This window comes from Thalassophryne amazonica, chromosome 11, assembly GCF_902500255.1.
Source record: "Thalassophryne amazonica chromosome 11, fThaAma1.1, whole genome shotgun sequence".
Classification (NCBI taxonomy): domain Eukaryota; kingdom Metazoa; phylum Chordata; class Actinopteri; order Batrachoidiformes; family Batrachoididae; genus Thalassophryne; species Thalassophryne amazonica.
In genome coordinates, this window is record NC_047113.1 from 80,128,080 (window position 1) to 80,416,437 (window position 288,358).

General features: G+C 42.2%; 4 protein-coding genes across 5 annotated transcripts; all 4 read left to right on the forward strand.

The window, feature by feature from the left end:
• Positions 1–2,708: 2,708 nt before the first annotated feature.
• canx (calnexin) lies at positions 2,709–73,638 on the forward strand. The gene is made up of 15 exons (XM_034182275.1): positions 2,709–2,790; positions 29,636–29,851; positions 43,384–43,457; positions 45,038–45,096; positions 45,190–45,331; positions 45,415–45,496; positions 47,479–47,671; positions 47,754–47,943; positions 48,337–48,450; positions 48,982–49,138; positions 49,221–49,436; positions 52,430–52,549; positions 61,230–61,374; positions 70,526–70,614; positions 70,888–73,638. The coding sequence occupies exons 2-15, from the start codon at positions 29,639–29,641 to the stop codon at positions 70,942–70,944; spliced, it is 1,851 nt and encodes a 616-aa protein (XP_034038166.1). The 5' UTR covers positions 2,709–2,790; positions 29,636–29,638; the 3' UTR covers positions 70,945–73,638.
• A 5,620-nt stretch (positions 73,639–79,258) lies between these two features.
• Positions 79,259–123,130, forward strand: maml1 (mastermind-like transcriptional coactivator 1). The gene is made up of 6 exons (XM_034182274.1): positions 79,259–79,482; positions 80,016–80,474; positions 83,890–85,251; positions 110,275–110,499; positions 113,787–113,916; positions 121,926–123,130. The coding sequence occupies exons 2-6, from the start codon at positions 80,145–80,147 to the stop codon at positions 122,936–122,938; spliced, it is 3,060 nt and encodes a 1,019-aa protein (XP_034038165.1). The 5' UTR covers positions 79,259–79,482; positions 80,016–80,144; the 3' UTR covers positions 122,939–123,130.
• Positions 123,131–126,022: 2,892 nt separating this feature from the next.
• On the forward strand, positions 126,023–159,645 carry ltc4s (leukotriene C4 synthase). The gene is made up of 6 exons (XM_034180962.1): positions 126,023–126,043; positions 126,148–126,250; positions 128,658–128,766; positions 146,923–146,993; positions 147,262–147,343; positions 159,468–159,645. The coding sequence occupies exons 1-6, from the start codon at positions 126,023–126,025 to the stop codon at positions 159,598–159,600; spliced, it is 519 nt and encodes a 172-aa protein (XP_034036853.1). The 3' UTR covers positions 159,601–159,645.
• An 8,167-nt stretch (positions 159,646–167,812) lies between these two features.
• Positions 167,813–199,278, forward strand: pcdh12 (protocadherin 12). Of its 2 annotated transcripts, none has more exons than XM_034182278.1 (6): positions 167,813–167,842; positions 169,442–172,354; positions 185,220–185,305; positions 190,122–190,273; positions 197,556–197,720; positions 197,846–199,278. In XM_034182278.1, exons 2-6 carry the CDS (start codon positions 169,496–169,498, stop codon positions 198,100–198,102), a joined length of 3,519 nt encoding a protein of 1,172 aa, XP_034038169.1. In that variant the 5' UTR covers positions 167,813–167,842; positions 169,442–169,495; the 3' UTR covers positions 198,103–199,278. The 2 variants fall into 2 exon arrangements, with proteins under 2 accessions (XP_034038169.1, XP_034038170.1); XM_034182279.1 differs by having other exon boundaries at positions 185,223–185,305.
• Positions 199,279–288,358: the final 89,080 nt, after the last annotated feature.

Consider the following 288,358-nt stretch of genomic DNA (forward strand, 5'->3'; position numbering starts at 1 on the left):
CCAACTGTATTGAACATTGGTTCATTCATTAAAAGTTTCATTTCAGTGTTTCTGTGAAGACTCTGTTGTCCAGGTGGTTTCCATAGTAGAGAAGCTTGAATCTTCGACTGGACTGGGTTGCTTGACACAAGGACGTTTCGCTTCAAATCGCAGAAGCTTCCTTGGCTAAAATTCTTGCTCTGGTTGTCTGACTTCTGTCTTGACTCTTCATTTCAGTGACATCGAGTGGTGAAATACTAGACAATACTGTCTGGTATCTGGGACTGAGAGAGGGTGTGCTTAAGGGAACAAAGTATGTGCAGGGAAGGTGGGCTGTGCTTGTTACTCAGGACAGTCATGAATTTTGGGGATGGGAATTCAGAGATTGTTATTTAGGACACAAAATAGGTGCAGGGAAAGTGGGTTGTGCTTGTGTAATAGACTGTCATGAAATTTGGGGATGGGAATTCAGAGGTTTTTATTGAGGAATAAGAGTTTTCCACTGTTTGTGGACTCGGGCGATTTCTTTTTTTTGCTGACAACTTCTCCAGCTTTTGAAAAACACAAGAGCTCACAGGTATTATACATCGGATGCCACGATTGAAGTTCAGAGATACATGATTGGTCCTCCCTTGCAAAGATCGGAGGAACCTCTGGTGTACTAGAATGACCACAGAAATGTTTACCCACATTTTTTCTCGTTGGCTAAACAATATTTATGCAGCCTTTACAACCACACATGCAACTGTACCTAACTTACAAACTGCTACATTACTACCTTTTTAAGATGCTTGTTTAGTAATAAAGTACTCACCTTATTAGGACTGATCAGCGCAAAGTGTTCCCACATTTGAGAACGGCTTCTCTTCCTGGTTGGCTCCATTTTGATCCAAAAACAGTAATGATGATGACAACAACTCTGACAACAAACCCACATGTTTGTTGTGACGGGTGCCTTTAGGTGTGTTTTAGCGCGCAGAAGCTTCCTGAAGCAAGTCTCGCTTCAACGACTCATCTCACGATATGAAGCGATTCATTCGGGACTGAAGCAGTACTGCTTCATAACTTCTAGTTTACGTCAGTTGCTCTGCCGCAAAGCAAACTTTAAAGCAGTGGTTCAAAGAGAACGCAACTTCGAGTTTGAAGCAAGGATTGGAGCTTTGGTGTCAGACTGACATCACTACGACACAGGATCAAAAATCACCCCAAGGTTCATTGATCACTGATGTAAGGCAATCCTCTAGTGTTTTTATAGAAGTGAAATTACCAGCAGTTATCAGCATATACAATTGAGTATCATTAGCATAGCAGTGAAAGGTAACTCCAAAACGCAGCAATATGTGCCCAACGGGTGCTATATAAAAGGAGAAAAGCAGGGGGCCTAAGACGGAACCCTGTGGAACCCCAACTTTCATGTCACTAAGGCTCATTTAATACATTTAATTACATTTAATGTCAGCCGGCTTCTGTAACCTGATTTTGCGGTGTTTCAGCTTGGAGATAGGAGTGGAAGTCACTTGTGGGCTCAAAGAACTCAAATCAAGCATATCCAAGGAAGATAACCAGTTTGCAGTGACGAGTGTGATCGGGGCACCACAACCAGGCACCAAGGCCTATGTGACTTCCTCCCCCTAACCACAGTCCAAAAACCATCATCCATAGCTGGTATTTCTAGGCTGATGCTAATAGGCACGCTAGCCAGCCCAACACTAGTGCCCATAACATCTATCTCCACTGAGCTAAGAAGCTGTTCTAGCTTATGGACACGGCCCTCTAAAAGAGCTACCCTATCTGCCAGCATTATGGAGGTTTTATGTGCACCAGAAAATTCAAGAATATAGCCAAGCAAGCGCGAGCTAACCACTAATGAATATGCTAACCACTCCTAAGATTAACACAAGAGCTAAAAGTAATGATCTAAAATTCACAGCAGTTACACTGAAAAACTAACAGAAATATTTAAGAAACGGGGAGGGGGAAATTGATCTAGCTAACGCAAGCTAACCGCTAGCAAAAATGCTTAATGAGACTTGATGGGCATGAGACTTGATGTCAGCTGGTGCAGAATGAATCTCAGTCTTTAGCTTAAAAACCTATGGCTCATTCTGATATAAAAAGGCAGCACGGTGTGTTCCTCAGTGGCACAAGGAGGATGTCTGTGTCCTGGACCAGATGCTTCATTAGCACTGTGACAGTCCACCCAACTGAAGTAAGTGTGAGGAGGTGAGACTTCAGACACAGACGGAAACTGAAAACGACAGAGTTCTCACTACAGTTCCAGTTTACACACAGGAACTGAGTGCTGGGCGGAACCTATGGGAACTCTGGTGTTCATCAGGGATGCGTTCTGGCTGTCAGGTAAAGCTGAGAGAGACAGAGAGAATGCGTGTGTGTGTGTGTGGCTTGATTGTAATATTGTGAGCGTTTGTATTAGACAGAAAAACGCTGCAGATTGATCTATTTTTCTTTTCTTTCTGATCGTTGTAAAGGTTAAACGCGCCACCGTTTCTGTTGCGTTTTGAAACGGAGCCACCGGGCCGGTTTAGTGACCTCTCTCCAGCCAATCAACACACGGTTCATTTCACAGCTCCACCAATCAGCGCTGTCCACGAGGTTGAGCTGCAGAGAGGGGCGGGCATTGGCGGCTCCTCCAAAGGTGCCCATCGACCAATTGGATTTTGACAGTTGACCGGAAACGTCAAGTAGTCGTTTGTATTGACCAATCAGTAAAACAAAGGGGCGGTTCCTGACGAAAAAAAACCCACGTGATCCCCTTTCTTGGTCCCAGGCGGTCACAGCAGAGAGCCGGAGGTGAGTTCGGACAGATTAATGTCCCAATAACCGAAAAAAGCCTTTTATTTTCGGGCTGGTCGTGTTTGGTTTCAGTAGCGTGTGCGCGCTTTAGTTACTGGCTGTTCGCGACGATGCTCTGCGTGGGGTTAGTACGGCTAATTAACTGTTTAGCCTGTTAGCTCAGCTAGCCTGTTAGTCTCGACACTTTGAATCGGTGTCGAAACATTTAAAACAACCGCAGTGTCAAAATACTTTAAAATTTAGATTTTGGAAGGTTTCGAATGTGTGAAACTGTTTGGTCTGTGCGGAAATTGTTACCTGTGTCAGCCAACTGTAATGGCCTTCACTATCATGGAAACAGCACCAACTTAATTACTAATTAAGATTAAATCGGGTAAAGAAATGCTGATGTAATTCAAGGTTCATACTTAGTTGGGCCTCACAGCTCGGTAAGTAGCATCAAAGCTAACGGGCGGGGGCGGTGAGAGGCGGATCAATAACGTGATCAGTTTAATGGTCGTAAATGACATTTGGAGTGTTTGAGCGCGTCAGGTTCTCTTCGAACCACCTGTTTGATAGATTCGGTTTGTGTACCAGTGTATCGAGCAGCAGTTAATCCGCTGTTTGTTGGAGCAGCTCTGAAACAGTTAGCATCTCTGTGGCGATTAAACTAACAAGAACCTGACACTCGTGGCGAGTTCTAGAAACATATTTACGCTTTTTCTGTCAAAGTCCGTGATTGTCGTCTGGCTGTTGGTGCAAAGCAGACGGCAGGTAAAAACTGAATAGTAGTTCACCCACGGGGGGTTAAAAAAAAAACAAATCCCTCCAAAATACACGGTCTCTTTCTGAGGATGAGACAAGATAAAAGCAGAAATAAAAACCTTTTTACCTGTCAGGTAGCGCTTTAAACATAAACAAGTTGTCCATTCTTCCTGCACAGGGCGTGGCAGGTGGAAAGGGGATGGGCACCCCCCCAAAAAACACTTTGAGTGAAGGTCCAATTTGAAGACTTTTTTTTTTGCATATAGTGGTCACTCGTTTATAAATAAAATTGATAATTGATATAGCGCCAAATCACAACAAACAGTTGCCCCAAGGCGCTTTATATTGTAAGGCAAGGCCATACAATAATTACGTAAAAACCCCAACGGTCAAAACGACCCCCTGTGAACAAGCACTTGGCGACAGTGGGAAGGAAAAACTCCCTTTTTAACAGGAAGAAATCTCCAGCAGAACCAGGCTCAGGGAGGGGCAGTCTTCTGCTGGGACTGGTTGGGGCTGAGGGAGAGAACCAGGAAAAAGACATGCTGTGGAGGGGAGCAGAGATCAGTCACTAATGATTAAATGCAGAGTGGTACATACAGAGCAAAAAGAGAAAGAAACACTCAGTGCATCATGGGAACCCCCCAGCAGTCTAAGTCTATAGCAGCATAACTAAGGGATGGTTCAGGGTCACCTGATCCAGCCCTAACTATAAGCTTTAGCAAAAAGGAAAGTTTTAAGCCTAATCTTAAAAGTAGAGAGGGTGTCTGTCTCCCTGATCCGAATTGGGAGCTGGTTCCACAGGAGAGGAGCCTGAAAGCTGAAGGCTCTGCCTCCCATTCTACTCTTACAAACCCTAGGAACTACAAGTAAGCCTGCAGTCTGAGAGCAGGCTTATCGTGGGAGTTACGTTCTAAAAATAGCCCACAATAGGCAAAATCCACGGAGTAGTCAGCGTTTTTTTTTTTTTTTTTTTTTTACAATTATTATAGCTGTTTCAAGGCTGTAAAACCCCTCACTACACACTTTATACACTTTTCTCAAACAGGCATTTACATTTTCTCACTTTTCTCTCTTGTGTAAACACTCTCAAAGTTCAGACCTTAGTAGAAAAATAAGACCAACTTGTTTTCAGGCCCAAACATTTTTTTTGAGAAATAAAAATAGAACGTTTTTCTACAAATAATTATGATGGCTTATAGAACTAACGAATTTAATTTTAACGATGAACCTACGAGGTTGGACATAAGAAATTATTAGTGACTGACCAGTATTTCACAGTTCCTTTGACCGCGCCTCTTGGTCGCGCCTTTATCCACTGAGTGACACCTCGGTGCAGGTGTCTTTTTCCGAGTGAAGAACACAGTTATGGGTAGTTGTTGGTGCTCTTTTTTTCTTCTGGCCGAGAAGATTCTTATAAACAGACAAGCAGAACACAATGCGTGTACTCTCCCTTTGCAGTGCCGCGACCAGCCTGTTTGATGAGGACGCAGAACACAATGTGCTGTTTAAAAAAAAAAACAAAAACAAAATTGGACTGAAAAAATCGCGAAACTACGAGGCCGCGAAAGGTGAACCGCATTATAGTGAGGGACCACTGTACAGTCATTTGCCCAGTTCCGGATCACTCTTTTTAAAGTCCCGCTATACGGAGCCATAATGCAAGTGAATATCCTTTATTGGGTATTGTTATATTGGGTATTTGGATGTTATCTAGCTGAAAAAGTCAGGATGGGGTAGTCCTTCTACTTAAAGTGTGAAGCCACATTATGTGTGGTGCAAATATTTGCCGGAAATGGATCACTTTGCCCGGTTCTGGATCACGAAACTCTGTCACTTTGGGGGCATTCCTGGCATCTGGCTGGAGCCCTTCTAATGCAGAATGATACACACTGTGCCCGAGAATGCGTTTTGAAAACAAAATTATATAAATTATACTTATTAAATGAGAATTTACTTAGTTTCGAAAGGTACTGTTATACACTTTTACGAGCAAAAAATGAAGTGGAGGTGAGATTTCTCCCGAATTAAAAAGTAAAAGCCCCCATGTTCATGCCCATTCGTGATGTTGAGATGACCCCCAAAGTACACATGGCTCACAAGTACTGACACGAGGCTGCTGCTTCAGTGATCCACAACGGGTAAATTTTCGCGTCGGAGATAAATGCGTGCAGCAATTAAACAGCAAGACATAACACACTGTCATTTTCTACCCAAGTAAGTATTTTCCCACTCTAGAACCAAAAACACCAAATGGCTAACTCACCTTTGCTACGTCTTACAGATCGTTACTTTCAAACTTGGAGGAATGAGTGAGTTAGAAAAAGCATGCACACCGCAGACACCGGATGTTTTGATTCCTCTGCTGATCACAAGAATGGCTGGATCCGGTCAAGCTTGTGGTCATTTGTAGACAAAACATCAGTCTTTCCATTGGTACCAAGTATTAGCTTATTCACGCTGATTACGAGAAACGGCGGCACAAATACTACATCAGTGATCCAGAACCGGCAATGATCCGGAACGGGGCAAGTGACTGTACTACTACTAATACTATTTTAAACAACTAATATGTTTTGCGACAATTCGGTACCAAGTAGAATTCATGAGCCAAAAAAAAGATTCAGTTTAACTTTTCTGCAAAAATGAAGTGGGATGTGAAGCAATATCTTCTTTTAAACCAGTGTCTGAACTATAGTGTTGTTCTTGTAGAGCGCAACCCTCTGCCGACACTAGTTTCCAAGTCCACAAAAACTTTACCTTGAAAAAAATGTTCAAGGTCAAAGTCCTGTTCGAAGTGTCTTTTCATAAGCTAAATTAGATGTGATCAAATGTCAGGACGATGTATTTTAGTTTATGTGCTTGAATCAGTTTTTTTTTTTTTTTTTTTTTTGTCGTATTGTCAGTCTTTTTTTTTGTTTCAACTTTTTTGATTTCTAAATTTTTCAAATAATTTTCACAGAACATTGGTTGTCATTGCTTTTTGCTACTTGGTTTCTGACAAATGGGCACAGAATTGGAACAGCCATCTAATTTTGGTGGTGTAGGTAAATCCAAGGGCGTAGGTTTGGTCTCAGCTTTGGTAGGGACAATACCATCACCACCCCCTAACCCACTCATACCATTAGACGCACAAGTACAGCATAATACATAACATATGACGACATAATGCTGAATAATTTAACACTTTATTTACAATATTAAGCATGTAGGCAAACAAACAAATAGCTTAAATAGCAAAAGTATGAAAAAGAGCGCAAAACTGACAAAGTACAGACAGACAGCAAACATAAATGTAGTAATTTCTGAGGAAAAGGCAGGATGTTAGTGTCATTTGTGAAGGTGTGTGTGGGTGTGCAGTTTATTTTAAGTGTGGCGCACAGCATTGTTCGCAAGCCCTCCACCCCGCCCTTCTTGTTTTTCTGCACCGGCGCAGTGTTGCCAGATATGAAATATGAAAGTATCGTACCAAAACCTCAAAATTATCGTATTTTGGGAGAAATGATCGTACACAAAACGCATACAATGTAGCTATTTTAGTGTTTTTTTTTTTTTTTTTTTTAATTTCCAAAGAATTTTATGTCACATTTTTAAACAGTAATTATAGTAATGGGGAAACTAGAACGCACTACTAGAAAGACCTCCCACTTTACAAATTAAGCACTGCCTGCCACGAGATGCGCTTTGTTTACGTCCATGTGAGAAGAACGTGAGGCAATGAAATTGCAACATGGGTAACCCTGTCACTCTGGCACGTCGAAAACACAAAACGTGACGACTAAAATTATAGTATCGAGTTCGCAAAAAAATAGTGAATGATTTTGTTATATAAACAAAAATGCTAAATATTGGTAGGGACTATTTTGCCATCCCAAAATAATGGTTGTGACTTGTCCCTATGGTCCATATGCAAACCTATGCCCCTGGGTAAATCCATAACAGAAAAATGAGTGATTGAGGCACTTTTGATTGAGATATAATGCAAAATGTATACCAAATTGGCTTTTCAGTATTAAAAATTTGGGGGAGGTGATGGTCTAGTGCAGTGATTTTCAACCTTTTTTGAGCCGCGGCACCCTTTTTATATTTACAAAATCCTGCGGCACACCACCAACCAAAATAATAGTATAATGCTATTACCTCTGGTTTTGCGCAAAACCCAAATATCATTATTAATAGAAAATCGATACAGAAAACACAGCATTTCGAAAATCCTCAAGCATTTTGCGCTCTGATCTCAAGTAGGGCTGTCACGATTAATTGTCAGACAAATAATTGCGATTAACGAATATATTGTCTATTTTTTTCTTTTTTTCCCCTTTATATTCTACTATTGTAGTATAATTACACAACTCTGGAAGAACGTTTGGCTTCTGTGAGTGGAGAAACTGGGAATGGTGCAACATTTTTATTTTTATCTTCATTTTACATACAGTCCCAACTTTTTCTGATTTGTGGTTGTTTCTGTTGCATTTCTGAAATTGTTTCTCCTCATCAGTCACGTTTTGTGCTTAAACACTACATTAAGCTCAAGATTGAACAAATAAATACCTTTGGAAAATAACAGCTGTTTAAAATTCAGAGTTCTCACCTGCTTTTTGTGGTCTGTGCATCTGAACATTGTTTTGTTTTTTTTGTGGCTCAGTTCATTCATATATTCTCATTTTTTAAATATGTTTTTAAAGATATTTGATGATTTATTTCATCTCATGATCTCATAAATTCAGCATACGACGCGCACATGGTGTGAACAGGATGGTAACGGCAGAATCACACCTTTAGAGAAAGTTCAGAGAGAAGTAAAGGCAGCTTCACGTTTCCGTTTTGTTAACGTTCACTCGGGTTAAAATCCTCTCTCTGCTCCGCGCTTGCTGCGCACTGAACGTGTCGCGCCTGTATTCAGGAATCTCCCTCACCCACCCCCTCCCTCGCAGTCTGCAGCCTGTTAACTCCGCGCGCGCACACAGGCACAGACACACACACCGACCGCTCCGCATTTTAGACGGCTTTTGAAGAAGACGGCACTGTTTTAATCGGTCGTCAGCCTCCTTGTTATTGTCCCGCTGTAAGACGAGAGCGAGGCTGCAGCACGTTTGACGTCAGATTCTGTCGTTTTATGCTTTGTGGATAAAATAAATAATTCACGGTAATCGCGAATATGAGAAATACCCACGGCACCCCTGACGATCGATCACGGCACCCTAGGGTGCCGCGGCACCCCGGTTGAGAATCACTGGTCTAATGGTTAAGGTGTTGGGCTTGAGAATCCTTGGAGAAGAAGATCCTTGGTTCAAATCCCAGCCTGACTGGAAAATCACTAAGGGCAAGGGGGCAAGGTCTTTAATCCCCTATTGCTCCCGGTGTGTAGGCAGGGCCTTGTATGGCAGCACCCTGACATCGGGGTGAATGTGAGGCATAATTGTAAAGCGAGTTTGTGTGTCTGCAGATGGAAAAGCGCTATATAAATGCAGTCCATTTACCATTTAAATTCAGATGTCCACAAATCCATAATCTGAATCAGATCCGGATCAAACTTTGTCAGGTGATGGGGAGTGACAGTCTGTACCTCACTTTCAAATATGAGATATAATACAAAATATACATTAAATGTGGTTTTCAGTGTTAAATTTAAATGGCCACAAAATCTGTTATCTGGATCAACCTTTGTCAGTTGATAAAAGATCCGATCCTACATAACATTCTCAAATGTGAAAGAAACTTGATGATTTTTTGGTTTTTGGCGGGTGTGTCCCCACTCGGCGACACACCCGCCGAGGATCAAACTCTGGTTATTGGCGACTCTGTTTTGAGAAATGTGAAGTTAGCGACACCAGCAACCATAGTCAATTGTCTTCCGGGGGCCAGAGCAGGCGACATTGAAGGAAATTTGAAACTGCTGGCTAAGGCTAAGCGTAAATTTGGTAAGATTGTAATTCACGTCGGCAGTAATGACACCCGGTTACGCCAATCGGAGGTCACTAAAATTAACATTAAATCGGTGTGTAACTTTGCAAAAACAATGTCGGACTCTGTAGTTTTCTCTGGGCCCCTCCCCAATCGGACCGGGAGTGACATGTTTAGCCGCATGTTCTCCTTGAATTGCTGGCTGTCTGAGTGGTGTCCAAAAAATGAGGTGGGCTTCATAGATAATTGGCCAACTTCTGGGGAAAACCTGGTCTTGTTAGGAGAGACGGCATTCATCCCACTTTGGATGGAGCAGCTCTCATTTCTAGAAATCTGGCCAATTTTCTTAAATCCTCCAAACCGTGACTATCCAGGGTTGGGACCAGGAAGCAGAGTTGTAGTCTTACACACCTCTCTGCAGCTTCCCTCCCCCTGCCATCCCCTCATTACCCCATCCCCGTAGAGACGGTGCCTGCTCCCAGACCACCAATAACCAGCAAAAATCTATTTAAGCATAAAAATTAAAAAAGAAAAAATAATATAGCACCTTCAACTGCACCACAGACTAAAACAGTTAAATGTGGTCTATTAAACATTAGGTCTCTCTCTTCTAAGTCCCTGTTGGTAAATGATATAATAATTAATCAACATATTGATTTATTCTGCCTTACAGAAACCTGGTTACAGCAGGATGAATATGTTAGTTTAAATGAGTCAACACCCCCGAGTCACACTGTCAGAATGCTCGTAGCACGGGCCGGGGCGGAGGATTAGCAGCAATCTTCCATTCCAGCTTATTAATTAATCAAAAACCCAGACAGAGCTTTAATTCATTTGAAAGCTTGACTCTTAGTCTTGTCCATCCAAATTGGAAGTCCCAAAAACCAGTTTTATTTGTTATTATCTATCGTCCACCTGGTCTTTACTGTGAGTTTCTCTGTGAATTTTCAGACCTTTTGTCTGACTTAGTGCTTAGCTCAGATAAGATAATTATAGTGGGCGATTTTAACATCCACACAGATGCTGAGAATGACAGCCTCAACACTGCATTTAATCTATTATTAGACTCTATTGGCTTTGCTCAAAATGTAAATGAGTCCACCCACCACTTTAATCATATCTTAGATCTTGTTCTGACTTATGGTATGGAAATAGAATACTTAACAGTATTCCCTGAAAACTCCCTTCTGTCTGATCATTTCTTAATAACATTTACATTTACTCTGATGGACTACCCAGCAGTGGGGATTAAGTTTCATTACACTAGAAGTCTTTCAGAAAGCGCTGTAACTAGGTTTAAGGATATGATTCCTTCTTTATGTTCTCTAATGCCATATACCAACACAGTGCAGAGTAGCTACCTAAACTCTGTAAGTGAGATAGAGTATCTCGTCAATAGTTTTACATCCTCATTGAAGACAACTTTGGATGCTGTAGCTCCTCTGAAAAAGAGAGCTTTAAATCAGAAGTGCCTGACTCCGTGGTATAACTCACAAACTCGTAGCTTAAAGTAGATAACCCGTAAGTTGGAGAGGAAATGGCGTCTCACTAATTTAGAAGATCTTCACTTAGCCTGGAAAAAGTCTGTTGCTCTATAAAAAAAAGCCCTCCGTAAAGCTAGGACATCTTTCTACTCATCACTAATTGAAGAAAATAAGAACAACCCCAGGTTTCTTTTCAGCACTGTAGCCAGGCTGACAGAGTCAGAGCTCTGTTGAGCTGAGTATTCCATTAACTTTAACTAGTAATGACTTCATGACTTTCTTTGCTAAAAATTTTAACTATTAGAGAAAAAATGACTCATAACCATCCCAAAGACGTATCGTTATCTTTGGCTGCTTTCAGTGATGCCGGTATTTGGTTAGACTCTTTCTCTCCGATTGTTCTGTCTGAGTTATTTTCATTAGTTACTTCATCCAAACCATCAACATGTTTATTAGACCCCATTCCTACCAGGCTGCTCAAGGAAGCCGTACCATTATTTAATGCTTCGATCTTAAATATGATCAATCTATCTTTGTTAGTTGGGTATGTACCACAGGCTTTTAAGGTGGCAGTAATTAAACCATTACTTAAAAAGCCATCACTTGTCCCAGCTATCTTAGCTAATTATAGGCCAATCTCCAACCTTCCTTTTCTCTCAAAAATTCTTGAAAGGGTAGTTGTAAAACAGCTAACTGATCATCTGCAGAGGAATGGTCTATTTGAAGAGTTTCAGTCAGGTTTTAGAATTCATCATAGTACAGAAACAGCATTAGTGAAGGTTACAAATGATCTTCTTATGGCCTCGGACAGTGGACTCATCTCTGTGCTTGTTCTGTTAGACCTCAGTGCTGCTTTTGATACTGTTGACAATAAAATTTTATTACAGAGATTAGAGCATGCCATAGGTATTAAAGGCACTGCGCTGCGGTGGTTTAAATCATATTTGTCTAATAGATTACAATTTGTTCATGTAAATGGGGAATCTTCTTCACAGACTAAAGTTAATTATGGAGTTCCACAAGGTTCTGTGCTAGGACCAATTTTATTCACTTTATACATGCTTCCCTTAGGCAGTATTATTAGACGGTATTGCTTAAATTTTCATTGTTATGCAGATGATACCCAGCTTTATCTATCCATGAAGCCAGAGGACACACACCAATTAGCTAAACTGCAGGATTGTCTTACAGACATAAAGACATGGATGACCTCTAATTTCCTGCTTTTAAACTCAGATAAAACTGAAGTTATTGTACTTGGCCCCACAAATCTTAGAAACATGGTGTCTAACCAGATCCTTACTCTGGATGGCATTACCCTGACCTCTAGTAATACTGTGAGAAATCTTGGAGTCATTTTTGATCAGGATATGTCATTCAAAGTGCATATTAAACAAATATGTAGGACTGCTTTTTTGCATTTACGCAATATCTCTAAAATCAGAAAGGTCTTGTCTCAGAGTGATGCTGAAAAACTAATTCATGCATTTATTTCCTCTAGGCTGGACTATTGTAATTCATTATTATCAGGTTGTCCTAAAGTTCCCTAAAAAGCCTTCAGTTAATTCAAAATGCTGCAGCTAGAGTACTGACGGGGACTAAAAGGAGAGAGCATATCTCACCCATATTGGCCTCTCTTCATTGGCTTCCTGTTAATTCTAGAATAGAATTTAAAATTCTTCTTCTTACTTATAAGGTTTTGAATAATCAGGTCCCATCTTATCTTAGGGACCTCGTAGTACCATATCACCCCAATAGAGCGCTTCGCTCTCAGACTGCAGGCTTACTTGTAGTTCCTAGGGTTTGTAAGAGTAGAATGGGAGGCAGAGCCTTCAGCTTTCAGTCTCCTCTCCTGTGGAACCAGCTCCCAATTCAGATCAGGGAGACAGACACCCTCTCTACTTTTAAGATTAGGCTTAAAACTTTCCTTTTTGCTAAAGCTTATAGTTAGGGCTGGATCAGGTGACCCTGAACCATCCCTTAGTTATGCTGCTATAGACGTAGACTGCTGGGGGGTTCCCATGATGCACTGTTTCTTTCTCTTTTTTCTCTGTATGCACCACTCTGCATTTAATCATTAGTGATTGATCTCTGCTCCCCTCCACAGCATGTCTTTTTCCTGGTTCTCTCCCTCAGCCCCAACCAGTCCCAGCAGAAGACTGCCCCTCCCTGAGCCTGGTTCTACTGGAGGTTTCTACCTGTTAAAAGGGAGTTTTTCCTTCCCACTGTAGCCGAGTGCTTGCTCACGGGGTCGTTTTGACCGTTGGGGTTTTACATAATTATTGTATGGCCTTGAGAGAGAAAACTGACCCACCTTTCGTCAAAAAAGTGACAGCTGCCAATCAAAATCGACTACGTCACTAAGCCCCGCCCCCTCTATGACGTCATAGCCAATCAGAATCGATGACGTCACTATGTCCCGCCCCTAAGCCCCTCCCCCAGTCCCGCCTCCAAGCCCCGCCCCTTATGACATCACAGCCAATCATAATCGATGACGTCACTATGCCCCGCCCCTGATCCCGCCTCCGAGCCCCCGCCCCTTATGACGTCACATCCAATCAGAGTCGATGACGTCAGTATGTCCCGCCCCGCCCCCGGCTCCTCCCCTAGTTCCGCCCCTGGCTCCTCCCCTAGCCCCACCCCCAAGCTCCTCCCCTAACCCCGGCCAAGCACCGCCTCCAAGCCATACCTCCCCTCCCACCCAGGGTCTAATATTTTAATGTCATTTTATTTCATGAATTAAAGAATGATTAAAAATACCTAGATCTTTTTAATGTATTAAAGAATTAACTAATTCTGAAATAATTAAACATAAATCAGTGTCTATTATTTAATGCCCCTTTAATATTTTTAATTCTTAAATTATTACGTTTCCTTTTCTGTTTTTTAATTCGTAAATTAAAGAAGGGGTACAAATAGCCGTCTCTCGGCTGTAAGTCTTTGCAGCAAGACGGTCAAATACCCACGCATAGAGCCGCTCGCGGAAACATGACCCCACGGCTGTAAAACCTGTTGCAGACGCTGTGTCTGTGTGTGTCTGTGTGTGTCTGTGTGTGTCTGTGTGTGTGCGTGTGTGTGTGTGTGTGGCGGGACACCCGCTGAGCGGAGATGCTGCCCCGAGGTGATGAACCCGAAGAACAATAAACAATGCTCCTTATCACTCACGCCAAAGGATGTTTCAATCAACAAAGCTCCTTATCACTCACGCCAAATGGTGTTTCTTTTAAGATATTACCGATCATCATGGTGCGCGGGACACCCGCTGATCGGAGATTCCGCCCAGAGGTGATGAAGGCGGAAAAAAACAAAGTTTCTTCTCCGTCACTCCCGGCAGGGTGGCTGGGTGTCAGGCCAGATGGTATTTTTAGAGCAAAAGGTACCAGTAAGTGTTTTTCACAAAAAACCTCGTTTGAAAAACAATTTACCCTTTTCAACAATATTATAGGAAAGAACACAGGCTGTATAAGGTTTAGAATATGTGCTTTATTACATTCATTAAAGTCACACACAGAGAGAAAAAAGCAATTGTTCATGTTTATTAAACACAGCATACGTGAAGGAAAACATTAAGAAAAAAGTATTTGGTCCACTTACATGAAGAAAAAAAGCATACGTCCATGTTTATTAAAGGGTAACCATCAGGCTGTCGCTGTAAATTAGCTGATAGATGATTATTGTGTCTCCAGCTGCGTATAATAAACTCAAGTCTGCTCAAAGCCACTTTTTTAAGGCAACAAGTTCGCATATTTTTTTTTGTAAAGTCAACTTATTATATTTTACACATTTTGGGATTCAAACATCAAATCCTTATCTCAACACTTCACGGTAACGTTCACATGCCAGCAGCTTGGATGTTAAGTCCTAAATCTAAACATTTTCTTTGCTCACTTGTATCGCTGCAAGTTCCTGCTTTACCACCTCATTCTGACCAAGAAACATCTGAAGTGGGTCAAAAAAATAACTGAAACTGTTCTTGAAAGCAGCTTTCTCCTGGTTAGTTTTTAATACACCCTGAAGACATCAAGATTCTCTGATCAGATTTCTTGGGAGACTTTCCAAAAGGGAGACATGTATTGTTTTAATATGAAAATCAGCCGTCAGCATTTTATGTCAAGTGTTCCCTGAAAATCACAGATAACTGAATGACGGAGAACTGAAGCAACAACTTTGAAGTTTCAAATAAAACAGGGTTCATCAGCATTTTTTGGTTTATCAGAATCTGAATCAGAACAGCTTTTAATGGCCAAGTATCTACAGAATACATGGAATTTGACTTTGGTTTGAGCCGCACTCTCTCTGTACACTGTAAATGTATGCTAACATACAAACGAATTAAGTTAACCAGACTCAGTTTTCAAGCTGTAGCTTCAAGAAAATTAAGTTGACCTGAATATGATGAATGAACAAAACTATTTTGAGAATTAAGCCGTCACTTGCTGGATGCTCACAGTAAATACATTACTGTAATTTAATTTTTTCAGTACAGCAAAATAAACAAGTTACTGTAATCTAGATTTTAAGTGTATTTGAGTACTGCACACTCGCAATAATTAAGGTAATCAAATCTGCTTCAAGACAACATAAATTACTTTGTAAGGCAGCAAGTTTGCATTTTTTGATTATTTTCATTTTTAGTAAAGTCAACTTATTATTTTTTACAGTGTATGGCATGTAGAAATACCCTAAACAGCGAATAATCCGCAGTAAAAATTGTACAACGTGTTTTTAAAAACCGCTTGTAATTATGAACAAACTAGTTTAGCTAACAACTGCTACAGAAAGGTGAACATTTATTAAAATGAATCTGAAATACACGAGTTGACCAACATCAGGAGGGTAAGAGTTCTAATGTTAAAACTCGCTGTTGTTACTCCGCTGTTTTATGATTTGTAAAAAGCTGCACCAGGCACTTGAAAGTTGCACATTTCCGACCAATTCTGTCAAAAACATTAACAGCCTGTGAGCCGACACACTGCTGTCAGTGTGACAAGAGGAAAGTGTGTCATGTAGAATCTGTGCATTTGTTCAGAGCGTATAATTATAAATCTCATGACGTTTTAACGTGGATAAAGATTTAAATGCGGTTGTTTTGCAGAAGTTCCACTGAAAACACACAGAAGCTGTAATTTTTACAATTCACACGCCGTATCTTTGATAGAAACAGTCGGTGGTCATTTATTGAGAAATCTAACTGGCGGAGGGTTTTACGCTTTAAACGCTTATTTGGTTGTGAAAAGCTCCACAAAAACTTCTACTTTTCGAGCTGATGCTGACTGTTTGCATAAATTTTTGGCTGAGTGGGGAAACGTCTGACATTATATAGCCAATATGTTTTTTTTCTTACTTTACGGACCTTTAAAAACTTTAGTCATATTACTAAATCATTGTTTTCCTTTTTTTCTTACCTCATGAAGGCGACTCTCTCTCCGGCTCCCCGTGTCGTCTAATAACCCTCTGGGCTTAATTTGTCTTCTTCTTCTCGTTAAACCAGAATAAACTTTTTATGCATCGCAATTATTCTCTGTCAAAAACATTCATTAATACCAGTCCAAAATATCCTCGAACCTCCGGGCATCTTGCAGGAGCGACGGTCACGTCTCGCCACAAACTGAAAGAAAAGATGCGACTTATTAAATATTTAGCCTACACTTTAAAAAAAAAAACGTCATGATGTGATTTTTTTCTTCTTACCGTGTAACACGAGTCCGTCCCCGCGGCGCCCTGTTGACGGTTCGACAGACCTCCGTCGGTTATAACACACCAGCTCCGCGTTATTAACCTGTATTTTTAATATAAATGAGATTTCAGAGGGTTTACTATCTCTGCTGCTGTGTCTGGGGGAAAAAACTTGATTAAACAGCGTTAAATAAACTCCTAACAGAATATCCACAAACTGTAACACAGACCATACTTATTAATGAAATATTTACACTTTAAAAAGTTATGAGCTGATTTTCTTACGTCATAAAGGAGAGTCTGTCCCTGGCCTGTTGTGTCGTCTAAATGATCCTCTGGGGTTAATTTGTCAGGCCGAATTCTTCTGCTCCATCAGAATAAACTTTTCTCACCGTGGGGCTCTATATCTAACAAAAAAACATCATTTAAAAATGTTTTTACCGCCGAGGATCTTTTAAAAAAAACAAAAAAACAGAAGCATTTCTATCAAAAGATTACTTAATTCACTTGCCGTGAAAGACTTTCGCACTCTGAAGAAAAAGAAAACTTCATTCCGAGAGAATGAACGTCTGCTCCTGTCAGCGGCTGGAATGAAGGAAAAACACTGCAGCAGGAGGCGGAACAGGAAAACTGGACCAGCCTCCAAAACAAGCTCATTACCCACAGGTATCAGGTTTTATGGTGGACCCAAAAAACACACGTAATCATCGATCAGGGGATTTAGCCTGACACCTCGGACCCAGGGACACAGCAGGACCTCAGAAAAATATTGCTTCAAACGGGATCTGTGACGCTGGGTCCGAGGTGTCAGGCTAAATCCCCTGATCGATGATTACGTGTGTTTTTTGGGTCCACCATAAAACCTGATACCTGTGGGTAATGAGCTTGTTTTGGAGGCTGGTCCAGTTTTCCTGTTCCGCCTCCTGCTGCAGTGTTTTTCCTTCATTCCAGCCGCTGACCGGAGCAGACGTTCATTCTCTCGGAATGAAGTTTTCTTTTTCTTCAGAGTGCGAAAGTCTTTCACGGCAAGTGAATTAAGTAATCTTTTGATAGAAATGCTTCTGTTTTTTTTTTTTTTTAAAAGATCCTCGGCGGTAAAAACATTTTTAAATGATGTTTTTTTGTTGGATATAGAGCCCCACGGTGAGAAAAGTTTATTCTGATGGAGCAGAAGAATTCGGCCTGACAAATTAACCCCAGAGGATCATTTAGACGACACAACAGGCCAGGGACAGACTCTCCTTTATGACGTAAGAAAATCAGCTCATAACTTTTTAAAGTGTAAATATTTCATTAATAAGTATGGTCTGTGTTACAGTTTGTGGATATTCTGTTAGGAGTTTATTTAACGCTGTTTAATCAAGTTTTTTCCCCCAGACACAGCAGCAGAGATAGTAAACCCTCTGAAATCTCATTTATATTAAAAATACAGGTTAATAATGCGGAGCTGGTGTGTTATAACCGACGGAGGTCTGTCGAACCGTCAACAGGGCGCCGCGGGGACGGACTCGTGTTACACGGTAAGAAGAAAAAAATCACATCATGACGTTTTTTTTTTTTAAAAGTGTAGGCTAAATATTTAATAAGTCGCATCTTTTCTTTCAGTTTGTGGCGAGACGTGACCGTCGCTCCTGCAAGATGCCCGGAGGTTCGAGGATATTTTGGACTGGTATTAATGAATGTTTTTGACAGAGAATAATTGCGATGCATAAAAAGTTTATTCTGGTTTAACGAGAAGAAGAAGACAAATTAAGCCCAGAGGGTTATTAGACGACACGGGGAGCCGGAGAGAGAGTCGCCTTCATGAGGTAAGAAAAAAAGGAAAACAATGATTTAGTAATATGACTAAAGTTTTTAAAGGTCCGTAAAGTAAGAAAAAAAACATATTGGCTATATAATGTCAGACGTTTCCCCACTCAGCCAAAAATTTATGCAAACAGTCAGCATCAGCTCGAAAAGTAGAAGTTTTTGTGGAGCTTTTCACAACCAAATAAGCGTTTAAAGCGTAAAACCCTCCGCCAGTTAGATTTCTCAATAAATGACCACCGACTGTTTCTATCAAAGATACGGCGTGTGAATTGTAAAAATTACAGCTTCTGTGTGTTTTCAGTGGAACTTCTGCAAAACAACCGCATTTAAATCTTTATCCACGTTAAAATGTCATGAGATTTATAATTATACGCTCTGAACAAATGCACAGATTCTACATGACACACTTTCCTCTTGTCACACTGACAGCAGTGTGTCGGCTCACAGGCTGTTAATGTTTTTGACAGAATTGGTCGTAAATGTGCAACTTTCAAGTGCCTGGTGCAGCTTTTTACAAATCATAAAACAGCGGAGTAACAGCGAGTTTTAACATTAGAACTCTTACCCTCCTGATGTTGGTCAACTCGTGTATTTCAGATTCATTTTAATAAATGTTCACCTTTCTGTAGCAGTTGTTAGCTAAACTAGTTTGTTCATAATTACAAGCGGTTTTTAAAAACACGTTGTACAATTTTTACTGCGGATTATTCGCTGTTTAGGGTATTTCTACATGCCATACACTGTAAAAAATAATAAGTTGACTTTACTAAAAATGAAAATAATCAAAAAATGCAAACTTGCTGCCTTACAAAGTAATTTATGTTGTCTTGAAGCAGATTTGATTACCTTAATTATTGCGAGTGTGCAGTACTCAAATACACTTAAAATCTAGATTACAGTAACTTGTTTATTTTGCTGTACTGAAAAAATTAAATTACAGTAATGTATTTACTGTGAGCATCCAGCAAGTGACGGCTTAATTCTCAAAATAGTTTTGTTCATTCATCATATTCAGGTCAACTTAATTTTCTTGAAGCTACAGCTTGAAAACTGAGTCTGGTTAACTTAATTCGTTTGTATGTTAGCATACATTTACAGTGTACAGAGAGAGTGCGGCTCAAACCAAAGTCAAATTCCATGTATTCTGTAGATACTTGGCCATTAAAAGCTGTTCTGATTCAGATTCTGATAAACCAAAAAATGCTGATGAACCCTGTTTTATTTGAAACTTCAAAGTTGTTGCTTCAGTTCTCCGTCATTCAGTTATCTGTGATTTTCAGGGAACACTTGACATAAAATGCTGACGGCTGATTTTCATATTAAAACAATACATGTCTCCCTTTTGGAAAGTCTCCCAAGAAATCTGATCAGAGAATCTTGATGTCTTCAGGGTGTATTAAAAACTAACCAGGAGAAAGCTGCTTTCAAGAACAGTTTCAGTTATTTTTTTGACCCACTTCAGATGTTTCTTGGTCAGAATGAGGTGGTAAAGCAGGAACTTGCAGCGATACAAGTGAGCAAAGAAAATGTTTAGATTTAGGACTTAACATCCAAGCTGCTGGCATGTGAACGTTACCGTGAAGTGTTGAGATAAGGATTTGATGTTTGAATCCCAAAATGTGTAAAATATAATAAGTTGACTTTACAAAAAAAAATATGCGAACTTGTTGCCTTAAAAAAGTGGCTTTGAGCAGACTTGAGTTTATTATACGCAGCTGGAGACACAATAATCATCTATCAGCTAATTTACAGCGACAGCCTGATGGTTACCCTTTAATAAACATGGACGTATGCTTTTTTCTTCATGTAAGTGGACCAAATTTGTGTTTAATAACCATGAAAATATGCTTTTTTCTTCAGGTAACTGGAACAAGTACTTTTTTCTTAATGTTTTCCTTCACGTATGTTGTGTTTAATAAACATGAACGTATACTTTTTTTCTTCATGTAAGTGGACCAAATACTTTTTTCTTAATGTTTTCCTTCACGTATGCTGTGTTTAATAAACATGAACAATTGCTTTTTTCTCTCTGTGTGTGACTTTAATGAATGTAATAAAGCACATATTCTAAACCTTATACAGCCTGTGTTCTTTCCTATAATATTGTTGAAAAGGGTAAATTGTTTTTCAAACGAGGTTTTTTGTGAAAAACACTTACTGGTACCTTTTGCTCTAAAAATACCATCTGGCCTGACACCCAGCCACCCTGCCGGGAGTGACGGAGAAGAAACTTTGTTTTTTTCCGCCTTCATCACCTCTGGGCGGAATCTCCGATCAGCGGGTGTCCCGCGCACCATGATGATCGGTAATATCTTAAAAGAAACACCATTTGGCGTGAGTGATAAGGAGCTTTGTTGATTGAAACATCCTTTGGCGTGAGTGATAAGGAGCATTGTTTATTGTTCTTCGGGTTCATCACCTCGGGGCAGCATCTCCGCTCAGCGGGTGTCCCGCCACACGCACACACACGCACGCACACACACACACACACAGACACAGCGTCTGCAACAGGTTTTACAGCCGTGGGGTCATGTTTCCGCGAGCGGCTCTATGCGTGGGTATTTGACCGTCTTGCTGCAAAGACTTACAGCCGAGAGACGGCTATTTGTACCCCTTCTTTAATTTACGAATTAAAAAACAGAAAAGGAAACGTAATAATTTAAGAATTAAAAATATTAAAGGGGCATTAAATAATAGACACTGATTTATGTTTAATTATTTCAGAATTAGTTAATTCTTTAATACATTAAAAAGATCTAGGTATTTTTAATCATTCTTTAATTCATGAAATAAAATGACATTAAAATATTAGACCCTGGGTGGGAGGGGAGGTATGGCTTGGAGGCGGTGCTTGGCCGGGGTTAGGGGAGGAGCTTGGGGGTGGGGCTAGGGGAGGAGCCAGGGGCGGAACTAGGGGAGGAGCCGGGGGCGGGGCGGGACATACTGACGTCATCGACTCTGATTGGATGTGACGTCATAAGGGGCGGGGCTTGGAGGCGGGACTGGGGGAGGGGCTTAGGGGCGGGACATAGTGACGTCATCGATTCTGATTGGCTATGACGTCATAGAGGGGGCGGGGCTTAGTGACGTAGTCGATTTTGATTGGCAGCTGTCACTTTTTTGACGAAAGGTGGGTCAGTTTTCTCTCTGCCTTGCCTTACAATATAAAGTGCCTTGGGGCAACTGTTTGTTGTGATTTAGCGCTATATATAAAAAAAAAATTGATTGAATTGATTGATTTTGACAATTAGGGATTTTTGAAAATTCGTTCAGTGTTAAAGAGAGGAATTTTTCCTGTTTTTGACCTATGAACTTTTCTTGCCTATCAGGATACGAATTTAAAAAAAAACAAAAAACAAAAAAAAAACAAATGAAAAATTGTGGGCTCCAAGCTGTTCACAAACAGACAAATGAGTGAAACCATATCCTCCAACTTTCTTGGTGGAGGTAACTATAGTAGTTTAAGCATAAATGGGTCTGTTTGGGTTCAGGTAGGGTGAGGGAAACCATAAATATGAAAATGATGAAGTCTCTCAAGGTTTATCATCTTATCAAACGTGTGTGTGATATCAATTTGGGATGAAGGCAAAGAAAAGGTGGAAATGTGCAAATGAAAATATGAATAAAACACACATTAAACAGTATAACTAAAGTATTAAAAAGCTGGATTACACACTAAAGCATACAATATAATTGCATTTAAATAAAAATAATATAAGCAGTGTTAATCACAACTATTGTATCGAGTATTGGACATCCAATTATGTGTATTGTATTGAACAATGATTGAGCCCCTGTCAGAGGTCATTTTTCTGTTGTGACAGGACCCTGTGGGTCTTTCAATAGATTCAAATGCCTCCAATAATGTAGATTGATTGTCAACTGATTGTTTACCCGCGTACACCTCAGATGATGTTTTAAATGAAAGTGCTGAGACTTAACATCAGCTTTTATGTCCCTTCATCAAATAACTGTACAAAAAGTTTTAGTTTATGAGGAACACATTGTCACATCCAGCTAGTAGAATTGATAGGGTTCAGAGTACAAGTGATGGAGTTGCTGGTCTGCACAGGTGAAAGCAGTGGACTTGTTCGTAGAGGCTTCTCTATTTGATTCCCTGTCATCCTGGAAAAGTAACATCCTTGACCAAGGTCCTTAGTCACCAAATCACTATTGGTGCGCAGATGCATGCAGCCGATGACAGCATGTTGATGTTATGTTGTGGGTGGGTGGTCATGACTTTTCGGGGTGTCACTGCTTTGTGCTTCTGCATCAGAAGGAAAAGCACGACTTGAATGCAGACCATTTCCCGTGGAGAACGCGTTCCCAGCACCTGTCCTTAAAAACCTAACCACAATTTTGCCAAGCATCTTACAGTTTCTGCAGTTTTTTTTTTTTTTTTTTTTTTTTTTTTTTTTGGGCTGCTCTGACTTCACTGGGCCACCACACTGGATCTGCAAGATTTTATTTATGTTTAAATGATTTATTTTTACACTGGAGGGCCGTCTGAGTCTGGTAAGCTTTGAGCCCTGAACATTCTTGCTCTGAGGAAAGGGTGTGCTCCCACTATACCACAGTACACACTGCAGGTCCTGTATAGGTCTCCGTGGTTCATCCCCAGGTTCCGTAGCTTGAAGTGGTTGAGTCTGTGGCTACCCTTGGACGGGACGCCAGTCCATAACAGGTTAATGCCCCAGCCGTGAAAAAGTAACGTTAAGGGGAATATTCAGGTTTATTACATGGCTGCAACGCTAGGCGCGCTCTGATTGGTTGATTACTTGTCATATATTAATACAATAACATGCTTTTGGAGGGCGGTATACATTTTCAGAGGTCCAACATCCGCATACTGCACTGCAACTGTATGTTATTTGCATTATTATCACTTACTGAGATGCACAACACGTGGAATCACATAACAATATTTAATGTCATTTCAAAACACACGACACCCAGCAAACGCGTACATAAAAAGTTGGCTCACTTTAACTTTTGTCGTGTTGCCTGGTACCGCACTGCTCTCCAAATTCGCCAGCCCATCCTCATCAAGCTGGCTGCTTTGGCTGCTGTTCATTGTTGGACTATCCATGATAAAATCATCCGGAATATCCATAATGGGACCAACACACACTTCTCGCCTTTTCATGTTATCGTCTGCGGACAGTTCTTGCGTTGCGCATGATATGACGTTATCAGTTTATGCACAATGGGCGGGTATCCCAATACCCGCCCGTTACTGCGGGCAGGTACAGACAGGTAGTGTAAATGTAAATCTATACTATCGGCCCAGCAACGCCTCAGTAAGTGATGATAATAATACAATAACATGCTGTTGTCATGCGGTATGCATTTTCAGAGGCCCGACGTTCACGCCCAGTCGCCCAAAATGACAGATATTCGCCCTTGTAACTCGGGCGAATGTCATTTTGGGCGACTGGGCGTGAACGTCGGGCCTCTGAAAATGCATACCACACAACAACAGCATGTTATTTGCATTGTCACTCTTTACTGAGATACACAACATGTAACGCGTACATAAAAAGTTGTCTCACTTTAACTTTTGTCGTGTCAGCTGGCGCGCGCTGTTCTCCAAATTCGCCAGTGCTTCCTCATCAAGCTGGCTGCTTTAGCTGCTGTTCATTGTAGTACTATCCATGAGAAAATCATCCGGAATATCCATATTGGGACCAAAACATACTTCTCGCCTTTTCATCTTTTTCTCTGCGGATAGTTTTTTTTTTCTCTCTCTCTCTCTCCCTCCCCCTTTGCGGACAGTTCTTGGGCTGCGCGCACTATGACGTAATTTGTTTACGCACAGCAGGCGGGTATAGCCAGGTAGCGTCGTAGGTAGCAACGCCCTGGTAAAGTGATAATAATGTCCCATATCAGATCAGTTACCATGCCATTCGGTTCGGAACATGTATATTCATTACAAACTGGGAAGCTAAAAACACGATTTGAAAAACCAAGTCTCACATGAACATAGTCCATAAATATCTAAATGGCATCGGGAAAAAAGACAGCTTACCAGCTAACGACGGGACCATCTGCTAAGCTATTGGAGATGAAGAAAGCAAATGGGTGTGACTACAAGCCCAACACCGTCAGCAACAGCTTTCATATTCAAGCAATACTGTAGTGAGTAAATTTCTTGCAGAAAAATCATAAATAATAAATGGATAACTACAAGAACTGCAGTTTTTATGCTGAAGATTTTTTCAAGTTAAGCATTGGCCACAGATTACTTATTAATAATTTGTGTGAACAGCAAAGGAATCATGTATTGTAATATGTATCGTATCGTGGAGCCAGCTATTGCTCCTCCTGTTTGAGGGTTGCCACAGTGGACACAGCCAGATTATCATTGGTATTTGGCACAAGTTTATGCTGGATGCCCTTCCTGACACAATTCTTCCTGGAGAAACACACAGCTCCTGGTCTTCCGAAGATGTCTCCCATCCAAGTACTAACCAGGACCCACTCTGCTTAGCTTCTGAGATCTGAAGGGATCAGCCTGACACAGAGCAGTAAAAATAATTCAGTGTGAAATCAATTGGAACTGTCTCTGAGACGCCATGTTGGATAAGTTGGTTGGCGTCACATCATCCACCCCAAACATCAGAGACTGAAAAATAATGTAACGCACAATCCCATTGGTCCAGAGCCACTGAGCATGCACGTAGCAACCGATGTTTCTGAAAATAAGAGAAACCACATTGCCTCTATGAACTTCAAAGCAAATGATGGATGGAAATGTTCTGCAGCTAAAATGTGATGGTTCCATCAAGAATAAGTTAAAGTGGGACTAGTTAGAGGGAAAGGACTAAAACAATGCTTTTTTTGGAGTTCAGTTAAGGAACTGCCCATAGAAAGATTTCAGTCAAGTTTTTCATTGTGACATGAATAAATATGACCTACAGAATGACAATACTGCAAGTTTGATCAGTCTTTTGTGGTAACTGCATCTATGAGCGGCAGTGTTACCACAGTTACATTAGTTACATTCAGCAGCTGCTGAATGTAACTAGTACTCTAACTTAGGTACTTTTAAAATGGAGTAATCAGTAAAGTAGTAAGTTACGTTTTCAGAGTAATCAGTAATCGAGTTACTTTTCAAAGTAACTGGCAACACTGGTGGGTTATGAATATGAATAGTTTGTCAAACATTTAAATTTTTGCTCCACACCCCTCTGGGTAAAATCCTCCCTCTCCACTCTGCGCTCCTTCTGTTTCACTGATGTTTTTGCCCTCCCTCATCGCAAAGGGTGCCTGTGTCCAAACACAAAATTCTCTCCTTTGTGTGATTGGTTGATTGTGAAGGCGCTGTAGTTGCACCACATCACTGTCTGAAAATTTCTGCAACTTTCAACTTTAAAAAAAAAAAAAAAAAAGAAGTTCCTGGGGGGTGGCATTGCTGAAGCTGCAGGGAGGTTAAAGATCTGCATGTTGCTGCAGCTTGCCTATCCCCAGTTTGGAGTCTGTTTTGTGCATGCTGTAGTACTATAGATGAGCAGTGCTTATCATAACACTGCCACCAACCTGCTTGTAGTACTGACCGAGATATGACATTCATTTGGATCAAGAGTTTCTGATAACTTGACCGCCTCTGTTCATCAGAAGTGTTTTCTTTGCCATCCATGTGAAAAACCACCAGTGTTTCGTTTATACACAACAATCAACACATTTCAGCCATAAAAAGATAAAAGGCTGAATATAATAAGTTAAAATAGAGTTCTGAAGAATTGCGTTCCTTCTTGTCTGCTTCTTCCACCATTCTTTAATATGTGGTTCCGTGTTTAATAGATTGCGCTCTGACTGAGGTTTAGTCTTTAAATTGCACACGTCACTTTGAAAAGCTTTGTTTGTGAATTAGTTCTGTGTCGATGTTAAACATGTTAATGTGTTTGTGTTCAGCTACTCTCTCCAGACGGTGTTTGTGTTCTATGTATGTTGAGGGTTGCTGTGGTAATCTCTGGAGTGTAATCTCATTAATGCGGCTGATACACGTCCTGCGGGTGATCGCTGGTCACCATGGTGATGGGTAGGTGCACCTGATCGAGCTCACGTTTAAAATAATCATTCTGATTTATCAAAAATAAGGTATAGTTAATTGAGCTTAATTTGTTAAAGATAAAAATCAACTTTATTTATCCCAAAGGAAATTATTTTGCCAGAGTACAGAAACAGTAACCAATGACTAGTTAAATACACAATTACAGAAAGTTAATATTGAATACAAATCCTTTTTTTTTTTTTTTTTTTTTTTTTTTTTTTTTTTTTTTTTAACGATAAGTACAACAAATGTATGCAAAATGACTGGGAGATATATTGCACAAGCTCTTTGACAATAGTGCACATAACTCTGAATAACTTTGTTAGTTATGTATTCATCCTGTAGAATTGTGAAGAATTACACACTGGTTGCCACAGGTAGGAAAGACCACCTGTGGTGTTCTGTGCTGCACCTCAGTGGTCTGTCTAGGACTGAAGGTGCTCTGACAGGATGTCAGTGTGGCATGCAGGGGATAGGAGGTGTTGTCCAGGATGCTGAGCAGTTTTCTCAGCATCCTCCTCTCTGACACCTCCACCATACACTCCAGCTCAACCCCCAGGACAGGATGCTGGAGACCACTGAGTGATAAAACATCTGCAGACATTGAAAGATCCAAGCCTCCTCAGGAAGTACAGTCAGCTCTGACCCTTATACACAGCATCTCTGTTTACAGTCCAGTCCACTTTGTTGTCTATTTGGACACCCATGTACTTGTAGTCGTCCACAATGTCCACGTCTGTTCCATTGATGGTAACTACAACCCCTGGCAAAAATTATGGAATCACCGGCCTCGGAGGATGTTCATTCAGTTGTTTAATTTTGTAGAAAAAAAGCAGATCAGACATGACACAAAACTGAAGTCATTTCAAATGGCAACTTTCTGGCTTTAAGAAACACTATAAGAAATCAGGAAAAAAAATTGTGGCAGTCAGTAACGGTTACTTTTATAGACCAAGCAGAGGGAAAAAATATGGACTCACTCAATTCTGAGGAAAAAATTATGGAATCATGAAAAACATACGTGTCTCTCCCTCTCCTCCCCAGCACTGATGTTAAGAGTGCCAGTCGGGGAGCGTGGCTGCGATCGGGAAGCGAACCCAAGTTGCTGGCGTCCCAGTCCAACGTGCAAGCTGTTATTCCACCACCTCCCTTAAGCTTAACCAACTTCACAACACAAAGTCAGACAGACACTCAAATGACCTGCAAGTCATGGAGGAAATTATACATACCGTATTGTTGGTTTGGAGGTTGATGGTTGTTTAAAGAAGTGGAGCTCGTTGAGGGAGAAATTGGTCCAGGAAAGGCCATGGTTCCTGTGGTAAATTGTAATAAGATGCTCGCCAATGTGATGGAGAGCTTTAAAAGGGTCACGTGCACATCGACGTCAATGTATGGCCAAGGAGTTAGAGTTGCAGAAGCATAAATCAAGGCTTCGACATTTTAAGGTACCACTCTGCAGCAGACTTAGAAAGAAGAGTGACACAACCAAATGTAATCTTTTTAATGCACATAATGTCCAGTGCTTATTTAAAGCAGGCGTTTATTTTGCCACAAATTTTTTTTGACCCGGTCGTTAAATGAGGCAGGCCCCAATTCAAGGTCAGGCGCTTAATCAAGGAAATATGTCAGCCTAATTGGTGTTGGGGATTCCCTGTAGTTCGTTCAACGCCTCCTGGCTGTAACTAATCTGTTTTTTGTTTTTTTTTATATAGTGGATTTGGTCCATTTTAGACATTTAATGGATTTAGATTGTAACAAACAAAATTCACTGGTCCATCTGAATCCCTTATATGTGAGTTTATCTATAAATGACTGATTTTCTCTTGCTGGTTCATTTCTCTTTTTGATTCGAACTACAAGAACCAGAAATTTGTTTTGTTTCATGTTAATTTTTGTCTAACATTCCAGAAGGCCTGAAATCAATGAGTTTCTTGTTCAGAGTTTAGTTTTAAAGGTCCTATAAATATTTTAAACATGAGTACAGCAGGTGTCTGTTTCCTGTCTAAAGACTTGGTGTCCTGTGCAGAAAATGAAGTAACACTCCCTCTTTGTGTGTTATTTAACCTTTTCTGTTAATTTGTTTTTGTAGCCGGACCAGCTGTAAGTGCACGTTTAGTGCATGATGCCCCTTTGGCACCATTGCCCTTCCCCATGTTTTAAGAGACACTAGTCTTTGCCCAGATTGAACTGTACAGTGGTCCCTCGCTATAACGCGGTTCACCTTTCGTGAATCGCGAATCTTCTCGCCCAGAACAAAAAGAGCGCCAACAACTACCCATAACTGTGTTCTTCACTCGGAAAAAGACACCTGCACCGAGGTGTCGCTCAGTGGAAAAAGACGCAACAGCGGAGCAGCACCAGGACGAAGAGGCGCGATCAGAGGAACTGTGAAATACTGGTCACTCACTGTTAATCATTTCTTATGTGTCCAACCTTGTAGGTTGATCCTTAAAATTAAATTTGTTAGTTCTAAAAGCCATCATAATTATTTATAGGAAAACATTCTATTTTTATTTCTCAAACAAATGTTTGGGCCTGAAAACAGGTTTTGATCTTTGGTTTCATTCTATAATACTGGACTTATTTTTCTATTAAGGTTTGAACTTTGAGAGTGTTTACACAGGAGAGAAAAGTGAGAAAATGTTAATGCCTGTTTGAGAAAAGTGTATAAAGTGTGTAGTGAGGGGTTTTACAGCCTTAAAATGTCTATAATTGTAAAAAAATAACGCTGTCTACTTCGCGGATTTCGCCTATTGCGGGTTATTTTTAGAACGTAACTCTCGCAATAAATGAGGGACCACTGTACTTGCAAAATGGAAACTCCACCACCAAAAAAAAAAAAAAAGATTGGCCCCTAACCAAGAACATGTTCAGAATTTTGACAGGTGGAGAGTCCACAGGTGGGCACCCCAACTTGAGTCAGAACTGGGATTTTCTTTTGTCAGTGTGAGAAGATGGGGGAGGACTGGTTGAAGGTGTTTTGATCTGATGTGCTGGTGATTTAGTATAATTACACCATCACTAGTACTACCTAGAGACACTAAATTATTTATTGTAGATGGGATCCATTTGTTGAAACATGATGTTTTCTGTTACGTGATTCTCGGACAGTGATCGTGAATATGGGCTGTCTGTTTCCATGAAATCTAATCAGCTTTGATGTTCTTCTCAGACTATGGATCTCAGGGTCAGGTTGGTCGTTTTGCTTGCTGCGGGCTTCCTCTGCCTCAGTGTGCTGCCGCTCACTCTGACTCAGGACATGATGGATGATGACTTGGACGTGGAGGATGAGCTGGACATAGCTGGAGTCACTGCTGAAGATGACGATTTGGATGGGGATGTGCAGGATGAGGCTCCACCCGCTTCTATGGCACCACCAACGCCAAAGGTAACAGGGTTCTCACCAGCATTATAACAGCGTAACGGTCCATTACGCTGTTATAATAAAAAAAATTGCACTGCAGTTGGGCCATTACATTGTTTTTGAGAGTGTGTAACAGGAAAATAATCATTTCTCTACATTGATTGTGGAGCCGCTGGTTCCGATTTAGAAGCAGGGAGTTGACAATTATTCATCAACCTATATCAAAGCCATTTAAAGATGTCAGTTGTGACTCACCTTTTCTGCTGATTAAGTTGGTAATGAGCATTGTAGGTGAGACCGGGGCCAAAGAAACATTTTACATTTATATCCCTCTGAAACACTGTAGTGAAGCAGATAACAGAATATTTACAGAAGAATCTTTGAAATGGTAAAACAAGCACCAAATTTGGCACAAATACTCCTTAGACATTACTTTTTTCTACAAGCATGTTAGCCACCTAAATTTTGACTAGGCAGCCAGGTAGGCATCAATTGAGGAATTACACAGGGGTCAAAATTTAAAAATGCTCCAGTCATATTGAAAACTACACCACATTATTTGTCTGATCACAGATTCCAAAAAGGTATAGTTTGGACTATCTGTGACTGAATGTTATGAGGTAAAAACAGCAAGAATGGTGGCAAAGGTCAATTTCAATTTGTACAGGGGTCAGAAGTTAAAGTTGCTATAATTTTGGTAAAAAGTGATGCAAATTATTGGTTGTGCTAATAGGATTAATACATGGAATAGTTTTGACTGTGTTGAATGCTTGGTTTCCAAAGTAAAGGTCAAACAACATCAACGTCCATTGGATTCTATGACGTGACATATGTAACCCTTTAACATTTTGCAAAGTATTTCTTTTTAAAACCCTATTGAAGTAGACCTGTATTGAAATAAATGTGGTCAGAGCTCAGAAAAAATAGCTATGTATTTATAAGACCCTTATGAATGCAGTAAAGTAAATCTGCAAGCCCAGATCTGTCATTCAACAGAGAAATCTTCATTTAAAAATGACAAATTTGCAGCTAAAATTTGGCCCTCCGTGAAAACTGTTTGTATATCCGGGACATTGCCGTGACGTGAGGGAGAAGACGGAGTGCTAGCGCCTTCACTCCGATCCCGCATTGAAATTGATTTTATCTGTTAGTAATGTTACTGTTATACGTATCCTGGTTTCAACATCCAGAAGTAAGCGGCAATGAATGCGAAATACAGCTTTGCATGCTCAGATCAGCGGCGACATCGACAGCGGGCGACGTTCTTCCCAGACCCTTACGCCTTGCTCTCACTGCCTCTAGTGCACTTACCAATTCTGTGGGCTTGGTAAACGCCGCAGCGGGCCACTCACACTGCCCCGTGTCTGCTGTGCAGAGCTGTAGCCAACTCCGGCACCACCTCCCTGTCTACTGAATGGAGGTGCGGCCAACTTGGCAAGAAGTTCAGAGACTACGCTCGCTGTTTTGATGCAGAGCACTCCAGCAGCCCCCAAGGACAGACTCTTGCGGAAAAATCCTTAGCGCCGCATGGTCTCGGTAATCGCAGCCACAGACCTCCGTGGCCTTTGAGAGAGCTTTGTATCTTTTTAATGACTTGGATTCTTTGCGGGTCCCGCATCCGTATCCCCCAACAGTAACACCGGAGGCTAAAGACAGTAGATTTTCAATGCGACGCCACTCAATCAAATGGACGTATGGAAAAAGTCCCCAAAAATAATTTTCAAGCAAAAATAAAAGAAATGTATACTCACCAAATGTACCGCAAGACAATTTGAAATTTAAAAAAAAAAACTTGATCCTTCCGTGTAAGATAATAAAAAGGTGCTTTTGTAAGAGATGCAAATTGACATAAATCCACAAATTACAGTTGGTGCATGAAATTGACCTTTGTCACCATTCTTGCTGTTTTTACCCCATAACTCCAGAATATTCAGTCACAGATAGTCCAAACTATACCTTTTTTTGAGTCTTTGTGATCAGACAAATAATGTGATATAGTTTTTAATATGATTGGAGCATTTAAAAATGTTGACCCCTGTGTAATTCTTCATTTGACCCCTACCTGGCTGTCTATTGAAAATTCAAGTGGCTAACATGCTTTTACAAAAGAGTAATGTCTAAGGAGTATTTGGGCCAAATTCGATGCTTGTTTCCAGAAATGAACAATTGTTAGTTATCTGCTCGATTACTGTTGGCTGCATTTTGAGGGCCAAATTTAAAGTAAAGCCAGTTTTGTTTTGTTTTTTTTTAAGTCTTTGTTACAGCCTTACTTTAAAGCCAAAAGAAATGCGGTATCAGGCCAAAACATGGATGAGTGTAGACGTGTCACTGCACAGGAGCATCAAAACTGCTAATAATTTATACACAGCAGCTTATGATAGAACAGGGGTTTTCAGAGTGAGAGTGAGCCCCCCCTCAGAGAACAAATGAATAGCTGTGCCGTGCCCCCCGAAACACATACACACAACTTCAACATCTTCCTGTTTCTTTTTACTCTTTTACACATTAAACACATTTTAAATATATTTGTTTTAAGGAATTATCTATGCATTTACACATTTTACAGCCTTTGTAAACATTTTAAACGTTTTTAACAAACTTTCTATTCCTTCACACATTTTGCACCCTTAAATGTTTTTTAAAAACTTTATTCTATTTTTATTTATTTTATTTCTATTTTTACTTTTTGTCATATTTTAAACATCAGCTTTTTTTTGAACATTTAAACATCTTTGACATGACTAACATTTTAACGTAAATGGTAATTAAACTTATACATGTCTAGTCTCACCTGTTGTTTAGTGCGAACAATGAGTTTGGGTGTTTGACGCGCACAGGCGGCTGATGCGTGGATACACTGTGCAGGGCTGTGAAAACTCAGCGGATCCGCAGGATTCCGCGGATTTCATCATGGGGAGGGGGGTGTTAGTGATGTACTCTTTAATCATGACCATCACTGAGTTTTTAAAATGCTTATCACAAAGCTTTCTCTTTTTTACGACATCGTGTAAGTTTTATAAGTCTGCTGTAGGGATGAGTATCGAGAACCGGTTCCTTTCGGGTATCGTTAAGAAATGATTTGATCCATCAACATCAATAAGCTATGAGCTTAACAATTCTGTTATCGGTCCTTCAGAGTGGCCGTTGTTTTTGCGGGTGTTTGTCAGGAAAATGATCATTTCTCTACATTGATTACAGACCCTGCAGTGGGTCCTTAATCAACTTTTCTGCAGCGGGGCTTTGCTTTGAACCTTGAACCAATCGAAGCGTGGTTCGCAGATTGAAGCAATGCTTCGGTCGATTGCTTCGTTTATTTCTTTCTTTTGCTTAATTTTCCCCCGCTAAAACCCTAAAGAACATACGTCTGTGAGTATTATTTACCTTTTCTATGTTAAACCTACCTTTTATGGTCTTCTGAAACAGTTGATGTATTTTATAACTTAAAAAACGGGAGCGATGCTAACGCGTTAGCGTGTCTATGGCATTTTCATTGTTAAAAGTTAGCATTTAGCAATTGCAGCCGTCATCACGTTCGGGTGCATTTTTCAAATTGTAATATTCCTTAAATTTATTTTTGCTTATATATTAATCTAATGATTATTATATACAATTTTAGAGAGAGACAAAACGAACCTGAATAGAAACACAACAGAAAATATATAATAGCAATTAACAATGAACATAAATAAATATACAGAAATAAGTGTTTCCTGTGAACACCTAGTGACTCTCACACCTCCATTTCATCTCTGTCTTATTTAAGTTTAATGACAGTTTGTTTCGGTCAAACCATATTTTCAATTTAATTTCTTCAGTGATTTCCTCCAGAACTATCTGCCAAACTAGAAAACTGCTGCATCCTAGTAAGAGCAGAATACTACTGGAATGAATTTGAATAAGGAAAGTTATACGAGGTCTGTCAAAGTATAGGTCCTTTTTATTTTTTTCCAAAACTATATGGATTTCATTCATATGTTTTTACGTCAGACATGCTTGAACCCTCGTGCACATGCGTGAGTTTTTCCACGCCTGTCGGTGACGTCATTCGCCTGTGAGCACTCCTTGTGGGAGGAGTCGTCCAGCCCCTCGTCGGAATTCCTTTGTCTGAGAAGTTGCTGAGAGACTGGCGCTTTGTTTGATCAAAAGTTTTTCTAAACCTGTGAGACACATCGAAGTGGACACGGTTCGAAAAATTAAGCTGGTTTTCGGTGAAAATTTTAACGGCTGATGAGAGATTTTGAGGTGATACTGTCGCTTTAAGGACTTCCCACGGAGCGAGACGTCGCGCAGCGCTCTCAGGCGCCGTCGTCAGTCGTCAGCCTGTTTCAAGCTGAAAACCTCCACATTTCAGGCTCTATTGATCCAGGACGTCGTGAGAGAACAGAGAAGTTTCAGAAGAAGTCGGTTTCAGCATTTCATCCGGATATTCCACTGTTAAAGGAGATTTTTTTAATGAAAGACGTGCGGACGGGTCCGCGCGTCGGGACACAGCCGGCGCGGTGCGGCGGCACAGGAAAAACACCTCCGTGTTGATAACCATTTGTAAAATCCAGGTGGCTTTTGATGGCTTTCAGTGGAGTGAGTATATGAGAAATTGTTTAACAGCTGGACATGTTCCAACTTGTCCTTAAGGCTTCCAACGGAGGTGTTTTTCCTGTGACAGAGCCTCGCAGCGGCTGCGAGCCGACACTGCAATCCGTCCGCACGTCTTTCATTAAAAAAAAATCTCCTTTAACAGTGGAATATCCGGATAAAATGCTGAAACCGACTTCTTCTGAAACTTCTCTGTTCTCTCACGACGTCCTGGATCAATAGAGCCTGAAATGTGGAGGTTTTCAGCTTGAAACAGGCTGACGACGGCGCCTGAGAGTTCTGCGCGACGTCTCGCTCCGTGGGAAGTCCTTAAAGCGACAGTATCACCTCAAAATCTCTCATCAGCCGTTAAAATTTTCACCGAAAACCAGCTTAATTTTTCGAACCGTGTCCACTTCGATGTGTCTCACAGGTTTAGAAAAAATTTTGATCAAACAAAGCGCCAGTCTCTCAGCAACTTCTCAGACAAAGGAATTCCGACGAGGGGCTGGACGACTCCTCCCACAAGGAGTGCTCACAGGCGAATGACGTCACCGACAGGCATGGAAAAACTCACGCATGCGCACGAGGGTTCAAGCATGTCTGACGTAAAAACATATGAATGAAATCCATATAGTTTTGGAAAAAAATAAAAAGGACCTAACTTTTTTTTTTTTTTTTTTTTTTTTTTTTTTTTCTCTCACCTAAATGGAATCTGCACTCACTCCAGTTTGTCTGGAATAGTCCCAGATTGCATTTCAGAGCTTCTAGAATTCAAACATTTTCGTGCAGGTGGTGTTGGGGGGTAATTTTAGGTTTCAGCTTTTTTTGTTTTTCACCACTTTCATCCCTGAATATGAGTTGTGATTCACTTTTGTGCGGATTAAAGTTACTAACTGGGACTCCTGTCTCGTTGCGAGAAAGAAACGAGAATCATCCTCCGTTCTGTTCACACAGCTCCAAACGTTGCGCGGCTCTCTGACAAGTCAAGATAGAACGATAGAATTCAGTCTGAATTAATAATTTCAAAGGGAAACAGTTTTATTTTTATTTATGTCCAGAGATCAAGGATACAGTGACTAATCTCATATTTATTTACTTTAAGACTCAAGGAAATATATAGAAAACCTGTAATGCCTACTTTTAGTACAAAATTCACGAGGCATTGATAAGGAATCGGATCGATAAGCAGAATCGATAATGGCATCTATCGATAAAACCTTATAATTACCCATCCCTAGTCTGCGGACACTGATCTGTGTTACAGATACAAATCAGTTTCCTCGGATCCGCGGAGTTTCGCGGAGGAAAAATGCCACTCAAAGTGTAGCTGTTACGACAGTTGTTGTAAAGCAGGACTGGTTTGTTGCTGCGGTGATGCTCTGCGGCGTTTAAGCTAAACTTACCATGTGGACATCCCAAACTTTTAGAGCTTTCAGGTTTTTAAAAGATTTATGCAGCATGTCTGTGTCACGGAGGGACGTCGCACAGACAGAAGATGGCAAGAAAGGCCGTTTGAAAAAGTCTTACAAGGACAAGAATCCGTGGAATCGTCACTGGCTTCATCAACACACCTGAAAGATAAAAGAAACAAGAAAGTGAACTGTGCCCTCAGGAAAACACGGTAAGAATTTTTCTTTCCCTGGAAAATAAACATTCTGCTGTTCAAACAGGATTTTAGGCAAGATTATGTGACTTTTTTCACTAATCTAGACTTTCTTTCATTGTAAAAAAGACATTGTGGCTTTGAATGGATTTAGGCTGCATGAATTTACACAAGAATATAAGTGACTTTTTACTATAAGGTATGTTATTCATATTTTACCATGATTTTCCAAATATTCTCCAAGCTTTAGCTGTGGTTTTTGAAATGCTGTAACAATCTTTTCAGTCTTCATAAATTTCATGTAGTTTAATTGTTCTTAGTTAATGCATAATTTGGTTTACAATTAAAAGGAAAATCATTCCAGGTCCTACTTCCACGTCATATTCTGTTAATTCAACATCATCACTGACAGGTCAAATAAAAGGTTGAATATAGGATAATTTAAATATTCACTAATTTTGAGATTTGTTCTTCCAGGAGATGCTGAAAAAGTATCATTAGATAAAAATTTAATTCTGGGGCCCCACAGGGCCCTAGACCCCAGCTCCTGATACTGCACCCCCTCCCCAGACCCCTGCAAATTTTCCTCGGATTTCACAATTTTCATTTCACAGCCCTGACTGTGGAGAGGAGCAAACCAAGATCGTCCTAATTTCTTCTTTTTGGGGTTGCCCCAAACTCTGTCTTATCACTGGTGGATTTATGCACTAAAAAAATGTCCATTTTGCTCCTGGCATGTTAACTAACAATGTTTTTTGTTTTTCTTTTCCTCCCCTTCTTCTTTTGTTTAACAGTGTTTACAGTTTTTTTGCTCACATGCGCCTCCCCACCGAAGAACTCTGGCAGCCCTTAGGGGGTGGCACGCCTCAGTTTCAATACCACTGCTATAAAAAATCCTTGCAAATTTTTTTTTTTAACTTCAAGTTTAATTTCTGATTACATTTTGAAGCTAAAAAAAAAAAAAAAAAACACACCAAAAAAGGCCGTTTATGAGCCCATAAAACAAAAGCTTCATAGTGCAGCAGATAACTGAAACAATCCTGCAAACGGAGATACAAGCAGCAAAGTCAGCACAAATACTCCTTAGACAATACTCTTCTGGAAAAAAACGACTAGCCACTTGAATTTTCAATAGGCAGCCAGGTCTGGGTCAGTTGAAGAATTACACAGGGGTCAAAATTAAAAATGCTCCAATCAAATTGAAAACTTCACTACATTATGTCTGATCATAATCATTCCAAAAAGATATAGTTTGGACAATCTATGACTGAATGTTATGGGGTAAAACAACAAAAATGGTGACAAAGGTCAGTTTCAGTTTGTACCGGGGTCAAAAGTTAAAGTTCCTTCAATTTTGGTAAAACATGATACAAATTATTGGTTGAGCTAATAGGATTAATAAATGTAGTGTTGAATGCTTGGTCTCCAAAGTAAAGGTCAAACAAGGTTGTCCATTGGATTCTGACATGTCACATATGTTACCCCGTAACATAACTAAGCATGACAGATGGTCCAAACTATTCCTTCTTAAAACCCTGTTAACTCCACTAATAACTTGCATCTTTTTTTTTTTTACCAAAATTGGAGCAACTTTAACTTTTGACCCCTGTACAAACTGAAACTGACCTTTGTCACCATTTTTGCTGTTTTTACCCCATAACTCCTGAACATTCAGTCACAGATCGTCCAAACTATACCTTTTTTTGGAATCATTATGATCAGACAAATAATTTAGTGTAGTTTTCAGTTTGATGGGAGCATTTTTAGTTTTGGCCCCTGTGTAATTCTTTATTGACCCCTACCTGGCTGCCTATTAAAAATTCAAGTTGGTAGTCCTTTTTGTGGGGGGGTTCAAAAGAGTAATATCTAAGCAGTATTTGTGCCAGCTTTGCTGCTTGTATCACCATTTGTAGGATTTTGCTCTAAATATTCTCTTAAGCCTGTGTCAGTGGCGTATTTGTAGAGCTGCTCATTGCGGCGTTTCATTTAACAGTGTTTGTTCATACTTGCAGCTGCGTGTGTTTGCGTTTTAATGTGTGCACACAGTCGCGTGTGCCATGCTGCACCAGTTTCAGTGCTATTTTCTGCCTCTGTGGAAGTGCACTCTGTTCTCTACTGCATGGTGTGGTGCGGCTCAAAAACAGTCATTTAACATTATTATTATAATTATTATTATTATTATTATTATTTTGTATTGGTTGATCACTTTCTTTGTGTCCAGATGCTGCTGAGTCTACCTGTGGTAAAAGCTGCCCTGAACGAAACGTGACTCGTTAAACTGGGAGAGAGCGCTTTTATTGATGTCTCTGTCTATCTTTCATGGACTTTATTTAAACACATTTGTGAGAGAAGAGTGAGGAGCTGCAGCAGCAATCAGTATTTTTTTTTTTTTTTTTTTTTCTGTACTCATTTTGAGCATTTCACTGCATTGTGTACACGGTATAAAACAATCCTGCATGATTTATACTTCGTGAACAACGGAACACAGCAGGAATCATACATTGGCATTGGGTAACGTATTGTGAATGTGTGGCTTCCAGTCACGTTGAGTACCATCACGTTGCTTTCACTTGCACGGAAACTACTTAATTTCTGCGTCAAGTACAGGACGCAAAAAAATTTAAATGTGTTTAATTTTTGGCATCCGATTTGCTTCGTCCTTTGCGTCCTTCACCCTGTTGTGGCATTGAGCGACATCATCTCCACACTGAGTTGCTTCCACGTGGTGTTATGACGACGCCCGACACAACTCAAAGCAGCCCCAGTGTGAAAGGGGCTTTAAGCAGTCACCAAACCCCCAGCTTCTTAAGGTGATTTTTCCATCTCATTACACTGAGGAAAAAATCCTGCTGAGAACCTTGGGTAAGACCCTGATCACACTGCGGTTTACAGTCCGTCTTAAGCAAAATCCAATCCGGATTGCCTTCTTGCCAGATAGCATTCAGGATTGTTTTTCAAATCTGGCTCAGCCTACTAGGCTGTGTTCAGACTGAGGTTTGCAATCCAGCTCGAGCCACATCCTACACCGGGCTGGAATGTTTGGGGTCTGTGCTATTTTTTACAGAAAATAAACTGGAAATGAATATTGATCAATAAACTGGTTAATTTTATCCCCTCAAGTCCTTTGACTCGAGCTGAATTCCTTGACATTATAAGAAAGTTCCTACTTACCTGGTTTTCCACAGCTTGTCACTGCGCCAAAATGCAGGAAGTGGTACCTAAATAATTGTTCACAAATGCATACCCCCCCTTACAAAATCCTGGATTTTAAGAGTGACTTTGATGTGTTCAGGCTGAGGATTTTGAGGTTGTGTCAAATCAAATAGATACGGATTTTGTATTTTATCCAGCTCTTGTGCAAATGTGGATTTTGTGGGGAAAACTGCAAAAGGAAGAACTTTTCTGTGCACAACAAACCTTCCTGTCTGAATGCTGTGACGCTTTTCTGACATCTGAACATGAGTCTGTGTGGCGATAAGGACCCACAGAGAAATTGCTTGACTGGAGTAGATGCAGGGTGCACAAACGTAGCCTGATGTCCCGAGCTCCTACTTGTGTCCAAATTCAAGTCATGCATGTGCGCTGCCGTTTTATGTTTACTAATTAGGAATAACGGACATCTTGATGGATTATTTAACTTCAGAGTCGACGCTTTCAAAAAGGTAAACCTGAATTTGTGTGATATTTCAGAAAGGAATTAATTTATAACTACACAAAAGTAAATTTTTGAAGCTCACGTCATCAACCTGCAGTCTGGCATTGCAGAGGACGTCAGTTCTGCTATAACTTTTTTTGACGCTGACATCGGAATGGGCGTGGGTGTATGCATGTGGACTTCTGGTATGGGGGAGCAGCAAATAAAAGAAAAGAGCACAGACATAGTTTGACGTCATGTCCCGAGCTAGCTGGATTCAAGCCGCATTTGCATTCAGACTGCAGTGAATCAGACTTAAAATCTGCTTAAACCAGATTTGCACTGTTCATATTCAGTTACAAACCAAACCTCAGTCTGAACAGGGTCTGTCTACAAAACGGTGATGACAGTCAGTGATGTCAGTCAGATAGTCAGTGATGAGTTTTCTGGAAATTACCAGAAATCTGTGTTTTTACTCGCGTGGTGAGCGTTTCTGTTACTTTTGGTAGCACAAGTCAGAATCCATTCATTTAGTTCCATTCAGTTCCACACCCAAATAGTTGGTGGCAGTAACGCAACACATTGGTTTGCAAGCCGCCAATCATCTCCAAAGACGGTTTATTTTGTTTTGGTTTTGGGAGTTTATTAAGTCATATTTTTGGGGACTGTGCGGTGGTTCCCCTAACAGTTTACTTTGTTGTGGACATAAAAAGTTATGAGCTGCATTTTTCCTCCAGTAACCATTCATTAAGTCAATGGTTAAAGTTCTCCGTCACCACGTCACCGTCACTCCCTGTCTTCGTGAGAACATTGGCCGACCTTCCCCAAGTAGATCGGGGTGTGGCTTTGTTTTGAACCAATGAAGCAATGATCCGTCTCACTGCTTCAATGGTTTGTAGTATTATTTCGCTTTATCTTAATTTCCCTCCGCTAAAACCCTAAAGAGCATATGTCTGAGTAATATTTACCTTTTTTATATTAAACCAAGCTGTTATGGTCTTCTAAAACAGTTGATGTATTTTATAACTTAAATGGGACCGATGCTAGCGCGTTTTCAATGTTAGTTAGCTTTAAGCTGTTAGCATCTCAGCACAGTTTGTGTGCATGTTTTCTGTATAATAAATAATTAATGGCTTAGCCTTTGTTGTCGTAAAAGTCAAATGTATTACGAATTGTAATTTTTTTTATTTATATATTAATAATAGCAACAACAACAAAAGTAATAACTAATATTGCTACAATACAATTTTAGAGAAACGGACAAAAAGAACCTGATAAAACAATACACAACAGAAAAGGTAAAACCAACTAACAATGAACATAAATAAACATAGAAATAACTGTTAACTGTGAACACCTAATGACTCTTACACCTCCACTTCATCCCTGTTTTATTTGAGTTTAATGACAATTTGTTTGTCAAACCACATCTAAGCTGTGTTTTTACACAAGAAAAAAATAAAATGCAGTAAACGGCACTTTTTTTTCATGAAAATAACTTATTAAAGATCACATATTACACTTTAGTCAGGCCTTTAAAAAACTTTTGGGGACTCTTGCTGTAATATGTTGTCAGTGGTTGATATAGTTGCTGTAGGCATCTAAAAATGCTCATAATTGGGTGAAACCTGATGGAAATCTCTGGTGTGTCAGTGATGTATGTATGTGCAAAATAAAACATTACTCGAGGTATGTTTTTGACAAGAATATAACATCATAACTTGATTACAAGCTCAAACACTGATGTTGCGTGATAGTCCTTTTAATAATAACTCCAAGAAATAATGGCACAACTCACATGTAAGTTAAGCAAAACAAAAAAAATGATTAATCGATTACTAAAATAATCGTTAGTTGCAGCCCTAGTTTGTTTTTTATGAGTGAGAGCATTTTACAGATTAAATGTGAATAAGCCAGTTTTGAGTTTCTCAGTGCGCATACATTTTCAAAACTGGTGACAGTGTTACTTTGTGCACAGCAGAACAATGTTGTCAGTTGCTTTAGGCCCTAATTTTGTATTTTGACTGTACAGCCAGAAACACGGCACCCATTTGGTGCATTCACCGGATTAGAACAGATCAAAATACTACAGAAGACAAAGAATTTTTACTTGACAGTTTGAAGTGAGTTTTCTTTGTTTGCGAGGACTTCATACCCATTAAAATTCACTAGAATATACAAAATTTGACTTGCTCTTTTAAAAAATTTCTGGGGGAGCACCCCCAGACCCCCCATAATCAATACTGTGTTTTTACTTCAGAGATTGAAGTGAGGTTTTTTTTTTTTTTTTTTTTTTTTTTTCAGATGGCTTCATACCTGTTAAAATTCACCAGAATACACAAAATTTGACTTGGTCTTTAAAAAATGTTCTGGGGGGCACCCCCAGACCCCCCAGAGTCAACATTACACCCCAGCCTTTTATGTACCTTTATGTTCAAGTTTTGCATTCTTTTTATGCTTTGTCTGTCTCTCCTTAGAGGCTATTTAGAATAGATTTGTATGCTGTATAATGTGTTTATTGTATTTATTGAGGAAAAAAGTGTGTGCCCCCACTACACCACATTTTAGGGAATTGCTGGCATTGATTTTTTTTTTTTTTTTTTTTTTTGCCAGGAAAAAATTTGTCAGATGAAAATTTATTGCTTTAACCCATGCATTAAGTGGAGCTAAGAGGTGAAGCTCCCAGCTGCTAAAAATGCTAATGCCATTAGCATACAGATGAGAGTTTAACTCCATCTGTGAGTGAAAACCACAAGATTACTAAGTTTGAGCAAAGGACAAAAATTTGTCTGCGGTGAGTAAATGAAAATATGTGACATTAGTGCGCTGAAGTTTATCTAACATTAGCTTTTAGTTGCAGGATGTTGAATCAATCACTGTCGAGCTGAGTAAACATTATTTGTAAATTGTTCTACCTATTTTTATTTTTACCAAATAAAGCTACACAGTTTTTTATTTCCGTACCTACAAGAAAAGTCTCAAGTTTAAATAACTTAGAGATTTTTGTATTTAAACTATCAAGTAATCAAAGAAAATAGCACCATACTGTATTTCTTGTTCCACATCAGAAACATTTCAACATTTTCTGAATGAATCTACCAGACTTAAAAATGTACACATTACTTTTTACTTTTTTGACTAAAAATAAATGCCCATGGTTCCTTATAATGTTAATCAAGAAATTATCGCAACAGGCAAGTTAAATTTACAGGTGAACATCAAATAATTCTCAAGAATCTTTTTTAATTTAAACTATTTAAATTACAAGTTTTCTAATGTAAGAAAAAAATTAACTTCAAAATGTACACTAATCAGAACTTAATCTTGAAGTAAAACACATTTGTAATGATTTTAAGGTGGCTGACAATTTGAAAAGAGATGATGGCTCCAAACCTGTCAAAACTAGGAAAACTCAGAAGTGAGTGAAGGTTAAACAAGTTGGTGCATTAATGTGCCATAAATACTTCTATTGTTCCATTTGAATTGACACTGATAATTATTTTTGAGTTCTTTGAATAGTCATTTCCTTTACTGTGTACGTTTTCTGAACCACAGTGCACCCCCCCGATTCAACACTGCAGTTATTTGTCATTCACAATTGCTTTCAATTTTAAATTATTTAAATTAGTCTTCCTGTTGTGAACCAATCTAAAGGTACTGAGAAATTTTGAACCAAATGGCTATTTGATACATCTTTTTTTTTTTTTTTTACTTTTTGTATTTATTTTTGTGCTTTCTGTTCAGGTGACCTACAGAGCTCCAGAGCCAAAGGGAGAACATTTCTTTGCTGAGACCTTTGACCGGGGGACACTGGACGGGTGAGTGTATGTTGCACAAATACTCGTTCACCTTTATTTTTAAAATGGTGTGGTTATGGTTGCTCCTGGTGGTGCTACATGTGGCTACAACCACCACCTCAAAGAACATTGTCAGGTCCTGACTGGTAATCCTCCAGACAGAGCAACACTCCGTCCACATCTCCCAGGAGACATCTAGTCTTCATGATTTCGTAGTAATAATTAGGGCCTGGTTTCATAGTAGTGAGTAAACTCACTTAGTTGACTAGTTTTTTGACAATAATTGTTGCTGCACAGAGTGCTTAGTCGCCTGAAGTTTCACATTACCCGACTAAACCTTTTAGCCTGGTACAGAGGAGGCTAACCTTATTTTAGTCAATAAAACTTCAATGTCTTAGCTCAAAAAATGGCATCCACCATGTACCACTACAAAAATGGGAACACTCAAAAGCAGCCCTACATCGCTCATGTTCCTTCAAAAGGAGAGCTTTTGGCTGTGGCTGCAGCAGATGACTGTCATGATGTTTGTGACAGTTCTCACACGAGCCACCGGGCGTTGCTGTTATGCTGAGCAGCGTTGTGTGCACAAAGGTTGAAAGTGTAGAAGAAGAAACTGCCAGGCTAAGTGCTAAGCACATCGTCCTGCAGTTCGTATGGGTCCATAAATGTTAATAAAGCCAGTTAACGAAACAAAGGCTGGATAGTTCATGATAACAACCAACCTGGAAGCAAACAAAACTGTTGAGCATGGAGCCGTCTTTTGGCAACAGCACGCGCAAGGTTATGCCTGTGAAAACAGTCGACTAAGGTAAGACGGCTAATCTGCAAGTTTAGCCATCAATGTGAAACAGTGATTAGACATCTAATGTTGGGTGACTAACTGTAGCCCACTAAGAAAATTTTGTAGACTGAAAGATTAGGTTGCTTTATGAAACCAGGCCCAAGTGTGTGATGTTGTGCCAGCTCCACAAAATATGGCATCACTGTTCCTAATTTTTTAGAAAGTCATCTGGTGAATGTCTTAATTTTTCTGAAGTATAAATTGTAATCCATGGGGAGGTGATGTTCTAGTAGTTATACGTTGGGCTTCAGACCAGAGAATCCCAAATTCAAACCCCCGTCTGACCGGAAAATCACTAAGGGCCCTTGGGCAGGATCCTTAATCCATGAGTTACTCCCAGTGTGTAGTGAGCGCCTTGCATGGCTGCACCCTCACATTGGTGTGTGTGTGTCTGTCTGTGTGAATGTGAGGCATCATTGTAAAGCGCTTTGAGCTTCTGATATAGATGGAAAAGTGCTCTATAAAATGCAGTCCATTTCCCATTTGCAGTCCATCCTTGATGTTGTTTCCGTTTTGTATATGTATATATTTTTAAATAGTTTGTTCTGCAAGAGTTCATTATTTCTTTTGAGTTTTCATGGTATCACAACACTAATTCTAAAATAAATACAGGTTTCACGATTCACCGTTACACCCTGAGAAATGACCACAATAATGGCAAAAACTGTCCAGGTCTTTATCCCAGAACAGCAACTATTTGGGTGTTTCTGGCCCAAACCCACACGTGTCTGAATGTTAACAGTGTGTCTGTTGTTTATAGGTGGGTTCTGTCCAAGGCCAAGAAGGATGGTGCTGACGAAGAGATTGCCAAGTATGACGGTAAGTACAGAACTATGACCACCGCTGACGACCCCCCCCCCCCCCCCCCCGTTTTTAATTCTCAGCTGTTGATGTGCATGTTGCTGTCGACAGGTATGTGGGCAGTGGAGGAGATGAAGGAAAGTACACTTCCTGGTGATAAAGGTCTGGTCCTAAAGTCCCGGGCCAAGCATCATGCCATCTCAGCCCACCTGCTGCGACCTTTCACCTTTGACACACACCCACTCATTGTCCAGTAAGAGCATACACGCACACACATTCTAACGTGCACTTCCAGGGTGCTGCATGGTAACATGCTACTTGCACGTGTGCTCTCAGGTACGAGGTGAACTTCCAGTCAGGTATCGACTGCGGCGGAGCCTACGTGAAACTGCTGACTCGGACTCCAGAACTCAATCTGGTCAGTGTCTGTATACTGAGCCGTGACTCTGCATAAATATTCACTTCCTGTGTGATGTTTACCTCAGACTTCTGACCGAACCCGAGTGCTGTGGAGACTGTATCTGTAGGTTTTTGATCATTGTGAGGCTGTTTTGTTTGGAACGCTGCGAGACGTCAACAGAAACTGAAGTCACTTGAATTAGTGCTAAATGAACCCACTGGAACTACAACCCCTGGCAATAATTATGGAATCACCGGCCTCGGAGGATGTTCATTCAGTTGTTTAATTTTGTAGAAAAAAAGCAGATCACAGACATGACACAAAACTAAAGTAATTTCAAATGGCAACTTTCTGGCTTTAAGAAACACTATAAGAAATCAGGAAAAAAAATTGTGGCAGTCAGTAACGGTTACTTTTTTAGACCAAGCAGAGGGAAAAAAATATGGACTCACTCAATTCGGAGGAAAAAATTATGGAATCATGAAAAACAAAAGAACGCTCCAACACATCACTAGTATTTTGTTGCACCACCTCTGGCTTTTATAACAGCTTGCAGTCTCTGAGGCATGGACTTAATGAGTGACAAACAGTACTCTTCATCAATCTGGCTCCAACTTTCTCTGATTGCTGTTGCCAGATCAGCTTTGCAGGTTGGAGCCTTGTCATGGACCATTTTCTTCAACTTCCACCAGAGTTTCAATTGGATTACGATCCGGACTATTTGCAGGCCATGACATTGACCCTATGTGTCTTTTTTGCAAGGAATGTTTTCAGTTTTTGCTCTATGGCAAGATGCATTATCATCTTGAAAAATGATTTCATCATCCCCAAACATCCCCAAAAGTGTCCAAAATATCAACGTAAACTTGTGCATTTATTGATGATGTAATGACAGCCATCTCCCCAGTGCCTTTACCTGACATGCAGCCCCATATCATCGACTGTGGAAATTTACATGTTCTCTTCAGGCAGTCATCTTTATAAATCTCATTGGAACGGCACCGAACAAAAGTTCCAGCATCATCACCTTGCCCAATGCAGATTCGAGATTCATCACTGAATATGACTTTCATCCAGTCATCCACAGTCCACGATTGCTTTTCCTTAGCCCATTGTAACCTTGTTTTCTTCTGTTTAGGTGTTAATGATGGCTTTCGTTTAGCTTTTCTGTATGTAAATCCCATTTCCTTTAGGCGGTTTCTTACAGTTCGGTCACAGACGTCTCCAGTTTCCTCCCGTTCGTTCCTCATTTGTTTTGTTGTGCATTTTCAATTTTTGAGACATATTGCGTTAAGTTTTCTGTTTTGACGCTTTGATGTCTTCCTTGGTCTACCAGTATGTTTGGCTTTAACAACCTTCCCATGTTTGTATTTGGTCCAGAGTTTAGACACAGCTGACTGTGAACAACCATCTTTTGCAACATTGCGTGATGATTTACCCTCTTTTAAGAGTTTGATAATCCTCTCCTTTGTTTCAATTGACATCTCTCCTGTTGGAGCCATGACTCATGTCAGTCCACTTGGTGCAACAGCTCTCCAAGGTGTGATCACTTCTTTTTAGATGTAGACTAACGAGCAGATTTGATTTGATGCAGGTTAGTTTTGGGATGAAAATTTACAGGGTGATTCCATAATTTATTCCTCAGAATTGAGTGAGTCCATATTCCCCCCCCCCCCCCCCCCCCCCTCTGCTTGGTCTACAAAAGTAGCCGTTACTGACTGCCACAATTTTTTTTTTCCTGATTTCTTATAGTGTTTCTTGAAGCCAGAAAGTTGCCATTTGAAATGACTTTAGTTTTGTCATGTCTGTGATCTGCTTTTTTTCTACAAAATTAAACTGAACATTCTCCGAGGCTGGTGATTCCATAATTATTGCCAGGGGTTATATATTTAGCCCCTGTAGAACCATTTGTGAGGATAAACTCTTATAACTACATGTTGCTGTGCTGCAGAGATGTATAAGTAAAGTTTAACATAGCTGAGACCTGTTTGTTGATCTAGGATGGGTTTGTGGATAAAACTCCGTACACCATCATGTTTGGACCTGATAAGTGTGGAGAAGACTACAAACTGCACTTCATCTTTCGACACAAAAACCCCAAAACTGGAGAGTATGAAGAGAAACATGCCAAGAAGCCTGAGGCCGACCTGAGGGCCTACTACACGGACAAGAAGACACACCTCTACACACTGGGTAAGACGCTAAACGCGCTAGCATGCAGAAAAGCACCAACTGTGGATGGCGGTGTGTTGAAGATGCATCTTTGGACTTCTAGTGGTGAATCCCGACAACAGTTATGAAGTGTTGGTGGACCAGACAGTGGTGAACAGCGGGAACCTATTGACGGACATGACTCCGCCCGTCAACCCCACCGCTGAGATAGAGGATCCTGATGACCAGAAGCCGGAGGACTGGGACGAGCGGGCCAAGATCCCGGACCCTGATGCTGTCAAACCCGATGACTGGTTAGTTCACAAAGTGGTTTACACAACAACTAACCAACTGGTGGGGGGGGGGGGGGGGGTGCAAGGCGATGCTGACTCTTGTTAGTGTTATATCAAGTTATTTTCAGTATTGAAACTGCAGCATTGTCATGCTAATGTCATACTTCAATGTTATTGCTACATATTAAAGTTGACATTTGTTTTGCTGTGCTGTGTGCTAACATTAGCATAACCTACTGCAGTGATAGATGAGCCCACAGTGAGTAGAAATGTGACTGCGGGGGGGGGGGGGGGGGGGCACTTAACTGTTGTGTTTCAGAGGGTTAAATTCTGATACTCTAGGTTGTACTGTCTGACGACTATTCCTGTGCGTTTCCTGTACTTTGTTCACGCTGACACACTGTATGGTTTCAGGGACGAGGACGCTCCCGCTCAGATTCCAGATGAAGATGCTGTGAAACCAGACGGCTGGCTGGATGATGAACCCGAGTACATCGGAGACCCAGACGCTGTCAAACCTGAAGACTGGTACTGATTGACATAAAACTTAACAACCACAGGCCTGACCCAAAGATGATACACTGTTCAGATTGGGCTTCATACGAGACCATAGTAGTTGCATTTGTTTTTGAAATGTGGTTCTACCGCTTCATGAAGCAATATGAATTTAATTAGGACATTTATTTATAATGCAAACACAACATTGGCAATCACAAGCTAATGAGCTAATTAATTACATAAAATGCAATTAAACTGCTTCCTTTGGCCACCAAACAGTCAAACGTGTGGGGAAACGTGCATTTTACTTTAAATATTTGAAAACATTCGCATAACTGGTGCTTGTTCATGCTAAAAGTAAATGCAGCAGAAAACAGTGGGAGGTGCACATCGGCTTATAATATGAGGGGAAAAAACTAACAGCTGTTTGCACAGCTGACATGTCATTGATGTTCTTGTCTCAGTCCAAGCACGTGCGCCGAGCCGGGTGGGGGGGGTTACTTATTCCCTATAAATAAATACGGTAAGTAAAATAATGAATCTGAAAACTCTCTCCTTCAGGGACGAGGAGATGGACGGTGAATGGGAAGCTCCACAGGTCCCTAACCCTGCCTGTGAGACCTCCCCTGGTTGTGGCACCTGGAAGCAGCCAGTGATAGACAATCCCAACTACAAGGGCAAGTGGAAGGCACCAATGATTGATAATCCAAACTACCAGGTAACCAGTGTTACTAGGAGTTGGTAAAGTTCAGATTCAGTGAAACTGGATCCTGTCTCACAGAATCCCACTCTGCCTTCAGGGTGTCTGGAAACCAAGGAAGATTCCAAACCCAGCCTACTTTGAAGACCTGCACCCGTTCAGAATGAGTGCGTTCAGCGCCGTGGGGCTGGAGCTCTGGTCCATGACATCCGACATCTTCTTTGACAACTTCTTCATCACCAACGACCGCAACACAGCTGATCGTTGGGCCGCCGACGGCTGGGGACTGAAGAAGGCGGCAGAAGGTGCTGTTGAGGTACGTGACGCCCGCGTTCAAAACCTGCTGTGGTTTGTGAGCTCCCTGCACTTTGACCATCTGAAATGCCATTAAGCAAGGCACTAAAAGCAGGTACCACAAATGAGTTTCTTTCATCTGTGGTTTTGAGAATAAATTGTACCGATAACAAAAGTTTAAATTGCTGTACATTTTGTTTTACGGTTCAAATTAATGAACTTGAACTGTCCAGAGAACAGTGTTGGGGTTTTTAATGGAAAATTTAGGTTTTTGTGAGCAGTTTTTAAATTGTCTGTTACATTCATCTGAAGACGTTTATCAGTCTTTAAGCAAGGTTATTGTTTGAGCTTTCATGGAGGTAACAGTTCGTACCTTACTGCCGACAATCCATATCCTCCCAAATTTTTTCACAAAGTATTTTAATGTAAAATGGATGTATTTTTGGAAAGATTAAATTTATTTTCAGTTGTGACCACACACGGTAAATAAGCTGTGATCAACTGGAGGAATGATGATCACATGTAAATGAACCCACTGAGTGACCCAAAAAATAGACCCGATTTAATGAGCTGCAGCATCATTGGCAGTAAATAAGAGGTCTATTAGAAAAGTATCTGACCTTATTATTTTTTTCAAAAACCATATGGATTTGAATCACGTGTGATTGCGTCAGACAAGCTTGAACCCTCGTGCGCATGTACGAGTTTTCCACGCCTGTCGGTTGCGTCATTCCCGTGAGCAGGATTTGAGTGAGGAGTGGTCCAGCCCCCTTGGCGGATTTTCATTGTCAGGAAATGGCGGAATGATTTGGGCTTTTTTTCCATCAGAATTTTTTCAGAAACTGTTAGAGACTGGCAGCTGGAAACCATTCGAAAAATTTATCTGGCTTTCGGTGAAAATTTTACGGCTTCACAGAGAATAAGGACTGTTACTATAGGTTTAAGGACGCTCGGCGCAGCGCGCTCCGTGCCGCGATCGAGAGCCACAAACCACCGGATCATTTCTAAACGGATGGCTCTGTGGAGCCGGACCGTCGTGTGCACTTTCTCTGGTTATCACAAGAGCTGGACATCAACCATTTTCCATCAGATTTCACTTTTAACAAGAGATTTTGTCATGGAAAGCCGAGCGGAGGCTTGCGCGTCACGATGATTATTGATTATTATTATTATTGATTAGTGATTATCCGAGAAATTGTGGATGTGCCTGGACATGCCAGAACATGTCCTGTGAGGCTTCATCACGGCATTGCTTTGCACCATGCAGCACCGCCACCGCACATCCACAATTTCTCGGATAATCACTCGATGGAAAAACCACCAACAGCTGTCTGAACACCATCTCAAAGCCGTCCTGTGAGACCAAAACGGAGATGTTCCTTTGTCTCGCTCCATCAGCAAATCGGTCGTGACGTGCGAAGCCTCCGCTCGGCTTTCCATGACAAAATCTCTTGTTAAAAGTGAAATCTGCCGGAAAATGGTTGATGTCCAGCTCTTGTGATAACCAGAGAAAGTGCACACGACGGTCCGGCTCCACAGAGCCATCCGTTTAGAAATGATCCGGTGGTTTGTGGCTCTTGATCGCGGCGTGCCGAGCGTCCTTAAAGCTGTAGTAAGTCCTTATTCTCTGTGAAGCCCGTAAAATTTTCACCGAAAGCCAGATAAATTTTTTTGAATGGTTTCCAGCTGCCAGTCTCAAACAGTTTCTGAAAGAATTCTGATGGGGGGGGAAAAAAAAGCCCAAATCATTCCGCCATTTCCTGACAATGAAAATCCGCCGAGGGGGTGAACCACTCCTCACTCAGAGCCTGCTCACAGGCGAATGACGCAACCGACAGGCGTGGGAAAAACTCATGCATGCGCACGAGGGTTCAAGCTTGTCTGACGCAATCACACGTGATTCAAATCCATATGGTTTTTGGAAAAAAATAATAAGGTCGGATACTTTTCTAATAGACCTCATATTTGTGAGTCAGATGTAGGAAGATTCACCGTGTCGCAAAACTGACCAGCAGTCTGTCCACCCTGACAGTAGATTTTTGAAAGGCTTCTGGGTGGTCCTGCTCCGACCTGGATTGGTCTCTGTCCTCAGACTGCAGCGAATTAATTCTTCCATCCCAGATTAAGACCAGCAGAATTCATCTTGAGGCCATCAAATATGGCCAATCGGGTTATTGTGAAGGCTTTTCGTCTTTCTTTGTTCAGCGCGAGTCCAGTCCTGTTACTCCCAGAGTCTTCAAATTCACAGGGAACAATCTTGGGACACAGCTTGGACAAGTTCAAAGATGGCTAACCGTGGCCTATTTTAAGAGGTTAAAAAGTCACATTCTATTTCAATCTGATCAGTTTTGTTTTTGAGTGGTGGGGATGACAGCCAGTCAGTGTAGAGCTGCACCGTGACGCCATTTGGTACTTTTTCCATAACCGCTTCATTTTGTGTTTTATATACATGTTTCTCGTATATTATGTAAAAGCTAGTGAGAAATAATCACTTCTAAAACTGAAAATGCTGTTTTTGTAGCCTGGTAACACCTCTGAACTTTTTGGCTTGCACGCTAACTTTCTGTGAAGCTAAATTTGAGTCATTAATATGTGCAAATATACAGAGGGTGAGCTACGAATAATCATTGATTTGCACAATGTGAACAAATGATTTTGATTTGAACATGTACACATTGTACATGTTCAAATCAAAATCCCCGTCTGACTAGAAAATCACTAAGGGTCCTTGGGCAAGGCCTTTAATCCCCTATTGCTCCTGATGTGTAGTGAGTATCTTGTATGGCAGCACCTTGACATCGGGGTGAATGTGCGGCATAATTGTAAAGCGCTTTTCTGATACAGATGGAAAAGCGCTATATAAATGCAGTCCATTTTTGTACACAAGACAATAGAACCTTAATAATTAAACAACTGCAAATTATAAAGAACACAATGCTTATGTGGCCGTGTGTATTTTAGCAGAGTTCTTAATTTTGTTATTTTAATGGTTTGTTTTGTGTCTTGGGTTTTCAGCCAGGTCTCACGGCTCAGATGCTGAATGCCGCTGAGGAGCGTCCGTGGCTCTGGGTGGTCTACGTCCTCACCGTGGCTTTACCGCTTGTCCTCATCTTCGTCTTCTGCTGCACTGGCAAGGTGACACACGTTACACAAGGAAGAATCCACAATGATCTGTAGCAGCCCTACCCATTAACAGTTTTCTGATTGTCTGGGACAAGCAGAAAACACAGGCCTCCTGTAACGTTGCCTGAATTGGACAGGTCAAGTTTTTTTTTCACAGTGTGAACTGTGGATTACTTGAAAAGTTTGTGTGAGTTTTGTGTCATGGTGACTTGATTTTAAAGTGAGAACTGCTTTAATTTTGGTGCAGTTGTGGTAAAAATCAGTCCGATTGGAGGAAACACCGGGGGGGTGGGGAGGGGCTGCCTTGTGGAGAGACGATCTCCCTCTGTCCCATGAACACGCAGCCTGTTCCAGCCTCCTCAAACAGGCTCAGTTGAGGACAAAGTGTCCGTCATGTCTTCCCTGTGCAGCTGAGAGTCCACTGAACCCAGCATCACGCGCAAGCTGACCAGCATACCACGACTCCGCAAAACGAGTTATTTCCGAGCGCGTGCTGATCAGGACCACTGACCTGAATGAACTCTGATCAGTGGGTAGGAAGAATGTATTTGTCTAGAAAGCTTCTGGGAAATAAAATTTGTTTGGTCACCATCTTGCCAGACAGAGTGGACGGCCTCATGCCTTGATTTATTGGGTTGGGTTTTATATTTTTCACAGTTTTGACAACATATTTTAGTTTATCAATACCGTTCCTGTTCAATTGAATCGAGAGTCACGAATGTAACTACGGTTCTATGAATTCCGCATGACCGCCAGAGGGCGGTGCTTTAGCACCTGGATAACTACATGTGCGCGGCACAGAGGTCGAGAATATATACCAACAAAGCCACACCATTGAATGTGACCTGGGTGACGTCACTGGTTGTCTTTATATACCAGACGCACCCAGCGCTTGCTTCTTTTCGGAATGAACTCGCAAGACTCTGAGTGACAAGCAACTCTGGCGGTCATCCGGAATTCATAGAACCTTAGTTACATTCGTAACTCTCGTTCTATTTCATTCCTCCTGACTGCTTTAGCACCTGGATGACTTAATACCAACAAGGTCATGAAGAGTCACACCTCGCATCAGCAGTGGGGAGTGGAGGCAGACAACACCGCCGAAGTCACCGCAGGAGGAGCGGCCACATTCGGTCTGTAATAGCGGGCAAAGGTACAGGACGAAGCCCACGTAGCAGCAGCAGCACAAATATCACTCAAAGGGACACCTCTCAGTGCAGCCCAGGAGGTGGACACCCCTCTGGTGGAATGGCACGTAACCTTAGGAGGCTGAAGACCTCTGGACCTGTATACTTGTAAAATGACATCCATGACCCAATGCGAGAGTCGCTGCTTTGAGACAGCACAGCCTCTTTTGTGATCACTGTAACACACAAACAGGGCATCTGTTTTCCGGATCCCGGGAGTCGCACTAATGTACTGCTTCAACATTTGGACAGGACACAGGGAACCTGAAACAGATAATCCTGGATCAGAATGCGAGACATACACAGCCAAGGAAACTGGCTGGTTAGCATGAAAAGTTGAAATTCTCTTGGGTAAAAAGGACGGATTCGGCCACAGCATAACCCCAGATCCGTCAGAATTCCATCGCAAACAGTCCCCAGCGACTGATAGGGCATGGAGCTCTCCCACCCGCTTAGCCAAAGACAGTGCAAGTAGAAAGGCAGTCTTCACTGACACCCATTTAAGATCAGCACTTTCAACTGGTTCGAAAGGGGATAAGCTTAAACCTTCCAGGACTAGAGGAAGGTCCCATGAAGGTACGCGTGCAAGCCTTGGAGGCCGCAAACGTAGAGCACCTTTCAAAAAACGACACACTAAGAGGTGTGAACCCACTGACTGTGCCGGGCAGAGATTGCAGCAACATAAACCTTCAAGGTAGCGACAAAGTCCTTTCTCCAGCAGTTCTTGTAAATATTTGAGGAGAATAGGCACAGGGCAATGCTCCGGGTCTAACTTTTGTTTCTCACACCACCGCGCAAACAGCTTCCATTTGTTGTCATACAAAGCCCTGGCAGAAGCAGCACGTGAATTAAGGATAGTCTGAACAACAGCCTGGTCACAAGAACTTAACAAGGAGTCTGGCCCCTCAACGGCCACACATACAGTTGAAGGCGTTCTGGGTGAGGGTGCCAAATCCTCCCCTGTAGCTGTGACAACAAATCCTTCCTCTCCGGGAGAGCCCATGGTTCTCCCTCGAGGAGTTTGTAAGTCATGGTAAACCAAATCCTCCCAGGCCAGAATGGAGCAACCAGCAGCACCCTGTGGCTGCTCTGATCTATCCTGTGCAGTGTTAACATCAGCAGCGGGAGAGGAGGGAAGGCGTAAAGGAGGCAATCCGGCCACGGGTCAGCCAATGCATCCTGCCCCAGCGGGCTGTCTGGTTCCAAGAGGGAGTACCATTGTGGGCAATGTGTCGAGGTGCTTGAAGCGAAAAGGTCCACTTCCGCTGCACCATATTTCTGCCAGATCATTTGTACCACAATTGGGTTCAGTCTCCACTCTCCCGGTGGTGGTTTCTGTCTGGAGAGTAAATCCGCTGCGCTGTTCTGTACACCGGGCAGATGAACTGCTCTGACACTCTGAGGGTGAGGCAACGCCCATAAGAGAAGCTTCCGAGTTTCTGCCAATGAGTGATTGGACCTGGTGCCCCCCTGATGGTTTATGTGATAGACTGTTGACGTGTTGTCCGACCGGACAAGAACATGTCTTCCTCTCAGGGCTGGGAGGAAATGCTTGAGAGCCAGTCGCACAGGGCGAAGCTCCAGTACTTTTATGTGTTGGAGTCTCTCCTGGGGACTCCAGACACCCCTCACCATCCTGTGATTCCACACGGCCCCCCAACCTTTGAGTGATGCATCTGTAACAACCACCTCTCGGTGAGAAGGAACAGAGCCTAGAGGGACACCCTTGCAGATGAAGTCCACGTTCCCCCAGGGTTTGAGGTGCAGAAGGCACTGGTTGTAGAGTCATACAAGCCTGTGCTGATGCAACTTTGAGTTGAGGCCTAGGTTGTTGATCCAAATCTGTAGGGGACGTAAGAACAGAAGTCCCAAAGGTACCACTAGCGACATTGCAGTCAATTTGCCCATCAACCGGAGCAGCAAACCAAAAGGCAGCGTCACAGCCCGTTGAATGTGTGAGACGAGACGAATTACATCGTCCACTCTGCGGGGATGGCGATGCAGTCATAGTCAGGGAGTTGATGGCAATGCCGATGGTCGTTCGTTGACTGGAAACAAGAGAACTCTTTGCAGAGTTCACTGGGAGTCTTAAATGAGAGACATGGTTCAGTAGAAGAGCTGTGTCGTTGTGCGCCTGCTCCTGAGTCGGAGCGCAGACAAGTCAATCGTCTAAGTAGGGTAGGATTCTTAATCCAAGAGCTTGCAGTGGGGCTAGTGCTGCAGCCATACATCTGGTAAATGTACGAGGGGCAAGAGAGAGGCCGAAAGGAAGCACCCTGAACTGGTATGCCTGACCTTCGAAAGCAAAGCGGAGAAACTGCCTGTGATGAGGCGCCACTGGCACATGGAAATAGGCGTCTTTTAAGTCGACACGACACTTGTGAACCAGTCTCCTGGTGTGATAGTTTGAAGGATGTCTACTGTGCGGAGCATGTGAAACTACAGCACTTTGATATAACGATTCAGACGTTGGAGATCGAGGATAGGACGAAAGCCGCCATCCTTCTTTGGAACAAGGAAGTAAATTGAATAGAACCCCTTGAGCTGGTCTGAACTGTGAACTAGCTCTATGGCCCCCTTCTCCAGGAGTTCCAAAATCTCCCATTGTTGGGCAGCAGACTGCACCGAGTTGGAAACAAGTCATCCTCACCCCATTGAACTTTGGAGGACATCTGAACTGAATTCTGTAACCTTCGAACAAGGTTGAAATGACCCATGGGTCTTGAACTTGAGCCTCCCAGTGGCTGAGTTGATTTCGTGAAAAATGGCTGGGGGCCAAACATTGGCAGTCAGACCCGACCACCTCTGCCTCGCATCCCTGAGGACCTCTGGGTGCGATTACTGGAAGCTCTGCGAAACCGTTCAGTTCTCGGGGGTCTGCCCGTAGGCTCACGAAAGGCAGGCTGCTGGGAGAGCTGGCCCTCAACTGCAAAAGCACGTGCAGCTCTGGGAGTCAGCGGAAGCCTGGATGTAGAGTGAAAAGCTGTAGCACGTCTGACTGGCTGAGGTCTGGAAAACCGGTGTAGGTCAACAAACTGTTGCCGAGATTTACTAGCCTCAACAGCACGCTCCAAAGTTTGTTGGGCTGCAGGTCCAAATACTTGGCCTGGAAGAACCGGCAGTGAACGGAGTGTGCCTCTGCAGGATTCGGAAAGGGGGGACTGCGCAAGTCACACCTGATGTCTAGTGATGGTAAGGGTTGACATCAGTCTGCCAAGCTCTCTGGACACTCCAAAGCAAAGGTTTGGAGTGAGGCATCACTAAGACTTTGCGTAGCATCATCAACCTCTGCCTCCCTCAAAGACTTTGAGAGGGCAAGGGCTAAATGGAACAGTGAGTTGCCTAGGCGACTGATGCGAGCAGCTATGTCATAGCTTTTGGTGCGGTCATCAGTGACCCTACACTGAGGATGTGGGCAGCGGGCATCCGGCTGAGCAGCATCAGCTGGAGCCACAACCAGGTTCGCAATAATGCTGTCAACGGCGTGCATACGGTTCAGACCATACTGCGCTGAATCACACAGAGCTAAGGGCTCTGCAGTCCTGTGATAGATGGGTCAATGATTTGGGGTCCGCCCAACATCGGTGGAGCTCCTCGATATATGGTTGTGAAACTGGAACGTTGAACTCAGGCTTCTGAGTGACTTTGAAAAAGGCACTTGAAGCGGTGGTTTCCGCAGGGGGATTGTCGACCCCAAGCCTGGATAAAGCCAACTGAACAGCTTGCTTGACAAAGGATAGTCCAGATCCGGTTTGCGGCATGGACTCTGCCTCAGAGGTATGAGAGCCCACTAATGAATAGCTTGGAGAAAGATCCCTCTCATCCTCCACACAGTTTATATCACTTGTCATGTACAAGGAATCAGTTGCAGCAATAGACACATCTTCCTCCTGCTGAGTAACTACATTGGTCTGATCAGCCTCATTAGGGACAACAGGAACTGTCACTGCATCCCTAGGCTGTAGATTCAGAAGCAAGGACTTAATCTGAGCAAACACAGAAGTCAACGTTTCGACCTTTTCAGCCAAAGCATGGTCATGAGTAATCTTCTTAGCAGAAGGGGCTCCTGCATGTGGGCGTTTACGGCGCTTTGGTTCCTTCCTGGGGCTGGAGGCCATAGTCGCACTAGATATTCCACTTTCCAATGCCGCAAGTCTAGCAGATCTCTCTGCCAGTGGCATGCTGGCACAATTAAGGCAGGCATCACCAGTCAGGGCTTCCCTCAGGTGTCCGATCCCAAGACAGGAGGGGCAAAACATATGTCCATCATCTGGGCTCAAGGGAGCCATACAGGTATTACAGCCATGCAACAAAAGCCTTGTCAATATTGTGGACTGCGTGCAGATGGCTAACGCAAGCCCTGATGGTTACAAATGGAAAGACGAAGCGTGAATCACACGCAGTGTAAATAGTAACACGAGGCACGGAGCGTGAAGCACTCACAGCCGCAGACTCGACACGACGCACGGAGCGTGAAGCACTCACAGCCACAGTAACACGATGCACACAGCCGAAAAACTCACAGCCCAAGTGCTAAGTCACTTAGAGCAACGACGACAACACTAGCTGCTAGCGGAGCTGTTAAACTTAGCAAATGGCGGCAGTGCAGACGAAGTACTTCAAGGAGTGGAAAACACTCACGGCAAGCCCAACACAGTACACTATACTGGTTCTGATATACACACTACCACGTAGTTAACGGGGTTAGTGACACAACTAAAGAAATAGCCAGCTTTCATCGAAACAACACAGCTAATGTGCACAGAGGAAAATACCCAGCAGGGCAGCAGCGAAGGCGCACACCCGGCATTTAGGAAGGTGTACTCACGACAGGCGTCAAAGAATACAAAAAACGGTGAAGCCGTGTCTCGCAGCCTCTGGAGGACGCGTGCAGTGGCTCCACGTAGCTCCAACCGAAGGTGGGTTGCGAGGCTACAAGCGAGAGCGGCAATCGCAGCTAAATGTGTTCTCAACCTCTAAGAATACGAGAATGTAGAAAAGAAGCGAGCGCTGGGTGCGTCTGGTATATAAAGACAACCAGTGACGTCACCCAGGTCACATTCAATGGTGTGACTTTGTTGGTGTATATATTCTCGACCTCTGTGCTGCGCACATGTAGTTATCTAGGTGCTAAAGCACTGCCCTCTGGTGTCAGGAGGAATGAAATAGAACCAACAATTAAGTATCTTAAAACACTGGACACTTTGTTCTGATTCAGGACCACAGACAAAAGTTCCTTATTTTCATGTCTGTAACTTACTATCTTTTATTATTAAAACAATGATGCAGAATACAACCCCTGGCAAAAATTATGGAATCACCGGCCTCGGAGGATGTTCGTTCAGTTGTTTAATTTTGTAGAAAAAAAGCAGATCACAGACATGACACAAAACTAAAGTCATTTCAAATGGCAACTTTCTGGCTTTAAGAAACACTAAGAAATCAGGAAAAAAAAAATTGTGGCAGTCACTAATGGTTACTTTTTTTTAGACCAAGCAGAGGGAAAAAAAATATGGAATCACTCAATTCTGAGGAAAAAATTATGGACTCATGAAAAACAAAAGAACGCTCCAACACATCACTAGTATTTTGTTGCACCACCTCTGGCATTTATAACAGCTTGCAGTCTCTGAGGCATGGACTTAATGAGTGACAAACGGTACTCTTCATCAGTCTAGCTCCAACTTTCTCTGATTGCTGTTGCCAGATCAGCTTTGCAGGTTGGAGCCTTGTTATGGACCATTTTCTTCAACTTCCACCAAATATTTTCAATTGGATTAAGATCCGGACTATTTGCAGGCCATGACATTGGCCCCTATATGTCTTTGTGCAAGGAATGTTTTCACAGTTTTTGCTCTATAGCAAGATGCATTATCGTCTTGAAAAAATGATTGATTGATGGGATAAGAAAAGTGTCCAAAATATCAACATAAACTTGTGCATTTATTGATGATGTAATGACAGCCATCTCCCCACTGCCTTTACCTGACATGCAGCCCCATATCATCAATGACTGTGAAAATTTACATGTTCTCTTCAGGCAGTCATCTTCATAGATCTCATTGGAACGGCACCAAACAAAAGTTCCAGCATCATCACCTTGCCCAATGCAGATTCGAGATTCATCACTGAAAATGACTTTCATCCAGTCATCCACAGTCCACGATTTCTTTTCCTTAGCCCATTGTAACCTTGTTTTTTCTGTTTAGGTGTTAATGATGGCTTTCGTTGAGCTTTTCTGTATGTAAATCCCATTTCCTTTAGGCAGTTTCTTAGTTTGTTTACAGACGTTGACTCCAGTTTGCTCCCATTCGTTCCTCATTTGTTTTATTGTGCATTTTTGAATATTGAGACATATTGCTTTAAGTTTTCTGTCTTGACGCTTTGATGTCTTCCTTGGTCTACCAGTATGTTTGCCTTTAACAACCTTCCCATGTTGTTTGTATTTGGTCCAGAGTTTAGACACAGCTGACTGTGAACAACCAACATCTTTTGCAACATTGCGTGATTTACCCTCTTTTAAGAGTTTGATAATCCTCTCCTTTGTTTCAATTGACATCTCTCGTGTTGGAGCCATGATTCATGTCAGTCCACTTGGTGCAACAGCTCTCCAAGATGTGATCACTCCTTTTTAGATGCAGACTAACGAGCAGATCTGATTTGATGCAGGTGTTAGTTTTGGGGATGAAAATTTACAGGGTGATTCCATAATTTATTCCTCAGAATTGAGTGAGTCCATATTTTTTTTCCCTCTGCTTGGTCTAAAAAAGTAACCGTTACTGACTGTCTTTATTTCTCTGTTCAAATGCTGAACATTACTGTTGAAACATGACTTGTTAGAATCCTTTTAATGAAGTAGAGCTCTGTATAATCTATCAAACTTTTGTTTATTAAAAGCGTAGTTGGATATTTAAGAATCTTAAGTACAACTCTGATACTTTAACTGCTGTGGTCGTGTTAATCTTCCCACTGGGGACAGAGTATTAGTTACTGGATTGTCACATGTGTAACTCTGCTAATAAATATTCAGACTGCTGTAGTTCACAAAATTTTCACAAATCTTCAAATTAAATTTCTTCAATTTATTGTTCTAAAGTGCATTTGAGAGCATCAAGAACCCTTCAGCTTCCTGTACTAAGGGTTTGTTTCCTCGGATTTCTCACTGACTGGATCACATCCTGAACAGAACCGCTTCAGGAGGATCCCTCAGAAGCTGGGTGAAGATTTCATATTAACCACGTTAGGCAAGGAAGGACAAAGTCGTTTCTTGTGCTGCCCTTGCCAAACCCGTCACCAAGGGACAAGTCAGATAACAATAAGACAAGTGGGTCTCTCATTCTACTTGTTGTAAAGGACACGCCCCTGTAAATAATCAATATTTCTGCCTTTATAATGTACTGAAGAAAATTCAGAGGGAGGGGTGGGGTGTTTTGGTTTCATGATTTTTGTTCTGCTGGCTCAAGTCTGCAAAATCTAACGGAGCCGCTCTTCTGTTTGTCCATCAGAAAAAACCTGCAGCCGCAGACTACAAGAAAACAGATGAACCTCAGCCTGATGTGAAGGACGATGAGGAGGAGAAGGACGAGGAGGACAAGGACGAAGAGGAGGAGAAGGAAGAGGAGGCTGAAGAGGCTGAGAAAAATGCTGCAGGTCAGAATAAAAATGGAATTACATCTATTAAATTTATAGAATTACAGATGCCAGCTTCATATCTCAAAGCTGACTACAGGGGGCAGCAGAGTCACCTGCAGCACTGTGACTTCTCACATCCCAGTATTTTAAGAGCATGCTGAGGTCACTTCCTCCTCCAGCTGCTCTTGATTGAGGACCTTAATTCTTAAAAAAGATTGTGTGCAGCAGTGGCCCCCTCTGGCAGCTACAAAGAAAAGAACAGTAGAAAAGCTTTTTGAGCATCTGTGTGAAAGGGAAGTCTGTTCAGATTGAAATCTGCACTGAAAATACTGACTGCTGTTTGACATGAGTGTTTTTCCTGATGAGACAATCACGGCAGAAAAACACTCATCTTACAGTAAAAGATGAATGATTTTGCGGTTTCATAATATCAGCATTTGTTAAAGTCGAGGTTGAACTGCTGATGACAACATTAATCAGACTGCATCTACTCTGAATCTTATTTAACTAGAGTCCTGTTCTGTCTCGCTAGCAGTTAGCTTTCGCTAGCTAGGTTGACACCCCCCCCCCCCTTTCTTGTATAGCTGTTTCTTTTTTACCTGTTTAATACTTCTGGTAGTTTTTCAGAGCAACTGCTGTGAATCTTAGGTCATTATTTTACTCCTGTGTAAATCTTAGGAGTGGCTAGGATTTTCACTAGCGGTTAACTTGCTTTAGTGAGTTAGACCCTCCCCTGTTTCTTTAATATTTCTGTTAGTTTTTTAGTGTAATTGTTGTGAATTTTAACTTAGTCTTTACTCTTGTGTTAATCTTAGGAGTGGTTTACTCTTAGGAGGGTTTTTTTTTTTTTTCCAAATCTAATACATCTGCTACTTTTTCAGTTTAACTGCTGTGAATTTTAATTAATTTATTTACATCTGCGTGAATCTTGTGTGAGCCTTAGGAGTGGTTAGCTCGTGCTTGCTTGGCTATATTCTTGAATTTCCGAGTGCACAAAGTACACTACTTCACACCCTCTGTAAATCCTGCGTGATGTTGGAAGATAGACTGGCTGTCTTAGAGAGCAGTGTCCGTAAGTAGAACAGCTTCTTAGCTCAGTGGAGTTACATGTTACGGGCAATCCAGATGAGGTTAGTGTTGGGCTGGCTAGCAAGTCCATTAGTATCAGCCTAGAAATGTCAGCTGTGGAGGATGGCTTTCGGACTGTGGCTAGGTGGCGGAAGCCCCGAAGGGCTTGGTGCTTGGTTGTGGTACCCCGATCACACTTGCCACTGCGAACTGTGAGATCGGTTCTCCCCATTGGATTTGCCTGATGTGAATTCTCTGAGCCCACGAGTGACTTCCACTTCTGTCTCCAGGCTGAAACACCAAACTTCAGTGATAGGGGATTCTATCACCTGCCAAGTCAGGCTACAGATGCCGGTTGACATTAAATGTATTCCTGGGGCCAGAGTTCCCAACATTGCATCTCATCTTAGGGTGCTGACGCTGCAGGAGGGAAGACAGACTAAGGAACATGACATGATATAGTCACATAGTTATTCACGTCAGGATGAAGCACTCAGGTCACAAAAATGGACAGAGAGGACTTGTGACCTTGCCAGAAAGATGTCGGCATCGATTAATAATCTCTGGTCCTCTCTCCTGCCCGGGGTAATGGTGAGGCGTTTAGCAGGCTGACATCATTAAATATGTGGCTGGCACAATTTTGTAGACAGTAAGGCTTTAGCTTTATTGATAACTGGTCTTCCTTCTGGGGCCGCTGTGGCTTGATGATGCCGGACGGCTTCCACCCTACTGGGGTAGGCGCCGCCATCTTGTCTGCGAACATGGATAGAGCCCTACAGGGAGGGTAACATTAGGAATTTTCAGCAGGCCATGGAACAGGTGATGAGAGACCCTGCAAGGCTTATAACAAATGTGGTTGTGGAATCCATTGGCTTAGCAGGGAAATTAGTGCAGAAAATCCACTATAGTGATAGTGCAGTTTATCTGCCAGGGAGGGAAATTCAACAAGTTGAGGCTGTGACCTGCTTCTGTAGACATGTCCATAAAAATCATAGAGGGATGTGCTTTGCAAACATAATACTATTACTACATTGGATGACGTTGAAATTGAGGATGGCCAAAGAGTTGTTCCGACAATATCAAAGATTTCGTGTCTGCTAACTACGTGTGTGGATTGTCACAAACCTAAACCTACTTCTAGGCATCTTATATGCTACTCTGGAACCACCCCTAAACCCAAACAGTTCAACTATCAACCCCACTGAGGTCCTTAGTCTGGGTCTCATTAACACAAGATCACTGTCCTCAAAATCATTGTTGATTATCTGATTATTGATCATCACTTACATATGATTGAGTTATATGAAACCTGGCTTAAACCTACAGCTGTCCTCCCCTTAAATGAGGCCTGCCCACCAGCATATACACTTAGTCATGTCCCTCGTGATGCGAAGCAAGGTGGGGGTGTTGCTCTTATTTATAAATCTAGGTTTTGCTTATTCGTTGGTGGGTCACAAATATAACTCGTTTGAGCATCTGATTCTCCGCTCTGCTCAGGATATTACGCATTGCCAAGGTCAGAAGAATAAAAATCAGCCATATTACTTTCACTGTATATAGCCCTCCTGGCCCATATTCTGAATTCTTAGATGAATTTGGTACGTTCATCTCTAACTTGTCAACTAGTGCAGATAACATTCTGATCATTTGTGACTTTAACGTTCATATAAATAAGCCTTCTGATCCCCTCTGCAAATCATTTATGGAAATTGTGGATGCGTTAGGATTTCAGCAATGCATTCGGGACTTGAAGCACAATAGTGGAAAAACCCTGGATTTGGTTCTCGCATGTGGTATTGCTGTCACGAACATTGAAGTATTCCACCTTGCGTGTCTTAAACTATAAGCATGCACTACTGGCTACAAAGCGGACCTATTACTCTGATCAACAAAAACAAGCATAATTCAGTTATTGTTCGACATGGTGGCAACACTTATTCATGGACAACCACCTCGTAGTTCGTGCTCCTTTTACAGCACAAGATTTCCTGGATTATTCTGAGAAGAAAATAGAAGACATTAGGTTAAACATATCCTAGCATGCATTAACCCTGCTGTTGAGGTGGGCACCATTACTGAGGTATTACCTAGATTTACAGAATTTGAGAGCATCTCTCTAGGCATGCTGACGAAACTCGTAACATCAACAAAAAGCACAACCTGTTTACGAGGGTAGGCTGAAAAGTTCTAAGGCTCATCAAGAAGGAGAAATGCTATTTCAATAAAACTTGGCATGCATTAAGTTCAACTCTTCTGATGACTGTTATTTTCTTCCAGGTTGTGAGGTAGTTTGTGGTTCATAGCCAAGTTTGAATGTTTGTGGTAGAGGGAAACGGCAAAAATGGACAAAATCTGGCATCACGGTGTGATTAAGTACCTGCATAAGAAGGGGTTAAAGTCCAAGGACATTCATGCAGATATGGTTGCTACATTAGGGGATGAAGCTCCCTCCATATCTACAGTGCATAAGTGGGCAGCTGAATTTAAGAGGGGCAGAGAGTCTTTAAGATGACCCAAGGTCTGGGCGGCCTGCAACAGTCACAACCCAGAAAAACATTGACCTTGTTCATGAAATGGTGATGGACGACAGACGATCGATTAATCAGCTAGCAGATGTTGTGGGAATATCCCGTGAGAGAATTGAACACATTCTGCATGAAGAACTTGGAATGTCAAAGGTGTCAGCTCGGTGGGTGCCACGTCTTCTGACGCCTGATCAGAAACGCACCAGGCTAGTCATGTCGAAGGCAAACTTGGCCCAATTTGAAGAGGATCCAGCCAATTACATGGAACGTTTTCTTACCCAGCATGAGTGTTGGGTTCACCACATTGAACCAGAGACAAAAAAACAATCAATGCAGTGGAAACACCCAAGGTCACCACGTCCAAAGAAGGCCAAGGTCGTTTCGTCTGCGGGGAAGGTCATGGTTTCAGTTTTCTGGGATGCCAAGGGCATTGTGTTCGTGGACTATCTTGAAAAGGGACAAACCATAAATGGACAGTACTATTCTAACCTACTGAGACAGTTGCGCGAGGCTATCAAAAAGAAGCGACCAGGAAAGCTGACGAAAGGGGTGCTGTTCCATCAAGACAATGCCCCAGCTCACAAGTCAATAGTGGCCATGGCCACTATCCACGAGTGTGGATTCGAACTGGTAGATCACCCACCATACTCCCCTGACTTGGCACCCTCGGACTTTCATCTGTTCTCAAACCTGAAAAAAAAAACTTGGCTGGGAAGCACTATCGGAGCAATGATGAGGTGATGGCTGCCGTTGAGGACTATTTTGACTCTCAAGATGAAAGCTTCTATGCCAAGGGAATCGAAGCACTCAAGCACCGCTGGAAGAAGTGTGTGGAGTTACAGGGAGACTATGTAGAAAAATAACCCTGAATTTGTTCAATTCGACAACTGCATCATAGTCAGCCTTAGAACTTTTCAGCCTGCCCTCGTATTTGATCCTATACCAGCAAAACTGTTTAAGGACCTTTGGCCCACTCTTGGGTTGTCTGTGCTGGACATTATTAATCTTTCTTTAACTTCTGGATCTGTTCCTAAATGTTTTAAATCTGCAGTGATTAAACCATTACTTAAGAAACCTATCTCGACCCTAGTGTATTGAAAAACTATCAGCTGATAGCAAATCTATAATTTTGCTCTAAAATTCTGGAAAAAGTGGTGTCATGGCAGCTCATGGACCACCTTATTGAGAATAATCTTTTTGAGCCACTGCAGTCTGCTTTTAGAAAATATCATTCCACAGAGATGGCTCTCACTAAAGTGGCGAATGATCTTCTGCTTGCAGTGGATTCGGATACCACTACGGTTCTGGTGCTGTTAGATCTCAGTGCTACATTTGATACCGTGGATCATCATATTCTACTTGATAGGCTGGAAAATCATTTTGGGATTACTGGGAGTGCCCTTGCTTGGTTGATGTCATACCTGACCAGTCATTCTCACTGTATTTTTCTACAGCAACAATACCTCTAACCTTAGTGACATGAAATTTGGGGCTCCACAGGGGTCCGTCTTAGGCCCCCTGCTTTTCTCCCTTTATATAGCACACCTTGGGCACATACTGCTGTTTTTGGGTTACCTTTCACTGCTATACTGATGATATTCAGTTGTACATGCCGATAACTGCTGGTAATCTCTAATTCACATAAAATCCTTATAAGATTGCCTTTTATCAGTGAGAAGTTGGATGTCTAGAAACTTTCTACTTTTAAACTCCGATAAGACTGAAATGATGGCTCTTGTTCCAGTGAGACATCAGCATCAATTTGACCAGTTAACGCCTCGCCTAGGCTCGTGTGTCATACATCACACTGAAAAAGTGAGGAACCTTGGGGTAGTTTTTGATCCTACATTGTCCTTTGACCTTCACATTAGAAATATTATGACTGCTTTCTTCCACCTGCGAAATATAGCAAAGATTTGTCCCATCCTGTCTATGGCTGATGCTGAAACCCTGATCCATGCGTTCATCTCTTCTAGATTGGACTGTACTGCAGTGTTTTATTTTCAGGTTTACCGCAGCCCAGCATTAGGGCTCTCCAATTGGTTCAAAATGCTGCATCCAGACTTTTGAATGAATGAATAAATTTATGAATGAATTCATTTGGCACACAAACTCTAACATAAAACTGATACACAAGACAATTCCATAGTGACGTGTGACCAAAAGGGGGTGAGCAGAAGCAAAGCTTATAAACGCCCATCCCTTATATACATACATAGATACATACTCATTACCAAGCCCCAGAGCAAGCACACAGGCAACAGTGGTAAGTAAAAACTCATACATACATTTCTACATACATATGCAATGCCTGATTTTATACTACATATTTACAAGATAGAAAAACAAAGTGCACACAACTAAACGATCAACAAAACACCCTAACCCTCAACACCCTTCCTCCTCCTTATACCTAGAAAAAACCATGTGCCTATACCGTTGCTTAAACTGGTTCATGCTTGGATATTGCTTGAGCGCCACCCTCAATCTGTTCCACTTCCTCACTCCACAAACAGAAATACAAAAACCTTTTAATGTTATACGTGCCCACTGATGTTTTAAGTTAAACTCCCCCCTAAGATTATAATCCCCTACTCTATTAAAGAACATGTTTTTAATATTTGTACTGATTGAAAATGAACCAGATCCATAAATTTTTAAATTTTTTAAGAATAGTGAATTTGTGTGGTCTCTATAACAGTATTATGAGTTATTCTTATAGCTCTTTTCTGCAGTATGGATAATGGTTGTGTTGTACATTTATAATTATTGCCCCAGACCTCTGCACAATAGTGTAAATATGGTAAGATCAGTGAGCAATAGAGAATGCGGAGTGAGTTGTGGTTCAGAACTGAAATGCTTCTTGACAGTTTGCTCTATTTATGTTTTATGAGACTGGCAGTTTATTTTATCATCAATTATCACCCCAAGAATCTTAGTTTCATATACTCTTTCAATATCCACCCCCTGTACTTGTAACTGTAGTTGTATGTCTTTATTACAATTGCCAAATAACATATATTTTGCTTTACTTAATGACAATTTGTCAAACCACATTTTCAGCTTTCCCATTTCTGTAGTGATGTTCCTTAGTAGTTTCTGCAAATCCCCCCAGAACAAAAAAAACTTGTCATCTGCAAATACTAATTTTAATATCTTAGACACATTAAAAATATCATTTATATAAAGTATAAAGCATTTCGGACCCAATACTGACCCCTGTGGGACAGCACAAGCATTGTCCAAGCATGATGTATATTCACCCAACTTCACAAATTGTTTGCTGTTACTCAAATAACTTCTCACCCAGTGCAACACTAATCCCCTGATCCCATACTGTTCAAGTTTATTGATTAATATATCATGATTGATTGTGTTGAAAGCTTTTTTTTTTTAAGGTCTATGAATATTCCAACTGAATGTAACTTATGATCTATGGCATTTGTGATCGCGTCAACTGATTCTATTAATGCCAGTGATGTTGAACTATTTGCTCTAAATCCATATCGACTGTCAATAAGTAATTTGTTTATGAATTTATCTAATCTATTGTTGAATAATTTTTCTAATATTTTGGAAAAATGTGGAAGCAAAGAAACAGGCCTATGATTTGTGAAGTGGTGTCTATCCCCAGTTTGACACGAAGTAGAAAGTTGACCACATTACACCCATTTTGGCATCCCTTCTCTGGCTTCCTGTCCCAGTGAGATCAGATTTTAAGGTTCTGCTAATAGTCTGTTCATGGACTGGCACCTCCCTACCTAGCTGACCTAATTAAACCTTACGTACCAGCCCGGGCTTTGCATTCTCAGGGTGCAGGACTACTTTGTGTCCTGATGGTGAATAACAGGTCTGTTGGGTCACAGCTTTCTCTTATCGTGCCCCTGTTCTGTGGAATGATCTCCCCGTGTCAATAAAATAGTCAGATTCTGTGGAGGCTTTCAAGTCCAGACTTAAGATGCACTTATTTTCCCTTTCGTATGGCTAGTATACTGGCATAGTATAGTTCTGCACTTTTTATTCTTTTAATTCATTTTATTAGGAAACGTGCCGTGGCCTCAACTTTACCTAAATTGAGTCTTTTATTGAAGCTTAGGGCTAGTGGCTGGTGATCACCTTAGTATCCTGTTTTTCTTGTTGTTTAATGCTGACAAATTATACTGTATTTCTTGTCTTTCTGATGCCTGATTCTGTTGTTGGTTTTTTTTTTTTTTTTTTCTCTCTCTCTCTCTGTTTAAGGTGCAGCTCCATCCAGAGATGGGTGTGGTATTTGTGCTGGAGACCCTCCTGTCCTGTGCACAAACAGCATTTCCTGTATATTCGTTTTGTGAATTCTGTAATTTGTCTGTAGCATGGCTCAAGCGGAGGGTCACCCCTTTGAGTCTAGTTTGCTTGAGGTTTCTTCCTCAAAGGGAGTTTTTCCTTACCACTGCTGCTCTGAGGGTTAGTAATGTTAGACCTTACTTGTGTGCAGTGCCTTGAGGCAACTCTGTTGTGATTTTGCACTATATAAAGGAAAATAAATTGAAAATTGAAAAAAATTGGGCCAGAAAAAGGAAACGCTTTATAAGCAAACAGAGCAGTCCCCCTTTGAGTGTGGTCTGCTTGAGGTTTCTTCCTCAGAGGGAGTTTTTCCTTACCACTGTTGCTCTGGGGGTTGGTAAGGTTAGACCTTAATTGTGTGAAGCGCCTTGAAGAAATTTAAAATCGTCCAGAAATGTTAATCTGCTTCATGTTTGAAACATCGTTAAGAAGAAATTAACTCATGATAGATTCAGTTTGATGTGTTTGTAACTGAACAGATAGTTTGTGCTAAATGTGCCGTTATTTACTGGGAGGCAGAAGGTTCCCAAACTTTATGGCAAGTGTTTTTTAAATACACGACCATCAGTCATTTGTAAATGTCTGCTGTGGTTCAGGCGTCTGGAAATGGTCAAACCTGCAAAACCAGTGCCATCTGCTGTTTGACCATCTGTATGGTCCGGACGTACCCCTGAACCATGTGGCACTGCCAGACACGTGGCTGAACCCGCCTGCTGTCAGGTAGTATTGTATCAGGCAGAGTTGAAGCCTTTTCTCTGCCGCTGTGATCCGTCTGGTCAGTTTTTGCTTATTGTGTCTGTATCTACTCCGATAAGAAACAGGTTTGTTTCCCACGGCTCTCGAAATGGAACGATATCCCCACCTGGTGGACAGTTAATGCAGGTACAGTATACTTTTGCTGAGAGGCTTGTGAGTACCATGAGGAGGCTGAGCACATGCACAATGGCAGGAAGTAGGAAGCCGTTCTCTTGGTTTCACAGTAAAACTCCGGTCACAAAAGGCTTTTAGTCAGTTTAACAGATTTAGTTACGTCTTAATTATGTTGTTTGGAATCAAAATGGTGCCGCAGATGGTGTGCAGTGATCAGTGACGAGTCTGTTGAGCTTTTCGAACAGTGAGGATGGCTGATGGATGAGCCTGTACAAATCCGAATGCAGGGTAAAAGTATTAACTCCTGATTTTTTTTTTTTTTTTTTTTTTTTTTTTTTTTTTTGACGGATGAATTCTCCCCCCCCCCCCCCCCCCCCCCCCAGCTGCAGAGAAAAGTGATGGAGAGGAAAATCCTGTGAAGGCAGAGGAGAACGAGGAGGAAAAGGAGGAAAAGGAAGCCTCACCCACACAGGTGAGCAGTCTCATTTTTACCTTCACACAGTCAGAAGTTTAAACTTTTTTTTTTTTTTTATCAGACTTAGAATTAAATTTTAATGTTTGGGATATTTTACTGTGATCCAAATAACTGTTGGAAAGCTTGGAAAATATTTGAGAAAAATAAGGCGTTTTGGATGATCTGGTGTGGGCCAGTTTTAATTTAATTTATAGCAGAATAAATGTAACTTTTTAAAAAAATCCTTTTTGCAGTCAGGCTAATTGCTAAAAATCTAACTTTTCTCTTCAGAACGCAGAGGATGAGGTTCTGCGGAGATCTCCCAGGAGCAGGGTCAGAAAGGACTGATGTTTGAATCTGAGGGCCCCTGACCTTGACTTCCCCCCCAAAAAAACCTCCCCTCCACCCCCTCTTTTGAGGTAATGTCACCCAAATGGAGCCCACGGAAGCAGCAGCGCTAACAGGAAGCTAAACACAAGACCTTCGATATGGATGCTAATTCCAGTATGAACAAGACTGAGTTGGTGTGACAGTTTGTGAGTGAGATGTTTGTGCATCATTCCTTTAACACCTGAGCAGACCCAAACCTGCACAGCTGTGCTATCTGCTGTAGATCCTGCTAACCACCCAGCGCCATGCTAAAACTGCTAACACCAAATGAAGAAGTTGAACTAGGCCAGGTTTCTGTTTGACCTGTGGACAGTTTGTTCTTTAGTCTTCTGGAATGTTGGTTGTAAACTATGAACATTTAGCCTAATTTTGTGTAGCCTACTAACGTTTCATTTGAGCTGCCCAGTTAGCAACCAGCAATTGAGACAAAATTAGTCTCCAACATGAGTGATTGATTTGCTCAGTCCAGTTAAAATAAGTTTATCTGGTTAACCACGCCCACCAATAAAATACCAGCGTCGAACATCCGACAGTTTATGAATTGTTTTGGCAGCAGCTTGCTAACGGCTTCCCTCTGACCTTCTAAGGTTTGATCGGTCCAATGAAAACCTTCCTATTTATCAGAAGATTTGGGAATTCAGTGACTCAAAGCCACCTAATTATGGAGAATTTTTTTTAATGATCAGAGTTAGCAGCTGGCCGTCCTCCCAACTTTTAGCTAACTAATAAACCTGTTTTTTTTGGGGGGGGGGGGGTTTTGTCTGTAATTTATTGTATGATCTGATTTAGCAGATTAGTGTATTGGCTAAGCTAGTGCTAAGCTGCTGAAAGTCTAATTTACTCATTTTAAAAGTTCTTCAAAGCAAACTATTTCCAATAAAACACAGCAAATGTATGTGACTAAAAAGTAATTCCCTTCCCAGCATTTAAATTGTGTGTTAACGTCAACACTCCAGCTAGCTTTGTGCATTAGCCCGCCCCCCTTTAATGTCATCGCCTCGTAATCGTCTGTGTTTGAAAGACTCTAATATGTTGCTGATTGATTCACTTCAGTGTTTATCGTTTATGGCGGGAAAGGTTTTCCCACGAGCAGCAACTTTTTTTTTTTCTTTTTGCCTCAGAATGTACATTTAAGGGGTTTTTGTTTGTTTTTTTAATCTATATTGTTGGTGCATTTGTTGCTAATTTATCCACCTTGTTTCTTCTGCTTACGATTGATTTAGTAATTTTTAATTTAAACATAATGAACCCTTGCAGCAGCTTATTTAAACATGTCTGAATCCGCTGTTCTTGTTTGTTTTCTCTGAATATCTTGAACGTTTGTGGTCAGAGTATGTGCGTTTGAAGACAGTGTCACATTTCTCTGGATTTGTTCAGCGTGATGCTGCGATGTAGCATCAGAAATTATCGCTCGCGTAGACCAGCTGTAGAACTGTCACATCAGTGGCGAGGAAAAATCCTGGTGCTCGCTTCGATGCGGTCGGTACGTGATCAGAAATGTCCTGTTGTCCTGAAATCAAGTCAACTGGCTTGAGTTGATCTGGTTTTTATTTGATGCATCTGGTAATGTGGGAGGTGGAGCTAAAATCCAGCTTTTCAGCATGTGATTAAAAATCCTGACTTCGTTGGCATCATGTTTAAACTTTTTTTCTTTTTCACATAAACGATAAAGTTTTGGCATCGTGGATCATGAGCAATTTCTTGTCATGTCCTTACGACCTTCAGATTCTGTGTTCATTGTCCAAAACTTTGTCCACAATTAAGCTCAAAGCATCAATGCTGCCTCAGAATTGAAGTTTGAAACAAATGCTTCAGTCTAAAAAGATTCACCAATTACGCGGACAATTGAGGGCTCAATTGAACCTGTTTTTATTGAAGAACAGTGTTCACAGCTGAAGTCTGACTTATTGAAATGAACAGACTCTTAAAGCTAAGTTTTTAATTATGGTTTTTCGTGTAAAAACAGCTGAAGGTGCCACGCTGTCCGGTGTCTTTGATTGGCTGATTGTTTTGACTGGCGTGCTGCTGGGCACAAACTGGTTTTCTTTGGTCATTGTGGGTTTTTCAAATCCCTTAAATGTAGCTAGGTAAGGGGGCGTGATCACCAATCATGTCTCAGTGTGCAGGACCGCCTACTTTTACTGTGCAGAAAACAGACTGAATTTGATTTTTGTTCATTTTGGATCAACGTAAACTGTCAGATGTTTGTGTTCTAATGTTTAGTTACTTTAATGAAAAAATAATCACATCTTAGTTTCTTCCCCCCTGTTTTTGGCAGCTTTCAAAATTCCTGCCCAGTGATATTCTGACAGCGCCCATGTCCAGCAGGCGGCATGCTGTGGCAGCAGCGTTACCCTCCTGTTGTTTCTGTGGTTTTCTTCTTTTTAGTCCTGAGTGTCTTTGTGTTGTTCAGCTGAAGCTGCCTTGCTAACAAACGTAGGCTGAACACTGTATCTGCTGGCAAAGCTTTGTTTGCCTTGGTGACAGCTTTTTGATGTGGACCTGGACACAGATGGACATGTCACAAGAAGGTCCACCATTGATCCGAAACGCTGTGACGACAGAGCCAGGTGTGTGTGTGTGGAAATAAGTCTCTTCTGAACATGTAAAAGGTTTTTGATTAATAAAAAGGCCAAATGAAAGCAAGCTCTCGTTTAATGGGTTCTTAGATGTGCATATTTATGGATGAGACTGGAGCCTGACCTACACAGCAGATGGCTGGTATGTTTCAGCTGATATGAGCCTTTCATAAACATGTCTGTTGCCATTATTTATGCCAATATGAAAACTTTCTGCTGGGCCAAAGTCAGTTTTCATTCTTTCGTGTGTTAGTGTTCTGAAAGAATAAAAACCCTTCACCTTTGACCCAATAAACAATGCAGGAAGTACAATTTAGCTGTTTGGAAACTGTCCTTTACTGTCAAGTGTGGCTGGGACCCCATCACCCCCTGGGCACATTAGGAACAAGAGGCTGATGCAAGGTGACCAGCTGCCAATCATTTTCAATTAAGTTCTGTCTTTTACAGTGATGACACAAATCGTCCCTATTCTGCAATCTTGGCGGATATATATATATATATATATATATATATATATATATATATATATATACATACATACACACTCAACAAAATATAAACGCAACACTTTTGGTTTTGCTCCCATTTTGTATGAGATGAACTCAAAGATCTAAAACTTTTTCCACATACACAATATCACCATTTCCCTCAAATATTGTTCACAAACCAGTCTAAATCTGTGATACTGAGCACTTCTCCTTTGCTGAGATAATCCATCCCACCTCACAGGTGTGCCATATCAAGATGCTGATTAGACATCATGATTAGTGCACAGGTGTGCCTTAGACTGCCCACAATAAAAGGCCACTCTGAAAGGTGCAGTTTTGTTTTATTGGGGGGGGGATACCAGTCAGTATCTGGTGTGACCACCATTTGCCTCATGCAGTGCAACACATCTCCTTCGCATAGAGTTGAAGAGAACACCTCTCCAACGTGCCAAACGCCAGCGAATGTGAGCATTTGCCCACTCAAGTCGGTTACGACGACAAACTGGAGTCAGGTCGAGACCCCGATGAGGACGACAAGCATGCAGATGAGCTTCCCTGAGACGGTTTCTGACAGTTTGTGCAGAAATTCTTTGGTTATGCAAACCGATTGTTTCAGCAGCTGTTCGAGTGGCTGGTCTCAGACGATCTTGGAGGTGAAGATGCTGGATGTGGAGGTCCTGGGCTGGTGTGGTTACACGTGGTCTGCGGTTATGAGGCTGGTTGGATGTACTGCCAAATTCTCTGAAACGCCTTTGGAGACGGCTTATGGTAGAGACATGAACATTCAATACACGAGCAACAGCTCTGGTTGACATTCCTGCTGTTAGCATGCCAATTGCACGCTCCCTCAAATCTTGCGACATCTGTGGCATTGTGGTGTGTGATAAAACTGCACCTTTCAGAGTGGCCTTTTATTGTGGGCAGTCTAAGGCACACCTGTGCACTAATCATGGTGTCTAATCAGCATCTTGATATGGCACACCTGTGAGGTGGGATAGATTATCTCAGCAAAGAAGTGCTCACTATCACAGATTTAAACTGGTTTATGAACAATATTTGAGGGAAATGGTGATATTGTGTATGTGGAAAAAGTTTTAGATCTTTGAGTTCATCTCATACAAAATGGGAGCAAAACCAAAAGTGTTGCGTTTATATTTTTATTGAATATATATATATATATATATATATATAAAATGTTGGTTCTATTTGTAGTTACTCATAATAAAGTTCATGTTTAAACTGTAAAACATCAAACCTCAATGACATTTCTTTCTCATAAGGGTTTGATAACGAAATGTCAGTTAACTATTATAGCTATAGTGTAAACTTTACTCCCTAATATTTGTATTGTAGTTGTCCCACACTATTGCTGTAATTTCCACCACAACATGTAATGTCCCTTTTTAAACAGCTTGTATGAAAGATTGTTTGGGTAGTTTCTATGGAGATAAACAGTGACATCAGAGCACATGCATATAGCGCCAAATCACAAACAGTTGCCCCAAGGCGCTTTATATTGTAAGGCGATGGTGTGGTGGAAATTACATTTACAACGCCAATAGTGCCCGTAGTCAAAGAATCACCCATTTATGCCAACAAGGCAGCAGCACTGAAGCCGAAACTACAATGTTGAACTTAAACATTAAACATCACAAATGACCAACACAGACCTTGACAGCTGTAATCTACAATAACTGGAAATGAGAAAATAAAGAAGCTGATATCAAAGGATTCTGGTGACTGGGTCAACAATGATTGTGTCCTAATTGCTACTGCGGACGGTGAAGAGGTGCCAAGAGTCTGTGCAAGATGACCACAACCAAGCAAACGCCCCAAACATGCTGACAAAACACATTTTTCCATCATATCTCGCAGTTTTATTAATGTGAAAGTTGCAGAGAAAAAAAAACATGCTGCTTTTTGCATTTTACAAAAGAAAGATTACCAAAGAAATGTTCTTTTTGATGGAGCATACATGCAATTTGCTTTAGAAAATTAAGTTAAAAACTGCCGTATTGCCCACCTTTGCACTGAAAAGTAAAAATTAGCTGACAAATGGGCAACAATGACGACACAAAGTACTTGATACAATGTTTACACCGTTTAAGTTACACTTCATAAAATGCCTTCAGACACACACAACATTCTTCAGTGACAGTGATAGCAAAATGAGGCCTGATGAAAAATCAGGTTTTTTTCCTGAGCCTGCAAGATGCCAGTGTTCACTCAACATGACTGTTCACTCACTACACTTAAAGCAGAGAAAACACACTGATGAAGACCTAGTCGAAACGCGTCTGTGCTCCTGATCCTGTCGGCTTGCCGTGAGTCAAAACTTTTATTAAGGACACGAGTGTTGCTAGCTATATTTTTACATTCACTCACTACACTTGACATGATTGCGCCACCTTTATTGACCCCCCCCTAAAGTCACCTTGGTTCAATGATTACTTGCGTGACCTCAAGCATAAGGCTAGAGGTCTAGAATGGAAATGGCATAGTTCAAAATTAGAAGTATTCCACCTTGAGTAGCGTGATGCTATCTTAGACTATAAGCATGCACTACTGGCTACAAAGCGGACCTATTACTCTGATTTGATCAGCAAAAACAACTTTAACTCAAAGTTTTTGTTTGACACGGTGGCAACACTTATTCATGGACAACCACCTGTAAGTCGATCTCCTTTTACAGCACAAGATTTCCTGGATTACTTCAAGAATAAAATAGAAGACATAAGGTTAAACATATCCCAGCATGCCTTAACCCAGCCACTACACCATGCTATTGAGGTGGCTACCATTACTGAGGTATTACCTAGATTTACAGAAATTGATAGTATGTCGCTATGCGTGCTGACGAAACTTGTAACAACTGCTAAAAGCACAACCTGTATATTTGATCCTATACCAACAAAACTTTAACGACCTGTGGCCCACTCTTGGGCCAACTGCTGGAAATGATTAATCTCTCATAAACTTCTGGATCTGTTCCCAAATGTTTCAAATCTGCAGTGATTAAACCATTACTTAAGAAATCTAATCTTGACCCTAGTGTATTGAAAAACTATAGGCTGATATCAAATTTATAATTTTGCTCTAAAATTATGGAAAAAGTAGTGTCACAGCAGCTCATGGACCACCTTACTGAGAATAATCTTTTTGAGCCACTGTGTTCTGCTTTTAGAAAATATCATTCCAAAGAGACGGCTCTCACTAAAGTGATGAATTATCTACTTGCAATGGATTCAGATCTCAGTGGTGCATTTGATACCGTGGATCATCATATTCTACTCGATAGGCTGGAGAATCATTTTGGGATTAGTGGGAGTGCCCTTGCGTGGTTGACATCATACCTGACCAGTCGTTCTCACTGTTTTGTACAACACTACCTCTAACCTTAGTGACATGAAATTTGGGGTTCTACGGGGGGTTCATCTTAGCCCCGTTTTTCTCCATTTATATAGCACCCCTTGGGCACATATTGCGGCGTTTTGGGATTACCTTTCACTGCTATGCTGATGATACTCAGTTATACATGCCGATAACTGCTGGTAATTTCATCCACATAAAATCCTTACAAAAATTGCTTTACATCAGTGAGAAGCTAGATGTCTAGCAACTTCCTACTTTTAAACTCTGATAAGACTGAAATGATGGTTCTTGGTCCAGTGAGACATCAGCATCAATTTGACCAGCTAACACTTAGCCTAGGCTTGTGTGTCATACATCACACTGACAAAGTGAGGAACCTTGGGGTAATTTTTGATCCTATGTTGTCCTTTGACCTCCACATTAGAGATATTACGAGGACTGCTTTCTTCCACCTGCGACATATAGCGAAGATTCATCCCATCCTGTCTATGGCTGATGCTGAGACCCTGATTCATGCGTTTGTCTCTTCTAGATTGGACTACTGCAATGTTCTATTTTCTGGTTTACCGTAGTCCAGCATTAGGGGTCTCCATTTAGTTCAAAGTGCTGCTGCCACACTTTAAACATGAAGGAGAAAATTTGACATTACACCCATTTGCAGACCTCAACTTTATCTAAATTCTGGGTCTTTTAGTGAAGCTTAGGGCTAGTGGCCAGTGATCACCTTAATATTTCTTCTGTTTTTCTTGTTGCTTAATGCTGACAAATTATACTGTATTTGTTATCTTTCTGATGCCTGATTCTGTTTTTTTTTTTTCCTCTTCATTTGAGGTGCGGCTTCATCCAGAGATGGGTGTGATGTCTTTTTCTGAAACCCTCCTGCCCTGCGCACCGCCAATATATACAGTGGGGCAAAAAAGTATTTAGTAAGTTCCTGATCATGGAAGTTCTCCTACTAGAGGTCTGTAATTTTCAACATAGGTACACTTCAATTATGAGAGACAAAATGCTGGCCAAACACGGCCCGCAGACTCCATATTAGCAGCCCTGCCCGAGATTCACTTCAAATACACCTCACTGGGACTCAGAGTTCATGTAATAGCTCTGGCACGGGTTCAAAGGGTACTGACCTTGGCCTGCTTTTTCAGGGTCAAATCAGGAAAGTCTGAATGAGTGAACACCTCCCTCCACTTGGCTGCTTCAGCAGGACCTGTTTGTTGGTGCTTCAGATGTTTTTTTTTTTTTTTTGGCAAATAATGCATACAAACACGCAACATGTAAATATGATATTTAAAACCAGGATAACACATAAAAGCATAAATGCTTATTTCCAATGTGGTTCTTGACTCAGGACTGATTTCTTGCTGAATTTTGTGAATAAAGCCCAGTCTACGTGGTGCAGCTTTTTGTAGATGTTGTGTTGTACAGCAACTGAATGTGTCGTGAAAAGAAGACGAAAATGATTGAAAAAGCGAAAAAACAGATGAGAGGAGAAAGTTAGGGAAGATTTGAAGGAAAAAAGGACCGCCTGTGTGAAGAAAATGGATCAGAACCAGAATAAATATTTGTGGATTTGTACGGAAGCGCATTGCATTCACTTGAGTATTTTTTTCAGTAAATGCAATGCGCTTCCGTAGATTTGTGACAAGATGTTTGAAACTGAATCCTTGTAAAAACAAAACAAAACAAAAAAAACCTGAACTGCTGCTGTCAGTCACATCAAACACTCGATCTGTATTGGCTGTTTCTGCCATCAGTCATCGGGTGGGCGGGGTTAGTGACATTCCTCCTGTTAGTGGAAAAAAAGAGAAAGTTCCAAGATGGCGGCGTGGACCAGCCTGTCCTGAAAACAATAGAAGCAGCTCAGACGGTCGCATTTCAGTCCGTTGTCACTGACGGAACAGAGTTCGGGTCCGAACCGAGAAGAGACTATCCAGGACGAAACGTCCGGAGGAGCGGTGCTGAAATCCGGGCGTCATGCTTTCTTTAAGCAGCTGGCACGGTGTTAGCAGCTAACGGCTCTGAGGGTGATCAGCTGTTGATGCTTCAGCGACACCGTGAGTTAATTTAAACCAGAAAACACACCGATACGAAAACATTTATTCATTCAGAGCCGAGCGGGTCTGTGGTGTGAGTTTTATCCAGCCAACTGACTGTGTTCAATTCGACTGTTTGAAAGTTTGTGATGTGTTAGCCAGGTAGCTGCTAATGGCTAACAGCTTGCTACTACGATCAGCAAAATAAAGTTTTTTAGGGAAGTTTTTGAGCTTTTCGGCTTCTCGCGGAACTTTTGTCAGGAGCGATTCGGTGTCAGTCACGCTGAAAGTCCAGCTGTGCCAGCTGGCGGTGGTGGCAGAGGGACAGTTTGTGAGGAATTTTCGGTGCTGGAACTTTGGTTTTTGTGAGTGGAGGAATGTGCTAAGTTAGCCGTATTGCTAACTCACAGCTTCATTGATTGTCAGTCAAATCTGGAAAAGGATTAAAGTTTGTCTTTCGGCTTTGGGGCCCATGTTCGGAGTCCCGGAGCTGGTGTGAAGGGTGCATCGTTTGAAATCAGCGTGTGTGTAAAGGTTGTTTTTGTCTCCGGCAGTGACCCACTGTGACTGAAGGCCATTAGCAAGACAAAGGTCGCCTCCTCCATGGATACAGCAGCGGGACCAGCGTCTCTGTAAGGACCCAGAACCACGTCCACACCGAATTCGGTTGCGAGCCGTTATTGATGATGGCGGATTTTGTCACGCCGCGGCACAGCGCGGTGATGGAGCGGCTGCGGCGGAGGATCGAGCTCTTCAAGCAACATCACAACAGCTGCGAGAGCCGGTACGAGAACGCGGCGCTGGAGCGCCTGGAGCTAGAGAGGCAGCAGACCTTCGCTTTGCATCAGCGCTGTCTGCAGGCCAAAGCCAAGCGCTCCAACAAGCACCGACAGCCCCAGTCCAGCGGAGAACAGACCGGCCCGAGAGCGCCGGGCGGCGGCAGCGGCGGCGCTGAGCCCGGAGAGAGCGGCAGTGTGGCGGCGGAGCAGAGCCGCAACAGCACGCTGATCGCGGTGAGTGCAGACAAGAGAGCTTCAAACTCGCTCCCGTCAAACACAAAAAAACACCACCGCGAAAACGCATAAAAATCTGTAAAAACAACTTTCACTGTTCACAGTAGGTGTTATCCATCTGGATTCCACCAACTTGTGAGCCGACTGTGTTTCTGTGACCCTTCACATTCTTTGAAGTCATGCAGTCATCAAATGCTGCCTTAGATATTCCCAAGAAATGCAAAGTTGAGATGACGTCTTTTTCACCGACTGGGTGGGGGACATTGTTGTAACCAACATAAATCCATAAAACCCGAGGCTCATCTCCACATTCCACCGCATGAAGCTTGTGAGAGTTTATGACTACCCCTGGACTGGACTCCAGACTGACGCAGGTTACTTCTCCAGCAAAGACTGGTATTTATTTTTTTCAGCTGGGTGGACAAGGACAATTCAGATTGTCTTATCAAAGTACACAAACAATGAGCAGGATTTGAACTCAGCTCTACAGATTGACAGGCCAGCTCCTTATTCAGTGAGTGACCTGCTGTTCTGTAACCAGCAGATACATACTTGACTTAAACAGAACAATGAAAAGGCCTCATTTATGTCTAATAAAATGTATAATTTATTAAAGCAAGAATAACAAAACATTGTTGTGGTAGCCATGTGCTGGATCACACATGATGTTACCAAAAAAAAACAGTGCTTTCAATAAATATGCCATTTCAGTTTATTTCATTTATATAGCACCAAATCACAACAAAGCTGCCTCATTGCACTTTGCATGAGTAAGGTCTAACATTATCAATCCCTAGAACAAGAATACAGGAGACGGTATTAAGAAAAATACTCCCTCTGATGATGTTGAGGAAGAAACCTCAAGCAGACCAGACTCAGATGGGTGACCCACTGCTTAGGCCATTCTAACAGTTACAAGGATTTTACAAAGCTGAAGAAAAGGGAAACAGAAAACTAGAATAACATCAAAAACAAAGTCCATTATTGAGATGACCACGCAAGCAATTGCGCCGCAGGCAGAGAGTTATCCAGCACCCTGGGATGCAGGGTCAGCACTCATCCATCATGTCATCAGTTGGCTCGTCCTCCTGGTAGAATATATTCCAAAAGCGGTGTGTTGTTTGTTTATTTTAATCCATAGAACATGCTCTTAAGTGTTGACAGTGGTGCATCACATTCACACACTGATGTGTGCAAGGTGCTGAGCTGCATACCCATAGAAATTTGGACATTTACTTTAATTGATGTAGTGAGGATGATACATGTGCTGTTGGTTTGTTTTCCCCATCCGCAAATTATGTCCACAGAGTTGGGGAGATAAATCCTACAACCCCTGGCAAAAATTATGGAATCACCGGCCTCGGAGGATGTTCATTCAGCTGTTTAATTTTGTAGAAAAAAAGCAGATCACAGACATGACACAAAACTAAAGTCATTTCAAATGGCAACTTTCTGGCTTTAAGAAACACTATAAGAAATCATGAAAAAAATTTGTGGCAGTCAGTAACGGTTACTTTTTTAGACCAAGTAGAGGGAAAAAAATATGGAATCACTCAATTCTGAGGAAAAAAATTAGGGAATCATGAAAAACGAAAGAACGCTCCAACACATCACTAGTATTTTGTTGCACCACCTCTGGCTTTTATAACAGCTTGCAGTCTCTGAGGCATGGACTTAATGAGTGACAAACAGTACTCTTCATCAATCTGGCTCCAACTTTCTCTGATTGCTGTTGCCAGGTCAGCTTTGCAGGTTGGAGCCTTGTCATGGACCATTTTCTTCAACTTCCACCAGAGTTTCAATTGGATTAAGATCAGGACTATTTGCAGGCCATGACATTGACCCTATGTGTCTTTTTGCAAGGAATGTTTTCACAGTTTTTGCTCTGACAAGATGCATTATCATCTTGAAAAATGATTTCATCATCCCCAAACATCCTTTCAATTGATGGGATAAGAAAAGTGTCCAAAATATCAACGTAAACTTGTGCATTTATTGATGATGTAATGACAGCCATCTCCCCAGTGCCTTTACCTGACATGCAGCCCCATATCATCAATGACTGTGGAAATTTACATGTTCTCTTCAGGTAGTCATCTTTATAAATCTCATTGGAACGGCACCAAACAAAAGGTCCAGCATCATCACCTTGCCCAATGCAGATTCGAGATTCATCACTGAATATGACTTTCATCCAGTCATCTACAGTCCACAATTGCTTTTCCTTAGCCCATTGTAACCTTGTTTTTTTCTGTTTAGGTGTTAATGATGGCTTTTGTTTAGCTTTTCTGTATGTAAATCCCATTTCCTTTAGGCGGTTTCTTACAGTTCAGTCACAGACGTTGACTCCTCCCATTCATTCCTCATTTGTTTTGTTGTGCATTTTTGATTTTTGAGACATACTGCTTTAAGTTTTCTGTCTTGACGCTTTGATGTCTTCCTTGGTCTACCAGTATGTTTGCCTTTAACAACCTTCCCATGTTGTTTGTATTTGGTCCAGAGTTTAGACACAGCTGACTGTGAACAACCAATATTTTTTGCAACATTGCATGATGATTTACCCTCTTAAGAGTTTGATAATCCTCTCCTTTGTTTCAATTGACATCTCTCGTGTTGGAGCCATGATTCATGTCAGTCCACTTGGTGCAACAGCTCTCCAAGGTGTGATCACTCCTTTTTAGATGCAGACTAACGAGGAGATCTGATTTGATGCAGGTGTTAGTTTTGGGGATGAAAATTTACAGGGTGATTCCATAATTTATTCCTCAGAATTGAGTGAGTCCATATTTTTTTCCCTCTGCTTGGTCTAAAAAATTAACCGTTACTGACTGCCACAATTATTTTTCCTGATTTCTTATAGTGTTTCTTAAAGCCAGAAAGTTGCCATTTGAAATGACTTTAGTTTTGTGTCATGTCTGTGATCTGCTTTTTTTCTACAAATTTAAACAACTGAATGAACATCCTCCGAGGCCGGTGATTCCATAATTATTGCCAGGGCTTGTATGACCTGCGAGCCCAGTGGTGGGGATGGACCTGTTGTCTGCCTGGGTGGTTGCTAGCCAGGACCCAAGGCAGTTATGCGGTGTCCTGGATGCAGCAACGCACAGTACCAGCACTTGATGGGACTTCAGTCACGGTGCCACTTCTTTAACCTGTAGGTCATCCCTTCCCCCATTGTATCAGAATGGAATGCGCCTTGCTGTTCAGACTTCACAGAGGATAGTTAAATATTACAGTTCCCAAATACAGTGTTAAATGGTAGACAGCTGGCACATAATGCTTTGTAAAAACCTTGACGATAGCCACATTATGTCCGCAAAGATCGCAGTCACAAAAACTGCCCAACATTGACAATCAGTTGGAATATTTATGTTAATATGATGGTATTAATCTTTGTTTCTGTATGTGCCTCTAGTTGCAGGAGACGGTGAAAAGGAAGTTGGAAAGTGCTGGTTCCCCACTTGACAGAGATCAAGTCAATGGTTTCAGTGATGGCTTCCCTCCAAACCAGAAGGTCTGTCTGGACAATGGTGCAACCAATGGCTCCCCACTTGATTCGAAGCTCGGGGTTAGTGACGCTGTCGCATCTAACGGGACTCACGGGCCAGCAGGAGAGTCAGCAGATGGTGGAGAACAGGTTCCAGAGTTCCGCCTGAAGGAGATGAAGCAGGAGCCAGATGATATCTTGCCCTGCATGCTGCCCTCAGGAGGTGGCAACAGTAATAGCTTGTTCCCTGACCTCAACCTGAATGAGCAGGAGTGGACAGAGTTGATGGAGGAATTAAATCGCTCTGTGGCCTATGAGGATATACAGGACATTCTCAATGATGGCTTTGAAGACCGAAAAGATCCCACTGATCTGACACCGAGTTCTGGTGGTGCTGGCACAGTGGGAGGTGCAGCAGGAGGTGGGGGAAGCCAGTCCTCCCAGGGTCTGTTGCCTCCAGATTTGGCCAGTGTCAAGACGGAGTTCTCTCCAGCTTCAGTGACATTTGAGCAAGACTCTCACACTGGATCTCCCCATGTCAGGCCAACTTCTTCTGGGCCTCCCCCACACCCCACTAGTTCTCCCCTTGCCATTGCCTCTGTCTCTTCTGCCCTACCACCTTCCCAACCTGGTCCAACCCCCAGGCAACTCCAACCCCCTCCCAACCATCTTCTACCTCCAGGACCCCCTGTGTCAAAAGATCTCTCCCCAGCCCAGCAGCTGCAGCAGCTGGCTGCCCAGCAGCAGAGGGCTCAGCACCTCCATAGCCATCTTCATCACAAACAGCAGCAGCCAGGGGCCAAGTTTCATGGTCAAGGGCCTCATACTCACCCCCCTCCTTGGACCCCATCTACCAACCCTTCCCAGGGTCCACTGGGTGGTGCTTTTGGTATAGACAAGCCCACAAGCCCATCTCTGTACCCACAGGACTTCAACCCTAATGCCTCGAAACAGTTGCTAATGTCTAACCAGCCCAGCAAGGGCTCACCAAAGGCAGCGGCCGGTGGCTACATGCAGGGGCCCTCTGGACATCCCAGTATGCTGGGTCATCAAGCCTCAGGGCCGCCTCTCAGCCACCCACGGACACCAGGGGCCCAGGGCCCTGCTGCTGTGTTGAACTACAACAACACAAAACCTCTGTCACATTTTGAGGCAGGTGGACCGGGGCCTGGACCACCACGACCCCCCAACACTCAGAGCCAAAGGGCAGCTTTGCTATCGCTGCTCAGACAGCAGCAGATCAAGCAGAACAACAGCATCAGCTTCCGTCCACACATACCACACACACAGGTAAGAATGCATTGTGACATCACTGATGTTTTCAGACCTCAGGTTAGCTGCTTTTACTCTACAAAATGAATAACTGCTTCCCCACACCCCCACTTCACAACAATAATAATAATAATAATAAAACACTTCGTTGTAATGCCTCTTAGAAATGTGTTGATAACAAACAGAGAAAATTTTACTTCCAAGTTATAACTAACCTCACAACCAATATTTACTAACTTATACCACTGGGGTAATTCTACAGTAACACAATTACAGTTGGAGTATTTTTTTTCTTTTTTTATGTTGATCTTAAATATGGCCACATTTTGCTATAATTGTAATTACTGTAGGATTGCTCACCAGTATTCTTAAAAAGAAGCAAAGCAAGTAAATGTGTGTCATATGGTCCTTAATCCTGTAAACCTGACAGAACCACCTCTGTGCTGATGTGATGGATACTAAAAAAAAAAATCAGCAAAATGTTATCTCTAACCTACCACCTTAACTGAGGTCTCGAAATCTACTCTTTAAACAATAAATAAAACAATTGGAATGTCATCCTGTGATATGTGAGCTGGGCAGAGGGTCCAAAGGAGGTTACCAGACACAGAATTATTTTTCTTGTTGAAGTGGTGGGTGTCACAAATAGTCATATGGACAATTGTGACCTGGAAGCAGTGATGCAAAGGCATTATGACAGAACCTGGTGCTCATTAGTTATAAAACACACTCATACATACTCAAACTTTTATTTTACATAATAAACAATGCAGATAAACACTCAGGCTGTTGGAAATGGTGTCATTCAGTTTCAGTCTCTGGGGGGTTTACAGCAACCATGTCTGCATGGGATTCCTCAGTGCACTTCGGTTTCCTACAGTCATTGACCAAGGCAGTGTGTGAAGACCTGTAGTTGAAATGAATGAATGATTATTAATATGTTGGGTGCAGGGTTCTAGCAAGAAATGTTTCAGTACCGGGTAAATTATGTCATCACGGCTCACCGCTGGGGGTCCAGGGGCGGAGCCCCCTTAAGCTATAGGGTTTTAGGCCTCTAAAACTATCAGCAAGCCCAATTTTAACTCATTTTGAGTGGTATTAGATAGGGATGGGACCGATCCAATCCCGGATCAGTATCGGATTCCGATACAACGTAATTCACATATTGGAAAATACTGATTACTACATACTAAATACTGACATTTTCCAATACCGGAGAAGAGCCACTGTGAATCCTCTCGACTGCTGTTGTTTGCTCTCTGCTTGTTTACTGTTGAGCGGGAGGAGGGGAGGGAAAGTTTTTGAAGCCGGGTTGTTTGAGAGAGCTCTCTTCCACAGTGTTCTAGCTGCAGTTAGCGGCAAATTTCTGCTCTACTCATGGATTCAAATTGTCTGTCGAGTCGAGTTCAGTTTTTCCGAAGAAATAACTGAGTTGTTGCTGAAAATGTGTGCTAAAAACTTAGACACTTCACTGTCCGAGGCTGGGAAACTCCAGCTCAGCATGCAGCTGAGGACAGCGAACAGAAATTCTCTCCGCTGAAAGAAAAAAGTCTCCATTAAAATCCTGCCCGTGAGCGTCGTTGATGATACATTTATTTTACAGTTGAAAGGCTTCATGTTTCCCAAAATTTCGAAGTTTGTGCAGCACAAACAGCGAGAGAGGAAGAAAAAGAGAGAGAGCTGGAGGAAGAGAGAAAGCGAGCAAGAGACAAGCAGGGAGAGAGAGTGTTGTCTTTTCTCTTTAAGTCTATAAAAATAAGGCTATAAAAGTCTGTAAAAAATAAAAGTACTTAATTCTTTCACCAAAACATCACATCTCAGTTTTCATCTTTGATACACCTTCTGGCAAATTGTAGCTCAACTTTCAGGTCTCCTTTTTAAGAAAATCCTAATAAAATCAACAATAATGATAATAATAATATTAAAGCAAACAGAGCTCTGGTATCTGATCGGAAAGTATCGGTATTGGCAGATATCCAAATTTAGGTATCGGGGTTGGCTCGGAAGTGAGAAATTGTGCATCAGTGCATCTCTAGTTTTAGATACATTGAAAGCAAGAATAATAGACAAAAATTACATTTATGTTTTTAGTATTTGTAATACCAAAGTTCTTTTTTAAATGTTTCTGTCAAAGTCTTAGTTAAAATAAATAACATTGAAAAGGTCATAAATAACACTGAAAAGGTTAAAAACATTAATATAGCATTTGCTGTCTTGTTCAAAAATTACACACAATTCCTTTTAATCCAATGAAGCAGGCAGATTTTCTGCCATGACAGGTTTTTTTTTTTCTTCCTCAACATTTTTGAGTGGGATTGCATTACTTTATATACACACACACACACATGTAGGTAGGTATGTTGCTATGTATGTATGTCCACTAATAAACCCTGATTTCTCCCTCCCTCCCCCTCGCTGTTTTTCCTCTAAGCATCTCCACTCTGAACTGCCTTTACGCAGCGCTGTGAATCACTGAACACTTGACTGCTGATCTCCAAAGAAAATGAGAAATAGATTTCTTATTCTTTAAGTATTTGGTTGAAATTGCAAAATAAAGCAAATGTACGACTGTAAGTTTGAAATACGATTGAATTGTTACATTTTTCTGCAACATTTCAGTTCATTTTTTGAAAAATCCGTGCTGGGCGGGACAGCCAATTTGAACCAGAGAGGCGGGCGGAAATTTGCAGTGCTGGGCGGAGCTGCCCGGTGCCACCCACCATAACTAGAACCTTGGTTGGGTGAGAAGAGCACTTGCCTTCAGCAGGAACACAATCCAATCTGTTTCCACAGTTGAGCTTTTTTTTGTCTCTGTTGTGATTGTTTTGTGGCATCTCAGCTGATTACAGACTGACTGTTACCCGACCTGACCTGTTTCCTGATTGTATCCACGTACTGGCAAACGATTCCAGTGTCATTTTGGTTTTGCTATACCCTATTTGGTTTTGAGATCAAGAGCTGACTATGAGAAGCTAGTTTAAAATGTCTGGAGATTCTCAGTCATCCAGGTCCTGGTATCTGTCAGGTTTACTGGACTTTATCATCAGAATCTCAGTTCTTATTTCCCTGTGTTGAAATCTACAAGTTAAACTATGTATAAGCCTTTCTATTTTATCAGTGTTTAATTCAAATTCAAATGTATTAATTTATATAGCGCCAATTCACGATGAAATCGTCTCAAGGCGTGTCACACAACATAATAAAAACAGAAAAAAACTGAATTAAAAACTTAAAAATGCAATAAAAAGACAAAACCCTAAAAGAATACAAGAATAGAAGCACATCATAACACTAATGATAAAACAAGGAAAACAAATGAGTCTTTAAACGTGATTTAAAAGTTTCCACAGTATCCGACTGCCGTATGTGTGCCGGGAGATTGTTCCACAGAGCTGGCGCACGGTAGGAGAAAGCTCTGTGACCGGCAGACTTTTTATTCACCCCGTGAACACATAAAAGTCCTGCACCAGAGCTCGAGCTGGTACATAGGAGCTTACCAGGTCAATCAGATAGGGAGGTGCAATCCATGAACAATTTTATAAACTAATAACAGTACCTTTGAAATCCGATCTTGCAGTGACTGTGAGCCAGTGCAGGAATGCCAAAACGGGGGTGATGTGGTCGAATTTTCTGCTTTGTGTCAAAAGTCTGGCAGCAGCATTTTGAACCAGTTGAAGACCCCTAATCCTGGACTGCGGTAAACCAGAAAATAGAGCATTACAATAGTCCAATCTAAAGGAGACAAATGCATGAATCGAAGTCTCAGCCTCAGCCATAGACAAGATGGGATGAATCTTTGTTAGATTTCACAAATGGAAGAAAGCAGTCCTCGTAATGTCTAATGTGGAGGTCAAAAGACAACATAGGATCAAAAATTACCCCAAGATTCCTCACTTTATCCGTATGATGTATAACACACAAACCTAAGATAAGCGCTAGCTGATCAAATTGATGCAGATACCTCGCTGGGCCAAGAACCATCACTTCAGTCTTATCAAAATTTAAAAGTAGGAAGTTACTAGACATCCAACTTCTCACTGATGCAAGGCAATCTTCCAAAGATTTTATATGAATGAGATTACCAGCAGTTATCAGCATGTACAAATGGGTGTCGTCAGCATAGCAATGAAAGGCGACCCCAAAACGCTGCAATATATTACCAAGGGGTGCTACATAAAGGGAAAAAAGCAGGGGGCCTAAAACGGATCCCTGCAGAACCCCAAACTTCATATCCCTAAGATCAGAAGAAGTGCCATTGCACAACACACAGTAAGAACGACTAGACAGGTATGACGTCAACCATGCAAGGGCAGGTCCCGTAATCCCAAACTGATTCTCTAGTCTGTTGAGTAAAATATGATGATCCACAGTATCAAACGCAGCACTAAGATCCAGCACCAAGACTGTAGTGGTATCCGAGTCCATTGCTTGCAAAATTTTATTCACAGCTTTAGTAAGTGCTGTCTCTGTGGAGTGATATTTTCTAAAAGCAGACTGCAATGGCTCAAAGATTATTCTCAGTGAGATAGTCCATGAGCTGTCGCTAAACCACTTTTTCCAGGATTTTAGAACAAAATGATAGATTTGATATCGGTCTATAATTTTTCAGTACACAAGGGTCGAGATTGGATTTCTTAAGCAATGGTTTAATCACTGCAGACTTGAAACATTTAGGAACAGATCCAGAACTTAATGAGAGATTTATAATTTCCAGCACAGTTGGCTCAAGAATGGGCCACAGGTCCTTAAACAGTTTTGTTGGTATAGGATCAAATAAGCAGGTTGTGCTTTTTGTAGACGTCACAAGCTTCGTCAGTGCGCCTAGATACCATCAAAATCTGTAAATCTGGGTAACGCCTCAGTGGGACCATCCACCTCCATAGCAGTATGCGGTGGTTGGACCAAGGCTTGCTGAGATATGCTCAACCTAATATTCTCAATTTTCTTCTCGAAATAGTCCAAGAAGTCCTGTGCTGAAAAGGGAGAGTGAATAACAGGTGGCCGTCCATGAATGAGAAAAGCTACAGTTTCAAACAAAAACTTTAAGTTAGCTTGTTTTTATTGATCATATCAGAATAATTGGCCCGCTTTGTAGCCAGGAGTGCATGCTTATAATCTAAGATAACATCACGCCATGCAAGGTAGAACACCTCTAATTTGGAACTACGCCATTTCCGTTCCATACCTCTAGCCTTCTGCCTAAGGTCACGCAAGTAACCATTGAACCAAGGTGACTGTGCCTTGGGAAGGCGTCGAGTAGAGTAACTTTATTGATCCCCAGGGGGAAATTAAGGTGTCAAGTAGCTTACACAATACACATAATGCCCACATGGACATTTCAAGACACACATATACACAACAAGCATTAACACAGGTCAAAGTCAAGGTGAGAAAAAAAAAAAAAGCAATTTTGCAAAAACATATCCTGTGAGTTGAGGTAGACAAGAGATTAACATGACCAAGAAGCAATGAGTGTTGATAGATAAGTCTATGATCTAGTATTGTGATGTAGAAGTTAGAAGACCTAAGACATAAATAGTATTCAACAAAGAACAAAAATCCTGGTAAGGTGCATGAAGACATTCAGCAAAAAGTTAGTGATCAAAAAGCAGTGTTAAGTGTACTAAGCAATGATAGGAGTGAAGATTTCTCAATCGTCACAACTTCACAGTCCAGTAAAAAGTGTACTGCACAGTCCACACGCACACACACACGCACGCCTAGAGGTATCCCGGGACTGGGCCAGCTCAGGCATCTCACAGTCTTTGTTTGTGATAAGCAAGGAAGAAGTATGTCCAGTGTTCATGAGAGTTCCATAGTGCAGTGATTATCCTAGATAGTGCAGTGCAACCGTCCCTGGTGGTGAAAAATAGTGGGGTAAAAACTGTTCTAGTGTCTTGTAGTGAAAACAGCATCCTTGAATAACTGGAAGACATGGGGTCTTAGGCAGTCCAGTCCCCAATGATGATGTCCTTCTTAGTGTCGTTCTGTGTGTTGTTAAACAGTTGAATGGCCCATGGGACAAAGGACCTTAGTAGCCTGTCTGTTCTGCAGGAGAGGCCACGGAGTCTGTGGCTAAACAGACTCAGCTCGTGAGTGAAGATGGTGTGAAGGGGTGTTTCTGATTGTCCATTATAGAGTCCAGTCTGTTCAGGGTTCTGTTCTCAGCTGTTGAAGTGAGAGTCTCAAGCTCCATGCCCACCACCGAACCTGCCTTCCTCACCAGTCTGTCCAGACGTCCAGCGTCTCTCTTCCTAATGCTACCACCCCAGCACGCCACAGCATAGAAGAGCACGCTGGCCATGACAGACTGGTAGAACATCAGCAGGAGTCGGTTGCAGACATTGAAGGACCTCAGCCTTCTGAGGAAGTGGCCTTAAAAGAGGAGGTGCAACCTTATCCAGTGCACCCTTGAGCGCTGAATTCAAGCCATCCGCAAGACTATCCATTGATTGAACATTCTCCAGCCCTGAAGCCAAAATTTCAGGCAGTCTAGCTTCGAGTTCAGTCATAGTTGAGGGTTTAATGCGTCGCCGCAGAAGTAGACAAGGCTTTCGCTCCACTAAACGTGGCACGTAAATGTAAACCTAATAAATGAGTGGTCAGAGACCACTGAGGCAAGAGGCAAAATGTCGATGTTCGTGACAGCAAGGTCACGCGCGAGAACCAAATCAAGGGTATTTCCACTAATGTGCGTCCAGTCCTTAATGCATTGCTGGAATCTGAACGCATCCACAAGTTCCATAAATGATTTGCAAAGGGGATCAGAGGGCTTATTTATATGAATGTTAGTCACCAATAATCAAAATGTTGTCCGCACTAGCTGACAGGCTAGAGATGAACACACCAAATTCATCTAAGAATTCAGAATATGGGCCAGGAGGCCTATAAACAGTGACAAAATAACATGACTGATTTCCATACTTCTGACCATATTACGTAGCATCATGGGCAGAGCGGAGAGTCAGATGCTCAAACTAATTATATTTATGACCCCCAACAGTCAATAAGATACACCGAGATTTATAAATAAAAGCAACACCCCCGCCTTGCTTCGCACCACGAGACACGTGACCAAATGTATTCGCCGGTGGGCAGGCCTCATTCAGAGGAAGAACAGCTGTGGGTTTGAGCCAGGTTTCACATAACCCAATCATGTCCAAGTGATGATCCATAATTAGATCGTTAATCAACAGGGATTTCGAGGACAGTGATCTGATGTTAATGAGACCCAAACTGAAGACTTCCATGGGGCTTACAGACTGACATCTTTGAATAGGCCTGAGTATCTTAAAATCCACTCCACGTTTTCCATCCATCACCCGGAGAGTGTCAAACTGTTGTCGTCACATCAGGACTACAAGTCTCAGAAGCTGCAGCACACTGACGCGAGCACCGATGCGCTCAGCTGACCAGATAACCGGCACAGAAGACCCAGTCCGCTGGAATACAAACTTTCTCTGGGAGCCTCTGTGGACCCAACAAGGTCAGCGGAGCAAACCAAGCTCTCTGATGGCGAGAATGTCCTGAGGGACGTTGTTCAGGCTCTGTAGCTCAGTTGCAGAGTGTTGGACAATGAAAGTGTTTGGGTTTGGAAGGTTGGTGAAGAATTCATTTTATTTATATTGTCAGATCCTGGCCACTTTATTAGGTACACCTTGCTAGTAACGGTGTCACTGACCAAACGGCCACACGTAAAAATCTGTCCCCCCGGCCTTGAGTGCGCATGTCATTTCAGAGCGTCAGCAGCGATTCACCAATTATCATCTAGTTTCTGCTTCAAATTGTGCTCCAGTCATCATCTATCTCAGCGACAGATATCTGAAGCTTTTGTACAACAATCATTTCCACATAAATTCATAATAAAAGACGGGGGAGGTCATCTTCGAGGCATTTTCGTCCACACATCTGCTGCTCACTGGGTATCTTTTTTTTTTTTTTTTGGGGACCATTCTCTGTAAACTCTAGAGATGGTTTTGCGTGAAAATCCCAGTAGATCAGCAGTTTCTGAAATACTCAGACCAGCCCGTCTGGCACTAACAACCATGCCACGTTGAAAGTCACTTAAATCCCCCCCTCGATTCTGATGCTCAGTTTCAACTTCAGCAAGTCGTCTTCACTACGTCTAGATGCCTAAATGCATTAAATTCCTGCCATGTGATTGGCTGACTAGCTGTTTGTGTTAGCAAGCAACTGAACCAGTGGCCGCTGAGTGCAAGTTATGTTCTTGATTTTTACTTACTGCATGAGCAAATATGATGGTGACATTGGCAATGGGAAAAAGTCCCTCAATGGAGGGGTGGGGGGCAGAGTAAGTGGGGGATCTCTGGTGTTGTTGATGTGTCTTGCTGTGGACGGAAAGAAGCTGTTTCTGTGTCTTGAGGTTTTTGGTCCTGATGGACCTCAGCTTCTTGCCAGAGAGGAGGGTGACAAAAAGTTTGTGTCCTGGGTGAGAGGGATCGGCCACTATCTTCCTTGCTCGCCTCAGGGCCCTGGATGTGTACAGGTCCTGTAGGAATGGCAGACTGCAGTCGATCGTTTACTCTGCTGCGTGGGTGATACGCTGCAATCTGCTCCTGTCCTGTCCTTAGCAGTGGCAGCAGCGTACCAGATGGTGATGGAAGAGGAGATGATGGACTCACTGATGGCAGTGTAGAAGATCACCATCATTGATTTTGGCAGGTTGAACTTCCTTAGTTGCCTCGGAAAGTACATCCTCTGCCATCACCCAGGACCTCATGGGTGATGGTGATACCCACAGTGGCGGTTCTACATTGAATTACTCCACGGGCAAGACCCCCTCCCCACCACCCCAAAAAAGCCAAAATTTTGTATAAACAGCCATTTTTTTATTATTGCAATTGAAATTGACATCAAAAGACCATAGGCTACAATATAACTCTAATACAAAACATCCATGAATTGCAAAATTGAAGACAAAAAATCAGAGATTTCTGATTGTCCACAAATCCGGATCTGGATCACCTCCAAAATTCAGTGGAGTCTTTCATGCTCTAATATGTATGTGTGGTGCAAATTTTGTTGAGAATCTGTGAAGTAGTTTTGACGTAATCCTTCAAAACCTATAAAGTAAAATTTTGATGCAGAATCTGGATCCGGATCACCTCCAGAATTTAATGGACTCTTCCATGGCCTAATATCCATCTGTAATCCATCTGTAGTTTAATCAAAATCCATGCAGTAGCTCTGACACAATCCTGCTAACAGACAGGCAGACAGACAGACAAATAAATAAACCCTGGTGATTTTATTATGTCCTTGGCAGATGTAATTAAAGACGCCCTTAAATGTCTGTCATTAGACAGACTGTCTGTCTTTCAGGGAGGAACAGTTAGCTCTTTTATTAAGGTGCATATTTGACTCAACATTTAGCTTGATTCTTGTAAATATTAGGCTAAATGTGTAAATACTTTACATTAACTAATCTGCAAAATGTTTTGGTCTGACAAATTTGATCATGTAGTATTTGCCTTTTTTTCTCCCTAATTTTTGGTCTCTGTGAATCAAAAGAAAATCTAAACTGAAATGTTACTAGCATTCCCCTGCCAATGAAATCAAATGTGATTCTTTTTTCATCCGTTTAAAAAAAAAAACAGTTAATTATTAAGATGAGCCTCATTTTAAATTTTTTTATTTTGTCAGTGCACATGACAAAAAAGAGAGCTGCTGAAAAATTATTGTAAAACTTTGGGATACTTTTTATTGTATTTTGATTTATCGCCCCCCAGGCCCTGCTGGGACCTTTTTAAAGGATTTTACAGACCTTTTAACATCCATAATTCGATTTGTAAAGGGTTTTAATTATGGGGGATTTTAATTTGCACATTGACAATGACACATCAAGTCATGCTGTAGAACTTTTATCAGTGACTGAGACATTTAATTTTAAACAGCATGTGTCAGGCCCCACCCATAGTAAAGGCCATACTTTGGATCTGGTCTTCACATTGGGTCTGCATGTTACTGATGTGTGCGTAGAGGATGTTCTGTTGAGCGACCACTCCTGTGTTCTCTTTGACTTGAGGGTGCCGTCTCAGCCAAGGCCTGTGCTCTCCAAGGTAGAAAGGAGGATTATCACAGGGGCAACATCCACACATTTTTGTGATAAGTTTGATCCTCTTCTTTTTAGTGAATGCACTGAAATTGATGGCCTTGTGGACAGCTTTAACGGTCACTGTGCAACTATCTTGGATCAAGTTGCACCACTTAAATCTAAGAATGCATCTCGTGAAAAGTTCTGCCCCTGGATTAATGATGCGATCATGAATCTAAGGAGATCTTGTCATCAAATTGAACGCTTGTGGAAATCTACAAAATTGGAGGTCCACAGCCTGCATTTGAGAGACCTAATTGCCTCCCTAAATAAGATGTTAGAAGAGGCCAGGGCAAACTACTTCAATCTGCTGATTTCCTCTAATAGAGGAAATCCCAAGGTGCTCTTTGAAACTATTAGCTCTATTGTGGCACCTGCTACTTATGTCACTCCTGTTCACTATAAAACTACTAGTGATGAGTTTCTGACTTTCTTTATTGATAAGGTCAGGGCTATAAAAGATAGACTGCCACAGTCAGTGCCACCTTGTCAAGGCCCCCAGCATATGGGACCACCCCCTCAATGCTGGGCATCATTTGCTCCTGTTACACAGGAGGACATTTTATCCATTATCAGCAAAATGAAACCATCTTCTAGTACACTAGATGTTCTTCCTTTTAGACTTTTCATGAATGTATTTGATTCTATTGGACCATGTGTTGCCAAAATGTTTAATATGTCCCTGTCGACTGGTGTTTTCCCCAGTTCTTTTAAGCATGCTGTTGTGCAGCCACAGCTTAAGAAAGCTGGACTGGACCCTACAGATCTGAAGCACTTTAGGCCAATATCAAAAACCCCCTTCCTGGCTAAAGTCCTGGAAAAATTGTTCTGTGCCCAACTAACTTTCTTTTTGCAGACTAACAACATTTATGACACTTTTCAATCTGGGTACCGTGAGTTTCACTCCACTGAAATGGCTCTATTGAAAGTGTCGAGTGACATTATGATGGCCGCTGACACTGGCAAATGCACTGTCTTGGTTTTGTTGGATTTGTCATCTGCATTTGACACAGTTGACCATGGCATCCTGATCAGGAGACTACAGGATCTGGTGGGGATGTCGGGTCCTGTATTAGAGTGGTTTAGCTCCTACCTGGTTGGTAGAACCTTTAGTGTGTCTGTTGATAATGTGATGTCTGAGTCTGCTGACCTTTTGTGGGGTGTGCCGCAGGGCTCGGTTCTGGGACCTATTTTATTTCTTTTGTATATCATCCCTCTCGGCAAGTTGATCCAGCAGTTTTGTGACGTATCCTATCATCTCTATGCTGATGACCTGCAGCTGTACTGCTCCTTTAAAACAACTGAGACCCAGAAACTCAATTCTTTAACCAATTGTCTCACCAAAGTTAAGGAATGGCTCAGTGAAAACAGCTTGCAGCTGAACTCTGATAAGACTGAAACATTGATTGTTGCTCCGGAGAGTGCCGTGCCTGCTATCAGGCTGCACCTTGGTGAACTGAATAGTTCAGTTAAGGGCAGCCTGCGCAATCTTGGCATTATCTTGGATAAAGGGATGTCTCTGGAACATCATACGAAACAGTTAGTTAGGAATTGTTTTTTCCAGATCCGGAATATCTCTAAACTTCGAAAAATGGTGTCTTTTGAAGAGTTAGAGATGATTGTACATGCTTTTATATCTTCGCGACTGGATTACTGTAACAGCCTGTTCACGTGTCTTAATAAGAAAGAACTGGCTCATTTGCAGGTTGTGCAAAACTCCGCTGCACGGCTTCTGACCTGCACCCACAGGAGAGCCCATATTAGCCCAGTACTCAAGTCCCTGCATTGGCTCCCTGTCTCGTTTAGGACAAATTATAAAATCCTGGTGCTTACATTTAGAGCTCTGCATGGGCAGGCTCCGGAATACATCAAGGAACTGATCCAACCGTATGTGTCCACCAGGGGCCTGAGGTCCTCCAACCTGAACCTGCTGATGGTTCCCCGTACCTGTTTTAAAACTCGAGGGGACAGATCTTTTAAAGCCGTGGCGCCGCGCCTTTGGAATGAGCTTCCCTGCTCCCTTCGCGCGATAGACTCTGTCGATGTTTTTAAAAAGCAACTTAAGACTCACCTTTTTAAAATTGCATTTTAGCTTGATTTTCTTTTAAATGTTTGTATGTGTTATTTTGTATTTATTGATTTTATCATGTGAAGCACTTTGTGACCCTGGTCTGTGAAAAGTGCTATATAAATAAAGTTTACTTACTTACTTACTTAAAAATTGGATAACACACTCTCTTTGAAAATCGCAGGTGATCAGTTTTATTTTATTTTATTTTTTTTACCACCGTTATCAGTTATGCATTTATAAAGGTGAAAAGTGTTTACACCATTGTCTTATCTATATCTGTTGTCAACCATCAGTCATATTGACTATGGCGTAGCACCGAAAGGATCATCTTGTTTGACTTTATAGATCAATCTTAGATTTACATCCTCTGACATTTCTGACTTAAGCCCCTTTCACACCAGGCCTGTGTAGAGTTGCGTTGTGCTGCGTATCTATTACACAGAAATGGCCCGCCTTTTCTTCTGCGGTTTTGAAGCTTCACTGCCAGCAAAGTTCAGCAGCGTCCAACAGGATGAATGAAATCTAGCAATGCAGGTATGTACTGATAGAAAACCTAAAAGGATTTTTCACCAGACTGGCGTAGGGTAGCATACAACTGTGGAGGCATGGTGTACAGGCATGTTTTTTTTTTTGTTTGTTTTTTTTTTTTTTTTTAGTGTTCATGCCCCCCCGTGTCATGAAAAAAAATGCCTTCCCAGGCAGCCCGCACCAAAAACTGCTGCTGTATATGACTGTAGCAGAAGGATTCCACAGTCACCAGTCTATGAAGCTCCTGAAGTTCATGAACAATGCAACCTTTAATGACTTCATCTCTGATGGTGACGAGTCTGCCTACAGATGGGGGATCAATCACCTGGTGACCTGGTGCAGAAGGAACAATCTGGAGCCCTCAAGACAGTGGCGACTGAGAAGTTACACAGGGTGATGGGGGTGGCTGGGACTGGGTTTTTTCTGAATTCAACAACCACCTCCACTGTCTTGAGGGCTCCAGATTGTTCCTTCTGCACCAGGTCACCAGGTGATTGATCCCCCATCTGTAGGCAGACTCGTCACCATCAGAGATGAAGTCATTAAAGGTTGCATTGTTCATTAACTTCAGGAGCTTCATAGACTGGTGACTGGAAGCACAGCTGTTGGTGTACAGGGAGAAGAGTAGAGAAGAAAGGACAGTCTTGGGGTGGGGGATCTGGTGCTGATAGGCGACGTGTCAGAGACGTGCCCTCCCAGCTTCATATGGTGCCTCCTGTTAGACATGTCAGAGCACAAACAAAGCATGAAGTCAAAAGAATTGTCTGTAGACCTCAGACAGGATTGTCTGGAGACACAAATCTGGGGAAGGGTACAGAAACATTTCTGCTGAGTGAATGGGGGAGAAGGACCTTAGTCAGGCAGGTGACCAAGAACCTGATGGTCACTGTGTCAGAGCTCCAGCATTCCTCTGTGGATAGAGGAGAACCTTCCAGAGGGACAACCATCTCTGCAGCAATCCACCAATCAGGCCTGTATGGTAGAGTGGTCAGACGGAAGCCATTCCTTAGTAAAAGGCACATGGCAGCCCACCTGGAGTTTGCCAAAAGGCACCTGAAGGACTCTCAGATCAGGACAAACATGATGAGACAAAGATTGAACTCTTTGGCGTCATGTTTGGAGGAAACCAGGCACCGTCCCTACAGTGAAGCACGGTGATGGCAGCATCATGCTGTGGGGATGTTTCTCAGCAGCAGGAATTGGGAGACTAGTCATGATTGAGGGAAAGATGAATGCAGCAATGTACAAAGGCATCCTGGATGAAAACCTGCTCCAGAGCGCTCTTGACCTCAGACTGGGGTGACAGTTCATCTTTCAGCAGGACAATGACCGTAAGCACACAGCCAAGATATCAAAGGAGTGGCTTTAGGACAACCCTGTGAATGTCCTTGAGTGTCCCAACCAGAGCCCAGACCTGAATCCGATTGAACATATCTCTGGACAGATCTGAAAGTGGCTGTGCACCAACGCTCCCCATCCAACCTGATGAAGCTTGAGAGGTGCTGCAAAGAGGAATGGACCAAGTTGTCCAAAGATAGGCGCACCAAGCTTGTGGAATCATATTCAAGAAGACTTGAGGCTGGAGTTGCTGCCAAAGGTGCATCAACAAAGTATTGAGCAAAGACTGTGAATACTTATGGACATGTGATTTCTTAGATTTATTTTTAATAAATTTGCAGGAATTTCAAAAACCTTTTTTCACATTGTCATTATGGGGTATTCTGTGTAGAGTTTTGGGGCAAAAATTAATTTACTCCATTTTTGAGGCTGTAGCATAACAAAATGTGTAAAAAGTGAAGCGCTATGAATACTTTCTGGTCGTATCCTATAGTCCAGTGTCTGTAGTACCATGACAGTTGTAAAGACGGCGAGATCGAGTCCCACTCAAATAGTCTGTGACTATGTTGATGCCAGATGAGTCATGGAGGCAGATTTTCCACATCTCACCTCAACCCAGATGCATCTCCATCGTCTCCCCATGATGGTTCCTTAACCAGCAAAGTGATTTCAAAAGTTCCAGTGTAGATTTTATGCATCTCAGTTGAAGTACTGACTTTTTTAAAGTGCTGTTGGCATGTTTTTGTGCTGGTTTTGTGGCACTAATCAGCCTATACAAATACAGAACATCACACTTCTAAGGCGAGTTTATTTAGTAAAAGCACACACTGGCTGGTTAACCTAACATTAACTCCAGTCGTAACACTGATCTCAAACAGGTTTGAAGAAGTTTGTGTGCACACGTTCTATAATGTCCAGCGTTTGATCATCCCTTTGCTTGATAACCCTACCAGCTCATCTGATAACTTATCCTGGATGTGTTTCACAATAAAAGCATGTTGTCAGACCAGCAGCACGCAGAACACAGCACAGAGGTTTATTGTGAAAAGGAAATCAGGCTCACAGGGATAAGCTCATATTACAAAATTAAAAGGCTGCATCTCACATTCAGTTATAGGGCAGCACAGTCTCATTTGAACCCCTGCGAGATCTCACAGGACTTGACCCCTTCTGGGGACAGCTTTCCATTGCGCAACACAAACACAGCATCACTTTACGTGGAAAAATGGTGTACTGTTTTGTTTTTGGCTGCAATCACTGAAGCAGTCATGAAAAGTGCAGGTTTTTTTTCCAGTTCCCAGTGGAGAAGGGAAGACAAGGCAAATGGGAGAGGTCGTGTCAGAAAGTGTTAGCCTACACAGCTAACCAGAGTAGCTGCTGCACAACTGCCTCGAGACGTTTGAGTTCCAGCTCTTAAAAAAACTGCAACACGTCCACTTTAGACTGCATCGCCACTTTGTATTGTCACTTTGTTTGCTGTGTAATTTGCCCTAAATGTCAGAGAAAGTGCTGTGTTTCTGATGGGGACAGATGAGGGCTGTCTGCGGATGTAGGATTATTGCGTCATATGTGTCCTATTTTAACCCTTTCGCACCCACCCTCAAATGAGACCCAATGTCCAATAAATGACATACAAAATTCCAGTCTTACTTTCGTTCTCTCTTTTGGTAGTCCATCATGTAAGACTGACTTTCATTGCACTCTTATTTCACAGAACGCCGTTCTACTACGATTTCTCACAAGGCTCCTTTTTCTCTTAATTTTTCCCTGCTAAACCTTAAAGAGCATATGTCTATGTAATACTTACCCTTTTATGTTAAACTGACCTTTTATGGTCTTCTGAAACAGTTGATATATTTTATAACTTAAAACCGGGAGTGATGCTAACGCATTAGCATGTCTATGGCAATTTCAATGTTAACGTTAGCATTAGAGTCAAATGCATTACAAATAGGCAGTTGATATTTTGCCGTATACGGCAAACAAGCACCTAGCGATATTTGACCTGATCTCCTCGCTGATTGGCTAGTTCAAATGACATCATCGTAGAGTTTATTTCAACATGGCGGCACCCTCGGCAAAGTTGAACTAGACGATATTCCCATACGCAGCACCGGCAAATGGTGGGTTGGATTGTTTTGCCGCCCCTCTAAATTTATTCACGCCGGAACAGCCGCGGTCAGGCAGGAACTTAAAGGTGATCGGAGTTTAAGATCTCCTTATTTCACATTCATGATAGTAGCTCGATATTGGTGATTTTCATTATTGAAAATTGGCATATTTTACCATTCACTAATTTCATGGGTGGACTGATCGAAGGTTTTCCAGACATGACACTGACATAGAAAAAAACAGGATAAACATACGTGCCGACGTGGACTTCTGTATTTTTGTTTTTATTCTGTCTTGAATTTGCAACTTTTGGAAATCACAAATGTAAGATTATTTCTGTTTACCAAGGCATTTTGAATGTTTTATCATGTTAGCTACACAAAATGAGGCCACTTAAGGCCAAATTAAAAAAATAAATTGTTTATAATCTCCGCCCTACTCAGAAAATGACCAAGACTGCAAAAATTATTTCCACCACGTGGCGAAAAGCGCCAGTGGAAATCATTTTCGCCACACAATGGAAGTAATTTCGGGAAAGGCTATGCCACGTTTTTGAGCTGCGTTTAGCTTCCGAGAATCCCTCTGGTATAAAGTGCTGGTGGAAATCATTTCGGGCATGGTGGAAGTAATTTTCACCACACAGTGGAAATAATTTTGGGCACGGCTATGCCACGTTTTTGAGCTGCTTTTAGCATCCGAGAATCCCTCCGGCAGTAGGTGATTTTCTGTTCCGATTGAAATGACTTTATGGCACCCAAAACGGCATTTAAAGATGAAAAATTAGCACCAACACTCAATGCCGAGAGCGTCGCTGCCATGTTGAAATACCCTCTACGATGACATCATTTGAACTTGCCAATCAGAGATCCGGTCAAATATCGCTAGGTGCGTGTATAAGAATTTGGGTTTCAGCTTTTTTTGTGTGTGTGTGTTTCACCACTTTCTTCCCTGTGCCTTGCCTCAAGTCTGTTTTATAAAGTGCAGACCTGGCAACCTGCCCGAAAACGAAAGTAATGGGCCTGTCACACCTTGATGATTTAGCCAGCGTCTGCCGACAGCCCCATTTCCACCTAGTGGTCCAGGTTGGTATGTTATGGGTTGGAACAAACAGAGTAAACAGAGTACCAAACAGAGTAATTCACGATTTTTTTTATTTTATTTTTGTCTTGGTGGATTATGGGATTTATTTTTGTCACGTGCAGAATGCTGAAGACTCGAATGATGTCTGTGATAAAGCTGATGTGAATGAATGAGGCGCTGTGAGTCTTTCAACTTTTAAATTCAGTTAATAGTCGTGTTGTGGCACAAAGAGCCGGCATTCTCTGGATCAAGCTGAGAAGCAGACAAAACACAGAGGGACTTCTTTAAAAATGCTATGTTTCTTCAGCCACTACAAGGAACTAAAGTATTTTCATGTGGGTAAGTTTTCATCAGGCTGTGATGATGATTCAGACTGAAACGAACATGTCAGATTAAGACTTTATATTTACTCTGTGTGTGATTGGTTTTAATATTTGCAACAGTCAGAAATGTTCACATGAGGACAACAGCTTTCAGCCAATGGACAGCATCACTGGATGGAGTTTGACTTATGAGTAACTTACAAGTAATGTGTGTCAACAGTCACATAACGTATGCCCCACTTATATGGGACATATGAGTCATACACTAGCATACTTTAAAATGTTGTGCATGCCCAAAATGTTTTGCTGGTTTTATGCTGTATACCAGTGTGCTTCAACATGCTCTTAACTTATACAAAACTTACCTATAACTGTTAGATATACGCCAGCGTATTCGGTGTATTTTTCATACTGTGGCGAACATAGGCTAAATCGTCAGTGTGCGACAGGGCTATAAGGAGCCGCGGCCTCTGCCAGAACTGCAAGAAACAGTGCTTTGGCTTCATGTATTTAACTTTTAGTTTCAATATCTTAATTTATTTTTTCTTGTATGAAGAACCATAAAAATCCAACCTTTAATCATGTGTTGAAAACTTAATAAATAAAAAAAGTGTGGCAGTTTTGCACCCCCCGCCCCCGTATCACCACAATGAGAAACATCAGATTGATTATTATTTATCATGTAGTATGGATTTATTTATTTTATTCTGATTCATGATGGTATTACATACTATTTTTTTTCTCAGCATTTGAGATATCGCAGTGACATAATGTGAATGCCTCTTTAATCAGAAAAAAGTTAAATCATCAAAGTGGCATGAAGTGTCCATAAAATGTAGAAACTCAAACTTTTTACAACAGCCATCTGGGATAGTTTGTACTAAATTCCACTTATTGTTTTTTGCTGATCTGTGCATTCAGTTAATTTTATTTATCCAGTGGTAATTCGTAAGTACCTACAAACTGCACATCTTCAGTGACGAAAGGACGGATTGATGAGTATGTTTATAGGGCATCTTGGAGACTGTGGCATTAACAAAACGGGAGGCAGGTGGAGAAGGATTGATTGGTGTGGAAAGACTAGATCTGAGCTGGGAGCAGTGACAGTGGGACCCGTAGGGACAAGATGGGGGAGGCCAGATTTATAATCTAGTCAAGTGAGGTGGCGAGACCCTGGGGGTTCTGCGGAGCATGAGAGGAAGACAAATGCAGAGGGACTCTGTGGTGACAGTCTGAGTGACTGAGGAAGAAGCTTTGAAACAATTATTTTGAAGTGTAAATTGTAATCCTTAATATTATGTTTCCTGTTTGTAAACTTTAGAAGTCATTTACAGTTCTTCTGCATGAGCTCATTATTTCGTCGACGATACTCATTTAATAAACTTGATTTGATCGAGGTCCAGTGACAAATTATCTCAGTATGCAGCGTATTGTCGTGCCTCTGCTGAGTGGTTTTATCGCTTTGTGGCTGCGCCTGATACTGTCAGATCTCAGAAGCTAAGCAGTCGGTCCTGATTAGTTACTCGGACGGGAGACCTCTTAGGGCAGTTTGTCCAAAGACATTCCAGAAAGGGCCATTAGGGGGCAGGCTTTCTTTATAACTGCTGACTGCAGCAGGTGATTTCACTGATGGGATGAGTTTGTCATGTGACCTGCTGGAGTCAGTGGTTGCAAAGAAAGCCTGCCCCCTCTTGACTCTTTCTGGAATTTCTTTGGACAGCACTGTCTTAAGGCCCTCTGACACGAGCATGACTTGGATTCATGCACTTGCACAACCTGTGTCGTGCAGGAAAGTAAACTCATCTTTAACTGGTGTAGACTGAATGTGAGAGGGGCGCCGGTGCATGCAGTTGCACAAAGAGAATTTTGAAATGTTCAAAAAAAATCCTTCACGCATAGATTTAGTGCTATGTGGCACAGTCTAATCACCAACACGACGTGCGGCTCGTCAAGTCGAGTAAAGTAGTGACCAGAGAGAGTGGTGACGTCAGCGGATTGCATCAGTGCGCAGCTTGTCTGAACGATTATAACAAGATGTTAAATCTATCAAAAACACACTAACAGCTGCACACAAGAAGGAAAGAACACACAACTGTTTTACCAAGCCATGACAATGTAAACATGACAAATAATTGCAACCCCAATTCCAATGAAGTTGGGACGTTGTGTAAAACGTAAGTAAAAACAGAATACAATGATCTGCAAATCCTCTTCAACCTATATTCAGTTAAATACACCACAAAGAAGATATTTAATGTTCACTTTTTTTTGTTTTTGCTCAAATATTTGCTCATTTTGAAATGGATGCCTGTAACACGTTTCAAAAAAGCTGGGATAGGGGGAACAAAAGACTGGGAAAGTTGATGAATGCTCAAAGAACACCTGTTTGGAACATTCCACAGGTGAACAGGTTAATTGGAAACAGGTGAGTGTTATAATTGGGTATAAAAGGAGCACCCCTAAAAGGCTCATCCGCTCACAAGCAAAGATGGGGCGAGGCTCACCACTTTGTGAACAACTGTGTGAAAAAAATAGTCCAACAGTTTAAGAACAATGTTTCTCAACATTCAGTTGCAAGAAATTTAGGGATTCCATCATCTACAGTCCATAATATAATCAGAAGATTCAGAGAATCTGGAAAAATTTCTACACGTAAGCGGCAAGGCCGAAAACCAACATTGAATACCTGTGACCTTTGATCCCTCAGGCGCCACTGCATTAAAAACCGACATCATTGTGTAAAGGATCTTACCGTGTCGGCTCAGGAACACTTCCGAAAACCATTATCCATTAACACAGTTCGTCGCTACGTCTACAAGTGCAAGTTAACATTACCATGCAAAGCAAAAGCCATACATCAACAACATCCAGAAACGCCGGCGCCTTCCCTGGGCCTGAGCTCATTTGAAATGGACAGACGCAAAGTGGAAAAGTGTGCTGTGGTCTGATGAGTCCACATTTCAAATTGTTTTTGGAAATCATGGACATCGTGTCCTCTGGACAAAAGAGGAAAAAGACCGTCCAGATTGTTACCAGCGCAAAGTTCAAAAGCTAGCAACTGTGATGGTATGGGGGTGTGTTAGTGCCCATGGCATGAGCATCTTACACATCTGTGATGGCACCATCAATGCTGAAAGGTACATCCAGGTTTTGTTTGGAGCAACACATGCTGCCATCCAAGCAATGTCTTCAGGGACATCCCTGCTTATTTCAGCAAGACAATGCCAAGCTAAATTCTGCACATGTTACAGCAGCATGGCTTCATAGTAAAAGAGTCCGGGTACGAGACTGGCCTGTCTGCAGTCCAGACCTGTCACCCATTGAAAATGTGTGGTGCATATGCGGTTGAGACTCCGGCGAGGGCGGTCACATCTCCTCCTCTTTCCTCTTTCTGTGTTCCTCTATTTCTGCCCCAGCCTTCAAAAGTCCCAACTTTAGACTGTGAATTCTTCGAACTACAACCCCTGGCAATAATTATGGAATCACCGGCCTCGGAGGATGTTCATTCAGTTGTTTAATTTTGTAGAAAAAAAGCAGATCACACACATGACACAAAACTAAAGTCATTTCAAATGGCAACTTTCTGGCTTTAAGAAACACTATAAGAAATCAAGAAAAAAAAATTGTGGCAGTCAGTAACGGTTACTTTTTTAGACCAAGCAGAGGAAAAAATATGGAATCACTCAATTCTGAGGAAAAAATTATGGAATCACCCTGTAAATTTTCATTCCCAAAACTAAAACCTGCATCAAATCAGATCTGCTCGTTGACATTGACCCTATGCCATGACATTGATCCTATGTGTCTTTTTGCAAGGAATGTTTTCACAGTTTTTGCTTTATGGCAAGATGCATTATCATCTTGAAAAATGATTTCATCATCCCCAAACATCCTTTCAATTGTCCAAAATATCAGTGTAAACTTGTGCATTTATTGATGATGTAATGACAGCCATCTCCCCAGTGCCTTTACCTGACATGCAGCCCCATATCATCAATCATCAATATCATCTTCAGGCAATCATCTTTATAAATCTCATTGGAACGGCACCAAACAAAAGTTCAAGCATCATCACCTTGCCCAATGCAGATTTGAGATTCATCACTGAATATCACTTTCATCCAGTCATCCACAGTCCACGATTGCTTTTCCTTAGCCCATTATAACCTTGTTTATTCTGTTTAGGTGTTAATGATGGCTTTCGTTTAGCTTTTCTGTATGTAAATCCCATTTCCTTTAGGCGGTTTCTTACAGTTCAGTCATAGACGTTGACTCCAGTTTCCTCCCATTCGTTCCTCATTTGTTTTGTTGTGCATTTTTGGATTTTTTTTTTCTTTAGTTTTGTGTCATATCTGCTTTTTTTTTCTACAAAATTAAACAACTGAATGAACATCCTCTGAGGCCGGTGATTCCATAATTTTTGCCAGGGGTTGTATATTTAGAATAACCATAGAATTGATCAGCTGGTCTCTCAACGCTGTTGACACCATCTTTTCAACAAGCAAATCAGGACTGGGGGACCCCGCGTGCCCAGATGGAACCTATCCTGCGGGCTATGATCTCGACGCCTGGGAGAAGTGGCGGTCGCGTGCTTGGCACCACTCTCCATGGAAGACGTTGAGGATTTATTCTTATTTGCTTTAATGGCAGCATGGGTTTTGCTGCTTGGATTAGGTGCTGCCCTGACCTACGGGAAACTTGGCAAGATGGCTGTTACCAAAACCACAACCCCACACCTGTCTGTCATGATTAATCAGGTGGGCAAGGCGGCCCATTCTCAGACTGTGTTAACTCTCTTAAATGCAGACTGGAAATCATCTCAGAGCAAATGTCTGCCTTGGAGACCAGTGAATATTCACAGTTGGATCTGGATGTTAAAGAAAGGCCGTATTGGAACTCTTTGCTTCTCTGCCTAATCTAAACATGGCAGCCTTATCATCTATCGATGGTTAAAATGCCCCATTTGTTTTCCTCCAGAAGGATTTCAACGGCCTTTGTGAAGCATCTGGCTCCTTTTCATTTGCCCTCTCCTACAGTCTGCGGTTGTCAAGGCCACTCCAAACTGTATAGGTTGAAGAGGATTTGCAAATCATTATATTCTGTTTTTATTTATGTTTTACACAACGTTCCAACTTCATTGGAATTGGGGTTGTACTTTTCCAGACAGCTCAAAATGCTTTCTGCAGCTCGTTAGGTGTGTGCATGAACAGCTGCAGCTGAAGCGGTCCTCTGTGATTCAGGAAGCGAATAACAGAGCTGTTAGAGCTATTTTCAATGGGCAGTTTGCAGAGAAAATGATTAATCTAACACAAAATAATTTTATATACAACCCCTGGCAAAAATTATGGAATCACCGGCCTCGGAGGATGTTCATTCAGTTGTTTAATTTTGTAGAAAAAAAGTAGATCCGACATGACACAAAACTAAAGTCATTTCAAATGGCAACTTTGTGGTTTTAAGAAACACTATAAGAAATCAGGAAAAAAAATTGTGGCAGTCAGTAACGGTTACTTTTTTAGACCAAGCAGAGGGAAAAACATATGGAATCACTCAATTCTGAGGAAAAAATGATGGAATCATGAAAAACAAAAGAACGCTCCAACACATCACTAGTATTTTGTTGCACCACCTCTGGCTTTTATAACAGCTTGCAGTCTCTGAGGCATGGACTTAATGAGTGACAAACAGTACTCTTCATCAGTCTGGCTCCAACTTTCTCTGATTGCTGTTGCCAGATCAGCTTTGCAGGTTGGAGCCTTGTCATGGACCATTTTCTTCAACTTCCACCAAAGATTTTTAATTGGATTACGATCCGGACTATTTGCAGGCCATGACATTGACCCTATGTGTCTTTTTGCAAGGAATGTTTTCACAGTTTTTGCTCTATGGCAAGATGCATTATCATCTTGAAAAATGATTTCATCATGCCCAAACATCCTTCCAGTTGATGGGATAAGAAAACTGTCCAAAATATCAAGGTAAACTTGTGCATTTATTAATGATGTAGTGACAGCCATCTCCCCAGTGCCTTTACCTGACATGCAGCCCCATATCATCAATGACTGTGGAAATTTACCTGTTCTCTTCAGGCAGTCATCTTTATAAATCTCATTGGAACGGCACCAAACAAAAGTTCCAGCATCATCACCTTGCCCAATGCAGATTCGAGATTCATCACTGAATATGGCTTTCATCCAGTCATCCACCTTCCACGATTGCTTTTCCTTAGCCCATTGTAACCTTGTTTTTTTCTGTTTAGGTGTTAATGATGGCTTTCGTTTAGCTTTTCTGTATGTAAATCCCATTTCCTTTAGGCGGATTCTTACAGTTTGGTCACAGATGTTGACTCCAGTTTCCTCCCATTCGTTCCTCATTTGTTTTGTTGTGCATTTTCGATTTTTGAGACATATTGCTTTAAGTTTTCTGTCTTGACGCTTTGATGTCTTCCTTGGTCTACCAGTATGTTTGCCTTTAACAACCTTCCCATGTTGTTTGTATTTGGTCCAGAGTTGAGACACAATTGACTGTGATCAACCAACATCTTTTGCAACATTGCATGATTTACCCTCTTTTAAGAGTTTGATAATCCTCTCCTTTGTTTCAATTGACATCTCTCGTGTTGGAGCCATGATTCATGTCAGTCCACTTGGTGCAACAGCTCTCCAAGGTGTGATCACTCCTTTTTAGATGCAGACTAATGAGCAGATCTGATTTGATGCAGGTGTTAGTTTTGGGGATGAAAATTTACAGGGTGATTCCATAATTTATTCCTCAGAATTGAGTGAGTCCATATTTTTTTCCCCTCTGCTTGGTCTAAAAAAGTAACCGTTACTGACTGCCACAATTTTTTTTTTCCTGATTTCTTATAGTGTTTCTTAAAGCCAGATAGTTGCCATTTGAAATGACTTTAGTTTTGTGTCATGTCTGTGATCTGCTTTTTTCTACAAAATTAAACAACTGAATGAACATCCTCCGAGGCCGGTGATTCCATAATTTTTGCCAGGGGTTGTACACAGCGTCCAGTGCAGAGCACGTGGCAGGTGATGGAACAAAGAACAGCATCTAGCTGGGAACACAGCGGGTGAGATCGTCACGGCGGGCGTGCAAGTGCGTGAATCAAAAGTCATGCTCGTGTCAGGAAGCCTTTAGGAAGTCAAGATGCTGCATTTGGTGCTCCAGGTAAAACTGGAGTTGTGTCAGGAAGGATATCCGGTATAAAACAAATCTTAATGGGGGGGCTGTACTGGGATTGTTGTGGTGACCCTCATACTGGGGCATCCGAAAGACACACATTTTTAATAGCTTTGTGGGCAAAAACATGAGAACACTGTAGAAAATGATGAATTTTGTGACAGTGAAAGAACGTGTGCAAGATCTTCACAGGAAATAACCTCTCAGGACAGCACAGCTTTAAATTGGTCAGGAACAAATAACCGACATTCTCTTAGTTCATGTTTAATTTTTGTCACAAGCAGGATCAGAACTACTCTGGCACTGCCTGTGGCCTGAACTCCACCAACGCCATGCCAGCCCAGCCAGGGCCAAACACAGTGGCTGGTAGTCACGGTAACTCGGCGTACCTGAACAGCCAGACGGCGGCAGCAGCCATCAAACAGCAGCAACAGCATCTTCAGATCCTGGAGCAGCAGAAACAGCAGCAGTACATGATCGGACAGAGACAGCAGCTGATGGCTGAACAGGTACAACTTCACACTAAAAGCATATTAATTAGAACCCAACTGATATGGATTTTTTGGACAGTAATAACAGCTTTATTGTGAAAGGGTAAAACTCATTTTGGGCTTTCACATTAGCAGAAAAGCTCACCATACGAGGTCTGTTAGAAAAGTATCGGACCTTTTTATTTTTTTGCCAAAACCTGATGGATTTGAATCACATGTGCTTGCATGAGCAAACCATGAACCTTTGTGCGCATGCGTGAACTTTTCCACGCCTGTTGATTGCATCATTTTCTGGTAAGCAGCCTTTGTGTGAGGACGTGTAGTGCGCTCGGCGGATTTTCATTTCAAAGAAAAAGACGGAACGACTGGAGCAGTGCCACATCAAATTTTGACGGTAACTGGGCGACAGCCAGGTGGAAACCATTCGGATGATTCAGACGGCTTTCGGTGGCAATCCTATGGGCATCACACAGATTAAGGAGCGGTACAACTGGTTTAAAGACGTCCGCACAACGGTGGAGAGCGAGCCACGCTCCGGTCGGCCATCAACACGCTGAAACGACCAGATCATTTCCAAAGTGAATGCTGTGGTGATGTGGGACCGTCGTGTGACTATCTGAGAAATTGCGGAAGAGGTGGACATCAGCACTTTTTCGGCACATTCCACTGTAACAGAAGATTTGGCCATGAAAAGAGTGGCGGTGAAATTCATGCTGCTGCTGACGGCGGCGCAAAAGCAACTCCGTGTTGAAGTCTCACAGGACAGGATGTGACATGCCCACCTCTTCCACAATTTCTTGGATAGTCAGACGACTGAAAAGTCACCGAAAGCCGTCTGAATCATTCGAATGGTTTCCACCTGGCTGTCGCCCAGTTTCTGGCAAAATTTGATGCGGTGCTGCTCCAGTCGTTCCGTCTTTTTCTTTGAAATGAAAATCCGCCGAGCGCACTACACATGTCCTCACACAAAGGCTGCTTACCAGAAAATGATGCAATCGACAGGCGTGAAAAAGTTCACGCATGCGCACGAAGGTTCAAGGTTGGCTCATGCAAGCACATGATTCAAATCCATCAGGTTTTTGCAAAAAATAAAAAGGTCCGATACTTTTCTAACAGACCTCGTAAATATTACTGAAAACCTTTAATTGGATTCATCACTTGTGACAAAAGCCTGTTAAAGGAGAGAGACTTAAAATGAAGACTAACGTGAAATGGTAAATGGACTGCATTTATATAGTGCTTTTCCACCTGCAGCAGATGCTCAAAGTGCTTTACACATCAATGCCTCACATTTACCCTGGTGTCAGGCTGCTGCCATTCAAGGTGCCCACTGCACACCGGGAGCAACTAGGGCAGGGGTGGGCAACTTGTTAAAGGCCCAAGAGGGTGCAGGTTTTCTTTGCAGCCACTGACTCCATTAGGTGATTTCAGTATTAACTGATTCCATCTGCTCAAAGTGATATTAATCAGTGAAATCACCTGGTGGAGTCAGTGGCTGCAAAGAAAACCTGCACTCTCTCGCCCTTTCTGGAACAAGTTGCCCACCCCTGAACTTGGGCATTATGGACCTTGACAAGAACCTTTAGTGATTTTTTTTCCGGTCAGGCTGGAATTTGAACCGAGGATCCTCTGATCTCAAGCCCAACGCTTAACCGCTAGACCATCACCTCCCCTAAGTGCTGATTAGATTCTGCAGAGGGATGACGGGACTTTATTTTAGCAAAACTTAACTTCAGGAGCTTAACCAACAGGGGGCGCTCCAGCCACACTTACTCTACTAGTTAATCTTTAATATTTTTAAAGTCATCCTGTCTGAGCCCTTTCAAATGAAATGTGATTCACAAGGACGCAAACCAGTATTAAGTACTGTATTTACTAAATTTGACAAATTATAATGTAAAGTTAAATGTTGAGATGTAGTGACATTGCTGTGATTTTGGCCATCTTTAGAGTCTTTGAGATAATTGATTTTTAATTGAAGCTGATCACAGTTCAGCTGTAGTTAACTTGTTTTATTAAAAACAGTTTTCCCATAAACTCTGCACTTTGTCATTTTCATGTATTCCTGCTCCACAGTTGCAACCAGGATCTTTTGAAAAATTTGAGTTTTTTTATTCTGCCTCCTGCAGTGAATAAATGCAAAATTAAGTTGGAGGAACCCTGAAAAAAAGACTCTAAACCACAAATCTGTAAAGATACAAAATGCTGTCTGGAATTTAAGTTGTTTGGACTCTTTTCCCAGCTGGAATAAAGTCTGCAGTGGAAAATCAGTGAAGCAAAACTGTGATGAGCCCACTTTATTCATGGTTTTACAATAGCGCCCTCTTGTGACAAGTGTCTCTGCATTACATATACAACCACAAAATTCTTTCACAGTTCTCTAATTCACTTTGTTAATGTGTTCATTACATGTGATCCAGTAATATTATTTTAGTAAATAAGTAGTGTAATAATAATTTTAGTAATATTATTGTTTTTTGTTGTTGAATTTAATATTATTGTTTGGGTTGACAGTGTGAAGTGCTTTATAGCTGTAAACTGTTATTTTGAAAATAAAATTATTATTAATATTATTACTATTATTACTATCATTGTTATCCCCTGGTATGAAATATGGAGGGATATAGCAGTCAGCCTGACCATCTGTCCGTTTTTGCTTCTTAGCATGATATTTCAAGAACCAGTTGAGTAATTTCACTCATATTCAGCGTAACGGTGTACTTGGTTGTAACCCGACTCTCTGCACTGCTAATTTTTGGGGGCCTTGGGCATACAGGGTCATCTCCTGATGACCCTTGTTATACATAGCTGCATTGTGAATTTCTCCTCTGTGAGATCAATAAAGTTTATCTTATCTTATCTTATAAAGCAACAAATGTTTGTTCGAAACAACATTCTCAAACATACACAGGCGTTGGTCATAAGATAATGATTCATTTTCTGAGACTGTCAAGTTTTTTAGGGTTACACTATTAATATATAAATAAATAAAATGACTGAACCAGTGAGCTGTTTGCATGATGTCTGTTTGAAACATGAAATCCATCTCCCGCAACATAAAGAACAGCAGAGGGCGTGGCCTGTTGAATGGTTGAAATTGTTTGCTTGAAATGTCTGCTTTTATTCACTCCACGTTGAATAGCAGATTTCAGACTGCATGTCTCTGAGCCATACTCTAAGCCCTGAGGTTTCCTACCACATGCTGCCATGGGTATCCAAAGTGGCGGTCTGAATTACTGCTATGATGATGGCGATGACGACTCGCTGCTGTGTTGTGGGTTCACAGGCTCTCTGTCTGTGTGCAGGAAAAGCAGCGGCAGCAGGACCAGCAGCTGCAGAGACACCTGACCCGCCCTCCACCACAATATCAGGACCAATCAGGACAACAGGCCAATCAGAGCCCATTCCCACAGCCACAAGTCACCCAGTTCACTGGTAGGAAGTCGTATTAATTACATGTCTGTGTGACGTCTAAAGATTGTTTTCATCGTTAAAGTTAAAATACAGGTTACGGGTTTGCACAAGTCAACACTTCCCTTCATGTTACTGTTCGACTCATTCAGAATTTAAAGGTGAACTCTGATTTTTACAAACTAGGCTTTGTGTTTCAATGTTTTAGGGGTCATCTTTTGACGTGGAACAAAAATTTAGTTAATCTGTGCAATATACAACCCCTGGCAAAAATTATGGAATCACCGGCCTCGGAGGATGTTCATTCAGTTGTTTAATTTTGTAGAAAAAAAGCAGATCACAGACATGACACAAAACTAAAGTCATTTCAAATGGCAACTTTCTGGCTTTAAGAAACACTACAAGAAATCAAGAAAAAAAGATTGTGGCAGTCAGTAATGGTTACTTTTTTAGACCAAGCAGAGGAAAAAAATATGGAATCACTCAATTGAGGAAAAAATTATGGAATCACCCTGTAAATTTTCATCCCCAAAACTAACACCTGCATCATATCAGATCTGCTCGTTAGTCTCCATCTAAAAAGGAGTGAACACACCTTGGAGAGCTGTTGCACCAAGTGGACTGACATGAATCATGGCTCCAACACGAGAGATGTCAATTGAAACAAAGGAGAGGATTATCAAACTCTTAAAAGAGGGTAAATATCACGCAATGTTGCAAAAGACGTTGGTTGTTCACAGTCAGCTGTGTCTAAACTCTGGACCAAATACAAACATGGGAAGGCTGTTAAAGGCAAACATACTGGTAGACCAAGGAAGACATCAAAGCGTCAAGACAGAAAACTTAAAGCAATATGTCTCAAAAATCGAAAAATGTACAACAAAACAAATGAGGAACGAATGGGAGGAAACTGGAGTCAACGTCTGTGACCGAACTGCAAGAACCCCGCCTAAAGGAAATGGGATTTACATACAGAAAAGCTAAACGAAAGGCATCATTAACACCTAAACAGAAAAAACAAGGTTACAATGTGCTAAGGAAAAGCAATTGTGGACTGTGGATGACTGGATGAAAGTCATATTCAGTGATGAATCTCGAATCTGCATTGGGCAAGGTGATGATGCTGGAACTTTTGTTTGGTGCCTTTCCAATGAGATTTATAAGATGACTGCCTGAAGAGAACATGTAAATTTCCACAGTCATTGATGATATGGGGCTGCATGTCAGGTAAAGGCACTGGGGAGATGGCTGTCATTACATCATCAATAAATGCACAAGTTTGTTATTTTGGACAATTGAAAGGATGTTTGGGGATGATATCATTTTTCAAGATGATAATGCATCTTGCCATAGAGCAAAAACTGCAAAAACATTCCTTGCAAAAAGACACATAGGATCAATGTCAATGAGCAGATCTGATTTGATGCAGGTGTTAATTTGGGGGATGAAAATTTACAGGGTGATTCCATAATTTTTTCCTCAGAATTGAGTGATTCCATATTTTTTTCCTCTGCTTGGTCTAAAAAAAGTAACCGTTACTGACTGCCACAATCTTTTTTTCTTGATTTCTTATAGTGTTTCTTAAAGCCAGAAAGTTGCCATTTGAAATGACTTTAGTTTTGTCATGTCTGTGATCTGCTTTTTTTCTACAAAATTAAACAACTGAATGAACATCCTCTGAGGCCGGTGATTCCATAATTTTTGCCAGGGGTTGTAGTTTTAGAAGGCAAATGGCACTAAGGGCTAACCAGCTATAAAGTTATTGAGTGGGGCAATTTGAAAACACTGGGTCAGCAGCTTCCTGATGCCACTGAACAGATAAAAACATCATTAGAAGTGTATGGTAGCACAGAGAGGATTCCCCTGCCAGCACTGGTGTAAATCTGCATTTTACGATGATCGATTAAACAGTTAGCCACTTAGCTTAACCTACTAGTTTGGTGGTGCTGCACTCCACTGAGGCATTACAAGTCGACTGCAGATGAGAGGCTCATTGAGTTCGTGTCTGTGAGGAATTAAATGATTTTGCAGTAATGGGCTGTAACCAAGATCCTCCTTTAAAGTCAGTCAGTACACAGTGGGGGGAGGTGGGGATGGACCTGTGGCCTGCTGCCCTCCGTTACCCGACCCCACAAATAAATGATAGGTACACACACAGAAAACGAGCCATAAGGTTGACGGTGCGACCCATTGAGATGGCTGATTGACACTGCTGGTACCTGGCAGTTCACGTGCAAAAAAATCTTTAGTGCACGTGTGCAATATAATTTACTTTCATACAATTTAAAAAAGGTCTATGATGTAAGTCCCCTTTGGCTTCTCACTTTTTTCCACAGCAGATCCACCTCCTGCATGTTGATTTGGCACAAGTTTTATGCTGGATGCCCTTCCTGACATAACCCCATGTTGTACGTAGAACAGAAAGCTGTGGTCTTGAACCGGGAACCTTCCACTCTCTTGATGGGTGGATGGGTGGGTGGATTAAATAAGTCATTAACAAGTGACATATTAACTAGTCTCTGAAACGTGACCATTTTTTTCAAACTTAATTTCTCTTCACACATTAGTTTGCAGACTCTCGTTAGGCTGGATTAAGTAATTAAGGGCTTGTTTCAGCGACGTTCGCTTTTCTCACTGGAAAAAGGTGGGTGTCTGATGTGTGGCGGGGTGAAGATCAGTCACCGAGCGTATTCTGGACGTGTTCGGAGTCCACGCTGAGAGACTGCTGCCGCTCGAGCCTTCAGGGCTCTTTGTGTTACAGATACAAATCAGTGTCCTCGGATCCGCAGAAGTCTGCGGAGAACTTGCCTGTCTCAAAGCATGGCTGATGCGACAGTTGTCTCAAAGCGGGACTGTTTGGTTGCTATGGCGACGCTGTGTGGCTGCTCCAAGACACTGTTGTTTAAGCTAAACGTAGCATGTGGACATTGCATACTTTAAGAGCCATCAAGGTTTTAAAAGAAGAATTTTGCGGCATGTCTGTCATGGAGCAACGTAGGAGAGAGGGAAGATGGTGAGAAACATGGTTTGAAAAAGTTTAATAAGGACAAGAATCTGTGGAATTGGCGCTGCGTTAAATTTAAAGTTTGTGGTCATGAACACAGATAAAAGGTCTGGGGAAAAGCTCACTGCATCTTGTGCCTCAAGAAACACGGTAAGAATTTTTCTTTTCCTATGGAAAATAAACATTGTACTGTTCAAACAGGATTTCAAACAAGATTATGTGACTTTTTTAAATTAATGTAGACTTTCTTTCATTGGAAAAAAGACACTGTGGCTTTGAATGGATTTAGAGGAATTTACACAAGAATGTGACTTTTTACTATGTTATGTTACTGATATTTTACCATGATTTTCAAAATATTCTACAAGCTTCAGCAGTGGTTTTTGAAATGCTATAACAGTCTTTTCAGTCTTCATGATTCTCATGTTGTTTAATTGTTCTGAGTTGATGTATAATTTGGTTTACAATTAAAAGGTAAATCGTTCCAAGCCCTACTTCCACGTCATATTCTGTTATTTCAACATTATCATTGACTGCTCAAATGAAAGATTGAATCATTTAAATATTCACTTCTTTTGAGATTTTTTTTTCTTCCAGGATATGCTGATAATGTATCATTAGGTACAAAATTAATTTGGTTTCTGGGGTCCAGTGGGCCCTAAACCCTGACCCCAGGGGGGCTATGCTCCCCAGACCCTCTGCAAATTTTCCTCAGATTTCACAATTTTCATTTCACAGCCCTGAACCTTCAGCGGCTGGCTTTAAAGAAGTGGGTCACAGAGGTGTGGGTTCTGTGCCCTCTGGTCTGCTGTCACACACCACGTTTGGGCTGAGCATTTGAGATTTGTTTTGTATAAGGAGGTGAAGTGATATTTATAAGGATAAGAAAGTTTCTTTGTTCTCAGCTTTTGAAAGGATGGATTTGTGTCGACAATCACTTTTTATTAACAAGTTAATAAATAATAAATAAATAAATAGCATGTTAATATTAGCAAGTTAATTATCAGCTCACATTTTAATTTTTTTTGTTAGCGAGTGTCTGAATCAGAGGGAGCTTTTGTTGCGGGTGGAAGGTTTATTTTTAGTAGCGTGCTGGAATGATGTCAGAGCTGGTCCACACGTCTGTTGTGTTGGAGATAATGTCATCGTTGCGTGTTTGAACAGACAGAAGCTCTTGTGTGAATGTGTGAATGCTGCTGCCGCTTAATTTGAATGTGTAAATGAGTAACTGTGTGACAGGTTCCTGTTTCTGTTGCTTCCAGATAAATAACAAAGTGTGTTAATACAAAATCAAGTATAACAGCAGCAGTGTTTAAACAGCTCCATGTTCTGGCTGATAACGAGTTCATCAGTTAATGTGAACAATGACAGTGATTAACATCTGCTCTATTTTCCGGACTATAAATCACAGCCTTTTCAGCTCTTTAATTTGATGGGTTGTTTTTGTGCATTGCCATCTTTCTTTAATTATTGGAGCCTAATTTGTTTAGTGCTTTGATTCCTGGTAAAGTCCGATATAAATGGTTATGATTATTAATAACAACAAAGTAGTGAAATTTTTTTTTTTTTTTCTCGGTACGAGTCACATGGGAGTACAAGTCACAGGACCTCCCAACCTAGTAAAAAAAAAAAATGTGACAAATACTGTATGTGGTTCCGTATCAGGTAGCTGTTTCATCTGTGGAACTATGAAGCACCAGCGGTCAGGTCTCTGGTGGTTCATATATTTTCTGTGTTCAACCCCCCCGGCCAAAGGCCTGAAGGGGCATTATGTCACGACAATTTCCTCCATCTCTCCGTCCCAAAAAGGGTATTAACGTTCTGAAATCAACTCCTCTACAGTTATAGTAGGAATTTCATGTAACTTGGTACAAATCCTTCTTATGTTTTGGTAATATGCACATTGTAATATTGTACAAGACTGACACATTTTGGCAGTGTTCTAGAACAGTATTTGAACACCCTGCGATTTTGCAAGTTCTCCTACTAAGAAATCATGGAGGTGTCTGAAATTTTCATCTTAGGTGTATGTCCACTGTGAGAGACATAATCTAAAAAAAAAAATCCAGAAATCACAATGTATGATTTTTTTTAAATTTATTTGTATGTTACTGCTGCAAATAAGTATTTGAACACCTACCAACCAACAAGAATTCTGGCTCTCACAGTCCTGTTAGTTTTTCTTTAAGAAGCCCTCTTATTCTGCACTCTTTACCTGTATTAATTGCACCTGTTTGAACTTGTTACCTGTATAAAAGACACCTATTCACACACTCACTCGATCACACTCCAACCTGTCCACCATAGCCAAGACTAAAGAGCTGTCTATGGACACCAGGGACAAAACTGTAGACCTGCACAAGGCTGGGATGGACTACAGGACAACAGGCAAGCAGCTTGGTAGAAGACAACAACTGTTATGATTATTTATTAGAAAGTGGAAGAAACACAAGATGACTGTCAATCTCCCTTGGTCTGGGATCCCGTACAAGATTTCACTTTGTGGGGTAAGGATGATTCTGAGAAAGCTCAGAACTACACAGGAGGACCTGGTCAATGACCTGAAGAGAGCTGGGACCACAGTCACAAAGATTGCATTAGTAACACATAATGCTCTCATGGTTTAAAATCCTGCAGGGCAGCAAGGTCCCCCTGCTCAAGCCAGCACATGCCCAGGCCCATTTGAAGTTCACCAGTGACCATCTGGATGATCCAGAGGAGGCATGGGAGAAGGTCATGTGGTCAGATGAGACCAGAATACAACTTTTTGGAATCAACTCCACTTACCATGTTTAGAGGATGAGAACAAACCCAAGAAAACCGTCCCAACCGTGAAGTATGGGGGTGAAAACATCATACTTTGGGGGTGCTCTTCTGCAAAGGGGACAGGATGATTGCACCGTATTGAAGGGAGGATGGATGGGGCCATGTATTGCAAGGGGGACCAACTCCAGATGTAGAGACGCTGTCTTGCTCAGGGGCAGAGAAAGGAGCAGAGCCTAAATAAACTTTTTTTTTACTGTGGGAGGAAACCCACACAGACACGGAAAGAACATGCAAATTCCACACAGAAAGGACGGGAAGCAATCCCACAACCTTATTGCTGTCAGGCAACAGTGCTAACCACTAAACCACTGTGCTGCGCTTGATTAACAAACCTAGACACTTCCAGGTTCATGAGTTGGTGACTGCATTCTGAAATGAACTCTTACTTATTACGAGGACTGTTTTCTTCCACCTGCAAAATATAGCGAAGATTCGTCCCATCCTGTCTATGGCTGATGCTGAGACCCTGATTCATGTGTTTGTCTCTTCTAGATTGGACTACTGCAATGTTCTGTTGTCTGGTTTACCACAGTCCAGCATTAGGGCTCTGCAGTTGGTTCAAAATGCTGCTACCAGACTTTTGACAGGAAGCAGAAAGTTCAAACACATTACACCCGTTTTGGCATCTCTTCACTGGCTTCCTGTCCCAGTGAGATCAGATTTTAAGGTTCTGCTACTAGTCTATAAAACTGTTCACGAACTGGCCCCTCCCTACTTAGCTGACCTAATTAAACCCTACGTACCGGCCTGGGCTCTGCGTTCTCAGGGTGCAGGACTTGTGTCCCTAGGGTGAATAAAAAGTCTATGGGTCACAGAGCTTTCTCTTATCGTGCCCCTGTTCTGTGGAATGATGTCCCTGCGTCAATAAAACAGTCAGATTCTGTAGAGACTTTCATTTTATTAGTAAATGGAGTGTGCTGCGGCCTCAACTTTATCTAAATTCTGGGTCTTTTAGTGAAGCTTCGGGCTAGTGGCCGGCGATCACCTTAGTATTTCTTTTGTTTTTCTTGTTGCTTAATGCTAACAAATTATACTGTATTTGTTTTCAGGCTTTCTGATACGTGATTTTTTTTGGGGGGGGTTTTTTTCTCTCTCTCTATTTGAGGTCCGGCTTCATCCAGAGATGGGTGTGGTGTCTGTTTCTGTAACCCTCCTGTCCTGTGCACCGGCAACATTTCTTGTATATTCGTTTTGTAAATTGTGTCTGTAGCATGTCCCAATCAGAGGGTCGCCCCTTTGAGTCTGGTCTGCTTGAGGTTTCTTCCTTTTATTCTTACCACTGTTGGCTGTGTTCTTGCTCTGGGGGTTAGTAAGGTTAGACCTTACTTGTGTGAAGCGCCTTCAGGCAGTTTTGTTGTGATTTGGCGCTATATAAATTAAAATGAATTGAAATCTTACATTTTTAGGAGGAATCTTTGGAAACCGTAGAATTCCTTGGAGTGTTATTACAATGCAGCCAGCACTTGTACCAAAGCAGTATTTGCCAGCGGTAGACATTGTGCTCTGAGATCACTCTTCTTTTCCTGTGCTGAAGCATCAGAACCTCTCTGAAAGCTTTAAACTGCTCGTGTAGCATAGTCAGCCATCCGTCTGCAGCCTGGTGAAATGTGGGCATATCCTTGGGCACATCGGTGGGCAGCAGGCTCACAGGCGATGGTTCATTTTGTAGTTTGAATGGTTTGAAAATCAGTGTTTGTTAAACTCTTCACAGCTACGATAATGGCTCCTTAAAATCCTGATTTAAAAAAAAAAAAGGTCTTTCAGTCTGTCGAGCATTGGATCTGTGTTGGTCTGGGGGGAGGCACGACTGAGACAGTAATGGCCTTCCTGGATCTCCAGTCTCCCCGTCCTGCACAGTCACATAGACGTGATTGAACCTGAATCAAACAAGCTCATCATTGTCTGTGGCAACTTTTATTTAAATGTTTGGCGAACTAAATTACAGTCACACTCACTGGAAAGAAAACAGAAATACTTTTTTTTATTATTGTTCAGCTTTCCTTTTGAAAGAAAGATGATTTTTATGCTAAATTAGTCAGCAAAGTGAATATGCAGTAAATTGTCTAAACCATCTGTCTGAGCTCAGAATACTCACAGAATCCTGTGATCCAGATCAATGAGGGATTGTCTTTACTGGTAACTTTATCTACCCGATACAGCCTTTTTTTTTTAGTTTTTAATGCTATAATTCTTTTTCTTACAGCTTCTTCTCAGCCAATGGGTGGCGTGAACTCAGTGGGAGGCCCCGCCCCTGGGTCACAGCGTATGTTCCCACAGAACCAGGGCTTGATGGGAATCAGTATGGGTCAGACTGCTGGACCGGCAGGTGGAATAGTTCCGCCCACAACCGTGAGTCAGGCTGATCTGAGCATGCCATCCTGTGGCAGTGGAAGCGGTGGAGCGTCTGTGGACGTCCAGCAGGTGCTTTACAACAACATGAACCTTCATGGGAGCCACCCGGCTCACCCGCCACAGCAAGCCGGCCTTCAGCGCCTGCCGCTGGGCCCCATGAGCGCCCCCTACAGACAAAACCTGTTGGCTCAACAGCAGCACCTGAAGCCGCAGCCCAATACCACCCTCTTGAAGCAACAGCAGCTGACTGCCACCACCCGGATGCCAGCCTCAATGCCCGGCAGTATGGGTGCCAACCTGTCCGGCTCCATTCAGGGCTCTCAGAGCAGCACGTGGGCGCAGTCAGTGAGTAACCAACCCCCTTCCAGTAATACCGGCTTGCCCCCCAATGCCTTCAACAACCCTCCCAACCCTTTCCACATACAGCAGCCACGCATTCCAAAAATGCAGGCTGGCACCACGCCATTTGGTGCCAGCTCCGGAGGTCATCCTCTGGGGGGCATGAACCCCAGGCAGCAGATGATGCAGGCAAACATGGCTGCTGTCCAGCAGAGGGCGCCTCTCAACCCTCAAAGCCTTGGCCAGCAACAGACTCAGAAGCAGCAGGCCAGTCAGAATCAGTCAATTCTTCCAGACCTGGCAACGTTCGGGCAGCCCCAGGGCAATGGTCGCCAGGGACTGCAGTGCAACCAGGGCTACCAGGTCAGTCGGACTGCTGGTCAGCAGCAGCAGGTATCGTTCGGCTACAACGCAGCTTCAGGGAGTTTTGCTGGAGAGAGTGAGCTGGTGGATTCACTGCTGAAGGGTCAGAGCACACAGGAGTGGATGGACGACCTGGACGAACTCTTGGCAAGCCACCGCTAGGCAGCTGGACCCAACAGAACCCGGATCACCTGAACCTTACTGAGCTGAGAGGCTGCTGTACCTGCATGCTGACCACGAAGATTCAAAGAGAACTGACCACGAAACATCAGCTTCACCTGCAGGTAACTGCCCAGGTGCTGGTGCTCGCTTCCTGGTCGTTCTTCAGATACCGATGATGAAACGTTTGGTATCCTGATGTGACATTGTCAGCTGCCATGTTCAGCATGGTGACGAGAGTTCGTTCACCTTTTTTGGAAGACTCTAATGATTTTCTCTTTAGCCGTTAAGTGACCATACTGACCCGTTTTATTTTTTTTAGCCTAAAACATGCACCTTGAGTATGTTTTTATGTTGCTAGTAAACATTTTCCTGTAGATTCTTTGTTTTCCTGCCTGTCCTGAGTCCCGCAGAGTCACCTCATTACCCAACAACATTAAAATAAAACCAATCCTTCAAAGGTTTTCAGGTTTTCAACTTTTCCCCCTTTTAAAGCTTGTAATTTTAGCGCAGTGTGTTTGATCACTACAGTGAAAACATGACATGTGAAATCAAAGCATTCAGAGTGCGAACGTCTCTCGAGATCCACACGTCTTCTGTTGGTCCTGAAGTAAGGACCAGAATGTTGGCCCGTAATATTTGGTTCTGTGTGTAATCGACATGTGATGAGTTTTCTCCAAAAATCAGACTCGCTGCAGAAGTCTCTGAACCTACAGTACTGTGTTCATTTTAAAAATGAAGTAGAATATCAAATGACAAGGATCCATTCATATAAAACAAATAATGATTTGAGTCACTTCTGTCTGAGTCTCATTCATTCACCAGCTTTGGTCCAAACCACATCAGAACCTCCTGGAGTTGTTTTTTTGCTCGCACTCAATGAACAAACGGATCAGAAAATAAAACCCTGCGTGCTGAACTTTCCGATGCGGTTCAATGATGAATGTTTTGGCAGCGCATATGCGCATCAGAGCCGACGCATTTTTTCTGGCACTTTGCGCTTTTACTGTAGAAATAATGTGATATAGAAAAACTGAACTTCACGCGATGATGTGATTTTTTTTTTTTTTTTTTTTTTTTTTTTTTTTTTAATTAAGGTGGTTTTAAAATCATCCACCTGGTTTTCCCGTCATAAAGACGGAACCTGCTGAGACTCTGGACAGGCTGGAAAATTGTCTGTGTTTGCCGGTAAAACGACTCTGTTGGTCTCTGTCATCCAGGCCAATGTTCGGAAGGTGGATCTGTTTTCAGAGTTCTTGGGTGCAGATGAAATAACAAAGCGGTAATTTTTTTCCCGTGTAAAAATTTTTTTCTTCAAGTTCTACTTCCCTCACAGAGAAATGCTGAAGCAGTTCTGACGTGGTCTTGATGATGCTTTAGTTAGTGAATTCTGGATTGAGATGACCTATGACCTGTGCCGAGGTTTTAGGTGTTTGTGTGGTGTTTTTTTTTTTTTTTTTAATGACAGAGTATCAGGGCCACTGTTGGAAGTAACTTCCCAAATCAGGTGGTGTGTGTGTGTGTGTTTTTTTTTTTTTTTTTTTATGGTGTCCTGACTTTATTCTTGAGACTCAGCCTATTTGTCAAATATTAGTTTTACTTTTGATATTTTTCATGACTGTCATGTAATTATGACTTTTTACACTGTTTTCCTCTGAGAATGGAAACTTTTATTTGATTCATCTGATGTTAGGATCCCTTCCTGTCTGTTCTCGTCAACCTGAATTGGAACGAGCGGCTGCTGAAGATGACTGACTGACTTTTCACTCAAGTTTTACTTCAGTTTGACTCATTTCTCTCTGAAATATTGCAAATTTTTGTAGCTCATCCTCAAACTCACTCTTCCCTTCAGTTCTCTGGAACAATTTTACTTAATATTATTATTTTATGTTTTTATTATTTTATTTTTGTTGCGTTTGTGGCCCTGGCACTGTGTCGTAATTTTCAGTTCAGAGTCAGAATTCGAGTCATTGCGTGTTTGCGCGCTTCTGTTTGATGACTGAACGATGAGTTGACTACTAAACCATTGGCCCCGCCCCCTCAACACCACCTGGTCAACAGACAGCCACTTCAACCCAAAGATCACAGTCTAAAATCGATGATGGCCACAATCGCCGGCTGTCACTCTGCTGTGAAGTTGGGGTTGTGGAAAAACATCAGACAATCTGATACACAAATTAGGTGGGTGTTACATCAGATACTAATTCTGCAATTCAAATGTTGTGAGGAGAAAGAACAGCTGGAGCAGACAAACAGCTCAGCGGGTGGTCACTGAGTTGCCAAGTGGCTACCGAGCCTCCGCATGAACGTGTCAGACATTTTTTTTTTCTTATTTTTTTTTAATGTCATGTTAAATTTGACAATAAAGCACAAGATTGAGCAAGAAGCTGTAAATTTAGGAAAGGTACATTTTTCCTGCTAGTTGGTGGTTGAGATTTTTTTGTGAAAATTTAGACTTAATTGCAGCATCCCTTCAGATTTTTGTGGTTTGAAGATGGCCATGTGACCAGGTGGTCCTGTGAGCGGGCGGCACTGTTTAAGGTGGTCCTGTGAGCGGGCCGTCCTGTTTAAGGTGGTCCTGTGAGCGGGCGGCCCTGTTTAGGGTGGTCCTGTGAGCGGGCGGCTCTGTTTAGGGTGGACCTGTGAGCGGGCGGCCCTGTTTAGGGTGGTCCTGTGAGCGGGCGGCCCTGTTTAGGGCGGCCTTGTTTAGGGTGGCCCTGTGAGCGGGCGGGCCTTCTATCTACTGTACTTTTTCCTTGATTGTTTTGGGCGCTGGTGTTTCTGAACTCTTTGAACAGACTGTGTAAATGTCTATGAATATATTTTTTGTATGTATGCCTTTCCTAATATTCTGGAGAAGATAGATGTTATTTTTATATATTGCAGCAGATTTTTTGTAAGTATTTTATACTTTTGATATGGTTCTCTGTAAAACAAGAGTATTATGTAAATATAGTTGTTTAGAAATGAATTTGGTGTCTGAAGTTTTGCCTGTGTTTTTAAGTGTTCTTTTTTTAATAAAACAAAAAGCAAAATGAAAAGCATGCCTTCAGAACAAACTGAGGGAGCAGAATGGAAACGATCACGATGGATTCCAGTGTTTCAGCGGTCAGATGAGAACCGACTGTTATGAAAAATGCGGAGGATGAAAATTCAAGCATGTTTCTGGGAGCAGCTGCACCCAGCTGGGTGCTCAGGCCCCACCCCTGCAGTCTGCCTGCGTGGGCTGGGCGGTCGGGTTCTCAGACTCTGCAGAGATGCTGGATCAGGTGGTTGCCCTCGCTGCTGTGTCCATACTGGCTGTCCTGGAGCAAGGTAAGAACAGGGCATGCTGGGAAATCTTGAAAAATAAATAAAATTGAAGAATATTTCTAAATAAAATTGTAAGATTTTTTTCAGTTTGTTCATGTGTGCAGATATGACAGTCTGTGTTTGCGTAATTTTTGCCTTGATTTGTTTCTTAAAATCTAATTTGCATTTGTTAACAACTCACTGAATGAACACCGTTTACTTCAGACTGTAACTTGTTCATAAAAACTCATTACGTCGGCCAAGGACATCATAAAATCGTTTGTCTGTCTGTGGTTGTGAGCAGGAATACGTCAAAACTACTGAAAGGGTTTTGACGAACTCTTCACCCCGGATAAATATTTGGCCATAGAAGAACCCATTTAAGTTTGGAGGTGATCTGGATTCTGGATCAAGATTCACTCCATATAGGCTTTGAAGGATTACTGTCAGCAGGCATACGTCAAAACTACTGCATGGATTTTGATGAAATTTTCAACACGGATTCGTTAGGCAATGGAAGACTCAACTGAAATTTAGAGGTGATCTGGATTGGTGGATGTCAGAAATCTCTGATTGCTCTTGTTTGTAAAACTAGTTAAAATGAGGTCATAATGATTGCTGGTGTTAGAAAGTTACCTTTAACCAAATTTTAAAAAAAAAAATCCTTGACTTTGAGACCAAAAAAAACTTGAGCAGCACTCTTGAGTGCTGAGAACTGATGTTCATGATGTTCTGCTCACAGTGATGATCACTGAGATCCAGGTCTTTGTGTGTGATTGACATGTTTGATTGTGTGTGTATATAGTGAGTGATTTTGCAAGTTTTCCCACCTACAAAGACCAGAGGTCTGTAATTTGTATCGTAGGTACACTTCAACTGTGAGAGACAGAATCTATAAAAACCCCCCACTAATTTTTAAATCATTAATTTAATCATTTTATTGCATGAAATGAATATCTGATCACCTACCAACCACCAAGAATTCTGTCTCACAGACCTGTTAGTTTGTCTTTAAGATGTCGTCCAATTCCGTGCTCTGTGCCTGTATTAATTGCACCTGTTTGAACTTGTTACCTGTATAAAAGACACCTGTTCACACACTCACTCAATCACACTCCAACCTGTCCACCATAGCCAAGACCAAAGAGCTGTCTAAGGACACCAGGGACAAAACTGTAGACCTGCACAAGGCTGGAATGGATGACAGGACAACAGGCAAGCAGCTTGGTGAGAAGACAACTGTTGGTGTAATTATTAAAAAAAAATGGAAGAAACATGACTGTCAGCCTCCCTCAGTCTGGGGCTCCATGCAAGAGCTCACTTTGTGGGGTAAGGATGATTCTGAGAAAGTCCAGAACAACACAGGAGGACCTGGTCAATGACCTGAAGAGAGCTGGGACCACAGTCACAAAGATTACTTTAGTAACACACGACGCCGTCATGGTTTAAAATCCTGCATGGCAGCAAGGTCCCCCTGCTCACGCCAGCACATGTCCAGGCCCGTTTGAAGTTCACCAGTAACCATCTGGATGATCCAGAGGACGCATGGGAGAAGAACATGTGGTCAGATGAGACCAAAATAGAGCTTTTTGGAATCAACTCCACTCGCTGTGTTTGGAGGATGAGAACAACCCCAAGAAAACCATCCCAACCGTGAAGCATGGGGGTGGAAACATCATACTTGGGGGGGGGGGGGGGGGGGGGGTGCTTTTCTGCAAAGGGGACAGGATGACTACACTGTAATGAAGGGAGGATGGATGGGGTCATGTATCAGACAACCTCCTTCCCTCAGTCAGAGCATTGAAGATGGGCCGTGGCTGGGTCTTCAGCATGACAGTGACCCCAAACACACAACCAGGGCAATTTAGGAGTGGCTCCGTAAGAAGCATTTCAAGGGCGTGGAGTGGCTGAGCCAGTCTCCAGACCTGAACCCAATAGAAAATCTTTGGAGAGAGCTGAAACTCCAAACCTGAAAGATCTGGAGATGATGTGTATGGAGGAGTAGACCAAAATCTCTGTTGCAGTGTGTAAACTTGGTCAAGAACTACAGGAAACATCTGAGCTCTGGAACTGCAAACAAAGGTTTCCGTACCAAATATTAAGGTCTGTTTTTCTATTGGATCAAATACTTATTTCATGCTATAAAAAGCAAATTAATTATTCAAAAATCATACAATGTGATTTATTTATTTTTTTTTTGAGATTGTCTCTCACAGCTGAGGTGAACCTACAATAAAAATTACAGACCTCATCATTCTTTGTAGGTAGGAAAACCTGCAAAATTAACAGTGGATCAAATACTTTTTTACCTCAGTGTGTATATAAATCATTGCTCTTTGAGTCGAGGAAAGTGAAATAGATTTTTGGGATGAAACATTAACTGCATGAATGGAGACAAAATAATTCCTGTTTGTCTTTTCTGATGAATGTTTGTGTTCAGCTTATTTCTCCTTCCAAGTGATTTATGCCAGGAGGAAGTATGCTGTGTCTCCGCCCTCCACTGCCGGCCCACCAGAGTTTGAGAGGATTCGCAGTGCCCAGTGAGTCTGAGGGGGCGGGGCCTAATGTATGGCAGATTATTATTCTAAGTAAATACTCTCACACAGTGCTGCATCCCATGGGATTATGGGTAAATACAGCTACCGCAGCTCTCACTGATGTTATTGAGTAATGGAGCCTCAAGCAGTAAGTCCGATGATGTCCCAAGTGCAAGACAGATGGTCCTCAATGTGTATTTTATGCCCATGATGTTTTCTGTCGCACCCTGACCAATCAGTGTGTCCTCTGTATCACTGGCCTTTCCGCGATATTTTCATATGCAGACGAAGTGACGCCATGCACAATGTCCAGCGACACACTGGGATCAACTGGTAAGGAAGGGCTTTGAACCACGGGTCCTCTGCTCTGACCTGCAAGCCTGTTACATTCTAAATGGGTCCAAGTCAGAAACAGAGTTTCGGTTGGTTTACAGCCCAGCAGTGGACCAAAGACTGAAGAGTCCCAGTCCATCAGTAAATTAAAGGAGAACTAAGTAACTTTTTAACCTTAATTTTACAGTTTTGGAGTCATTCTTATTGTTAAATGACTTGTTTTGCGGAGAATGGTGGCTTTCTGTCTTCCATCAGGGGTCTTGTAGCAGAAAAGCAGCCTTACAGCTAAAAAGAAACTGACCCAGAGTCATTTGAACAAGAGTCTCAGGAACACAAACTGCTTTACGGCACAACGCCACCACATGCACACTCCCCCCTCGAACTAATGGCTATAAGGACAAGCCAACAAAGACTTTAATTCTTACATGTTCATATCAATCAATCACTTATTTATAAAGCACTTCACAGCAGCCAGATGGTGTCCAAAGTGCTTCACAGTAAAAACAGATTCATAAAAATACAACACACATACAACAAAGTAAAAAAAACAGCACATAAAAATGGGGGTTCATAGTCAGTACAGAGCCACCGAAATAAATAAAAGCCTTGCTGTCGGAGGAGGAGAAATGTAGTGTGACAGAATGAGGGGGTCACACACAGGTCAACCTCAGTTGGACTTTTCTTGGAATAGAGCTGAAAGATAAAGGAGTGTGAAAAAACATGCAAACCTGCTTTCCTGCTGCTGGCTGAAGATTTGGAGCAGAGTTGACTGAAAGCATGACATTATGAGAGAGAGAGAGAGAAAAACAGAGATCACGCATGCGGAGAGATAGAGGGCAGAGAGAGATCGTGCACACAAGACAGGCAGTGGGGGGGGCTGAGAGAGTAAGAAACAGGTGGAGGGAGATATGTTAAACTCTATTCGCTGTGTATTTTTGTGTATTGACATTTTGTTAATCCACACGGTTCCACGGATTACGTTACCAAGCGGCAACACTTGAACTTGGATTTTGACCCCAACCCGGAAGTGTAGTTCCTTGACTGGCTACTTGAGGCTGGGGCCAAAACAGAGCACATTCCTATAGGAGCTCATGTTAAAATGTCCAACTTTAGAGCAGAAACAAACATGTTTACAGCCTGGTACAAAAAACGGTTATTGTTTCCTCCTCCATGGAGATGAAATTTTCTCCTAATTTCTTAGTTTAATATGTTTTAATTAATAAAATTCTGTATAATTGTGGGTGTGATTTCTTTGAGTGACAGAGGCTGGGTCCACTGATGCTGCCTCTGACAGGAACGGAGTCACTCACTGTTCTTGTTGCAGTGAAATGTCCTAACGGGTCATCTGTCTTATTTAATGTTGTGTGCTAACGGTGTTAGCACTTTTAGCAGCTGGTGGTAGGTCAACTTAATGCACGATTACTGAGGAAATACACGGCTCGTAACTTTGACTGTCCAGAACAAAGTAAACAGTTATGAGAAACACACGTATTCACCAAAAATATGAATGAAACACCCAGACTGAGATTAGCGTTTTACCCTGTGCTTCAAACATGGGAGGGGGGTCTGTTCAGGCTTTTGTTTTCTTTTTTTTTAATTACTTGGAGTTCCCATGCTCCGCCCCCTTTATGCATTAATGAGAACATTGCAGCATGGCAACACCCAGAAGAATGGGGGTCATTTTGGATGTTCCCGGTCTCAGCAAATGCACGAGGGGTGATGTAGCTTTTTTTTTTTATGACATATGTGGGTGATTCTTTAACTATGGGCACTATTGGCCTTGTAAATGTAATTTCCACCACACCATTGCCTTACAATATAAAGCGCCTTGGGGCAACTGTTTGTGATTTGGTGCTATATACATGTGCTCTGATGTCACTGTTTATCTCCATAGAAACTACCCAAACAATCTTTCATACAAACTGTTTAAAGGGACATTACACTGTTGTGGTGGAAATTATGGCAATAGTGTGGGACAACATTTTGTTTAAAAAAAAAAGCACAACAGTTGTATGACATTGAATACCCCAATTATGTTTTGTTTATTTTACTGATATTTTATTGAGATATTTTAAAACATTAGAAAAAAACGTTTCTTTACCATTCATTTTTATCATTGAAGATCATAAGTCTGGGTGTGGGACAAGCACAAAAAGGCAATATTTGCTTATAGTGATGCTGAAAAAAGGTGAAAAAGTCATCATAGACTACTAGAACAAATTTCTTAACACACTTTCATTGTAAAGATAAGTATAAAAGTGTGAAATTTCCCCTTTTTTCTGTTTTTCATACAATATGATCAAAGGACATAAGTGCCCGTAGTCTAAGAATCACCCATGTACTCCCGAGCTGTAGGAGGAACCAAAAAAGCAGGTGAAACTGTAAAAAAACTAACCATGTTTGATCTTTCTTCGATCCACTGACAGACGACTCTCCCGGATACGTTCACTCACATTCCCAACGTGAACTGTTCAGTGAACCTTCAATTTATTACATTTTATTTAATTTATATAGCACCAAATCACAACAGAGTTGCCTCAAGGTGCTTCACACAAGTAAGGTCTAACCTTACCAACCCCTAGAGCAAGCACACAGGCAACAGTGGTAAGAAAAAACTCCCTCTGATGATTTGAGGAAGAAACCTCAAGCAGACCAGACTCAAAGGGGCGACCCTCTGCTTGGGCCATGCTACAGACACAATTGGCAATACAAATATACAGGACATTTTGGGATATTTTAGGAGCCCATGCTGGTGTCCAGCACGGGAGGCCTGCAGAGGAAAACACCCATGCCCATCCCATCGCTGCACCTCAAACAGAGAGAAAAAACAATCAGGCATCAGAAGACAACATCCATCCATCCATCCATTTTCTTCCGCTTTACCCCCGGAGGAGCTGGGGGAGGTGTGTGTGGATCGGGAGGTCTGGGCGGCTTTTCTGCCCCCGCGACCCGACTCCAGAAGACAACAAATACAGTATAACAGAGAAACACTAAGCTTCACTATAAGACCCAGACTTTAGACAAAGTTGAGGCCTCGGCCTGCTCTGTTTACTAATAAAATGAATTTAAAAGAGTTAAAAGGTTAGAAACATACTATACCAGTATGCTAGCCAATACGAAAGGGAAAATAAGTGCATCTTACGTCTGGACTTGAAAGTCTCTACAGAATCTGACTGTTTTATTGATGCAGGGAGATCATTCCACAGAACAGGGACATAAGAGAAAGCTCTGTGACCCACAGACCTTTTATTCACCCTAGGGACACTAAGTAGTCCTGCACCCTGAGAACGCAGAGCCTGGGCCGGTATGTAGGATTTAATTAGGTCAGCTAGGTAGGGAGCTGCCAGTCCGTGAACAGTTTTATAGACTAATAGCACAACCTTAAAATCTGATCTCACTGGGACAGGAAGCCAGTGAAGAGACACCAAAATGGGTGTAATGTGGTCAAACTTTCTGCTTCGTGTCAAAAGTCTGGCTGCAGCATTTTGAACCAATTGGAAAGCCCTAATGCTGGACTGCAGTAAACCAGAAAATAGAACATTGCAGTAGTCCAGTCTAGGAGAGACAAATGCATGGATCAGGGTCTCAGCATCAGCCATAGACAGGATGGGACGAATCTTCGCTATATTTTGCAGGTGGACGAAAGCAGTCCTCGTAATATCTCTAATGTGGAGGTCAAAGGACAGTGTAGGATCAAAAATTATCCCAAGGTTCCTCACTTTGTCAGTGTGATGTATGACACACAAGCCTAGGCTAAGTGTTAACTGGCCAAATTGATGCCGACCAAGATCATTGATGGACCAAGAACCATCATTTCAGTCTTGTTAGAGTTTAAAAGTAGGAAGTTGCTAGACATCCAGCTTCTCACTGATGCAAGACAATCTTCTAAGGATTTTATGTGGATGAGATTACCAGCAGTTATCGGCATGTATAACTGAGTATCATCAGCACAGCAATGAAAGGTAATCCCAAAACCCTACAATATGTACCCAAAGGGAAAGACGGACCCCTGTGGAAATTTCATGTAATTAAGGTAGAGGTAGTGTTACTGTACAAAACACAATGAGAACGACTGGTCAAGTATGACGTCAACCATGCAAGGGCACTCCCAGTAATCCCAAAATGATTCTCCAGCCTATCGAGTAGAATATAATGATCCACGGTATCAAATGCAGCACTAAGCTCTAACACCACTAGAATCGTAGTGGAGTCTGAATCTATTGCAAGCTGAAGATCATTCACCACTTTAGTGAGAGCTGTCGCTGTGGAATGATATTTTCTAAAAGCAGACTGCAGTGGCTCAAAAAGATTATTCTCAGTAAGATAGTCCACGAGCTGCTGTGAAACCAGTTTTTCCAGAATTTTAGAGCAAAATGATAGATGTGATATCGGCTTATAGTTTTTCAATACACTAAGGTCAAGATTAGGTTTCTTAAGTAATGGTTTAATCACTGCAGATTTGAAACATTTTGGAACAGATCCAGAAGTTAAAGAAAGATCAGTAATTTGCAGCACAGTCGGCCCAAGAGTGGGCCACAGGTCCTTAAAGAGTTTTGTTGGTATAGGATCAAATACACAGGTTGTGCTTTTTGTAGACGTTACAAGTTTCGTCAGCACGCCTAGTGGGATACTGTCAAATTCTGTAAATCTAGGTAATACCTCAGTAATGGTGCCAATAACAATACCGGGTGTAGTGGCTGGGTTAAGGCATGCTGGGATATGCTCAACCTAATGTCTTCTGTTTTCTTCTCGAAGTAATCCAGGAAATCTTGTGCTGTAAAAAGAGACCAAACTACAGGTGGTTGTCCATGAATAAGTGCTGCTACCGTGTCGAACAAGAACTTTGAGTTATGCTTGTTTTTGTTGATCTTAGTAATAGGTCCGCTTTGTAGCAAGTAATGCATGCTTGTAGTCTAAGATAGCATCACGCCACGCAAGGTTGAATACTTCTAATTTTGAACGATGCCATTTCCGTTCTAGACCTCTAGCCTTATGCTTGAGGTCACGCAGGTAATCATTGAACCAAGGTGACTGTGTTTTGGGGGTGGGGGTGGTTTTAATATAGGTGGTGCAATCACGTCGAGTGTAGTTTTGAGCGCTGAGTTTAAACTATCCAAAAAGACTGTACTGATTCTTTCCTGATCACACCTTGTTTAAGGACCAGTCAGTTTGCAGAGGCAGTCTGTCAGTAACCAGGTGTGGTTTTTTTTTCTTTTTTTCAATATTTTATTTCTGATTTTTCAATATAACATACAAAGAAACAGCAAACAAACAGTGGCTCAAACACATACACATTGCCAGTTAAACAGTAACATCTCAGGGTAGAGACGGAAATATGTCACCTGGGCATAGGTTAACATGTCAAACTGCCTTAATCTCCTCCAGGTACGCAAGGAACGGACTCCAAGCACTTGTGAATTTTCTCATTGAACACGTTCTTAAAGATCTGAGCCTTTCCATTTGTAGTAGAGACATCATGTCAGTGATCCACATTTGAAAGGAGGGGGCAGTAGAAGATTTCCATTCTTTCAAGATTAGTCTTCTGGCAACAACCATTCCTAATCCCAGAGGTTGCTGCATAAATGCAGGGAGGTCCTTAATTGTCTTTGTAATGGCAAAAATGGTGAGTCCTGCATCAGGCTGAAGAGGCTTTTTGTAGGCCTTAGAGTATCAGTCAAATATTTTACACCAAAAACCCGTTATTGAAGAGCAGAACCAAAAAGCATGAGATAATGTGCCATCTGATGTTTTACACCTGTCACAAATTGGTGAGACAAAGGGATAAATTTTATGCAACCTGACTTTAGAATAATGTAAACGATGAACAATCTTAAACTGTATAAACTGGTGTCTACTGTTGACTGAGCAAGAGCGGATTATGGACAAACACTCATCCCACATGGATTCAGACAACTCCACACCCAACTCCTCCCTCCAGGTATCCCTTATTTTAACCATACGTACGTTAAGGCAGTCATCCAACAAATACACAATATTAGAAATTAAAGGTCTGGAGTCAGGAGGGCTTTTGAGGACTTTGAAAAGCTCATGTTCTGCTGGGAGATGTTCAAAATGTCTAATTTTGGACTGGATGTAGTGCCTAACTTGCAAATAATGAAAAAAATTGGAGTGAGGCAGATTATATTTTTCTCTCAGCTGGCTGAACGATGCAAATTTACCATCAATATAGAAATTTTCGATTGAGACTAAGCCCTTCTGTCTCCAGTCACAATAGGATTTGTCCAACCAAGAGGACAAAAATGAATGGATAAAACATACAGGTGTTTGTACAGAAGTTTCCGGTAATACCAGAAAGCTCCTAACCTGGTTTAAAATGTAAAAATGTAACACTTAACACTAAAATGTAATGTAACACTTTAAAAATAAAATGTTTCAACACAAAGCAAAGCTTCCCAAGGGATTCAGTTTTATCAAGCTTAGAAAAGAGCATGGCTGGTAAGGAGGATTCATTAACAGAGTTAGCCTCCATCTTAAGCCATAAAGGGGTTGCAAAACTTAGATTGTCTGTGGCTGCCTTTCCCCAAAACATCAGGACTCTAATGTTGGCGGCCCAAAAGTAATGTCTGAAAACTGGCATGCCAAGACCACCTTCCGCTTTGGGCTTCTGCAGATTTACCTTCGAGATTCTGGGCTTTTTATTGTTCCAAATGTAGGAAACTGTAATGGAATCTAATTCTTTAAAAAATGCAGAGGTTAGAAAATCGGGAGATTTTGACACAAGTAAAGAAATCTAGGGAGAGAGATTATCTTGATAGAATTAATATGGCCAATCATTGACAAAGGTAATAATTTCCAGTGTTCAATGTTTTAAGTTTCAGTATGAATTCTGCAAAGTTTAATTTAAATATTAGTTTAGGATTTTTTGGTATAGTCAAACCTAGATAACATAAATGATCATTAGCAATTATAAATGGAATATTTTCCAGAAAACCTGGAGGGTAAGGTGCAGAGAGGGGCATAAAGTCACTTTTTGACCAGTTAATTGTGTATCCAGATATTCTGCCAAAAGAGTTTATAATTTCAAGTAGAGTGGGAACTGACTCCACAGAATCCCGAAGGTACATTATTACATCATCGGCATATAAACTAATAAGTGTTTCCACCTGAAGACCTTCAAGGCACAGATGTGCTCTTATTTTTAAAGCGAGGGGTTCTATCATAATAGCAAAAAGGGCCGGGGAAAGAGGGCAACCCTGCTGGACCGAACATTGTAAAGGGAATGGTAATGACCTGTCACCATCAGTCATAATGGAGCATGAAAGGCTAGCATATATCACCCCTACCCAGGATATGAATGTTTCGCCGAATCCGAATCTGTGCAATAACTCAAACATATAAGGCCACTCCACCTGATCAAAGGCTTTGTGCGCATCAAGCGACAAGACTGCTGCTCCACTAGCACCGCTATGATCAGCATACATTACATTGAGAAGATGCCTAACATTTGAAAAAGAAAACCTGCCAGGAATAAATCCTGTTTGATCAGGATGAATGATGGAGGCCAAATGCTTATTTAATCGGGTTGCCAAAATTTTTGTAATTATCTTTCGATCAACATTTTGAAGCGCAATTGGCTTAAAGCTAGCTGGATCAGTTTCCTCTCTATTCTTTTTTAAAATAAGGGACATGTTGGCCTCATATAGGGTTTTGGACAACATTCTTTCATTTTTAGAATTCGACATCATTCGGAGTAAAAGCAGAGCAAGATTGTCACAAAACATCTTGTAGAATTCACTGCTAAATCCATCTGGCCCAGCTGCCTTTCCTGACGTAAATGATTTTATTGCGGTAGTTAACCTCCTGTAACATAAAATCAGAATCCAGCTCGGTTCTTGCTATATCACTCAGCTTGGGCAGTGTCAAGGAATCAAAGAAGTTATTTAAGTCAGATTGTGTAACATTCTGCTTAGAAGAATAAAGCTCACTATAGAACTCCATGAAACGATTTATCTCTAAAGGGTTAGTTAAAAGGGTGCCAGTTGCAGATATTTTATGCTGTGAATTGATCTTGAGGCCTGGACGCCTTTCTGCTGCTGCGCAAGGAGCTTACCAGGTTTGTCCCCTAGCTCAAAATGTTTACTCCTCAGTTTCAGAAGTAGGTTATTAATCTGAGTGCTCAAGATCCCATAATATTCATACTTAAGCTTCAGTATTTCTTTGTCATCTGGGGATTTAGATATTTGATATGTTCTTTCCAGAGCTGGAAGAGTACCCTTAATTTCTGAGAGCTGGTTTTCATTTTTTTTTTTTTTTTTTTGTTTAAGCAGAAGAGTACGAAATCTCCACGGGTAACAACTTTTAATGTTTCCCAAAGTGTAGAGTCAGACACAACCATTATCATTTATGTCTAGAAATTCCTTCAGTTTAGCTTCCGTGGTTTCTATTAAACCATTGTCACTAAGAAGGTTAGGGTTGAAGTGCCAGGAATATGCCTGTTTTGAAAGAGAGAGCTTTAAGGACAATGTCACAGGACTGTGGTCAGAGAGCAGTATGTTATGATATTTTGAGTTAGTGACATGGGGAACTAAATTAGAATCTGTTAAGAAATAATCTATCCTGCTATATGACTTATGAACATGAGAGTAAAATGAATAGTCTCTATCAGTAGGATGCTGAATCCTCCAGATGTCTACCAGGTTTCTAGATTTGAGTAAGTTGTTCAAAAGACGCACAGATGCAAGTTCTGGTGGAGGCCGTGAGGACAATCTGTCTAAGTAAGGATCTAGATAGCAGTTCAAGTCTCCAGCAACTATTATGTTTGAGTCATTATCGTCTGGCAATAGGTCAAAGACCTTCCTGAAAAAATCTGGATCATCAGTGTTCGGTCCATAGAGATTAAGAAGAGTTAAAGGAAATGTGTTAACACTACCAGAGACCAATAAGTATCTACCAAGAGGGTTGGTAACCACAGAATTAGGCTGGAATAGAAAATGTTTCTTGATTAGTATGGCAACACCACAGGCGTGGGAGGTAAATGGTGACTGGTATAATTAAGCTATCCAGTTACATTTCAATCTATGCTGTACGGTTGATCTTATATGTGTTTTACTGAAGGAAAAGTATGTCAGCCGATAAGGATTTAAGGTGCCTGAATTCTTTACCCCTTTTGGCAACACTACCCAGCCCCTTGACATTCCACGAGGCCAATACTAGGTCTCTACCTCCGGTCTGAATTTTAGGTGGCATAAATTTAAAATGCATAGCACAGTTGTGCAACATAATTAAATACCAAAATAATAACCACTGGCAAGTATATAAAGACACAATTGAACATGAACAACACAAGCATGTCTGAGCCACAAAAACGGAGAAAACACACATTAATCCCATACCCACCCTTACCCTCGTGTCCCCTTGAACCCGACACGAAATATCCCCTCTGTTGGGAAGGTGTCGTAGCACGGACCCACAACAGGGGGCGCAAAGGAACGGACAATGAATAAGCCAATAAGTAACAATTTAATGTTGTGACAACACACAACTAAACACACAAGATATGTATAGTCAATTAACACCAGGTGACGTGTGGGCAGGCTCGAAGATAGAAGACCCCCGACGAGAGATGAGCCGCGTCCCACACGGCTTCCACCACCAACGGCCTGAAGAACACCGGAGCCGCCAAGTCCCGAGTCCCCAGGTGGCCTCTGTCTTCGGCTGTCGACCCTGGTACTGCTGGCAGAAAACAAAGACAGGATGGATGAGTGTGAATTCGCACACTCAGTAATCCACAGTCTGCACTCAGTTAGGAGGGAGCACCTCCACCTCCAATCACACACTCGTGCAGCTCCTGTTTAACCACTTATCTGGTTTGGGGTGTGAGGCGAAGCCGTCGCTGATCACACCAAACGCCAATCCCACAGATAAGGCAAACACCACAGGATAACGGCTGCAAAAGAAGTTCAGATTATTACTCAACGTTTCGAGTCAGCAGAGAAAATTACCTCTTCGTGATTTCTCGGCGGGGAGGTGGAGTTGCAGTCCGGCTCATGTAGTGGTGTAGATGAGTGACAGCTGGTGCGATGAGTGACAGCTGTCACTTCTTCTGGGTCTGGCGCCCTCTCGTGCTTGGAGCCCGCACTCCAAGCAGGGCGCCCTCTGGTGGTGGTGGGCCAGCAGTACCTCCTCTTCAGCGGCCCACATAACAGGACCCCCCCCTCAACGGGCGCCTCCTGGCGCCCGACCAGGCTTGTCCGGATGTCTCTTGTAAAAATCGGCCAGGAGGGCCGGGTCCAGGATGAAGCTCCTCTTCACCCAGGAGCGTTCTTCAGGTCCATACCCCTCCCAGTCCACCAGATATTGGAACCCCCGGCCCTTACGACGGACGTCCAGGAGCCTGCGGACTGTCCAAGCAGGCTCCCCGTCAATGAGCCGGGCAGGAGGCGGCATAGGTCCAGGAGCACAGAGGGGCGAGGTGTGGTGTGGCTTGAGGCGGGACACATGGAACACAGGGTGGATCTGCAGTGAAGCTGGGAGTTGGAGCTTCACTGCGGCCGGGTTGATGATCTTGAGGATTTTGAAGGGTCCAATAAATCTGTCCTTCAACTTCGGGGAGTCCACACAGAGAGGGCTGTCCTTTGTCGAAAGCCATACCTCCTACCCGGGCTGGTATGTGGGGGCCGGGGAACGCCGGCGGTCCGCATGGGTCTTGGCCCTCGTCCGGGCCTTTAACAGGGCAAAGCGGGCAGTCCGCCACACCCGGCGGCACCTCCTGAGGTGGGCCTGGACCGAGGGCACACCGACCTCTCCCTCCACCAGCGGGAACAATGGGGGCTGGTACCCCAAACATGCCTCAAAAGGGGAGAGGCCGGTAGCAGACGAGACTTGGCTGTTATGGGCATACTCGATCCAGGCCAGATGGTGACTCCAGGCCGCCGGGTGCACGGAGGTGACGCAGCGAAGGGCCTGCTCCAACTCCTGGTTAGCCCGCTCTGCCTGGCCGTTTGTCTGGGGGTGGTACCCGGACGAGAGACTCACGGTGGCCCCCAGCTCCTTACAGAAACTCCTCCAAACCTGCGAAGAGAACTGGGGACCACGATCTGATACGATGTCCGATGGTATCCCATGCAGCCGCATGACGTGGTGGACCAGGAGGTCTGCCGTCTCCTGGGCCATCAGGAGCTTCGGGAGGGCCACGAAGTGGGCCGCCTTGGAGAACCGGTCCACTATCGTGAGAATGATGGTGTTGCCCTGGGACGGCGGGAGGCCCGTGATGAAGTCCAGGCCGATGTGAGACCAGGGGCGGTGAGGCACTGGCAGGGGTTGGAGGAGTCCAGAGGTCTTCCGATGGTCTACCTTGCCCCTGGCGCAGATGGTACAGGCCTGGACGTAGTCCCGAATGTCGGTTTCCAGTGACGCCCACCAGAGGCGCTGCTGGACCACTGCCACGGTCCTACGCACTCTGGGATGACAGGAGAGCTTGGATCCGTGACAGAAGTCCAATACGGCAGCTCTGGCCTCTGGTGGGACGTACATTCTGTTCTTGGGGCCGGTCCCCGGGTCCGGGCTCCTTGCCAGGGCCTCCCGGATGGTCTTCTCCACGTCCCAGGTGAGGGAGGCCACGACAGTGGACTCGGGGATGATGGTCTCGGTGGGGTTCGACAGCCCCGCCTTGGCTTCTTCTTTGTGCACCCGGGACAACGCATCCGATTTTTGTTTTTTGGTCCCGGGGCGGTACGTGATCCGGAAGTCAAAGCGCCCGAAGAACAGAGACCAACGGGCTTGCCTGGGGTTCAGCCGCTTGGCGGTCCGGATGTACTCCAGGTTCTGATGGTCCGTGAAAACCGTGAAAGGCAACGACGCCCCCTCCAGCAGGTGTCTCCACTCTTCAAGAGCCTCCTTCACCGCAAGGAGCTCCCGATTGCCGACGTCATAGTTCCGTTCAGCTGTGGTCAACCTGCGGGAAAAATAGGCACAAGGATGGAGAACCTTATCAGCCTCCACGCTCTGGGACAGCACGGCTCCTATCCTTGAGTCAGAGGCATCCACTTCCACTATGTACTGGCGATCAGGATCAGGCTGCACCAGAACTGGTGCAGTCGAGAACCGGCATTTCAACTCCTTGAACGCGGCTTTGCACTGATCCGACCAGGTGAAGGGGACCTTGGTGGAGGTCAGGGCAGTCAGGGGGCTAACTACCTGACTGTAGCCTTTAATGAACCTCCTGTAGAAATTTGCAAAGCCGAGGAACTGCTGCAGTTTCCTGCGGCTTGTTGGTTGGGGCCAATCTCTCACCGCCGCAACCTTGGCCGGATCAGGGGCGACGGAGTTGGAGGAGATGATGAACCCCAAGAAGGACAAAGAAGTGCGGTGGAACTCGCACTTCTCGCCCTTCACAAACAGCCGGTTCTCCAACAACCGCTGTAGGACCTGACGTACATGCTGGACATGGGTCTCAGGGTCCGGGGAAAAGATTCGTATATCGTCCAGATATACGAAGACGAACCAATGCAGGAAGTCCCGCAAGACGTCATTTACCAAAGCTTGGAACGTCGCGGAGGCGTTAGTGAGGCCGAACGGCATGACCAGGTACTCAAAGTGACCTAACGGGGTGTTAAATGCCATCTTCCACTCGTCTCCCTTCCGGATCCGAACCAGGTGGTACGCGTTTCTAAGATCCAATTTTGTGAAAATTTGGGCTCCATGCAGGGGCGTGAACACTGAATCCAACAGAGGTAACGGGTATCGGTTGTGAACCGTGATCTCGTTCAGCCCTCTGTAATCAATGCATGGACGGAGTCCACCGTCCTTTTTGCCCACAAAAAAGAAACCAGCACCCATCGGGGAGGTGGAGTTCCGGATCAGCCCGGCAGCTAAAGAGTCCCGGATGTAGGTCTCCATTGATTCGCGTTCTGGACGTGAGAGGTTGTACAACCTACTGGACGGGTACTCAGCGCCCGGGACCAAATCGATGGCACAATCGTACGGTCGGTGCGGGGGAAGAGTGAGCGCCAGATCTTTGCTGAAGACGTCAGCGAGATCGTGGTACTCCTTTGGCACCACCGATAGATTGGGGGGGACTTTAACCTCCTCATTAGCCGTCATGCCGGGAGGAACTGAGGATCCTAAACACTCCCGGTGGCAGGTTTCGCTCCACTGCATCACAACCCCGGACGGCCAATCTATCTGGGGATTGTGCTTCACCATCCACGGAAATCCCAAAATCACTCGGGAGGTAGAAGGTGTTACATGGAACACGATCTCCTCCCTGTGATTTCCAGACACAACCAAGGTCACAGGCTGTGTCTGATGTGTGATTAACGGAAGCAGGGTGCCATCTAGTGCTCGCACCTGCAATGGTGACGGCAGACCCACCAGGGGGAGCCCTACTTCCTTTGCCCATCTGCTATCCAGCAGATTCCCTTCCGACCCCGTGTCTACCAGTGCTGGGGCGTGAAGGGTTAGATCCCCACAAAGGATCGTTACTGGGATTCGTGCAGATTTGCGGGGTTTCCCCGCGTGCGTGTTATGGCCCACCCTTAGCCCAGTTTCTAAGGACGGGCGTTGTAGTTTGACCGTTTGGGGCAGTCCTTCTGCATATGCTCACAAGAGCCGCAGACAAAACACTCCCCGCGGGCTAGCCTCCTTTGTCTGACGTTTGTCTTTACTTTGGCCCTGCTCGTGTCCATAGCCTCCTCAGCAGGGGGAGCTGTAGCCACACGGAGCTCTCTGGCAGTGAAGCGTGGGGACGACGTCACCCTTTCGGAACCGGAAGGGGGAGGGACGGCTCATGCCCGGTCACGCCCCCCGGCCTGCTCCAGACGATGCTCATTCAAACGGTTGTCTAAGCGTATAACCAAATCGACAAGCCCGTCAAAATCCCGCGGTTCCTCCTTAGCCAGCAGGTGCTCCTTCAGGACCGGAGACAGTCCATTTACGAAGGCGGCGCGGAGCGCAACGTTATTCCAGCCGGACCTCGCTGCCACGATGCGGAAGTCGACTGCATACTCGGCTGCGCTGCGACGCCCGTCTCATTGACAGCAGCACGCTCGAAGCGGTCTCGCCTCTGTTGGGATGGTCAAAAACTTGTTTGAACTCCCGTACAAACCCAGCATAAGACGTTAGGAGCCGTGAATTCTGCTCCCAAAGCGCCATAGCCCAGGCGCGTGCCTCTCCTCGAAGCAGATTAATAACATAAGCCACCCGGCTGGCGTCTGACTTGTACATGACAGGACGCTGTGAAACGACGAGCGAACACTGCATGAGGAAGTCTGCGCACGTCTCAACACAGCCTCCGTACGGTTCCGGAGGGCTTATGTATGCTTCAGGGGACGGTGGGGGGGGGGGTCGTTGAACGACCAGTGGAACGTCTGTTACGGGCCCAGGACCAGCAAGAGGAGTGGCTGCAGCAGCGCCCTGATCGCGCTGCCACCCTGGCGGTGAGAGCCTCCACCCTCCGGTTAAGGAGAACATTCTGCTCGGTCACCAAATCCAGCCGAGCCGTGAAGGCGGTTAAAATCTGCTGCAGCTCACTCAACACGCCTCCCGCTGACGCCTGCGCTCCTGGCTCTTCCATTGGCCGTTCAAGCTCGGGTTGACGCCCCTCGGAATCCATGACGAATGCCGAGAAATCCTGTTGGGAAGGTGTCGTAGCACGGACCCACAACAAGGGGCGCAAAGGAATGGACAATGAATAAGCCAATAACTAACAATTTAATGTTGTGACAACACACAACTATAGTCAATTAACACCAGGTGACGTGTGGGCAGGCTCGAAGATAGAAGACCCCCGACGAGAGATGAGCCGCGTCCCACACGGCTTCCACCACCAACGGCCTGAAGAACACCGGAGCCGCCAAGTCCCGAGTCCCCAGGTGGCCTCTGTCTTCGGCTGTCGACCCTGGTACTGCTGGCAGAAAACAAAGACAGGATGGATGAGTGTGAATTCACACACTCAGTAATCCACAGTCTGCACTCAGTTAGGAGGGAGCACCTCCACCTCCAATCACACACTCGTTCAGCTCCTGTTTAACCACTTATCTGGTTTGGGGTGTGAGGCGAAGCCGTCGCTGATCACACCAAACGCCAATCCCACAGATAAGGCAAACACCACAGGATAACGGCTGCAAAAGAAGTTCAGATTATTACTCAACGTTTCGAGTCAGCAGAGAAAATTACCTCTTCGGTAGTTGATTTCTCGGCGGGGAGGTGGAGTTGCAGTCCGGCTTATGTAGTGGTGTAGATGAGTGACAGCTGTCACTTCTTCAGGGTCTGGCGCCCTCTCGTGCTTGGAGCCCGCACTCCAAGCAGGGCGCCCTCTGGTGGTGGTGGGCCAGCAGTACCTCCTCTTCAGCGGCCCACATAACACCCTCTTTACCAAAACTGGAGCTGCCAGACTAATCCTCTCTCTGTACAAGCTCCAACCGCAAGATGGCAGCATACAAAACACACCACTAAATTCTAAGAATGATAAACAGACAAGGTTCAAAAGTAAAGCCAAGTTAGTGCTTAGAAGCACAAAATCCACATTTGTGCATAACCAAACAGCACTTAGTTGAATTGTTCAAAATTAAACAAATGAGACAGTCCGAATAAGCACTTTGGCGGATTTGACTGGCATGACGTAACGCTCACCTTGTCCAATGCGAACAAGCATCGTTAACTGAAAACCGTGCAGTACAAACCGCTGTCATACTTTTTCTCATTTCTCCCATGTTTCGTCGTCTTTCAAGAAATGGGTAGCCTCTTTCATAGCCTCCCTCAGGTCAGTAAAAATCCTCGGTGCCTCGTTGTCTCGCCAGTAAACATGAAGCTTGGCAGGATAACGTAATATGTGTTTAATTCCCACCTTTCCACAGGGCATGCATTGTGCCACGGAAAGCACAACGTTGATTCACCACTTCGTTGGTGTAATCCGGGAACATCAGCCCTTTATATTCCATCGGCTGTTGTCTGCTGCGGTGTAGAATTAGTTCCTTCACCTGGAAATGATGAATGTGGGCCAGTATGGTACGGGGTTTTGCGCCTGCCGCTGGTTTAGGCTGTAAAGAGCGATGTGCACAGTCGATTTTCACCGGGTGTGGAAAATGCTCCTTGCCCAACAACTCCGGGATTAAGCAGGACACAAAGTCAGTAGGGCTTCCTTCCTCGGACCTTTCCTCAATGCCAACAATCTTTATATTCTGCCTGCGGGAGCGAGCCTCTAAATCTAGTATTTTGCCTTGGAGTTGATTAGCATGCTCTTCCAATTTTATACACTTGGCTTCAAGTTCCCCCATGCGCATATCAAGGGCGCTGGTAGCTTGCTCTTGGCCGGTCATGCGCTGCTGCAGGTCAGCCTGCGCTTCTAAAAGCGCCTGAAACTTAGTCTCAAAGGCATCGAAATGCTCATTAATCCCACGAGTGGTGTCAGACATATCCTTGCCAATCTCCTTGCACATTGCATAAGTATCAGTCGCTTGAGACTTAGAGGAGGATTCTTCCGCGCGGCTACTGCTACCGCTAGCATTAGCACTGCTAATCGTGCTAACGTAGCCTTTCATGGTCTTGATTTTACTTGAGGCGCTTGACTTCGCCATTGTTCACGGTCACGATGAGCACGGTTCATGTAAGGCAAATCACCAAAAAAAAAAAAAAAAATCTAAGCATGTAAGCAAATAAAACGTGGTGCAAACGCAGTTTGTCAAAGTTGCGTTCAGAGCACAAGCTAAACACGTCTACATCCTTTGAATGCGCACTAGCGCCCCCAACCAGGTGTGTTTTTAAATGTTTATTAGCCCAGTGGTCACGCCTTCTTGAGGGCGCCACCTTGTGGTATAGTATCCAGCAGCCTGGTCTTTCTGTTTACTGAACCAGCTGCAGAAGCAAAAGTGCATCTAAATACTGAACCCAGTGTGGACTGAAGTTGTCTGGAAGGTTAATTTGGATCCACATCTAAATGTCTTTTTGAGTATCTGGGTTGAGTTTTGGTAAATCGTCTCATCGCTGGGAAACCTGATCTGAACCTGACTGTGGTTGTGGGACAGGGAGGATCACTGTCAAGAAGAAGGTCACCTGCTGGAAGATTTCTGGTCCTTTGAGAGAGTTCAGGAGTTTTGGTCTGTGATGTCCAATTAATCTGAGAGATTTCAGGGACTGAGATTATTGTTTTAGATGAATGATGTAGAAATTGGGCTCAAACTTTGGATTCTTCTCACTGAGGGACTGTTCAATACAAGAATGAGGTGCTGAAACTGCTTTCAAGAGGAAGGTGGACACCATGAAGTTACTTCACATACAAGTTTAAACATTCTAGATTTGTGACAAACTAAAATGGTTCAAAAATATTTTTTTTTTCCATTTTAATAATTTGGATAAAATCCTACAGCTCGTAAAAAAAAAAATCTTATCTCCAAATATTAGAATATTCCATAGGAGCAATTTAACAAAAAGAACATAATACAGAAATGTGGAACATGTTAATGAATGAGTTCCTGTGTCAGTATGGTGGATGGGCTCAGTCTCTCCAGGTTGTTTTCATCGTTACCTTCAACTCCTCCAGATTGTTGGTCTGATGTCCACCCCGGACAATACCCCACAGACACTCTGAGGTCTCACCTACGGGTCCAATAATGTCCACTAGTACCACAGCCACCAGACCAGGTACTAGTGGTTCTGGTACTGTGAGCAGGTGCCAGGTCCTGCTGGAAAAATAAATCAGCATCTCCTTGAAGCTCATCAAAGAGACAGAAGCATGAATTTGGTGAACTGTGCTGAGACGCTGTGACGTCACGGCGTGATGCGTGGTGACTGGTTGGTTCGTCTGATCTGATGTCATAAAGAATGGAGATGTCACGAGGTGGACTAATCCGCTTCAAACTGTCTGTGCAGAATGAACTGTTCCGAGTACTTTCCCATCTTCCTGGTCCTCCTGTGGACGGCCGGAGTCTTCTTCAGCCAAGGTGACCTCAGTTTGATCTTTGATCAATCATTGTGATCTGTTTCACCTGCTTTGTTTGAACCAGTTTAAGCACAAAGTGAACTGGATCTGACTGATTTTAAAGTCTTCAGGTGTTTGAAATGAGTTCATTCTGAGAGTCCAGTTTAAAATTAGATTTAACAAAGTTAAGTCAGTCAGACGGGTTCAAATGGACTAATGTTCAAATAACTATTTTCTATTTTAACCTGCTTTATGTTTTACTGTCTCTGATCTTTGGGTTGTTTCCGCAGGTGCATCGTCGTGCTGTGGTTTGCTGTATTTATATGGACGCCTCCTTTACTTCAGACACTACTCAGAGTCAGCACAGGGACGGTAGGGGGCGCTGTTTGTTTGTCTCATTCTGTTACTGCAGTTTAGTTGTTGGAAACAATGAAGCTGATTATTATTTAAAACAAGATCTCATGCGAGATGGAAAACAACAAAAACAAATTATTTGCAAAAAAAATTGAGTTTGAACCTTGTGTTTAATTAACCTCCTTCTGGATTTGCAGCATGTTTGAAATAGAATGAATCATAAAAAATTTGAGTGTCTTTCGGTTGGTCACTATCTGAAAGTAGTGAGATAATCATGTTATCACGTGAACATCAGCAAATCGTCCAAACACTGCGATCAAACTTAATTTGAGACAGATTGAAAGGACTTCGAGGTGTTAATAGAATAAATAAAATCTGTTCATACTGCATCACCACCATCCAGAAGCTCCGCCCACTTCAAATCTGAGCTGGTTGGAAAAGTTGTCAAATAATTGGGGGAAAAAGTGTCTATTTATTTTGTATTAGGTCCAAAAGCCAGTGTGTCATATTTTCTTTGTTTTGTTGGGGGGTGCCTGTGGCATCCAGAGAGCATCTTCGAAGAGCTCCGTCTACACCACTGATTTCTGAGGAGACATAAATAGAAATCAATGTGGACATGATCAATGTTTTCAGGAGAGTTTCACCATAAATCTACTTTTTCCGTGCTGTTACATTTATTCAAACTCAGTCCTACATTTGTTCAGCCACTATTTGTCCAAGAGGATCAGACTGTTTATATAATAGACTTGAATGAATTTGTTCCTCCCAGTCCAGACAGAAAATATTACCATCAGTTTGTCAAACACACTGTCTAACACGACACGAGATACTAGTCTGATCCTTAATTCATTTCATTATGAAGTTAAAGATGGGAAATAATCAGGGGTGAAAGTGAGAGCTTCATACGCTCACATCATATTAAATATATTAATATTAAAGACAGCTCTTAACCCAACTGCAGTGCTGCTTTATGTTTCTCTGTGAAAATATAAAATAAAATAAATGGATAAAACAGCCACACCAGCTAGGGTGAAAGGAAGATTATTCAATAATTTTTCGACCAAGTTTAAAGAAATCTGAAAGCACTACACTGAAATATGGAGCATGTCATAGAGAAATGAATCTCATTCATGTATATTCTTATATTAGTAGAATATATAATGTCAAAGCGACTGTCATGTGACACACCAAATTGAGAGAAAAAACATTTCCATTCTATGCATTGACTCTTACAGAATATTTGAGGATGGAAAACCTGATGTGAAGAAAAAACCTGAGGCTAATTAAAAGGGATAAATTGAGATGTATGAAAGTGAGACTTCTAACTGAATCACTTAATGAATAGTGAGATATTTATCACGACAAAGCACTCAGGCAGTAAAACTGAAGTCACTACAGAAAACAGATTGACATAAAAAATCATTTTCTAACCTTTATTCAGTAATTTAATAATTTCCCCAAATCATTTGTATTACATATAATGTACACTTAAAGGGTCCCTGCCACGGTATGACATTTTTACATATTCTTGAAGAATAAAAAAAGCTTTTTCCACATGTTGTCTTTGTGACGGATGTGACATCATTCGAGTAAATGTGCCGCAGCGCGGCTGTTTACCAATACGGCAGACACGGACAGCGAAGGCATAGTGCGCGATTATAGAGAAGATTTCTCATGTGAACACAGTCAGCCGATGCCACTCGTGATCGAGTCTCGCTGTTCCAAGGAAATTTCTGCAGTCTTGGCGGAGATGCAATGTGGTGGCGAAAATCCTCAATGTGTCACACAGCTGGCTAGTTTCTCGATTGTGTGTTTGGATGCAGATGTCCTCAGAGTGGCACACTATGCCTACATGATGCTCCACAGTACGAGTAAGCACATGAAATAGTTAGAAAGTTTCATTTACATGGTTTATAGAAAAAAGTAAAAAAAAAATATTCATATACAAAAAGAATGAACTGTTGTTTTGAACATGAATCCATGCTATTTTTTGTTGCAGAAAGTATCGTCATATCGCGTATCAGCCATTTGTGCGGTTGTGCTGGGGACACTTGGGAAGGCACTGAAGGTTGCCACTACCAGCTTGTGTTGTATTCAAAATAAGGAGTACTTTTCATCACCATCAGCCGACTACACAGGCTTCCAGTTTCCTTCTCTGGAGTGAGGGGTTGGGCTCATCGGTGGTACCTGGTCCGCTTGCCAGCATCAGCCTCAGCTTTGTCCGTTCATGTTGGCTGCTCAGTGGGGGAGGTTCATTGGTGGGGATTTCTGGTCGGTTTGGTGTTTTGCAGATCTGAAGAACCTCTTTTGCTGTCGCTCACATAGACTGAATAAAATGGTTTTTAACAAATTGTAAAACACTTCTCATTTGAATGAAACAATGTTAAACATGTGAAATTGTATATTTATTCATTTTATCATGCTATATAAAAATATACAAATAATCTGTTTTGTTTTTTCATTTTCCACATATCACATGTTGGATATGTGGCTAACTTTCTCACTGTGAATGCTCATCTTTTCCACTAAGGAAAGTATATTCTGAACCTTGGTCTCTCTTGCTTTGTCTGCTTTTGTTGTCTTCCTGCATTTTCATTCAAATGAAGGGTTGCCACCAAAGTCCTAAAACAGAACTTAAAACAACATTAATAAAAACATTGCTTATATACATTAAAAAATGCTGTTTGAAAGTTAGGGTGTTATTGAGATAACATAGACAACTTACCTGCAAAGCTGACCCTGATATGAGTAGGAGACTTGATCACGAGTGGCATCGGCTGACTGTGTTCACATGAACACCTGGAAAAAAAAAAAAAAAACAGAACATTGACATTTTTGTGTTTTCCAAATATACATATGCATGTAAACTGAACAGCCTATTTTTTGTTCAGACTTATGTTCATTCTAAGTAGATTAGATGTGATACAATTTATGATTACAGATGTTCTGTATGTGTATTTTAGACAGGAAAGTCTCCATTTAGCATAAACATTTTTCTACAATATTATGCCTGATAAAATTTGACAACAGATATAGAAGTAAAAATTTTTTTTATTTAAAAATCTTTCCCCCCATCCCATTTGGGTCTACAGCTTTTCAGATAAAGATTTGCAATCATTTGCTTTGAATAAAAAGTGAAGAATTAGCAATCACAAGAAACTGACTTATAAATGATTAAATATATACAGAATGTACAGAAACTTTATTTTCAGTGATTTTAGAACAAACTCCTGAATTTAAGCACGCTGTGCTGCTCAAATAATTTTTTTTCATACACAAACACACCGTGCCAGGAATAAATGATCATTTACAACCCCTGGCAAAAATTATGGAATCACCGGCCTCGGAGGATGTTCATTCAGTTGTTTAATTTCGTAGAAAAAAAGCAGATCACAGACATGACACAAAACTAAAGTCATTTTAAATGGCAACTTTCTGGCTTTAAGAAACACTATAAGAAATCAGGAAAAAAAATTGTTGCAGTCAGTAACGGTTACTTTTTTAGACCAAGCAGAGGGAAAAAAATATGGACTCACTCAATTCTGAGGAATAAATTATGGAATCACCCTGTAAAGTTTCATCCCCAAAACTAACACCTGCATCAAATCAGATCTGCTCGTTAGTCTGCATCTAAAAAGGAGTGATCACACCTTGGAGAGCTGTTGCACCAAGTGACTGACATGAATCATGGCTCCAACACGAGAGATGTCATTTGAAACAAAGGAGAGGATTATCAAAATCTTAAGAGGGTAAATCATCACGCAATGTTGCAAAAGATGTTGGTTGTTCACAGTCAGCTGTGTCTAAACTCTGGACCAAATACAACAACATGGGAAGGTTGTTAAAGGCAAACATACTGGTAGACCAAGGAAGACATCAAAGCGTCAAGGCAGAAAACTTAAAGCAATATGTCTCAAAAATCGAAAATGCACAACAAAACAAATGAGGAACGAATGGGAGGAAGCTGGAGTCAACATCTGTGACCGAACTGTAAGAAACCGCCTAAAGGAAATGGGATTTACATACAGAAAAGCTAAATGAAAGCCATCATTAACACCTAACACCATTTTTCAAGATGATAATGCATCTTGCCATAGAGCAAAAACTGTGAAAACATTCCTTGCAAAAAGACACATAGGGTCAATGTCATGGCCTGCAAATAGTCCGGATTTTAATCCAATTGAAAAATCTTTGGTGGAAGTTGAAGAAAATGGTCCATGACAAGGCTCCAACCTGCAAAGCTGATCTGGCAACAGCAATCAGAGAAAGTTGGAGCCAGACTGATGAAGAGTACTGTTTGTCACTCATTAAGTCCATGCCTCAGAGACTGCAAGCTGTTATAAAAGCCAGAGGTGGTGCAACAAAATACTAGTGATGTGTTGGAGCGTTCTTTTGTTTTTCATGATTCCATAATTTTTTCCTCAGAATTGAGTGATTCCATATTTTTTTCCCTCTGCTTGGTCTAAAAAAGTAACCGTTACTGACTTCCACAATTTTTTTTCATGATTTCTTATAGTGTTTCTTAAAGCCAGAAAGTTGCCATTTGAAATGACTTTAGTTTTGTGTCATGTCTGTGATCTTCTTTTTTTTCTACAAAATTAAACAACTGAATGAACATCCTCCGAGGCCGGTGATTCCATCATTTTTGCCAGGGTATAAGAAAAGGTGGTGAGTGAACAAACCATTCTGTATCGTCCTCCTCAACGCTGCTATTGTGAGCTGACAGCTGTGCTTCATCCTCTTTCTGTCGCGTTCGGCTGGAACATACACGGTTTGGAGCTGCTCATTATTTACATCGTTAATATCTTCATCAGAAACTTCCTCATCTTCTAAAAAACAAATCATCTTCAAAAACAATCGATATGTCACTTAAATCTTCGCTACAATCACTGTCTGCCGTGTTGGTAAACAGAGCCGCGCTGCGACACATTTACTCGCATGACATTACATCCGTTGCAGCGAAAAAGTAGGTCAACTCGGAGGCGGTAAATTAAAATTCTCAGATGGGTAACGAAACGTCTAAATCCTTGTTCAGTGTAATTTTATGGTAAAAAACAAAAACAAAGACAACATGTGGAAAAAGCTTTTTTTATTCTTCAAGAATATGTAAAAATGTCATGGCGTGGCAGGGACCCTTTAAAGCTCACTCCACAATTTATTATTATTTACTTAACCTTTATTTAACCAGCTGATAGTCGTTTGTCAGCTTGTCGCAGCATCTGAACACTGCACAAAACAGTGTTTTCAGATCACTTTAACCCAAGTTTAAGTCAGCAAACAATTTATTTCTGTTTAATCTAATGACTGATAACGTGGAATAACTCTTAGCAAGGTGGCAGCTGCTGGCAACAGCTCACAGGCTGCATCCGCCATCTAGTGGATTAAATAGAAATTGATGGTCTACACATTATGGGACGTTGACCAGCCAGTCAGGTTGCTTTTTCTCCATAACTAATGACTTTTTGTCCCTTCACTCAGTTTGTTTTTAAAAGCTAAAGCGGTGTACTTTTCAGAGCTGACCTCCGATCAAACTTAACAGACGACAAGCAGAAAATAGTATACAAATAATGAATGTTTATGAGTTCAATGGTACGAATATGGCAGCACGGTGGCTTAGTGGTTAGCACTGTTGCCTCACAGCGAGAAGGTCGTTGGTTCAATTCCCGTGGCCTTTCTGTGTGGAGTTTGCATGTTCTCCCCGTGTTTGCATGGGTTTCCTCTGAGTGCTCCGGTTTCCTCCCACATCCAAAGACATGCGGGTTAGGTGGATTGGGATCTTTAAATTGTCCGTAGGTGTGTGTAGGTGTGTCTGTGTTTGTTTGTCTGTTTGTGGCCCTGCGACAGACTGGCGTCCTGTCCTGTGTGTACCCCGCCTCGCGCTCTATGACTGCTGGGATAGGCTCCAGCCCCCCGCGACCCTTAATTGGACTAAGCGGTAGAAGATGAATGAATGGTACGAATATTTCATGAGGTGAAAGCTAGAACATACCATTCAACAAGGTGAAAGTTGAATGGTATGTTCCAGCTTTCACCTCATGAAATATTCGTACCATTGAAAGAATGTAAAAACATTCATTATTTGTTTTATATAACGGCTAAAACAGATCATTGTCATTTGATATTTTATTAATTTATAAACAACAGAAAAGGGACTTACATTTTGGTGTTCCACTGTGACGTGTAGTCCAGTGATGCTATGCACTGACTTCGGACGTCCATAAAAAAAAAAGGCTTTCTGTAGTTCCTCAGTCCAGCCAAAAATCACATCAGTGTTTCATGTGAGCAGCTCTTCACGCATCCATACACCTTACAGTGGAGTGGATTTTGTGTGTGTGTAGCAGCATCAGTTAACTCAGTCAATTCATCACATCGCTGTCCTGCGCGCACACGCAACCGACTCGGTCGAGCTGTGTACCTCCTCAGTGCAGCAAAAAAAAAGAAGTCACGTCAGAAATTAGTCCAGGTTTTGTGTGTGTGTGTGTGTGTCTTACAAGAATTAGCAGTGTCAGTTAGCTCAAATTATGTCTCAGGAGAGTCGTGTCCCCTGCGCGCGCACACACACGGAACCTGGTCGGCGCTTGTGCGTGCGTGAACAACAAAAATAAGACTGTGTACGTCCTCAGTGCAGGAAAAAAAAAAAATCGCGTCAGAAATGAGTCCAGCTTTTGTTCTCTCTTCCTGCTAACAATCTCCATGCGCGAGCACGTGTGTGCGTGTCGTTGTGTGTGCATGAGTATGTGCGCATGCATGAGGACGTGCGCGCGTGATCACATATGTGCATGATGGCGTGCGTGCACGTGAGAGTGCAATGGTACCAAACGTATGGAACCAAATTTGCACTCTAAATGGAACCAAGCCGCACTCTGAATGCAGTGCACAAATGGGATGAATTAATCCATGTCATGTGACATACAAAGCACCAATCAAATGACAAGAATCAACTCAGTCGTTATATATAAAAAAAAAACATAAAACATGATTAAAATGGATGAAGCTGTTTCACTGCGTCAGCAAACGCTGCGCCGAGTGCATCGCATCAAAAGGCCAATCAAACCTCGTGATTCCTGCATAGGTGATCTTTGGACTGTCACTCAAACACGTGTGCATTATTTACATCGCGGCGCCATGGGTGTGACACACGTTCAGAGGCAGAGAGCAATTTGAGATCTCTGACACTGAAGACAAACCCCGGTGACAGACAGAGCTTTCAGTCCCACTGAATAATAAGCCATGAGTAATGAGCCATGCGTGAGCGTGTCAGTGATTATTTGAAGAATGATCCACGTTTTAAGGCATCACATATCCACTACTAAGGCCTCTCTATGTTCCTCTCTGTACCTCACGTATGCCAGGTATCAGCCTCTAGTGAGCCACGACTGACCTGCCATTTGGGCCCCGTCCAGCCTCGAGTGGCTCATATCACCGCATTTAATCCACATCAAGCCACATATGGTCCATGTTGCACCATGATAACGTGACGTTGATGCATGTTTAGACATGGGTTTGGTCCAAACCTTCAGCCCTCTCACACTTGGTCCCTTTACAGTGTGAGTTTTCAGTTCACAGCATTCAATCAAGATGTTGTCACATTTTTTTTAAACACAGTCCAAAAAAAAGACGCTCCTGCACAGTCCGGCTGGTGTGCGCGTCCATGCACCAGGCTAATATTCACCTGTGTTCCAGAGGCATTAAATGCGCTTCTTCTCACTGGCTTTATCGTTTAACTTTGTGTTCGTACATTAATGTCTGCAAAATTTCTCTTTTGCACGCTCACGTTCTGCGTAAATGGCCGTCTTCATTTTGACACCGGTAATCCAACTTTTAACTTTGTGTTCATCTGTTAATGTCTGCAAAATTGCTCTTTTGTGCTCTCACGTTCTGCGTAAATGCTCGTCTTGAGTGCGAGTCATTGTGTCAGCGCGCACAGAGCGCGCTTCATCTGATCCTTTATAACAAGATGTTAAATCTATCATAAACATACTTTTACAGCTGTTTATAAAGAAGGAATGAACATGCAACTGTTTTACCAACCTATTAAAACATGACAAATAGTTAACTTTTAGCCTCGTCCTTACCACAAACATGCGTCTAAAATCCTCATCTCATTTGTCCTCGTAGTACCTCGTACACAAACTGTCACATGCTGTTGTCAGTGGCGGCTCCAGAGATATTTTTCTGCAGGTGTTATGGAGGAGCTTGGTATTTTTATAAGGGTGCTAAGGGCTCATGTGTCACGACGGCTCTCTGCTACACCTCTGCCACATTCGCAGGCGTGCCTACACAGCCACATTCTGATCTGCGACAGTCACTAAGCTACTATAGCCACTATAGCTTCAGGAGAAAAAAATGCCAACAGCAGGCAGAGGAGAAAATCTTTCCCCTCCCATTGATATCTTTATAACAGCACAATGCGCCTGTTATTGTGGTTAAGAGCAAAAGCTTCAAAGATTTGGTTCCTGTCCAGAGGCTGTGTTCTCTGAGGGGTAATTACCAGGAGTGACACCAGGTCACTGGTTTGTCTGTGCCTTCTGCTGTTCCTCAGGTAGTTCTTTACACGGCACAGACTTCACTTCTTTCCAATTCCACTCATATATATTTGAGCAACAAAAACCGAACCATTTCAGCAACTTGAAACTATACTCACTGCAGTACGACGTCATCGATACTGAAAAACTCTTCCATGTCTTTGTGTCCTCTCGGCTTGACTACTGTAACTCCCTGCTCTTTGGAATCTCTGGAAAAACCTTCAAAGGCTCCAGTACATTCAAAACAGTACAGATAGAATTCTGATGAGAGTATGTAAATAGGAACACATCACACCAATACTCCATAACCTTCATTGGATCCCCATCACCTACAGAATCCATTTAAGATTGCTCTCATCACCCATCAATGCATCCATGGCAATGCCCCCACATACCTCAAAGAGCTCCTCACTCCCCACACATCCTCCCGTTCCCTCCGTTCATATAACAATAATCTTCTCCGTCTCCCTCGCACCAGACTTCACACCATGGGAGACAGGGCCTTCTGTTCAGCTGCCCCTCATATTTGGAACTCCCTCCCTGACCACCAGAGGGCTCCACAGACTGTGGAAGCTTTTAAAAAAAAGCCTCAAGACATACCTGTTTAGACAGGCGTGCCACAGGTCTCAATAATTTGAATCTGTTGCATCGTAGTCTTTTTATTCTATTCTATTATTTCGGTTTTATTCTATTCTGCTGACTGTTTTTATCTTAAGATTTTATGTTTTCTCTTATTTATCCTTGTTTTTTCCTGTAGCACTTTGAGATTCTTATTAATGAAAGCTCCATTATAAATGAAATTTATTATTATTATTATCATGACATTGTTGAACGTGATGTCATTGAATATCACATTACACTCATTTTGTGTAAAACAACCAGTTCTGTTGATGAATGTTTATTTTCTTTTATGAGTGCAGTATTTATTGAATCTCATAAATCTGAATGCCAGAAGTGTCTTACTGTGGAAAACTGAAATTATGTCATCACCCTGCCTCTGTAAAACAGTGTCATTTAAAAGTTTAATTTAGCATATTATTATTTTTTTCTTCTTGTTGGTGGTGGGAGTGCTGGCGTCCTCCAGCTGTCTGAGAAACTCACCCAAACACTGAGGGACATCTTTAAAAAAACCTTCAAGTAACTTCCATCATAACGAATTAACGCATTTCCAGGCGTCATCTTGCAAAACAAGGGTGTCATCTGCACAACAGTTTTCATCTGTGATGATGATTTCTGGCAACAAGTCAGATTAAAATACTTTATTTTATCCATGAGCTGCCTTCTAAAGTGTTAGATTTTGTTGCTACATTAGCCCACGTCTTCCTCTCCATTTTTTGTAGCGTTACAGCCCCACATACAGGCCTGGCATATGTACTACAGCATTGTCACGTGGTTTCACTGGATCTGTGGAGATATTTATTGAATGGAACACTTTTTGAAAATCTCAAAGAAAAAGAATGTATAGCAGAAGTTCAGTTTCAGTGTAGACAAGGCCTTAAAAACAAGTGATGAAATTAAATTAAAATAATAAAGGAGGAATTATTTTCTTGGGGGTGTTATGACAAATCCAGGGGAAGCTCTAGCACCTCCTAGTGCCCTCTTGGCACCACCCATGGTTGCTGTTGTTAAATTTTGAGCTTCTTGAAATTAGCACTATGCTCAGAGATGAGCCTTGTTAGCTGAATATTCTGCCTGTAAGAGCCTCTCAGAGCCACTATTCTCCCATGATTGTTGAATAATTGGACTCGTACCAAAAAAAAAAAAAAAATCATGCTACACAGTAAAGTTTGCAGAGTAAAATATACTCTGTCAGGATAACATGTGGTCCCAGTCCAAACAGAGTTAAACACACTCTATTATAGAGTGAAACCAGCTTTACCATCTTGTCAAATCACATTTTTTAACTCCAATAAGAGTCATTCATAGTGTGATAGAGTTGATTTTACCCTGTGATAGATTTGATTTGTGACCAAATGTTATCCTGGCAGAGTATACGAGGTCTGTTAGAAAACTATCCGATGTTTTTATTTTTTGCAAAAACTATATGGATTTGAATCATGTGCGCTTGCATCAGCCAAGCTTGAACCTTCGTGCGCATGCGTGAGTTTTTTCACGCCTGTCGGTTGTGTCATTCGCATGTGAGCACGCTTTGAGTGAGCAGTGGTCCACCCCCCTCTGCGGATTTTTATTGTGAGGAAAATGTCTGAACGATTTGGAGCTTTACTGCATCAAATTTTTCCAGAAACTGTGAGAGACAGCCAGGTGGAAACCATTCGGAAGATTCAGACAGCTTTCAGGGACGATTCTATGGTGATCACACAGATTAAGGAGTGTTACAACCGGTTTAAAGACGGCGCACAATGGCAATCGACAGGCTGAAACGACCAGATCATTTCCAAACTGAACGTTGTGTTGATCCGGGACGTCATGTGACTACTACAGAAATGGCAGAAGAGGTGGACATACCACTGTTACAGGAGTTTTTGTCATGGAAAGAGGAGCGGAGGAATTCGCCACGGAGCCGCTAATGGCGCGGGACAAAAGCAACTCCGTGTTGGTCTCACAGGACATGTTGTAACATGCCCAGCTCTTGCACCATTCGGAAGATTCAGATGGCTTTCGGTGGCTTTTCAGTCATGTGACTATCCGAGAAATTGTGGACGAGCTGGACATGCCACAACATGTCCTGTGAGGCTTCATCATGGCGTTGCTTTTTGTCCCGTGCTATTAGCGGCTCCGTCCCGACGTGCGAATTCCTCCGCACGTCTTTTCATGACAAAAACTCCCGTAACAGTGGAATGTGCCGAAAAAGTGCTATGTCCACCTCTTCTGCCATTTCTGTAGTAGTCAGACGATGTCCCGGATCAACACAGCGTTCAGTTTGGAAATGATCTGGTCGTTTCAGCCTGTTGATAGCCGCTCGGAGCGCGGCGCGCCCTCCGCCATTGTGCGCCGTCTTTAAACCGGTTGTAACACTCCTTAATCTGTGTGATCCCCATAGATTCGTGCCTGAAAGCTGTCTGAATCTTCCGAATGGTTTCCACCTGGCTGTCTCTCACAGTTTCTGGAAAAATTTGATGCAGCAAAGCTCCAAATCGTTCAGACATTTTCCTCACAATAAAAATCCACTGAGGGGGGTGGACCACTGCTCACTCAAAGCGTGCTCACAGGCAAATGACGCAACCGACAGGCGTGAAAAAACTCACGCATGTGCACGAAGGTTCAAGCTTGGCTGATGCAAGCGCACATGATTCAAATCCATATAGTTTTTGCAAAAAATAAAAAGGTTGGATAGTTTTCTAACAGACCTCGTATTTTACTCTGCAAAATTCATTGTGTACGTGGCTCATTATTCATCCTTCATTATTCGGTGGGACCAGGGCTTTAATCTCAGCCTGCTGTATGATGTCACAAAGATGTGGATAGCTGAGTTTGGTGGCGGAGCCCCGTGCGCTCGGAGCATTCAGTCTGTGTTTAACACTGATGGACCAGACCTGTTGCACACAACCTGGTTCTGGTTAGTCTGCGTCATGTCAGACAGGTTTCAGACTCACTCCTGCTGTTGTCACTGTTTTCACGTCATCTTCATAATCGATAATCGCTGTGTGTCTCTGCAGCCTGGCGCCCCTCTACTTCACTGCCCGCGTTCTCTGGCTTCTCATTGGCTTTTCCACTCTCGGCGTTTTCTCCTCGTTCTGCCGCCTCTACCTGAACCTGGACCTCCTGGAGGTGCTGGTGTCCACCCTCTGAACCAGCAGGACAAGTGGGAGAAAAAGAAACTGAACTGTGAGGTTAAAGGTCGTAAATATTTCTGCATCAGGATGATTTAAAATAAATGAATAAATCAAAGTTGGGCTCTCTGTGACTGGTTCTGTGCGTCTGTGGAGCTCCTCAAAAGCTGATGCTCTGATGGACCTGGAAGGTGGACACACTGCTGCTCAGCCCAAAAGAACCAGACTGATCCGATTCTGAAGCTGCGGCCCAGAACCCATCGAGTTGCTCCAAGCAGTAGAGATAAAATCATTTTGCAACTTTTACATTCACAAATCAAATCTTCACTCTGATTTGGACCAGATAATATGACGGCTGAGCAGTTTGTGGGCATGCTTCCAAAGCAGAAGGTTCCCAGTTTGAGGCCCGTCCCCTAGTACCCGTTCTCCATGTGATGTGGTGTTGCCTCCAGGTCATTGGGCATAAAACTCAAGTCAACACGCAGATCCAGGGTCCTCATGTACAAAGCGTGCGTACGCACAAAAACCTGGCGTACACCCGTCTCCACGTCCACATGCAGATGTATCAGACGTGACGTGAGCGTGGAAATGTGCGGTGCATCAGGCAAAAATCCTGGTTGGCGTCTGCATGTTTCTACAGATATTGTTCCACTGTGGACATGTACAGGTGACACAGGGAACTGTTAATAGTGTAAAACCATGAAGTCATTAGAGTGATGTGCACATCAGAGACACACTGATGAACAATTTACACACCCACGTTTGCAATTATATGGGTGGATATAAGAGCACACGCAAAGTGATGCATAAAATGGCACTAACAGTGGCTGTGTTAGTGTTGTTAGAGGACCTTGCAAATGGTGAAATCCGATGTGAACGAGTGTTCAGGGAACACAAGGATTTACTTCCAAATGATGATAATTGAGTCATAAGCTGTTTTCATTTACCAAGGCCACTGTTACTGGAGTTGTGCACAGAACTCTGGTCGTCCCAGAGCGCTGTACGGCGAGGAGCCAGTCTGTGCCCACACAGGTGCTGACCATGCTGGGCATCCTGGCATCAGGGGCATTCCAGCGTGAGCTGGATGATCGGTCAGGAGTGTGCCAGTCAACCTGGAGCCGAGCCACCAGCTGTGTGGAACACAATCATCTGAATCTCATCCAGGTACAGTAGTGTTCAGAATAATAGTAGTGCTGTGTGACTAAAAAGATTCATCCAGGTTTTGAGTATATTTCTTATTGTTACATGGGAAACAAGGTACCAGTAGATTCAGTAGATTCCCACAAATCCAACAAGACCAAGCATTCATGATATGCACACTCTTAAGGCTATGAAATTGGGCTATTAGTAAAACAAAAAGTAGAAAAGGGGGTGTTCACAATAACAGTAGTGTGGCATTTAGTCAGTGAGTTTGTCAATTTTGTGGAACAAACAGGTGTGAATCAGGTGTCCCCTATTTAAGGATGAAGCCAGCACCTGTTGAACATGCTTTTCTCTTTGAAAGCCTGAGGGAAATTGGACGTTCAAGACATTGTTCAGAAGAACAGCGTAGTTTGATTAAAAAGTTGATTGGAGAGGGGAAAACTTATACGCAGGTGCAAAAAATTATAGGCTTTTCATCTACAATGATCTCCAGTGCTTTAAAATGGACAAAAAAAAAAAAAACCAGACACGTGTGGAAGAAAACGGAAAACAACCATCAAAATGGATAGAAGAATAATCAGAACGGCAAAGGCTCACCCATTGATCAGCTCCAGGATGATCAAAGACAGTCTGGAGTTACCTGTAAGTGCTGTGACAGAAGACGCCTGTGTGAAGCTAATTTATTTGCAAGAATCCCCCGCAAAGTCCCTCTGTTAAATAAAAGACGTGCAGAAGAGGTTACAATTTGCCAAAATCAACTGGCCTAAAGAGAAATGGAGGAATATTTTGTGGACTGATGAGAGTAAAATTGTTCTTTTTGGGTCCAAGGGCCGCAGACAGTTTGTGAGACGACCCCCAAACTCTGAATTCAAGCCACAGTTCACAGTGAAGACAGTGAAGCATGGTGGTGCAAGCATCATGATATGGGCATGTTTCTCCTACTATGGTGTTGGGCCTATATATCGCATACCAGGTATCATGGATCAGTTTGGATATGTCAAAATACTTGAAGAGGTCATGTTGCCTTATGCTGAAGAGGACATGCCCTTGAAATGGGTGTTTCAACAAGACAATGACCCCAAGCACACTAGTAAATGAGCAAAATCTTAGTTCCAAACCAACAAAATTATTGCCTCGCAGATGTGAAGAAATCATGAAACTGTGGTTATACAACTAAATACTAGTTTAGTGATTCACAGGATTGCTAAAAAAGCAGTTTGAACATAATAGTTTTGAGTTTGCAGCATCAACAGCAGATGCTACTATTATTGTGAACACCCCTTTTCTACTTTTTTTTTTTTTTTTTACTAATAGCCCAATTTTATAGCCTTAATAGTGTGCATATCATGAATGCTTGGTCTTGTTGGATTTGTGAGAATCTACTGAATCTACTGGTGCCTTGTTTCCCATGTAACAATAAGAAATATACTCAAAATCTGGATTAATCTTTTTAGTCACATAGCACTACTATTATTCTGAACACTACTGTACGTTCCAACATTACAGCGCATTTTGCAGCCAGAGCCGGTTTCCAGAATGTAACCGGAGCTGTTAACTGCACACGTTGCTATAAAGATGCCGTCACATGATGAATTTGTTTCTGTTAATAGGAAACATTTTCATTCCATCAGTGTTCAAATCATGTGTGATTTGGCTCGCTGTGCAGCTGCCTGCATGGGGGGGCTGCTTGTGTTAAAATAGTTTGTGTAATTGTTCTGAACAAAAACCAGTGCAGACACATTTGTGCATGTGCACATTCACATTTATTATTATTATTAATGTTTTTTAAATTTTTGCTTGATGGTGATCTGCAGAGCTTCTTAACAGACTTCCTGTGTTCTGTATTTGTCAATAAACACGCATGTAAATTGTAAACATCACGCTGTCAGCGGAGGTGCGCATCACCCTTTTTAACGTCAGGCTGTGCGTGCTGTTCTGCCTTTCTGCCACACACACACACACACACACACACACACACACACACACACACACACACACACACACACACACACACACACACACACACACTCGTGTTCCGTAGCTCTCACAAACATTTTTCCAGTTTTGTGATTAATCCATTTAACAGTGTACTGAATAAACTGTCCCTGCGTGTCTCAGCGTCATTTCCAGTGATCTATAGCATAATTTCTTTTCTGTGTTCATGTTGTCTGATGTGACGTTGTGGGGAATTCCTGCTCAAAGGGCCTATTTACATGAAACTGCATATTTAAATGGGGCGTGGCAAAGGAGGAGATCGGTTCCACACTCAATTCCACATTCAGTGGGATGTACAAACAGAACGTGCATGGATTCATGCCTACACACACTTTGATACATCTGAATATATTTGTGATTACACCAGATTCAGGGTTTTGGCGAACGCCAACTTTTAGTAGAAAGTCCATGTTAGTCTTTGAACATGAGGCCCCTGAACTCTGCTGTTGTGACCGCGAGCAGACTTTCATAGGAGACAAGGAAAGAATGCAGGAGGGAAGGAAGGAAGTGAGGGGTCAGAGGTCAGCCTGTAAACAAACAGCAGGAGTCTGATTAGGATCCAGCAGTGAAATGCAGGAGGTGGAGTTTGAAGCAGGAGTCGCTCCTAAAATTACATTTTATGCTTTTGTTTTGGTATTTCCACGACTTTAAGTCACTCTGGGGTGTTTTTTTTTGTCCCCCCAGGAACCACGTTCATCATCCTGCTCGGAGGTTTGAACTCCTTCAGGTGCTGCTCCAATTCAGGACGTATTCAGAATAAAACATGTTTAAGATGAGACTCTACTGATCCAACGCCAAGAAATTCATAGAACACAGCGAGGTAGATGAGCAGAATATTAATAATAAAAATGAATGTAGATGAGCAGAATAAAGAAAAAACGGTTGATGAGCAGAATAAAAAAATATAACAGTGCTAAAATACCTTCGGCCACGTGAGCATGTTGTCTTTATAATTTGCAGTTATTTGGCATCCCGGTGCAAAGTGTGTGTATATATAGATATAATTATACATTTATTGTTCTTAACATTCATTAAGATCCTATTTCTTATGTACAATTTGTACATAATCAATCTCTTTTGTCACGTAAGTTCACAAGGACACAATGGAAATACTTTTGTGCTCAAAGGTTTACATACCTTGGCAGAATATTTGTTTTTGGCCATTTTTCAGAGAATATGAATGACAACACGCAACCATTAACCATGCCCCCCCCAATGGTTGTGGTTATTTGAAGCTATTATATTGTCAAACAGCTGTGTTTCCTCTTTTTAAATCATAATGACAACAGAAACTACCCAAATAATCCTGATCATAAGTTTCCATCCCCCTGTTCTTCATACCGTGTTAACATCAAGTGACAGCTTGGAGTCTTTTGTGGTGTTTGTGGATGAGGCTCTCTGATGGTGAAGCTGCCACTGAATACGTCTCCGACTTTATTTACATCAGTTATGAAGAAATACAACCAGTATGACACTCTGTGGTAAATCTGCGTGGGTTTGACAGTTCTCAAAAACTGAAGAAGAGTAAGGAAAGCCACCAAGACCCCCAGACAACCCAGAAGAAGTTACAGGCTTCTGTGGCTGCGTTTTAATGTTTAATGTCGCACAAACAAATGTACCTGAGTTCTAAACTGTTTGTTTTATGCTCAATAATAATAATGATCAGGACAGTAAGGTGTCTGTTAAGGAGACGTCCACACGCAGCAGAGTAGAACTGCCTGTGTGTCCAACTGGAGCCAGATCTCTGTGGAGTTTCTTGACGTTTTTAATGTAATCATGATGTCACCTCTGAAAATGGTCACGCTGATGATCTGTGCTAAAAAAAAAACAACAACAACAAAAAACAAAACAAAACACAAATTTCATTCTGTGAACTTTGTGATGAACAATTCACACACTTTGTCACATCCTGAGTTCTGATTAGCAAAACAGACAACCGGCGGCCCCGCGTCTACAAAGCAAGATTGACCCACGGAAACATGGGTGTATCTTCAGCCTGGCAGAAATGTGGGCTTGTCCTCGTCCTTCTCCAGTCTCTGGGTCCTCCACACTGAGATACTCGTGTCCTGGCTCACGTCCAGAGAAACTCCCCACATGGACTACAACCCCTGGCAAAAATTATGGAATCACCGGCCTCGGAGGATGTTCATTCAGTTGTTTAATTTTGTAGAAAAAAAGCAGATCACAGACATGACACAAAACTAAAGTCATTTCAAATGGCAACTTTCTGGCTTTAAGAAACACTATAAGAAATCAGGAAAAAAATTGTGGCAGTCAGTAACGGTTACTTTTTTAGACCAAGCAGAGGGAAAAAAATATGGAATCACTCAATTCTGAGGAAAAAATTATGGAATCATGAAAAACAAAAGAACGCTCCAACACATCACTAGTATTTTGTTGCACCACCTCTGGCTTTTATAACAGCTTGCAGTCTCTGAGGCATGGACTTAATGAGTGACAAACAGTACTCTTCATCAATCTGGCTCCAATTTTCTCTGATTGCTGTTGCCAGATCAGCTTTGCAGGTTGGAGCCTTGTCATGGACCATTTTCTTCAACTTCCACCAAAGATTTTCAATTGGATTAAGATCCGGACTATTTGCAGGCCATGACATTGACCCTATGTGTCTTTTTGCAAGGAATGTTTTCACAGTTTTTGCTCTATGGCAAGATGCATTATCATCTTGAAAAATGATTTCATCATCTCCAAACATCCTTTCAATTGATGGGATAAGAAAAGTGTCCAAAATATCAACGTAAACTTGTGCATTTATTGATGATGTAATGACAGCCATCTCCCCAGTGCCTTTACCTGACATGCAGCCCCATATCATCAATGACTGGAAATTTACATGTTCTCTTCAGGCAGTCATCTTTATAAATCTCATTGGAACGGCACCAAACAAAAGTTCCAGCATCATCACCTTGGCCAATGCAGATTCGAGATTCATCACTGAATATGACTTTCATCCAGTCATCCACAGTCCACGATTGCTTTTCCTTAGCCCATTGTAACCTTGTTTTTTTTGTTTAGGTGTTAATGATGGCTTTCGTTTAGCTTTTCTGTATGTAAATCCCATTTCCTTTAGGAGGTTTCTTACAGTGCGGTCACAGACGTTGACGTCAGTTTCCTCCCATTCGTTCCTCATTTGTTTTGTTGTGCATTTTCGATTTTTGAAACATATTGCTTTAAGTTTTCTGTCTTGACGCTTTGATGTCTTCCTTGGTCTACCAGTATGTTTGCCTTTAACAACCTTCCCATGTTGTTTGTATTTGGTCCAGAGTTTAGACACAGCTGACTGTGAACAACCAACATCTTTTGCAACATTGCGTGATGATTTACCTTCTTTTAAGAGTTTGATAATCCTCTCCTTTGTTTCAATTGACATCTCTCGTGTTGGAGCCATGATTCATGTCAGTCCACTTGGTGCAACAGCTCTCCAAGGTGTGATCACTCCTTTTTAGATGCAGACTAACGAGCAGATCTGATTTGATGCAGGTGTTAGTTTTGGGGATGAAAATTTACAGGGTGATTCCATAATTTATTCCTCAGAATTGAGTGATTCCATATTTTTTTCCCTCTGCTTGGTCGAAAACAGTAACCGTTACTGACTGCCACAATTATTTTTCCTGATTTCTTATAGTGTTTCTTAAAGGCAGAAAGTTGCCATTTGAAATGACTTTAGTTTTGTGTCATGTCTGTGATCTGCTTTTTTTCTACAAAATTAAACAACTGAATGAACATCCTCCGAGGCAGGTGATTCCATAATTATTGCCAGGGGTTGTATATGTGGTGTCTGATGTTCCCTCACAGTGTCAGTGAGCCTCCTCATCTGAGTCTCACTAAGTAACTGTTCATTGGACACAAAGTCCCTCTGAAGAGTGACTCCATGGTTCTAAATAATGTGCTGTCAAGTGTCCCAAAGCCCCACCCAGTGTCAAAGTGCCCATTTATATCAGTTCAGATGTTCTGGGACAGACCTCAAACCATCACCTCTGAATCTCTGCAAGCTGTTGTTGTTGTTTTGGTTCCTGCCATTTCTCGACCCTGAACTGAACTGTTGCTGATTATGCCGCCCGCCCTCTGACTGATGGCCTGAAACCTGTTGTCATAGTGATGACCTTTGCCCTCGGTGTGTCTGTGTTTTTTGCTGTAAGGGTCCAGACTGTTCAGTTTTACCAGCCTGATGCTGCCTTTAGGTCCGCTGGGAAAACCCAAGTCCAGTACCTGCAGCTTGTGATGAGTTTCAGGGAGTCGGGGAAAAGTGGTGTCATGTTTCCTGAAAACCTGCTGGAATTCCTCAGGATCACTTTGTGTCCTGACGGAGTGGATTTTCACCTCCAGGAGGCAAATGGTGTCGCAAGCATTCAAGTTATTCTTATTATTATTTCATCAATGTTGAATTTACAGCCACAAAATCAAATCCAAGTCTTTAAAAATATGTAAAATGGTAACAATATTTAGGCTGCACTGATGCAATAAAACACTTAAAAAAGATGCAATATTCATGTTGCTCTGGTTTGGCTGCTAAAACTTTGATTAAAAAAAAATGTAAAATGAATTGGGGGGGAAAAAGATAAAATTTTCTTTCACAAAATTCTGAAAATTCAAGGTAACAACACAACTGACGGGCAGTCAAACTAAATTTAATAGGTTTGTAGTTTTAACAATTCTGCTGAGTTTGTGACTGTTTTTTTTCACCTGTTGTTTGGAAAACATCAGACAAAATAAAAACAGCTGCTCCTCCTCTTTTTTATTGAATTAAATTTTTTTAATGTTAATGTATTATGTCAGTCTGATTTTTATTTTTTGTTTCTTGCATGTGCTCTGAATTGTTTTTTTCTTCTCTTGTATGATGTCATAAAATGTGTTGTAATCCAAATAAAATTATGAAAAATATCTGAATTTCTTTTAGTAATTAAATTTAAATATATAAGTTAAATTTCATGAGTAAATTCAGAGGTTAGTTAAATTCAGATTCTTCTGACATCAGATTCCTGGCACATGTGACCACGCCCCCTCTTGCCTGATTGGCCACCAGTCTGTTCACATGTGGAAACTCGCATCCAAACTTATTCAGTCTGAGACCCTTTTTGAGCTGCGAGTCAGAAAATCAACACCGTGTGAGTAACGACACTGTGAGAGACTGTGTGAGTGAGAGAGAGAGACAGTGTGTGTGTGCGCATGTGTGAGAGAGAGAGACAGTGTGTGTGTGAGAGAGAGAGAGAGACAGTGAGTGTGTGTATGAGAGAGAGAGAGAAACCGTGTGACAGAGACAGAGTGAGTGAGTGTGTGTGTGTGTGAGAGACAAACCGTGTGTGTGAGTGAGAGAGAGAGAGACGGACCGTGTGTGAGTGAGTGTGAGTCCATGTGAGTGAGTGTGTGTGCGCGTATGAGAGAGAGAATGAGAGACTGACAGTATGTGTGTGAGAGAAGAGAGTGGGACATTGTGTCTGTGTGTGCATTCCCACACGCGTTTGAGAGAGACGGATTGTGTGTGAGTTAGAGTAAGAGATGGATAGTGTGTGAGTGAAAGTGAGAGAGAGAGTGTGTGTGAGAGAGACAGACTGTGAGCGAGTTAGTGAGAGACGGACAGTGTATATAAGTGAGTTAGTGAAATGGACTATTTAGGTGTGTGTAAGACAGAGTGGGACAGTGTGTCTGTGTATGCATTCCCATGTGTGTGAGAGAGAATGACTTAGTGTGAGTGGAAGTGAGATGGCCAGTGTGTGCGTGTGAGAGAGAGACAGTGTGTGTGTGTGAGTGAGAGAGAGAGTGACGGACCGTGTGTGAGTGTGTGTGTGCGTATGAGAGAGAGTGCGCAGTGTGTGCGTGTGAGAGAATGAGAGACTGACTGTGTGTGTGTGTGAGAGAGACGGACTGTGAGTGTGTGTGAGAGAGTTAGTGAGAGACGGACAGTGTATGTAAGTGAGTTAGTGAAATGGACTGTTTGGGTGTGTGTGTAAGACAGAGTGGGACAGTGTGTCTGTGTGTGCATTCCCACACGTGTTTGAGAGAGACGGATTGTGTGTGAGTTAGAGTAAGAGATGGACAGTGTGTGAGTGAAAGTGAGAGAGTGAGAGACGGACAGTGTGTGTGTGTGTGACAGAGACGGACTGTGAGTGTGTGTGAGAGAGTTAGTGAGAGACGGACAGTGTATGTAAGTGAGTTAGTGAAATGAACTGTTTGGGTGTGTGTGTAAGACAGAGTGGGACAGTGTGTCTGTGTGTGCATTCCCATGTGTGTGAGAGAGAGACTGACTTTGTGTGAGTGGAAGTGAGACGGACAGTGTGTGTGTGTGTGTGAGAGAGACGGACAGTGTGTGTGTGTGTGAAACATTGACGGACAGTGTGTGTGTGTGAGACATTGACGGACAGTGTGTGTGTGTGAGACATTGACGGACAGTGTGTGTATGTGTGTGTGTGAGAGAGAGAGAAACGGACAGTGTGTGTGAGAGTGAGTGAGAGACGGACAGTGTGTGTGTAAGAATGAGAAACGGACAGTGTGTGTGTGTTATCTTAATTGTTGCTCTTCATTATTTTCTGTCACATTTCTTTTGAAATTGATTGTTTCTGTCTGTATATTTTTGTTACATCTTGAGATTTTGTTTGTAGTTTATTTTGTGTTTCTCCTTCATCCCGTAATTTATAAATTAAATGATCTCCCATTGGTTTGAAATGTTTTTTGTTTTAAAAATAAAAACCTTTCTTTCTGTCCCTCAGATCAGTAATTCTCAGAAATGCTTCTTTAGTCAAAGGAGGGTTCTTGTTCTGGAGATGCTACCGGCTCTGGTTTTAGTTCTGAGTCTTGCCTCTGAGGTTCGTTCTTTTGAACCGTCATCTGTAGACTTCCAGTACCGGGTTTGGGAGGAACAGCCGGCAGGAACTCTGGTCGGCCGTCTGGTGGACGACCTTCGACAGAGGGATGAAGGTGGGTCTCTGGAGGACTTCCAGGTGGTGGAGCATGGCCACACCCTTCCCTTCTCCGTCGGTGTTCGAGATGGGGTCATCTCCACCCAGAGCCGGCTAGACAGAGAGGAGCTGTGTCGGGGTTCCAATCTGTGTGAGTTGGCCTTCAGTGTTCTCTACAGGAAAAACGGTGCTGTGAACTGCTTGAGGGTCCATGTGGAAGTGATGGACCTGAACGATCACAGCCCCACTTTCCCCAGTGCTTTGCAGGAATTGGAGGTCTCAGAGACAGTCGGTCTCCAAATGAGAATTCCCTTGGACCGGGCAGTCGATCCAGATGCAGGCCCCAACAGCCTCCAAACCTACTCGCTGTCCATAAATACGCACTTTGATCTGGATGTGACAACTGCTCCAGGTGGGACAAAACAGGCAGAGCTGGTGGTTATCAAAGAACTGGACAGGGAGGTTCAAGCTCACTTTGAACTCACCCTGACTGCATGGGATAAAGGAAATCCCCCTAGATCTGGGAGCACTTTAATTCACGTTAATATCCTGGATTCAAACGATAACAGCCCCGTGTTTGAAGACAGCATCCACACCATGGAGCTCAGTGAGGACACACCTCGTGGGACAACGATCATCAACCTCAAAGCCACTGATCCAGACCAGGGTGCTAATGGTGAAGTGGTATATTCTGTCAGTAAGCACACCCATCCCGAGGTTCAGAGGCTCTTTACTGTGGACCCACAAACTGGAGCCGTGACCCTGAGGGGTCCTCTAGACTATGAGGCCGAGTCCTCGTTTGAAGTGATCATACAGGCCCGTGATCAAGGTCCCAATGCCATCCCCTCCCACTGCAAATTACACATCAAACTAAAGGATGTCAATGATAATGCTCCAAGGGTACACATGACCTGGACCCCACCCAACTCACCTGGAGCGACTGTGCTGGAAGGAGCAGCGGAGAATACTTTCCTTGCCCTGGTGATGGTTTCTGATGCAGATTCCGGAAACAATGGCAAAGTGAGCGCTTACATCCAGCAAGGATCTGGGCCTTTCACCCTGAAAAAGATCCACGGTGACAATTACATGATCATGACCAATGGCAGCTTGGACAGAGAACAGGTCATGCGGTATAACCTTACACTTGTTGCCCAAGATTATGGAGATCCTCCACTGTCCTGTGTAAAGCACCTTCCTGTTCTTGTCCTGGATGAAAATGACAATGCCCCCATTTTCTCCTCACACATTTACAAGGCATCTTTCAAAGAGAACAATGTCATAGGATACCACGCCCTCAGAGTTGAAGCTGATGATATGGACTTGCAGCTCAGTGGCAGAGTCTCCTACTTTATACAAAATTCTGAAGACATGGAGTCTCCTGTGGTAAACTTCTCCATTCACCCAACCAGTGGTGTGATAAGTGTCCAGAGGTCTTTGGATTATGAGGAATCCCATACCTACTCATTGATAGTGGAAGCAGTGGACCACGGCCACCCACCCCTCACGAGTACTGCCACTGTACACATCAACATCCAGGATGAGAATGACAACTACCCGGTTATCAAGGAGCCAAAACCAAGGAATGGTGTGGCATTAGTCAGTGTACCCGTTGATACAGACAAGGGTGAGATTGTGTCCGAACTGAGGGCAGAGGATGTGGAAGAGGGATCCACCAATTTGCCAGTCATTCCCTCAGTCAAAGGTGGTCTTCTGAGATTCCTGGCATCCACCATAAAGGCTGAAGATGCAGACTCTGGGCTGAATGGACAGCTCCGCTACATCATCAGTGGTCAACACCCTGGAGGACTCTTCTGGTTGGATCATGTCACAGGCCACCTCTTTGTAAACACAACCAATGCTACTGAGCTCATTGGGCAAACCTTTAAGGTTGACATTGTGGTTGCAGACTTGGGCAGTCCAAGCCTGGTCTCCAAGGTAACATTTCAAGTCACATTCATTAACCTTAAAGACCATCTGAAGAACTCGTCTCCCAGCAACCGTGGACAGCTGAGCTTCACCATGGTGATGGTGATCTGCTTGAGTGCCACCTGCTTGCTGGTCTTCCTGACCATTACTTTGGTCACGACAATATGTCGTCCAGAGAAACGAGACAACCGTGCTTACAACTGCAGACAGGCAGAGTCGAGTTACACCCGACACCCGCGGCGTCCACAGAAGAACATCAGGAAGTCCGACATTCAAATCATTCCTGTCATCAGGGGCCGAAAAGAGGAGCCTCAGGAGGAAGATGGTGAAACCAAGGCACTGGCTCCACCTCCTCTGATATCAGAGGACCAACAAACCAAGAGCCAGTATAGATTAATGACATCGGTCATAGATTCCAGCTTCCAATACCAAGACTACACCGAGCGGGAAGCTGATCTACCGATCAGTAACCACGGTAGAACACTCCAAAAACCTGGAAACATCAAACTGAATGGCACTTTCCCTGTGACCCCCACCACGTCATACCCGACCCTCCGCAAACCCAGAAACTCTTCATCATCATCCTTCCTGTCACAGTCAAGCACCTTGAAATGCCCAAATAATCCTGAACGGGACCAGGTCGGACCGCCGTGTTCAGCATCCCAAACAACTCCCAGGAGGCCGAAGACCTCAGAGGGACACGGAGAACAGGAAGTGATGCTGCAAAACCTGGTTCGACTTTCCATTGCTGCATTCGAGAATGCCATTGAGCTTTCTGCAGCTTCGCCAGAGGTGCAGGTGAGTCCCGTCTGATTATCTCAACACATGGTCGCGTTACATCCTCAAAAAAGAGGTTTTTTTTGTTATATCATTTTGTTCACTTAAAAATGTGAAATCACATTTAAAGCCCTGCTTACACCCCGTTCCCTGAAGTTTGACGAGAATCTGAAGTGTATTACAGAGGGATTTTCCCAACATCCTCTCTGTCTGCAGCTTAGACAGCCTGGGGGGGGTTGCCCCCCCACCATATCACGTATCAGGTTTGTCATGAAACCATGAGCGGGGGTGAGGTCAGCCAAAGTAAGCTGTGATGTGTTTGTGGTAATCGGACTCCACACCGTCACTTAATGGACTGAACCGAGCGCATGTAGACCAAAAACAGCATCAGGATTTCTTTTTTTAAACCTTTTGTTCTGATTCACAAGAAGGACACTCGGTAAAGGACATACTTCTGGCAAGACCCAAACACTGAAGTTAGCAATTATTAAACCAACTTTATTATAACACACACACATGCAGATTTATGGCCTGTTAAACATAAAAAACGTTTGAACTCTGAAGCATTTACCACTTTGTAATGTTGTCGTTCCTTCACTGAAAGCATTTAGCATTGAGGACATCAAGTGATGAGGAGTTTCAGTTGTGTGTTATTTTGTCCCATTCTTCCTGCAAACACATCTTAAGGTGTCCAGTAGTACGGGGGCGTCATTGTTGCAATTTTCATCTCCACACAGTCAGGACTGGGGACAGGCCCCATCCCTTCTTCTGCAGCCATGTCTTTGTAATGTGTACAGAATGTGGTTTTGTCTTGTTCAAAATTCATGGACATCCCTGGAAAATATATCTTCTTGAAGGCAGCATATGTTGCTCTAAAATCTCAGTGTACTTTTCTGTATTAATGCTGCTTCACAAAGTGTAAATGACCTTTGACAAGGACACTGACACAACCCCACACCAGGACAGACCCTAGCTTTGGAACTTGTTGCTGGTAACAGTCTGGATGGTACTTTTTGTCTTTGGTCCACATTCCAGAACACATAGTGTCCATTTCTTCCAAAAAAAAAAAAAAAAATCTGGGATACAGATTCATCTGACCACAATACATTTTGCCACTGTGTCATGGTCCAACCCAGATGCATCAGAGCCCAGAGACCTCAAAGCTGCTTTTGGACAAGCTTAACATGAGGCTTCATTTTTGTACAGTAAATTTTTAGGTGGTGGTGAATGTAATTCCATATTGTAGTGCTTAAAGGTTTTCCAAAGTACAGTTGTTTGCAAACGCCTGGGCACCCCTGATAATTTTCATGATTTTCCTTTATAAATCACTGGTTGTCTGGATCAGAAATTTCAGTTAAATATATCATATAGCAGACAAACACACTGATATTTAAAAAGTAAAATTAAGTTCATAGGATTTACAGAAAGTGTGCAATAATTATTTAAACAAAATTAGGCAGGTGCATAAATTTGGGCACCCATGTCATTTTATTGATTTGAATACATTTAGCACTAATTATTGGAACACAAAATTGGTTTGGTAAGCTCATTGACCCTTGACCTCCTTACACAGGTGAATCCAATCATGAGAAAGGGTATTTAAGGTGGCCATCTTCAAATGTTTCCCCTCTTTGCATCTCTTCTAATGAGTGGCAACATGGGAGCCTCTAAATCAAATGACCTGAAAACAAAGATTGTTCAACATCATGGTTTAGGGGAAGGATACAAAAAGCTATCTCAGATATTTCAGCTGTCAGTTTCCACTGTGAGGAACATAGTGAGGAAATGGAAGACTGCAGGGACAGTACTAGTTAAGGCCCGAAGTGGCAGGGCAAGAAAAATCTCAGATAAGCTGATGTGAAGGATGGTGAGAACAGTCAAAGTTAACCCACAGACCTGTTCCAAAGACCTACAACATGATCTTTCTGCAGATAGTGTCTCTGTGCATTGTTCAACTATGCAGTGCACTTTGTACAAAGAGATACTGTATGATGCTGTAATGCAGAGGAAGTCTTTTCTATGTACACGCCACAAACAGAGTTGCTTGAGGTATGCTAAAGCACATTTGGACAAGCCACCTTCATTTTGGAATAAGGTGCTGTGGACTGATGAAACTAAAATTGAGTTATTTGGACATAACAAGGGGCAGTATGCATGGCTGAAAAGGAACACAGCATTCCAAGAAAAAACACTTGCTACCTACAGTAAAATTTGGAGGTGGTTCCATCATGCTGTGTGGCTGTGTGACCAGTGCAGGTACTGGGAATCTTGTTAAAGTTGAGGGTCACATGGATTCCAGTCAATATCAGCAGATTCTTGAGAAAAATGTTCATGAATCAGTGACAAAGTTGAAGTTGTGCCGGGCTGGATCTTTCAACAAGACAATAACCCTAAACACTGCTCAAAATCTACTAAGACATTCATGCAGAGGAACAAGTACAATATTCTGGAATGGCCATCTCAGTCCCCAGACTTGAATATTATTTAAAATCTGTGGTGTGATTTTAAGTGGACTGTCCATGCTCGGAAACCAACAAACCTGAGATGTTTTGTAAAGAAGAATGGTCCAAAATACCTTCAACCAGAATCCAGACTCTCATTGGAAGCTATAGGAAGTGTTTGGAGGCTGTTATTTCTGCAAAAGGAGGATCTACTAATTACTGATGTATTTTTTTCTGTTGGGGTGCTCAAATTTATGCACCTGCCTAATTTTGTTTAAAGAATTATTGCACACTCTCTGTAAATCCTATAAACTTCATTTCACTTCTGAAATATCACTGTGTTTTTTGCTGATCCAAACAACCAATGATTTATAAAGGAAAATCATGGAAATCATCAGGGGTGCCCAAACTTTTACATACAACTGTAATCCCTTGTCCATGTGGTTATATCAGCGATTGATGAGTGTCATCTGAGGGATCAGAGATCACGGGTGTTCAGGTTCGGCTCGCACCTGTGCCCTTTGTGCACTGAATTTTCTCCAGGTTCCTTCAATTATCTATTGATATTCTGCACTGTAGAGGGAGAAATATGTAAACCTCTTCCAATCATTCTTTGAGGAACATTGCAATAATTTTCTCACACATTTGTGACAACTGGAGATCCTCTGCTCAGGGCCGACCCAAGCCTTTATGGGGCCTTAAGCAGAATTTCATTTGGGGGCCCCCCTACCATCACCTCAACACCAGATGCCTCATTATTCCATAGGCTACACTGTTATGTGTGTAACGTACCCACAATCATTAGCATTATTTGTAATTATCTTACATCATACAGGTGTCATTCTTGTTTTTAACCTTAAAGGGGTAGCAAACTCATAAATATGTTTTAATTAACTTCTACATACAGAGTGATGTATAAGTATGGCTCAATAATTTAACTATTTGAAAGTAACATCAGCAGGCAGAAGAATGCATTTATAGTAAACACGTTAAATAGTTTAATTTCTTTCAGATGTGCAATGGTGTGCAAAATGTTCAATATCCAAATACAAAATAGAATCAAATGACATTCACATTATCTACAGAAAAATAAAGTTGTAATCAAAATTAAATACTTAAATAATAAATACAATACTTAAATAATCTCCAAAATGAACATAGAAATCCACAACATAACAGCAATGTTTGTGCATAGCAATGCACAAACATTGCACTGGGGGCTACTGAGCTACTTTTCCCCACCTTTTGCACCAAATTACTCTGAGGAGTTGATCTGCCCTGCTGTTTAACTCTAAGTTTTTCTTCGTAAGGAAGACTATCAAATGGCTTCACCAAAATCCGGTCCACAACATTCAAACCGTCTGCCATTATGTGCAGCTTGCTACCTAGCTAGTTCGCTAGGTGGGACTGGAGCGAGGCTAGTGTGAAGTGTGTCCGCCTGTGAGTGCTTTGTGACGGTGGAGGAGCTCAGCAGCACCCGCTGCTCGGTAGGGACAGAAACTGCGATAGAAGTCAGAAAGGGTGATAGAAGTCAGTCTCCAAACACAAGCAGCTACAAAAAAACCCACCAGAAATAGAAGCTCGATTTGTCGCTACTCGTTTTTAACAAAGAAAATGCGGCTAAGAGGATTAGGAAAGTCTCCGGTTCAACTCAGAACAGAATGAAAATGCTCCCCCGGATGTTTACACCAAAAGATCGCTGATTTTTGCTGTCAATCAAAAAGGAATTCAGCCTCAGACAGATCATCCAATCATCATACAGAAGCTGAGCTGAGGCCAGCCTACTGCCCCATAGACCCCCAGACACCTTGAGCGTACGATGGGCGGGACAAAACCCAGGATTTATCCAATGACTCGTCTCGTTTTGCTGCATGCTTTGTGTCATCGAAGTCTGTGGACGCTCAGCGTCCACACAGTTTAAAGCACTGTGAAGCTGCGGGTTTGAGTGAGAGGAAAGCCGCGTCGTTACCAGTGCTCAGAAGCTGCTCTGAACAAAAGTGAGCGCGTTGTAGCGATATATTTATTCAATGACAGTACATGATTTTTTGACATTTTAGGGGAAACTGAAGCTTCCCTTGCAGTCTTAGAGCAATCGCCTCTGACTTTAAGACACCTAAAGCACTTTACACTAAACGAACGGAGCATTTCGCAAATAATGACAACAAAAATTGTAATATTGGACATGCAAACCTACCTTTGTCTTGTTGTTTTTTATCGTCTTCCAACTTCTTTTTTCTTTTCTCCGCTCCAGAGGGATAATTTCTTTTCTGAGACATGACTTGCACTCACTTCTTTCCTCACGATTAGTCATCGACCACTTGACCCAAGCGGTGCATCTAAATTTGCCCAACGGTGGCAGCAGCCAACAGGAGGCATCAATTAACCTAGTATTGGTATTTTGTCAAAATGAATTTATTTTTGTTCGGGTGTAATACAATTTCGTTTAATATAATTATTTCGTTCAATATTATTTTAATTTCATGTATATATTTACTTTTTTATCACGTCTCGGTGCTCTCGGGACCCCCTGGTGGCGTGGAGGCCCTAAGCGACCACGTAGTTGGCGTATGCCTCGGGTCGGCTCTGCCTCTGCTCAGCTTTGCTCCTCAAATGTCAAATGAATGGTTACTTAGGGAGACTCACATGACGAGTACTGATGGATTGATTGAATTTAATTTGTAAAATATTGTACAAAACATAAAAATATATCATGTACTTTAAAATATTCATATAATGCAATAAATCGTAAACACTTATTTCCATTGTGGTCCGTCACTTGCATTGTGAAGGAACATCAGCAACCACATTTTGGTCCCGGCTCAGTGTTGGGGACTTTTCAACAAGGACACGCCCACATTTCACCTGACAGCGAAACCCATGTGTGCACCAAGACCGGTGTGAATGTTGAGTCAAAGTCAAGACCAAGACTTCAGGATTTTGAAGGGACAAGTCAAGAACAAGACCTTAAAACGCCTCAAATCTGAAGTTGCAATCGTGTCATGATTCTTTTTAAATTCATGCTGTAAAGAGATTTTATTTTATTTTATTTTTTGAGGGTTGAAGAAACCAGATTTAAAGGCGGCAGGTTGCTGACTCCTTGTTGGGGGTCAGTTGGGTTAGTGGATCCCTGGGATCTCCTGGTGCCAGTCAACACAAAGTTTTTATTATAATTTCTAATTAACGTGTATAATGACACTCATCCGACAGAAAGAGAGATGGAGTAGAACTGATTTAATGTCCGAGATGAGAGGAAGGAAGTGAAAAGGTGGTCTCAAGACCAAGACCGGGTTGGAGAACTACAACATTAGTTTTAAGGTCAAACAACATAAAGAAGCAGATGGACAGATGGAGTGAGACTCACAGAACCGTTTCCAAACACAGACCTTTATGGAGGCTCATTTTAACTCGTTTTAACTCTCCGGTGTTACTCTCCAGCTCATTAAAAATGCTGCGCTGGTTAAAACAAAGGAATGCTGTTATCATGGGCCAAAGTCACTGCCAACACCCTGCAGGAAGAAAGAACTCGACCCCCTCCCACATCCTCACGTGGGTCCCGTCAGAAACAAGGTCAGCTTTTTTCTTTTTTTTTTCACCCAGCATGCCCTGCTCCCTCCCTGTTGCCCCAGTTAGCATTTTGTCTCCACCCTGAAGGTTGCAGAGGAAGCGGCAAGGATGTGGATTACTGTGTCACCTCCACACAGGCGTCCAGCCTTTCGAGTCCATCCTGAAAGGAAGCCACTCGAGAAGAATAGGCTTTTACGTCCCACCATTTCCTGCCAATGGAGTGCGCGTGCATGTGTGTCCACACAAAGTTATGATTCTGCTCAGTTACTTCCAAAAGAAAGAACATTAACTTCTACAAGATCTCCTCTTTTAATTAACATAAGACGATTTAATTGGCTGCAGATGATCAGACATTGTTAAATTAGTTTAAAACATTTTTATATGATTGACTTTAAATGGATCCAAAGCAACAGAAACATCCTTAGAACGGCTTCTGTCCAGGTGCCGAGTCCACGCCATCATCTCACCTGACTACTGGTCTGGTTGGGAACAGACCACCTGACCATAACCATGACCTGCAGTGGGTCAGTGGTGACACATCAGGTGGTTTTGTAGTTTACTTTGAACCATTTTAAACTGACATTACCTTGTTTAAATCAACTTTTAAATATTGACGCAATAGTTATGAACCTGCTTTCATTGGTAACAAAAGATCCTGGCCCAGGTTAGGGGTTGGATTAGGGTTAGGGTAGTGCTGGATTAGGGTAGGGGTTGGATTAGGGTTAAGGTTAGGGTAGAGGTTAGATTAGGGTTAGGGTACAGGTTGGGTTAGGGTAGATGCTAGTTTAAGATTGGGGCCGAGGTTGGATTAGGGTTAAGGTTGGGATAGAGATTGGATTAAGGTTAGGGTAGAGCTAGGTTAAGATTGGGGTAGAGGTTGGATTAGGGTTAAGGTTGGGGTAGAGGTTGGGTTAGGGTAAGGGTTGGGTTAAGATTGGGGTTGAGGTTGGAGTAGCATTAAGGTTGGGGTAGTTGTTGGATTAGGGCTAGGGAGGGGCTCAATTAATATTGTGTGACTATTAATCAATGTGTCAGCATTGATTAATAGTCTCTGGTCCCCTCCCCTTCCGGGGTACTGATGAGGCGTTTAGCAGGCTGACATTAAATAGGTGGCTGGCGCAGTTTTGTAGACAGCAAGGCTTTAGCTTTATTGATAACTGGCCTTCGTTCTGGGGCCACCATGGCTTGCTGATGCCGGACGGCCTCCACCCTACTGGGGAAGGCGCCGCCATCTTGTCTGCGAACATAGATAGAGCTCTACAGGGAGGGTTACATTAGGAATCTACAGAAGGAGCACGGAGCAGGTGATTAGAGACCCTACAAGGCTTATGACAAATGTGTGTGTGGAATCCATTATCTTAGCGGGAAATTTAGTGCAGAAAATCCACTATGGTGATAGTGCAGTTTATTTGCCAGGGAGGGAATTTCAACAAGTTGAGACTGTGGCCTGCTTCTGTAGTTGTGTCCATAAAAATCATAGAGGGATATGCTTTCCAAACGTAATACCCATTAGATATTGGATGATGTTGAAATTGAGGATGGCCCAGTGGTTGTTCCAGCAATAGCAAAGATTTCGTTTCTGCTACCTACAACGCGCGTGGAATGTCTTAAACCCAAACCTACTTCTAGGCATCTTATATATGCTACTCTGGAACCACCCCTAAACCCAAACACTTCAACTGTCAACCCCACTGAGGTCCTTAGACTGGGTCTCATTAACATAAGATCACTGTCCTCAAAATCATTGTTGATCAATGATCTAATTATTGATCATCACTTAGATATGATTGGGCTATGTGAAACCTGGCTTAAACCTACAGCTGTCCTCCCCTTAAATGAGGCCTGCCCACCAGCATATACATTTAGTCACGTCCCTCGTGATGCGAAGCAAGGCGGGGGTGTTGCTCTTATTTATAAATCTAGGTTTTAGCTTAATTAGCTGTGGGGGTTACAATATCACTAGTTTGAGCATCTGATTCTCCGCTCTGCTCAGGATAATTACACATTGCCAAGGTCAGAAGAATAAAAATCAGTAGTATTACTTTGTCACTGATATAGGCCTCCTTGGCCATATTCTGAATTCTTAGATGAATTTGGTGCATTCATCTCTAACTTGTCAACTAGTGTAGATAACATTCTGATCATTGGTTGACTTTAACATTCATATAACTAAGCTTTCTGATCCCCTCTGCAATCAGTTATGGAAATTGTGGATGCATTAGGATTTCAGCAATGCATTCGGAATTCGCGCACATTAGTGGAATACCCTGGTATTGGTTCTCGCACGTGGTATTGCTATCACGAATATTGACATCATGCCTCTTACATCAGTGGTGTCTGATCACTCACTTATTAAGTTTACAGTTTCGCTGCCGTGTTTAGTAGAACAACAACCTTCTATATCTTTACGGCTATGCATCAACTCCTCAACTAAGACTGAACTCAACGCTAGACTGCCTGATGTCTTAGCTTCACATTTGACAATACCAGTCAGGAGAAGACTTGTGGATAGTTTAAACTCAGTGCTCAAAACTACACTCGACATGATTGCACCACCTGTGTTAAAACCGCGCTCCCCCAAATCACCGTCACCTTGGTTCAATGATTATCTGCGTGACCTCAAGCATAAAGCAAGAGGTCTAGAATGGAAATGGCGTCATTCAAAATATTATTTAAAATATTATAAAAGTATTTCACCTTGCGTCGCGTGATGCTATCTTAGACTATAAGCATGCATTATTGGCTACAAAGCGGACTTACTACTCTGATTTGATCAACAAAAACAACTCATAACTCAAAGTTCTTGTTCGACACGGTGGCAACACTTTTGCATGGACAATCACCTGTAGTTCGCTCTCCTTTTACAGCACAAGATTTCCTGGATTACTTTGGGAAGAAAATAGAAGACATCAGGTTAAACATATCCCGGCATGCCTTAATCCAGCCACTACACCCTGCTATAGATGTGGGCGCCACTACTGAGTTATACCTAGATTTACAGGAATTTGACAGTATCTCACTAGCATGCCTGACAAAACTCATAATGTCAACAAAAAGCACAACCTGTTATTTGATCCTATACCAACAAAACTGTTTAAGGACCTGTGGCCAACTCTTGGGCCGACTGTGCTGGAATTATTAATCTTTCTTAACTTCTGGATATGTTCCTAAATGTTTCAAATCTGCAGTGATTAAACCATTCTTAAGAAACCTAATCTTGACCCTAGTGTATTGACAAACTATTGGCCGATATCAAATCTGTCATTTTTCTCTAAATTCTGGAAAAAGTGGTGTCACGGCAGCTCGTAGACTATCTTACTGAGAATAATCTCTTTGAGCCACTGCAGTCTGCTTTTAGAAAATATTCCACAGAGACGGCTCTCACTAAAGTGGTGAATGATCTTCTGCTTACAATGGATTCGGACACCAGTATGGTTCTGTTGCTGTTAGATCTCAGTGCTGCATTTGATACAGTGGATCATCATATTCTACTTGATAGGCTGGAAAATCATTTTGGGATTACTGGGAGTGCCCTTGCATGGCTGACGTCATACTTGACCAGTCGTTCTCACTGTGTTTTGTACAGTAACACTACCTCTAACCTTAGTGACATGAAATTTGGGGTTCCACAGGGGTCTGTCTTAGGCCCCCTGCTTTTCTCCCTTTATATAGCACCCCTTGGGCACATATTGCGGTGTTTTGGGATTACCTTTCACTGCTATGCAGATGATACTCATTTATACATGCCAATAACTGCTGGTAATCTCGTTCACATAAAATCCTTAGAAGATTGCCTTGCAGCAGTGACAAGTTGGATGACTGGAAACTTCCTACTTTTAAACTCTGATAAGACTGAAATGATGGTTCTTGGTCCAGTGAGACATCGGCATCAATTTGACCAGGTTAATGCTCAGCCTCAGCTCGTGTGTCTACATCACACTGACAAAGTGAGGAACCTTGGGTAATTTTTGATCCTTCGTTGTCCTTTGTCCTCCACATTAGAAATATTACTCGGACTGCTTTCTTCCACCTGCGAAATATAGCAAAGATTCGTCCCATCCTGTCTATGTATAGTGGCTGCACTCTAGGTTGTGTTGTTATGACTCCGCCTATTTGCTCCCTCGCGGATGCGAACTCACGAGCTCCCGGCAATGGGAGTTGGACTCTCTAACCAGAAGGCTAAAACCCAGGCTCTGGCCTTGTGACCAGAGAATCCTTTTTTAGCTGTTGGGAGTGAGATTTACTAACTACATCTGCACAGCGACACCTGCTGGCCTCTGTTACACTCACCCCCCTAATCTCACTCCCATCCGGGTACACGGCACCATTGTAGCCGATGCACTCTGCGTTGTGTTGTTATGACTCCGCGAGCTCCAGCATGGGAGTCGGACTCTCTAACCAGAAGGCTAAAACCCAGGGCTCTGGCCTTGTGACCAGAGAATCCTTTTTGAGCTGTTGGAGTGAGATTTACTAACTACATCTGCACAGTGACACCTGCTGGCCTCCGTTACATATGGCTGATGCTGAGACCCTGCTCCTTGCATTTATCTCTTCTTGACTGGACTACTGCAGTGTTCTATTTTCTGGTTTACCACAGTCTAGCATTAGGGGTGTCCAGTTGGTTCAAAATGCTGCACCCAGACTTTTGACACGAAGCAGAAAGTTCGACCACATTACACCCATTTTGGCATCCCTTCACTGGCTTCCTGTCCCAGTGAGATCAGATTTTAAGGTTCTGCTACTAACCTATAAAATTATTCATGGACTGGCACCCTCCTACCTAGCTGACCTAATTAAACCTTACGTACCGGCCCGGGCTTTACGTTCTCAGGGTGCAGGACTGCTTTGTGTCCCTAAGGTGAATAAGAAGTCTGCGGGTCACAGAGCTTTCTCTTATTGTGCCCCTGTTCTGTGGAATGATCTCCCTGCATCAATAAAACAGTCAGATTCTGTGGAGACTTTCAAGTCCAGACTTAAGACGCACTTATTTTCCCTTTCATATGGCTAGCATACTGGTACAGTTTTGTTTTACGCTTTTTACTCTTTTAATTCATTTTATTAGTAATTGGAGCGGGCTGCGGCCTCAACTTTATCTAAATTCTGGGTCTTTTAGTGAAGTTTAGGGCTAGTGGCCGGCGATCACCTTAGTATTTCTCTGTTTTTCTTGTTGTTTAATGCTGACAAATTATACAGTATTTCTTGTTTTTTTGATGCCTGATTCTGTTTTTTCTCTCTGGTTAAGGTGCAGCTCCATCCAGAGATAGGAGTTGTGTCCGTGAATTGTTCTGTGAATTGTTCTGTAATTTATGTTTTGTAGCATGGCCCAAGCAGAGTGTCACCCGTTTGAGTGTGGTCTGCTTGAGGTTTCTTCCTCAGAGGGAGTTTTTCCTTACCACTGTTGCTCTGGGGGTTGGTAAGGTTAGACCTTACCTGTGTGAAGCGCTTTGAGGCAACTCTGTTGTGATTTGGCGCTATATAAATGAAAATAAATTAAAATTTAAATAAATTGAAATATTGGGGTAGAGGTTGGATTAGGGTTATGGTAGGGGTTGGGTTAGGGTACGGGCTAGGTTAAGATTGGGGTAGAGGATGGATTAGGGTTAGGGAGGGGCTAGGTTAAGATTGGGGTAGGGGTTGGATTAGGGTTAAGATTTGGGTAGAGTTTGGGTTAGAGTAGGGGTTGGGTTAGGGTAGGGGCTAGGTTAAAGTTGGGGTAGGGGTTGGATTAGGGTTAATGTTGGGGTAGAGGTTGGATTAGGGTTAGGGTAGGGGTTGGGTTAGGGTAGGGGCTAGGTTAAGATTGGGGTTGGGGTTGGATTAGGGTTAAAATTGGGGTAGGGGTTGGATTAGGTTAGGGTAGCGGCCAGGTTAGGGTTGGGTAGGGTTTCTATTCATCACCATCCAGATAATACATGCTTTATGATGTCACGGTGATGCCCCACGATTTTGTCCCCAACATTAAAGTGACCACCTGCAGAGGAACAACAACAAAACAAAAAGACTGAAGGTTTTGATTAAGAACAGTGACGTTACTGAGGTGACAAATATATCAGAAGAGCTGGAAGAAGATCACATTTTAGGAGAACATCTGCACATTCCATGTGCATGCTACATGGTAACTGGCTGTGCTAGGCTAGTTAGCAGAGTCTCTGCCCAGATAAGGAGCGATTGAAGTGAATCCATTTGGGTTATTCAGTGTGTTGGTCCAGTTTTTAAACTTAATATTTCAAGAAAGTATCATTTTACAGAACTGGCTGTTGGAGCAGAGTGCTAATATATTAGCGTTTTCCACACTTGTATATTTGGTTAGTTTGAAATTTCACTTCACGAACATGAAACTTCAGCCAGAAGAGCTGAGATTTGATCTGTTTTCTTTTATTAAAATTCTTTGTTCCACCATCAAGCTATAAAACTGGACATGAACAGTTATTTCACTGTGCACAATTTCTCTAGTCTCAGCCACACAAGCCCAAACTCCTTCAGAGTTTTCTAGGCATGTTGGTGGCTTCCCTCACTGATCATCTTGCAAGGTCACAGTTTTTGAGAAGGTCCTCCTCCAGACAGATTTACTCTACAGCACCAGACTGTTTGTCTTCATGACTGATGGATGTGAAGTCCAAGAAGATGTTCATGTGTTCGTCCTCTGACTGCTCTACAAGCAGCTGGCTGTAAAAGTGATGATTTGTATATTTGGGCTGTTGGGTTTCTGATGTCTGTAATTTTTCAGTTTTTAATGTGATGTTTTTGAATTGAAGCTAAAAGTTGACTTGATAAGAAGATTTGGGTAGCTGCATTTAAATGTCAGTCCAAATACTTACGGACCGACTATGAAACAGGACTTTGTCATTTAACCATCAACTTACTCCTCGTCTTCTCTGCAGCAGATCTCCCAGCTCCTCTCCCTCCTCCGGCAGGGACAGCTGCAGCCCAGGCCAAACTTCCGCGGAAACAAATACTCTCATCGCAGGTTGGTCACCTTCACCTTCCTCACGTTCCTCACCTTCCTCACATTCCTTTCCTTTCTCACTTTCCTCATGTTCCTCACTGTATTTATATAGCGCTTTTCCATCTGCATCAGATGCTTAAAGCGCTTTACATATCAATGCCTCACATTCACCCTGATGTCAGTGATTTTCCGGTCAGGCTGGGATTTGAACCGAAGATCCTCTGGTCTCAAGCCCAACGCTTAACCACGAGACAATCCCTACCCCTAACCTCACCTTCCTTACATTCCTTTCCTTTGTCACCTTCTTCATGTTCCTCACCTTCTTCACGTTCCTTTCTTTATCACCTTGCTCACGTTCCTTTCCTTTATCTGAGGATGGATATTGGGAACGGGTTCTTTTCGGGTATCATTAAAAAATGATTCAATCTATCGACCTCAATAACCTTTTTGCTTACAGAGTGGGTATACGCCCAACCGTTGGTTCAATAAAGTAAATATGCGAGCATATACGGCCAACCACAACCGACTAATGGGCGTGCTTGTAAGTTCACTTCCGGTTTCAACGGGGGGAAAAAGGGCGGATATTTTCTCGCCGGCTGCGGCAGGGTTTGCAGCCCGCAGAGGAGCTGTGATCTAAAGCGGTTCTGTTTGGCTCATCACACCCACGGAACTGTGTCAAACTAACACCATCTTACAGGCAACAAGCAGCATTTTGTTCATAAAAACTGTTTCGTCGTCGTTAACAGGCTTCCATTCAAAATACTTGTGACGTTTGTCTGCTTTCATCCATTGTGGTGTTTTTTTCGCAGTAATTAAAGACAGTGCAGTTAAATGTGTCAAACATACGCCACTTTTCATGCCCCAATAGATCCTTAAAAAAGTGTTGTAAAAACACGTAGCTTAGATGCACAAAACGTGTCAATTACACGATCATGGTTGGGTGAATAAGGTAAGACATTATATTTATCTGCCCAACGGTTGGGCGAATAGTCTTTGAATTTTGCTTAACGATTCCCTTATCAGTCCTTCAGAACGGGCGTTGTTTTTGGTGGTGTTTGTCAGGAAAATGATAATTTCTCTACATAGATTACAGACCCTGTGGTGGGTCTGTAATCAACCGTTTCTGCAGCGCGGCTTTGCTTTGAACCTTGAACCAATGAAGCAGTGCTTTGATCTGCTGCTTTGTTGGTTTTTTGTTTTATTTCTCTTTATCTTAATTTTTCCCCGCTAAAACCCTAAAGAGCATACGAGGTCTGTCAATAAAGTATAGGTCCTTTTTATTTTTTTCAAAACTATATGGATTTCATTCATATGTTTTTACGTCAGACATGCTTGAACCCTCGTGCGCATGCGTGAGTTTTTCCACGCCTGTCGGTGACGTCATTCGCCTGTGAGCACTCCTTGTGGGAGGAGTCGTCCAGCCCCTCATCGGAATTCCTTTGTCTGAGAAGTTGCTGAGAGACTGGCGCTTTGTTTGATCAAAATTTTTTCTAAACCTGTGAGACACATCAAAGTGGACACGGTTCGAAAAATTAAGCTGGTTTTCGGTGAAAATTTTAACGGCTGTTGAGAGATTTTGAGGTGATTCTGTCGCTTTAAGGACTTCCCACGGTGCGAGACGTCGCGCAGCGCTCTCAGGTGCCGTCGTCAGCCTGTTTCAAGCTGAAAACCTCCACATTTCAGGCTCTGTTGATCCAGGACGTCGTGAGAGAACAGAGAAGTTTCAGAAGAAGTCGGTTTCAGCATTTTATCCGGATATTCCACTGTTAAAGGAGATTTTTTTAATGAAAGACGTGCGGACGGATTGCAGCGTCGGCTCACAGCCGCTGCGAGGCTCCGCCACAGGAAAAACACCTCTGTTGGAAGCCTTAAGGACAAGTTGGAACATGTCCTGCTGTTAAACAATTTCTCATATACTCACTCCACTGAAAGCCATCAAAAGCCGCCTGGATTTTACAAATGGTTATCAACACGGAGGTGTTTTTCCTGTGCCGCCGCACCGCGCCGGCTGCGTCCCGACGTGCGGACCCGTCCGCATGTCTTTCATTAAAAAAGTCTCCTTTAACAGTGGAATATCCGGATAAAATGCTGAAACCGACTTCTTCTGAAACTTCTCTGTTCTCTCACGACGTCCTGGATCAACAGAGCCTGAAATGTGGAGGTTTTCAGCTTGAAACAGGCTGACAACGGCGCCTGAGAGCGCTGCGCGACGTCTCGCACCGTGGGAAGTCCTTAAAGCGTCAGTATCACCTCAAAATCTCTCATCAGCCGTTAAAATTTTCACCGAAAACCAGCTTAATTTTTCGAACCGTGTCCACTTCGATGTGTCTCACAGGTTTAGAAAAAATTTTGATCAAACAAAGCGCCAGTCTCTCAGCAACTTCTCAGACAAAGGAATTCTGACGAGGGGCTGGACGACTCCTCCCACAAGGAATGCTCACAGGCGAATGACGTCACCGACAGGCGTGGAAAAACTCACGCATGCACACGAGGGTTCAAGCATGTCTGACGTAAAAACATATGAATGAAATCCATATAGTTTTTGAAAAAAATAAAAAGGACCTATACTTTATTGACACCCCTCGTATGTCTGTGAGTAATATTTACCTTTTTTATGTTAAACCAACCTGTTATGGTCTTCTGAAACAGTTGATAGATGTGTTTTATAACTTAAAAACGAGACCGATGCTAACGCATTAGTATGTCTATGGCGTTTTCAATAGAGGTGGGTGGATCGATCCTAATATCGATACCAACTCTGGTATTGATATTGAATGATTCTTGTGTACAAGGTCGATACTCAAGCTTTTTTCTCTCCCGCACGCACTGACTGCTGCGCACGCAGATTCATCAAAGTCTACTCTCTGTCTGTAAGAGCAGCGCTGCGCTGTATCACACAACACGGAGCAGCGCACCCTTGTATTGTGGTTTGTCAGCCATCTACCTCAGGAGATTTTGTTTTAACTTGTGTTGAGTGATATTTTTTTAAATAAAATTGTTGATTGTGATAATAAAGTATTTTGTTGTCACGTACAATGTTTGGCGAAATTCTATCCAAGGTCTTTTGGATCCACTGGATCTATGAAGCTTAAATATGAAAAAGTATCGGTATCAATATCAGCGATACTGGGCCTGTATTTACTTGGTAATGGATCAATACCAAAATTTCCAGTATTGCCAACCTCTAGTTTTCAATGTTAAAGTTGGCATTAAGCTGTTCGCATCTCAGCACATTTGTGTGCATTTGTTTTCTGTATAATTAATGGCTCAGCGTTTGTTGTCGTAAAAGAGTCAAATGTATTACAAATTGTAATATTTTTTAAATTTATTTTTATGTATTATAATAATAGCAACAATAATAGTAATAATTAATAACACTACAATACAATTTTAGAGAAAGAGACAAAAAGAACCTGATAAAACAAAACACAACAGAAAAGATAAAACCAATTAACAATGAACATAAATAAATACATAAATAAATAACTATTTCGTTTGAACAACAGTGACTCTTACACCTCCACTTCATCCCTGTTTTATTTAAGTTTAATGACAATTTGTTTCGGTCAAACCATATTTTCAATGTGTTAATTTCTTCAGTGATTTCCTCGAGCACTATCTGCCAAGCTAGAAAACTGCTGCATCCTAGTAAGAGCAGAATACTACTAGAATTAATTTGAATAAGGAAAGCTGTTTTTTTTCTGACCTAAATGGATGCTGCACTCACTGCAGTTTATTGTCTGGAATAGTCCCAGATTGCATTTCAGAGCTTCTAGAATTCAGACATTTTCGTGCAGGTGGTGTTTGGGGGTAATTTTGGGTTTCAGCTTTTTTTGTTTTTCACCACTTTCATCCCTGAATATGTCAATCGTGAGTCACTTTCTTGAGGATTAAAGTCACTAACTGGGACTCCTGTCTTGTTGCGAGAAAGAAACAAGAATCGTCCGCCGTTCTGTTCACAGCTCCAAATGCTGTGCGGCTCTCTGCCGAGTCAAGTTAGAACGATAGAGTCCAGTTGGAATTAATAACTTCAAAGCGAAACGCTGTTTAAATCAAATTACATCTCTTTCCAAACGTTGTAACACAAACAAACTGCAATCGATCAAAACGTTTTTTCCTCCCAAAACGAGACGTCCTGCGCTGACGTGCAGCAGCCGGCTGAGCTCAGCTCAGAAATACGGAGAGACATTCATGCCAAAATGTCTGACAGGAAATGCTTTTGACAAAAACTACAGATTTTGTTTATTTTTATTTATGTCCAGAGATCAAGGATACAGTAACCAATTTAAAATGTTGTGTTGACATAGAAAACCTGTAAAGCCTACTTTTAGTACACAGAAAATTCACAAGAGGTATCGATAAGGGAATCGATAAGGAATCGGATTGATAAGCGAAATCGATAATGGCATCGATATCGATAAAATCTTATCAATACCCATCCCTAGTTATCACCTTCCTCACGTTCCTTTCCTTTATCCTGATGTCATGTGAGGCCGGACAGATCTAGGTTGGTTCTGGAAAGTGGTGACCTCCTGAAAACCAGGCAATGACTAACTTAGCAACCATGAGCAAGGTCACGAGTGTGACAGTTAGCAACGTACCGTAGATATGCTTGAGCAGTTTCCATAATCGATCACTTAACTGATCTTAATTGGTTATTTAAAATACTGATAATCTTTGTAAATTGTTTAAGTAAAAACAAATGTAGCAATACTGTCGTGCTTAGCTTGGTGAGCTAGCTAATGCCTTCCCTCTGCTATGTTGAACAATTTTTAAAATGCGGTTTGCTGGCGACAAAAACAAACAAATAAACAAACACGCTGTTTGTGTTTTGCAGGTTTGGAGGTCAGGACTGTTCTGACTGGCAGAGCACCAAAGACAGCGGACACGGCGAGAGCGAGGCCGGGGACGTGGACTGGGAACCAGGAAGAGACTCACCTGTTGACCTGCAGCTGGAGGAGGGACTTAACCACCTGCTGAGTAACACAGGTACGCACAGACAAACCTCCGCATAAGGTCATTAGGTCACATCAAGAAAATCTACAACAATGAAGTCTGGTTCTGTGGTCCTGGAACTCCTTCAGAGTTGTCTTAGATGTCTTGGTGGCTTCCCTCACTGATCTCCTTTGTGGATGTTCTCTCAGTTTCTGAGAACACCCTGCTGCAGTCAGAGTTAGTGGTTTGTTGGATCCAGTACTGGTGGGTTTGGTGGTCCAGGCTAAAGTTCCACTGGGAATCTTTGCATCACGACCCGTTGGCTTGACCCCAGGTCTTTAGATGTTTTTGGAGATTTTATCGTTGAATGCATGTTGTTGAGCTGAGAATTCACAGCCATCTGTAAGTGGGTCGTGACACAGCGTGCACCATGTGTGCCTTAAACAGCTTCTTCCTGGTATTGTGGCGGCGCCCTCCGGGGGAGTGGAGGGGGTTTACCTCCGGGTGAAGGCAGAACACTGAACTAGCAGAGACAGAAAAACAAATTAGAGGCTGCGTTTATACGCATTGATTGAACAATAACCAATTACTCAATTAACTTAATGAGATTGAAAAAAAAAATCCGTACATTTTTCTGTTTGACAATTTGTCATTTATTTAAAAAAATGAAACGGAACAATTTCATCAAATTAAATGTTTTGTTTTTTAAAACTTTATCAAACACAACAAATCAATTTAATTCAGCACAAACACAAAATACACAAGTTAACAACAAAACACAATCACAGCCCGTCCTCCTGCCGGTGACCTTTGATACCATGTAAAATAACCAACCCTCCTCCTGCCAGTGACCTTTGACACCTCAGAAATAACCAACTCGTCCTCCTGTCGGTGACCTTTGACACCTCAGAAATAACCAACTCATCCTCCTGCCGTGACCTTTGATACCACATGAATTAACCAACCCACCTCCTGCCGGTGACCTTTGACACCTCAAAAATAACCAACTCGTCCTCCTGCCGGTGACCTTTGACACCACGTAAAATAACCAGCCCGTCCTCCTGCCAGTGACCTTTGACACCTCAGAAATAACCAACCCTTCCTCCTGCCGGTGACCTTTGACACCTCAGAAATAACCAACCCTTCCTCCTGCCGGTGACCTTTGACACCTCATAAAATAACCAACCCCTCCTCCTGCCGGTGACCTTTGACACCTCAGAAATAACCAACCCCTCTTCGTGCTGGTGACCTTTGACATTTTGTAAAATAACCAACCCCTCCTCCTGCCGGTGACCTTTGACACCTCAGAAATAACCAACCCCTCTTCGTGCTGGTGACCTTTGACATTTTGTAAAATAACCAACCCCTCCTCCTGCCGGTGACCTTTGATACCTCAGAAATAACCAACCCCTCTTCGTGCTGGTGACCTTTGACATTTTGTAAAATAACCAACCCCTCCTCCTGCCGGTGTCCTTTGACACTTTGTAAAATAACCAACTGGTTCACCTGCCGCTGGCCTTTGACATCTCAGAAATAACCAAAGACTTACCTTAATGTAGTTGTTTTATGAGCCATCTGTTGTCCATCTTTCGTCTGTCTATCTGTCCTTCGTCTTCCATTTTTTTCAATCGGGTTGTTTAGTGGTTTTGGAGCGTATCCCAGCATGCAGCAGGTGGAGACATTATTCAGATTATAAAATGTTGTTCCAGTAAAAGATGAGTACAGTGGACAGTGGGACACTGATGTGGACATGCTTCTGTCTTCATTTCTGACTCTTGGCTAATGAAACTGAAGCAGCAGAGAACGAGTAAGAAAGTCTGTCTTCCTGCAGACACACAGGACGTCATCCCGAAGTCGAGATGAATCTCGTCCTGCTGTCTCGAGATGCTTCAGAGAACTTCATCTGCTTCTACGCGCCAAAATTCCACAACTTCCACGTGACGTCATTAAACGCCTGATCGCCATCATCACATTTGTGTTTGTTCATTTGTCCAGAAACCGCCAATAAGACTGTAAACACAGACATCGCTAACAGCTAGCAGTGCTAACTGTTTCACCATCCCGCTGAAATCGCCAACCCGAGACACACGCTCACAAAATCTGATAAACTTTCACAGATATCTCCTAGATACATCCATCCATCCATCCATCCATTTTCTTCCGCTTTATCCAGAGTCGGGTCACGGGGGCAGCAGCTCAAGGAAAGCCGCCCAGACCTCCCGATCCACACACACCTCCCCCAGCTCCTCCGGGGGAACCCCAAGGCGTTCCCAAGCCAGCCAAGAGATGTAATCCTTCCAGCATGTCCTGGGTCTTCCCCAGGGCCTCCTCCCAATGAGACGTGCCCGGAACACCTCTCCAGCGAGGCGTCCAGGGGGCATCCGGAAAAGATGCCCGAGCCACCTCAACTGACTCCTTTCGACGTGGAGGAGCAGCGGCTCAACTCCGAGCTCCTCCCGAGTGACTGCCACCTTATGGTGGTGGGGGAGTTTGCGTACCCGGATGATCCTAGGAGCTATGTTGTTGGGGGCTTTGTGCTCCCTGTAGGGTCTCCCAAGGCAAACAGGTCCTAGGTGACAGGTCAGACTAAGGGCAGCTCAGAACCTCCATGACCAGTGAAAGATCAAGGACCGAGACGTCGCCCGGTATGGTGGAGCCGGGGTCCCACCCTGGAGCCAGGCCTGGGGTTGGGGCTCGCGCGCGAGCGCCTGGTGGTCGGGCCTTAGCCCATGGGGCCCAGCCGGGCTCAGCCCGAAGGAGCAACGTGGGCCCGCCCTCCTGTGGGTTCACCACCTGCAGAGGGGGCCATGGGGGTCGGGTGCAGAGAGGATTGGGTGGCGGTCGAGGGCGGGTGGCCCGGCGGCCCGGTCCATGCTCACAGCCCCTGGCTGTTGGGATGTGGAATGTCCTAGATACATGTAAAAATAAATTATAGATGTCAGGCACCACCAAGAACGGGACCGGGAAAACAAACAAACAAACCAACAAACAAACAGACAAACAAACCAACCAATCAACAAACAAATCAACAAAAAACACAAACCAACCAACCATCAAACAAACAAGCAAACCAAGACCTAGGGGAGGTGATGGTCTCGTGGTTAAGCGTTGGGCTTGAGACCAGAGGATCCTCAGTTCAAATCCCAGCCTGACCGGAAAATCACTAAGGCCCCTTGGGCAAGGTCCTTAATCCCCTAGTTGCTCCTGGTGTGTAGTGAGTACCTAGTATGTATGGAGTTAAATGTGAGGCATTAGTGTGTAAAGTGCTTTGAGCGTCTGATGCAGAGGAAAAAGTGCTATATAAATGCAGTCCATTTACCATTTAACCAACCAACAAACCAAACAAACCAACCAACAAACAAACTGACCGACAAACAAACTGACAAACAGACTTACAAACAAACCAACAACCAACAAACAAACCAACCAACCAACAAACAAACCAACCAATCAACAAACTGACAAACAGACTTACAAACAAACTAACCAACCAACAAACAAACAAACCGACAAACCACCAAATCAACAAACAAACTGACAAACAAACCAACATAATGAGAACTGAGAATTCAGTGAGGACTTTCTGAGACATGGGAACAAACTGATACAGAAGGGCATTTGTCAAATGCCGGGCAGATTTCTGTAAATTTGAAGAGTTCCAAGGGGGGGGGGGGAATCAAACTTCAGTTTGAGGAGAAATGGAGGCGTAAACAGGAAGAACATGACACAAACAGGACACAAAGTCAAACGTCAACTTGTTGTCAAGCAGTGAATGAATGAATGAAGTGAGACATGTGGCGGTGTCCAGGAAGCCGCGGATGGCAGGAAGTGCCTGTTGACAGCAGCCAGATAAAACCAATGTGTTGCTTCCTTCCTATTTCCTGCCTCGTCCTCATCTTGTAGACAGACTGACAACAAGACTTTACAACAAGACATCTGACTTGTGTCCTCGTGAGGCTTCACGCACTCAGATGGACACATTTGGAAAAAAATCAACTTCAAGTAGTGACTGTGATTCCTCGTCAGGAAGTTCATCTGCTGGAACAACTCCATATGCAGACCAAAAACATTTGTCCAGTATAGGTGCCGAGGCCCACTGGTGCAGGCGCTGAAACCCCAGATTCTGTAGCCTCAAGTGAATGAGAGTCCACAGCTCCCCCTGGAGGTGATGTCGGTCCAACGTAGGTTACTTCTGCAGCCGAGGCCGATGTTCTGTCGGGATGAGCTCCCTGTAGGGTAAATCGGCAGTTACCTGTGTTGAATGCACACCTCACCCTTCACGTTGAGCTCCCCCACTGAAGAAAACCACGCAAGTTTTTCTTTGCATAAAAATACAGTAATAAGTGTCTTTTCAATTTAAAAGAGTAAAGACTTGAATGTACATGCTGTCTTTAAAGCAGAATGTTGTCATTAGATAACAGGGAGCTCATCTCCACAGGGAGATGTGTTGCCCGGTAAAGTGGTAATTTTCATTTCCATTTAATTAAATTGATTTATTTCATTTTTATAGCTCCATATCACACCAAAGTTGCCTCAAGGTGCTTCACACAAGTAAGGTCTAACCTTACTAACCCCCAGAGTAAGAACACAGGCAACAGTGGTAAGAAAAAAAAAAAAAACTCCCTCTGAGGAAGAAACATCAAGCAGACCAGACTCAAAAAGGTGACCCTCTGCTTGGACCATGTTACAGACACAAATGACAATACGAAAAATAGGAAATTTGAGGAAATTCTGGGAGTCCATGCTGGTGCACAGATGGGAGGCCTGCAGAAACAGACACCACCCCCATCTCTGGATGGAGCCACATCTCAAACAGAGAGAAAAAACAGAATCAGGCATCAGAAGACAACAAATACAGTATAATTTGTCAGCATTAAGCAACAAGAAAAACAGAAGAAATACTAAGGTGATCGCTGGCCACTAGCCCTAAGGTTCACTAAAAGACCCAGAATTTCGATAAAGTTGAGGCCACGGCCTGCTCCATTTACTAATAAAATGAATTAAAAGAGTAAAAAGCATAGTAACATACTATGCCAGTATGATAGCCATATGAAAGGGAAAATAAGTGCGTCTTAAGTCTGGACTTGAAAGTCTCTACAGAATCTGACTGTTTTATTGATGCAGGAAGATCATTCCACAGAACAGGAGCACGATAAGAGAAAGCTCTATGATCCACAGACTTTTTATTCAACCTAGGGACACTACGTAGTCCTGCAGCCTGAGAATGCAAAGCCCGGGCCGCTACGTAGGGTTTAATTAGGTCAGCTAAGTAGGGAGGTGCCAGTCCGTCAACAATCTTATAGGCTAGTAGCAGAACCTTAAAAACTGATCTCACAGGGACAGGAAGCCAGTGAAGAGATGCCAAAATGGGTGTAATGTGGTCAAACTTTCTGCTTCCTGTCAAAAGTCTGACAGCAGCATTTTGAACAAGTTGGAGACCCCTAATGCTGCCATAGACAGCCATAGACAGGATGGGACGAATCTTCGCTATATTTCTCAGGTCGAAGAAAGCACTCCTTGTAATATCTATAATGTGGAGGTCAAAGGACAACGTAGGATCAAAAAATACCCCAAGCTTCCTCACTTTGTCAGTGTGATGTAGGACACATGAGCCTAGGCTAGGCGTGAGCTGGTCAAACTGATGTCGGTGTCTCACTGGACCAAGACCCATCATTTCAGTCTTATCAGAGTTTAAAAGTAGGAAGTTACTAGACATTCAGCTTCTCACTGATGCAAGGCAATCTTCTAAGGATTTTATGTGGTTGAGATTACCAGCAGTTATCGGCATGTATAAGTGAGTATCATCAGCATAGTAGTGAAAGGTAATCCGAAAACACCGCAATATGTGCCCAAGGGGTGCTATAAAGGGAAAAAAAGCAGGGAGCCTAAGACGGACCCCTGTAGAACCCCAAATTTCATGTCACTAAGGTTAGAGGTAGTGTTATTGTACAAAACACAGTGAGAATGACTAGTCGGGTATGATGTCACCACGCAAAAGCACTCCCAGTAATCCCAACATGATTCTCCAGCCTAACGAGTAGAATATGATAATCCACGGTATCAAATGCAGCACTAAGATCTAACAGCATGAGAACAGTAGAGGCGTCTGAATCCATTGCAAGCAGAAGATCATTCACCACTTTAGTGAGAGCCGTCTCTGTGGAATGATATTTTAAAGTCTGGGTAGAGAGAGATGCACATGCGTGTGCATGTGCAGTTGTGCGGTGGAGTTTATTTCAACGGGTAGTTCATCTCGTCAGGACACCAGGACGTTTACAGCTGGTGGACTGACTGTCTTGTCCAAAGAAACAGACAGCGTAAGCGGGATGTGAACCCAGGTCTACATGTTGCAGACCAGCTCCTCATCTCCTCAGCTACCTGCTCTACAATTCACCCCGCCAGTGTCAGCGATCCTCCTCATCTGAGTCTCACAATGTAACTGTTCACGTGTCATTGAAATCCTGGATCTTTGTCTTGATCCAGGACATTCTCAAACCCAGACACACACATTCCTCAGTCAGCTCCTCAAAGATCACAACCTGTGAAGTCAGTCAACCTTTCCTCACGGAGAAAGAAGCCTAAACCATTGTTTTCTACAACCTAACACTGAACAGGACATGATCCAGAACGTATCCCTGAGAAACACCATTATTGACCAAAAAAAAAAAAAAAAAAAAAAAAATCAGAGACTCCACCCCTGCACATTACACACCGTAGTATATGGCCTCAGGTTCTATCTGTTGTCTACTTCAGATTTTACATTTCCATTTTGTTCTATATTTGGAGTTTGTCCACATACTCAACATCATGTTTCTTTCCACAGTTGCTAGCTTGTTAGCTGGGCAGAGCAAAGTGAGGAACACATGAGGTGTTCAGGAAGTAGATGAACTTCCTCAGTTTCAAGCGCAGCTATTCATGAGTTCTAATAATTTGTCCAATATCCACAAACCATCCAGCAGGGGGCAGACACGTCTGTGGGATTTTACATAGAGGAAACAAAGTTGCTCTTCTGACTGATGTGATGCATCAAAGTTCACCATAATCTACAGAGTTTGTCTCCATAATGTGGTGTTTTATTTTGGAGAGAGAAAAGATGGAACAATTTATTTATTTATTTATGGAGATATTGGTGGTTGGGATGAACTCGTTAACTCACTGACTCACTCACACTAATTCCTGTGGAGGAGGTCTCACAAACTGAATACTGCGGGTGGAGGTAAGTCCGACAGATGTGGTCTCACATTCTAGGGGCAGTTCGACCTTTTATACCTTTTATACCTCACTGAGCGACACTTTTATGTTTTAGTTTCACTGATCAAATGTTTTCTTTTTGCAGATGACGTCTTCTCGGACGGTGGTGACCCCGCCTGGATGGCCAGACTCTCTCTCCCACTCGCAGGCAATTACCATGACAATGTTTTTGTCCCTAATGGACCTCCGTCCACTGACAGCGAGCTCCTCCCCCGGGATGGCTTAGACTCCTCCTCCTTCTCCACCTTTGGTTTGTGTTTTGTTCTGTAAACTGTGGTGATGGACAGGGAGGCGGGTTAATGTGGTGGGAGGGGTCTAATCTGTGATGTTTGTAAACAAGCACAGTGTGACTCCACCTCTTTTACTTCCTCTCAGGTAAGGCGCTGGATAAGGACAGCCCACTGGGCGGGGCTCTGCTGTCTGAGGTCAGCACGCTTTTTGAGATGCTGATGACGCAGAAGGCCGACACCCATCCCGGCCCGCGGCCCGATGTCCTGTACAGACTGTCTGCCGCGTACCGTCGCTCACTGGGCCTCGAGGGCGCCAACAGCACTGCAGGCAACGCACCGAGGAACACTGGGAAAACCGACCAGAAATTGTGTTTGGCTCCGCCCACAGGGTTTTATCAATAAGTCATAGCCAGTCACAGAACACAAACTGTTTGTTTTGTTTTTTTGGGGGGGGGTTTCTGGGTCCTTATATGATGAAACTCAATAATTTTACGACAGAATCGTTTGAATGTGTAAATAACAAATGAACCAACGAATGAATCTACAAACAAAAGTATGAATGAACCTATGAACGAATGAACCTATGAACAATCCAATGAATGAACAAACGGACCTACAAACTCACGAACCTATAAACGAATTAACCTACGAATGAACAAACAATCCTACAAATGAACATATGCATGAATAAATGAACATACAAACAAACCTACGAACGAGCCCTACAAACGAACAAACCAATGAACGAATGAACAAACGAACCTACAAATGAACCTAAGAATGAACAAACGATCCTACAAATGAACCTATGCATGAATAAACGTACAAACAAACCTACGATCTCACAAACCTTCGAATGGACAAACCTATGAAGGAACGAACCTACGAACAAACAAACCTATGAATGAATGATCCTATGACTGAATGAACCTACAAATGAACAAACGAACCTTCGAATGAACCTATGAACGAGCAAACTTATGAATGAATGAACAAACCTACGAACAAATGGACATACGAATGAACCTTTGAATGAACCTTCAAGAAATAACTTTCTCCAACCTCCAAGAAATTATAGTTTTGGCCGATGGAGATGCAAAACTGCCTGAATTTGTGTTAATGTGTGCGTGCGTGTAAGTCCTTTACATTTAGAGCGGTATGTGGATCAAACAGCTCCCCCTAGTGTCTAAAACCACCCACTGAAGAATAGATTATTTTTAATAAAATCAGATCAGTTTGAAAGAAACAGTTTCGTCATTAAAAAATGTGATTAAATTTAATTCATTCAATTTCCATACATGGAAAAAGTCCAATATATAAATATAAAACTTGAGATAAATAAAGATTAATTTAAAAACTGGATGGAAAGTAAAAAGTGTGATTTAAACATTTTAAGAAATGTTGATATTTTAATATGTAAAGTAATTAAATACTTAATAATAATAGGTCTGGCTCTGGAAGCATGAGCTGGTGCAGCGAATCTCTGTGTCCACCAAGAACCAGCCTGGGTCCTGGATGGCAACCACTCGGACAGACAACAGATCCATCCCCACTTCTCCAAAGTAACCATGACCTGCTGCAGCCAGGTGAAACGGGGTGTGTCCTTGGTCAGGTGAAACGTGAGCATGTCCTTGTCCTTCTCCAGTCTCTGAGGTCCTCCACACTGAGACACCTGTGTCCTGGATCATGTCCAGAGAAACTCCCCGCATGGACTAAAAGTGGTGTCTGATGTTCCCTCACAGTGTCAGTGATCTTCCTCATCTGAGTCTCACAAAGTCATTCCAGCAGGACCCAAAAATCCTCCACAGAGTCCTGGGGCCAAAGACATCCAATCCTGACCTTAGGACACTGGTTAGAGTCCAAGTCTGACAACCAGACAGGAAGCCAGGACGTACCAGGACCCTGAAGACTTGGACCTATGTTCTCCTGAAAAGGTATCAGCATCACTGAACACCTCTGACCTTTGACCTCATGACTCCATAAGATCTTTTAGATCTCAAAGGCCGAGGACCCAGAGACATGAACACGAATGTCTCCAAGTTCATCACTTTCACCACAAACAGAGACACTTCTGATGGATGAGTCCAGGAAGACACTGAAAACCCAGATCTTAGTCTGGATCCAGAACAAATTCACACACACAGATTATCTGTTATTTCCATGACGATCATAGTGTCATCCAAACGGTCTGTGAACATTTTCTCACAATAATCAACTTTATTTTTTCTTGTTCCAATTTTTGGGAAGTTACAGGAAAATAATCTGTCAATTCGAAAAACAAAATGTTCCCACAAGAGTTAAGTAAAGGTTCACGTGCTAAGTAATTATTATTTTGTGCTTGAAGTGAATCATAAGATCCTGTCAGTTTTTTCTTTGCGTATAATACACGCCTCGACCACTAGAGGGCAGCAAAGGTCTGCAAATGAACAGCAGCTTGTGCTCACACCGCTGATCAATAATCACTTCTGTAAAACAAAAGTGACGTATTAATACAGAGCGATCAAACCACCAGTAAATCAAACCTTAATGACGTGACGTCATATGTTTTTAGCCGTTATCTCGGCAACAGCAAGTTTTTGGGGTTCTGCATTAAAAAAAAAAACACCTGAACACGACAGGAAACAAGCAAACAAACAAGAATATAATTCATGATAACATTACCTTTATCTCTGATTAATGTTATTTACTCATTTTAACGTTTTCTCTTTGAGTGTTTTATGGCGAGTAAATTTTTAAATTGCTCTTTTTGATCATTTGAAAACGTAACATTGTATCGAAGCAGCTGTATGCAACATGACACTATCTAACTAACTAATGAACTGTTTATTTTGTAATTGTTAGTAAATCTCATCAGTCACGTTCATCAGGACTTCCTCCCAGATACGAAGAGTTTACACAGTCCTCCACTAGGGGGCAGTATAAGATGATATTGCTTAGTGTGCCTAGATAGAGAGAGTGGCGTCAAAGGAAAACATGGCGCCATTTTGGGTCCAACTGCTGAACTACTGAATGAACCTTTTAACATTTTTAAAAAATAATTTAACCACATACAGCAACACCTCCAGGTACAGGTGCTATCAAAATAAATATAAAAATAGTTAAACTATTAAATTTGCATAAATTTACAATTTATGATGATTTATTTAATTAATTTAAAGCCTGATTTATGCAGCTGCAGCTCTGTAACTCCGTGTCATGCAACAACGTGCGTGACAGTTTTAAAGTTCTCTGTCTCTGGATTATACTTATACATACTTATACTGGACTAAGTCACAGGTGCATGTTAGCATACTCTGTGATCCACATCCTGTTCGTGACGCCAGATTGAAGCAGCAGGACCTTCGTGGCCGGGACGACGGTGGGGGATCGAACCCACGTGGCTCGCACCAAAAGACCGTTCCTCTACCAGGTCAGCCAAAGGGGAACTCGTCTTTTCAATTGGTACCCGGGACTTTCATCCCGCTACAATATGATGGCAGACGAAGGACTGAAAGCAGAAATGTGTCAAATCACAGCCTTTTATTTTGTGTCTGATTTAACAGGTGCACGTCAGGCTGCGGGTCCAAGTCTGAACATGGTGTGAAAAAATAAATGGTCAGACTTTTAATCACAGAAATGACTCCGGTCCCTCTTTCCTGAAATCAGCGAGTGTCAGAGCTGAACTTGAATTTGTACCTCTGTTACTGTGCACGTCCAGACTGCTCTGGGTTTTTAATGGAAATACATTACGATCTGACGTGACATTTTATCTGATGTGAGCGAAAATCCTTTATACATAATCCGTTATATACAGTGTTAATTACATGGAAAATCACACAAAAAAATTTGGGGCTTTTTTGTTCGGTGACTGTGAATATCTGATTTATATGATGACGGTTTAGGTGAGTTTTACTGTACATGGGACTGAACAATAAATTTGCCTCTCAAAGCTTTGGCAGCTTTGTCGGCTTCCATCCCACACGGCTGACTTTATTTTCCCAAATGTTTCTTCTGTTCGGATCTGACGGGAATCTGTACATCTCGAAGCCCTTGTTGTGTCTATTTGTGCCTCCAAATGCACAACAATCTGGCATTTTCAGCAAATAAATAAATAAAATATCTGGATTTACATGCAGACACTTTAACAGTGTGACCGTTTTTTCTTTGGACTTGTCATGTCGCCACTCTCTCAATTAAAGCACTCTAGGTCTGGGGTGGGGGGTTATGGCTATGGTTAGGAGAAGAGGGAGGGTTATAAATAGTAATATAAAAAAACTGTCATGAAAATTATGCACATAAAAAAGCTACAAAATGTCAAACTTCAGTTTACTATTTTATGAATTTCCACCAGGGGGCGTTCTATTTAATGGTTTAATTTTATTCAAATTGTGATGAACTTTTGAACACACAAATAATTAAAGCTGGCTTGTTGATCTTTGGGTCAAGAGAAGAACAAAATGTAGGTAATTATTTCAATTTATTTTTCAATTTCAATTTATTTTCATTTATATCGCGCCAAATCACAAGAGAGTTGCCTCAAGGCGCTTCACACAAGTAAGGTCTAACCTTACTAGCACCCAGAGCAGCAGTGGTAAGGAAAAACTCCCTCTGAGGAAGAAACCTCAAGCAGACCAGACTCAAAAGGGTGACCCTCTGCTTGGGCCATGCTACAGACACAAATTACAAAACAATTCACAAAATCAATATACAAGAAATGCTGTTATTATTAATTTGCAAACCAGATTATTGGCAACAAACAATTATCATCGCCTGTGCTAGCCAAGCTAGCCCCAATGCTGTGCTAGCTTGGATGTAGGTCACTTGAAATTGAATTTGTTGACTTTGTTTGCAAATAAAACTGTTTTGTAATGTTTGTCCATCAGCTAATATCACTGTCACACAATTATTAAATATTCTAAAGTAAAATGGCAAAATATGATGTATTTAGTATGAAGACTAGCACCGCGCCAACAGTACCAAAAGGTGCCAAAAGGTGCCGCAAGATGTCAAGACACCATTAAGTTCCCAGCCCCGCCCCATTCAACATTCAAATTTCCACACTATTTAGCTACTGAGACCTGAAGGGATCAGATCAGGCAGACACGGAGCAGAGTGGCTGCTAATAAAGAGATAAGTAAAAAAAAATGTTAAAAATATGAAATTGTGCACTCAGTGGAATGGAGTGTATCATCCAAAATTTAAAGGAAATTGTTCCAGGATAAGCAGCTTTCAGATTAATTCCAGTTCCAGAGTTAATTCTGTGAGTGACTGTAAATAGCACCATTCTAAAGTGTTTAACCAACTGTTGCATTGACTCTGTTAGTGTTAACTGACGATGAATTAGTTAATTTGGCTTATGATGGAGTTGATTTCACACTCTGCACAGTGTTAGTTTAACACTGCACTGAGTGTAAATCGCCCCAATCAAAACAGTGTTTAACCAACTGTTGCATTGACTCTGTTAGTATTAACTGACAATGAATTAGTTAATTTTCCTTATGATGGAGTTGAGTTCACACTCTGCACAGTGTTAATTTAACACTGCAGTGAGTGTAAGTACCCCATTCAAAACAGTGTTTAACCAAGTGTTGCATTGACTCTTAGTGTTAACTGACAATGAATGAGTTAATTTCCCTTATGGTTGAGTTGATTTCACACTCTGCACAGTGTTAGTTTAACACTGCAGTCGATGCAGCGCGTCTGCAGGATGCTTCTCTGGGAGGTTTGTGTTCTTCCTCTAATTACTGGGCTGTAATGGAGCCAGCTGAGCTGCTCCAGGCTGGAGACTCTGTCCTGATTTAATGGTGACTTTGTCATTCAGGCCTGCAGCTCCTTAACCGCCTCTCTACCCCGGTCTCTTTTATTGGACTCTACCTAGATTATCCTGCTCTGCTTATTTTCTCATTTTCCTTGGTGTTGTTCAGTTTTCATTATTATTTCTCTGTATCTGTCTCATCTTCTTTCACTCCTTCTCTCTCTTTCCAGGTTTAAATGAGCCTTTTTTGCTCTGGGATGCCATTAACGAGTTTCTCTTTGTGCCACGAAACAGTCGCCATCCAAACTCAGATGATCCCTCGAGTCCTTCAGTCAGTCAGTACCGAACATGTTGGATGTTTGTCAACTTCTTCAACGTTTGGAACAAGAAGGTCTGGAGAAGTGAACATGGTTTGCAGCTGCAGTGGGGTCGAGTTTCCAGCTGAATTAATTAAAAACACATGCAGAAGACTTCAGACGGAGACAGAGACACCTCAGCTTCAGCTTCCTGGTGACAAAGTGGGTCACACTATTGAGAGTCTGTCGCACTGTAGAGTCTGTCCTACTATAGGGAGACTGTTGCACTATAGAGAGTCTCTCGCACTATTGAGTCTGTCACACTATAGAGAGACTGTTGGCACTATTGTGTCTGTCACACTATAGAGAGTCTGTCACTTTGCTGTGAGCCTGGCACTCTGTAGTGAGCCTGTTGTACTATAGACAGTCTGTCACTCTGTTATGAGTCTGTCACTCTATAGTGAGCCTCTCAGTCTGTAGTGAACCTGTCACACTGTTGCGAGTCTGTTGCTGTGTAGTGAGCCTGTCGCTCTGTAGCAAGCCTGTGTCTCTGTACTGAACCTGTTGCATTATAGAGAGTCTGTTGCACTATAGAGAGTCTGTCACTCTGTTGTGAGTTTGTCACTCTATAGTGAGCCTGTCTGTCTGTAGTGAACCTGTTGTACTATAGAGAATCTGTTGCACTATAGAGAGTCTGTTGTTCTCTAGTGAGCCTGTTGCTCTGCTATGACTCTGTTGCTCTGCTATGAGCCTGTTGCTCTGCTGTGAGCCTGTGACTCTGCTATGAGCCTGTCGCTCTGCTATGATCCTGCTGCTCTGTAGTGAGTTTATTGCTCTGTTGTGAGCTTGTCGCTCTGTAGTGAGCCTGTTGGCTCTACTGTGAGCTTGTCGCTCTGTAGCGAGCCTGTCGCTCTTTTGTGAGTCTGTCCACTCTGTAGCGAGTCTGTTCTCTGTAATGAGTCTGTTGATTTGCAGTGAGCTTTGGTGCTCTGTTATGAGTCAGGATATTAACAGACCTTCAAGCCAGCAGATGGACCCTGCAGCTCCTCAGGGGCCCCTCAACTAAATAAACATCTCGGTGGAGCCAGTGAAGAACCATCGAAGTCCCCAGAGGTGTTTTAGTGATCTTGATGATGTTAGGGGTTGAAGGTCATTACAAAGGTTCAAGGTTGTAGACGTCTGATACTGAGATAGTTTTTTTTTGACAGCTATGAATTGAGTTTGGGTGCAGATTCTCTTAGGTGATTCCTCTTACACCTGAGCAGAGATCCATTTTTAAACTACAGTCAAACAGCCAGAAGCTGCTCTGATTCCTGTTTTGTTCTTTTAAAATGCATTTAATTCGCCCGGCAACTACAGCTGAATTTTGAAGTATTGCTCATTTTCCTGGCTGAGAGCAGAAGAAAAACAGCCAGCAGCCTCCTGCTGCTCTCCAAACTTTACATTGATGTTATCCACTTCTTCTGTAATAGGACTCAATACCTCAAGCCACTGGCCACTGAAGCGATCTGCAGAATCCCTGAGTGGACAAGGTGTGATACAGCCTGAGGTAACGTGCACGTAAGTGTACATCAGCAAATATTTGGGCTGAAATCTGTTAGTTTGGCAACACATTGATGACAAAATGTCAACCTGACAGCTGTGTGTGGACATGCTCCACGCTGTGTGAAGGAGCAACTACAACCTCACAGCCAAAACCATGAGGACGCTATCGCCCCCCCCCCCCCCCCAAAAACAGTGATTTTTACATTTAATTTGACTTCTGTTTGATTGCAGTTGGAACCCAATTGGTCCTGCATTTAACGCCTTCAACACATTCCAGAAAAAGTTGAGATATCAAAGCATTTCCCACATTCCCTCTCACAACACATAAAAGACATTTGGGTGTTGAGGACACCAAACAAAGAAACATCTTGTATTTTATTTTATCCCATTCTTCCTGCAAACACATATTCCACATGTTCTCTACTGGGGACAGATCAGGACTGCAGGCAGGTTAGTCCAGTACCTGTGCCCTCTTCTTCTGCAGCCAGGTCTTTGTAATGTGTGCAGAATATTATTTTGCATCGTGTTGGAAAAGACGTTGTCTGAAGGCAGCATGTTGCTCTAAAACCTCTGGTACTTTTCTGCATTAACCTCAGAAGCTCATTTTGATTTGAATCTGTGAACTCGGGCGTCTGAGGTTTGGATGGTCAGCTGGATTGATGATGTCACTGATGTCTGGCAGTGACTTTTGTTTTCCGGCCATCAGTAATCTTGTCTGATGTCTCATTTTAGATGAGTGAACCTCAAATCAAAGTGGGGCTGATGTTTCTCCTTCCTGATCGGAGTGTGCGTCTGTTGAAAGTCGCCCGGTGGACCTTTGACCTTTTGGCATTCTTGTCCTCACTCAGCCACTCTCAGCCTATTAGAGCGCTGCCGCCGTGGGTAGAGAGGGAGCCGCTGAACTCATTTCACAGGTTAATTAGAACAAAAGGATCAGCCTTTCACTGGGCGAGGAGCTTTTGATTATTGAAAAGGTTGTCGCTCACGTGCCTCCCTCTGGGCCTCTGCTGAGAGGAAGGAGTATTCTGATGCTCCATCATGGCTAAATGTCCAGCTATCAATCACCTGATCACACCACAGCAGCGTCATTAGTGTCCCGTGATTGAGAGGAAAGGTTTGTAGTCGTCCTCGGGCAGATGCAGAGTGAGGAGAGTTAATATTCTGCTCAGGGAAATAAACCCGAGTCTACAAAACCAGACTGACTAGTTAATTCAGACTCTATAAAACCAGACTGACCAGTTAAACCTGACTCTACAAAACCAGACTGACCAGTTCAACCCGACTCCATAAAACCAGACTGACCACTTAAACCTGACTCCATAAAACCAGACTGAACAATTAAAAAAGACTCTACAAAACCATACTGACTAGTTCATTCAGACTCTACAAAACCAAACTGACCAATTAAACCCGACTCTACAAATCCAGACTGACCAGTTAATTCAATTTCAATTTATTTTCCTTTATATAGCGCCAAATCACAACAGAGTTGCCTCAAGGCGCTTCACACAGGTAAGGTCTAACCTTACTAACCCCCAGAGCAACAGTGGTAAGGAAAAACTCCCTCTGAGGAAGAAACCTCAAGCAGACCAGACTCAAAGGGGTGACCCTCTGCTTGGGCCATGCTACATTTCAGGACAAAATACCAAGAAATTGCTGTTGGTGCACAGGAACAGGAGGGTCGCCACACAAATACAACTCCCATCTCTGGATGGAGCTGGGAATTGACTCTATAAAACCAGACTGACCAGTTAAACCTGACTCCATAAAACCAGATTGACCAGTTAAACCCAACTCCATCAAACCAGACTGACCAGTTAAACCCGACTCCATAAACCAGACTGACCAGTTAATTCAGACTGTACAAAACCAGACTGACCATTTAAACCCAACTCCATAAAACCAGACTGAACAGTTAAACCAGACAATACAAAAGCATCAGGTTGCTGTTGTTTTGCATTTGAATGATTTGAAACCAGAATTTAAAAAGTGTCTCTGTCCTGTCTGTGTTTTAGTTTGGGCATAATTTTGACTCCATACACAGTTCAGTTTGGATTTTTCCTGACTTTGAGCGTATTATCCTGTAAGCGTTCCGTGTTGTTGTATGTTTGTGGTGTTTAAATGCTGCTGTTTGTTTGCTGTAAACCAGCTGCAGAGTTTCAGAGCACTGAACTAGAAAATGACATTTTAAAGTCACCCGGAGCTTCTGCAGCATTTGGGACTCAATCTTCTTTCTTCCTCGTTGTTTCTTCTTCAGTTTTTTTGCTCCGCCCTCTGATTACAATCTGAATTTTAACACAACAAAAGTGAACTTTGTTTTTTCAACAGTATCGCTGCATTAAAAGTTGCTGCAGTCGATTTTTTTCTTAATAAATTTCAGCTTCGTGTTCTTGCTCTTGGTGTTGGAGATGGTCTGATGTTTCACATCCTCACAGGTCAAAACTGCAGAGTTAAATCTCCAAAATATCGGCTGTTTCATGGTGGAATTATGTTTAGTTTTGTTTTTAGTTGTTTCATTCATTTTCTGGTACCGGCACTGAGTTGTGGTGGCAGCTGACCAAGCAGCTCAGGCCACATTTCCCTATTCACTGTCAAGTCATGCAACTCTTCCTGGGGGATCCCGAGGTGGTTTTAGTTGTCCAAAAGAAACAAAACAAGGTCATTTTCCAGATATTGATCCCTGCAGAGAGGACACACTAGGATGTTTAAAGGCACCATGGCAGAGGAATGCGCTCATCTTAGCGCCCCCCTGTGAATCTCACGGTGTGTGCAGGGCGTGAGCTTCTTGTTTCTGCTGACATCCTGGTGAAGGTGGACACAGTTTGACGGTGCTGCAGAACTTGCAGTTAGCCTGTAATTAGACGTCGAGCGAGCAGAATGTCAGTAGAGTCTTGACAGAGTTGCCGTTGGCGGCGTAGCGCCTCATCATCTCCACGTCGGCTTAAAACGACCCCGTGAGACCGCTGCCCCTGAGTCCTTACAGACTTAATTTAGCAGAGTTAAAATCAGCTCCTCGCTCGTCTCCAGGGCCAAATTAACAGTTTCATTGTATGAAGAAGGAACAGATACTTGACAGCTTGTCCAGATCCTCAGACTGTGTCCATCTGTCAGCTGATAACCTCCTTTCATTTCTCATCCAGCTGCTGGTCTGAGCTGGAGAGCGAGCAGGCTGTGCGGCAAGCTTCAGTGTGTCGAGAAAATGACAGCATGGAGGTGCCGCTCGCCACATTTCAGCCCACAGCAACTTCAACGATGCATACTAAAAAAAATACTAAAAAAAATACATACTCCCACTCACCTTTAGAGGACTTTCAATTGCTTTGTGACATCACAAAATATTTAGGCTTCCTTAAAAAGTTTAATCACAAAATGCAAACAAATGCCATCATTATCCATGTGGAGAATAATCTCCAGCGCTGTGATCTTCAGATCCGTCGTCTGCTGGCGAAGCGGCTTCTCTGTATTGTGTTGTGATTTTTACTCCTCTTAATCATTCCACTCGGGACGCAAAGTCATGATCACCGGTATGGGAGGCGGACGCTCTGACCAGTTGGCTAAAACCCGGACCCTGGCCTGAGTGTAGAATCCTTTGGCTATCGGGGGAGTGAGACCTCTTGACTTCCACATGCACATTGACACCTGCTAGCTTCTGTAACACTGGGGAAACATGTGTGTCAACATTCAGAAATCTGTGTGTCTGAGTTTGTCCTGGATCAAGAACTGAGATCCAGGATTTCATTCATTTTCTGGACTTGGCCATCAGAAGTAGGGGTGTCACAGATCATAAAACCCACAGCTCGGATCAGATCTTAATTTTAAATCATGGGTTGGATCATTTTATACACAGTCTGAACTGTTGGTGGGGTGGGGATGGCAGATGTGTGTGTGTGTGTGTGTTTGGGGGGGGGGGGGGGGAGTCTTGTACAGATCACGGATCAGTTATGATCATTTACACCATGAATCAGAAGGTAATCTGTGTGTTGTGAAAGTGTTGAACTTGTCTCAGCAGTGGCGTTCATGTCTCTGGGTCCTTGACTTTTGAGATCCAAGGATGCCTGAGAAGATCTTATGGGGTCATGAGGTCAAAGGTTAGAGGTGTTTGATGATGCTGGTATCTCTGCAGGAGAATGAAGGTCCTTTCTTTAGGGTCTTTAGGGTCCCGGTGCTTCTTGACTCTCTGTCTGGTTGTCAGACGTGGAATCTAACCAGAGACCTAAGGTGAGGACTGGATGTCTTTGGTAGCAGGGGCCTCATGTACAAAGACTTGTGTGGATTTCCTACTGAAACATGACGTACGCCAAAACACTAGGAACTGGTGTAAGCAGAAAAATATTCAGAGTGTGTGTATGCATGGATCCACACACGTTCTGTTTGCACATCCCACTGAATGTGGAATTGAGTGCAAACGTACCAAACTCCTCCCTTTCCACACCCCTATTTAATTATGCAAATCCATGAAAATAGGCCCTGGGAGCTGAGAATCCCCCGCTGTCAGATCAGTCAACATGAACACAGAAAAGAATTATACAGAATCTGAACTACAGATGACTGGAAAATGACGTGGAGACACACACAGATCATTTATTTTGTACCTTGTCAAATGGAATAAACATGAAACGGTGAAAGAATTAGTGGGAGCATGTGTGTGTGGCAATAAAACACTGTGGGCTCAGGGCAGCGCACACACAATGAAGTTAAAACAGTGAGGTGCGCTGCGGCTGACAGTGTGTGACATTCATAACTTTACACGTTTATTGACAAATACTGAACACAGGGAGACAATTGGGGCCTGTTAAAAGGCTCTAGTTTCACCATCAAGAAACGAAAAAACAAATAATAATAAGAAAATACATATTGTGTCCACGCTGGTTTTTATTCGGAACAATTAAGCGAATAAACTATTTATCGGGGCCACAAAACACAGGGTGACACGGGGGGGCTTAGAATAGTAAAATAAAAAACTGCATCATGGAAATGTCACTCATCTTGTGACGGGAGCATGAAAAAAAGGTGTGAGACTGGGCTGTCCTGACCATGCTGTAGTCAGCATGAATGAGTCGTGTTGAACCAGGCCACCGAGCCACTATGTTAGTTAGATGCATTTGTGCATCACATAGGATTTGAAAATTGATGGAATGAAAATGTTTCCTTTTAACAAAAACAAATTCATCATGTAATGGCACCTTGATAGCAATATGTGTGCGGTCAATAGCTCCGATTACATTCGGGAAACCGGCTCTCACTGCAAAGTGTGCTTTAATGTTTGGATGTGATGTACCTGGATGAAATTCAGATGATTGCGTTCCACACAGCTGGTGGCTCGGCTCAAGGTTGACTGGCACACTCCTGACCAATCAGCCAGCTCCTGCTGGAATGCCCAGCGTGGGCAGTACCTGTGTGGGCACAGACAACCCCTGGCTCCACGCCGTATTGCGCTCTGGGCCTACTGCAGTTAAATGGACTGCATTTATATAGCGCTTTCCCATTTGCATCATACACTCAAAGTGCTTTACACATCAGTGCCTCACATTCACCCCAATGTCAGGCTGCTGCCATGTAAGGTGCCCACTACACCTAAGGTGTGTAGTGGGCACCTTACAGTAGGAGACCTTGCCCCTAGTTTTCCCAAGTCCTAGTTTGCCCTTAGTGATTTTCTGATCAGGCTGGGATTTGAACCGAAGATCCTCTAGTCTGAAGCCCAGCACTTAACCACTATACCACCGCCTCCCAGTTCTGCGCGTAACTCCAGTAACAGTGCCCAGTGGTGGGCACAGTTCTGCTAATCCGCTAACTGTTAATTATCAAAGATAATATTTTATTATTGGATTAGTTTTTCAGAAACTTTGAAAACCATCATCGGACTAATTATCTTGATAAGTTTTGGTCCGATAAATTTTAGACCACTAACATTTTTGCAGATGTAGTTTTTTGTAGTAGATGCACAGTTCTATCCTCTACAAACACAGAAGAGCTAGTTCCTGAATAAACTGCTCTATCCTCTGCAGGCAAAGGAGAACTGATCATAGAAAAGACAAAAAACTAATTTCTTTTGACCCCATACTAATATGCTGGCAATAGCACCCAAGTCATCCAGAGGCATAGAGTTTTAACTTATGGTTAGAATTTTAACCAAACTAATTTTGGACAAGTTATTTAAATTAACGTCACGTCTCACGTCTTATGAAAGTGAAAATATCAGATATATGTTTTACTTTTAAAGTAATGTACTAATTTTAAAGGTTTTAGTGTGGACATGGTGCAGTGCATTATGAGTAAAAGTTCACGACAGGAGAAATACATTTGAGATGGTCTGATCAGGCTCCACACGGACAACAGCATTAAACTCTTTGTATATTGTGCCTAAAACTCTCGTGAATATATTCTCTGGGTTTCTAGATGTTCTTATTGTGTTTGTTTTATGTAAAAATGCCAGAAGAAGCCCAGATTGCTTCCAAAAGCCGAAATTGTGATTCAGGCCGTGTGATATAAAAGGCGTCAAAATGCATAGAACACTGCCATTTACTGGCGACCGGTTATATCACAGTGTTTTCGACCACAGGATTTTAAAATTATCTGTAGGTTTCCAAAACCTGAGAGACCACACACGTGGAGATAAAAACAAATCATAGATCTGACAGGTTTAGTTGTACAGTGTGTGTTGTCAGCCACATGGTAAAAACAACACACACAAACGGATTTCACACACGAACATTCCCAGGTCAGACACCTCGCTTTCTGATTGGTTGCATGTCACATTTAGCTCCTCATGTCCTTCTTAACACACCACACATGGCAGGAATATCTGATAAGATTATATTTAGCGTCATCACAATTGTCGGGGCGTCCTTAAGATTGTCGGAAGGGGAAGATTGGGTCTGATAGTGGCCTAATTATCTTGCCATGTGAACCAGGTTTGATGTTATGACGCCTCACGGAGCGACTGATTGATCTGTTATAACAACGCACCGAGCCACTAACCGATCGGATGTTATGACGCCTCACAGAGCGACTGATTGATGCGTTATGACACCGCACCGAACATGTTTTCACTATTATTTGATTTCTTTGTGCGACTGACATCGTTATTCAAGCATTCAAAAGGCGTTTGCTATCGCCACACAATTCCAACACATGAGAAAGTTTTTGACAGTTCTTGTTATTGAAAGAAACATTGTCTCCCTAACCGGATAGAGTTGTGATGTCATCACATGTGCGCTTAGGCGCTGTCTAGCGGGATCTTGAACATTTTTTCTTTTTTATACAAATGAAAAAAATGAAATATTTTACAAAAGCACATTTATTTGTAAACACCAACACGTTACTTTGATTCACTTCTGTTGGTTTTTACATAGAATGAAAGAATCAACCAATCAATATGAGCGGAGGCTTAGTTACCCATAATCCCATCTGGGCATCTGTGTGTTAATGTTCAAATTTTCAGAATTAGTGCATTATTTTAAAATTAACAGACGTGTTATATATCACTTTGTACATTTTAAGAGTTTACATTAATGTAGTTATTGTATCCAGAATAATTTTATTTTTAAAGCAAAACCATTGTTGGGAAAGTGTAGGGACACGGACCCACAACAGGGGGCGCAAAGGAACCGGACAATGGATGAGCCAATAAATAACAATTTACTGTTGTAAATGTGCACAACGGAATACAGACAGAACCAGAATTTGGATTACAGACAATTACACGAAGATGACGTGTGGGCAGGCTCGAGGATAGGAGAGCACCGTCCAGAGAAGAGCCAGACCCCACACGATTTCCACTGCCACCGGATCTGGAAACACACTGGAGATGCCAAGTCCTGAGTCCCCAGGTGGCCACCGTCTTCAGCTGCCGGATCTGGTACTGCTGGCAGGAAGCAGAAAAACAGATGTAATGAGTGTGTGAAAACACACCCAGTAAACAGTCAGCACGTCTTTCTTTCCAGGTGGGAACAACACCTCCACCTCCAACACAGTTCAGCTCCGGTTGTCTCTGTAGTTCGGTGTGACAAGTGAACGCCCTTCACTTTGTCACCACTCCGTACTCCGACAGACGACAACAGTGAGTAGACTCCTGAAACAATATCACAGAATAGAGAAAGTAATGTGCGCACGGCACAATGACGGCTGAGGTATTACCTTAGAGGTAGACGATATCTCGGCAGTGAGGTGGAGATGTTGTCTGGCTTTTATGGGATGGTTGATGATGATGAGTGGTGATGAGTGACAGCTGGTAAGGGTGATGAGTGACAGCTGTCACTCCGGTGGCTCCTGCGTGGTGGCAGCGCCCTCTCGTACCCGAAGCCCGCACTTCGGGCAGGGCGCCCTCTGGTGGTGGGCCAGCAGTACCTCCTCTTCTGGCGGCCCACACAACAACCATAACTCAAACCTGCTTTCCATTTCAAGACCTCTGCCTCTGCAGGGCCTCTCTGTCCTGTCAGGATAAATGACGTTCTCTTACAGCAGGGGGTAGAGTGCACAAAGACAAGTGCTGGGTTCATTGGCTGTTTGGGTTTGTGATCACCATTGGTTCTATCAGAAGCTTTAGCGGTGTTTAAACTCAAAATCAGCTTCTTAGTAGCTGAGAGCATATGGGAGGCAAAATTTAAAGTTAGCGGTTATCTATAGCTTCCAATAAGTTTTTAGGCAGTTTATCGGTTTAGTTATTGAAGCTAACTTTTTGGTTAGCTGTGCCCACCACCGACAGTGACCTAGGCAAACAAAATTGGTTTATGAGCCAATTATTGTCATTTGCAAGTAAATCCTCATGTTCCCTGAATACTCGCTGCACCATTTACAAGGTCCTCTAACAGTACTAACACAGCTACTGTTAGTGCCATTTTCCTCATCATTTTGCACGTGCACTTATATCCATATAACTGCAAACACGTGGCTGTGTTAATTGTTCATCAGTGTGTTTCTGATGTCATCACTCTGATGACTTCATGTTTTCACACTATTAACGGTTCCCAGCATCACCGCTATGTGTCTGCAGAGGAACAACAGCTGTAGAAATGTGCGTACGCCAGCCAGGATGTTGGAGTGGAGCACTGCACATTTCCACGGTCATTTCACTTTTGATATATCTGAACCTTGGGGTGGAGACAGGCGTACGCCACGTTTTTGTGCGTACACACACTTTGTTGGTCTCTGTGGTGAATCTTTGGGTGAGACTCAAATGAGGAGGATCACTAACACTGTGAGAGAACATCAGACACCACATTTAGTCCATGTGGTGTGATCCAGCACACAGGTGTCTCAATATGGAGGACCCCACAGACTGGAGAAGGCCATGGACACAGCCACACTTCACCTAGGTAAGGACACTCCCACTTTTTGCCTGCCTAAGGACACACCTACATTTCAGCTGGCCAACAGCACACCCACATTTGTGGGTGTGTCCTTGACCAGGCCACTGTGCTCAATGGGACCTTCAAAGCAGCAGAAATGCTTCTGAACCATGTCCCATCAACTGAATTTACCCCAGGTGGACTCCAATTAAGCTGTAGAAACATCTCAAGGATGATCAGTGGAAACAGGAGACACCTGAGCTCAATTTTGAGCTTCATGGCAAAGGCTGTGAATACTTATATACGTGTGACTACTTAGTTTTTTAATTTTAATAAACTTGCAAAAATCTCTAAAAACCTTTTTTCACATTGTCATTATGGGGTATTGTGTGTGGAAGTTTGACAGAAAAAAATGAATGTACTCCCTTTTGGAATAAGGCTGTAATATAAAATGTGGAAAAAGTGAAGTGCTTGAATACTTTCTGGATGCACTGTATACAAAATAATTGTATTTACTATGTTTCTCAATATTTCATTTGTAACACATTGTTTTATTTGGAATAAACTAGCTTAGACTACAAGTATAATAAGCAACTTTATTTTGTGCTGGTTTTAAACAGCTATAAATGTCAAATGTATTACAACATTTTAATTCCAACAAAAATTTAATTTATTTGGTTTAAGGTGGCTGTAAATTGTTCTCCTTCATCTACCTGCTATTAGAATCATTTAAATTTGAAGCAGGTCATACTGATAAACTGAGATTTAAATTTGAGAATTTAAATGAACTGGTCTGATATTTTATTTTTATGAAAGATTTTGAAAAAGTGACTTTATTTTTTAGTGTTTTAACTTTAAATCCTGCTGCTTCACCCTGAAGTTAATTATTGGCTGCTGGTTTTCTTGTGCTTTTGAGGTGCAGCCGGCGTGAAGAGATAAATCAGTAAAGAGCAGAATATTTCCCTCTGAAGGTAAAGTAGAAATAAATTAATTTTCCTGAGTCAAGCAAACACTGCTTTGCTTTTTGTGCATTGGAGAGGCACAGTGATGTGAGATAACGGGCGGTGTCACTGAACGGCGTTTAATAAAAACCTCGGTGATAAATTAGTTTAATCAGAGCAGAAGCTTTTTCCTGTAATGTAAACAGGACATCAGGCTTCACTGAACATCGGAGTGTGAATCTTTATGATACAACCAAAGCTGCTGCTGGTCACATGATGCTTAATATGTGACCGCATGGCGAATCATCTGTGACGGTTAATGCTTCAATCTGACTAGGCATGTGAATCTCATCACTGACAACAATTTGATACGCACCAGCGATACATGGTGATACTGATGATACAATGCGATACTATTCACTCCTGTTCCCGATTTGATGCAATTTGATATGTATTTGATGGTGATTCAATTCCTCACAATGCAATACGATCCAATTTGGGGCAATATGCTTAGGGATGGGTATTGATAAGATTTTACCTATATCGATGCCATTATCGATTCTGCTTATCGATCAGATTCCTCATTGATTCCATTATCGATACCTCCTGTGAATTTTCTGTGTACTAAAAATAGGCTTTACAGGTTTCCTATGTCAACAACATTTTATTGAGTTTTAAAGTAAATAAATATGAAATTGGTCACTGGATCCTTGATCTCTGGACATAAATAAAAATAAACAAAAGCTGTAGTTTTTGTCAAAAGCATTTCCTTTCAGACATTAATGACACAACTGTAACTCCATAGACTCTAAGCTGAGCTCTTATAGCCGGCTGCACGTCAGGATGTAATTCATAAAAAATGCAGGACGTCTCATTTTGGGGAAAAACAGTTTTGGTCACTTGTAGTTTATTGGTTGTATTATAACATTTGGAAAGAGGTGTCATTTGATTTAAAACGGCGATTAGCTGTGAAGTTATTAATTCAAACTGAAATCTGCGTGGCGTTTTGGAGCTCCACACTTAGTCCCACAAAACAGAGGATATTATTATTATTATTATTTCCACTTCCTTTTCCACTTCAGTTTACGCACGGCTGATGCTCACGCCAGAGAACCATCGCGTAAAACTGCGGTGTGGAACGGGGGATGATTCTCGTTTCTTTCCTGTAACAAGACAAGAGTCCCAGTTCGTGACTTTAACCCACACAAAGGTGACTCACGATTGACATCTTCAAATGGCTTTGAGAGGGGTTAATGAAGACATGGCGGACCCGCCGCTTCTGAAAAGCAGTGAAGCAGAGAACCAGCGAACAGCGGGTCGAAGCGCTGCTTCGTTGCTTCAAGCTTCAAGCAGACCCGCTGCAGTCTGCAATCAACGTGGAGAAATAATCATTTTCTCGATAAACACCCTCAAAAACAATGGTCGCTCCAGTGTCCCACAACATCTGTGGTGCATTCAATGTGTCTCAGAAAAAATTGACGCAAGCAGGCAGCCAACGATGCAACACGATTTCACCCGCCAATTGAATTGATGCACACTGAATGAATTGATGCACTTGCATCGTGCACGTTTATATCTAGATACCGATTTCTATCGATTAATCTCCACATGCCTGAATCTGACAAGTATCATCTTTGCTTTGCCAACATGACTCATTAAAGAAAAAAGATAAAAAAGGAGAGTTTGTCTCCTCATCAAACGTAATATCAAAATATCACTCCTGCCCTCTAGTGGCCGGTTGCATTAAAGCCAGTTTTTACTTCATGCGGATGTGTTGGTGAACACAGGGATGCAGCCTTATTCAGCCCTGCCCACTTTTACAACAGAGGCATTTCCATTGTGTCTTAGGACTTCCGCTGAGCCGCACAAGCTCGTATAAAAGCACAATCAAGTTAAAATTCTACCCGACGAGTAGTACTACCATAAAATTACGTACTGTTAATATATGTATGGTGTTATTTCATGCAGTGCTTGGTTGTATCAAATGCCAGAAAACAAGTATATTAGATAGCAGCTAAGCTACAAACATAGCTCACCCGTTTGTCTCACTAACATCTGCCATAGCTTCTTCAGTGGAGCGTTGTAGTCCAGCCATTTCGCTGGGTAAGGATCCAGTGGTGTGGGTTTTTTCTCCACAAAATAAAAAGAACAGACATAGGGAGGTTTGGGTGGATTTTTCAAATTCAGTGCCTTTAGCCAGTACCGGAGATCCTTGTCTTTCAGTGGAGGAGGGAACAAGTTAAATGCTGGTTCCTCTTCTTCCAGTTGTTGTGGCACCCATGAACTGAACAATTAATGCTGCTCATGTTTGGGCACTTCTAGCGTACTGTGTTCCCACGTAGCTAATCATCAACGCAGTGGCAAACCAGAAGTTGCTTGACAAAATGGAGCCGCCCACCCTGACTTCCTGAATAGAGGGTTTTCAATCACGTGACCGATTTGCTGCAGGACAGGTGCCGTCTTCATTCTGGATTACAAGGAGGCTGGCGCGTGATAGAAAAATGGACAGAATGTACGGTTATTATGATGCTTTAAATCCTTGAGATAAAGCTATCTATCATGATAGATGTGTAGCAGTTGGTTCAGTGGATCCATATCTTGTACCAGATAGTGAATTTAGTGGTGATGTAATGAACTGGTTGACAGTGTCACACTGCGATATTGTGAACTAGGAAGCTGCCGACCAGGTCAGCCTCGCCGGCCTCCTGTGGAGCTCTGAAAGCGGAGGTCGGTCTTGAAGTCCTGAGCAATTTCTCTCACCAGGCGCTGGAAGGGCAGCTTGCGGATCAGCAGCTCAGTGCTCGAGGACCACAATGTAAATAAGCATCCGTATTGGAAGCGTTGTGTTATCCTCGGCAGTATTTTTATGTATTCTTATATAATTTTATTGCTGAATAAAATAAAATAAAATTCTGGGAGCAGTGGATTTCTGGTAGTGGTGGATCTCGCTCAGCGCCACGGTGCCGTGAGGCTTCTTCACACCGATGTTAAAGCTTCTGCAATTGTTCGCCAAATGCACGTAGCATAACACAGCGGCCACTGCGTCGTAATCCAGAATGGCCGCGGGACACAAAATGATGTGACCGATACGTCACATGAAAACCCTCTATAAGGTAAACAGTCAAGAAGGACAATGCCTTTTTGAGGCAGTTTGCTGTGGGTCACACCTGTTCAGAGCGAGAGCATTTTTCTTCTGTCTGATTTTCAGTGTGAACCTGTGTTGCAGCACCTCTGGTGGTAGCTTTGTGCTCACTGCAGGTGTGTCAGAAAACTTGCCAAACCCTCGGCCTTGTTGACGTAAACACACTTCACGTGTCCTGCTGTGGCTGGATGTGGACTCTGTGTCCACAGGGTAAAGAAGTCAGCAGGCTTCAGAACCTTTCCTGCCATACTCCGACCTTCTGGAATATCCTGCCTGTTGGGATTAGAAAGGCAACTTTCACAAACTCTTAAGACAAGTCTGAAAAGACATTTACTTTCTCCTGCCTACTGTTATCTTTACGGTTTTACCTTATTTTAACTATATTTGCTGACTGACGTTTGAATCATTTTCTTGGTTTTAATTTTGATTTTACTTGGGGACATGGCATCTTTGTTTCATGAGTTATGTCCATCACTTTATTGATTTGTTTTCATTTAGGTGCTTTATACATTATTATGAAATAAATATGTAAATAAATAACAAATAAAGAACAAACGTATTTCTTAGTCTGGCAGCACAAATAATTCTTCAATTTGAGCTAAAAACCAAAATTCTGGGATGAGCAAGATCCAGATTTATGACAAATGTACACAAAATTCAGTGCTTTGAAGCAAAACTGAACAAATGTTTGCATTATTATTATTAGAGGTTTTAAGTCAGAAATTTGTACATAATTAGGCGGGTGGTCCCTTTGAGTGACAGTTTTTTTCCCCAGATATTTGCGATGATATATGACTTGCTGTACCGTCAAATCTACAAAGAAGTCTGTGCTCCAGTATTTCTGTTACCTGCCATTTTAGTTTTATTTAAACCATGTGTCAGCACTGTTAGCTTTGGGTTAGCGCTAAATCACAGTTAGCTTGGTGCTATATGCTTTAATGTCCGCACACAAGCCAGTTATGAAAATCACATCCACTCCACAAACATTTGTGTGAATAAAACGTCAGAACCATTTATGGCTTAACAGGCAGTAAAGCCCACATGATGATGACCCAAATTCTCTCTTCAGGAAACCCGTGAGGTGACATCATGGGGGTGTCTCCAGCCTGTTGTTTTTTTTCCTCCTGGTCCTGTCAAGGATATTTAAGGTAATAAAGCAGCAGGTGTCTCTGTTTTTCAACAAAGTCTCGGCCCCTCATGAACAATCCCATTAAATGAATCAAAAAGAATGAGATTACAAGAGGCTCCCATAATGGCGTGCCAGAGTTCGGGTTTGAGACACGGACCGTCACTATTTACCAGGGTGGATGCTGTCGTGAGTGCACTGATGCGTCAGATTTAATTTATAGTGTGTTATGAGACATTATCAGGCTGCTGTGAAGAGGAAATAACAGCTGTTCCTCTTCTGAACGCTAAGCCAAAGTGGACGCCGGCGCTGCCCACAGATAAGATTGGCTCAGATTTTTTTTTTTTTTTGAGCCATTGTCATTTAAGACCATTGTCATTTCCTAATTTATTTCCTTTGTTGCCACAGGTGCAGATAACATTTTCAGGTCTGAAGGATTTGGATGCTGCATCGCGCTGCTGGAACGTATTTATCTGTGGATGCTGAATGAACCCTCACAAGTGCACTTTTTTTGCATCACGAAATACACGCTAACAAAAGATTCCTGCTGCTAAAATGAGATGGCGAGCCTCAGAGAGAGAATCATATTGATAACTTGGAGAATAAAGCAATTTCTCTCTCTTTTTTTTATCACGGTTTCATATTGCGCCTGGTGCAATGGGCTGTGAGGTAAATTTACTCACGGAGTACTTCTTCTCTGCAGTATACAGTCGTGCGCGCTCTCTAAAATCCATCCTAATGTATCCGTTGTTGAGATCCGGCTCTGGTGGAGTGTGAACAAACAAATTGGATTGTGCCCACCCCGGCCTACGGAGGTTGTTCCCTGCATATTTTCACATAACGTCTCAATATACCCGCACACACAAAGACCTTTAAAACCATTTTCCAAGGTCAGAACAAATGCTTGGACTGTAGTGCCTTTTAATGAGAAAAGCACTCGGAGCCCCTGCTGCAAAAGTCGCTTTCCAAAAAAGATAAAATGGTCTCTCCATCCTCGCTGCGTGTCACTCCTTCAGTCTGCAGGGCGGCGGTACAGTGTGGTGGCCTCTGCTGCCACCAAGCTTTTATCTCATTATCATAAACCGCCTTTTGTTAAGCTGTCAAACATTTGGGATTTTACTCCTAATTTTACTGTGACAATATGTCTCAGGTTTCACGGTAAATGCAGAGAATCCACAGCCAGTAATTTAATTAAATTAATTTAAATTATTTCATTTATATAGCACCAAATCACAACAACATTGCCTCAAGGCGCTTCACTCAAGTAAGGTCTAACCTTACTAATCTCCAGAGCAAGAACACAGGTGACAGTGGTAGAAAAACTCTCTCTGATGATTTGAGGAAGAAACCTCGAGCAGACCAGGCTCAAAGGGGTGACCCTCTGCTTGGGCCATGCTACCGACACAATAGACGAAACAATTTACAAAACAAATATACAGGAAATTTTGCCGGTGCACAGGACAGGACGGTTTAGACTATGGCATTCAAATTTTCTTCAACTTATTGCAGGCACAAGAAAGTGCAACATATGGAAGGATGCGCTAACAGAGTGTGTTTCTTTGTCCCCCGTTCTGGTCTGATGGTCGATGAAGTTTTCATTACACATGGAAAGTCAAGAGGGCGTGGTCAGCAGCAGCTCCTTTCCATTTAAAGCACGAGGCACAGAAACGGCATAAAGTTAAGCTGCTGAGATGAAGTGTGCTGGTTCCTATTTTTAAGAACAAGGGTGATGTGCAGAGCTGCAGTAACTACAGAGGCATAAAGTTGATCAGCCACAGCATGAAGTTATGGGAAAGAGTAGTAGAAGCTAGGCTTAGAAAACAGGTGAAGATCTGTCAGCAGCAATATGGTTTCATGCCAAGAAATAGCACTACAGATGCAATGTTTGTGCTGAGAATACTGATGGAAAAGTATAGAGAAGGCCAGAAGGAGTTACACTGTGTGTTTGTGGATTTAGAGAAAGCTTATGGCAGGGTGCCAAGAGAAGAGTTGTGGCATTACATGATTAAGTCTGAATTGGCAGAGAAGTATGTGGGGGTAGTGCAGGACATGTATAAGGATAGTGTGACAGTGGTGAGATGTGTAGTAGGAATGACAGACTCATTCAAGGTGGAGGTGGGATTACACCAAGGATCAGCTCTGAGTCCTTTCTTCTTCACAATGGTGATGGATGGTTGACTGATGAGATCAGACAGGAGTCTCCATGCTGTGATGTTTGCAGATGACACTGTGATCTGTAGTGAGAGTAGAGAGCAGGTTGAGTCTAACCTGGAAATGTGGAGATATGCTCTGGAGATCAGGGGAGTGAAAATCAGTAGAAGCAAGTACTGTATATGTGTATGAGTGAGGGGGAGCCTAGTGGAATAGTGCTGTTACAAGGAGTAGAAGTGGTGAAAGTAGATGAGTTTAGATACCTGGGGTCAACTGTCCAAAGTAATGGAGAGTGTGGTAGAGAGGTGAAGAAGAGAGTCAGTAGGTGGAGAAAGGTGGCAGGAGTGATTTGTGACCGAAGAATATCAGCAAGAGTGAAGGGGAAAGTCTACAAGACAGGAGTGAGATCAGTTATGTAGGATGACTTGGAGATGGAGGCACTAACAAAAAGACAGGAGGGGGAGCTGAAGATGTTGTGATTCTCTTTGGGATTCACGAGAATGGACAGGATTAGGAATGAACATATCAGAGGGACAGCTCAGGTGGGACAGTTTGGAGACGAAGTCAGAGAGGTGAGACTGAGATGGTTTGGAGATGTGCAGAGGAGGGACCCAGGGTATATAGGGAGAAGGATGCTGAGGATGGAGCCACCAGGCAGGAGGAGAAGAGGGAGGACAAAGAGGAGGTTTCTGGATGTGCTGAAGGAGGACATGCAGGTGGGTGGTGAAACAGAGGAAGACACAGAGGACAGGGTGAGATGGAATCGATTGATCTGCTGTGGCGACCCCTAATGGGAGCAACCAAAAGAAGAAGATAAAGCGATGCTGCTAGCTGATCTGTTAGGACACAGTTTTATAAAACTGCATAAAGCAATGTTGCTAGCTGATCAAGCTGCTGTAATTACAGACATTGGTGTGTTGTCAGTCATAGCAACCTAACTTGCAATTGGTCAAACTTTACCATTACTCTTTACCATTACCATTCTCTAGGAGTTGTCAAGCACAAATATCGCCCCCTGGAGGAAATTTGAGTGACTGTAAGGATTTTGGTGAATCACATTGAAATGAAGTGAAATTAGATCAGAATCTTTGAGATCAGCGCAGTCATGTGAGTGCATATCAAGCGCAGAAGCAGTTGCCCAGCAACCAAAACTGCTGCTTTGTGCTGTTGAGCAACATAAACAAATAAATAAAAGCTGCTTCACATCAAGACGGCCATGGGCTCTCAATCCCTCTGGTCCTTTCTGTGTGGAGTTCATATGTTCTGTGCGTGTTCTCGTGGGTTCCCTTCTGGTGCTCCGGATTCCTCCGAACCTCCACAGATGTGCAGGTTCGGACAACTTTTTGCGTTTCATGCCTCGTCTTCACACATTGGTATTTTGGAAAACGCAGCTTTTTCTATGCCAGTTTTTGTCAAACTGGTGGTCCTGGTGGTCCTTGACTATACTGATAAAATATCACATTTTAAATTAATATCATATTCAAACTTAAAAGCGTTTCTCAATCTAACTAAATGACTCTAGAGTTTAACAGAGAGCAGCACAGATGTGACAGAGTAAACAAAGTGATTTTTAAAGCCGTCAATGTTAGTTTGTAATTTGTCATTTTTACGGTTGGAGGAGTAAACAGACCGGTTGTTTAAGGATATTTGTGGAGTTAGGTGGTCTGCAAGTTATTAATTAATTAATGAATTTTAATTGCTGAAGTGGCTAATAAAGGTTTGAGAGACTGATCTCTGTGTTACCTGAGCATGTCGGCCGCAGTGGTCACTCGAACCGGCTCGGACCGGCTCCGACCTCGCCGTGAGCCTTAATAGGCTTAAACCAGTTACGAAAATGAATAAATAATTAAACAAACAAACATGAGTCTCATAAAGAAACAGAAAGACAGAAGCTGAAAAGAATTAATAAAACATTTAATTTCTTTATTTGTGTGTATTGAAGACATAATTTGATGTATTTTTCCTGATGGTTCTTAAACACAAATTTGGCGGCTCAGTGATCTGATCACTGCGTGACATCAAATGGTAAAGTGCACGTGTCTTTTTTCTTCTTGTGTCTGTTAATCCATCTTCTCCTGTATGAAGCGTCTGTTGGCGGCCGTGACTCTGAAGTACTTTATTTTGCGCTCCTCCGCAGTCAGCTGCACGCTCACAAACCATCTGTCTTCGTCGTTCTCTGGCCACAATTGATCTGCGGCACTCTGGAAAATATTTATGATGAAACGTCTCATTTTTTTAAGCGGCCCATTTAAACCAGCTGCAAACATAAATCACCTCCAAATCCGAGCCGATTGGATCGCCGTCCCACAGGAATCCATTATTTCTATTAGATCAGCTCTAAGTGGGTAAAACGGCTTAATCCAGTATCGATCTGAACACGTATGTTGGTCGCCCGGGGTGCAGTGATATGAGACGCCATGTGGCGGGCCCGGACACTGATGCTCGCGCAGCTATCTCCTTCCCGCTCATAAATAACGTGAGTGTGAGCGCTAATCCTGGCTAATACCCAGCGAGCTGACGCTGCTGCTAATTAACTCTTCTGATGGCGCTCACACACACAGCTATAAATTAATGATGTGAAGAAAATAAATAATGAAGTGCAGTGTTTTGTGGGTTGAATTATTGTTCAAAATAAACAAAACAAACCAGCAGGAAGATTTGAACTGACTGAACAAACCATTTGACATCACTGATGTTGCTGTATAGGCTCCGCCCCCCCGGGGCCTTAACAGTAAATGGGTTTAAAAAAGTGAATGACTGAGTAAATTAATGAATATTGTTGTTGTACTGCATACAAACACAACATTAAAACCAAGTGCAAATTACAAATAAATAAAATAAATAAATTCATCTGAATCTTCAGCTGTAACCCTACGGTCACATTAGCTACAAGCGATGGTGGCAAAGTGACGTGCTGACGTTAGTTTTCAATCATTGTGGGCATTTTTCAGAAACAACCAGTCACTCTGTTGCCAGCTAGGCAGAGTCAAAATAGACAAGAAATTGATTTTTTGCAGATACTGAACAATGTGACACAGCAACTCCTAATCCGAGTAAAAAGGCAGCGTGACATAACCCAAGATGGTGGAAAATGCTCCTATACAGCCGTATTTCTGTATACATCTAACATGTTTGCCTTTTTTTATAATAATATAATAATGCTGTTTTTGTCACCAGGCAAACACCTCTGAGGTGATTTACAAGACATCTTACGGCGATGTTAGCATGCTAACTAGCAATACATGAACATCATTGTGAAAGATGTTGCGCTGAAACAAATTAAGAGAACTTAGGTTACATTTGGCAGTCACGCATGGTGGGAAAACTCACAGTGACAGTGTCGGGTTTTAGCGTATTGTATAATCTGTTGTTAAGTATTGTGCACATTAACGGCAAGTAGCCTCAAGCTGGCCATGCCCAGGGAACACCCATCAAACTACACATGCAAACTGCTTGTCATCATTTGTTGCTAATGTGTCCGTGGGGTAACCATTTTCTCACAGCTGTTTGTCCCACGCAGGCACCCATCATTTGTCATGAAATGGTGCCTGTAAGATCCACCATCCCGCCAATCACATCTTCTGATACGCCACTGTCCAATGACAGTGAAGGCCTTTAAACCTTAACGGCCTCCATCACCAGGAAGTCATAGCTGAGCGCAGAGAGTTAATTAGCAATGGGCGGAGCCAGGAGAGTTAGAAACGATGCATGCAGGCCAGGTGATCTCTGAGAGCAAAGTTCACAACCCCTTGGACGTGTGACATTTGTTCTCTAAAAATACCGTGTGATGTGGATGAACTCAATTCAATTATGGGCAGGATTTACGTATAATAAACATATGTAGTCCTAAGTAAATTAAATTACATTATCTTTCATGGATGTGCTTTATTTGAGTTGGGGCTACATATATTTATTAGATGGAAATCTTGCACATAATTGAATTGAGTTCATCCAATGCATCAGTTTTTTGATTGTGGAATAACTGACATGGAGGAGACTTGTTTCATGTTACTAGTCTATGTAAAAAATTAATCAGCTGAGCAGCTTTAATTAGTGCTTCAGGCGAATAACGTCTGGGCTTGTAAAACAGGAACTGCAGAAAATGTTCATGTTTATCAATGATAACATTTCAGAAAAAAAAGTAGAAAAGTAACAGCACGTGTGGGGCGGAGCTAACGATGCTAACGATGCCTCCTTATTGTCACATAGAGTCTGAATGCACACGTTCATGGTGTGTTTCACAGTTTTATTAATTTCTTGAGAATCCATGTGCATCACAGAGTCTCCATGATGACAGATGACACGGTCACGTGCACGCTGAGGGTCATCTGTGTCAGTAAATGGCCTCCATCCCGCATTTCCGCTACAAATAGTCTGAAGCCGAGCGTGAAATGAAAAGCAGCCGAGGAGCATGAAATGTTGCCAAAATGGACACATTTATCCTTTTTGTTTTTGAAGAAGCCGGGGAAATAATGGCAGAGATTTTACATAAAGTCATGCAATCTTCACAAACAGTGCGGATACGAGAGTTTTCACACCGTCATAATGGATCATTGTGGGCGTTGCAAGGTCTGATGCTGCTACCGCGCTTTCAGTCGCGTATGCAGATGAGAACAACCTGAGGACGAATTACTGGAATTATCTGCAAAAACAAACAAAATACTTTACTCAGTGAGAGGACGGCGAAGGCGGCAAGGCACGGCATTTGATATTTAAATGAAGATCTACTTTATTTCTGCTGTTTTGTAATTCAAATCCGGCTGTAGGAAAGCTCGTGCTCCTCCAGAGGGCCGGGGGAATGTAGCATGGTCTTCCTCTGAGATCAGAGCCAGAAGACTGAAGTTTGGACCATAATGCTGCTGTGAGAAACTGAGCACCACAGCAACAACCGAGGGGATTGCTGAGACAAGAGACACAAAAAATAAACAAACAAAAAAACAGTTTTACTGCCACAAAATGACATGTTCCCAGATGGTCGAGCTTCTCACCCTGACCAGGAGTGTGACGCCAGATGCCTGATGGAGGACCCTGATTTACGCTTCTTGTTTCTATGACCTTACTCTTTCTGTCATTACCCAAACTTCTTGACCATAGGTGAGGCTGGGAGCATGATTCAACAGGTAGAGAGTTTCACCTTCTGGCTCAGCTCCTTCCGGTACACTGTCGGTAAAACATCATGCTCTGCTGCAATCCATCTGTCGATCTCATGCTCCAACTTACCCCCAAGCATTACTATCAGAAGGGACTCTGTGTTGAGCTGCTGCTTCTTTGCATCAAAAGGAGCCAGCGAAGGTATTTTGGGCATCTGGTGAGGATGCCCACTGGTGGTCTCCCTAGGGAGGTCTTCCAGGCATGTCCAACTGGGAGGAGACCCTGGAGAAGATCCAGGACACGCTGGAGGGATTATATTTCCCAGTTGGGGTGGGAACACCTCAAGAGTTAGAGGTCTTGGCAGAGTAAAGGGAAGTGTGGAATGAGCTGCTTGGTCAGCTCCAGCCATGCCCCACCCCCGGGTAAACGCCAGAAAATGAATGAATGATGAAAATGACAATGTTTAGAAAAGCATCAAAAATAAGGGAAGTGCAGCACCAGTGCATGCTCCGAGACTGAGTGTGTGTCTCAATATCATTAAAATAATAACAGCCTTGAACAAAAGCAAACATTTGTTCTGGGAAACCAACGCACGCACACACACTATTGTGCAGTGTGTGTGTGTGTGTGTTTGGACAGGAGCCCTAATGCATCACCGTGATGACAGCGGACAGACTGTTTGCTTTGCTGCAGCTGATATCAGACTTAATGATGTCGTTCTTCATTGCTGCTGACCCGTCCGTCACTGACAGGCCCCAGCTGAGGTTCATTTGGGGACGTTGGAGGGGGTGCGGGGGGTGTTGTATGGTGTAGGAAGCTGCCTGTGCAGATTTTTATTTGGGATCTGCCAATCTGACTTTTGTTACGTTTCCAAACAATCTGTTAGTAATCAGAATAATTGCAAATCTGAACAGAAACATGTTGTATGAACCCGTCAGTCAGTCTGGAGTCACTAAAGTTCAGATAAGAAGGCCACAGCCCGTTCATAATCCATCAGACAGGAACGTACCAACTCCTGTTAGTGACAGAAACACTTGATCAAATGTATCATTTTCTCTGAGACTGAGATTCTATTTTTATAACAACAGTAATAATACACGGTGACATCACTGCCGCACTACACTCTGTGTGTAGGAGGTTGCTCTGTCTTGTGATTCTGACTCCTCCCACTCACCTCTCTCAGGACGTGAACTTGCGCTCTCTGGCACAGCAGCCAAACGCTCTGATCAGTTGGTAATAAAATCGGGCTCTAACCTGAGTGGCCAGGGTGTCCTTTGGCTGTCGGGGGAGGGAGGCCTGTGTAAATTGAGTACGATATAACGGCTGAGCGGATTGTTGTCGTCTGATTGGTGGTTTGTATGTCACGTGATATTGATCATTCGTCCCATTTGCCATTTTGTTCCATTTACCGTGCAGTTTTCATTCTGTACCATTGAACTCCGCAACCACTGCACGCTCACACTAGCAGCGATGGCGTTTAGCTTAAAAACAAACATGGCGGGGTGTGTTTTGGTGACAGACGACGATTTGAATGAGCTTATGGACGCTGCTCAATCTTCAAACACAACAAAACAAATCGTGTACACCACAAACCATCTGGAGGCATTTGCAGTATTCGCTGGGACGTCTCTAGCTGAAGTAGAAACGCTGTTGGATGAAGAGCTCGACAAATTTCTGCTGTGATTTTTTGCTGGACTGAAGAAAGCAGACAGCAGTCTGTACACTAACAATTTTGGATTGGATTGGAATTTAAAGTTCATGTTGGACTGTTAGAACCACCCCAAAAATCTTTTATCAGTGAATAAAATATCAAATAACAGGATCTATTTTAGACGTTATATAAAAGAAATAATGAATGTTTTTTATTCGGGCAATGGAACGAATATTTCATCTTTCACATCTTTTGGGTTGGCATCACTGCCGCGCTTCATTTTATGCGCCGGCGTGACATCACTGCCACGCTTCACTTTATATGCTGGAGTGACATCACCACTGCACTTAGCTGCATTTGATGAATCTCAGAAGTGAGAAGGTGAAATTATGTAATTTTTGAAAGACAGAAAAAAGTGTAAAGAAAGATATAAATGAAAATGTAAAATTTAATGGTTTATTAGCTAAAGAAAAACTGAATGCACTTTTTATTGTTTTGGTAGCAATGTGATGGATAACACCACCACAAACATTTATTGAAATATTTTTAGAATTTTAATGCAAGCTGACAAATGTACAAGCTGGAGGTGAGAAACCAAATTACACAGCAGGAATTCTGATCACGGGTATTTTTTAATTTTCATTGTCACAATAAGAAAATTCAGTTTCTCAGGTTTCCATCAAATGCAGCAATAAGACACCAGACTTTTTTTTTTTGTAAAATTTTAATTATAATAAATTATTAGTCATATACAGTTCTGTATCTGTCCACTTTTGTTGCAGTAAATTCTAAGTTAAATTTGACATGAGGGCTCACAGAACCTTTTCCTGAATGTGTACTTCACAATAAAAGCATTTTTGTTGAACAGGTGCAGGAGGCGCACAGTAAAATCTTTTAATGTGAACGTCATCATTGTACCAGCGCGACAGGACTTAACTGTTATTAAGATAGACAGAAATAGATAGCTTTTATTTTCATTGTCATTACAACACCGAGATTTCCGCACTCACATTCCACATACAAAAAGCAATTAATCTACAATTATTACTTGTTTACCGTAATAATGGCACACATCAGAATTAGGACAACACATATACATTTGACATTGTTTATGTGCACTAAACTTGAAACAGTCCGTTTTCCAAATTGAGGCGATGTGAGTGTGTTGGTAGCCACTGCAACTGTCAAGTTGCGCCGCCTGCCAGCTTGGAAAGAACGGGGGCCTGCCGCAGGAAGAGAGGTAAAAGGAAAAACTGGAGCATGCTTCAGTCCATGTGTAAGTCAGTTATTGTCTTTGTGGGTTGAGATAAGAATGGAGCCGAATAATCTCACCAAGGTCTGAATAAATTCCTCTGGAGGTAAACAGTGGGCAAATGACCTTGAGGGTAGATAGCCTGTAGTGTTGCAGCTGAGCAGTGAAAAACACTTTTTAACAGTTCCACTTGAACAGCCAAATCCCAATTATGAATTAAGAACATTCCCAATTATGAATTAAGAATATTCACCGGCCTCCGAAAGCTTCAGCCTCAACTGCAAGGCACGCATCAGCTCCAAGGTGTCATCCAATTTGCGTCTGAGTTCAAGAGTCATCGCAGTCTGAGAATGCAATGCCTTGCCAACCTCATTAATCATGACGGACAAGCGAGGGCCCGTGGTTCTTGATGCCACCGTCTTGACAATTTTTCGGTAGGTCAGGGCAGCACATAAGCCAAAAAGTACCAGCCCTGCTGCCATGAGACCAAAAATGAATAAATCCTCGACATCCTCAATGGAGAAAGGCGCCAAGCATGCCACACGCCAGTTTTGGAAAAGATCATTCCCCAGTTCATTTTTTGTTGTTTGTCTGGGTTGTGGTGGCAGTAGACCAAGCAGCTCATCCTGCAATTCCCTAGTTTCAGCTAGAGTGCCTTGATTAGAGAGAGGGGCGACACGAGGAGTCGGAAAAAAAATCGGTCACGTGGTGCCATCTTGGTTTCAAAGTTTTGTTTGCTGTTAATCTGTCTGCATGTAAACCCAGCTATTTCCAGCTAAATCAGACACAAAAGGCTGTGATTTGACACTTTTATGCTTTCAGTCGTTCGTTTGCCATCATAACAGTTTTTACAGTGTGCACGCTGATAAATTGATCAGACAAGTCCACACATTTACAGCATGAAGTCGGTAAAAGAGGAAAATGTACAGCTTACCTTTGATTTGGAGGTGATGATTGTAGAAAGAAAAGCTTGTTAAGGGTGAAATTAGTCCAGAATAAAGTATAATCCAGAGACAGAGAACTTTAAAACTGTCACACACGTCATTGCATGACACAGAGTCACAGAGCTGCAGCTGCATAAATCAAGATTTAAATTAATTAAATAATTCATCAAAAATTGTAAATTTGATAGCTTAACTATTTTTATATTAATTTTGACAGCACCTGTACCTGGATGTTGCTGTATGTGGTTAATTTTTTTTTTTAATGTTGAAAACATTAAAGGCCCATTCAGTAGTTCAGCACAGTACCAAAATGGTGCCATGTTCTGAGTTGACGCTGCTGTCCATTAAAGGCACTGTAGCTTCAATCAGGTTCTCCCATGCTTCGTGGGGAACCCCGAAGAGTTCCCAAGCCAGCTAGGAAATGTAATGCCTGCAGTGTGTTTGAGTCCTATGACTTCTGTGTAACTTCATCATGAAGTCATTCATACCAATCGGTCACAAATAATTTGCTGATCAGTGTACACATCATATCATCCATCTGGGCTTCTTCGTTAGTGAGATATACAAAAACATATTTTTCTGGACCATGTTTCCTTTAATCTTGACCTTTGGCCTTTGATTGCTATTCCAAAATCTAATCGCCTCCAGATGTCGCTGAAAGTAATATTCCCACTACGTTTGACTGAAATCTGTCCATCTTTTTTCAGCTATCTTGCCCCCCCACACACACACACCAGTGAAAACGTGCCCTCCTTGCCGATGTGCAGGGTAAAAGTGAGTCGTATTGCATCTGAAGTAATGTGAAGTTGCTCATTAATCTTCTCTTCATGAATAAGTGAAATGTGTTGAGAGTGAAAGCATGGTGAATGCCCCTAAACATGGCCCCTTGGCACCAAAAATCAAATTTATGGTACAGGCAAGTGTACAGTAATACATCAAATGAAAGCTGTTACTCTGTAGAATTCAGAAATGCATTTATTTTATAAATCAGATTTAATTTCCAGTATGTATATTCAACTCAACTCAACTTTATTTATAAAGCACTTTAAAATCAGCTGCAGCTGAAACAAAGTGCTGTACACGAAGAGACATACAAAAGGTAACAAACCACAAAGAACAAATAAAAACAAAAAACAAATAAAAACAGTTAAAACAGCCAAAACAGATCGAGAATCTCATTCTGGTTTAAAAGCCAGTACATAAAAGTGGGTTTTAAGATTGGTTTTAAAAACAGAAAGTGAAGAGGCCTGCCTAAATGTCAAAAGTGGACATATTTAATACACCTAAGTAAATAAACATGAGGTAAAAATTAGAAAATCAAGTTTTGTTTTCAATTTTCATGGCCATATAAAATCAGTTTTTATATAATATTTGACATTTTTCTTACTTTTGTCATAGCTATGCATTGCATTAATAAAGAAAAAACATTTGAAGGGGATTCAAATAGAAATTCAAGGTTTCAAGTTTGATCAAAATATACATTATTTATAACATATTGGCTTGTGAGCCATGTTTACTAACTTGATATTAAAAAGTGGACCTTTCTGTTATCATTTTTTCCAGTTTATTTGATGAAAGTAATAAATATTTTCAAAATTTGGCCCATAATTTGTGATGGTTTAAATAATTTTGAAAATTAAAAGGTCAAAAATTGAGAGCGCGCGTAATTTTCACCATCATGTTGACGTAATGGTCAGGCATTTACATTCAAGCCTGACTTAGCAGGAATAATAATAATAATAATAATAATAATAATAATAATAATACACAGTTTTAACTTTTTTGCTGTTGTTCTAGGTCTTTGGTAATAGAAAAGATGATTTATTTAATACTACTAAGTTTTTCTTTAAAAATATCAATACAAATACTCTGAAAAGTTGATGTAATGGACAGACACTGGGTCATCCACCTTTGAATGCATGGCTTTGCAAATCTTTGAATTTTTCTCCATTTTTTATGTTGTGTATTCCAAAACTACAGTAGTACTAAACTTATTTTTTGCAGCAAAATTGATATAATAAGCACAAATTTGCATATTTACCAGGCTTTTGAGGTAGCATCTACTGCAAAATCCAAAAAAGTGGTTACAAAACAGCACGTTTCAAACCACAATGGCTGTTCCAAGGGCATGCTGGGAAGTCAACAGTGGTCAGTTCAGGAAGACTGGTGGACACAGCAAACAACTGCTGCCATCTGGCAGCTGTCTGACTTTCTTATTACCATCATGGCAATCAACCAATTTTGGTATAAGAGCAAAAGGGCCACTGGTTACATGCTGAAATGGACCAAATATGCTACATTCAGAGAGCTGAATTATTCCATCTTTCATTACGCTAATGATTCGGCAGAATGCTGCTGAATCGATGGGTGTTTGGTTTTTTATGCTTTAGGGTTTCACACACAGGTGGGAAAAGGCCAAACTCAGCTGGTGATGTTCATCAACAGGCGCTGTAAAGGTCACGCTATGTCTGTAGAAGTGCGCCCACAGCTGATCACATGTTGACTCCTGCAGGAGCCCCTCAGACCTGCGACCCCTCCCACTCCTGCTTTTATTAGCCCCCAGAGGAGCACAGACGCGGCGGCGAACAAAAACTGTTGGAAACGGTCGTATAATATCCTCATTTGGAGGCTTGATTGCTGATGAGTTTAAGCGCCTTTTGTAAGAAATAACTGCACGTACGAGGCGGCGTCTGATGGAGGTGGACGACTGTGACGAATGAAACAGTCTGAACCCTGTCATTTCATTAATACCTACATGTTGAGGTCCTTTTCGGGCGGTGGTGGTGCTGTGCCCCTGTGCTTCCATCATGTTGTGCTCACTCAGCAGAGTCCACACAGCACATTTACATAACAAATCACAGAGGTCATGTGATTCTGAGGAGAAAGTGGGCCAGCAGTCCAGCGTTCTGGGGCCTCATTTATAATTTTGTTGCACACGCAAAAACAAGGCTTAAAGGAAACGTACATCAACCTCCTGGCAAAAAGTGCACAGCTGCACGCGATCTGACCCACTTGCACAATTTGAGACTGCAGAAAGTGTCAGTGCTCACGGTGAAGCTGTGAATTGAAGCTGGATTTTTTTTTTCCCCTGACATGTGCTCCAGCATTTTAAGGACCTGAGTCACTTGACTCAGTGGAGAACAGTGAAAATGAGTCAAAATGGGGCAACAGCATATCCAAACTCAACCTAACTAGCAGGGACGACCTCCTACGTAGTGTGTTGTGTGTGTATATCAGGCCAGAGCCTGGGTTTTTGGCCGACTGGTCAGCATCCACGTCCCGTTTGTGAGGTCGTGTTCTGAGGGGAACGAGTGGGAGGGGTCAACACAGCAACACAATGCAGACACAGAGAAAGCTGCTATATAAGCAACAGGTTGGCTGTCATTGGTGGTGTCCCACAGCAGCTTATCCTCAAGGCACTTGAAATGGAGCATTATGTCCACCTGGGAGACATTTACAATTTATGCAAGTACAATATAATCTCCCCAAGAATTCTGGTGTGTGTGAATGTCGCATTTTAAGCATGCTGATCATCGCTCAGCATTTGCATAAAATAGACGTCTTGTCTATTTTGGCCCCATCTACCTGGTGGCATAGTGACCAATAGTCTCTTGATGATGGAAAATGTCCACTCTGTCTCTTGTAGCTAATGTGGCCTAGGGGTGATGAGGGTTCCCGCCATGCTTGACAACATTGTAAACAATGCCATTGGAGCACTGTCTACAGGAGAAACTACGTAATGGTGTCATTTCCAACAGACAGTGTTTTTCTGCATTTGTTTGTCTGGTAAAATAAATAATAATAATAATAAATAACACCAGTATGATATGCTTGTGAAAGGCTCATATCTGGTATTTATATTTGTATTTTCATTTTGCATATTGTTTTTATTTTCACTTTTAATACTCTGTGTGCTTCTTATCCTGTGTGCTGCTATATAATGCTGCTGGAATCTCAATTTCCCTGAGGTAGTCTTCCCAAGGGATTAATAAAGTTCAATCTAATCTGATCTGATATTATCTACTGTCTGATACCTGGCTCTTTTTTCAAACCCAGTCTGAGGTGTGTGTTTGTGTACGTGTCTGATCACTGCACCTTGATTTAAATAAACATGTACGTACACATATGGTTTGAGTCTACAGTTAGGGGAGCCCCCAGTGATGTTGTTGGGACACACCTACAGTAACAACAAATATGGCTGGTCTTTGTGATGAAGCTTGTGTGAAGACTGAAATTGTCCATTTTCTAGCACAAAACACTATATAACATGCTAGATGTGACTGCTTGTTGGGCTCATGATATCTGTCAACATGGACTGTTAAACCCAGAGGGTTGGTTTAAAAAACAAGGCCCGTGTTGTCTCGACTTTGACCTCAGCGGAGGACTGAAGCAGATTCATGAGTTGGTTTTTGAAACCTCGCTGGACACTGACTAGACAGGTTTTCACTTCACTGATTTTTGCCTGAGATCAAGAATTTCATTGAAGTTGTGAAAATTTGTAAGCTTGTAGACTTCTCTGAGGTTTCCAGAAGATAAACACCTTGTGTTGTCTCTCTGATCCCTCAGTCAGCAGGTGTTTTGGGGGCCGCTGGGGCCGACTTCAGCTTTCTGTATTTTTAACATGTAGGCCGCTGCACCCATTCAGTCTGATGTCACTGCTGTGATTTAGCACACATGACTTCCTGCAGTGTACAAGGGGAGGGGGCGAGACCTACTTTATCAAAGTGGCAAACTGCTCGCTCAGCGGGTTCTGACGGCGGTACAGTGGTGCTGCTCTTCCTCTCCTCAGCTGGCCTCCTTTTTCCTGCCTCCTCAGCAGTCTGGGTCGCTGTCACTGTGACGCTGAGTGCCCTGCACGTCAGCAGGCTTGCAAAGCGCTCAGCTGATTTTCAATTTTCTGTGCGTATGATTGACAGGCGGCGTGACGTGTTGGACACGGCGGACTGCAGAGTGTGTTTTTGTTCTGGCTCGCAGTCATTAGGTGGCAGAGCAGAACTGATGACTGCGACTGGCCACAGACATCCATCGCCGTTTCTCCCCGGGAGGCGATTTGTTTGTCACGCTTTACAGAGTGAACGCTATGCGGTTCATTTCATGTGGGCGCTGAAAATACAGCGTCAGTCAGACCAACTCAGGTGGTTTTTATCTGGTCATCCTGACTGAGGAGATAAAGGCATGAAGTCAAATATGGTTTATATCACCTGGGATTTATACTGTAATGGACAAGCCAGCTGGTGCTGGTAGTACTTTATATAGTCCACATAAAAGGGACTCTCCCCATTTTACAGTTAGTTTTTTATAATATCAAATCAAATCAGGCTTTTTAAAAAAATGTCTTTAATGAACGTGAAGAAAATTCTACAGCATGATTTAAATGAAATGTTTTTTCACCATCATTCATGAAAGTTTCTGTTTTTTTGCCACTGCATTGAGTTTTGCTTTAGAATTTTTGTATATTTTGCTCCCTTCAGTTTGACTCTGTTCCCAAGGTGCCAAAGTTCTTTTTTTTTTTTTTAAAGGGCCACAAGTTAATCTTAAAGTTAAAAACACACATTATGTGAATTCCATACATACAAGTACACAACAGTTACATCTGCTACAGTGGGTCGGTGGCGCTGTGGAACCACTCTTCACTGACAGCAAGATAGTCCGGGGTTCAAGGGTCAGCCGTGTCTCACCCTCCTCATACATCTGGATTTGTGCCAAAATGTGCATCTGGGGAGGTGATAGTCTAGTGGTTAGGCGTTGTTGGGCTTGAGACCAGAAGATCCTCGGTTCAAATTTCAGCCTGACTGGAAAATCACTAAGTGCCCTTGGGCAAGGTCTTTAATCCCCTAGTTGCTCCCGGTATAGTACCTTGTATGGCAGCACCCTCACATCGGGATGAATGTGAGGCATTATTTGTAAAGCTCTTTGAGCGTCTGATGCAGATGGAAAAGCGCTATATAAATGCAGTCCATTTACCATTTTATCTTGCATAAAACGTGTGTGAAATCACCAAGCAGATCCATAACCCATCCAGTGTGGGGACTTCACTCAAAATAAGATGACTTAACCCTGAATTAAAATGTCAAAATAATAAAAACACTACTCTTTAATATGCTCGAGTAATATTTCAGTCCTTTACCTCTCAGTGAAAATCTGGTTTGCAGTGTCTCTTCCTCCCAGGTCCTCTTCACGTGTCTCTGTATGCCCACACTCATGTCCTGAGCAGCTTCCAGCAAAGTTAATAGGGCTTTGGTATCAGCGTCAGTGCAACTGTGATGGTTGTTGGACAAAAACCCATCTGTTTTGCGCTTTGGTCTCTAAGGGCATGGGACGTTCTTCCCATCAATCATCCTTTCCTGATGCTGATGTAAACAGTTAGTGCAGACCTCCCATCCCCAGTGAAGGACACTAAAGCTGGTACAGACGAAAAGGGAAAGTGGGCCATACATGGGCCACGGTCTATAAAGAGGGTAGTCCCTATTTGTGGAGGTGGGGGTTTGACTGATCCTGTGCATCATATAGTAGTGTTCAGAATAATAGTAGTGTTATGTGACTAAAAAGATTAATCCAGGTTTTCAGTATATTTCTTATTGTTACACGGGAAAACAAGGTACCAGTAGATTCAGTAGATTCTCACAAATCCAACAAGACCAAACATTCATGATGTGCACACTCTTAAGGCTATGAAATTGGGCTATTAGTAAAAAAAGTAGAAAAGGGGGTGTTCACAATAATAGTAGCATCTGCTGTTGACGCTACAAACTCAAAACTATTATGTTCAAACGTTTACTAGTGTGCTTGGGGTCATTGTCTTGTTGAAACACCCATTTCAAGGGCATATCCTCATTAGCATAAGGCAACATGACCTCTTCAAGTATTTTGACATATCCAAACTGATCCATGATACCTGGTATGTGATATATAGGCCCAACACCATAGTAGGAGAAACATGCCCATATCATGATGCTTGCACCACCATGCTTCACTGTCTTCACTGTGAACTGTGGCTTGAATTCAGAGTTTGGGGGTCGTCTCACAAACTGTCTGTGGCCCTTGGACCCAAAAAGAACAATTTTACTCTCATCAGTCCACAAAATATTCCTCCATTTCTCTTTAGGCCAGTTGATGTGTTCTTTGGCAAATTGTAACCTCTTCTGCACATCTTTTATTTAACAGAGGGACTTTGCGGAGGATTCTTGCAAATAAATTAGCTTAACACAGCCGTCTTCTAACTGTCACAGCACTTACAGGTAACTCCAGACTGTCTTTGATCATCCTGGAGCTGATCAGTGGGTGAGCCTTTGCCATTCTGGTTATTCTTCTATCCATTTTGATGGTTGTTTTCCATTTTCTTCCACAGGTCTGTTTTTTTTGTCCATTTTAAAGCATTGGAGATCATTGTAGATGAACAGTCAATAATTTTTTGCACCTGCATATAAGTTTTGCCCTCTCCAATCAACTTTTTAATCAAACTATGCTGTTCTTCTGAACAATGTCTTGAACGTCCCATTTTCCTCAGGCTTTCAAAGAGAAAAGCATGTTCAACAGGTGCTGGCTTCATCCTTACATAGGGGACACCTGATTCACACCTGTTTGTTCCACAAAATTGACGAACTCACTGACTGAATGCCACACTACTATTATTGTGAACACCCCCTTTTATAATTTTTTTTTTTTTTACTAATAGCCCAATTTCATAGCCTTAAGAGTGTGCATATCATGAATGCTTGGTCTTGTTGGATTTGTGAGAATCTGCTGAATCTACTGGTACCTTGTTTCCATGTAACAATAAGAAATATACTCAAAACCTGGATTAATCTTTTTAGTCACATAGCACTACTATTATTCTGAACACTACTGTATATGAATGACATGGTTTATAATTTGGTAATAAATCTTCATTCAGGATTCAAACTGAATAGTGGCAGCACTGTATCCAAGCCGTGTGACTGAGACAGATGTTCTGGAGGGTACTATCTCCCAAAACAACCTTTCTTTAAATGTTGAAAAGCATTTACAAGGTTTTTGCTTTTAATCATAATAATATAGTATTGTGCTACAAATTACTTGAGCAGTAGATGTCAGTATGATGAGCTATTGTGGCGACAACACACGGAGAAGGGATTATTATGACACACACATGGAGGCTTTCACTGAAGGACTTTGCTTTGACAGCTAAAATGAAGCAGTTTAATCATAATACTGCTTTGCAACTTCTTATGGAGTCAATGTTTATATTACTAATGAAAATATTTCATTGTGACTAGCTGTGATTTTGACTGCATCATGTGTGCTAGCGAGGTAACACAAAACAATGCTTCAGTTGGGTTCACTGAATACATGCTTTAACAGCCAATTTTTATAAGAGTCAAGCAGACTGTGATAGTGACCAACTCAGATTTTGCTCAAACTTTGGTAACTGGATGCTAACATACACCAAACATTTTGGCCAAATTCCCTACAGTGACCTTGCCAGGGCTCATCAAAGTTGACAGCCAGTATGGCCTAAAACTGGAATTTGGTGAACAGTGAAGTTTTAGACAGCTCTTACATGAAATGCATTCAATCCCCCAAAGTACTTTTGTGATCTAAGTATTATAGGAGGGCAGTTCTTCAAAATAATTACTAATTTGGGTTGGGGGATTGAACACAATGACTATAGGGGGCGCTTCAAGTTAGCAAATTTCAAGAAATACTCATATTTGTGAAGGCTATTACTCAATACGCGTTTAATCCCCCAGCAAGATTTTTATTTTATTAGAAAAGGCAATACTTACCCTCTTTAAAACAACAAAAATCAGTGGGGGAATGTACATGTTGGCCACTAGGTGGCGCCAAAGTGGTCAAATTTGTGTTCATACAACGTTGGCGCCCCCTGGTGGCCAACACGTTTAATGGCTTATCATAAACTGCATTTCTGTTGGGGCTAATCCTTCTTTTAGACAAATCAGTTGGAAAATCTTTGGGGGACTTGCCAGTTTTTGATAAAAAAGCATTTTATTGGCACAGGAATCGGTTTCACATTTGCTTTTTTGTAAATAAAAAAGTAGGGACTATGTAAAATTAAGATAAAAATAATAATGTTGCACTTGTCCCAGTTTCTCCACTCACAGCCACAGAAGCCAAAAATTCTTCCAGAGTTGTGTCTTGGTGGCTTCCCTCACTTGTCTCCTTCCAGCATGGACATTTAGTTTTTGAGAACTGCCTACCTGACACAGATTTATGATAAAGTACTACTCTGTTTGTATTTCTGAATGATTGATGTAAATGAAGTCTAAGAAATATTCACTGACTTGTAAATGTTCATGTATTCATCCTCTGACATTTCTCAAGAAAACTGGCTGTAAAAATTATTAACGAATTCTTCCATTTACAATAAACTGCCCTGTCGCAAGTCCCAACCTTTTTTTCTTGGAAAATGCTGCAGGCCTTAAACGTAGGAATGGATATGTATGAACAAAAAATAACTAAAAGTAAAGCTGACCTCACAAAACAGGAAATATGTTGGTTTCATACAGTCTGCAGTTACAGAAATAGAAGTCAAAGCAAATGTCAGGATCATTACGTGTCCACCACCACCACATTTTGAAAAACTGTAAGACCACAGGCCATGCATTATTTATGTTTTGTGTGTTTTAGTGAAGTTTTTTTTAATTATTATTTGGATTAAGGCAGTAAGTGCCTCCCTGTATTACCACAGTTGAACTGTTTCTGTTGCCACATCTTCTGAAATAAAACTGCAGAACACTAAAGCCTAAAAACTAAAAGAAGGAAAAAATGGGAGCAGTACAGGAGCGGGAGTCATTCTGAATGGGAGCAGGATGGGAGTGGGAGTCATTTTACCAGGAGTGGGACAGGACAAGAATTTATTTATTTTTTTTAAACTCTGGCCCGGGATTGGGATGGGACATGAATTTTTCTGTGGGAGTGGGAAAATTTACTCCCGTGTCACTCTCTAGTGCACACGTGTCTGCAATGATGTTAAAGTCACAAACATCATGAAACTATTTTTGCCCGAATCTTTACTTTGGACAAAGGCTAGTGTTGATGCCAGCTGAGTGCGGCTGTACAAAAATGAGGTGGCCACCTCATTTTTGTGTGCAGGAAAAACCCTGATTTGAGTTTTTTTTCACTGTATGACACTATTTCCTGGTTGTTCATCACTCTGTGATGTCATAATAAGCTTCATTTATTCTGCACTGAAGTGTTAAAGAGGAATTTGTAGGTTCAGTTATATTTTAGTGAATTAATATTCCTGGGCCAGCTCGTAAGATGACAACATGTTTTACAAGCAAAGAAAACAAATTGAGGCAGAAGCTCTGATGTGAGCAATTTGCTGAAGAATAAATTCTGCCTGAAGGCATCACACAAAGAGGTGGTTGTGAAAGATTCTCTACATTTGTTGCTTTTAGCGTGTTGTCCTTGGGGATCCACAGGCTCTAGATTGGGTTGTGTTTATAAAATAGGTGGCTGACATCTTTTAAGGGTGATAAATTATGCAAAGCCATTCCAATGACTTGGAATGGCGTGTGAGTCCAGAATGCACATGCATACATGTACACAGAGGCCACTTTGCTTTTAATATATAGATGTTTTTCTTTTCAAATGATTGTTTTCATGGCCCAGAAGTATGATTCAAGTGAAACATACAGTAGTGTTCAGAATAGTAGTAGTGCTATGTGACTAAAAAGATAAATCCAGGTTTTGAGTATACGAGGTCTATTAGAAAAGTATCCGACCTTATTATTTTTTTCAAAAACCATATGGATTTGAATCACGTATGATTACATCAGACATGCTTGAACCCTCGTGGGCATGCGAGAGTTTTTTCACACCTGTCGTTGTCCTGTGGGCAGTCTTTGAGTGAGGAGTCGCCCACCCTCTCGTCGTTTTTTTCATTGTTTAGGAATGGCTCAGAGACTGCTGCTTTGTTTGATCAAAATTTTTTCAAAACTGTAAGGCACAACTGAGTGGACACCATTCGATAAATTCAGCTGGTTTTCGGTAAAATTTTAACGGCTGATGAGAGATTTTGGTCTGGTAGTGTCGCCGTAAGGACGGCCCACGGCACCTGACGGCGATCTGCGCTTCGAGGCGGCAGCATCTCGCCGTTTCAAGTTGAAAACGTTCACATTTCAGGCTCTGTTGACCCAGGAAGTCGTCAGAGAACAGAGAACTTTCAGAAGACGTCGGCATGAGGAGTTTATTCAGACATTCCATTGTTAACGGACATTTTGTAATGAAAGAACGTGCGGGCAGAGTCGCATGTCGGGCCGGGGGGGGGGGTCGCGACAGGAAAAACACCTCCGTTGGAAACCTTAACGGGCAAGTTGGAACATGCCCAAGCTGTTAAACAATTTCTCAGTTACTCACTTGTTGAAAGCCATCAAAAGCCGCCTGAATTTTACAAATGGTTTTCAACACAGAGGTGTTTTTCCTGTCGCGGCGCACACAGATTCGCAGAGTCGTCACAGAAACGACTCGGTGAATTTGCGCGCACGTCTTTCATTAAAAAATGTCCTTAAACAGTGGAATGTCCGCATAAAGTCCTCATGTCGGCCTCTTCTGAATCTTCTCTGTTCTCTCACGACGTCCTGGGTGAATTAAGCCTTAAATTAGGATGTTTTCAGGTCGAAACAGGCCGACGACGGCACCTGGAAGCGCTGCAGGACGTCCCGCTCTGTGGGAACTCCTTACACCGACAGAAACACCCCATAATCTCTCATCAGCCGTTAAACTTTTCACCGAAAACCAGCTTAATTTCTCGAATAGTATCCACTCGGATATTCCTCACAGGGCCAGAAAAAATTTTGATAAAGCAACGCGCGCCATCTGGAGCAGCGTGTGAAACAAAGGAATTCAGCCGAGAAGGCGGGACCACATCTCACTCAAGGCCTGCCTACAGGGAAATGACGTCACCGACACGCGTGAAAAAACTTACGCATGCGCACGAGGGTTCAAGCATGATTGGTGGAATTGCACGTCATTCAAATCCATATAGTTAAAAAAATAAATAAAAGGGTCGGTTTATTGTCTAATAGACTTCGTATTTCTTATTGTTACATGGGAAACAAGGTAGCAGTAGATTCAGTAGATTCTCACAAATCCAACAAGTCCAAGCATTCATGATATGCACACTCTTAAGGCTATGAAATTGGGCTATTAGTAAAAAAAAAAAAAAGTAGAAAAGGGGGTGTTCACAATAATAGTAGCATCTGCTGTTGACGCTACAAACTCAAAACTATTATGTTCAAACTGCTTTTTTAGCAATCTTGTGAATCACTAAACTAGTATTTAGTTGTTTAACCACAGTTTTTCATGATTTCTTCACATCTACGAGGCATTAATTTTGTTGGTTTGGAACCAAGATTTTGCTGGTTTACTAGTGTGCTTGGGGTCATTGTCTTGTTGAAAAACCCATTTCAAGGGCATGTCCTCTTAAGCATAAGACAACATGACCTCTTCAAGTATTTTGACATATCCAAACTGATCCATGATACCTGCCATGCCATATATAGGCCCAACACCATAGTAGGAGAAACATGCCCATATCATGATGCTTGCACCACCATGCTTCACTGTCTTCACTGTGAACTGTGGCTTGAATTCAGAGTTTGTGGGTCATCTCACAAACAAACAGGCCAGTTGATATGTTCTTTGTCAAATTGTAACCTCTTCTGCACGTCTTTTATTTAACAGAGGGACTTTGCGGGGGACTCTTGCAAATAAATTAGCTTAACACAGGCGTCTTCTAACTGTCACAGCACTTTAGTGAATTCATACAGGTAACTCCAGACTGTCTTTGATCATCCTGGAGCTGATCAGTGGGTGAGCCTTTGCCATTCTGGTTATTCTTCTATCCATTTTAATGGTTGTTTTCCATTTTCTTCCACGCATCTCTGTTTTTTTTGTCCAATTTAAAGCATTGGAGATCATTGTAGATGAACAACCTATAATTTTTTGCACCTGCGTATACGTTTTCCCCTCTCCAATCAACTTTTTAATCAAACTACACTGTTCTTCTGAACAATGTCTTGAACGTCCCATTTTCCTCAGGCTTTCAAAGAGAAAAGCATGTTCAACAGGTGCTGGCTTCATCCTTACATATTGGACACCTGATTCACACCTGTTTGTTCCACAAAATTGACGAACTCACTGACTGAATGCCACACTACTATTATTGTGAACAACCCCTTTTATACTTTTTTTTTTTTACTACTAGCCCAATTTCATAGCCTTAAGAGTGTGCATATCATGAATGCTTGGTCTTGTTGGATTTGTGAGAATCTACTGAATCTACTGGTACCTTGTTTCCCATGTAACAATAAGAAATATACTCAAAACCTGGATTAATCTTTTTAGTCACTTAGCACTACTATTATTCTGAACACTACTGTAACTGAACCTACATGTTTCTGTTTAACACAAATTCTCATGGTGTCTAAAGTGCTGTACTTGGAGACCTTTGACGAGCTGCAGGTGAAGTGTACAGGTTTGTATTTTCTATGAACGTGGAAGCGGGTGAACGTGAGGACTCTTACATTCCCATCAAGGCTCCTTCTTGTTAACGTGCTGTTAGCAACGTGGTATCTTCAGGGCCTCCAGACCCGCTAACAAAGTCCATCAGAAGAGCTGTAATCATCATCATCATGGTCCTCTGCAGCAGCCACTCCACTCTGCTCATTTATCTTCGCCGGCTCTGTTACATTTCATTTTACCTGCTTGCTTAGTTCTCATGCTGCAGAGGAATAAAGAGTGAAGAGCAAACAGAGCAGCAGCATCTGTCAGTAGTTTTATTGTCGTCTCCATAACGGCGAGTCACTGGGGTCTGTTTTACACTTCAGCCCACATCAGCCAACTTGACAGAGGAGGTGAGCGCTGGCACTTTACCCTCTCCTGCAGGCTTTGATTTATCTGTTTGCTCAGCAGGAAATTCTCCTGACATCACAGCGGTTTTATCACGCCAGAATGGCTCCGAAGGGTTGCTGCTTTTAACGACCAAGCCTGTCTTCTCTCTTGTTGTTGTGGATCTTATTCTATTTCTGCTGCTTCTTTCCTGGGGAAAATATGAGCCACATTATGTGCCTTACACTGCCAGTTTATTTGACTATTGCTGTTACAGCTGCTGGCACTCTGTAGGAGTTGCAGTGCATGCCTTGGTGGCAGTTCCTGGCTGTACAGGGAGCTGGGAAAACGGGCTGTGAAGGCACTGAGGGGAGATAAGGGGCTTTATCTTGACAGTGGGTGCATAATGTGCGGCACAGGTTGTTGTTGGGGCATGTTCACGTTTTTATTGCTATCTACAGGGTTTGCAAACTAAAGAAAACTGAGTGCTGGGTCCAAAGGAATTGAATGTTTCCTGTTCAGTAGTCAGAGGTGCATTGACAGCTGAACATAAAATCAGTCAGAGTGCACCTGCCATTCCCTTTAAACTGGAGTGCTGTGGTACTGAGAGGTTTTCTGGTGAGGAAATGGATCTGGAAACTTTCTGTGACTGTTCACACATATGTTGTGTCCTTTAACACCGGTTACATCTGCTGATCTGTGTGAATGAAAGCAGTGTGAAAATATGGAACAGCTCAGTTATTAAAGTTTTGTTTGAAGACACCTTGCTTGCATTTGGAAGACTGGTATCTTCCCAAACTCACTGGAAGAAAGGACTTGTGATCTGTGTCTGGAAAAGAAAGGATGATGGCCTCAGTTGTAGTAACTACAGGGGTACTGTACTGCTCTCTGTGCCAGGAAAAGTGCTTTGACATTGTTCTCTCAGGATTCAGTGCTGACTGTTTGCTTCACACCCAAGACATCAACACTGACTACAGCAGAACTATGTGGGTACTCACTGAAGCGTTTGATTCTGTTGACTGGGCTGCTGTATGGAACACCCTGAGAATTTGCAGGACAACATAGGTGGCATAACCACAGTTACTGTTTATGCTGTGCAGAACATGGACAGAGTCTCTGACTTGTAGATTCGGTGTCCCAGTTTATCTTCTGACAGGCTGAAACGACCAGATCATTTCCAAAGTGAAGTTCCAAGTTGATCCGGGACGTTGTGTGACTACCAGAGAAATCGCAGAAAATGTGGACATCAGCACTTTTGCGGCACATTCCACTGTTACAGGAGATTTTGTAATGAAAGACGTGCGGAGGAATTCGCGCGTCAGGACGGAGCCGGTCATGGCGCACAACAAAAAACACCTCAGTGTTGGAAGTCTCACAGGACATGTTGTAACATGCCCAGCTGTTACACAATTTCTTGGATACTCACTCGACTGAAAAGCCACCGAAAGCCGTCTGAATCTTCCGAATGTTTTCCAACATGGAGGTGTTTTTTGTTGTGCGCATCCGCTCCTCTTTCCATGACAAAAACTCCTGTAACAGTGGAATGTGCCGTTCATTTCAAAACTGGACGTTGTGTTTTATCCGGGATGTCCTCTGACTAGCACAGGAATTGCGGAAGACGTGGACATCAGCACTTTTTCGGCACATTGAGACAGACGTGCGGAGGAATTCCGCACGTCGCGGTGGAGCCGCATAGCGCAAAGCAACGCCGTGATGAAGCCTTACAGGACATGTTCTGGCATGTCCAGGCACATCCACAATTTCTCGGTTAGTCACACGACTGAAAACCCACTGACAGCCGTCTGAAAGCCATCTCAAAGCCATCCTGTGAGACCAACACGGAGGTGGTTTTGTGCCGCGCTATGAGCGGCACGGTGGCGCATCTGTCCGCTTTTCTTTTCATGAAAAAAACTCCTGTAACAGTGGAATGTGCCGAAAAAGTACTGATGTCCACGTCTCTTGCCATTTTTGTGTAAGTCAGACGACGTCCCGGATCAACAAAGCCTTCACGTTGGAAATGAACTGGTTGTTTCAGCCTGTCAATCGGCGCTTGGAGCACGGCGCGCTCTCAGCAGCTGTGGGCGGTCTTTAAACCGGCTGGAGCACTCCTTAATCTGTGTAATCCCCATAAAATCGTCCCTCAAAGCCATTTGAATTTTCCGAATGGTGACCACCTGGAGGTCTCTCACAGTTTCTGGAAAAAATTGATGCAGCAAAGCTCCAAATCGTTCAGACATTTATTCGCAATAAAAATCAGATGAGAGGGGTGGACCACTGCTCACACAAAGCCTGCTCACAGGCGAATGACAGAACCGACAGGCGTGAAAAAACTCACGCATGTGCACGAAGGTTCAAGCTTGGCTGATGCAATCACACGTGATTCAAATCCATATGGTTTTTGAAAAAAATAGAAAGGTCGGATACTTTTCTGACAGACCTTGTATATATAAAAACATGCAAAGTTACAGTATCCCCCAAATATGAAAGCTGCTTACTGTTTTGGGCTCATAGTCAGGCCTGTTAGCTTTCTTCACCTTCAAACTTGCTTAGCTAACAGATGGTCAGGTTAGCTGCTAAGCTTTCAATCTGTGTTTTTTTCCGATGCTGTTGAGATATTTATGGAGTATGTTCCTGTCCGACTTAATTTTTCTAATCGTGTTTTTAGCTTTCTGGATTGTAACGGATGTGATATGTAATCCGGACTGAGTGCCATGGTAATGGTCTGATAATGAAGATTCAAACTTTATTGATCCCTAAAAGGGCAATTCATATCACACCCAATTACCTCAGACAAAAAATAGAGCCATTAATCCACAATTATTACTAGTTGAACGTAATAATGACACACATCAGAATGAAAACACCACACATATACTGTCATCTGAATTGAGAGACGGGGGGGAGTAGAAATCTTGGTAGGGGAGGCAGATATTTTCCCATATCTTTGATATAAAAAAAAGGTGTCTACCAGTTAATTACCTCCTAGTAAGGCTAAAATACACATCAGACTTTGGTAAAGTAATTGGGAATATAGTTTGAAGGTTGGTCCATCATTGGTTAATACTGCTAAAGTTATGTTGGGCTGAATTTAGTGATATATTGGGGGTGGGGGGCAGGGGAGAAGATATCCAAGTCACGATATCCCCCCCCCCACCCCATCATGGACAGATGTTCTATAACAGTGGTGTCCAAACTATTCCAGGAAGGGCTGAGAGGGTGCAGGTTTTCCTTGCAGCCACTGACTCCAGCAGGTGATTTGAATGAATGAATGAATGAATGAAAATGAATGAATGAATGAATGAATGAAAATGAATGAATGAAAACTGTTTATTTTGAACATTTGATACAACAACAATTACAAGATAGATCAGTAAAGACAACAACAAAAAAAGTTCCTACTGTGTACCCAACATGTCCGAAAAGGGGTAGGGTGAAGCATCAGCTTATTTATCTCTACCCCTTCTTCCCCACAACCAGTAATAGCCTTTGCCACATATACACATAGATTCCTACACACCTAAACCGATTATATATATATATATATATATATATATATATATATATATATATATATATATATATATATATATATATATATATATATATATATATATATATATACACATACATACACACATATATACATACATATATACATATATATATATACACATACACATATATATACACAAACATAAATATACACCTACACATAGCTACTTACATACAAAATACTATATATTTACAAGCCGAAGCAAAAAACAAAAACACCCTAACCCTCATTACCCTTCCTCCTCCCTATACCTAGAAAAAAAAACATATTTTTGTACCGCTGTTTGAACTGGTTCATGCTTGGACATTGCTTGAGCCCCACTCCCAATCTGTTCCACATCCTCACCCCACAGACAGAAATACAGAAACCTTTTAATGTTGTTCGTGCCCACTGATGCTTTAAATTAAATTCCCCCCTCAGACTGCAATCCCCTGATCTGTTAAAAAACATATTTTTAATATTTGCTGGAAGTAAATTGTTTATTGCTTTATACACGATTTGTACTGTTTGAAAATGAACCAAGTCTGTGAATTTTAAGAATTTGGATTGTAAAAATAGTGGATTTGTATGATCTCTATAGCCAGTATTATGAATAATTCTTATAGCTCTTTTCTGCGTTACTGATAGTGATTGTGTTGTACCTTTATAAGTATTACCCCATACCTCTGCACAGTACTGTAAATATGGTAAAACCAGTGAGCAGTAAAGAATGCGGAGTGAGTTGTGGTCCAGAATATGCTTCGCTTTGTTTAGATCTGAAATGCTTCTTGACAGTTTACTTTGTATATGTTTTATATGAGTCTTCCAGTTTATCTTATCATCTATTATCACCCCCAGAAACTTATTTTCATGTACCCTTTCAATATCTACCCCCTCGACTTGTAACTGAACCTGTATGTCTGTATTACAATAGCCAAATAACATGTATTTTGTTTTACTTAAGTTTAATGATAATTTGTTTCTGTCAAACCATATTTCAATTTCCCATTTCTATACTGATCCTCCTCAGTAACTCCTGCAAATCCCCCCCTGATCAAAAAATGCTTGTGTCATCTGCAAATAATACTAATTTTAATATTTTGGAAACATTAACAATATCATTTATATAAATTAGAAACAGTTTTGGACCCAATACTGACCCCTGTGGGACGCCACAAGCATTGTCCAAGCATGATGATGTATATTCCCCCAACTTCACAAACTGTTTTCTGTTACTTAAGTAGCTTCTCACCCAGTGCAACACCAACCCCCTAATCCCACACTGTTCAAGTTTACTGATTAATATGTCATGATTGATTGTATCAAAAGCCTTTTTAAGGTCTATAAATATTCCAACTGAATGTAATTTGTGGTCTATGGCGTTTGTAATCTCCTCAACTGATTCTATTAATGCAAGTGATGTTGAACTATGTGCTCTGAATCCATATTGACTATCAGTAAGTAATTTATGTTTATTTATGAATTTGTCTAATCTGTTATTGAATAACTTTTCTAATAATTTGGAAAATTGTGGAAGCAAAGAAACAGGTCTATAATTTGTGAAGTGGTGTCTATCCCCAGTCTTATACAGCGGCACAACCTTAACTATTTTCATTTGATTGGGAAATTTACCGGTTTGAAATGATAAGTTACAGATGTATGTTAATGGTTCTACAATCCATTCAATGACCTGTTTTACCACCACCATATCAATTTCATTTAAATCGGTAGATGTTTTATATTTACAATTATTCACAATGTCTATAATTTATTTTCCATCCACTGCTGTGAGGAACATTGAACAGGGATTTCTTTCTATGAGATTATTATCCCAATCCTCAGGTTGGGAATTGGGAATTTTTTCTGCCAAGCTTGGTCCAATATTTACAAAAAAATTATTAAAACCGTTGACTACCTCATCCTTATTTTCCTTCTTGACATTATTATCAATGAAATACTGAGGGTAACTCTGTTTTTTATTACCATTTTTGATAATGCTATTTAATATATCCCATATTCCTTTAATATTGTTTTTGTTATTATATAATATGTTACTATAATATTCCTTCCTACATACCCGTATAATATTAGTTAATCTATTTTTGTATTTCTTATATCTATTTTCTTCCTCTTTAGTCTTTACTTTTATGAATTCTCTATACAGTGTATTTTCTTATTACATGCATTTCGTAACCCTTTCGTCATCCATGGTCGAGCTTGGATTTTTGTTTTCTGTAGTCTTGTTTAATTGGACAATTTTTTATCATATAATGATGTAAATATTTGTAAAAAAAGTTTCATATGCACTATCAACATCACTTTCACTGTATACCTTTTCCCAGTTTTGCTCCTGTAAATCCTTCTTTAGTGTGTTCATGTTTTCCTCTGTCCGCACTCGCCTGTATTTTATTTTCTCCTCTGGCTGATTCCGCCGATGGTTTCTATTATAAACGATGAAAACTGGTAGATGATCACTAATGTCATTGATTAATAATCCACTCACAGTGTTATTCTCAATATCATTGCTGAATATATTATCAATTAAGGTGGCACTATGGGATGTAATTCTGCTTGGCCTGGTGATTTTTGGATATAAACTCATACTGTACATTATACTGATAAATTCATCTGTTATTTTATGCTTATTTGGATTGAGCAGATCAATATTTAAGTCACCACAAATGAACACAGTTTTTTTGATTAGTTTTTGAGAACATTTTTCCCATACAGTCAGTGAATGTTTCAATACTAGATCCTGGTGCTCTATATATACAGCTGACTAATACATTTTTGCTTTTTTCTTCACATATTTCAATAGTTATACATTCTAATAAGTTATCAATCACAGTTGTCATATTGTCTACTATTTTATAATCCATGTTCTTATCCACATACACAGCCACTCCTCCTCCACTCTTATTCTTTCTGTTTACACAATTCAATTCATATCCATCCAGTTCAAAATCCATTCCTTTATCTTCATTGATCCATGTTTCTGATATAGCAATTATGTTAAATATTTTTAAAAATTGACTTAAATATTCTTTAATGTTGTTAAAGTTTGCATATAGACTTCTGCTGTTGAAATGGATTATTGATAATTTGTTATCCGTTTTAATGATCCGATTAAACTGTTCATCTGTATAATAGCAACAACTGTCATTGATATTTGAGAAGAAATTATTGTCCGGGTCTATATCGTGCTCCAAGTCCAGTACATTGTGGTCTGTGTATTTAAATGTTCTCAGTTCTACTTTTCCATGATCAGCAATCCTTTGAGTTATATCCTTCTTGTCTCCAGATGTAGATGATGTAGTAGATGAATAGGTTCCTCTGGTCTGTGTCATGGTGTTGTGATGTGTTTGTGTCCTCATACCTTATTGGTCATATTTGTCCAGATCCTCGATGTTCCTCATTACCATAACCTTCGCTTGTTCTGGTGTTCCATTCAATTTGATAAATGTTTTGCAGTTGGATGTCCATGTCTGTTGAATTTTTCCCTGCTTTTTTAAGAAACGAGCTTTCCTGGCGATGTCTGCGTTTCTTTTGGTCAGATGTTCATTGATGAATACGTTTGTTCCTTAAGTTTCCGTCCCTGTTTAACAATGCCATTTATGTTTTCTGTTGACAAACCTCATTATAACTGCTCGCTTGTCTCCATCCTCTCTCCTGGGCAGGGGGTGGCACGCTTCAATGTTATTACAGTCCATTTGAATACCTTTAGATTGCAGGAAGTCAGCCAACTGTTGTTCCACTGAGCTGGCCTCCTGCTCACTGGCCTCCCCTCCGCTGTCTTCTGACACCGCCCGTGCGTAGGATCGAGGTTTAATATGAATTCCTGTAATAATAACGTCGTTCATCCTTGTGTACTGTTCCAACTCCGCAACACGGTTCTCCAGGTACACCAGACGCCGGTCTTTCTTGGCATTCTGGATCCGGAGAGCCTTCACTTCTTCCACCAGCTCCATAATGGATTTCTGCTGCATTTTAACAACAGAGATTTCCTCAGACAAAAAGTCCAGGGACTTTTTGATATCATCTCCCTCCTCCGCTGTCAGTGCCTTCTTCGGACCCATGGTCAGATAACTCCGCGCTGGCGCTTCGGGCCTCGGTAAAGCCGCGCCGGTGGATGTGCGCTGACGCCTCGGGCTTCAGGTGGAGCCGCGCCGGTGGATGTGCGCTGACGCCTCGGGCTTCAGGTGGAGCCGCGCCGGTGGATGTGCGCTGACGCCTCGGGCCTCGGTAAAGCCGTGCCGGTGGAACTGCGCTGACGCCTCGGGCCTCGGTAAAGCCGCGCCGGTGGAACTGCGCTGACGCCTTGGGCCTCGGTAAAGCCGCGCCGGTGGAACTGCGCTGACGCCTCGGGAGACATATATTTCCAAAACACTGTGGAAACAAAGATTTCACTGATTAATATCCCTTTGAGCAGGTAGGATGAGTTCATCAGTGAAATCACCTGCTGGAGTCAGTGGCTGCAAGGAAAACCTGCACCCTCTCGGCCCTTTCTGGAATAGTTTGGACGCCACTGTTCTATAACATTTCAGAGTGTCAATCAGGTCCATATATTTGTAGGGTATATTTGGAAGGGGGATTAGATACTTCAGAATAGGAAATATTCCTATTGTAGATAGCTACATTCAGAAAGAATTCAGAAAGAATACCAATTCAGAAAGAATACCAATATCGTTCACTGTCAATCAAACTGTGCTTCATCTGCAGCCACAAGACATCCACAAGAAATAGTTTAAAGGTTGCTCTGTAGTGATTGGACCTTGTCAAGGTTTGGGTAAGTTTCAACCTAATGTCTTCTATTTTCTTCTCAAAGTAATCCAGGAAATCTTGTGCTGTAAAAGGAGAGTGAACTACAGCTGGTTGTCCATGAATAAGTGTTGCCACTGTGTCAAACAAGAACTTTGAGTTATGCTTGTTTTTGTTGATCAAATCAGAGTAATAGCTCCACTTTGTAGCCAGTAATGCATGCTTATAGTCTAAGATAGCATCACGCCACGCAAGGTGGAATACTTCTAATTTTGAACTACGCCATTTCCGTTCTAGACCTCTTGCCTTATGCTTGAGGTCATGCAGGTAATCAGCCAAGGTGACTTTGTTTTGGGGGAGCGTGGTTTTAACACAGGTGGTGCAATCATGTCGAGTGTAGTTTTGAGCACTGAGTTTAAACTGTCCACAAGACTGTCTACTGATTGGGTATTTGCCATATGTGAAGCTAAGACATCAGGCAGTCTAGCTTTGAGTTCAGTCTTAGTTGAGGAGTTGATGCATCGCCGTAGTGATATAAAAGGTTGTTGTTCCACTAAACACAGCAACAAAACTGTAAACTTAATAACTGAGTGTTCAGAGACCACTGATGTAAGAGGTATGATGTCAATATTCGTGACAGCAATACCACATGCGAGAACCAAATCCAGGGTATTTCCACTAATGTGCGTCAGGTCCCAAATGCATTGAGGAAATCCTAATGCATCCACAATTTCCATAAATGATTTGCAGAGGGGAACAGAAGGCTTATTTATATGAACGTTAAAGTCACCAATGATCAGAATGTTATCTGCACTGGTTGACATGTTAGAGATGAACGCACCAAATTCATAAATGAGCAAAATATGAGCCAGGAGGCATATATACAGTGACAAAGTAATATGGCTGATTTTTATTCTTCTGACCTTGGCAATGCATAATATCCTGAGCAGAGTGGAGAATCAGATGCTCAAATGAGTTATATTTGTGACCCCCAACAGCTAATAAGCTGAACCTAGATTTATAAATAAGAGCAACACCCCGCATTGCTTCACATCACGAGGGACGTGACTAAATGTATATGCTGTTGGGCAGGCCTCATTTAAGGGGAGGACAACTGTAGGTTTAAGCCAGGTTTCACATAACCCAATCATATCTAAGCGATGATCAATAATTAGATCATTAATCAACAATGATTTTGAGGATAGTGATCTTATGTTAATGAGACCCAGACTAAGGACCTCAGTGGGGTTGACAGTTGAAGTGTTTGGATTTAGGGGTGGTTCCAGAGTAGCATACATAAGATGCCTAGAAGAAGGTTTAGGTTTGAGACATTCCATGTACGTTGTAGGTAGCAGACACAAAATCTTTGATATTGATGGAAAAGCCATTGGGCCATCCTCAATTTCAATATCATCCAACGTAGTAATGGGTATTACATTTGCAAAGCATATCCCTCTATGATTGATCTGCACTAATTTACCCACTAAGCTAATGGATTCCACACCCCCATTTGTTATAAGCCTTGCAGGGTCTCCAATCACCTGCTCCTTGGCCTGCTGTAAATTCCTAATGTTACCCTCCCTGTAGAGCTTTATGTTTGCAGACAGAATGGCGGCACCTTCACCAGTAGGGTGGAGGCTGTCCGGCATCATCAAGCCATGGTGGCCCCAGAACAAACACCAGTTATCAATAAAGATAAAGCCTTGCTGTCTACAAAATTGTGCAGCCATCTATTTAATGATGCCAGCCTGCTAAACGCCTCATCAGTACCCCGGGAGGGGAGGGAACCAGAGACTAATCGATGCCGACACATCTTTCTGGCAAGGTCACAAGTCCTCTCTATGTCCATTTTTGTGACCTCTGAGTGCTTCATCCTGACATCATTGGTGCCAACGTGAATAACTATGTGACTATATCTCTTGTCATGTTCCTTAGTCTGTCTTCCCTTCTGCAGTGTCAGCACCATAAGATGTGATGCAGTGTCGGGAGCTCTGGCCCCAGGAATACATTTAACATCAGCCGGTGTCTGTAACCTTACTTTGCGGGTGATAGAATCCTCTATCACTAAAGTCCGGCATTTCAGCCTGGAGACAGGAGTGGAAGTCACTCGTGGGCTCAGAGAATTCACATCAGGCAAATCCAAGGGGGGGAACTGATTCACAGTTCGCAGTGGCGAGTATGATTGGGGTACCACAACCAGGCACCAAGCCCTGCGGGCCTTCCTCCGCCTAACCACAGTCCGAAAGCTGTCCTCCACAGCTGGCATTTCTAGGCTGATGCTAATGGGCATGCTAGCCGGCCCAATACTAACCTCATCTGGAGTGCCCGTAACATCTAACTCCACTGAGTTAAGAAGCTGTTCTAACTTACAGACACGGCTCTCTAAGAGAACCACCCTATCTTCCAACATCACACAGGATTTACAGAGGGTGTAAGGTAGTGTACTTTGTGCACTAGGAAATTCAAGATTATAGCCAAGCAAGCACGAGCTAACCAATAATGAATAAGTTAACCACTCCTAAGGCTCACACAGGATTCACACAGATGTAAATGAATTCAAATTCACAACAGTTACACTGAAAAAGTAGCAGAAGGATTAAAAAACCTCCTATGAGTAAACCACGCCTAAGATTAACACAGGAGTAAAGTACTAAGCTAAAATTCGCAAGAATTACACTAAAAAACTAACAGAAGTATTAAAGAAACGGGGGGATGGGATTGAACTAGCTAATGCAAGCTAACTGCTAGCAAAAATGCTAGCCACTCCTAGGATTTACACAGGAGTAAAATAATGACCTAAAATTCACAGCAGTTACACTGAAAAAAAACTGGCAGAAGTATTAAACAGGTAAAAAAGAAACAGCTATAAAAGTTATGGTGGGGGGGGGAGTCGACCTAGCTAGCGAAAGCTAACTGCTAGCGAATGCTAATCACTAGTGATTCACAACAGGACTGTAATTAAATAAGATTCAGAGTTGATACACTTGACAACCAGAAGAGTGCTAAACACAAATACAAGAAACGTATACAACCATGTAAAGTTTGGAAGAGCATCACAACAGCAAACAATCCATTGGAGCAGCAAGGTGAGCAGCTAACTCTATAATATGGCATTTTAAAATGGCTTAGGATCACGGAGGTAAACAAATGCACGTTTTGTATCAGTACGGATCCCCTTCATGCTACCAGACACTTCTAATGACATTTCTACCTGTTCAGTGGTGACAGGAAGCAGTTTACTGGGGGTTTTTGCAGCTTGCCTCATACTCTGACATTATGTAACCAGTTAACCCCTTGGTGACATCTGCACTCTAAATCAATAATGCATAGATTCAAATGGTTTTTGCCCCAAAAACATCTAAAAACAGTTCCCAGGTTGAAAATGCCAGACTTTCCCTTTAAATCTAGAACAAGAAAATCTGTGCTGAAGCTCTATCTGTGGATGGAAACAATATGAACATTATTAATCTGATGCACTTCAGGCACATTGTTTTTGTAATTTTAATCAAATATTCATCTGCATAAAGTTCTATGAGCTGCCTGATGATGTAACCAGGTTCTAAAAGTCAGCTGTAAGTTCTGACAGAACCTCAAACAGACCCGATAGTGGGGTCAGTTTGATAAAGAGATTATGTAACAACAATTATGTAATCAGCCAATCAAATGCAGAAGAAAAGATAAGGAGACAAAAGGTGAAGCACTTGGGTAGGAGGAAGAACGCTGTTAGTACCAGCAGATAACAGACTTAAACCTCCTTCAGCACATTCTGCTGCATCATTTGGTTTATCACGGTTCCAAGAGTCAACAGTCTGACGGTGAACAGCAGCTTCCTCCACAATCTGAGCAGGACAGAAAACATAGAAGCATTTCTGTCTCCTGAGCTCCTCAAGTTCCTTTCACACATGTACAGAGAAAGTTCCTGCACCAGTGTCTTATAAATGTAAAGGAAGTGTTGAATCTATCAAACTGAGTGTTTTAATCTGGGAGGAGTTAAACATCTTTCCTCATAGCTCGGAAGTCTCGGTTTTGGTTCTCCACCAAAGTCCAGCTCCTTTCATTGTGGCACTGCCACGTGCTCGCGCTTAAAAGATGCACATCAGGTTCAGGATCCTGCTCCTGCTCCGGCCCAAGACTGAGTCTGTCAACCCACCATTGGTGGTCAGGCAGTACCCTGTGGATGCATACTGCCCCTGGTGGTGAGGTTGTGCATAACTCATGAGTGGAGTGAATTGGTCTAAAAGCAAAATTATTCACTTTGGTGGCCTCGATCAAATCCAGGAGCAGAATCAAATCTCATATGGGGATCTTTCTCTTTCTCTATCTGACAGGTGTAAACACACATTTAAAAAAAAAAATAATAAAAAGACTTGTCATTACTCCATTTAATGCCACCTGATCAATTTCAAACCAAAGAACATGATTTGGAGACTGCTAGTTGTTGTCATCAAATGTGCGAGCTGCACATTTGATGACAACAACTAGCAGTCCAGAGATGACATAGCCATTTGCCTGCTGGCCCAGTGCGGATTTGGCCTACTTTCGGGCCACTACGGGCCAGTACAATTTATCAAATGATGGCCCACTTGGACCACTACAAAAACACGCAAAATTTGATTTATTTTACCATATTTTGCGGCAGCAAAGTCGAATTTCTTCACATCTCCATGTCATCAAACTTCACCGAGTCTGCCATGTTTGTTTAGGTCTTCTTCTTCTTCTTTGTTTGTTTGGGTCTCACATCTCGATATATCAATAGTCTTTTTGCTTAATGATTCCCTTATCGGCCCTTCAGAGCGCCTTTGTTTTTGAGGGTCTTTGTCTGGAAAATGATCATTTCTCTACGTTGATTACAGACCCTGCAGCGGGTTTATAATCAACCACTTCTGCAGAGCGACTGCACTTTGAAGTGTGAACCAATGAAGCAATGGTTCGATCCGCTGGGTCGTTGGAGTTTATCTTAATTTTTCCCTGCTAAAACCCTAAAGAGCATATGCCTGTGAGTAATATATACCCTTTTCTGTTAAACCAACCTGTTATGGTCTTCTGAAACAATAGATGTATTTTATAACTTAAACACGGGACCGATGCTAATGCGTTAGCATGTCTATGGCATTTTCAATGTTAAAGTTAGCATTAGCTGTTGGCATTTCAGTCCTACATATTAAACAAATATGTAGGACTGCTTTTTTGCATTTACGCAATATCTCTAAAATTAGAAAGGTCTTGTCTCAGAGTGATGCTGAAAAACTAATTCATGCATTTATTTCCTCTAGGCTGGACTATTGTAATTCATTATTATCAGGTTGTCCTAAAAGTTCCCTGAAAAGCCTTCAGTTAATTCAAAATGCTGCAGCTAGAGTACTAACGGGGACTAGAAGGAGAGAGCATATCTCACCCATATTGGCCTCTCTTCATTGGCTTCCTGTTAATTCTAGAATAGAATTTAAAATTCTTCTTCTTACTTATAAGGTTTTGAATAATCAGGTCCCATCTTATCTTAGGGACCTCGTAGTACCATATCACCCCAATAGAGCGCTTCGCTCTCAGACTGCAGGCTTACTTGTAGTTCCTAGGGTTTGTAAGAGTAGAATGGGAGGCAGAGCCTTCAGCTTTCAGGCTCCTCTCCTGTGGAACCAGCTCCCAATTCGGATCAGGGAGACAGACACCCTCTCTACTTTTAACATTAGGCTTAAAACTTTACTTTTTGCTAAAGCTTATAGTTAGGGCTGGATCAGGTGACCCTGAACCATCCCTTAGTTATGCTGCTATAGACGTAGACTGCTGGGGGGTTCCCATGATGCACTGTTTCTTTCCCTTTTTGCTCTGTATGCACCACTCTGCTTTTAATCATTAGTGATCGATCTCTGCTCCCCTCCACAGCATGTCTTTTTCCTGGTTCTCTCCCTCAGCCCCAACCAGTCCCAGCAGAAGACTGCCCCTCCCTGAGCCTGGTTCTGCTGGAGGTTTCTTCCTGTTAAAAGGGAGTTTTTCCTTCCCACTGTCGCCAAGTGCTTGCTCACAGGGGGTCGTTTTCACCGTTGGGGTTTTTACGTAATTATTGTATGGCCTTGCCTTACAATATAAAGCGCCTTGGGGCAACTGTTTGTTGTGATTTGGCGCTATATAAATAAAATTGATTGAAATTGATTGATTGATTTCAGCACGTTTGTGTGCATTTTTCTTTATAGTAATTAATGGCTCAGTGCTTGTCGTAAAAGAGTCAAATGTTTTAAAAATTGTAATATTTTTTAATTTATTTTTATTTATATATTAACAATAATAATAGCAACAACAAAAGCAATAATAGTAATAATAACTCTTCAGAAGCAGCAAGTCCGCTTCTTAACTCCTCTCAAAGCCATTAAAATATGTCAATCGTGACTGTGAGTCACTTTTGTGCAGATTAAAGTCGCTAAGTGGGATCTTGTCTTGTGGCAGTCAAGAAACGAGAATCACCCTATGTTCCGTTGGCACAGCTCCAAATGCTGCGCAGCACTGCTGAGACACAGTCCGGTCAGAATTAATAACTTGAAAACGAATTGCCACTTTAAATAAAATTACACCTCTTTCCAAATGCTGTAATACAGAAAATAAACTACAATCGACTAAAACATTTTTCTTCCCAAAATGAGACGTCCTGCATTCTTTATGAATTAAACTGATGCTAACGTGCAGCACAGCGAGCTGCAAGAGCTCAGCTCAGAGGTATGGAAAGACATTCATGCCAATGTCTGAAAGGAAATGCTTTTGACAAAAACTACAGATTTTGTTTATTTCTATTTATATTCAGAGATCAAGGAGCCACCATGTAGAGTTTATTTACGTCCAGAGTTTAAGGATCCAGTGACCATTTCATATTTATTTACTTTAAGACTCAATAAAATGTTGTTGACATAGAAAACCTGTAAAGCCTACTTTTAGTACACAGAAAATTCACAAGCGGCATCGATAAGGGAATCGATAAGGAATCGGATCGATAAGGGGAATCGATAATGGTATCAATATTGATAAAATCTTATCAATACCCATCCCTAACCACGTTCCATGCTCCTGCAGAATCTCACGCATATTGAAATGTATGTTGTTGATGCGTGGAGTGTGCGTTTGGCTGTTTCCGTCACCGATCTTCGGAAACATTCATTAGCATCTTTAAATGCGCGGGAAGCTGCAGGAAATGAAGATGAACAGGACGCAAATCTAACGGAATGCTTTGAAATTTGAACTATGTTTAAATTACATCCAGCCACCCTGGACAACAACCAGGAAAGAGTTTGCTAAAGGAATTGTCCAGAAGAGGAAGCTTACTGGTAGACCCTGACTGTTTTGAAGCTAGTTTAAAAGTCTAACCATTTTGCCTTTGTGGAAACCCCACGGTGACAACATTAGCAAAGGAGCCAAGCATTTTTTTTTCTATTTTTAGATCTATAACTCAAATCCAGACAAGGCATACTTTTTAGTTTTGATATGGACCTACATCTGTATTTTACATTTCTGACATGGTTGCTTAAAAAATGCCCTCTAAACTTTATGGGAGTCACTAAATTCATTTTTTTTTTAACTTCATGGTCCATAGACTATTTTATGTTTTTTTCTGGATTAGTTTATATTATATAGGCAGTTTTATTTGCATGATTTCAAGGTGGAATATCATGAACTCTCGCGCGCAAAACCATGGGCCAGTGCTCCTACACTGTGGGCCACAAACTTCTAAATTCTACTGGCCCTGTGGGCCAGTTGGGCAAATTGGTTTATGTCAAGCCCTGGATGGGTGTGGTGTCTACTTCTGCAACCCTCCTGTCCTGTGCACAGCAAAATTTCCTGTATATTCATTTTGTAAATTGTGTTGGTAGCATGGCCCAAGCAGAGGGTCACCCCTTTGAGTCTGGTCTGCTTGAGGTTTCTTCCTCAAATCATTAGAGGGAGTTTTGTCTTACCACTGCCACCTGTGTTCTTGCTCTAGGGATTGGTAAGGTTAGACCTTACTTGTGTGAAGCGCCTTGAGACAACTTCGTTGTGATTTGTCGCTATATAAATGAAATAAATTGAAATTGTTCATAACATTCCTGGTGATGTTGACAATGTGCAACAGATGGAAGGACATCTGAGGACATCCACACTGCCAGCTGTGGGAAACGCCCACCAGAAAAAAGGTGCTGTGGAACTTTGGCAGCTGACAGGATGTTGATTTATTCTAACAGATGGTGAGCACTGCTTTGGAGCACATACAGCCAGACTTGTATCAGGAAAATAAAAACGATGTTCACGACCCGCATGCTGGAAATGTTGATATGATGTGACAATTCTTAAAAAAAAAGAAGTTCAGAAATCAACCACAGCTTTCCAGAATTTATGTAACAATATGCAAAATGGTAAAACACTGCTGTCTGTTGATGAAGGAAACTGATACCCATGTGTTACCATGGCAACAGTACAGCATCTCCCATATCAATATCACATCCCTTGAGAGGGAATCCACTGTCAGGATTGGATCCTTTTTCCCGCCGTCAACATGTGATCCTCGTTTTAAATGAACATTATTCTTGTTCTATATTCTGACTTGTTTCCTCAAGTCATTTTCAACACAGCAGCTGTTAAGGAACAAACAGAAGTTACCTGGTTTAACGTTCTGTTCCTTCCATCTTCTCACAGACTAAAGGTTTTCAGAACAAATTCAGATTCTGGACCCACAACAGCAGCACTTCAAAAAAGCACACAGGGCACTCAGAGAAGACCCCACATCCACTCAGAGGATGTTGTTGTCATCGTCGTCATCGTCAATGGGAGGACAGCTGAAAACACACCACATTACAAGTCCGATCCTCCTGCTGGGATGGTGGACAGCTCCAGTGCCAGGGTACTTGTGGCTGATTTTCCGAATAATGTTACATCACAAAAGCGGGGCAGGAAAAGCTCCAAGGATCTGCAGTACTACAACTGAGCTCCTCCAGGCTGGTGGAGATGCTGTCCTCCTGACACTGCAAACAATCACTGTTTCAATCTGGGAGACGGGTATCATCCCTACGGACAGGAAGAAAGAACTTGTTGTTCCACTCTGTAAATGAAAGGGTGATTACGGGTTATCATTCTGCTCTCTGTGCTGGGAAACGTGGTCTGACTTCACATTCAGCAAATCTTTCATTGCCCCATCCTAGCCCTATGAGTACTCAATGCAACTATGAATATCAGCAGATCTTCTTTGTAGCCTCTGTTGATTTTTGCAAAACCTTTGATTCAGTTGATCAGACTGCTCCCTGGGACATTCTGAGAATTTGGGAGATCCCCAAGATGTTCGTGGACATCATTGTCAGTCTATACATAGATACTGTGCGCGATGTACAAAGCAAGGGCAGAATCTCTGAGTGAATTCTGGTGTTCCTCAGGGATGTGTTCTGGCACCTACTCTTTACAGTACTTGCATGGACTGGGTGTTGGGTCGGGTTGTGGAAACCAGCAGCTTAAGAGTCTTTGTTGGTGAGGAAAGGTTTACTGACCTTGACTTCACAGATGATGACGTGATGTTGATGGAATCAATGGATACACTGACGACAGCACTTGAGAAGTTGAGTGAGTAATCAGAATGCCTGAGTTGCTGATTGTCCTGCTTTCAGTGACTTCTTGGACTCGGCCATCAGAAGTGTATCTGTATGTGGTAAAAGTGGTGAACTTGTAGAGACATGAACATCACTGCACAGTGAATGTCTTTGGGTCCTCCATGTGGTGTGTTTCTCTGGACACAAGACAGCATTCAGGTGCCTCAGTGTTGAAGACTCCGGTGCCTGGAGAAGGCCGAGGACACGCCTATAGTTCACCTGGCTGCAGCAGACAGATGGTTACTTTTGGGGATTGACCAGGTCATTGCCACCCAAGACCCAAGACTATTCTCTAGTGCAGTGGATGCTACTAGACCTGACCTCTGAGGGGGCACACCTCAGCCAAGGTCAATCAGTCCTCACAATTTCCACTGGGTTTACAGCGCTCCCATGAGACTGCAACTGATGTAGATAAATGGACAAGTGACATTTCACTTGATGACCTTCTGTCATGGTTTTTTTTTTTTACAGTTCAAAGATGCATTTCATGAAGTAAAACTGGAAAAAGTTCAAAAAATAACAAAAAAATAAAATGACACAGAATTCACACTCAGATTCTGATCAACACCAAATTTCATAGCCTGAAATCATTATTTGGAGGGGAAAAAAAAAAAGACTGAAATGTCCAACAGTGCTCATCTTGCCATGTTTAAATCATCCAGAATCCAGATTGGATCCTGATCATCACCAGCGTGTCATGCAATCTTTGGCCTGAGGATTGAGCGCAGTAACAGGTCATCAGCATTGTGGTCACATGTTTAGTTTTTATGTTGATGAAACAACACTTGAACATTTCGACTCCGGTCATGCTGCTGCCTTAATAATAATAATAAAAAAAGTACAAAAATCAACCAACCAACCAGACACGACTCGGCCTCCAGGCTTCACCTAACAGCTCCCACCTGCGCATGTTTCAACACTTACTACCGTCGAAGCTCCCGCTTCCTCCTTCCTGCTGCTTGCTGAGAGGTCGACAGGTTGACAACCCACATGACCAGCAGGGGCTGCCAGAGCAGGTGTTCAGCCATATTGGTGTGACCGTTAATTACCCACAGTCCTCTGCAAAAACAACGCTGCATCGGGCGGGCACCATATTGCTGCCGTATCGTCATGACAACACATCAAACAGCCACAGAGGGCCAGGAGTGTGGACTTGAGCCTGTGGTGAATTTTCATGATGATGATTATGAACAGAGAGGGAAATAATTACACCGCCGCACTCGCCAAAACCCCACACCGTCTGCCTGCGGTACACAAGCACCTGCTGCACCGCAAATAAGAGGAAAAAAACTACTACAGGAATCATACCAGCAGTACAACCAGTCCTCCTGATAGCCATGCAGTAATATTATAGCAATGATAAAACTATCAGAAGTGCTTCAAATACCTCACATGGAACAGTTTTTTAAATGTTATGAAACACGCCTGTGATATGCTAAACTCCTGGTGTAACCACTGATTTCTATTTACTCACTAGATGGAGTTCCGGGTCGATCCGCTCATTCGCTGGCTGATGCCAGAGCGCCGCCATCTTGGTTAGCGTCTAATGGACCTTTCACACTGAATACGTCGGAAGGGTCAAATGCGTCAAAAATCGGTTTAAAAAGCATTATTTTCAATGAGACGTGTTGCTTTTTAGATGCGTCAGAAGCGTTGCGTCAAAAGCCGAGCTAAACCGACGCTTCTGACGGGAGCGCGCATTGCCGCTTGTCAGCAGGCTGATGCGGTCAAAGTTCAATCCAATCCAACTTTCAATGCTCTGAGCTGTAACGTACCTTCGCGCGGTGTCCAATAGGAATGACGCGTCGGGCCAAAACACGGAAGACTAGTGGCAGAAACCACTGATCTCTACAAAACAAACATGTCACAGGACTGTTCATTTATAGAGCAGTTTTCTGAAGAAAAATCCTTGGAAATGTTTTTTGTTGTTGTTGTTTGTTACCTGAGAATTTCTGATTACTGTTAAAAAAAGTTTAGAACACTTGTAATTAAAATAGCTAAATAAATCAATAAATGGTTCTTTAGAAACATTTCATCTGTAAATTAAAACCACCTGTTATTTCAGATTAGATAATTTCTTGTTTAACATAAGGAACCTCAGACATTTATTTTTAGACAAACATGGAACATGGAAATTTGTACATTTTTTTAAGTCTGGTAGATTATTCATATCTCATTTCAACCAGAAAAACAGACACTGTAAATAAATACAAATGTGTATTATAAATGCAACAGGAAATAATTTAACAATGACTGCAGTGTGATTGTAAAGTCGGATTTCTGTGACATAAACCTCATGATGATTTTTTTTTATAGTCATTTAAACTTGTAATGACCTCAAAATATGTAATTGCCTTTAATGTTGTTATCAGGACAGAGTCATTTCTAAAATATGAATTTGAGCACAATAAGTGGAGAGCTTCTACCTGTGCAAATGTCTTTTGACTTTGATTTGTGGACATTTTTAATGATCCGTTCATTTATTGTCAAAATATAAAATGAAAGCTTTTTTAAAAATAATAAAGTAGTTGCTGTTGAAAGAGCCTTTTATTTAGAAGCAGGTGATGTTATGCTGGATTCTCAGGACCAGATGAAGGTCTCTTCTGCAGCTTTGAACTCTGGTGGTGTTGCTGAAGACACTTTTGTCCTATTTTGAAGAGCAGAGATGTTTTCTTTCGACTGGACTTCGTGGTGTTCAGCTCATCAATGGAAGTTTGGTTGTCTGCACAGCAAATGTTCCTGATTGGGACAAATACAAATATTTCTTTAAATATAAAGAAACACTTAACAGTTTATATATATAAAAAAAGACTAAACCATTTACAAATGAAAGCGTTCACTCAGACCAACTGTGCTAAAAAGCTAAGCTAACGTTAGCCGATCATTAAACCTTCACAGCAGTTCAGTAAATGTCACGTTTTATTTTTACATTATTCTCACCTCAGTAAAGCTGCAGAACTAAACTCCGTTGGGCAAACTGGGACTTCGTGTATATCCAAAAAGTGGGAGATTTCGGACGGAGTGGGTTTGCTCCATCACCCCGGCTGCCTGCCTCGCTCTGCCCAGTGATGATGCCTGAAGGCCGGCTTCTCCGTGCGGGTCAGCCCGCTGTCGTGGTTCAATCGATATCCCACCAAGTCGTCAGTCCTTCCTCAGTTGGCGTCACTCCGAAAAGTAGCTGAAAAAAGCTCCCAGCAGGGTGATGGGAGAATCGTTCTACTGTTGTTTTTTTAAAGCTTTTTTGTGGTTCAGGCGACGCAAATTCAAGATGACGATCGCTGAACTTTTTTCAGGTTGTGGAAACAGCCAGAGCGTGACATAGCAAACTCCGCCCCCTTGCCGCTTCCGAAGCAAAGCATCTGGCATCACGTGTCGGACGCGTCAGAGTCATCAGAAACGCATCAGACGGATTGGAAGGCGTTGACGGATTGGCCTGACGTATTCAGTGTGAAATGCCCATTACAACCAGACATAAATAGAAATCAATGTGGGCATGATCAATGTTTTCAGGAGAGTTTCACCATAAATCTATGTTTTCCTTGCTGATACTGTGCTGTTACATTTATTCAAATTCAGTCCCACATTTGTTCAGCTACTATTTATCCAAGAGGATCAGACTGTTTATATAATAGACTTGAATGAATTTGTTCCTCCCAGTCCAGATAGAAAATATTACCATCAGTTTGTCAAACACACTAACACGACACGAGATACTAGTCTGATCCTTAATTCATTTCATTATGAAGTTAAAGATGGGAAATAATCAGGGGTGAAAGTGAGAGCTTCACACGCTCACATCATATTAAATATATTAATATTAAAGACAGCTCTTAACCCAACTGCAGTGTTGCTTTATGTTTCTCTGTGAAAATATAAAATAAAATAAATGGATAAAACAGCCACACCAGCTAGGGTGAAAGGAAGATTATTCAATAATTTCTGGACCAAGTTTAAAGAAATCTGAAAGCACTACACTGAAATATGGAGCATGTCATAGAGAAATGAATCTCATTCATGTATATTCTTATATTAGTAGAATATATAATGTCAAAGCGACTGTCATGTGACACACCAAATTGAGAGAAAAAACATTTCCATTCTATGCATTGACTCTTACAGAATATTTGAGGATGGAAAACCTGATGTGAAGAAAAAACCCCGAGGCTAATTAAAAGGGATAAATTGAGACGTATGAAAGTGAGACTTCTACAACCCAAATTCCAATGAAGTTGGGATGTTGTGTGAAATGTAAATAAAAACAGAATACAATGATTTGCAAATCCTCTTCAACCTATATTCAATTGAATACACCACAAAGACAAGATAAGAGGTCTGTGAGAAAAGTATCGGACCTTTATATTTTTTTCAAAAACTATATGGATTTGAATCATGTGCGATTACATCAGACAAGCTTGAACCCTTGTGGGCATGCGAGAGTTTTTTCACGCCTGTCGGTTACGTCATTCGCCTGTGGGCAGGCTTTGAGTGAGGAGTGGTCCACCCCCCTCGTCAGAATTCCTTTGTCTGACTTCTTCCTGAGACACTGGCGCTTTGCTTTATCAAAATTTTTTCAGAACCTGTGAGGCAGATCGAAGTGGACACCATTCGAGAAATTCAGCTGGTTTTCGGTGAAAATTTAACGGCTGATGAGAGATTATGGAGATATGGGATACTGTCGCTTTAAGGACTTCCCACGGAGCGGGACGTCGCGCCGCGCTCTGAGGTGCCGTTGTCAGCCTGTTTCAAGCTGAAAAACATGCCCATATCATATATCTTGCACCACCATACTTCACTGTCTTCACTGTGAACTGTGGCTTGAATTCAGAGTTTGGGGGTCGTCTCAAACTGTCTGCAGCCCTTGGACCCAAAAAGAACAGTTTTACTCTCATCAGTCTACAAAATATTCCTCCATTTCTCTTTAGGCCAGTTGATGTGTTCTTTGGCAAATTGTAACCTCTTCTGCACATCTTTTATTTAACAGAGGGACTTTGTGGGGGATTCTTGCAAATAAATTAGCTTCACACAGGCGTCTTCTGTCGCAGCACTTACAGGTAACTCCAGACTGTCTTTGATCATCTTGGAGCTGATCAATGGGTGAGCCTTTGCCATTCTGGTTATACTTCTATCCGTTTTGATGGTTGTTTTCCATTTTCTTCCATGTGTCTCTGTTTTTTTTTGTCCATTTTAAAGCAATGGAGATCAGATGAACAGCCTATAATTTTTTGCACCTGCGTATAAGTTTCCCCCTCTCCAGTCAACCTTTTAATCAAACTACGCTGTTCTTCTGAACAATGTCTTGAACGTCCCATTTTCCTCAGGCTTTCAAAGAGAAAAGCATGTTCAACAGGTGCTGGCATCGTCCTTAAATAGGGGACACCTGATTCACACCTGTTTGTTCTACAAAATGACGAACCTCACTGACTGAATGCCACACTACTATTATTGTGAACACCCCTTTTCTACTTTTTTTTTTTTTACTAATAGCCTAATTTCATAGCCTTAAGAGTGTGCATATCATGAATGCTTGGTCTTGTTGGATTTGTGAGAATCTACTGAATCTACTGGTACCTTGTTTCCCATGTAACAATAAGAAATATACTCAAAACCTGGATTAATCTTTTTAATCACATAGCACTACTATTATTCTGAACACTACTGTACATCAAACACTCCAGAAACGCCGCTGCCTTCTCTGGGCCCGAGCTCATTTGAAATGGACAGATGCAAAGTGGAAAAGTGTGCTGTGGTCTGATGAGTCCACATTTCAAATGGTATTTAGAAATCATGGACGTCGTGTCCTCCGGACAAAAGAGGTAAAAGACCATCCAGATTGGTACTAGCACAAAGTTCAAAAGCCAGCATCTGTGATGGTATGGGTGTGTGTTAGTGCCCACGGCATGGGCAACTTACACATATTTCAGCATTTCAGCTTGGGACTCTGATGAGGGCGGTCGCATCTCCTTCACTCTCCCTTATCTCTGCTTTCTGCTTTAACCTTCAAGTCCCTACTTCACCAGACTGTGAATTCCTCAAATTATATTGGATACTGGATCTATTGGACTACTATTGGATTTACGATGGAACTGATCAGCTGGTCTCTGAATGCTATTGACACCATTTTTTCTACAAGAAGGTTAGGACTGGGGGATCCTACCTGCCCAGAAGGAACATATCCTGCGGGCTATGTTCTCGACTCCTGGGGCTCTTGGGGTGTGGCATGCTTGGCGCCTTTCTTTGTTGAGGACGTTGAGGATTTATTCATTTTTGGTCTTATGGTAGCAGGACTGGTACTTTTTGGTTATGTGCTGCCCTGATCTACCGGAAAAATTGGCAAGATGGCGGCATCAAGAACCACGGCCCCTCGCTTGTCCATCATGATTAACGAGGTTGGCAAGGCAGTGCATTCTCAGACTGCGATGACTCTTGAACTCAGACGCAAATTGGATAACATCTTGGAGCAGATGCGTGCCTTGCAGTTGAAGTTGAGGGTTTCAGAGGCCGGTGAATATTCTTAATTCATAATTGGAAATATTCTCAATTCATAATTGGGATTTGGTTGTTCAAGTGGAACTGTTAAAAGTGGTTTTCACTGCTCAACCACATTGCCCACTGTTTTCCTCCAGAGGAAAGACAAAGACAATAAACTGACAGACTTACACATGGACAAAGACTGAGCATGCTCCTTTTCTTCACCTCCCTCCTCCTGCCCCTCCCCCATCACACACCCCATCCCGGCCACCGCTCACACCACCCCTTTCCCCTGCGGGGGCTGCGCGCTTTCTAGCTGCAGCAGGTCCCCGTTCCCCCCAAGCTGGCGGTTGCGCGACTCCAGTTGCAGTGGCTACCACACACTCACATCGCTTCAATTTGGAAAACAGACTATTTCAAGTTTAGTGCACATAAACAATGTCAATGTGTAGTGGTTTTCTTAATTCTAATGTGTGCCATTATACGGTAAACAAGTAATAATTGTGGATTAATTGCTGTTGTCTGTGGAAATGTGAGTGTGGAATCTCATTGGTGTAATGACAATGATAATAAGCTATCCATCCTATTGCACAAAATAATAAAGTTTATCATTTGAACATAAATATCTTGTCTTTGTGGGTATCCAAATGAATATAGGTTGAGCGGATTTGGCAAATCATTGTATTTCTGTTTTTTATTTACATTTTACAACAACGTCCAACTTCATGGAATTGGGTTTGTAATTGAATCGCTAAACGAATGGTGAGAATATTTATCACGACAAGCACTCCGGCAGTAAAACTGAAGTCACTACAGAAAACAGATCGACACAAAATAAAATCATTTCTAACTTTATTCAGCAAGTTTAGGTCATTTCCCCAAATCATTTATATTACATATAATCAGTGCTTGCCACAGTCAGCAAACCTGAACACAATGTACACACACTGGCTTCATTCATTAAACTAACGACTCAGATTGTAGACACTTATTGCAAATGATGTGACCACACCTATAGAAGCCAGTTTCAGAGTGCACAGTTCGCGGAAGGTTCCAAACGTATACCAGTACCACAATGGACAGAGCAGAATCAGAGGAAGAGGAGTTAGAGTCAGAGGAGGAGAGGAGCAGGCAAGGAGGGAGAGCAAAGCAAACTCGCACCATCATGCCTGCGACGTAGATGAGGTCCTGTGGCCTGACCCAGCTCGACGACGTGATGCCGCACAATGATGTGCGTGTGTCTGTGTCTGTGTGGTATAGTTCAATAAATGAAAAAACCATCACACCCTGAACATTGTGTCTTCAATGAGTACTGTGTGAAATGGATCCTCTGTTGTTTGTTTGCACTGAGTTGTGATACAGTACAGTAGTGTACTACTGTATCTCTGTTGATTTACATACTGTTCATATGAACACACAAATCTATGAATGCTACATCTCTACAGTAATATATTTTGAGAACAGATACGTTCGATACAGATACTATGCTTTGGCAGTTGCGAACAATGGGACATCCAACAAAAAGGACCTTCTCACACACTGAACATTGTGTTTTCAGTTGTTTTGTTGTAGTGTGGTAATGATGCATATCGTGTTTACAGTCTTGCGGCTATGAGCAGCTGTTTTGGTGTGACAGTTTGTGTTTTGAAAAGAGAAGGTGTGGTTTTGTGTATGTAGCTTCAGAAAAGTGTGTTGTGTTTAGCGTTTTGAGAAAATGGGGAGAATTTTGTGGAATGTGTTTTAGCAATTTAAAAAAAAAACTGTAAAGCTCAAGCCTATCAGAGCACACAGTGAGTGGAATCAGGTGGGGGGAGACTGAACGCACACATAGACACACGCACACACAGACACACACAGCAGACAGCAACAGGATTCACGACAGATGAGGGAATAAGTTGCTACACCTTGCACAGCTGTAAGACTCCGTATGAAATATAGTTTATTTATACAACAGTGGTAGTAAGTAGCAACACCTGTTAGTGTGCCTTATGAGCGTTTTTCTTTTTTTTACTGTCGTCTCATGAATCCTGTTGCTGTCTGCTGTGTGTGTGCGCATATGTGTTCAGTCCCCCACCCCACCTGATTTCACTCACTGCTCTGATAGGCATGAGCTTTAATATGATATTAGGTTATTGCGAGGGGACGCAAAAACTATTGCGTGGGAATGCAATAATAATATCAGGAAACGCAAAAGTATTGCGAGGGAACACAATAATCTGGGCCAAAAAAAATTAACCACCATGTCCCCAGGCAGGCTCCGTACATTAGCAAAAATAAAAGGTCAAGTTGTAATTAAATAACCATCTGATATAACCAGTGTCAAAATAAATAGAACACTTCCATCTCCTGGCGTCCAGACTCTCATACTGCCATGAACACTACTGGCCAATAGATGGCAGTAGAGACCGTGAAAACTTGCCAAAACAAAATTCCAGATATCCGTGTCTGTTACGTTTAAGATGCGTACGAACACAATAACTACGTCTATAAACCCAGATAATATATCCATGAGAGTTTTAGGCACAATATACAAAGGGTTTGATGCTGTTGTCCGTGTGGAGCCTGATCAGAGCGTCTCAAATGCATTTCTTCTGTCCTTTAATGTACGAGATAATGCACCTCTCGACACAGAATGTCCTCACTAAAACCTTCAAAATTAGTGCATTACTTTAAAACTAAAACATATATCTGATATTTTCACTTTATAAAACTTCAGACGTGATGTTAATTTAAATAACTTGTCCGAAATTAGTTTGGTTAAAATTCTAACCATAAGTTAAAATGGTATGCCTCTGGATGACTTGGGTGATATTGGCAGCATATTAGTATGGGGTCAAAAGAAAATGAGTTTTTTTCTTTCTGTGACTAGTTGTTCTTTGCCTGCAAAGGATAGAGCGGTTTCCTCTGGAACCAGCTCTCCTCTGATTGCAGAGAAAAGTACTCGCGCATCTACACAAAGTAAGTACTCAACTGATTTTAGACTTAATAAATGTTTGTAACTGTTAAGCTTGTTTACGTTCTGCAAAAATTTGTTAGCGGTCTAAAAATTATCGGACCAAAAACTTATCGGAAGCTAAATGGTCCGATGATGGTTTTCAAAGTTATCTGCAAAGCTAATACGATAATGAAAACATTATCTTCGTTAACTGCATATAATGCACACTTATGAAAGCTCACTCCACAATTTATTATTATTTATTTTTTTTATTTACTTAACCTTTATTTAATCAGCTGTACAATCCTTTGTCAGCTTGTCGCTGTACCTGAACACTGCACAAAACAGCATTTTCAGATCACTTTAATCCAAGTTTAAGTCAGCAAACAATTTATTTCTGTTTACTCTAATGACTGATGACGTGGAATAACTCTTAGCAAGATGGCAGCTGCTGGCAACAGCTCACTGGCTGCCATCTAGTGGAGTAAATACAAATCGGGTGTAACGCAGGAACAGGATTTCCTCATTGCTAGCCTGGCGCCACCTAGAGGAAAGGCCTGAAAACTGAAAAGTTAACTTTTATAACGCTAAACCGATAAACCACAAAACAATTTAGTTACAGCTGACCGCTAACTTTTAGTACTGATAAGCCAGTTTCGAGTTTAAGCACCACCGAGGCTTCTGAGTAAGATAAAAAAAACAAACGAGAGCTTTTGTCTGACATAGTCAGATGGCTGTGAGCTCAGTCCTCCCTCAGCAGAAGAGAGCGGAGCGGACCAGCTGCTTTTTTCCGCGGATAGTTTTTAAAATTCGCTGAAAAACTAATCCGCTAAGAAAAAGTTAGCTTCACTAATTAGCAGTTAGCGGATTAGCAGAAATGTGCCCACCACTGCAGGTGACATTTGATAGACAGACCCAAGCGTCAACCTCTACTTGCTATCAGGCGAGTAACGCAGTCAGATCAGTCTCCAGTCAGGAAACTGGTACTTCGGATGTTCGGTGATCCTGATGAGCAGCTTTGGGCAATTTGACATCTTCTGAAGCATGTGTTTATTGGCTTCCTGGGGGCCTCCATCCATTTCCTCTCCCGTGTTTGGATGTGTTTTTTAAAATGGAAGTGGCTATTTGTTGCCATATTATTAACGTTTGTATATAGTGCAGCCTTGTTATGGTTATGGTTGAGGTTATGGGTAGGGGTTATTGTTATTACCGCTGCCAACTAATGTTTTCACCAGTTTGTTTGTCTATTTCAGCCTGGAGCCCACATTTTCAAAAATTCATAACTCTGTCAAAAAAGAGCACATTTCTTTCATTGCATTTGATACCGTGGATCATCATATTCTACTTGATAGGCTGGAAAATCATTTTGGGATTACTGGGAGTGCCCTGCATGGCTGCTGTCATACTTGACCAGTCGTTCTCACTGTGTTTTGTACAGTAACACTACCTCTAACCTTAGTGACATGAAATTTGGGGTTCTACAGGGGTCCTTCTTAGGCCCCCTGCTTTTCTCCCTTTATATAGCACCCCTTGGGCACAATTTGCGGTGTTTTGGGATTAACTTTCACTGCTGTGCTGATGATACTCAGTATGAAGAAGATTGCCTTGCATAAGTGAGAAGTTGGATGTCTAGAAACTTCCTACTTTTAAACTCTGATAAGATTGAAATGATGGTTCTTGGTCCAGTGAGACACTGGCATCAGTTTGACCAGTTAACACTTAGCCTAGGCTCATGTGTCATACATCAAACTGACAAAGTGAGGAACCTTGGGGTAATTTTTAATCCTACATTGTCCTTTAACCTCCTTATTAGAGATATTACGAGGACTGCTTTCTTCCACCTGCGAAATATAGCGAAGATTCGTCCCATCCTGTCTATGGCTGATGCTGAGACCCTGATCCATGCGTCTGGTTTACCGCTGTCCAGCATTAGGGCTCTCCAATTGGTTCAAAATGCTGCAGCCAGACTTTTGACACAAATCAGAAAGTTCGACCACATTACACCCATTTTGGCATCCCTTCAATGGCTTCCTGTCCCAGTGAGATCAGATTTTAAGGTACTGCTACTAGTCTATAAAACTGTTCACAGACTGGCACCTCCCTATCTAGCTGACCTAATTAAACCTTACGTACCAGCCCGGGCTTTGCGTTCTCAGGGTGCAGGACTACTTTGTGTCCCTAGAGTGAATAAAAAGTTTGTGGGTCACAGAGCTTTCTCTTATCGTGCCTCTTTTCTGTGGAATGATCTCCCTGCATCAATGAAACAGTCAGATTAGTAAGTCTTAAGTCCAGACTTAAGACGCACTTATTTTCCCTTTCGTATGGCTAGCATACTGGTATAGTTTTGTTACTCTTTTAATTCATTTTATTAGGAAATGGAGCTGGCTGCAGCCTCAACTTTATGTTAATTCTGGGTCTTTTAGTGAAGCTTAGGGCTAGTGGCCGGCGATCACCTTAGTATTTCCTGTTTTTCTTGTTGTTTAATGCTGGCAAATTATACTGTATTTCTTGTCTTTCTGATGCCTGAGTCTGTTTTTTTTCTCTCTGTTTAAGGTGGAGCTCCATCCAGAGATGGGAGTTGTATTTGTGCTGGAGACCCTCCTGTCCTGTGCTCCAACAGCATTTCCTGTATATTCATTTTGTGAATTGTTTCTGTGAATTGTTCTGTAATTTATGTCTGTAGCATGGCCCAAGCAGAGGGCCACCCCTTTGAGTCTGGTCTGCTTAAGGTTTCTTCCTCAGAGGGAGTTTTTCCTTACCACTGTTGCTCTGGGGGTTGGTAAGTTAGACCTTACTTGTGTGAGGCGCCTTGAGGCAACTTTGTTGTGATTTGACACTATATAAATTAAAATAAATTGAAAATTGAAAAAAAAATCATATTTGAGAGGGTTATGTTTAATAGTATCCTTTATGGACTGGAAAACTTGATCCAGATGTGATCCAGATTACTGATTTAGTGGCCATTTAAATTTAACACTGAAAACTCCATTTAATGTCTATTTTACATTATAGCTTAATCAAACATGCCCCAATCACTTTCCTATTTGAAGGTGAGGTGCAGACTGGCGCTCACGATCACCTGACAAAGTTTGATCCGGATCTGATCCGGATTGTGGATTTTGTGGACATTTGAATGTAATATTCAGTGAAGTGGGGGTCTGAGGGCTCTCCCCCAGAAAAATTTGAAATCTCAGATGCATTCTGGTGCATTTTCAGTTTTTTTACCCACCAATTAAATAAAAATTTTTGTTGGGTCAGGTCAGTTTTTTCACCCAAGTCTTTTCACACAACTTGTATTGTGGTACAGGCCTTTAATCCAAAAAACATACATTGTGTCTCACAGTACACAGTAAAGGAAATGACAATTTAAAGTACTCAAAAATAATCATTCTTAGTATCAATTCAAATTGAACAATTGGAGTATTTATGGCACATTAATGCATCAACTTGTTCAACCTTCACTCGCTTCTGTGACTTTTTTGGCAGAAGCTTTGGAACTATTGATAATCTTTGTTTTCACATTCTTAGCCACCTTAAAATCCTTACAAATGTGTGTTTACTTCAAGATTAATTTTTGACTACTGTACATTTTGAAGTTAAATTTTTCTTAGATTAGAAAACTTGTAATTAAAATCTTTTTAATTAACAAAAAAGATTCTTTAGAAATCTTTGATGTTCATTTGTAAATTAAAACAATAACTTATCTGTTGTTGAGATAATTTGTTGAATAACATAAGGAACCGTGTGCATTTGTTTTTAGACAAAATAGAATGAAAAGTAATGCATACATTTTTAAGTCTAGTAGATTCATTCAGCAAATGTTTGTTTCTGATGTGGGACAAGAAATATATTTAAAACTCGACAGTAAAAAAAATAAAATAAATAATCTAAGTTACTTAAAGTTGAGACTTTTTCATGCAGTTACACAGTAACAATTAAAAAAATTGTGTACCTTTATTTGGTAAAAATAAAAATAGGTTGAACATTTTATGGATATTGATTTGATCACTGCCAGTTTACTTCTGCATTGGGTCCGTCGCTGGTGTGAAACTCCGCGGCTGTCGATGAGTTTTACCATAGAGATACATTTTGTATGTGGGAGTGGTTTTTGCTCTTGAATTCCAGATTTAAGTCATTATTATTTGTTTGAATTTCATTATATTTCTGTTGTTGGGACCTTAGTGTGACCTTCAATTATTCAGAGGATTTGGATAAAACATGGTCTGCAGGTTTTCTGTCAGAACAGATTTGATAGTTTTGTTGTAATACTACTGTAAGAAACAATTCAAGATGCAGCGGAGCTGCTGTATTTTTTTACTGGGTAATTTATCCATCAAATATATTTGAACAGCTATGCTGTGATTTCAACACTTATTAATGCAATGTTCAACATTATTACCTGGAAAAAAAATACATTTTTAAGTATCAAAAGTTTTCAGCTGAACTAGAGTAACTGTGAATGTGATTTTCTTTAACTGGTTTTCAAGGCCCAGTCAGAGACTGGAGGATGTCCAATTTGGTGACCTCAGAGTTGTAGCTCTCCTTTTTGCAAATGATGTGGTTCTGTTGGCTTCATTAGCCAGTGACCTCTGATGACCTCCAATGTGCATGGAGCAGGTTTGAAGCTGAGTGTGAAGCAACTGGGTGTTGTGTGGGCCGCTGAAGAGGAGGTACTGCTGGCCCACCACCACCAGATGGCGCCCTGCTTGGAGTGCGGGCTTCAACCACGAGAGGGCGCCGGAGCCACTGGGAGTGACAGCTGTCACTTATCCTCAGCACCAGCTGTCACTCATTCATCTCATCACCATCACCATAAAGGCCGGACTGCAACTCCACCTCCTCGCCGAGAAATCAGCTACCATTCAGGTAACTTCTTTGCTGACTTACCACTGACTAATAGTCTGAACTTCTTTGCAGCCGTTTTCCTTATCTGTGGGATTGGCGTTTGGTGTGATCAGCGACGGCTTCGCTTCACACCCCAACCAGATAAGTGGTTAGACAGGAGCTGCACGAGTGTGTGATTGGAGGTGGAGGTTTTCCCTCCTAACTGTATACAGACTGTGGGATTACTGAGTGTGTGAACTCACACTCATCAGGACTGTCTCTGTTCTCCGCCAGCAGTACCGGGTCTGACTGCTGAAGACAGCGGCCACCTGGGGCACAGGGCTTGGCGGCTCCGGTGTTCTTCAGCTCCGTTGGTGGTGGAAGCTGTGTGTGATCCGGCTCTTCTCTCGCCAGGCGTCTTCTATCGTCGAGCCTGCCCACACGTCACTTTGTGTATAATTGACAGTCCACCATATTGTTATTGTCTGTACGTCGTTGTGCGATTCCCAACATTAAATTGTTACTTTTGGCTTATCCATTGTCCGTTCATTAACGCCCCCTGTTGTGGGTCCGTGTCACGACACTTTCACAACACTGGGATAAGAATCAGCACCTCCAAATCTGAGACTATGGTCCTCTGTGGGAAGTGGGCGGATTGTCCCCTCTGGGCCAGTGGAGTTATTGCCCCAAGTGAAGGACTTCAAGTATCTTGAGGTCTGTTCACGAGTGGGGGTGAGATGGTGCGAGAAATCAACAAACTGACTGAGGCAGAGTCTGCATTCCTGTGGCCGCTTCACTGGACTGTCTTGGTGAGGAAGTTTCTTATGTCGATTTACGCTCATATCCTCACTTGTGGTCATGAACGTTGGGTAATGACCAAAACAACAAGGCTGGGGATAGAAGCGGTGGAAATGCAATTCCTCCATTGAGTATCTGGACTTACACTCAGTTACAGGGTCAGAAGATTGAATATTTTCACATTGAAAGGAACCAGCGAAAGTGGTTCGGCCATCCGGTGAGGATGCCCCCCATTTGTCTCCTTAGGGAGGTCTTCCAAGCACTTCCAACTGGGAGGAGACCCCGGGGAAGACCCGGGACACACAGGAGGGATTATATTTCTCTGTTGTCTTGGGAATGCCTCAAAATCCCTGCCTTTTGAGATTAAATTTACAAAGATGTAAATTTAATCAACTTTTCCCTGATCCAACAATAATCTGTCCTTCAAAGATTTTGGCAAGAATAGTCAACAATTTTTTGAGAAATCTTCTGTGCACACAAACCACCAAACAACCTGAACTGACCACATAACTCTCCAGGTTTCAGAAAATAAATCAAAGTACCACTCGCAGAAGCAATAATTACAGTGTTCCATTCGCCAAACTCGACAACAGTGTGTGTGTGTGTGTGCGCGCGCGCACACTTTATGGAAAACACTGTGATTTAATTCCAAATGAAATGAGATAGCAGCACAATTATTTCAAGTCCAATTATTTGAGGCCCATTGTGTGTGTAAAGTGAGCCTGAACAAAGAATTAATGCGTATGCAGGCTTTACCGGAGGTTCCTGGTCTCTCCGGTGAATAGGTGACGCTCAAACCATCAGTACGCTGGCAAAAGAGGGGAGGGAGTAAAAGATGATCAGGAAGCAGTGGGAGAAACGCAATCAGCTTTCACCAACAATGAAAAAGAAGAAGAAACAATAATGTTAGACAAGAAGCCAAAAACAAAAGGAGTCCATTTATACTGCCAGAAATAATTAATGCAGGATTAACTGTCCCGCCCACCCAGGGAGAGACAGTCAGAGAGCAATAGAGACTGTCACCATGGCAACAGATTGGTAAAGGACAGCAGGTACTTCCCGTAATGTATAGCATCCATCATCTGATATAATTTACCATCCAGACTCTGAGGACTTGACTCCAACAGCAGCGGTACTCGCAGGAAATAACTCTGACAGGATTACTATCAGAAACAGGGGCAGTCGTAGTAGCGCTGATTACGGTCGAATAAGAATAAGCAGGAATGGCAGGAGTTTATTTTATGTGCACATACAGTAGAGTGCAACGTCTTAAACACATTTAATCAGTGCTGAACAGTATCAAACAGGATCAGAGGAGCAGACGAGACTCCAGTCCAAGTCGTTCTCCACCAGCAAGCTTCATGAACTTTTTAGCTCTGCCCACTGCGGTGCAGCTGTTAGATGTTCCCACACAATTACTCAACACCAAATTTTTGCAAACCACATATCTGAGATAAAAGTTCATCTTACAACTGTCTGGTGTGAGTTCAAAAAGTACTGACCTTGACCAACTTTTTCTAGGTGAAATCAGAGAGGAGGGTCAAAATACCTGTCCCTTGACTCAACAGTACCAATCCGGGAGGAACTGGAGGTGCTTCAGTCCACTACCTGTTTATCACTTCTATTACTTTTTAAGTGCGATAGCTACAAATTGTAGCTCACTATTGTACTCCTATGTGAATCGTCGGAGTGGTTAGCTGTTCGTTGGTGGTTAGTTTACGCCAGTGGTGGGCACACTTCCGATAATTATCGAAGATAAAGTTTTCATTATCAGATTACCTTTTCAGATAACTCTGAAAACCATTATCAGACTAATTGTCTTCCGATAAATTTTTGTCAGGTAAGTTTTAGGCCGTTAACATGGTAAACAAAGGTGACCAGATGTGTAGTTCTACTGTCTAGAAATGGAGGAGAGCTGGTTCTAGAAGAACCTACTCTTCCTCTGCAGTCAAAGGAGAACTAGACACAAAAAAACCCCCACATTTCTTTTAACCCCATACTGGTATGTGGCCAATATCACCCAAGTCATCTAGAAGCATACATTTTTAACTTATGGTTCAAATTTTAACCAAACTTATTTCGGAAAAGTTATTTAAATTAACGTCACTTCTGAAGTTTTATAAAGTGAAAATATCAGATATATGTTTTAGTTTTAAAGTAATGCGCTAATTTTTAAGGTTTTAGTGTGGGCATGCTGTGCCCAGCAGTGCATTATGGGTAGGATAGGGTAATCTCAGTACGGTAATCTCAGTACGTTCATGACAGGCGAATGCATTTGAGACACTCTGATCAGGACAACAGCATTAAACTCTAGTGCCTAAAACTCTCTTGAATATATTCTCTGGGTTTATAGATGTTGTTTTTGTGTTTGCTTTTATTAAATTCCACACATCTTAAACGTAGCAAGTAGCAACACAGATTATCTGGAATTTTGTTTTGGCAAGTTTTCAAGGTCTCTACTGCCATCTACTGGCTAGTAGTGTTCATGGCAGTGCTCAGACTCAAGCTGGGCAGACGCTGTACCAGAGAACCGCACAGTGTAAAGGTTCAGAGCGCCCGATTTGTGTTCTCACACACACTGTACGTTCAAAAACCACACGTTGGACTCGTGTTTCCAGAAGCAAAATATAAGCAGATGCTTTTTTTTCAAACTTAATTTACAAAAACTCTCGCTGGGAGACATCAAAGTAAAAAAAAAAACATTACAAGACAGCTCTGCTGTGTTTAAGAATATCAAACAGGTTTGATTTTCATCTGACCATACGATTGGCGATCAGGATGTGGTCGTGAGATGTTAAACGCAGCTTGTTACTCCATGTATACTAAACGATGCAGGACGCATGATTAACCTGAAACTCGGTGCGATCCAAAAAATTCTCACACAAATGAAAAATCCTGCAATGTTAAATATTCCATGTCTTTTACCTTTAATCTGCGTGGAACTTCACAGACCCAAACCTAATTTTAGACAACATATATATATATATATATATATATATATATATATATATATATATATATATATATATATATATATATATATTACTCTGGAACCACCCCAAATCCTAATAGTCCAAATGTCAACCCCAATGAGGTCCTTAGTTTGGTTCTCATTATCATAAGATCATAAGGCGACTGTCCACAAAATCACTGTTGATAAACGATCTAATTATGGAACACCACTTAGATATGATTGGTTTATGTGTAACCTGGCTTAAACCTACTGCTGTCCTCCCCTTAAATGAAGCATGTCCACCGGCGTACACATTTAGTCACATCCCTCATGATTCAAGGCAAGGTAAAGGTGTTGCTCGAATTCATAAATCTGGGTTTAGCTTACTAGGTGTTGGGGGTCTAAAATATAATTTGTTTGAACATTTGACTCTTTGCTCTGCCCAAAATACTATATAGCCAAGGTCAGACAAATAAAAATCAACCATGTTATGTTGTCACCGTATATAGGCCCCCCCGGGCACCTATTCTGAATTAGATGATTTTGGTGAGGTTATCTCTAATTTTGCAACCCGTGCCGATAACACTCTGATTGTCGATGACTTCAAAATTCATATAAATAAGCCTTCTGATTCCTCTGCAAATCATTCATGGACATTATGGATGTATTAGGATTCCAGCAATGCATTCAGGGTTTGACACACATTAGTGGAAATAACCCGGATTTGGTCCTCGTTCGTGGTAACGCTGTCACAAATATCGACATCATGACTCTTGCATCAGTGGTTTCAGATCACTCACTAATTAAGTTTTACAGTCACACTGTCTTGTTCACTGGAACGAGAAACATATTTATCATCATGGCAACACATCAACTCCTTAAATACAACTGAACTTGAAGCCAGACTGTCTGATATTTTGGCGTCACATTTGGAAAATGACCATTCAGCAGATAGTTTTGTGGACAGCTTAAACTCAGCGCTTAAAACCACATTTGACATGATCGCGCCACCTATATTAAAACCACGCTGTGCAAAATTTTGTCTATATAAATTTTTTTTTTTTTTATATATATATAACCAAAATTTTACACAGTATGTGTATTCATCTATTGGCACCTATTCAGGGGGTCAGAGTATAAAATTTCAAAACGTTGGAAACTTGGTTCGTGTGTCATACATCACCCTGACAAAGTGAGGAACCTTGGGGTGATTTTTGATCCTACATTGTCCTTTGACCTACACATTAGACATATTATGAGGACTGCTTTCTTCCACCTGCGAAATATAGCAAAGATTCGTCCCATCCTGTCTATTGCTGATGCTGAGACCCTGCTTCATGCATTTGTTTCTGCTAGATTGGACTACTGCAATGTTCTATTTTCTGGTTTACTGGTGTCCAGCATTAGGGCTCTCCAACTGGTTCAAAATAGTGCTGTGAGACTTTTGACACAAAGCAGAAAGTTTTACCACATTACACCCATTTTGGCATCTCTTCACTGGCTTTCATTGTCTTAATAGCCCCATTAATTTATGGATTTTTACAGGCTACTAACAGCCCCGTTTCCACTGAGTGGTTTGGGTCAGAACTGCACCTTGTTTTCAGTGTGAGAACGGTTCATTCTCGCCAGCAGAATCCTTTTGATCAGCAGGTGGAACACTTATATTGATGGGCGCACACTTGTACGGTGTCCGTGGCTGCTCCACTCGACATGGAGGCAAAACTGAGTATTTTCAGATTTTTTTTATTGTTTTGTGGATTATGGCATAATTTCATTGTGTGAGACATTATGAGCAGATGAGGAACTCTGAGAGTCTTAACTTGCAGTGCAAATTGGCTTGTTAAGAGGAAAGACTCGATCCATCAGCCGAAATAATGGATTACAGCTGGCGCTGTAACCTGGCACCAAACGCCAATGTGACAAATGGACTTTTCTTCAGCCAAGACAGAAGGAATGAAATTATTTTCAGATGTCGTTTTGTAAAGGTGGATAAGTGTAACCCTCTGGGGCCGACGACATCATATACGACTGCTGAGACCAAGTTTTACTAAATTCTAAATAACTTTTTAATGATATGAGATCGAAACTTACTTTTTTTTGCTGAAAAGTTAACTCTGCAGACTTTCGAACCAGCCATCCACCATCTTTGTACTCCTCATAGAAGCTGTGTAATGACGTGCGCAATGTGAGTGTCCAATCGGATTTGGTTCACCGTCACATGGTTTTCCAAAATCCAATCGTAGGGCAGATTTACTTCACGTGATAAACCAAAGATTGTTTTTAGGAGTGATGTGTTACTAGTTGGCCCGTTTGAATAGCCCCCTGGCTGCTTGCTCCAATGTGCCCTGCGCCATTACGCACAGCAATCAGTGAAAGTGAGCAGACGGAGCAGACGGAGGGCCTCTCATACAATCTCACATGCTCAAACAAAGAGTATGTGAGTATCAGGATTGTGTCACTCGTTTGCCTGTGAATGTTATTGGATAAGTCTGTGGCAAGCTCTCTCACTCCGGCGTAAAGCGAGGGGGAGGGGCCGCTCCTCAAACTGTGAATGAGCCTTGAAGTGTGAAAGCTGCTTTCAGAGCAGGAGAGAACAAACACACAGTCAACTTAGAAGTAGAAGTTTGTGATATGACCTTTGTGTAATAGCAGACAGAAATTGCTTTGAGATGAAGACAAACAAAACGCATAGACCATTTTGTATATATTGTTCAAAATGTGCATTTGTGTTTATTGTTTGAACCTTTTTGTTGTACAGTCTTTCACAAGAACCCAAATTACCTTAATAAAGTGTCAAAACAGTTGTTTATTATAGTTTACTGTGTGTTTTGAATAAATGTGTGTAGAAAATTATTTTCTGCTTTACTTTTTCCTTTCTTATATCTGATTGTAAACCTTTATTACACTTATAAAACATCACCATAGCATATATACTCTGCAAGTACAGGTTGTCCTGAAAACAAAGAGACATAAAACTTGATTGTGGGATGCAGGGAGAGCTGTTACCAGCAATAATAAAACATTTATGCCAGGCAAGTAAACTGTCCAAAAAATGCCCTCAGACCCCAGATGGTTAATCAGTGCTGCCCTATGGGAATGTTGCCTTCTGGAGTGGTCTTGTTAGTTTCTTGAAGACATTTCACTCTTCTTCCAGAAAAAGCGTAATCAGTTTCAATGTCTTGACTTCTTCTCAGTGAATTCTGGCATTAGTCAAAGAGGTGTTCTGGTTCTGGCTTTGTCCAGTGATTGCAAGGACTGAGTGTTGAGTCAGCTTGCAGAACCAGAAACCTGGATGCCTTTTTTGAAGAGGAAAGGTTTGCTGGCCTTGCCTTCACAGGAGATGGTGTTATCTTTGTGAAGTCAGTGAATGCCCTGATTTAAGCACTTGAGAAGCTGAGGGATGATTGGGAGCATCTGGGTTTGTGACTAACCAGTGACCTAAGGTAAGAACAGGATGTCTTTGGTATAATATGTTCAATTTGATCCTGCTCAAAAACAAAAAACAATATCTTTTACCTTTATATGTTGTAGGTAACTACTGGGGTACATTATCCACTGTCACTATTCTGATGTAATTTGGTCCATGATGTCAATTTCATGGTCAAAATATCAGTTAAAAGGTCATCACCCCAAAACTGACCCGTATGCTTGAATTCCTGGTGTTCCACTTTTCCAAAGATAGTTTGTTCGTGCAGAGTGGACAATTGGTTCAGGAATGATGGACATTTGAAATTTGGCAGCCATGCAATTTTACCGGTCGACTTGGAATTTTAGAATTGAGGTTTGGTGTGGAATGACCCACTTGTTCTGCTGGAGAACGGCGTCACTGCTGGCAAATAACGCCACAGCATTAATCGTGGTGCTCATAAACATGCCCCACCCGAGGATTCACGTTTGATCAGCACGTCCTGTGCACACGTGCTCCCCAGAGACCCTTGTTGTGGTTTTCATCTCTTCAGAGCTCAGGTGACTGCAGCTGTTTGTCATCGGCTCGTTAGACTGAAGAGTTATCAATTACACCTGGACGTCTGATTGGCTGTCCAGGATTCTCTGCCCACATTGTGCTACATTTGGCACATAATGCACGTGACAAATTTCAGCATGTGTGTAGGTGAAAGAGTTAACTGTGGGCTCACATGACATCAGGTGCAGCAGCTTCCTGTCTCAGAACAGAGTGGAACACTGAGTGTCAAAGTGCATGTGGACTAATCGTAGAGCGGCACACAAATCCATTAGTCGATCGAACCCCTTTAAATTGAGTTAATCACGCTGTGTGGGTCAGGGTCTCTGATGGACGTCCTCTCTGTCTCCAGAGGCAGTCAACTGTTCTTCTGGCTTTGCAGGTCACGTGATGCAAGTGGAGTATTTTTCAAACTCATAAGGGTCACATGACGAGCTGAGAAAGCCCTGGTCATGTGACAGGTACAACCCCAATTCCAGTGAAGTTGGGACATTGTGTGAAATGTAAATAAAAACAGAATACAATGATTTGCAAATCCTCTTCAACCCATATTCAGTTGAATACACCACAAAGACAAGATATTTAATGTTCAAACTGATAAACTTTATTGTTTTTGTGCAAATATTTGCTCATTTTGAAATGGATGCCTGCAACATGTTTCAAAAAAGCTGGGACAGTGGTAACAAAAGACTGGGAAAGTTGATGAATGCTCAAAGAACACCTGTTTGGAACATTCCACAGGTGAACAGGTTAATTGGAAACAGGTGAATGTCATGATTCAGGGCTGTGAAAACTCAGCAGAGCTGAGGAATTCCTTGGATTTCATCATGGGGAGTGTGTGTGTGTGTGTGGAGGGGGGGTGTTAGTGTTGTACTCTGTAATTGTGATCCTCACTGAGTTTTTAAATTGCCTATTGTAAAGCGTTTCCTTTTTTTACGCCATCGTGCCAGTTTTACAAGTCCGCGGACACTGATCTGCGTGTTGTTACAGATACAAATCTGTGTCCTCGGATCCACGGAACTTCGCGGAGGAAAAAAGCATAGCTGTTGTGACAGTTGACGTAAAGCGGGACTGGTCGGTTGCAGCAGCGACACTGTGTGGCTCCTGCAAGACGCTGAAGCAAAACGTCTTATGTGGACATTGCAAACTTTTAGAGCTCTCTATTTTTTAAAAGAAGAATTTTGCGACATGTCTGTGTCACGGAGCAACATCAGACAGAGTAAAGATGGCAAGAAAAACGGTTTGAAAATGTCTGATAAGGACAAGAATCCGTGGAATTGTCGCTGGCTTCATGAACACACCTGGAACATAAACAGAAAAAGTGAACTGTGCCATCAAGAAACACGGGAAGAGTTTTTCTCTCCCTGGAAAATAAACATTGTGCTGTTCAAACAGGATTTTAGACAAGATTATGTGACTTTTTTGTTATTAATCTAGACTTTCTTTCTTTGGAAAAAAGACGTGGCTTTGAATGGATTTACATGAATTTACACAAGAATGTAAATGAGTGTTTATTAATGTAGACTTTTTCATGGGAAAAAAGCAGTGGTGGGCACAGATAACCAAAAAAACTTTGATAACTTTGATAATAGATAATCAGATAACTGAAAACTTATCTTTGATAAAGATAAAACGATAAACCACCCAAAAATGTATCGGAAGTTACAGATAACCGATAAATTCCAGTATTGTCTCCGGTATACTTGCAACTACTAACAAGCTGATTTTGAGTTTTAACACCGCAGTCACTTTTGGAAGCATCAAAAGCAACAACAGACCCAAACAATGAATCAGCACTTTTGTCTTTCATCATCCTGCCCCCTGCTGGAAGCTCCAGTTTACTACATGGCTTCCAGCACAGGCACAACTGAGGAGCCAGAAAGCTCAACTCTCTACCCAATTACAGCGCTGCCGTCAGGCCGAGGCCTTGTGCTGAGTTATGGTTTGGTGTATAAAGAAAATGAATACTGATAGAATAACTCCTTTAATGTAAATTCTGTCATTTGTGCAAAGTTAAGATATAACATATATCTTTTAATGTTGAATAATGCACTAATTCTGAAGTTTTGTAACTAACACAGACAGATGGCATTCTGGGTAAAATGTGCTTCCGCTACACTGATTGCATGATTCATTCTATGTAAACCAACACGTTAATGTGAAGTGTGTCGTGTGTTGGTGTTTACAGATAAATGTGCTTTTGTAAAATATGCCATTTTTATTTGTAAAAAAAAAAAAAAAAATTAGATAACCGTCTGATATAATCGGTGTCAAAATAAATAGAACACTGCCATGATCTACTGGTGCCAGTGTGAGTTTTGGCCCTTTTTCAGCTGATTTTTCATTTGTGCGAGAATTTTTTGTGTTGCACCGAGTTTCAGGTTAATTGCGCGTCCTGCATTGTTTAGTATACATGGAGTAACGAGCTCCGTTTAACATCTCACGACCACCTCCTGATCACCAATCGTATGATCAGATGAAAATCAAACCTGTTGATATTCTGGTCGGCTGTCGTAAGGATATCCTGCTGTTGAAGCGCTACAAGCATCCAACCGCAGATCTGTCTTGTAATGTTTTTTGTTTATTTGTTTTGTTTTGTTTTTTAAAACTTTGATGTCTCCCATCGAGAGTTTTTGTAAATTAAGTTTGAAAAAAAAAGCTTCTGTTTACGTTTTGCTTCTGGAAACACGAGTCCGACATGTGGTTTTTGAACATACAATGTGTATGAGAACATAAATTGGGCGCTCTGAACTTTTACACTGTGCGGTTCTCTAGTACAGTGTCTGCCCTGCTTCAGTCTGAATACTGCCATGAACACTACTGGCCAGTAGATGGCAGTAGAGACCATGAAAACTTGCAAACACAAAATTCCAGATAATCTGTGTTGCTACTTGCTACGTTTAAGATGCGTGGAATTTAATAAAAGCAAACACACTAACAACGTCTATAAACCCAGAGAATATATTCACGAGTGTTTTAGGCACTACAATTTAATGCTGTTGTCCTGATCAGAGTGTCTCAAATGCATTCTCCTGTCATGAACGTACTGAGATTACCATATCACCCACAATGCGTGTGGGCATGCTGTGTCCAGGACACAGCATGCCCACACTAAAACCTTAAAAATTAGCTCATTACTTTAAAACTAAAACATATATCTGATATTTTCACTTTACAAAACTTCAGAAGTGACGTTAATTTAAATAACTTGTCCGAAATAAGTTTGGTTAAAATTTGAACCATATGTTAAAAATGTATGCCTCTGGATGACTTGGGTGATATTGGCCACGTATCAGTATGGAGTTAAAATAAATTAGTATTTTTTGTGACCAGTTCTCTTTTGCCTGCAGAGAATAGAGCAGTTTCTTCTTGAAGCAGCTCTTTTCTGTTTGTAGAGAGTAGAACTACACATCTGTCCACCTGTGTTTATGACGTTAACGGTCTAAACATTATCAGACAAAAATTTATTGGAAGATAATTTGTTGGGGAAAGTGTAGTGACACGGACCCACAGCAGGGGGCGCAAATGAACGGTCAATAGATGAGCCAAAAGGTAACAATTTAATGTTGTGAATGTGCACAACGATTATACAGACAATCACAGAATCTGATAGCAGTCAATACACAAAGGTGACGTGTGGGCAGGCTCGAGGATAGAAGACGTCTGTCCTGAGAAGAGCCGGAACCACACGATTTCCACCGCCACAGAACCCGGTGAATACTGGAGCTGCCAAGTCTCGAATTCCCAGGTGATCACCGTCCCCGACTGTCGGATCTGGTACTGCTGGCGAGGAGCACAAACAGTGAGATGTGGGTGTGTGCACACCCAGTAACAAAAACAGTCAGA

What these genes read in the sequence shown, in the direction of transcription:
- ltc4s (XM_034180962.1), top strand. Translation starts at nt 126,023, where the DNA reads ATGGATTCCAGTGTTTCAGCG. An exon ending in TGGATTCCAGTGTTTCAGCG is followed by an intron (nt 126,044 to 126,147) that starts GTCAGATGAGAA and finishes CCACCCCTGCAG; the next exon opens with TCTGCCTGCGTGGGCTGGGC. An exon ending in CGGAGTCTTCTTCAGCCAAG is followed by an intron (nt 146,994 to 147,261) that starts GTGACCTCAGTT and finishes TTGTTTCCGCAG; the next exon opens with GTGCATCGTCGTGCTGTGGT.
- maml1 (XM_034182274.1), top strand. Translation starts at nt 80,145, where the DNA reads ATGATGGCGGATTTTGTCACGCCGCGGCACAGCGCGGTGATGGAGCGG. An exon ending in CACACATACCACACACACAG is followed by an intron (nt 85,252 to 110,274) that starts GTAAGAATGCAT and finishes TGTCACAAGCAG; the next exon opens with GATCAGAACTACTCTGGCAC. An exon ending in AGCAGCTGATGGCTGAACAG is followed by an intron (nt 110,500 to 113,786) that starts GTACAACTTCAC and finishes GTCTGTGTGCAG; the next exon opens with GAAAAGCAGCGGCAGCAGGA.
- pcdh12 (XM_034182278.1), top strand. Translation starts at nt 169,496, where the DNA reads ATGCTACCGGCTCTGGTTTTAGTTCTGAGTCTTGCCTCTGAGGTTCGT. An exon ending in CCACCTGCTGAGTAACACAG is followed by an intron (nt 190,274 to 197,555) that starts GTACGCACAGAC and finishes TTCTTTTTGCAG; the next exon opens with ATGACGTCTTCTCGGACGGT. An exon ending in CTCCTCCTTCTCCACCTTTG is followed by an intron (nt 197,721 to 197,845) that starts GTTTGTGTTTTG and finishes ACTTCCTCTCAG; the next exon opens with GTAAGGCGCTGGATAAGGAC.
- canx (XM_034182275.1), top strand. Translation starts at nt 29,639, where the DNA reads ATGGATCTCAGGGTCAGGTTGGTCGTTTTGCTTGCTGCGGGCTTCCTC. An exon ending in CGGCAGAAGGTGCTGTTGAG is followed by an intron (nt 49,437 to 52,429) that starts GTACGTGACGCC and finishes TTGGGTTTTCAG; the next exon opens with CCAGGTCTCACGGCTCAGAT. An exon ending in AGGAAGCCTCACCCACACAG is followed by an intron (nt 70,615 to 70,887) that starts GTGAGCAGTCTC and finishes TTTTCTCTTCAG; the next exon opens with AACGCAGAGGATGAGGTTCT.